Source organism: Pan troglodytes, chromosome 6 (assembly GCF_028858775.2).
Source record: "Pan troglodytes isolate AG18354 chromosome 6, NHGRI_mPanTro3-v2.0_pri, whole genome shotgun sequence".
In the NCBI taxonomy this organism is placed as follows: Eukaryota; Metazoa; Chordata; class Mammalia; order Primates; family Hominidae; genus Pan; species Pan troglodytes.
Window position 1 is genome coordinate 174,101,763 of NC_072404.2, and position 254,203 is coordinate 174,355,965.

Below are 254,203 nucleotides of genomic sequence, written 5' to 3' on the forward strand. Positions count from 1 at the left end.
AATAAACGTAGCTGGGGGCGGATGGTGGCACACACCTCTAGTCCCAGCTACTCAAGAGGGCTGAGGTAGGAGAATGGCTTGAGCTGGAGAGGTTGAGGCTGCAGAAAAGTAGCTTACATATGCGTGTGTGTATATATGTTACATGTGTGTGTATGTTACATATATGTGTAATAAGTACCTGATGCATCATAGGTTATATATATATGTTATATATATGCCTACAAATTAGCTTGGGGAAGGTGGTGAATGGCATATATGTTATATATATGTCTAAAAATTAGCTTGGGGAAGGTGGTGAATGGCATATATGTTATATATATGCCTAAAAATTAGCTTGGGGAAGGTGGTGAATGGCATATACATACAAGCATACATGTATATTTGTATAAAACCTATTGCTGTGGGTGGCTGTGTCCCCACCCAAATGTCATCTTGCAGCATATCTCCTGTAATCCCCACGTGTTTTCAGAGGGATCTGGTGGGAAGTAACTGAATCGTGGGGGCAGGTTTTTCCTGTGCTGTTCTCGAGATAGTGAGTAAGTCTCACGTGATCTGGTGGTTTTATTAAGGGTGGTTCCCCTGCACACACGCTCCTGTCTGCACCTTGGAAGACGTGCCTTTGCTTCTCCTTTGCCTTTGGCCATGATTGTGAGGCTTCCCCAGCCATGTGGAACTGTGAGTCCATTATACCTCTTTCCTTTATGAATTACCCCGTCTCCAGTATGTCTTTATAAGCAGTGTGTGAACAGACTAATGCACCTATCATGCATCAGATACTTATTAAGACCAGGGCATTGTACATATATTCTTTTAAAAATTACATTTAGTCTGGGTGTAGTGGCTCACACCTGTAATCTCAGCACTTTGGGAGGCCAAGGTGGGCAGATCACTTGAGTCTAGGAGCTCAAGACCAGCCTTTTGGGAAACATAGAGAAACCCCATCTCTCCTGAAAATATAAAAATTAGATGGGTGTGGTGGTGTGTGCCTGTGGTCCCAGCTACTTGGGAGGCTGAGGTGGGAGAATTGCTTGAGCCCAGGAGGTGGAGCTTGCAGTGAGCTGAGCTCGTGCCAGTGCTCTCCAGCCTGGACGACAGAATGAGACTCTCTCTCTAAAAAAATTACACTTATTTCCTAAATTCTAAAAGTAATATTTATATATTGAAGACAACTGAAATTATATTAAAAATAAGTAAGAAAAAATTATAGTCTCACCATCCAGAGAGAATGCTCTGAATATTATAGCATTTCTAGAGTCTTTTTAAAGGTTTATACACATCAGGACATGCAGAGTAAATCTGTTTATGACATGAAAATCCAGCTCATTTCATCCCTTCTGGTGGAAGGCGGTCCCTCCCCACACCCCCACCATGCCCCGTCCCCCACAGGCCTAGACAAGCCCCACCTACTGTTAGTGTCTTTAGACAACCTTCTTCTCCCTCCAGAGAAAATGCCCATTCTAGTGGGACAGTAAGTTCTCCTTCACTGTTGGGTATTTTGGGGTGAGTCTGGAGAGTGTGATTTCAAGATGTTTCTAAAGGCTCTGGTTTTTAATATAAATCACTGAGGATACCTGAAGAGGCACATTGAAACATTGTTGCTTCCTTTGTTTTCTTAAGAAAGAGACCATCAAATAATGTTGGGGGAAGCATCCCTGGACTTACCACTTTACTCTCTGTTCATGCCGTCTCTGCCCAGGCTGGTGCAGGAGAGCTGCCGCTGGCTCTGGGCCACGCCTGCCCTTTGGCTGTTTCTCCTCCAGTGCTGAAGGATCTGCAGGGATCGCAGCTCTGACCCTGCCGCACCTCTGCCATCCGCTGGCCCTGAACCGAGGCTTCAGTCTGCATGGGGGCCAGAGCCTCCAACAGCTGAATTAATCGGCCCCCGATTTGGAAAAAGGTCCCCTAGGTTTTCACAGAACATGTCTACTATTTCAGAGTCTTGCGGTAATAGCCTATAATTCACCTCTGTTCAGTTCAACAAACACTCCCTAAGCATCCACTTATGAGCAGATTTTGTGCTAAGAGCCAGGCGGTGGTTCTGGCGCTGCCCTGTGGGTAGGCGGAGACGCCCAGCGCTAACATAAATCAGAGGTCCTGCCTGCAGGCGTATTTTGTTTGACCCTCGTGATGTTCTACTAACGTTTGAACTTGAATATTTTCCATGGGACAGGGCCCGTGAGTTCCCCACAGCGCTCCCCACACGCTGCTTTTTAATGTCCTGCCCAGTTCCTGTAAGCTCCAGAGCTTGTGACCTCCAAAATGGGCAGTGATCACAGAATAAACACAGCCCTGTGGGGAGCCACAAAGCTGGAGAAGCAGGAGGGATGGGAAGGTCAAAGGCACAGAGACGAGAAGTAGAAATGTGTGTCCTCAGCCTGGTGTCGCCCCAGGGGTTGGGCGCTCTGGCAGGTATGGCGGAGCCTCGCCTGTAAACTGTCTTGCAGATTTTCTGTAATATTGGAATAGGCCTTACTCATAGTTGTGCTTGCCCAATTTGGCCTGTCATTGGATTTGTGAAATGGCCTTGAGGCAATGGCTTAAATGATTTTTTAAATCTGTTTTTCTCTCATGTGAGCGTCTAGACCTGGAGGCGGCCAGAAGTGGCCGGCAGCTGTAGAGAGAGTTTTCCTGGGACACAGCCACGTGCCCTTGTCTCCATCTTTCTGTGGCTGCGGCTGTAGGATCCACAAGGCTAAAATTCGCATAATCTGGCCCCGTGCAGAATACGTGTCCAGCACGACCCTGAATCAGGGACTGGCCGCGACCGTGTTGTGTGGGGACCCAGGCCTCCTCCCTTCGTCTGGGAGCAGCTGTCTTCCCTGCACAGAGCTGATGCCACTGTTCCTGGAGGGGCCACCTCTGGAAGGCTGCTGGTCACCACGTCCACAGTTAAAGCGGCAGCGGAGACAGCGTGGTGCTGAGGCTGCCGGGGAGGCTGGGAAGTGGCTCCGTAAGCGCCGGGGCCTGCACCGTAGGAGGAGGGGACCTGTGTCGGGAACCTTCCGGAAGCCAGGACGAGAGTACTACCATCCTGAGTGAACTGCTTTCTCCTTTTTGCTTAGGCTGTGATGCCACAAAGCAAATGAAGAGGCGAGAAGGCGACAGGGCTTGGAGCCGGAACCTCAGCTTGATGCCCAGATCTGTGGAGCAGCCCTGTCCCCAGGCAAGTCGCCGACTGCTTCAGATCCCAGTGCCCAGTGGGGACTATACGTGCCCTGCTTACCTCCCAGCCTGTGGCGTAAGTGAGACGGTGCGAGTGGAAAAGGCAACACAGATGGGAAGTTTTAGGAAAATGTTAGGCCTGATCCCTGGGGCTGTGGGCAGCTGCCCAGGCTCTTCCTCTGTGTAGCTGTGGGCTGAGCTGTCCCTCTCTGTGGTTCGAGCAAGCGTGGCTGGACCAGGATGGGCATGGGCAGGGCTCCCGTGAGCTGCCGTCCACACTCACCCGGCATCGGGCTCCTTGGCGATGGCCAAGTTCTTTGTCGATCTCTGTCCTCTCCAGCCCTGAACTGGGTCCTGAACACCCTGTTGTCTGTTGATCTATTTCGCTGCTGCTGCTGCCGGCCTGGGTCCCACCTTGCTCTCCACGACTTTAATCACATTCAGTGGAGGGTTTTGCCACCTTCTCTAAATCTAAGAAATCAGTGTTGTTGTAAATAGACATCCAAAATGCATGTTCTTCTTCTTTTCCTCAAGTCATCCAGACTCACTGCACGTCATTTTGGAGGGCGCCTTCCTTTCCGGATTCCAACCTCTGCGGCGCTGGCCTCAGGCTCCAGGTCCCGGCTGCTGGGGCTGCTCCTGTGGGGCCGATTCTGGCAGGACTGAGCCCACTGCTGCCCAACCCCTGGGAAGTGTGTTGTGGATAGACTACTTCTTTGTTTGTTTTATTCCTATACATTAGAAATATAGACTTATATTCATTGAAAATTAACCAAAAAACCTACCAGGTAGCTCCTGAACAGAATATGAAAGTGGGTAGCAGCTGGAGGGGCGTGTTTGTGGTCCCCAGCGCGGGCTCTACGCCGGGGGCGCATCCTTCCCACGTGCCACGGGCTATGAGGAACCGGCCCCTCTTCCTCCCTAATCTCAGCGATTCCAGCTAGGCTGCAGCCACACGGAGCTCACCGGAGGTCACCTGGCAAGCCTCTGTGATTATCTGCTGCAGACGCCGAGGCCTGGAGTCCCTGAGCATCGAGCCTCCCCGGGGAGCAAATGCACTCGGCACTCGTGAGGTCCACCGCTAACTCCGTAACAGCGCTCCTAGGGAAAGAGCAGCGCCGGGCGTGTCACTTTTTACACAAGGGCTGTTTAGCTACGTGCTGTATCAGACACAGGGGACCCCTCCCTGCCTGGGGGCTTTAAATGCCACGCGCTGAGGCCAGCCCTTCCTGACGTGTCAGCCACTGCCCCCCAGTGTCTGTGGGACCCTGAGGGCCCCTCGGCCTTCCGCTCCGGGGAGCACCTGAAGTGCCTCAATTTACTCACTATCTGCCCGTCAGCCACAGCCACACCCTAGGTCGTGGAGAGGGTGTGGTCTGCACCTGCCCGTCAGCCACAGCCACACCCTAGGTCGTGGAGAGGGTGTGGTCTGCACCTGCCCGTCAGCCACAGACACGCCCCAGGTCGTGGAGAGGGTGTGGTCTGCACCTGCCCGTCAGCCACAGACACGCCCCAGGTCGTGGAGAGGGTGTGGTCTGCACCTGCCCGTCAGCCACAGCCTCGTCCCTACTTGATTTTCGTTGGTGTTGCTTATGAGGTGCACCTTGATTCCAGAAATGTCAAAGCAGCAAAGCTGTGGTTGAAAAGCAGGCAGAAGCCTGTGCCGCGTGGGAGGCTCTGCAGCGCCCGCCCCACACCTGGCGTTCCAGCCACCTACCGACCAGAGATCTGAAACGTGCGCGTTCTCTCTTCCTCACCGTGGCCGGGGTCCTGTTCTGTGCGCGGATCAGCTGCTGGTGTCTGCGGGAACACCGGCCCCCGGGCCACTGCGGAGCAGAACGGATGCTCGTCCTGGCATCTCCCCGTTTTTGTCTCTTGCCGACTTGTTCGGTATCTTGGCTTCACACGCTAGAAAGCTCACAATAGTTCAGGGGTGGGGTTTAAATACATCTAAATCCCACCTCCCCGCAAACTACACATTAGTTAAATAGAATGAGTTTCTAGTTTTCAGCCAGAAAGGCTACCTTTGCCTCTTGAATAAACGTTTACAGACAAAACTCCTCCTATAACACTTGCTCAGAATTTAATTTTGCCACAACAGGAAAATTCAGTCCTGCCGTCTGGGCACGTCCTGCCGAATCGTGAGGGGAGGTGCAGCCGTGACACTGCAGCCTCCTTGCCCTCCAGGAGAGCAACCCCCTAGACGAAGTGAGGCGGGGACACGCCGGGGAGCACAGGCTGCTGAGCCAGAGCCTGAGCACAGTCGGAGCCGAGAGCATCAGGTGGGCTTAAGGTTTCTTCTGACTCAAAGCCTGTAATTTACAACTGCCCACACCAGGCACAACAGAAACTTCTGGTCAACCCAGGAGAAGCCAGTGCAATGCTGGCGTGTATGGTACTCCCCAGCATGTGTGGGAAACGTAGCGAGGATGAATTAAACCCTTTCCTCTGTGGCCGACTCCACCAGGCTCCTCCGCAGGAGACAGTGCCTTGTGCTGCAGCACAACCCATTCCAGGGGGAGGGGCCCAAAGCTCCATGCCCACAGGGCCCAACGTCAGCCCAAGCAGAAGTTTGCTGGGAGAGCCCCTCCTGCTCCTGCAATAGCCATGTGGCTGCCTTGTGCTGTTTTTGTTTGTTTTGAGGCAAGGTCTTGCTCTATTGCCCAGGCTGCAGTGCAGTGGTATGAGCAAGTTTCACTGCAGCATCAACCTCCTGGGCTCAAGCCATCCTCCTGCCCCAGCCTCCAGAGTAGCTGGGACTACAGATGCCAGCCACCATGTTTGCTAATTTTTACTTTTTTTTTTTTTTTTTTTTTTGTAGAGACAGGGTCTTGCTATGCTGCCCAGGCTGGTCTAGACCTTCTGGCCTCAAGCAATCCTCTGGCCTCAGCCTCCCAAGGCACAGCCACCTTGTTCTCTTAGGAGCCTTGAAGGCCTGGGTCTTGACATTGGCCCTCAGAGGTGGCTGTTATCTTCCCTGCTTTACAAAGAAGGGATTCAGCTAATCAGGAGCAAGATCAGCCAGTGTGCCTCTTTCAAAAAGCCCAGCCTACCTCTCTGATGTAAAATAAGTACAAAAATGATGGTGCAATTTATGCAAATGCTGTTTGCAGAAGGGTTCCATTCGAGCCCTGTGTTTGCAGAAGGGTTCCGTTCGAGCGCTGTGTTTGCAGAAGGGTTCCGTTCGAGCGCTGTGTTTGCAGAAGGGTTCCGTTCGAGCGCTGTGTTTGCAGAAGGGTTCCGTTGGAGCCCTGTGTTTGCAGAAGGGTTCCGTCGGAGCGCTGTGTTTGCAGAAGGGTTCCGTCGGAGCGCTGTGTTTGCAGAAGGGTTCCGTCGGAGCGCTGTGTTTGCAGAAGGGTTCCGTTCGAGCCCTGTGTTTGCAGAAGGGTTCCGTTCGAGCCCTGTGTTTGCAGAAGGGTTCTGTTCGAGTGCTGTGTTTGCAGAAGGGTTCCGTTCGAGCGCTGTGTTTGCAGAAGGGTCCTGTTCAAGTGCTGGGAGCACAGTGCTTTCTTCCAGGGCCACCCTGTGCCAGGGGCCCTGGGCTCGTCACCTCCCTGGGATGCTCCTTCAGCAGCAAGAGCACTGGCTGGGCCCCTCTGAACGCTCCTGTGAGGACGTTCCTTGGGGAATCACTTGGAAGTGCTTTCAGCTCAGCCTCCATAGCCCTGCAGACCTCAGTGAAGCGCAGGCGTAAGTGGTGAGATGCCAACTGCAGACCTGACGTTTGGAGGCAATTTACAAACACCTTGGAAAGGCGCCCTAGGAGAAAAGTAAAACTCAGATAAAGGAGGGGGAAAATAAAAATAAAGGGCCGAAATCTGACAAGTAGCTGTGTTTAAAAACCTCATTCACCATCACAGCAGGCAGAGTAATTTGTATTTACTTTGCTTTCAATTTATAGGCCAAGTAGCTAGCATTGAATTGATTGTGGTTTCATTTCAGTGGATTCTCTATTAAGGCCTCTTGATGATGGTGGTCCTTAAGGGTTAACACTATTGAAGTGTGGGAAGTAGGTGGCGAGGACTGAAAGACCTGTCATTTTCCACCATTTTTGTAGCCACAATGGAGTCGAATGGTTGGTTTCTCTATTTACTGCATAAGCTTTTCTAGTTAACCAACGCCCCTTTTCAACTCTTTTGCAATAAATTATCCACAAAATGGATTTTCCCCCTGCAGAATTTACAGAGCCCCTGGTCTATGATTTGTGGGTTCCCACAGGGGTAGAAGGGGAATTCCCAAAGCTCCGAGGAAAGATTCTTGCTCAAAAGGTGCTCAGGGAGGAGGAATCTCTAAGAGCATTGGGTCTATTAATAATTATTTGTAAAAACCGATTTTCCTCATTATCCTTCTTAGGATTTTGAATCTGTCTGTGTCAATAACATGCTCACTCTCTGAGAAGCTGGACTCATTTTTTGTGTGTGGTGTCTTAAAAAGTTCTTTTATTTTGTCAGCCCAATGCCAAATAATTGGATGACTGAAGTTTTCACTTTTTAGATGTTTTTTTTTAATGTGTCATGTTTTCTTAACCTTTTTATTTTGTAATCAGCTTTCTCAGGTTGAAATGTTTTTCTGTAAGTTCTAAGTCAAGATTTCTGTTCCAAATCATGCAGGCAAAGCCTAAACTATATCCTTAACAGTATCCAACTCAGATGCTCTCCCTAGTCATGACCAATGATTGCGTTTCATGACATGGTATGGGTGATTCTCATCAGTTCATGTTAATTTTTTTTTACAGTTTCAGCTAAAAAACAAAACCAAACAAAATGCTTACCCCCCATGTAAGGTGCATGCATAGCTGATGGCCCTTGAGATAATGGCCAGTCAGCATCGTCCTTGCAAACCAAGAAGCTCCTCCAGGAAAGGATCCCCAATGACTGGGAGATATGGGCTGGAGTTCATGGGGATGAGAATGACGCCAAGACAGGCTGAGCACCTGCTTAAACCAGGCCCTTGCAGTGAGCCCGGCCAAATCAGGCCTTTCAGGTCCTTACATGGCAAAATGTGGTTAATTTTATGTGTCAGCTTGCCTGGGCTAAGAGGTGCCCAGATAGCTGGCACACATGACTCTGGGGTGTGTCTGAGGGCATACGGATGAGATGGGCATCTGAATTGGACTGAATAGCATCTCACACTCTGGAACGGGAATGGGTGTCATCCAACCCGCTGAGGGCTGGAATAAGACATGGAGGTGGAGAAAGGGAGACTGCTCTCACCTCTTGAGCTGGGACGTCATCTTCTCTTGCCCTTGAACATCTGAGTTCCGGGTTCTTGGGCCTTTGGGTTTGGACTGGAACGACACCACTGGCTCTCCTGTGTCTCCAGCCTGCTGACAGCAGATCATGGGACTTCTTCACCATTGTGTGAGCCCATATGCAATAAAAATCTCCCTCTAAATCTCTATATTCATCCTATCAGTTCAGTTTCTCTGAAGATCCCTGACACACACAATTGCTGTCACGTGTCGTGAGCACTTTGGGTTCCAAAAAAGACTCAAGTAATGCCCAGAACAGCACCCTGTGAACTGAATAAGGGAAAAGCCGAGCAACGTGCTTTGCCATCACTAAATGCACAGAATGTCTGAAGAATTAGGCCCCCTCATAGCACCAGTCATCTGTGTGTGGTGCTATGGTGCTACCAGCTCACTCCTGGGGCCTCTGAGAAACTTTGCTCAGTCACGCATTTGAAGGTGTCACAGTGGCATGAGGGACCTGTGGCCAGTCTAGAGCCTCATTCCCAATGTTCTGTCAATAATTCTGTCCCTAGGTGCTAAGTGGCCAAGGTTATTTTGAGAAATATCTTGTGCATCAAGAGAGAAGTTGGTGCATGTGTGTGTGTGTATGTGTATGTGTGTGTGTATATTACGTGCATGTGTATGCGTGCATATATATGTACATGTGCACATATGTGTATTATGTACATGCATGTATGAATGTGTAAATGTGTGTGTGCATGTATGTGTGCATGTGTGTATGTGTATATGTGCACACGTGTTGTGTGTGTGTGTTTATTCACTTGTGTGCATGTATGTGTATTATGTGCATGCATGTATGCACCTGTGTGTATATGTACATCTGCATGTATGTGTATTGTGTGTGTATGCACACTTGTGCATGTATGTGTATTATATACGTGCATGTATGCATGTGTGTATGCATATATATGCATGTATATTGTGTGTGCATGTATGCATGTTTGCATGTGTGTATGCCCGTGTATGTGTGTGCATACACATGTGACTCTTTCTGTTTTTTTCTGAAGCCTGTTGTCCCCTAGGGGCAGAGTTGGACTCTTAATGGGCTCAAACTTGCTGACCACTAAATTTCTGTTAGTTTTTATGAACAAGATACTGTCTTACATATTCTGGCCCTTTTAGCAGATTTTCCTTCCAGACAGTGTGGGTGGGAGGTGACCTCCTAGGACAGGACTCAACTACCTTTCTCATGTGTGAACTCTCACAGCGTTTCCTTTGTGTGGATTTGCACATGCAGACATTTATGTGTGCGTGTGCATGTCTTACTCAAGACTGGCTGCTGGAAATGTCCAGAGTTTTAAGTTCATTATGATGCATCTGACAAGTTTTCCTCCTTGCAGGGTGGAGGGGCATGTCATACAGCCCCAGGGCTTTTACAAGCCACCCCAAGCCCCACCATTTTTCTTTCTGATGTTTATGGACAGATAAACTTCTCTTCTTGTTACCCTTCCTGAAAACATAACATCCATTCATTTCTATTGGAATTCTACAGGGAAGGTGGCACTTGAGGAATTTGTGAATACCTGTCTTGCTCCAACTCTCCATTGCTCTAAAAATGATGGCATTAAAGGGGATTTAGGCTGTTTTTGTGTGCATCTGTGGTAGTGGCAGCTACAGAGCCCCACCTGTCTGTTGAAAGATCAGGCATCACTTTTTTCTTTCTAAACTTTTATTGAAAAAAAAACCGAGGAGGTGTGCTGGAAAAAATAAAATAAAATAAAAAATAAAGGGGATTTAGACAGAACGCTGGTTAAGAGCGTAGGGTCTGGAGCTAGACAAGGGGGTTCAAGTCTCAGCTACGCTAGTCTGGCCGTGTTACCTGGGTGAGGTGTTAATGTCTCTCTGCCCCTGTGCCTGGGGCTCCTTCAGGAACTGGGACAACATACCTCCTTCATAGAGTTGCTATGTCGGGTAAATGAAGTAATCTACACAAAGTGTTTCGCACAGTTCCTGGCTCGGGGTAGGGATGAAGTAAACGCACGCCTTGGTCTATGTCAGTTCTGAAGAACCGTTAAGTACATGGTTAAATTATGGATGAATATGGTTGTTTAACTTGAAAAAAATCAAAGACCAAATCCATTAGCATGTTTTGGCTGATGGTCATGGCTAAGAAATCCATTTATTAGTAAAAAAGAATCCAGGGTTTTAGTGTTTCCATAGCAACAGAACAACAAACACTGACCCAGAAATAGGAGAAAAGTCTAAAATAAAATTGTCCTTTGAAGGCATCTTTGATTGCCTTCTCCAGGCGTGGACAGAGCCAACGCCTCCTCCCAGCGGCCTGCCCCGGCCACCTGGCCCCTCTTCCACCTGCCTGGTGCCTGCCCTCCATGGCACTGTTGCCTTCTGCATGCTGAAGACTCGCTTGCTGGTGGATTTTGGTTTGTTTATGGTTCACCTTCTGCTGCTCTTCCTGCCTAGAACAGGGTCTAGCCCATGGGGGATGCTTGGTAAATAAACTAATGAACAGAGGTCAGTGGCCTTGGCCATGGCCTTGACAGGCGCCAGCTGGTGTGCACAGACCTTGTGGACACAGCATCATCAGATGTCAGAACAAGGAGCTATTCGAGAAAAATCAGAAATGAAGGAAAGTTCTGTGTTTCCAGGGTGACCGTTTGTAATTAATCACCTCTTGACCTTGTGGAAACATCTTAGTTATTTAGCGTAAGAATTAATAGTTTGTAAGGAATCCAGATGTTCTCCTAAATTAAAATAACATACCCTACTTTTGGGTTAAACAGTAGCTATTTTTCCTCAGAGGAAAGGTTGAGTTTTAGATAGTTTCTGTGTAGGATTTCTAAAGGAACTACTTTGTAAAAATTGGGATTTACCACTTACTTTTTGGTACATTTGTGTAGTCTCTGGAATGTAGTACAAGGGCTCAAGAGAAGCCTGTATCTCACACTGGTGGCTGTCAATACAACTAAAAATGACTGTGTGCTTGGCATGTACTTGGTGTATGCTTGATATGTACTTGGTGTGTGCCTGGCATGTACTTGGTGTGTACTCGGCATGCACCTGGCACGCGCTTGATGTATACTTGGCATGTGTTTGGTGTGTACTTGACATGTACTTGGCATGTGCTTGGTATGTACTCAGCATGTCCTTGGTGTGTGCTTGGCATGTACTCGGCATGTTGTTGCTGCTGTCCTAGGTGCCTCTGCATCTGGTGTCCTGGGGCTTAGAGCTGGTCCTCTCATAATCATCTTGTGTACAAGGACATTAAGGCTCAAGGAACGTGGGGGACCTGCCCAAGCTACATGGGCAGAGGAGCTGTGGCTGCTCCTCCAGCTCCTGGGTCACCCTGGGACACCTGAAGGGGGTCCTGCTGGGAGCTCCCAGGGAACCCATCTGAAACGCAGCCTGGTTCACTGAAGGGCCTGACTTTAACCAGGCTGATATGGTTTGGATTTTGTCCCTGCCTAAGTCTCATGTCCAACTGTAATCCTCAGTGTTGGAAGTGAGGTCTGGTGGGTGGTGATTAGATCATGGGGTGGATTTCCCCTTTGCTGTTCTTGTGATAGTGAGTGTATTACTCCATCTCACACTGCTATAAGGAGCTTCCCTGAGACTGGGTAGTTTATAAAGGAAAGAGGTTTAATTGAATCATAGTTCCACATGGCTGGGGAGGCCTCAGGAAACTTACAATCATGGTAGAAGGGGAAGTAGGCACATCTTACATGGCAGCAGGCGAGAGACAGCGTGTGAAGGAGGAACTGTCAAACACTTATAAAACCATCAGCTCTCACGAGGACTCCCTCACTATCATGAAAACAGCATGGGGGAAACCGCCCCTATGATCCAGTCACCTCCCACCAGGTCCTTGACATGTGGGGATTACAATTCGGAATGAGAGCTGGGTGGGGACACAGAGCCAAACCATATCAGTGAGTGAGTTCTCAGGAGATCTGGTTGTTTGAAAGTGTGTGGCACCTCCTTTTCTCTCTTCTTCTTCCTGCTCTGGCCATGGAAGACATGCCTCCTTCCTCTTTGCCCTCTGCCATGATCAAAAATGTCCTGAGGCCTCCCCAGCCATCCTTCCCATACAGCCTGAGGAAGTGTAAGCCAATTAAACCTCTTTATACAATACCCAGTCTCAGGTATTTCTTTATAGCAATGTGAGAACAGACTAATACACAGGCTGATGGCTTCAGCTGAGGAAGTGAGTGAGGGTAACAGTGTGATATCAGTGCCTCCAATAGTGGCTCATCTTACTTGAGATTGGCAGCGGTGCCTGAGGGGATTGGTGTGGATAACCGGTCTTGGGGCTTGTGAACATATACAGCTCCTAAGTTGTGAATAAAAATGGTCACGGCAGCCGAGCTGTGGTGCTGTTCATTCCTCTGGGATTTTTCATGCAGGACTTATAAGGGTGCTGTGTGAGAACCACCAGGAATGCTGCAAAACACTCGGAGGTTTTCTTTCTCCCTGCCCCCCACCATCTTATTTTTTGCTTTTATTTCCTCAAAACACTTTGTGAGCATTTGTTATTGAAAATAGATTGTTCTCCAAGATGCAGATGGTCAGCTGTGGACACTGGTGGGGGTGACGCATCCCATGTATTTTCAATATAATGTAAGAGTCTGAGCTTCAGACTGTCTTGTAAGATCTCCTGTGGACTGATGATATTTTTTTCAAAACCGAAGTATCATTACATTTGTTTGCAGTTTTAAGATAAAAAGGTCATTGCCAAAAGATGTTTTTCACTAATATTATCTGGGATGAACATTGTGACCTGGCAGGGTAGGTAGGGCAGGCACGTTGCGTCCCTGGCTGCCTTGGGCTCACCTGTGCTATGGGGGTGTGAAGGAGTTGGAGGTCCCATGAGCACTGGGGCTCACCCCGCACCTTTCCTTCCTGTGGATGCCCTTCCCTTCTTCTGGGGATGTACTCTACTAGTTTGTATAATGGTTCGCATGTGTAAGTGACCTTACTATATTTAATATGGGGACAGGGTAGGGTGGAAACTAATATCTACAATTATCTTTATGTTGCCTTCATTTTTGGGAGATATTTCCTTTGGACGTTAAATTCTAGATTGGCGTTTTTCCTTTCAGCTCTGTAGAGGTGTCTTCTGTGGTCTTCAGTGTCCATTGTTTCTGGTAAGAAGTTTTGTAGAAAGTAAAAAGTTTCCTCTTCAAAGTTTCCCTTGTTAAATAATAAATCATAACTGTTAGAAGTAATAGTTTCTTTTAAAGACTAACTTCCTTCAAGCCTCCTTGCTTTGTGCTAATTACTCTTTGTTGAGTCCTATCCTACGTAGCTGTTGGACATCCAGCTCACAGCCTATGCCTCTTCCTTATTTGGAAATGTTATTGCTTCTTTAAATCTTTCGTAAGCAACTTCCTCTTTTCCTTTGTTCTTCCTTGCATTTACCTATTTAAGAAAGTTTTAGGTTGTTAGCAAATCAGGTATCATTTTAGACTGTGAGGTCTGGCTCCAGCCAATGGATGCAGGACACAGTAGTAAGGATGACCCAAATGCGTAAGGGATACATATGTCTGCTTTTCCTTTGTTTGGTGTACTCTTGTGGCAAAACTGCTGGCGAGAGTACCCTTTCTGCAAAAAGTAAAAATTGCCTTGCTCAGAGAATTTATGTTCAAGTGCTATTTCTTTGTGGCACTGGGGAACAGGCATTGCTAACAGGTTTCCTGTTTGTCATTATTATTGTTTCCCTCCATGAAATGCATCTTTTTTTCTGGTTAATTGTAAGCTTTTGCTTTTTTTTTTTTTTTTTTTTTTTTAATTTTCAGTGGTTTGACCATGATGTAATTAGATGTTTTATTTTTTGTTGATTTGTCCTTGTTTGAGGTTTTCTGAGCTTCTTAAATCTGTTGTAAACCAAAGAGCATCTGAGACAGGTCTCAATCCAATTAGAAGCTTATTTTGCCAAGGTTATAGGTCATGACTGATGACAAAGCCTCAGGAGGTCCTGAGAACATGTGCCCAAGGTGTTCAGGGTACAGCTCGGTTTTATACATTTTAGGGAGACATGAGACATCAATCAATACATGTGAGGCATATGTTGGTTTGGACTGCAAAGGCAGGACAACTCCAAGGGAAGGGACTTCCATGTCATAGATGGATTCAAAGGTTTTCTGATTGACAGTTGGTCAAAAGAGTTATCTAAGGACCTGGATTCAATAGAAAGGAGTGTCTGGGTCAAGATAAGGGGTTGTGAGGACTCAGGTTCTTATTATGTAGATGTCTCGTAGGTGGCCACCCAGGAGGCAACAGATGGCAAATGGCTCCTATTCAGACCTTAAAAGGTGCTAGACTCTCAGTCAATCATTTCAGGTTTGGAAAAAGATCTTGAAAGGGAAAGGGATTCTGTACAGAATGTAAAATTTCCCCACCAGAGACAGCTTTGCAGGGCCATTTCAAAATATGTCAAAGGGGCTAGGCATGGTGGCTCATGCCTGTAATCCCAGCACTTTAGGAGGCCAAGGTGGGTGGATCACCTCAGGTCAGGAGTTGGAGACCAGCCTGGTCAACATGGTGAAACCCCATCTCTCCAAAACTACAAAAATTAGTTGGATATGGTGACATGCACCTGTAATCCCAGCTACTTGGGAAGCTGAGGCTTGAGAATCATTTGGACCCAGGAGGTAGAGGCTGCAGTGAGCTGAGATTGTACCAGTGCACTCCAGCCTGGGAGACAGAACAAGACTCTCTCAAAAACAAACAAACAAAAACAAAAACGACAACAACAAAAGCAAAATATGTAAAAGAAATATATTTTGGGGTAAAATACTTTGATTTCCTTCAGTACCTGCCCTCTGTCTTGTGATGCTATACTTGAGTTGGTTGGGAATTTGGTATCTAGTTGCTACAGAGCGTCTGTTCTGTCAGTCTTAGGATCTCTGTTTTAACGTGAATGCTGATCAGTTGTGCCTGAACTTCAAAGGTTCAGAAAGTGCGTAAGAGGAGAGGGGAGGGGCGCCAGCTGAGAACACTGTTCTGGCTGCAGTACCGTTACTGCTGAGGTTATACTTGGATGACTGAGGGATAAAGGCAGATGAAAATTAGCCACACCGACAGAGGAGAAACACACCCACTGGGGCCGGGCAAACTGTCCAAGGCAAACTGTCCAGAAGTAACAGCTCCTCACTTGAGCCCAGGAGTTCAGGACCAGCCTGGGCAACACGGTGAGACCCCCCTCTACAAAAAAATCTAAAATGAGCCAGGTGTGGTGGTGCACGTCTGTGGTCCCAGCTACTCGGGGCTGGGGTGGGAGGACTGCCTGAGCCTGGGAGGTTGAGGCTGCAGTGAGCTGTAATTGCACCACTGCACTCCAGCCAGGGTGCAGTGCTCCAGACATAGCAAAACCCTGTCTCAAAAAAATAAATACATAAAAAAAGAAATAACAGAAGTAACAGTCCCCCCTGGACATTAAGGATGTGACTTCCTTCCCGTTCATCCCTTCTGACTGGCTTGGTAACTGGATCTAACAAGGAAGTGATATTGCTTTTCTTTTTTTAAACCCTCTTGCTCTATTGCCCAGACTGATGTGCAGTGGTGCAATCTCAGTTCACTGCTACCTTTGCCTCCCAGGTTCAAGCTATTCTTGTGCCTCAGCCTCCCAAATCGCTGGGACTACAGGTGTGCACCACCACTCCAGACTAATTTTTGTATTTTTAGTAGAGACGGAGTTTCACTAAGTTGGCCAGGCAGGTCTCGACCTCCTGGCTTCAAGTGATCTGCCTGCCTTGGCCTCCCAAAGTGTTGGGATTACAGTGGTGAGCCACTGCGCCCAGCTGATATTGCTGTTTTCAAGGTTGGCAGGCCAGAAGCCTGGGCTAAGGCACTCAGACAAGCCCCTCCCCTGCCCACCTGGTCACCACCATTCATAGTGATCATTCATCTGTGGTGAGAGGTGGGCAGCAGATGAAACTGAAATGGAAATACTCAATGCATAACTTTTTGGAGGTTTTTACAAAAGCAGACACTGTGGCCAGTTCATTCAATAATTTTTTATATTTCAGATACTGTATTTTTCATTTCTAGAATATCCTTTTTAAAGAAAAGTTTCTAAATATCTTCTAAAATTTCTTAGCATTATAACTATCTTTTCCTGTAGAATCTTCAACATATTTATCATTGTTATTTCAAAGCTCTTTTCTACTAATTAGAACATCATGGTCATTGGTGGGTCTCCTTCTACTGACTGATTTTTCTCTTATGTATAAGTCACATTTTTCTGTTTGTTCAGGAATTTACAAATTATATACTGTATATAGGGCTTAGGATATCATAGAGACTAGATTTAACTTCTTTTAACTTCATGTCTTGTTTTTTAGGTTTTAATATGTTTCTGGCATCAAAAATATTGTATCGGAATGTCAAGTTCCTACTAAAGACAGCTTTTTCTTGATTTTAAGCATCATCAGCCTAACTCAAACAGAAGTGAATTTATACTGAGGACCTGGGTAGCCTGCAACATCATGGGAGAGCTGTAGAGCAAGAGTAGTGCAAACAGGCGGGAGCCAAGGGGGCTGGGAGGCAGGAAAACTTGCTTAGTGCATTGCAACTCACTTCACGTTTACAGACGTCTCTTACTACCTCTGGACACTGACCACTGCCAGTGCCCCTGGATCCTGGACACCAGTGGTATAAGTGGAAACTTGCCACCCCTCCCCTACCTTTGGGCAATTTCCTAACTGTCCCCACAGAAGCATTCAATTGACAGCCCAAGTCACATGACAACGTCCTGGGTGCCAGAGGGCAGCGAGCTGGATGGCCTGGTTTCCACCTAACTAGCCTTGCAACATGGGGAGGGCTTTCACACACAATCCCCTTGCTCTGCCTTATCCTGAGTCTGCATGTTTTTGGTGGGTGTGTCAAGGAGTCAAGGCTCTGATAATCTTTACTTGGGCCATTTTTTGGGGGTAGCGTTTGCAGGGAACAACCCTGAGGATAGGGATAATATCTCTCTCTGGACAAAGAACAGGCCCACTTACTGCTCCCTGTAAGGGCAGTAGATTCCCCAAGCCCACTGCCCCTCAGCTGCAGTGCTGACCTATGTGTGTACAGCATCCCTGTGGGCCCTTCATGCCATGCCTATGGACTAGGGGGCCTAGGAAACTGGTCAACACAGTGCTCATGCTGCCGGCTGTGCCGTGGGTCATAATGAAGTCCTTTGTCTCTGATCCAGGAGTCTTGTGTCTTCTGCCAGTCTCTGTGGAACAGTGACAAGTGGACTGTGAGCTTGTGAGCAGGCAAAATGGAAGGCCCTGACATCTCTTTGTCCAGTTGTCTCAGGTGTCAACAGCATCTCTAAATACATACCTGTCTCATCTGTTTCTCAGTACTGAAGATTCAATTGTTATCCAGGAGATTTTTCTAAACTATAATGTATGAAATGTTAAGAGATGTCTTAGGAAATTCTTTTTTAAAAGTTTGTGTGTGGAAAGATGACAGTAATAATCCTCTCCCATCTGTCAGCTTGCCCCTGTGCAGTGCAACTCTGCCACTCTTCCCATCAAGTTTATTTCTTCACCTCTTGAATCTGATGTGTCCATGCAATTTGCCTTAGTTAATGTGATGTTAGCAAATTTAACCCAAGAAAAGCAGAGGCTGGAAAAAGGCCAGCACATTGAGGCTGCCTTCCTTTTGCTGTGTGTGGGGACCTGAGACCATGATGCAAGCAGATAGGATCTCCTCTGCTGCAGAGGCCTGGAGAGCTGTGGTTCCCCTGCCAGCACCTGCAAGTCTCACTCACCAGACCATCCCTGACCAGCCATCCCCAGCTGGGTACATCTGCAGCTGTGAGAATGTCCCAGCTAGAAAGCATATGAACCACATGGCTGAGCCCAACCCAAACTGCCGACCCACAGCCTTGTGAGCAAATAAAGTGGCTGTTTTATGCCCCTTCCTTTTGGTATCATGTGTTTTGCAGCGATGGGTAACATACTTAAGATAAATTAACAAATTTCAATGGATTCTAAGATGCTCATTTGAACATCTTAACGCTTTTAAAGTTGTGATGTGTCTTGGCATGCCATAGTTTTATTAGCAGTGATTATTGTTCTTTCAAAAGTACACGTCTTTCAATCAATAGCTTCTTAAACTCAATAAAATACAGTTTTGGAAATACTGTGCTAAAAATAAAGAATTTCATATATTGCAGAACTTTTCAGAGACTTTAGTAGGTTAACGTGGAGTGTGACTCTCCAAAAGAAAGTAGAGTAATACAATAATAAATAATATATAACTTATATGAACATATGACATGTATACTGAAGTAAATAAAAATTCCCCAAACCACAGGACCACGCCCCATCAATTTTTTGCTTGTAGTTCCTACTGATATTTCAGAGGAGCCCAATTCAGGAATTTGGGATCAAACATCCCTTCTCTCCAGTCAAAGTAATTCATATACTGGTTTCTTGACTTAGATGGCCTAAAATGTCAGAGAACATATTCTGAAAACATAGTGCAGGAAAAAAGAAAAGGAATAAAGGAAAAATTGAAACAGGAATGCCTTGCCTAGAACAAAGACAACAATGTGCAAATCTAAAAGAGAAAATCAAAGGTTAGTGATTTTGTTGTTAATGTTTTAAGATATGTTCCCTTTGACTAACAATAATTGAAGCCTCTACATTAAAAATGACACCAAAACTCTTACATTGGCTCTACTTTGTCAGAATTGTGAGAAGAAGCTTTTACTGTTAGTTGGTAATAAATAAAAACTCTCTCCATAAGACAAATATGCATTTTCACAGCGGGAGAAAATTAAAATTCACTCCTGGAAGGGCAATTTCAAATTGGAGGCATTTATATCCCATTAGCAAAAAGTTAACATATCCGGAAAAATGATGTCTGAAATATTTTTTTATGACCCAGAAATGGTATTTCCTTTTTTTTTTTTTTTTTTGAGACAGAGTCTCGCTCTTTCGCCCAGGCCAGAGTGCAGTGGTGCAATCTCGGCTCACTGCAAGCGCCACCCCCCGGGTTCACACCATTCTCCTGCCTCAGCCTCCCGAGTAGCTGGGACTACAGGCACCTGCCACCACGCCCGGCTAATTTTTTGTGTTTTTTTTTAGTAGAGACGGGTTTCACCTTGTTAACCAGGAAGGTCTTGATCTCCTGACCTCGTGATCCGGCCGCCTCGGCCTCCCAAAGTGCTGGGATTACAGGCGTGAGCCACCACGCCCGGCCCGGAAATGGTATTTCTACTTTACGCAGTAGGATTGAGTTTTGCTCTGTTGCCCAGGCTTGAGTGCAGTGGTGAGACCATGGTGCACTGCAGCCACAAACTCCTGGGCTCAAGTGATCCTCCCAGCTTAGCCTCCCAGACCACGAACACTGCCACCATGCCCGGCTAATGTTTTAATGAAATGGTGGGTTTCTGTAGAGATGGGATGTTATGTTGTCCAGGCTGGTCTCAACCTCCTGGCCTTGGGCCTCCCACCTCGGCCTCCCACCTCGGCCTCCCAAAGCCGTGGGATTACAGGGGTGAGCCACTGTGCTCAGCTACCTAGTATTATTTCTAAAGCACTCAAGATCTTTATGGTAATATAAAATACATTAAAATCTCAGAATATTAGTATTGGAAGGCGCCTGGTAGTCAGCTGGTTCATCTCTTCTGCTAAAGCCCTAGTGGACCTTCCCTGACCCCCGCCGTGATGAGAGCCCCCCATTTCATGACATAACACGTCCTCTTTAGCAGATGCTTTCTTTATAAGTGCGACTTATGTTAGAAAAGGTTTACCGTTCTTCCATTTCAAAGGTAATCCATGGTCATTAGGGGTAGGAGGAGGAGGAAGAGAGAGGCCTCCGGAGCCGCTCCCCGAGGGCGCGGCGCGTCCGTGGCCCAGGTGTCCTCGCGAGGCTGCACGCCGGGTAACCGCGCACCCATCGCCTTGCCATGGTAACCGGGGCTTCCCGGTTACCGCCAGCTCGCGCCACCCCTGCTCTTCAGCGGCCTCCGAAGGTGCCTAGAAGCCTGTGAGCTCAGCGCCCAGGCAGGTCTCCCTTCCTCAGGCCGCGGATCCTCGCTCTGCACAGTAGGGGGCGGGCTGTTCCTTTCCGGCCTGAGGAGGCCCCTGGCTTCCCGCGCCGACGTTTGACGTGTGGCAGGGACCCGATTAGCGTTTCTTCATCTCAGATGGAGATGTGTGTTGTGCAGAGACCGTGGCTGGGGCGCCACGAGGCTGCCCGACTGCAGGCGCCCGGCGGAACCCTCGCTCAGGTCCGGCTCAGTCTCGGGGCAGGCGCGGTCCCTCGCCCAGGCCCCCCACCGGCCTCTCCGCGCCCCCCACCCTCGCCCAGGCCCCCCACCCGCCTCTCCGCGCCCCCCACCCTCGCCCAGGCCCCCCACCCGCCTCTCCGCGCCCCCCACCCTCGCCCAGGCCCCCCACCGGCCTCTCTGCGCCCCCCATCCTTGCACCCCGCGCTGTCCCCGGCGGTCTGGCCTGGCGTCTGGAGCTCCGGGAGCGCCTGTCCTCCCAGGGCCGATGCCAGCGCCCGCCCTCCGCGTTCCCGGCGTTGACAGAATGTCCAGGCGCGCAGGGCCCGTGGGTGGGGCCTGGGCACCCGGCCCTGCCCTCGCGCACCCTCCAGATCCGCCACTTCTTACATAGCGGCCGCCTCCCCGCCCTCCTTTCAGCCACTCGCTCCGCGCAGTCAGCTCTGCTGACTCTTCCGGAGGATTCTGGAAGGTTCCAGAGGGTGTGCCGCCGAGGCCCTGCGAGAGGGCGTTCCCTGGGGAGAACATTCCAGAGCAAGGTAACATCCATAAACGGAGGCTGAAACGGCCTGAGACGTCTCGGGAGTAACGAAGACCCCAAGGCGGCCCCAACTTGAGGGGGGCGAGGTAGCCAGGAATGGGGGGGTGGTGGGAGGGACGGGTAGGCAAACGCGCTGCCTGCTGGGGACGGACGCGCCTTGGGGCAGCCGGGGAGGCCCCGAACGCAGAGATGGGGGAGGCCAGGCGGGTGGGGAGGAGCCCGCGGGGCCGCCAAGGGGGTTCCAGGCAGGCAAGGCCACCCGGCCTCGGGGCTCTGCGGCACCCAGGTTTCTCTTTCTTTAATTTTTTTGATGGAATCTTGCTCTGTCGCCCAGGCTGGAGTGCAGTGGTGCGATCTTGGCTCACTGCAACCTCCACCTCCCGGGTTCAAGCGATTCTCCTGCCTCAGTCTCCCGAGTAGCTGGGATTACAGGTGTGCGCCACCACACCTGGCTAATTTCTGTATTTTTAGTAGACAAGGGGTTTCACCATGTTGGCCAGGCTGGCCTCCAACTCCTGACCTGAGGTGATCCACCCCCCCGCCCCCAGCCTCCCAAAGTGCTGGGATTCCAGGCGTGAGCCCCCGTGCCCGGCCGGCACCCCGGTTCTGACGTTGCCTGGCCCCAAACCCTGTGGGTGGCCCCTTTGGAGACTGGACTCCGCAGGTCGTCTTGGTGGAGGAGGCGACTCCAGATGCTCCGCTTGGCTGTGGGCACAGGTGGCGGGGGCGTCCCGTCCTCCCGGCCGCGTTCAGCTTCTCTCGCGTTTCCTGCGCCTGCACCGCATCCCTCTGAGCCCGGCGACTCCCACGACGGCACGGCCCACACACGAGCAGCTGCGGGGAAGGGCGGGGACGCGGTGGAGGCGGCCGTGGGTGTAGAGTGCAGGGAAGCGGGGCGCACTCCCTGCGCTGTCGGAGGGGGCCCGGGCAGGGGCGACCTCTGGGCCGCGAACCTGCGGCCGCTGCTGTTCCCGAACGCCTCGATTTGGGGCCTGCTCAGCTGCAGACGAGCCGGGACCCCGTTGGCAGCCGTGCCGCGCCCCTGGGAGCTGCTGCGAGGAGCCCACACGCCATTGCCGAACCCCGACTCCAGCTCAGAGGATCCGGCACAGGCGCGGGGGCGGCGGGCATAGTCTCCCCAGGAGGCCAAGGAGCTCGCAGGAAAGGACGCGGCGCACACGGGGTCGGGGCGGGGACCGCTCCGACCTCCACGAGGCCAAGGGTGGGGAAGGTGGGAAGCCGCGCTGGTCGGGACGAGCTGGGACTCGCCTGTTTTATTTCAAACACGCCTTGAAAAGACCCCTGGCTCCCGGGAGGTCCCCCGCTGCACCTGCTTTTGGGGTGCAGACCCAGGGCCCCCTCTCCAAGAACCCGCAGTTCCGCCCCGCGACCCGCTGTCGGGGCCGCCTCCTCGTCTTCCTCCGCGCTCCTCTGCAGGCCTAGGGGGTCACTGGTAGTTGCGGCCACCGGTCATGTAGAACAGTCTCCTGTGTGGTCCGCGGATGATTTCTGGTTCGCTGTCGGCTACAGACGAGGCGAGAGAGGAGTGAGGTCATGGACAAGCTCGCCTCACCACAGCGCATCGTTTCTCAGCTGTCTGTTTCCACCCCGTTTTCAGTCCTGTCCCTTTCCTCTGCCTCAGGGAGAATTTGGAATCTTTGCTCAGACAGAGCCACGTGGCCACTGGACATTTACCACCGCAGCCTCAGGCTTCCTTATCAGCCGCCTCCATCCATGGTGACCTCAGGGGCAGGGCTGCATGGAGAGGGGCGGCCCCTGCGACCCCCGCCGCCAGCCCGCCGGCCCTTGCCTGTTCTTCCAGGGCAAGCGTTTAAAGTCTCCGTGCTTCGTCTCAAAAACTAAGGGTGAGAGGATTCCTGATTCATCGGATTGTGGCGAGGATTAAAGGGGTTAATGTAGACGGATTCCTGGCCCTTCCTGGCGAGTACCGAGGAAAGGGGCTCCAGGCAGCTCTTCACCGGGCTCCACGCTCAGTAGGGGCCATTTACAAACGTTTATCTTACTTGCTTGTCGTAACTGTGCGGAAACCTGTCATCCCCCAAGTCACCGTAGGCTGGGGTAGGCGCAGTTGCCACTTTATTCACCAGTGAGGAAGCTGAGTCTAGGACCTTCCGCCTAGCTCTGCCCGGCAGCCTGGTCCTCACACACCCGCCTCACAACCTGGGCCCCAGTGCCCAGCCACACACACAGTAAAAGTTAGTCCACTGAGAAGTGGGCTCTGTTGGTTTGATCAGGCAGTGAGCCAGCGTCAGCAAAGCGAGGGCAGGGGCTGGGCTGCGCTTACGGAGACAGGGAGACGCCTTTTCCCCAGTGGGGGCTCCGTCCTGCTCTGGGCTTTTCCAGCCCCTCCCAACCTCTGGCCCACCTGGGATCTTTCTGCTGCATGAGAGCCAGGCTCTCCCGGAACTCACGAGGTCACCTGCCCAGGGAGCATCCCGGTTCTGAACGCTTCCCTCTCTATGTGAACCCAATTACTTTGGGGCCCCTCTGACCATGCTGATCTGAGAACTTGAATCATCACGAAGGGACAAGTAACTTAATGAATTGATGTTTTAAACTTCAAATTCGATTTTGTTCCTCCCTTGCCCAGACTAGCTTCCTGCTGTCTTTAGAAAAAACCCATTCCTTACTCACACCGACCCTTTTCCCACTCCTTGGGCATTCATACAGGGCCTTCCCACATGGCCTGTTCCCTCTGCTTGACGGCCCCTCAGCATGCACACACATGCACACATGGACACACAGGAACCCCCAGACACACATGGACACATGCACTCACATGCATGGACCAAGCTCCGAGAGTCTGGATTTTTGTTGTTGACCCATTACCTAGAAGTGCCTGGCACACAGGACATTCTCAATAACTATCTCCTGGCATGCAGTCAGTGCACAGTTAAACCCACTACATCGAAGACCACGGCCAGGTAGGCAGGTACATGCTGTGTTTTCACAGTGAGTCCTGGAAGCAGCGAAAACATAGTTCAGTTTCAAGGACCATCATCTGCAGAATGAGACCACGGCCTTGATGCAGCCGCCAGGACAAGCTGAAGCCCTGGCCCCTGCTCTGTTGAGAGCGGATGGTACTGACTCTTCACAGGTACTTGGGGCATCTGATCTTCGTATTATAAATATCTTTTCACGTGTGCATCCTTTAAACTCTAGATTAGTTGTAAATGTAAAACTTGGCTGTGTGCAAGTCTAAAGAGCCCTAGAGAATCCTAGAAGATGGAGATTTAGATTTAATGAGAGTCAGAGTTTCACGAGGTTTCCGTGATGTGATGCACGTTCTCTGGGGCAGGTGAGAGAGAAGCAACTGGGGACTTCTGGGCTTGGCCAGTCCTCCAGCACCCACAGACAGCACAGCCTCTTGCTCATTTTGGTGATTAGGAGTCTCTTGCATGCTTTATTCTTTGAGAGGAAACAGAGAAATTTATTTGGGGAATAAAACTATTTTTTTTCTGGCTTCTGGTGTCTTCTGCTACACACATTATTGCTGCAGCAATGAATCATTCGTGGTTTAAGTCATGCTTATTTAACCCAAATGCCCCAGGCCTCCCCAGCCTTGAAATACGGCCCAACTTCCTTCTAGCCAGGCCTGGCCGCCCACCAGAGCTCAGCGGCTGCTGGCTCCCTTGCCTCTGTGAGAGGCCGGCTCTCCGCACCCGCCTGGGGCTGTCAGTGCCCTGATGACTCCAGGATGGCCCTCCCCAAGTGTCATGAAAACTCAGAGGCCTGAGGCCCAGCACAGGTGAGCTGGGGCTGGGCGAGGGATGGAGCCGCCTTCCCACTCCCTGCAGGCCATGGGACCTCCCAGAGCAGTGCCTCTTGTGTCTGTAGCCTCTCTCTCTCTGGAACAGTTCCAGCGACTTCTGTCCACACGAGGCCACCCCACCTCCACTCTCCTGCGAAACTGTCAGCAGCATCTATGCTGCTCACTAGTCATTTTACATAAACGGTCACTGTGTAGAAATTGGAAGAGCCGTGCCCCGTGGCAGGATAGGGATGGGAGGGAAGCTGGCATCCATGCAAGACACAGCAGTGCACTCATTTTGTTTCTCTCATCTCCTCCTCATTTTATTCCCTGACTGGCAACTTAGGGTGACCGACACTGGCGCCTCTGATGGTCCAAGCTGAACCCACGTGGAGGAGAGAGGACAGTCGCCCACCACTCCGAGACATGCCTGTGGGTCACCAAGTGCACCGGTGCCCCTCACCTTGGTGTTCATGACGGTTCAGGTGACTGTCCAGAAGTGTGTTGGTCATGTGTTTGGAGGGATTAATTGGAAATGGCGTTTTCTCTAAATTTTTCTCTCTCAAACCTTTTGTTAATGTGTGTGATTCCATTGGGAGGATCCCATGGGGGAGGGATGTCTGGTCTCCAGGATGGGAAAATGCCTGCTCCTCTAAAAGAAAAGCCCATGCTTGGCTCATCAGGCTGCAGAGTTAATTAAGCAGAGGGCTCTCCCTCCCCTAGAGAGGGGAGAATGGCCTGGCCCTGCCTTTGGCCCTCTCCTGCAGCTGAGACAGGACCCTCCTCCTTGAAGGATGACTGCCTTTTCTCCATATTTCACAATAAAGCCCCGGAGGGAAGGGATTGGGTTTTACCCTGTGGTGCCCTCAGAGATATCTGGAGCTACAGATGGAGTTTCCCTAAGGACTAAAGAGTGGCTGGACTTGACATGTGAACCAGAAGGTGAAGTTGGGAATGCAGGGCATGGAGAGATGGTGGCAGGCGCTTGGCCCTAGCTGGAGGGAGACAAGCTCCCGGGAACACTGAGCATTAGGGAGCTCTCAGCCCCCGCGGGAGGGTCCATCCGTGGTCTGACCGAAGAGAGGTGGAAAGAACCCCACGCAGTGGTGTGTGGAGTCACAGCCAGTCTGGAGTGAGGAGGGAGTTGGGGAACTCTGGCTGGAGGCACCTGCCAATTTCCACGGTGTAAACACTCCCACCACCAGCGTTCTGCTGCCAACTGCTTAGTTGGGAAGAGATGGGCGCAACTGACTTTCAATGATCAGAATCTGGAAATCAACATTGATTCAATGTCTTTATTTATCTACATGCCTTGCATTTAGTTTACCATCTCTTTTGCCCTTTTCAACCTGGAACAGTTTCTCAGTCATGTATTTATTCTTTCAGATGAACTTTGAATTTATTTATTTATTTATTATTTTTTTTTGAGACAGAGTCTCGCTCTGTCGCCCAGGCTGCAGTGCAGTGGCGCGATCTCGGCTCACTGCAAGCTCTGCCTCCCGGGTTCATGCCATTCTCCTGCCTCAGCCTCCCGTGAATTTATTTTTAAGTTTCCTGGGGGGTGGGATGAGGACCTCTTTGGCCTTTTGTTTGGAATCATGTTAACTTAGACTTCTTAGCTCTGTTGGACATTTTTAAAACAGAAGGGGCTGCCCAGCTGTGAATATCTCATTTCTTATGATACTCAACCATAGTCAGAAGAACCAAGGCAGAAATTGAGGATGCTTGTTGTAAAGTTGGGCTAAGAATACACCCCAGAGCCATGATAGACATAGACTCTGAAAGAAAGGCAGATCTGGAACTAATAAGCAATTATAGCAAGGTCGTAGGAAACAAGGCTAATATGTAAAAGTCAGTCGCTTTCCTGTGTACTACAAATGAGCGAGTGGAATTTGAAAATAAAAACATAATACCATTTACTGAAAATGAAATACTGAGGTATAAATCTAACAAAGTATGTACAAGAGCTATATGAGGAAAACTACAAAACTCTGATGAAATAAGTCAAAGAAGGACTAAATGAAAGGAGAGATATTCCATATTCATGGTCAGGAAGACTCACTATCATCCAGAGGTCAATTTCTCACAAATTCATCCGTAGATTTAATGCAACACCAACAACAATTCCAACAAGTTGTTCCCGAACACCAGGGGTTCTGTCCAGGTCATGCTGCCCACTGCACAAAAAGCCCCCAGTCTCTGAGACAAAGAGAGTTGCCGGGGAAGAAGGCTTTATTCTATTACAGGCGGTGTCAGCTGGAGAGACAGGAGTCAAAACTCAAATCCGTCCCACCTTCCCGGCTAAAGTCAGGGGTTTACATAGCTGGGAAGGAAGACAGGAGGGGCAAAGAGGGGAGGTGCATGGGTGGAGCACAGAGGGGAGGTGCATGGGTGGAGCACGGAGGGGAGGTGCATGGGTGGAGCACAGGATATTTTTGGGACGGTGGAACTACTCTATGATACTATAATGGAGGATGTGTGTCATTACACATGTAGCCAAACCTACATTGACAGCAGTGGCTGCTGCCATCATCCGGCTGCAGCAGGGAAGCGTGGCTGGGGCCTCACACTCCGTGGAGCCAATGGGTGCCCCGCCCCTTCTGAGTTCAGAAGGGAGCTGTCCGTGCTCCCCGTGCTGCTGCACCTGCCCAAACCACAGCTGCAGACCCAGGCCTCCTGCTCTATGAAGCTGCCCAAACTGCAGCTGTGGATATGAGCCTCCCTGTGCACTTGAGGGAGCTGGGAACAGGCAAGATCTGCCTTCCCGGGTACAACTGCAGCTGCAGCACCCACGGCTGCAAAGCTGGGCCTCCTGTTCCAAAAAGCAGGCAGGAGCTAGGGACAAGTAGGAGCCCTGCCCTTTCCGAGTTGGTGGGAGCTCCCAGGTGCAGCTGTGGCCGCCCTCCCAGGCACAGGACCTGGGTGGTTCTGCAGCCTACACCCTCAGGGGCCCCAGGAAGGACCCCCCCTACCACATCCCTGCAGGCTCGGGGGTGTCTTCTGCTGCCTGGCCTCTCTCCACTCCTAGCACCTGCTCCGATCTCAGAGCTGGGGCTGGGGCCAAGCCCAGGGGCCATGAAGGGCCGTGGGAGGCAGACTGATTCCTGGGTGGAAGGGGCAGGTCCCCAGGAAGGGCCTGAAGGCTGGAGGCTGGGCTGCCAGTGCTGCAGACAGGAGTGGGGACTCTTGATGCCTCTTCTGGGCCCACCCATGACCACTTATGGACCAATCGGCATGCACTTCCTCCCCTCAGAGGTGCATACAAGCTCTGGGCTCAGCCAGAGCAGGGCAGAGAAGGGTCACAGGATGAAGACGACAGAGGGCAGAGAGACGACCGGATGGGATGACCAGCTGCAGAGAGGAGTACCCTCTCCACTGAGAACAGCAGAAGGCAAGACAACCTGTCCACAGAGAGGAGCTACCCTCTCTGCTGAGAGCTTCAGAGACCTGCAGAGACGTCTGAATGACCTGCCTGCAGAGAGCAGCCTCCCTCTCTGGGGCCTCCTCTCTGCTGAAAGCTGAACACTCGAGAGACGACCTGCCTACGAGAGGAGCCACCCACTCCTCTGAGCTGTTCTGACACTAAATACAACTTTTCTTCTTCACCCTTCACTTGTCTGCGTACCTCATTCTTCCTAGACGCAGGACAAGAGCTCTGGCAAAGGCGCTGCAGCCACAGAGGTTTCCGGCCGGAAAAATCGGCACCCCAGAGATCCCATGAGAACGTCACGTACAGCACTGAGACGGAGCCCTAATGAAAACTGTGGCTCTGGGTGATAATGACGTGTTACTGTGGGTTCATCAACTGTAGCAAATTCGCCCTCTGCTGGGGGTTGTTGGAAATGCAGAGGCTCTGGGGGGGTCAGGTATGTGGGAGCTCTCTGTACCTTTCTTGTAATTTGATGTGAACTTAAAGCTGCTCCAAAAAGATAAAATCTTGAAGAAAAGCGAAATAAAAAAAAAAAAAGGAAGAGGAAAAAATGACAGGCAGAAGGTCACGCCTGGCCCCTCAGTGCACGTCCTCAGGCCTCTGCTCCCAGCTGGGGCTGGCAGGTGGTCGGGGGGGCACCCAGCTCCTCCACTCCCCACGCCCACCACAGCTTTCAAAGTTAGGAACGCAGGCAGGGTGGAGGTGAAGTCCGAACAGAAAGAGGAGACTTAAGGGAGGGCGAGCCCTGACTTTGTTTCGCTTTTCCGAGGCGACATTCGGTGCAGCTTTCTGGGTCCCCAAGGCTGACCCTGCTGCACCATGAACCCCACGTCCACACCCTCACTGTCTCCCGCTCATGACACCAGCTCACCTGAGACTGTCGCCGAAGGCTCTTTAACGTGAAATGAGTGGTTTTAACTATTTTTAAGTACACAGTTGTGTGGCATTAAGTGCATTCACTATGATGTGTGGCCATCACCATCGTCCACCCTAGAACCCCTTCATTTTCCCCAACAAATTCTGTCCCTTTAAGCAAGTGCTCCCCATCCCCCACCCCCTTCTACCTTCTGTCTCTGTGAATCTGATGACCGTCAGTCTCTGAGCACAGCCATACCATCGTGGGCCTTTTGTGTCTGGCTTACTTCACCGAGCATAATGTCCTCAGGGTTTATCCGCATTGTGGCAGGTGCCAGAATCCCCTTCCTTTTTTAAAGGCTGAATAATGCGTTACCGTATGGATAGACCACATTTTGTTTATGCGTTCATCCGTTAACGGACGCTTGGGTTGGACCATATTTAGTGGGTGTGAATAAGGCTGCCCTAAACACGGGTGCACAGGCATCTGCCCAAGTCCCTGCTCTCAGTTCTTTTTGAGAAATACCCAAAAGTGAAATTGCTGGGTCATATGGCAGTTCTATTTTTAAGGTTTTGAGGAGCTGCCAAACTGTCTTCCCCAGCGGCTGCCCTGTTTTACATCCCCTCAAGCAATGTAAAGGGTCCCGGTGTCCCCACATCCTCCAGTTTCTCCACATCCCGAGCACTTGCTGTCTTCTATTTTTGATACTTGTTACCCTAATGGCTGTGAGGTGGCACCTCATTGTGGTTTTGATTTGAATTTCCCTAATGACCTGTGATAGTGAGCATCTTTTCATGGGTTTATTGGCCATTTGTATGTCTTCTCTGAAGAAATTGTCTATTCAAGTCCTTTGACCATTTTTGAATCGAGCTGTTTGTTTTTTTGTTGTTGAGTTGTGGGGGTTCTTTATACATTACTGAAGGCTTATTTTTATGGTCCAATAATTCTTTATAGCACTGGGTGCTCGCTAGCCAGATGCCGCGATTATTTATGGCCTGGGACTGCGGGTACACATGTCTCCATTTGGAGGCTCAGCCAACGTTTCTAGGTCTGTTAACTTGAATTCATCTTTTAAATTGAAAAAAGATTTATTTTCCTCCTTATAACAGTCAAATCTCTGCCTTTCGTGTTTCCAGGGCCAAGTACTATCTGGGGGTAAAATGTTAAAGCTCAGTGAGAAATCCCTGGATACACGGAGGTTACATTTCAAAGGCCAGACCCCTGGTGAGGGCAGAATAATAGTGTCATAAATGGCGATGTTGTATTGTGCAGTTGATAAATTGAGTAAATATTTGCTAAAAGCCAGGAAACCCCCACAGCAATAAGGACAAATGATGTTCATCAAAATGGCAGCTGTTTACTCAAGAATTAGGCAGAACCCGCGGCGGGATGGACACTTGGACGTGCTCTCGGGACGGGCTGGCCAGGAAAGCTGGAGCTGCAGATGGAGCTGGGAACCTCGCCCTGTCCTGAAACCCAAGGGAAAATCAGACTCCGAGGCACCGGTCGCCCTAAACCACCACAGACGGGGTTTCCACCTTCCTAGGAATAAGAGTGGAATATGCACCTGCGGGTGCAGCTTCGCCTTCCGCACAACAAGGGTCGCACCAATGTTTCCCTGAGATTCTCAGAGACCCAGGGCGCTGCCACCAGCGGCCTCCTGCCTCCCTGGAGCTCTTACCTCCCGCTCCCTCTCTCCGTCCAGGTGCTTACTTCTGGGAACTAATCACTCAGTTTGTCTGATTTTTTACTTTTAAATCTTTCAAACCATTGGTGCCTTTACAGCTTCTTGTAGCCACCGTCAGAGCCAGGCAGCAGGGGAGGAGGAGGCTTGGACTGTGGTGCAGAAAACCCCGTCCAGCCTCACTTGCCTTGGGAAGGCTTTGAAAGGATCATTTATACACTGGAGGATTCCATGAAGACTTTTTTTGGCCACCCTGAATGGTTCAAGGTTCACCCTGTCTCTGTGAGGCTCGGCCTTGCCTTCTTTCATCAAAAGAAAAACAGAAGCCAAGGCTGAGGCCTTGCTGACCGGTCCCTCCCGAGTCCCTTCCTAACTGGAAACGATGATTCAGTCCAGAACTCTGCCTGCTCAGTCCCTGCTGTAAACTTCGTGGCTCTCTTTAAGTGCTGCTAGATGCCAAGCCAGGGAGACAGCCTGTATCAGTGCAGTCACCCTGGGGGTGACACCAGGGATGATTATGTAAATTCTCATAAAACCCACAGGCAAGTTTTGCTGCGGCCCGGCCTCCGGAGTCCTCCTGGTTGTAAGGGAAAGCACGAACTTGAGCGTGAAGACTCCAAAGCAGAAAAAAAGCAGAGCTCAGGAGGAAGCCCGCAGGGAAGGCCAAACTCTCCTGTGTGTGGAGCGGAGGTCAGGCTGGGGCGGGCGGCCACAGCTCCCCACCCCGGCCGCACCCCAGCCCGCAGATCTGACAGATGCAGGCCCCACTGCACCTGACAGTGCTGTGCTCGAATTGCTTACTCAGCAATGACATATTGGTGACCTGCCGGCACCAGGCACTGTGGACAGCGCATGGGGAGCACTGAGCAGGGCTACCTGCAGACGGCCTGGAAGCTCACCTTGGGCCGACTGGCAACAGGTCACATGGCCTCTCTTAATTAATCTAATTTCCCACAAGGCAGCCGGGGGTTATCCCAGGCAAACCTGAATTCCTGCTTGGAACTTCAGGTGCCAACACCTGCACATGTAAGCGGCGTCCAGGCTGCACCCCGGAGCCCAACCCTGGACCCCTTTGGGATGGCGAGACCCTGGGCCTCACCCTTCTCACCTCTGAGTGAGGCTTCTCCCCTGAGCCTGTTCCTTGTACCCTACCCGGATGTTTTGGTATTTTTCTGTACCCACATCTCCACACACACAGTGGCACTTCTCACCAAGGACTTGTAATCACAGAAAGCGATGGACAGAGGCAGACGCAGCAAGGGTGATGGGAGCTGGCGGAGAAGATGGTCCAGGGTGCAGGGGCACCGCAGAGGTGGTGACATCACCTCAGGGTCCAAGACGTGCTTCCTAGGGGCCCCCTGGCGGTCTCCAGGATGAGGGGTGGGCAGTGTGGGAGACCCCCAGGCAAAGGGGCCACGAGAAAGGAGTGGCAGACATTGACAGTGGAAGGTCTGCGGGGATGTGGGGGAGGTGCGTCAGGTGGGGAGGGGCCGCAGGCAAGGCCACAGTGTCCGGATGATCCTGTGGAGGAAGGGAGCCCCCAAACACATTCACGTAGGGCAGTGCTGTGGGCAGATGCAAATTTTCAGAGCGTTCGCTGGAGATGGAGGGGGCCAGACCACCCCCAAGTCTCAGGAGAAGTCACAGGGGAGGAGACTCTGGGACTCTGGGTTCAGGTAAATACATCGGGTTTGGCGTTGATGCTCCTTTTGGGCAATCTGTAGACTGAGTGATGCCTGTCTCCCTGTCCACTCCCTTCCCACCCTTGTGATTATCCATCAGTATTTATGGGCCTGGCTGGTCAGACCAAGCAGGCCACAGCACAGCATGGAGCTCTAGGCCTCTGTTTGTCTCTGGTGTTTGGATCCTAGGACCTGAGGGTCCAGGGGAGAAGTCGTCTGGGGGGTTGGGAGGCTCAGGGAAGAGGCTGCTTCCTGCTGTGGACTTGATTAGCAGCCCCATGGACAGTCACTGGACTGTTAGTGAGGCAGGAGTCCAGAGGAGCCAGGGTGACACCATTTTAAAATCAGCACTGTCTTAAACTAGCAAGGCACACTCCTTGCCACACACAAGCCATGGTCCTAAGATGTTTACAGCTAAGGAAGCAGCTTGGTGATGCCTGCAAAGCAAACTCCAAGAACATAAAGTCCAGACGTCCAATACCCATAATTAGGTCTATGCTTTCAAGATAGTAAGAGTCATGCTATGATGACTGACACACTAAAATGTCAAGGATGGTTTTCTTTAAACCAATAGAATGATAAACTTTGTCATGCTCTCTGCTCAGCTGCATGTATGCACAGCTTCACTTTGCTTTGCAGACAAGACTCCGGTGTAAGAAAAATGGAAAAAGAAGTTGGTGTGTCCTCTGCTTGCTTTCTGCTCCGTAACAGAGTTGTTTCTAATAAACGTGCCTCTTTCACTGTGCTCTGTGACTGGCCTTGAATTCCCTCTTGTGCGAGATCCAAGAAGCCTCTCTTGGGGTAGAGACCCTCTCTTCCAGGAACAGGACCACCTCTCACTTCCCCTAGACCCGAAGGGTGACCAAGAGACCGGCTCCAGGGCTTGTGTGGGAAAGTCTTCTTTTTGAGTGAGCCTGGGAGTAAACACTCCTGCTTGAGTGGGAAAGTCTTCTGTTCGAGTGAGCCTGGGAGTAAACACTCCTGCTTGAGTGGGAAAGTCTTCTGTTTGAGTGAGCCTGGGAGTAAACACTCCTGCTCGAGTGGCTCGCTCATGGGTTTCTGCAAGGAACGTCTTTGAAATATTTGGCAGATCTAAGGCTGAATACAGACCATTCACCAAAATGGTTTCCAAAACCATCTACTCCAGATTTTGTGAATAAATTTAAAATGGTGTTGCGGAGTCCTGACCACAGAATATTGTTTTAGAAGCGAGTTTTGAGCTTTGGTCTGATGTGCTGATTTTTCCAGCAAGGACACGGAAGCCACATTTGTGATGAACTCTGAGCCATGTCCACCCCTCTGGGGCCAGGCCAGCCTGAAGCCATCTCACTGGCTCTCCAGCTGCCAGAAATGGAGGCTAGCTTCTGATACCAAATTTCCACACCAGGATATCAACAGCAGCCCTGCTTACACTAGTGAAAAATTAGACAGGATCTAAGTGTCCCACACTGAGGAAAGAGATGAATTCCAGCACGAGTGTATTATTCTGTTTTCATGCTGCCAATAAAGACATACCTGAGACTGGGTATTTTGATATTTTTTCTTGTTATAAAGAAAAAGAGGTTTAATGGACTCACAGTTCCATGTGGCTGGGGAGGCCTCACAATCATGGTGGAAGGTGAAAGGCACATCTTACATGGCAGCAGACGAGAAAAAATGAGGGAACCAAGTGAAAGGGGTTTCCCTTTATAAAACTATCAGATCTTGTGAGACTTATTCACTACCACGAGAACAATATGGGGGAAACCACCCCTGTGATTCTGTTATCTCCCACTGGGTCCCTCCCACAACACATGGGAATAATTATGGGAGCTACAATTCAAGCTGAGATTTTGGTGGAGACACAGCTGAACCATATAATTCCACCCCTGGCTCCTCCCAAGTCTCATGTCTTCACATTTTAAAACCAATCGTACCTTCCCAACAGTTCCCAAAGTCTTAATTCAGCATTAACTCAAAAGTCCACAGTCCAAAGTCTCATTTGAGACAAGGCAAGTCCCTTCTGCCTATGAGCCTATAAAATCAAAGGTAAGTTAGCTGCTTTCTAGATACAATGGGGGTACAGGCATTGGGTAAATATATCCATTCCAAATGGGAGAAATTGGCCAAAACAAAGGAGTTACAGGCCCCATGTAAGTCCAAAATCCAGCGGGGCAGTCAAATCTTAAAGCTTCAAAGTGATCTTTGACTCCATGTCTCACATCCAGATCACACCGATGCAAGAGGTGGGTTCCCATGGTCTTGGGCAGCTCTGCCCCTGTGGCTTAGCACAGTACAGTCTCCCTCCTGAGCTATCACAGGCTGGTGTTGAGTGTCTGCAGCTTTACCAGGTGCACAGAGCAAGTTGTTGGTGGATCTACCATCCTGGGGTCTGGAGGATGGTGACCTTCTCGCAGCTCCACTAGGTAGCACCTCAGTGGTGACTCTGTGTGTGGGGGTGCCCACCCCACAATTCCCTTCTGCACTGCCCTAGCAGAGGTTCCCCATGAGGGCCCTGACCCTGCAGCAAACTTCTGCCTGAACATCCAGGCATTTCTATACATCCTCTGACATCTAGGTGGAGGTTCCCAAACCTCAATTCTTGACTTCTCTCCACCTGCAGGCTCAACACCACATGGAAGCTGCTAGGGCTTGGGGTTTGCATCCTCTGAAGCCATGACCTGAGCTGTACCTTGGCCCCTTTTAGTCATGGCTGGAGCGGCTGGGACACAGGGCACCAAGTCCCTAGACTGCACACAGCACAGGGACCCTGGGCCTCACCCATGAAACCATTTTTTCCTCCCAGGCCTCTGGGCCTGTGATGGGAGGGGGTGCCATGAAGGCCTCTGACATGTCCCGGAGACATTTTCCCCATTGTCTTGGCAATTAACATTCAGCTCCTTGTTACTTATGCAAATTTCTGCAGCTGGCTTGAATTTCTCCTCAGAAAATGGGACTTTCCTTTCTATTGCATTGTCAGGCTGCAAATTTTCTGAACTCTTCTGCTCTGCTTCCCTTATAAAACTGAATGCCTTTAACAGCACCTAAGTTACCACTTGAATGCTTTGCCACTTAGAAATTTCTTCCACCAGATATCCTAAATAATCTCTCTCAAATTCAAAGTTCCACAAATTTCTAGGGCAGGGGCAAAATGCTGGCAGTCTCTTTGCTGAAACATTACAAGAGTGACCTTCACTCCAGTTGCCAACAAATTCCTCATTTCTGTCTGAGACTACCTCAAGTCTGGATTTTATTGTCCATATCATTATCAGCATGTTGGTCAAAGCCATTCAACAAGTCTCTAGGAGGTTCCAAACTGTCTCACATTTTCCTGTCTTCTTCTGAGCTCTCCAAACTGTTCCAACCTCTGCCTGTTACCCAGTTCCAAAGTCGCTTCCACATTTTTGGGTATCTTTACAGCAGCACCCCACTGTACTGGTACCAATTTACTGTATGAGTCCGTTTTTGTGCTGCTGATAAAGCCATACCCGAGACTGGGTAACTTATAAAGAAAAAAAGGTTTAATGGACTCAAAATTCCATGTGTCTGAGGAGGCCTCACAATCATGGTGGAAGGTGAAAGGCAGGTCTTACATGGCAGCAGACAAGAGAGAAAATGAGGGAACCAAGTGAAAGGGGTTTCCCCTTATAAACCCATCAGATCTCATGAGACTTATTCACTACCACAAGAACAGTATGGGGGGAACTGCCCCCATGATTCTGTTATCTCCCACTGGGTCCCTCCCACAACACATGGGAATTATGGGAGCTACAATTCAAGATGAGGTTGGGGTGGGGATACAGCCAAATCATATCGATGAGTCTCTGTGGGGTGGGCATGCTTGGAGGTCAACGTGGGCCCTTCAGGATGAAGGTCCTTTTTGTGTTTTGCTTGTTCACAGATATACCCTAAGTGCCCGATGCAGAGCCTGGCACATAAGAGCTGCTCAGTAAATTTTTATTTCAGATAACATGGGGAGAAAGACTCTGGGTGGTGAATCTTTCCAGAACCCAAAGTGTGAAGTGGCAAAAAACAAAGGAGTGGACATGGTGTGGGTCCAAGCACCTTTTGTCTCCCTCTTTTCCTCTGTCTCGTCCACCTTGGCTGCATGGCCTCATTCCTGAACCGTGTCTGCAGCTCTCCCAGAATAGGTCGAGAGAGGACGGATGAGGCACAGGGAGTGAGCTCGTAGCTGATACATGGGAATGGGTTTTAGTCTCCAGGGAAAGCTGGGCTCCTCACTCAGTGCTTGTGCTGCTCCCAGGCCATATGAATGGTCCATGCCCTCTTCAGAGCAGATTGTGATTCCAGCCCTTAGCTTGGGGGCCAGCCAGCTGCAGGGTCAGATCTTCCCAGGAAGAAGGTGCTAACTCCACTGGGTGGCACTGAAACGCACATGACACCTTCGGCAACGGTGGACATCTTTGTTCCTCCCACTGGGATAGCCTGGGGCTCATTCATCAAGGGTGGCCAACAGCAGTTCCCTGTCCACATCAGCTTCAGACTGCAACTGGTGATCTTTGCTGACATTTTCCTCTGCAAGGTAGCTCTTGAGGGCAATTTTAACTTGATGTAATAGAAAGGATGATATTGGCAAAAAAAAGGTGTGATTTGCCTTGGGCCTCAAAAACTACTGTGGTCAGTACCAAGTAGAGGATGAGTTTGTTCAGGAGTCTGTGAGGGGTGGCGACCCCACTGGGAGCTGCTCCCAATGTCTACAAGCCAGAACACATCTCTTGCAGACACAAAAATGTGTTGGTTCTCCTGTAAGCCAGTGTCACTCTCAGGACTTTCCTTTCCCATTTTTTTTCATCAAGGCAGGTCACAGATTGCACTGTGTCCTCTGAAAGGAAGGCTGTGTTTTAATTACTCAGGGATTATGTCCACATGAATGCCCAGACACTAAAACTTTAATGTGCTCCTCTAATTGAAAATTAATGTTACCAGTTTAATTATGTGTTCAGAATGAACATGCAATTAGAAAAGCTCTGCAGGCTTTGGGGAGCCTCTGCTCGAATTGCATGCTGTGTGCACTCACATTTTCTCCAAGAGATACAAAACAGGTAGTTCAGAGTTCAGGGTCATACTCAACATCTTATCTTCCTGTATGCTGGTCAACTGCTCCAGTGTTTTCAGAAATGACATATTGCTATTTATTTAACAAATATTTATTGAATTTAGTGGCATCATTTCAGAAGAAGAAATGTAATTATACTTGAGTAATGGTCTTTGCTAAGTGGATTAACTAGGCTTAAACTAAGTTGGCAACAGTTCAAAATTATTTGACTGCTGGTGATATTCTAATAGATTATGTGAGATTATGTGAATTGTAGTTGGGGAAAGAGATTGCCTTTAGTACACAAGGCAGATTAGAAGTGAACACCATCAATTTCCATAAAGGAGAGGAAAAGAGAACTATTCTGTCCTTCCATGCATCCATGCATCTATCCATCCATCCATCTATCCATCAATTTATGCATGCATCCATCTATGCATCTTTCCATCCATCCATCCATCCATGTACCTATGTATCATCCATCTATCCATGCATGCATGCATGCATCCATCCATCCACATGTTAATCCATCTATCCATGCATGCATGCATGCATCCATCCATCCACATGTTCATCCATCCATCATTCCATGCATTCATCCATTATCCATGCATCTGTCTATCCATGCATTCATTAATCCATGCATGCATCAATCCATACATGCATCTATGAATCCACTCATGCATCCACTCATGAGTCCATCCGTTATCCATGCATCTGTCCATCTATTCATCCATAAATTCATGTATTCATCCATCCATCCATGCATCCATCCATTATCCAGGCATTCATCCATGCACCCATCCATCCATCCATCCATGCACCCATCTATCCATCCATTCATCCATTCATCCATTATCCATGCATCCATCCATTATCAATGCATCCATTCATTCATGCACCTATCCATCTATGCATCCAGCCATCCATCAATACATTCATCCATCCATGCATCTATGCATCCATACACTATCCATGCATCCATTCACGTATCCATCCATCTATTCATCCATGCACCCATTCATCAATCCAACCATCCATAAATTTTGCATCCATGCATGCATTTATCCATCCATGTATGCATCATCCATCTATCTATGCATCCATTCATCCATCCATCCATGCCTTCATCCATCTATGTATCATCCATCCATCTGTGCATCCATCCATCCATCCATTCATGCATTCATCCATTTATGCATCCACCCATCTGTGCATCCATCCGTGCATCCATCCATCTATGCATCATCCATCAATTCATGCATCCATCCGTCTATGCATCATCCATCTATTCATGCATCCATCCATCCTTCTGTGCATCCATCCAGCTATCCATCCATCCATCCATCTGTCCATCCATCCATGCATCATCCATCAATTCATGCATCCATCCATCCATCCATGCATCCATCCATCTATACATCCATTCACCTATTCATGCGTCCATCCATCTATTAATGCATCCATCCATCTGTCCATGCATCCATCCATCCATCCATCCATCCGTCCATCCAAGTATCCATCATCTATCCAACCATCCATGCATCCATGCATCCATGAATGCATCCATGCATCCATCCATGCCTCCATCCATACATGCATCCATCCATCCATCCATCCATCCATCCATCCATCCATCCAAGTATCCATCCATCCATCCATCCATCCATCCATCCATGCACTCATCCACTCATCCATGGATTCATGTATCCATCCATGCATCCATGCATCCATGCATCCATCCATCCATCCATCCATCCATCCATGCATCCATGCATGCATCCATCCATCCATCCAAGTATCCATCCATCCATCCATCCATCCATGCACTCATCCACTCATCCATGGATTCATGTATCCATCCATGCATCCATGCATCCATCCATCCATCCATCCATCCATGCATCCATCCATCCATCCATCCATCCAAGTATCCATCCATCCATCCATCCATCCATCCATGCACTCATCCACTCATCCATGGATTCATGTATCCATCCATGCATCCATGCATCCATCCATCCATCCATGCACTCATCCACTCATCCATGGATTCATGTATCCATCCATGCATCCATGCATCCATCCATCCATCCATCCATGCATCCATGCATCCATCCATCCCTCCATCCATGCATCTGTTCATCTATTCATGCGCCCATCTATCTATCCATGCATCCATCCATCCATGCATCCATCCATCCATCCATCCAAGTATCCATCCATGTATCCATCCATCCATCCATGCAGTCATCCAGTCATCCGTGCATTCATGTATCCATCCATGCATCCATCCATCCATCCATTCATTCATGCATGCATGCATCCATCCATCCAACTATCCATTCATCATGCATTCATTCATGCATTCATTCATTCATCCATCCATGGAGCCACCCATCCATTCATCCATTCATGAATCCTTCCATTCATGTATCCCTCCATCCATTCATCATCCATGCATTTACCCATCTGTCATCCATGCATCCTTTAATCTATCAATCCTTTCATGCATCCATTCATTCATCTGTGCATCATTCATGCATGCATGCATCCATCCATCCCACATTTACTGAGGCAGCAGTAACCCAAGAGGATGGAATCCTGCTGTTATGGACCTTGCCTCTAGTGGTTAGAGTTATGTAAGAGTCAAGATAAATAAGTGAAATATAGAAAGTGCCAGCTGGTGAAGGTAATGAGGAATTTAATAGGGTGGCTGGGGTCAGAGAAGACCACCCAGGAAGACACCTGAGCCATGAACCTCAGGCAGTGGGGATCTTCTTACAGGAATGACTCTCTCTGGAGAAACGGATTAGAATCAACAAAGGGAAAGCAGGCACTGGGCACTCAGGAAAACTTCCTCACATCAGAATTTGGTATCAGGTTACACTGAGCAGGGAACAGTCACACTGTCTCCAAATCCAAGACACTGCCAGGTGGGCTCTGCCACTTCCCACCATCTCCTATCCATGATTGAGCAGCCACTCACTCTCCCTGCATCTCCAAGTATGATGCAGGGATTAGGCCGATGGACTCTGTGGAGCACAGAGTGTCCCCAGCCCAGGTCAGGACTTGGTGGTGATGATGAGACTTTGGGTCTGAAGGATCATGGAACTCATGAAATGGGGAGTGGGGCCAGGACATTCCCACCGAGCAGTGTGAGCACAGAAACATTAATATGTAGAAATTGATTGAGGAACAGAGTTGGCAGGTGGCTGGAACAGGGTTCACAAAGAACAGTGGGAAATAGGCCAGGCGCGGCGGCTCACGCCTGTAATCCCAGCACCTTGGAGGCGGGGCGCGGCGGCTCATGCCTGTAATTCCAGTACTTTGGAAGGCTGAGGCGGGCGGATCACCAGAGGTGAGGTGGGCGCAGTGGCTCACGCCTGTAATCCCAGCACTTTGGGAGGCTGACGTGGACGGATCACCAGAGGTCAGGAGTTTGAGACCAGCCTGGCCTACATGACGAAACCCCATCTCTACTAAAAATACAAAAATTAGCCAGGCGTGGTTGTGCATGCCTGTAGTTCCAGCTACTTGGGAGGCCGAGGCAGGAGAATCGCTTGAATGCTGCAGGCCGAGGTTGCAGTGAGCCGAGATAGCACCATTTCACTCCAGCTTGGGCCACAGAGCGAGACTTCATTAAAAAAAAAAAACGAAAAAAGGAAAATAGAGTGGGAGGTAAGAGAGAGGTAAAGGTAGATGTCAAGTCAATTATAGGGCCTTGGAGGGCTTCATAAAGGGTTTAGAGTTCTTTTTATCAGCAAAGAGGCAGGGTGGCTAGAAAGAGCTGTTGGTCTCGGCAAGTAGGGAGAACCATGTGGTAAGATACACTGTTAGACTCTCTTCTGAAGTGATATGGCAACACCTACCAAGATAAAGAATACACCCATTTTCAACATATCAGCTGCACTCCTGGGAATATGTGCCGTGGATACAGGAGGGCGAGTGTGCAAGCACAGGTGTCCGAGGTGTTTGTTTCAGCAGCATTTGTAGCAAATGTCCAGAAACAAAGCCAGTGCCTCACGATCTAGAAGTGATTCAGTGAATGATGGTGCATTCACACTGGAGTTTCAAGCCACCGTTAGGAAAATGAAGTAGGTCTATACCGGTTCATTTGCAGGAATTTCCATGAGGCATTATTGAAGAAGAAAGATAAGATGCAAGGATGCATTTAAGTGCGATTCTATTTTTATAAAGCAAATGACAAAATATCCCCACATACATATATTTAATTTTATATATGTCTGTGTATATGTACATAGATACACATTTGCATATAATTCTGTGAAGGTGGATACAATGTGGAAAGATACACGTGGTTGTGAACAGGCTGCCGGGAGGCAGTGGTAGAAAAGAGTGAAGCAGAGTTGAGTAAAAAAGAAGAAAATGAGGAACAAAGTTTTCATTGTAAAAACCCAGAATGCATCAAGAGAATGAGATGACAGGGAGAAGGTATTTGCAGAACACACATCTGATACAGGACTGGTATCCAAAATACATAAAGAACTCTTAAAACCTAAGTGTAAGAAAACAAACAACCCTATTAAAAATGATGTAAAGACCCTAACAGACACTTGCCGAGGATCTACACATGGCAAACAAGCACATGAAAAGATGCGCCAAACTGCATGTTCAAGGAAGCACAAATTAAAACAACAATGAGATGCCCCTGTACACCTATTAGAATGGCCAAAGCCAGCCAGGCGCGGTAGCTCACACCTGTAATCCTAGCACTTTGGGAGGCTGAGGAGGATGGATCACCTGAAGTCAGGAGTTCGAGACCAGCCTGGCCAACATGGTGAAACTCCATCTCTACTAAAAATACAAAATTAGCTGGGCATGGTCGCATGCACCTGTAGTCCCAACTACTTGGGAGGCTGAGGCAGGAGAATTGCTTGAATCAGGGAGGTGCATGTTGCAGTGAGCCGAGATCATGCCACTGCACTCCAGCCTGGGCAACAGAATGAGACTTTGTCTCAAAAAATAAAAAATAAAAAAATAAAAAGAATGGCCAAAGTCTGGAACACTGACAACACCAAATCATTCATTGCTTGTGGGAACGCAAAATGCTACAGCCACTGTGGAGGACAGCTTGGCGGCTTTTCATGAATTTTAACCTACTATTACCGTATCATCCAGCAGTCATGCTCCTTCGTATTTACCTAAAGAGTTGAAACCTTACGTCCCACAAGTCTGCACATGCGTGTTTATAGCAGCTCCATTCACAACTGCCCGAACTCGGAAGCAGCCGAGATGTCCCTCAGTGGGTGAATGGAGAAGTGAACTGGGGTGCATCCAGACCAGGGCATATTATTTGTTGCTAAAGAAGAACTGAGCTATCAAGCCATGAAAAGACCTGGAGGAACCTTAAATGTATATTACTAGGTGAAGGGGCCAATCTGAAAAGGCCACACGTTGTATGATTCCAATTCTATGACATTCTGAAAACGGCAAAACTGTGGAGACAGTAACAAATGCAGCAGCTGCCAGGGCTGAGGGAGGGGAGGGAGGGAGGGGCGGCTGGAGCACAGGGGATTTCCAGGGCAGGGACCCACTCTGCACAAGGCTGTCATGCTGGATCCGTGTCGTTAGCCACAGAATGTGCAACACCAGGCGTGGGTCCCCGTGTCGACCGTGGACTCTGGGTGACAATGATGTGTCATTGTGCGTTCACTGATTGTAGCAAAGGCACCACTCTGGTGAGGGATGTTGGGAGTGAGTGAGGCTGTGTGTGCAGACAGTGGGTACACAGGAAGTCTCTGTAGCTTCCTCACTTAAAACTGCTCCAAAAATAAAGTTTATTTTTAAAGCCCAGCCTCATAACATGATATGATTTATATAAAGTTGTATGCGTGTGTGTGTGTATTGGGGAAGTCTCTGGCTCTAGAAATTATGTAACTATTTAAATTCTCAGGAGAAATAGTTGCTTGCACAAGGTAAACATCTTAAGCATCACACCCACATCACTTGTGCAGATTCCAGTCCCTGCGGGGCCCCCAGCTGAGCCTGTCTTGCAGGCCCCACCCTGGCCCTTTGAGTCTCACATCCTGGAACAGAGTGGCCTGGAAAGAGGTGGATTGGGCTGCATTCTGTGGAGAAGCTGTTCCCTTAGCAGCAGCTGTGTTTCCCCTGCTGGGTCCAGGTAACTCCTGTGTGTGTCCAGAGCCTCCCAGGATGGTGCCCCGCCATGTCGCTGGCTGTGCTGGGGCGGCTCCTCCGTCGCGGGGGACGGCGCTGAAAGCTGAGACTGGGACGGCTCCTCCGTCGGGGGGACAGCGCTGAAAGCTGAGACTGGGACGGCTCCTCCGTCGTGGGGGACAGCGCTGAAAGCTGAGACTGGGAAGGCTCCTCCGTCGGGGGGACAGCGCTGAGAGTGAGACTGGGACGGCTCCTCCGTCGTGGGGGACAGCGCTGAGAGTGAGACTGGGACGGCTCCTCCGTCGTGGGGGACAGCGCTGAGAGTGAGACTGGGACGGCTCCTCCGTCGTGGGGGACAGCGCTGAGAGTGAGACTGGGACGGCTCCTCCGTCGTGGGGGACAGCGCTGAGAGTGAGACTGGGACGGCTCCTCCATCGTGGGGGACAGTGCTGAGAGCTGAGACTGGGGTGGCTCCTCCGTCGGGGGGACAGCGCTGAGAGTGAGACTGGGGCGGCTCCTCCGTCGGGGGGACAGCGCTGAGAGTGAGACTGGGACGGCTCCTCCATCGTGGGGGACAGTGCTGAGAGCTGAGACTGGGGTGGCTCCTCCGTCCCAGGGGACAGCGCTGAGAGTGAGACTGGGGCGGCTCCTCCGTCGGGGGGACAGTGCTGAGAGTGAGACTGGGACGGCTCCTTCGTCGTGGGGGACAGCGCTGAGAGCTGAGACTGGGGCAGCTCCTCCGTCGGGGGGACAGCGCTTAGAGCTGAGAAGTGCGGCCGTGGTGCCATGGAGACAGACCATCCCCTTCCTCCCTTCCTTTCCTGACGGTGAGTGCACGGGGTGGTTGTAAGGAAGTTGATGTATTTCAATTTCAAGGATATTCATGTTCCATTTTCTGGCCAATTTGGTGTATTAAGAATGTTTTTTTTAAAAAAGTCAAAGGAAGCCTTGGTTTACTGCTGTCCTCTTGCCAGAGATGCCACCCTCTCCTCCACAATCCTCACTGCTCACCAAGGGGGAAGACTTCTTGTTTTCAGTAGGAGAAATATCTTTATACTTTCACAAACAGGAAACATCTGCACGAAATCACGTTGACCTTTTTGGATCTGTTTCAGCTGTACATGCAGCTCAACTGAACACCTCAAGGCTTTGCTTTTTTTTTACACAAATGATGTGTCTTCATCATTTATTTGCTGTAAGAAGACTATGAACTAGAAGAATCAACCGATTTTCAAAGCTGTGCATTCATTTTATTTAGTGGCTATTTTATCGAGCACTTTCTTTCTATCTGCCAGCTTTGTGCTCAGTGACGAAGGTGGCTCTGTTGACACTTCATGGGGGGAGGACAAAGGGGGCTCTCGGGTTCCTCTTGCCCTCTCCCTGGGACTCCTGCCACATCTCCCTGAGTCCTGGCTGCTCCCAACCCTTCCACCTACCCAGACGTTCATCCCGTCTGCTCTGTGCACCTGCTGGGTCCACATCAGGAGGTGAGTGGCGCGTGAGTGAGCATTACCACCTGAGCTCCACCTCCTGTCAGATTAGCGGCGGCGGTGGCCTTAGGTTCTCATAGGAGCTCAAGCCCTATTGTGAACATATGAGGGATCTAGGTTGTGCCCTCCTTATGAGAATCTAATGCCTGATGATCTGAGGTGGAACAGTTTCATCCCAAACCACCCTGCTCCTGCCTGCAGTCTGTGGAAAAATTTTCTTCCACGAAACTGGTCCCTGATGTCAAAAAGTTTGGGGACCGCTGCTACATATAGTAAATGACTGGCTAGCCATATGCAGAAGATTGAAACTGGACCCCTTCCTTACACCATATACAAAATGTGGATTAAAGACTTAAATGTAAAACCTAAAACAATAAAAACCCTAGAAAAAACCTGGGAAATGCCATTGTGAACACAGGCCCTGGCAAAGATTTCATGACAAAGATGCCAAAAGCAGGTGCAGCTATCCATGGAGTAACAGGCAACCCACAGAATGGGAGAAATATTTGCAAGCTGTGCATCCAACAAAGGTCTAATATTCAGCATCTGTAAGAAACTTAAACAAATTAACATCAAAAAACCCAAACGACTCCATTAAAAAGAGGGCAAAGGACATGAACAGACACTTCTCAAAAAGAGACATACATGCAGCCAACAAGCACATGAAAAAATGCTCAACGTCAATAATCATAGAGAAATGCAAATCAAAACCACAGTGAAATACCATCTCATACCAGTCGAAATGGCTATTATTAAAAAGTCAAAAAATAACAGATGCTGGAGAGGTTGTAGAGAAGAGTGAATGCTTATACACTGCTGGTGTGAGTGTAAATTAGTTCAGCCGTTGTGAAATGCAGTTTGGTGTTTTCTCAAAGAACTCAAAACAGAACTACCATTCCACCCTGCAATCCCTGGGTATATTCTACTCAAAGGAATATAAATCATTCTACCATAAAGATACATGCATGTGTATATTCACTGCAGCTCTATTCACAATACCAAAGACATGGAATCAACCCAAACGCCTATCAGTGGCAGACCAGATAAATAAAACGTAGTTCATATACACCATGGAATACTATGCAGCCATAAAAAAGAACAAGATCATGTCCTTTGCAGCAACATGGATGGAGCCATAGCCCATTATCCTCAGCAAACTAATTCAGGAACAGAAAACCAAATACCGCGTGTTCTCACTTACAGTGGGAGCTAAACACTGAGAACACATGGACACAAAGAAGGACTAACAGACACAGGCATGACTTCAGGTGGAGGCGGGAGGAGAGCAAGGACCGAGAAACCACTTACCTGGTGCTATGCCTATCACCTGGGTGACAAAACAGTCTGTGCAGCAAACCCTGTGACACGCAATTTACGTAACAAACCTGCACATGCACCACTGAACCTAAAAGTTAAAAATAAACATGCAAAATACAGAAAGTCAAAAAGCATGTTAGGATTAAAAGAAATCATTTTATTTATTATTGATGGGGGCATTACTTGTTATGCCAATTACAGTTTGTTATGATGTCACATTTCCCTGGAGGTTTTTGGGAGATGGAAAAACACGAACAACAGCAGGGCTGGAGCTGGAACTGCAACATGATGGTTCCTTCCTCCTGCCCTCGGGGGCCAGTGCCAACACCACAGCAGGCACGGGAAGAGGCCTTGGCCGGACACGTGCTCTGGAGTAAGGCTTGGTTAAAGCTCTGGCATCTGTTTTCCACACCACGCCAAAGTAGACAGAGGTAAGCTGCCAGTGGCGCCACATTTCAGGGCTTGCTGGGGAGAGTGAGCAGAAAGGACCAGGTGGCCCAGGGTCACTTACTACAAAGCGAGGTGTTGAGGCATTTCTTCCTGCAAGAACTCATGGCGAGAGGCTGTGGCGGACCCCACCACGCAGAAGGCTTCCCTGGTCCACCTTCTGATCCCACGTCCTCCTCGGCTATTCCCCTGCTGCTGACCACCTGTCCCAGCCTCACCTGAAAGCACATCCCGTCCTCAGTCCCAGGAGCATCACTTGCCGAGGGACTGTCACGGCCGCGAGGCTTCAGCCTGAGTGCTGGAGTTGAGAACCTGGCCTTGGGCTGACTCTTGGCAAAAATGTGATTTCCTCTGTGTCAGACAGACCCTGGCGTGTCTCGTAGGGCCCTCGCCTCCCCCTCTTTCCTGACGTGTCCCCCGCGACCCTCTCCTCCCCATATTTCCTGACATGTCCCCCTAAAATGTTTTTAGGTGAAGATACTGAAATGTAATAAAGCTTATTTTGCTGCAGATGCCGAGGGTGTCTGCACTTTAAAGGATATTCCATTTGAAAAATACATTTCTAGTGGTGAAGCTTCATCCCAATGACAAGACTTACCTGGTCAGTCTGTTTTTCTGGGGCTTGGGTAAGGTGAGGCAGCCCGGAGCCATCGCGGGCCTGGCCTGGCTTCCTTGGGGCACCTTCTGTCCTCCAGCCCGGTGGGGTCCAGCAGGCCACTCACACCTGGCTTTGCTTCATGGGGACTTTGCTGCCTCTGGCATTGTCCACTTGAGCCCTGTGGGCGGCTGAGACAGCCAGGGCTGCGGGGATGGCTCTGGGGGCCTCCTGGCCGGTCGCGTCCATTAGGATTTGACCCCAGAGGGACGGGGTGTGAGAAATATGGGGCCAGGCGGCTCCCCTGCTTCTCCGCTTCCAGGGCGGGTTCCATGATGGCCTGTGTCCCCAGCGGATAAGAAGTGTAGCCCCGTTTTCAGAGCAGGATGGGGGGAGGACAGGGCCTCACATTGCTTGTCAGAGGGGTTGCACCGGTGGTCGTAGCTTGCACAGGCCCCTGGGGTCTCCCTCCTTTGTTGGATGCAGGCTGCTCCCACCGCCTTGGCTCTCCCAAGTTCCAGGTCTAGAGTCTCCATCACCTGCTGGAGAATTTCACTGAGGGCCGCCCAGGCTGTCCAAGCTCAGCGGGTCCAGGAAGAGCCTGGGTCCTCCCCGGTGTTGGGCTCTTGCTCCGAGGATGGTGGATGACGCTCCCAGCACCACCGTCCAAATCCAAGCGAAGGACCCATCCTCGGCCGCTTCCCGTCCCCCTCGCCCGCCAGGACCTGCCGGCCCAGCGTCTTCACACCCCGCGGCCTCTCACCGCGTGGCTGAGCCTGGGCCGCCGTTCGGACCGCGCAGCAGCCTTCGATTCTGTGACTCTCCTCGCCTCGAACCCCCCACGGTTCTCAGCATAAAGCCCAGACTCCGTGGCTGGTGGAAGCAGCGGCTCCCTGGATCGGTCCTGGGCATATTTACAGCTTCGCTTTTTACCCTGGGATCCACTGTTCGACTCGCAGCACCTTTGCGGAGCCCGGCGCTTCGCACGCAGCCTCGCAGCCTCGCAAACGCCCGTCCCTGCCCCCAGGCGCGTCCCAGCCTCCTGCGGTTCCCACGCGCTCCGGGGAGCCCCTGCCGCAGGCACCTTCTGGAGCGGGTCCTGGGACCCGTTTCCTTCTCCCCCTGGGCAGCTCCCGCTGGTCTTTCACACTCGCTTCCGTCCGCAGTTCCTGGGGCTCCTGCCGCTTTGTGCCCCTTCGTCTCCCACAGCACACACCTCCCAAGTGTTGACTTTTGGGTCACTGGGACAAAGCGTCCCCGCGAGGGGACTTGCTGGCCCTCTGAGATTTAACTGGAAACCCGTCTCAGTGGGAATCAGAGCAGAAATAGGCAAGGGACCTTACAGACAAAACGCCCCTGGGCACGAATGTAACTGCACCTTGATGAAGGGTGAATATGCGACCATCTGCCAGGAAGGCTCATCGGGCAGAGGGGTAAGGGGCAGGCTTTGCAGCAGTTAAGCTGAGAGAAAGGAGGGAGACGCGGCGCCTTACACAGTCCACAGAAGAGAGGCCGCCCGTCGGCGGTCCCCTCCGCTGGGGGTCCCACGTACATGTCCTCGGCCCATGCCCCTCGGCCTTCCTGGGGTTAGCACTGACCGGAAGACAGGGCTCTGCCCACCCTCGCTGCCAGCTGCGCACCCACGGTCTAGCTTCTGCGTATCAGCCTCTGGTGACTTGGATTTGGGGACCTCCGGAGGAGTGCGAAGGCTGGTGGATGAAGCTTGGAATGTGGATTCCGGATGGAAATCCCAGTGTGGGGGGCTCCCTCCACACCCCCGACCTGCGTCCTTGCTCCCCTGTCCTCAGGGGGACCCCCCTCCACACCCCCACGTGCGTCCACGCTCCCCTCTCCTCAGTGTGGACCCCCCTCCACGCTCCCCACCTTCATCCACGCTCCCCTCTCCTCAGTGTGGACCCCCCTCCACACTCCCCACCTTCATCCACGCTCCCCTCTCCTCAGTGTGGACCCCCCTCCACATTCCCGACCTGCGTCCTTGCTCCCCTCTCCTCAGTGGGGACCCCCCTCCACACCCCCCACGTGCGTCCACGCTCCCCCCTCCTCAGGGGCTTGTTTTCTGCCCAGGGCCATTTCCTATGGCGAGGGAACGAGTCAGGAAGCAGTGATTCCACTCACGCTCCAGGTTTTCCTGACTCACGCAGACGCTTAACATCTTTTCCTTGGCTCTTATTTGTAGCATCTAACAACGTCCAGATCACCTGTAAAATATGCAGCCTCCCCTCTGCCTTCAAGAGGCAGCTGAGGTCCTGTCTTGGGTCACTGTGTGGTTCTCAGGAGGTCTTCAGGAGCCCCTCACGTTGAAGGTACCCAGTGTTCCCCTGACCAACAGAAGGTGTTTGTTTCACCACATTTTCCTTACGTTCTTATGGAAAAAATTTAATCCTTAAAACGTGGCTTTCAGCTAATAAAGAAAGAACAAACTCCCTACGTATCTTAAGAAACAGTCAAAACGGCTTGCTTGCTAGTCTGAAATTCTTTCCACACATATACATAAAAAGAGAATTCTTCTTTGACCCAGGATCTTCTGAGGCCAGGCGGGTGTGGATAGGTGTCCTCTGTCCTGACAGCGGCTCCTGCCCAGTCTGGAGTGCTGGTGGTTTATCTGCGTGGCCTCCGCAGCTCTGTGTGCCATGCGCGTCTCGAGGTGGAGAGACTTGGTGTCTGCATTCCTGGGTTCGTGCTCTATTTCCACGCACAGGTGGAAGAAAAAGAAGGGCGAGGCCGCACAGTGCTAAGACGCAGGCTCTGGGATCACACTACCCGGACCCAATGCGCGAGGCTGCCCCTGGGGCTCCGCCCCATCTTCCCTCCTCAAACCGCCCCGTGCTCGTTCCTCCCCCTGGGCCTGTGAGGAGAACCCCTGGCTTAGCATTTCTGTCCAATGCCAGAAACCAGCGGGTGGCTAGCTCCATTCTACCCAGCGCTCCTGACTGACCCTCATCAGCCACCAAAACTTTTTGTTGTCCTGGCTCAGTCTTGAGCGGATCGTTGCTAATGTTACTGATCATTTCACATTCCCAGATGATATTTCAGAGCCCCTCCACTCCCCGCCCGGCAGCCTTGTGAGTCACATTTTCACAGAGAACACACTGCTGGGAAACCTCCTGCTGAGCTCAATGTCTCACCTGGATTCTTGTTAGTTCTGATTTCCAATCTTCAGAGGTGGCATTTTCCGATTTTTCCTTCGTACAATGTATTCCTTCATTTGACAAATACGTGTTGAGTACTTGCCCTGTGACTGGCCCCGTGGACAGACACAATAGGGAAGCAAGATGGAATTCCAGGTCCCAAGAGGGTGAAAGAACGGGGGACGGCCTGGCGATCATGACGCCATCCACGGTTAGGTCTTCTTAGCAGGGGTCCGGGAACAGCTGGCTCTCTGAGCAGGGAAGAGTGCCAGCGTAGCCAAGATGCTGAGAGTCCAAACCCCTCCGCAGACAGCGGGTGGAGGTGGGACCAACTGCTTTATCTGAGAAGAGGATGAAATGCCAACATCCATGTGGATGCGCCAGAGGCAGCCAGAATCTGTGCCTGCCACTTGTGGGTTTTCTTTTCTCTCTTTAAAAATGTTTTATTTTTAAGTTTTGTGGGTACATAGTAGGCATATATATTTATGGGGTACATGAGATGCTTTGATACAGGCATGCAATGCATGCTGATCACATCATGGACAATGGGGCATCCGTCCCTTCAAGCATTTATCCTTTGTGTTACAAGCAATATAATTACACTCTTTTAGTTATTTTAAAAGAGCTAGGGTCTTGTTCTGTTGCTCAGGCTGGTCTCAAACCTCTAGGCTCAAGCAATCCTCCCACCTCAGCCTCCCAAAGTGCTGGGATTACAGGTGTGAGCCACCATGTCCAGCCTCTTTATTTTATCTTTTTCCCGTTATCACGGGTTGAGGCTGCAAAGTGTTGTCAGTATCATCTGCTGGTCAGTGTGCAGGAAGTAACACCCCCAGGGAAACATGGAGCCCTGCGACGGCCCTGATGGCTTTTTAGATTACGATGGGCTGCGTTTGGAATGAATATAGCGGGAATTGCTAACCTGTGGTTTTCTCTCCTTTGACAGTGTCACCAGGTGAATTAGTACAAAAGGTAGGAGACAACTGCCGGCCCAGACCTCGTCAGGAGGAAAATGCAGGCCTCGCTTCTCAGCAACCCCCTCGAGTAAAATCGTCCATTACAGTTTCTCAAATTCGCCACCTATGTGAAGACACAAAATGAAAACCCTAGAGACCCTGCCAGGCCCTCATTTCCTTCTCATCCCCAAATTTGTCCCTCCAGGAAGTGCAGCCAGGAAAGCTGGTGCTTGGAGCCTGGCTCACCCGCTGCGGAGCTGGGGACCTCGTGCACGTCACCGAGGCTCTCCGGGGCTGTTTCCTAATCTGTGAAATGTGGTTCTTTACTCACAGGTCTGTTCTGAGAAGTGAATGACAGGACGTCTTCTGCATGCCCCGACCCCTGACAGCTTTCGGCCACTCAGCAAATGCAACGTCCTTCCTGGCTCAGGTTCTCTAGTTTGCTTCTGAAAGGGGCCGCACTTCTTGTCATATCCAATAAGGCCTGTTTTTGTTCTTTCCTAACACACCTGCCTCACCTCTGAACAATATCATTTTTCTATTTTGGAAATGATGTATTTTTGGCATGAGGAAAATGAGAATGTTTACCACCCATGCTGAGAGCCGGCCTGCCTGGCAGTGGCTGAAGATGCTGGAGAGAGCTGCTCTGAACTTTGCTGACTGGAGCGAGACTTTGCATTTGGGAGACTTTATGCAGCTTGGAGCTCCACAGAGGCCAGTTCCTCCTCACTTCCACTCGATGCTTCCCTGCGGCTGTCCTGAACAACTGTCCTAACTTTGTTTGTGGAGTATTGTCAGAATTCACTTCTCCAAATGATGCTCTGTTCTTAGCACGAGACTTTGGGGTTTGCTCACTGCAGTGGCAGTCTGATGGCCGATGGCTGATGCCCTTGCAGGGTCTCAGTCTCTGGTGCCTGTGAGCTCCCCAGGGTTCCTGGATTCCTCAGTCCTGAATCAGGAGGAGAAGGTGGTAGGAGAGCCCATGTGTGTGGGTGGCCTCAGCCCCAACCCCCACCCCCGACCTCCAGGGCTGCCCGTCTCCCTGTGTGAGGAGGGGCTGCACAAAGGGGTCCCTAGGTCTCTCCTGCTCAAGGTGCCTGTGCTCCCGTGACTGCAGCCGCTCATCGCCAAGTTCTGAGCTTCCACAGGCTCAGTCTCAACCACGGACCTGAGCGTCCCTTCTCTGTGGCACCACAATTCCAAACTTTCATTTCAGAAAGATGAGAGGCTATCCGACCTAGCGCTGGGCATCCGACCTAGCACTGGGCGTCCGGATACTTAAGGTTTATGAGCTGAGTGCACAAATTGTAAGTGACACTTCAGAGGCTGCCAAATTGAGACAGATAATTAGCTACACCAGTTACTTTTGAAAATTTAATGGTATGTGATGAGCACGTGTTGGATTATCACTGGATGGATACCTTCTTCACACATATAAATGGTAATTTATCTACATGCAGATGGTTAAGTCAAACCACAGCCCGCCCAACATTTCTAGACAGATTCTCACCGGAGGCTTCTAGGGGGGCTCATTTGACAGAACTCCACGTCTCTAAGCAGACATGCCCGAAGGTTCAGACCCTGTGGCCGGAGAAGCGCGTGGAGCAGGGCTCCTCCCTCTCCCCGTCTGCTAAGTGCTGTGGAGTGTTTCAGCTTTTCTTTATCCTCCAGAGGGGGCTTGCTTTTGCCACCTTGTTGTAGTTGTTTAAAATTCATACATACATGCAGACACACCGTTGCTGAGGTAACTTGATTCCCTTGTGGAGCCAGGAACCTGGAGACAGGGTTCCCATTGCTTTGGTTTGGCCTAGTGACGCGTCTCTGCCAGATGCACTCTAGGAGGTGCCTGCAGGGCCACGGGATGCTGGTCACTGCTATAGGAAAGAGGTGAGGCAGTGTCTGTGTGCAAGTTATGCTCAGGCCTTCAGACAGCGCAGCCACGAGGCGCAAACTTCTAGGGATAGGCCACATGCAGACACAGCTCGGGGATGTCGCAGGCTCACTTCCAGACCCCTGCAACAGAGCCAGACACACGCATTTTTGGGTTTCCCGTTGCATATGGAGGTTACATTTACACTGTACTGTCGTCTGTCTACTAAGTGTGCAACAGCATTGTGTCTAAAAGACAATGTGCCTGTCTTCATTGCTAAAAATGCTGATGATCATCTGAGCCCTCAGTGAGTCCTAATTTTCTTGCTGGTGGAGGGTCTTGCCTCAGTGTTGGTGGCTGCTGACTGATCAGGGTGGTGCTGCTGAAGGTTGGGATGCTTGTGGCAATTTTAAAAAACAAGACAACAATGAAGTTTGCCACATTGATGGACTCCTCCTTTCATAAAAGATTTCTCTGTAGCATGCCATGCTGTTTGACAGCATTTTACCACATTAGAACGTCTTTCAAAGTCAGAGTCATCCTCTCAAACCCTGCTACTGCTTTATCAACTAAATTTATGTGATATTCTAAATCGCTTATTGTCATTTCAACAATATTTGCAGCATCTTCACCAGGAGTAGATTCCATCTCAGGAAACCACTTTGTGAGTCATAAGAAGCAATTTCTCGTCCTTAAACTTTGATCCTGAGACTGCAGCAATTCAGTCCCCTTTTCAGGCTCCACTTCTAACTACAGTTCTCTCGCTATTTCCCTTCCACCTGCACTTCCTTTTCCCACTGAAGTCTTAAACCCCTCAAAGTCATCCATGAGAGTTGGAATCAACTTCTTCCAAACTCCTGTTAACGTTCATATTTTGTCTCCTCATGAATCACTGTTTTCAATGGCATCTAGGATGGTGAATCCTTTCCAGGAGGTTTTTGACTTACTTTGCCCAGATCCATCAGAGGAATCACTGTCTGTTGCAGCTATCGTCTTCCCACACCAAGCCCGTATTCCTCCGTCTGCCTGGGCCTCATGTGGGCAAGCACACAGCTCCTTTGCAGTTCAAACAAGGCGTCAGTGATGCATCCCATGCACACGTATTTCTGTGTTCTTGGAGGTGTGTTTTCCAGAATATTCTGAGAAGTGGGGTTGCTGGGTCAAAAGCAAGTGTGTGTAGTTGTATCAGGTGTTGACAAAGCCCCGGCTGAAGGGTGGTCCCAGTTCCGATTCCCACCAGTGCTGCTCTCCTCAAATCACCAAGAGAAGCTGTCATCATACTTAAAAAAAAATATGACTGAGGACCATTTTAATGTCTTCTTGGTGAATTGTTTGCCTTCTCCCATGGTTCTGTTGGGGTTTTTCTGGCCCTTTGAGCCTCCATTTTTAAGAATTTTTGCTATGTTGGGTTTATTAGCTCCGTATCTGTGGGATATGTTGTGCCTGTTTTCTTCTGATTTGTCAACTGCCTTTTAACTTTGTATATAGTGTTTTTTAGTGGTGTTAAGCATTTTTTTGTAGGCAAATTTGTGAATATTTTCTTTCATCGCCCTTGGATTTTGACGGTAGTTAGTCATCATTTCCCCATAGTTAAAGAGGAATTCACCCAGGTTTCTTCTGGGACTTGAACAATTTCTTTTTTTACATTTGGGTCTCTAATTCATTTGAAGTTTCTTCCCGCATAGGGTGTGAATCTAGGTTCATTTTCCACCCGACTGACGCATTGTTCCTGCACCAGTTACGAGAGTTGTGCTTAAGGGTGGAGGCACCACTGTGTCATTTCAGAAGTAGCACTTTTGCTTCGAATGTGTTTGTTAGCGTGCGCTGCTAAAACATATGGGGCTCTATACCAAAAAAGTCAATCTTACCATGTGTTTAAAAAGTATTAAAAATCCGTTTTCAGAACAATATGTTTTTAAAGGACATCAAAGCCTCCATAGGAATTTCCAGATGGTGCGTGTTGGGGAAAGAACCGAATTGTTGGTGTGTGTGGTTATCTCTGCAGAGTGGCACTGTGAGCACTTGTATGTCTTATTAAAATTTTTATGTTGTTTTAATTAAAAATGCATTGCAAGGCCAGGCGCCGTAACTCACACCTGTAATCCGAGCACTTTGGGAGGCCAAGGTGGGTGGATCACTTGAGGTCAGGAGTTCAAGACCAACCTGACCAACATGGTGAAACCCCCATCTCTAGTAAAAATACAAAAATTAGCCAGATGTCATGGTGGATGTCTGTAATCTCAGTTGCTTGGGAGGCTGAGGCATGAGAATCACTTGAACCCGGGAGGCGGGGGTTGCCGTGAACCGAGATTGTGCCACTGCACTCCAGCCTGCACACAGAGTGAGACCCTGTCTCAAAAAAAAAAAAAAAAAAAAAAAAAAAGCACTGGGAGCAGACATGGATGAATAAGCTAAAACCTGACTTGGGAGGCTGAGGCATGAGAATCACTTGAACCCGGGAGGCGGGGGTTGCCGTGAACCGAGATTGTGCCACTGCACTCCAGCCTGCACACAGAGTGAGACCCTGTCTCAAAAAAAAAAAAAAAAAAAAAAAAAAAAAGCACTGGGAGCAGACATGGATGAATAAGCTAAAACCTGACTAAGGGCAGGAACCGTGACATAACTGGATCCTCGGAGAGGACATCTGCCCCCAGCAGGGTTTGAGCTGAGCCATTTCATTCCCACTGTTCCTTGTGCGTTTGCATAAATCCCTCCAAGCTTCATCTCCACTACCCCGTGGCACAGAAGAAAATCTGGCTGGAGTTAAGATTTGTAGCAAGATGTGGAATCGTTTTTCCGGCGTGTGGAGTCCACAGGCCCTTGTGGCTGCAGGGTGGGAGTAGGTCTGGTCCTGGGACCTGCGTTTTTCTAGGTGTAGTTATCTGGGCTTTTAAACATGCAGGTTCACGTAGGTGATCGAAGTCTGTTTCTATCCACAAAGAGCTCACCTGTCCTTTGGAAATTGAAAAAGGACTTAAAAAACCTGAGTAACCAGTGAAGTGTCTGTTGATTTGGGGGCAGGATGAAGAACTGAAAGCTGCCCTGTGCTCCTTCCCGGGAGAGGCACACGTTCCTTCCCGGTGGAACCCAGTGTGGAGGACTGTTCTGTGTGTGTTCTCTTCCACAAATCAACCCGAGCAACTGTGGTCATATTGTGACCCTTGAATGCCAATCAATGAACAAAAACAGTATTTGAAAATGTGCACTTTGACATCACCCACGAGGCAGCGGGGCTTTGAGATAAGAGAACAGCCTCCCGCGCTCCGGTGCCTGCGGCCGAGGAAGAGGACGGTCTCCCGCCTGCTGCCGGCTTCCTCGGGAAGAGGACGGTCTCCCGCCCGCTGCCGGCTTCCTGAGGAAGAGGACGGTCTCCCGCGCGCTGCCGGCTTCCTGAGGAAGAGGACGGTCTCCCGCGCGCTGCCGGCTTCCTCGGGAAGAGGACGGTCTCCCGCCCGCTGCCGGCTTCCTGAGGAAGAGGACGGTCTCCCGCCTGCTGCCGGCTTCCTGAGGAAGAGGACGGTCTCCCGCCTGCTGCCGGCTTCCTGAGGAAGAGGACGGTCTCCCGCCTGCTGCCGGCTTCCTGAGGAAGAGGACGGTCTCCCGCCTGCTGCCGGCTTCCTCGGGAAGAGGACGGTCTCCCGCCCGCTGCCGGCTTCCTGAGGAAGAGGACGGTCTCCCGCCTGCTGCCGGCTTCCTGAGGAAGAGGACGGTCTCCCGCCTGCTGCCGGCTTCCTCGGGAAGAGGACGGTCTCCCGCCCGCTGCCGGCTTCCTGAGGAAGAGGACGGTCTCCCGCCCGCTGCCGGCTTCCTGAGGAAGAGGACGGTCTCCCGCGCGCTGCCGGCTTCCTGAGGAAGAGGACGGTCTCCCGCGCGCTGCCGGCTTCCTGAGGAAGAGGACGGTCTCCCGCCCGCTGCCGGCTTCCTCGGGAAGAGGACGGTCTCCCGCCTGCTGCCGGCTTCCTGAGGAAGAGGACGGTCTCCCGCGCGCTGCCGGCTTTATCTGGGCTCCTGAGGTTCTCCTTTGAGTGTCATCACACCGACACTTGCGACTCCTTCCCGCCACAGAGGGAGGTTGGTGGCGATTGGTTTTGTCTTCATTTTGCCCAGAAAGACATGGAAAAACCAAGTTAGATCAAACGGAGGAAAGGAGTCCTGCCACCTGTGTGGGCTGTGTGGCCTGGGCCAGGTGCTCAGGGCAGGTAGGGCTCCAGGCGTGTGTCTAGGGCTCCTGATGAGTCAGCCTCACACGTGGCCTGCTCAGGGGCCCGGGGAAAGAGTCGGCGCTGCACAGTCAGGCACGGGGACCCTCGCGTGTGAGTCCACGGCCTTCAGAGGGGTCAGGTGGGAGGACAGAGTTTGCTTCTGAACGACCTTGACCATGGAGGTGGATAGATTGTGTTCACTTAAATGTAAAACAGTGAAATTTAAATGGTTTTTTTTTTTTTGAGACGGAGTCTCGCTCTGTCGCCCAGGCCGGAGTGCAGTGGCGCGATCTCGGCTCACTGCAAGCTCCGCCTCCTGGGTTCACGCCATTCTCCTGCCTCAGCCTCCCGAGTAGCTGGGACTACAGGCGCCCGCCACCACGCCCGGCTAATTTTTTCTATTTTTAGTAGAGACGGGGTTTCACCGTGTTAGCCAGGATGGTCTCGATCTCCTGACCTCGTGATCCGCCCGCCTCGGCCTCCCAAAGTGCTGGGATTACAGGCGTGAGCCACCGCGCCCGGCCCGAAATTTAAATGTTTTAAGGAAACAAAATGTTATTTGTATTTAAAATTGATTAACAGTGAAAGATAGATAAATGGTAAATGGAACAAACATACAACAGATGTGAGAAAGAGCAAAAGATGGGAATGACGAGATGAGACAAAGAGGAGCCTGAGAAGAGAAAGGGCCAGGCGGGCGCAGAGACGGAGGACCCAGCCACGCCGGGGAGGGTGGGCGCAGAGACGGAGGACCCAGCCACGCTGGGGAGGGCGGGCGCAGAGACGGAGGACCCAGCTATACCATGGAGGGCGGGTGCAGAGGGGCCAGGCGAGAGGGCCAGGCAGGCACAGAGACAGGATGCAGCTTTGCCAGGGAGGGCAGGTGCAGAGACAGAGGACCCAGCTATGCCAGGGAGGGCGGGTGCAGAGACAGAGGACCCAGCTATGCCAGGGAGGGCAGGTGCAGAGACAGAGGACCCAGCTATGCCAGGGAGGGCGGGTGCAGAGACAGAGGACCCAGCTATGCCAGGGAGGGCAGGTGCAGAGACAGAGGACCCAGCTATGCCAGGGAGGGCAGGTGCAGAGACAGAGGACCCAGCTATGCCAGGGAGGGCGGGTGCAGAGACAGAGGACCCAGCTATGCCAGGGAGAGCAGGTGCAGAGACAGAGCACCCAGCTATGCCAGAGAGGGCAGGTGCAGAGGGGCCAAGCGCTGACAGTGAGGGGGTCTTTCCAGTGGCTTCCCCTCTGGAGCTCACACACACTTACTTTAATCCTTATAAGGCCCTGTGAGGCAGGCACCGTAATAATTGCTCCATAACCAGCTGGCAAGAAAATCCAAGCTCGTAATTAGTAATCATCATGAAACAGCTTTCTTGGCTGACAGCACAGAAACCAAAACAGTAGATGTGCTGGTTCCGGCTGCTGAGGGCCAGGGTCTGCAGACCTGCCCTGTGAAGCTTACGTGGCCTGCCAGACTTCATGCTCGGCAGGTCCCGTGGCCTCCTGGGGCTGTTTCTTTGAGGTATAAAGAGGGTGGACCAGATGCAGTTGTTTCAAATTGCTTTCTGAGGGTCTTCCTCCTGGGCTGGACTAGGTCAGGGGGCTTTCATCCTCCATCAATCAGGCCAACAAGTCTATTCTATAAACTGGGGTCCACATTCAATTTTATTTGAACAAAATGTTCTATCAGCCTGAAAACTGCTAGGAAGGTCTCTAAGGCCTTCTGGCTCTGAGCCTGCAATTCCAATGCTTGTTAGCAGATTTGTTTGTCCAGCTGTTGGTGTCTCTTCTTCCTGGCTTTGCCGCTCAGCCCTGGGCTTTCCAGAACTTTCTAGGGATCTCCTAAGAGGGCAAGCGGGTGGTACTTTCTGTATTTTAATATTGTGTTAGAATCTGGGACATCTGATTGCTGAAATGAGATGTTAGTTGGTACAGGCAGGGGTTTCCAGGACCGGCACGCCCTTGCGGAGTGCCTGCTGGAGGGAGCCGGTGTGTCCAGGACGCCCTTGCGGAGTGTCTGCTGGAGGGAGCCGGTGTGTCAGTGAGATGGCTATGCCCCTGGGCTGCTGCGTCCCAGGTTTCCTCAGTCTCTAACCCTTTGTTCTCACAGGGGATGGACTCTTCCTTCTTTTCCCAACTCCACCAAGAGGGACCGTCCCAGGACGTCCTTCCCTGGGCATCCGGCCCTACAGCTGCCTGAGGTCTCCATCACCGTTGGCGCCATCAGTCTGCTGTGCAGCCAGCTGTTGGTTTGGAGAGCCTGAAGAACTGCAGTTCACGTCTCATCTAAAGGAGCTGAAATGATATTGCAGCTTTCTCTTTTGGTTGCGTGCGGTGAGAATCTGGGAGCTGAACCTGTTATCTGCATGGTCTTCAGAAATCAGGCAAACTCGGAAAATGCCAACGCCAAAAATGCTGATGGGTGACAAAGTGTCACAGGTGTGATGCATTACAAATCTCAGGACTTTTGTTCACTGGATTTGAAAGGTCAAGCTTCACAGGAAAATGATGAAGTCCCAAAAGACCAGAAATATATTTCAGAAGATGCCAGTTACTGCTTTAAAATGTCAAACCAACATTTCAGAAATAACTTTCAATAATTATTTCCTGCCAAGAAGGTGAACGCTGGAGACCTTAATGGTGGAAGATGGAGGGCGTCTTTCCTTCTGTTAAGCTGACAACTTGGCTTCCATCTTGTGAGGACCTCACCCTACCTGGTGGCAGAGGACGTCTGACACCCTCAATCATTGCCATTACACTTCCCAGCCTGGTGGTCAGTCTCCTGGGGTCTGTGTGTTAACAAACCATCGACTGGACAATCGCAGTTTTCCTTATGAAGGCTTACTTTAAAAAGGCTCTGGATTTTCAGAAGTGAAGTCGCTTTCATCCCCGATTCAGACCCATCCTCGTGGAGGAAAAATCCTACCAGAAGAAGGGCTGACCATAGGAACTTGCCATTTCCTTGACCCCATCATATCTGAGGAAAAAACAACAGAAAAGGTAATTATATTATACCTGTATCCGTTTTCTTAAGCTGTAGGCTCACAATATCAAGGGCTCTGTGTGAAGACTTGGGTGGTTACAGAGGTGCCACCAAGTGGATGGGTCACATGCATTGGCAGTGGGGTTGAGATGACCCTGTTTTACGAAATCATGGACAGGATGAATTCTTGAGATGATCTGGGTCTTCCGTGTGATACGTGGTTGCTTGGCCTTCTGGGCTAATGCAGCAATGCACCTGCCTCTGCCACCTAGTTTTGGCACCTCCAATGATGGAGAGCTCACTTCTTCTTGAGCAGCCCATTTATTTTTGTTCAGCTCTAATTGCAAGAAACAGCTTCTATTTTCCACACTGAAACCTCTCTCCCTGCGGTTTGTATCCACAGGTCCTAATTCTTCCTCTGGTTACAGGACAAGGACAATAATAATCTTTTCCTAGTAACAACTTTCCAACATTCTTGAATAGTTAATATGGGCTGCTCCTCATTCTCTCTCCTGAAAACACAGGAAGATCTTTTCTTTCCTGTCGAAACTTCCCCAGTTCTGTGAATTATCCTTTGCGGGAGCGGGGTTCCTATCCCACACCATGGCGGATGCCCCCGCTTTGCGGGAGCGGGGTTCCTATCCCACACTGTTGCGGATGGCCCCCATTTGCGAGAGTGGGGTTCCTATCCCACACCATTGCGGATGCCCGCTGATGTGGTTGTTGCAAGCGTCCTCACAGCAGGAAGCTAACATGTTCGGGACAGTGAGCCAGCCAGGTTCCCGGGAGGCCTCCTGCTTCCCTCGCCTGACTGCGCTTACGCCTTCTCGGAGACTGACTTCTCCTTTGCTTCTTACCATGAGGCTGTCTTATCCACCAGCTCAGTGATTCCTGTCCTCCACATTTACAACTGTGTTATTTGTACTCTACATGAAAACTTTAATTAACAAAGTCTTAGGTCACTTTTACATCCAAACTCTGATCAAATCTCGCTGCACCCACTACCAATGCCACAGTTTCTCACTGGATTATTGGGGTTGCACCCGACTACCTGCTTCAGCTCCTCCCCGTCCTCAGGACAGCACTGGGATGATGAGTGCCACGAGCCAGGTCACTTCACACCCCTGCCCTGCACCGCACAGTGGGGAGTGGAGGCTGTGGCCCTAGATGCCTGCACCCGCCTGCCACGCTTTTGGCCCCTTCCCCCTCCGCTGGCCCCCAACCCCCAGCCCTGACGCCATGCCTGTAGTTGCACCCCCAACACCCACGTCTCTTCCCTGGGTCCTCTTGTTTTCCTTGGCGCGTGACCATGTCTCACACTCAATTATGTCTCTTACCGCCCACTACAGAGAGTGGGACCGTTGTCTGGTTGGGTTCCTGTTGTTTCTCCCACACCCAGGACTGTGCCTAATGCACAGGAATAAAAAATATTAAACGAATAAGACAATCTGTGTGTCAGCAAAGATGACAAAAATACTGCTTATTTCTTGACTTGGTATTTAACTTTTCCCATATCTGCCCAACAAGACGGACTTCTGTGGCTGGAAAGCTTTCTCCCTGAACACTCAGCACTCCTGGCCCAGGTCCCACATGAAGGTCTAATAACCTAGTCCCACAAAAAGAGCAAAAGATGAGTGGAGGTTGTCAGTTTGACCGCAGCGAGAGGCAAATCAGGAAAAGGATGCATAAGCAGACCTCTGCCGAGCCCAGATGACTGGAATGTTCACAGTTGGTGAGCAGGAAAAGCTTCCTTGAGGAGAGGAGCGTTGGCTGAAATGCAGGGGAGGCGTAGGAGGGCATTCTGGGTGTGGAGGGCACTGTGTGGAAGACGCAGAGAAGGGGTTACGTATTTAGGAGATAGAATTGCACACAGGCTGTGAAAGACGGGCATCAGCTCAGTCAAGACACAGGAGAAATCACAAGGTGGCCGCAGGGATGTAAAAGGTCACTTCAAAGAGAGGTGGGACCCAAGAGTGTCTATTGTTACAAATGCATGTTTAGGAAGTGGACAGAGGGGTTTGCTTTGAGGCTCGCTTGGCAGCTCTGCAGGAGGAGGAGGAAGGAACGGCCTAGGCCTTTGGAATGTGCTTAGAGGCCCACAGCCAGGTCAGGGCGATCAATCCCAACAGGGCAGATGCAGAGGCTGCTGGTCAGTGCTGCTGGCTGGGCACAGAGGCGGGAAGAGCCAGGACCACAGAGCAGGGGAAGGAGATGAGGATTAACCCTGCATGGCCTGGGAGGAAAGTGGTCGACCACCCCCAGGGCAAGAACAATGCAGGAGAGGAGGCGCTCAGCACCCACAGTGCACCACCTTTGCCCACACAGCTCCTGAGCCAGGAGAAGACTCCTTAGTGGAGGAGAACACAACGTGAGTGACACAAAAGCTGTTAGAGACCGGGCAGATGCAGTGTCAGGAAGTCAAATGCAGAGTCTTCAAAGGAGGAAGCTGCCTGTGAAATGGTTTAGAACATGGCTCCTTTTTAAAATTGTCTTGTGTCCCCTATGAGATCTGGTATTCAGTCAAAGATAAGAGGCAGAGGATCTGTAATGCAGAAGGTTGTTCTTGAAGCTCTGTTTTGAAAGGATAGTGGCCAGAACGCGCTGCCTGTGTCCAGCATCCCTGATTTGTCACAATGAGCAAGATCTCTGAGCATCGTCAATCTCTTTCTCTGCCCCAAGAAACTCAAGCTTGGTTAAAATAAGAAACATCTTCAAAAACATCTCTAGCTATCTCTTTTGTAATTCACTTTCTTTAGTATCATAATTAAGTTAAGATTTATATGTATGTGTTGGGAGCGCCTCTGGCTCTGGAAATTATGCCCATTGTTCATTACTATCAGCAAGCTGTGGTGTGTTTGCTTGCATGAAAAACATCACCATTGCTACTACTCAGAAAGGAGTCTAGTGCAAAATAAAGGGAAGTCTGCATTTACAGTTTCTTAGGGAATGTGCTTCCATTACATTCGGTCTCATGCGGAAATTCAAATTGATCCATTAATGTGATTCTTGGGGCATATCCTCAATATGATATCGAAAAGATTTCTGATTAGCAGGTCACATAAGTTACATCTGACAAGTCTTGTCAGAACTCCATCAGTACCAGTGACACACACTAGACCATACCACAGGCCACATTTTATCCCTGGAACACAGCTGTTACTCAGCAAAATGGTCAGATCTTAAAGTAAATATTAGCCTTATCCTCCACAAGTGATATTGTTAAGAGGTTTACTCTTGCAATTTTATTGATGCTGCTTATTTTTTAAACAAACTTTTCTTTAACTCAAAGACGAACTTCAGCCGGGCCCGTCTATGTAGTACCCATTTCCAAATTAGTAGAGAATCAGAATTCACGAGGTTTATGTTCCACACAGTGAAGTTTAATGAGGAAGGGCCAAGTTCATCTGCAGCACGTCTGGACGAGCGCCCGGCCCCGCTGGGGCTCCAGGCACTGGCATTTCCTGTCGGCCCCAGCATCGGTCACAAGTGCAAGGTGGCAGCAGCCAGGGACTTCTTTAGAGAACATAGCCCCACGTAACTCCCTTTCACCATTGTTCTCCAAATTCTCCCATGCTTAAAACCACAGAGGGCTCATGGCAGAAGGCGAGGAATGGGCTCTTTCCTGCGGTTTCTGTGAGGCTGCTTCTGAAAGGCACTGGCTGGGTTTTAGCAAATCCTCACGATGGCAGGACCTGCCTAATCCCCAGGAGCATTTGGAGGATGCTGCCGTTGGGGGCCCCAGGCTCTGCTGGGAGGAGGGCAACGGCCTCACCCTTCCCCGGGTCAGGGTCGAGGTCAGGGTCGGGGCTGGGGTCAGGGTCAGATTGGGATTGAGGTCGAGGTTGGGGTCGGGGTCAGGGTTGGGGTCACGGTTGAGGTCAGGTCGGGGTTGGGTCTGGGCCGGGTCGGGTTGGGATCAGGGTTGAGGTTGAGGTTGGGTTGGGGTCAAGTTTGGGGTCAGGGTCAAGGTCAAGATTGGGTTGGGGTCAGGTTGGGGTCAGGGTTGAGGTTGAGGTTGGGTTGGGGGTCAAGGTTGGGGTCAGGGTCAAGGTTGGGATGGGGTCTGGATTGGGTTGGGGTCAGGGTTGAGGTTGAGGTCGGGTTGGGGGTCAAGGTTGGGGTCAGGGTCAAGATGGGGATTGGGTCGGGTTGGGTCAGGGTCAGGGTTGAGGTTGAGGTTGGGTCGGGGGGTCAAGGTCGGGGTCAGGGTCAAGGTCGGGGTTGGGGTCGAGGTCGCATTGGGGCCAAAGGGGCTTGTGCACTTCTGTATCTTTGCATTTGCTTTTTATGTTCTGATTTGAAATGACTTAAAACGTATTATTTTGGCATTTTTCAAGCAACATTATGGTAAAATTTCTGGAGATGAGGTCTCCAGGCTCCCCTGGGCCATTAAATCATCTCGGCCTTGTCCCTCTTTTGGGTCTGCACAAGTCATGGGCATGGCAGGGCCCTTGGCTGGTGTCCAGGGCACTGGCCTCAGTGGGCAAACCTGGTGTGGGGGGAGGCGGACATGCAGTGGCCATAGGAGATGTTCTGTTCAGGCCCTGCCCAGGCACTGCAGACCTCGGACCTGTCCTGGGCCCTGGCACCACACACCCTCCTGCTCAGCACGACCAGCTGGCTCCCCATGCCCTGCTCAGATGAATGCATGGGACTCCTTGGGAGACCGAGGTCAGAGTCACATCATATGTGGGAAGTATCTTGGGAAGGAGGAGCTGTGGAGGTGAGCAGCTGGGCTCCTCTGTGGCCCTGCAAGGCTGTAGAGGCCGGAGGGCATGGGCAGGTGCTGGCTTCGCCTGTGTGGGAGGCAGCCTTGGGGGCGGGACTTCTCCCTGGCCTGTGTCCCCGGCGCCCCCTCCCATGCCAGCCATGACAGCCTCCATGCTTTCTCCCAGCCAAATCCTCCTAATGCTGGGCTCTGGAACGGCTGATCTGGTGGATTTTCAGGTGTTTATAATTTGTGAGTTATTGTGACTGTTTCCGGGGGTGAGGGCAGCTCCTTGCTAGTAAGCTGTCCTTTGTGGTCACGCCAACCTCAGGGAACCCTCCAAGGACGCTGTGTTCCTCAGGACACCCACAGTGAAGTGATGTCATGTGTGGACACAAAGGCGGCTGTGGGCCTGGAGAGCCCCTGTCAGCACTTCTGCCGGGAGCTTTGCGCTTGGGGGTTTGTGTGAACGGAGGCTCGGGGTCAGAACTGATCATTTCTACACATCTATAAATCCATGAATGCCCCCACACTCTAGAACATAATTGACTGGGGTCAGGGTGGATCCAGAGGTGAGACAGGTCCGGCCACCCGAACTGGGCCAGCTCCCTGTACGTGGGCTGTGGGAGGGTGAGCTGATTGAGTGTGGCCCAGAGTTGACAGCCTTGTCCCTCTCGTGTGCTGAGAGGGCTTCAGGCACCTGGAAAAAAGTGCACACGCCATGCCACGTCTGCGGTGGGCCTGGCAGACCCTTGGTGCACACGCTGTGCCACGACTGTGGTGGGCACGGCAGACTCTTGGCGGGGTCTGGGGTTTCCGCCAGATGCTGCTTCTTATTCTCAGGGGATGAGATAATTCTAGACAAGAGACTCTCCAGCTCTAAACAGAAATGTTTTCAACAGAGAGTCCTTTAAAAAAAATCCTTTTGAAATATTGTTGATAAAAGCTGGCCATTCCTATTTTGAGACTTTACTGGCCAAAATGAAACAACAGGCAACCCTTTCAGACTTTTTATGTCTGTGAGACTCAGAAATCTGGCCACTAGTTGGCTGGCACTTCCCGGCAGGGGGCTGCTATGAAAGGGTTCCCAGCTCTGACCCAAGTATGAGCTGGGCCTGAGCAGGGCCTTCTTAAACGCTTTGTGCCTCGGTGACCAGCCATGCTCACGTGCGCATACACAGAATAGGTAGTATACACGGTCTGCAATGTCACTTTGCTTATTTTAGAGGAAGGAGATGACTGTTAGAACTTGTTTTCTATAGGAACAGGCAAAGGGGAGTTGACTGCGATGTTTAAATAGCACAGGTGGCCTCTGAGCCTCTGCACACCAGCCTTTCTGACTAGAAGCCCAGGGAGATGAGCTGAGAGTGCTGTTCACAGGCGTTCCTGGGGAGAGTGCCAGGCCCAAGGGCAGCAGCTGGTGGGGGCAGAGCGGGGAACCTGGGCTCTGACGCAGGCACAGGCAGGGGTGTGGTCTTTAAAGAGCCCACAGGCTGCAGAAGGGGCCTCCTTGGTGATGAAACTTGACCTCCTGTGGAGGGAGGGCAGCCCTGGAATTTCTCTGACCTTTCTTTAGGCACCAAAGACTGTCAACAGTCTCTGCCCCGGGGCCTGACATGACCAGTCTCTGACCTCAGGGTTTATTTTATTAAAAATAATTCTTGAAAACTCTCCATTTCAGCCGTTGCCCGAGCCACGTGTTGAGGATGACGGCATCGCGTTCTTTCTGCCCAGGGTACGGAGGAGGGGCCGCCCCCGGGCGGTGGGAAGGGGGGCTGTCCCCAGACACCTCAAGGCCTGCGGAGTGTGGACGTTAAAGTTCACAGTCCCTCCAAGGATCAAGGGTTCATTCTGAGAGGGAGCAGGGACTCCCTTGTTAGAGGCCTGCAGTCCTCCAGCCCCCTGCAAAGAGTTCCTTCAAGGGGAAGCCAGCTCGCCTGTAAATGAACAACTTGATAAGCAAGAAGGTACGGGCAGCCCAAGTCAGCAGCCAGGGGAGTGAGTCCAGAGATTTTTGTTTCTCTGTAGACTCTAAAGATCCCATCTTCACACATGTCCCCGAGCTGCCTTTCAGAAGCCCAGACCCCACTGTGGACCCCCACGAAGAGACCTTAGATGGGGGGAACGGGAGGCTGACCTCTGATCACTGTTCTTTGGGTCTAAATTTCTTCTTGAGGGGCTTGGAGGGAGCCACACCCCTGAGTCGGTTAACAATTTCTCTGCCGACCCCAATTTTTAAACAAAGCTGCTCTTCCTTAACCAACTGCAAATCAGGAAATCCTTGAATCCTCTGATGACCCCTAAGTCCTCACTTCGAGATCTCCCACCCTTTTAGGTCGAAACCCACGTGTACCCCCAACGTCCTGATTGACGACTTTGCCTGCAGCTTCTGCTTTCCTGAAATTCGCTGCTGCCTTTAGAACCCTTGTCTGCAGCCAGTGGGGGGGAGTTCAGGACTTAGGCGGAGCTGCCCCACCCTCCTGCTTGGCACCTTGCAAATACATGCCCTCCCTTCCATTGCTGCAGACCTCAGAGTGGGCGTCCGGTCTCCTGTGTGGGATGAGAATACACGCCCTCCTTTCAATCGCTGCAGACCTCAGAGTGGACGTCCGGTCTCCTGTGCGGGATGAGAATACACACCTTCCCTTCCACCGCTGCAGACCTCAGAGTGGACGTCCGGTCTCCTGTGTGGGATAATACACGCCCTCCTTTCAATCGCTGCGGACCTCAGAGTGGGCGTCCGGTCTCCTGTGCGGGACAAGAATACACTCCTTCCCTTCCATCGCTGCAGACCTCAGAGTGGACGTCCGGTCTCCTGTGGGGGATGAGATACACTCCTTCCCTTCCACTGCTGCAGACCTCAGAGTGGACGTCCGGTCTCCTGTGTGGGATGAGAATACACGCCTTCCCTTCCACTGCTGCAGACCTCAGAGTGGACGTCCGGTCTCCTGTGTGGGATGAGATACACTCCTTCCCTTCCATCGCTGCAGACCTCAGAGTGGACGTCCGGTCTCTCTGTGCGGGCCAAGTGTACACAGTTTTGTTCCGTCACAACTTCCACAACAGGCCAGTGTGAGGTTTTTGAGCTGGTGCTGACTGAAAACTGTCAGCTGCCCAAGGACCTGGGAGCTCTGCTCCCCACTCCTGGTGTGCGGGCTTGCGCCTGGCCTCCCTGCCTAGGTTACATGCAGTGGTCATCCCGGTCGCTCCCACACCCGTGTGGGCTCTGGGATCCCCCCTTCCAGCCAGCCCAGGGGACATCTGGCTGTCTCAGGACCCAGCCATCTGTAAAAATTAGGCAGGTCCCTTTAGTATGCTCCTGGTCAACAAAGAAAAACTTCAATTTTGAGAATGGCATCTGTATTCCGAAGTGTTCTCTCAGATGTTTGAGTTCCACTAAGTAGGTAGGAAGTGGCAGTGTTGCTGTTTAATGGATTGGTAATTTTTGAATATTTCTTAAACATTTTTATTTGTGTTTTTTTGGATTGAAATTTATGTAATTTGTTACTATCTGTTAGACTCTTGGTGTTTCTCTTACTGACTGAACCATAAGAATACTAACTCCTTTTCATATTTCTTGCATATATTTTTCCATATTACTGTTTCCCTTTTGATTTAGCTTGTGGTTTCTGACATGGTTTCTCAGTCTCACCCTCCTCCACATTTTGTCTACTCTCAACCCCTCACCCATCATGTCTCGGCTTCTGTCCCCTTTATGCTTCAATCTCATCCCCTCCACTGTGTCTGTGTCATCACTACAGTGTGTCTCAGCCTTAGCTCCCCCACTGTGTCTGTCCCAACTCCCCATTGTGTCTCAGTCTCACCGCACATTGTGTCTCAGTCTCACCCCCCATTGTGTCTCAGTCTCACCCCCACATTGTTTCTCAGTCTCACCTCCCCATTGTGTCAGTCTCACCCCCCGCATTGTGTCTGTCTCATCCCCCCATTGTGTCTCAGTCTCACCCCCCATTATGTCTGTCTCAATTCCCCATTGTGTCTCAGTCTCACCCCCCATTGTGTCTGTCCCAACTCCCCATTGTGTCTCAGTCTCACCCCTCATTGTGTCTCTGTCTCACCCCCCCGCATTGTGTCTCTGTCTCACCCCCCATTGTGTCTGTCTCAACTCCCCATTGTGTCTCTGTCTCACCCCCCATTGTGTCTGTCTCAACTCCACACTGTGTCTCAGTCTCACCCCCACATTGTGTCTGTCTCATCCCCCCCATTGTGTCTCAGTCTCACCCCCCCATTGTATCTCAGTCTCACCCCCCGCATTGTGTGTCTGTCTCATCTCCCCCACTGTGTCTCGGTCTCATTTCTCCGATTGTGTCTCTGTTTTGTCCCCCTTATTGTGGGGGTCTTGTCCCCCTTTTTATGTCTCTGTCATTCCTTTCCTAATATGTATTCAGGGGCCTGGGGTTGGTTTTTACTGACAAGAGCATCTGCAGAGCTGAGTAGCCCATGAAGAAAGCATGTTTCCCTGGGTCCCCGCAGAACTCCAATCACTGTGGCACCACTGTGAAGATCTTGGGGGTCTGGTGCTGTTCCTCACTCGGGGGAGCAGTGAGTCCATGTTCTCACCAACTGGGAGAGGAAGCGTGGGCAGATAGTGTGGGTGGAAAATGTTTGCTTCATTTGACATTGGCGTCAAGCCAGATCTGTGTGCCATTTGAGAACACAATGATCTGAATGAAAAGAGCTCCTAAAAACAAAACCTGAAAATTTTTCTCTGTGGAAGAGCCCTCAGTTATTATTTCACCTTCCCTAGTGGTTGCTACAGCAACAAGCATCTTGTGTGATGCCTGACAGGAAGAGCCCAGAGACCTGATTGAAGAACAGATCATTGCTTCACTTTAAATAAGGTTTTGCAGCCAGGCGTGGTGGCTCATGCCTGTAATCCCAGCACTTTGGGAGAGTGAGGCGGGTGGATCACTTGAGGTCAGGCATTCATGACCAGCCTAGCCAACATCATGAAATCCTGTCTCTACAAAAAATACTAAAATTAGCCAGGTGTGGTGACACGCGCCTGTAATCCCAGTTACTTGGGAGGCTGAGAGGCACGAGAAATCTCTTGAACCCGGGATGGGGAGGCTGCAGTGAGCCAAGATTGTGCTACTGCACTCCAGCCTGCGCAACAGAGTGAGACTTCGTGTAAAAAAAAAAATTAGGCTTTGCTTTTTTCTCATGGAATTAAATATTTTCAAATGTATTTCCAACAAAATGAACTAATTTTTCTAATCTTTTTTCCCTTCTAATATCTATATTTTAAGCTACAAATTTTCTTGCAAGGATTCCTTTAGTTGCATCCTACAAATTTTGATGTGTTTTTCTTCGCATTCAGCTCAACATATTTTGAAATTTCTCGTGATTTCTTCTTTGATATATTTAGATATGCATTACTTAACTTCAAATATTTGGCATTTTTATGTTATTAATTTCTAGTGCAATTTAATTATGGTCAGAGCCTACTCTGTATCATTTCATTCCTCTGGAATTTATCAGGACTTGATTTATGGTCTAGTATATGGTCCATTTTGGTGAATGTTCATGTGCACTTGAAAAAAATATGGATTCTGCAGTTGTTGGGTGAAATGTTCTCTGTGTGCTCTCAAGTTGGTTAATATTGTTAGTTAATATTATTGTTTGAATGTTCTATATTCTTACAGATTTTCTTAGTCTGCTGTATCAATGACACAGAGAGATGTGCATTAAAACCTCAACCATGTGGATCTATTTCTTTTCAGTTAATTTTGCTTCATGTATCTTGAAGCTCTGTTATCAGGTGCATGCACATTTGGGATTGTTATGCTTCCCTGATGAACTGACCTTCTTTCATTATGCAAGGGGAAGAAGATGCTGCATACAGGATGGAATATCCAGGGGAAGACGTCTAAGGAGAGACACCCAGCTGGAAGTCAAGATATGTCAGTTGTTTCCATTATAATAAAACCACTCATGTTAGATGAGCTGAACTTTCCCTTTTCCCCAGTTCTTATGATCAAAAAGTGGCTGTCCTAAATTTCCTCACTCAATATCCTTGCTAGGTGAGTAATTAGATCACATAATTTGTGCTGCATTATTAATGGTTTGCTTGGCAGAGTGAATTACTGCAAGCAATGCACAATGGATTCCAAGTTGCCTGCTCCGAGAGCACTATTCTGAGGCTGGTACATGCCTCTCAAATCACACCACATAGTTCATGGTTTCTTCTGCTTGTGGTTCGCTCTTCCCCATCATTCAGACTTCGTTCAGTAACTCCTCTCTGCAGGCCGGTCTTCTGGTCCTCTCCCCGAGTCTGGCTGAGTCCAGGGTGTTTATGGGCCTCAGAGGGGAGGAAGTGTGTGCTGATTTGTCCATGGGTGGCCATGGGCGGGCCCAGGAAAAAGAACAAGCGCCCCCTGTGGTCCATGGGGCTGTCGTCCCGGCCCCCAGGCTTCAGGACTTCCGCAGCCTGAAGATGGGGCTTCACTGGGGACCTGCCCTTTTCCACCCCAGCCTGTCTGCCTCCTGTCTGCACTTGCTGAGTGGGTGCACCTTGTACACAGTGACAGCCAGGACATATCATCCTTTAAAGGGCCCCTCCAAGCCAGTCTGCCTCTGTGTTCCCAACTACCATTTATTTAATCAGTTAATAATCAGATATTTTGCTTTTCAATTATTTGATATTACAAATAACACCATGATGACCATTCTCATACACAAATCACTGTGCATAATTCTGAATATTTAACTGGAAAAATTCCGAGCAATGAAATTACTGGGTTGAATGGAATGAACATTCTAAGTTTATAATATATTTAGCTTATAGAGTAAATAAATATGGCATAATAATAAGCTATATTAGTTTTTTTTTTTTTTTTTTTTGACAGAGTCTTCCTTTGTCAGCCAGGCTGGAGTGCAATGTGCAATGGCACAATCTTGGCTCACTGCAACCTCTGTCTCCTGGGCTCAAGCAATTCTTCTGCCTCAGCCTCCTGAGTAGCTGGGATTACAGGTATGCACCACCATGCCCAACTAATTTTTGTATTTCTGTAGAGACAAGGTTTCACCATGTTGGCCAGGCTGGTCTCGATCCTGACCTCAGGTAATCTGCCCACCTTGGCCTCCCAAAGTGCTGGGATTACAGACATGAGCCATCATGCCCAGACATAAGTGAGTTTTATATTGTATTATAACACTATGATACAGTAAAACCATGAAATCCAAATTTATAATAATATCACCCTACATAATACAACTGTAACCTCACCGCCCTATCCTGGGATGTGTGTCATTTTTATAGCCAATTATGGTCCCCAGCTTTAGTTTTCTTTTGCTTATTGGAGAGTGTAATTCTCCCTTATTCTTTTTGCTTTCTACAGTCTTGTGTACATCAGTTATCTGTTTTTGTCCTTTTGCCAGTGTTCAAAGTGTTATTTTTCCTATTTACTTAAGCTCCTGCAGGGAGATTAGAATTTCTTCCCCTAAGAAGAAATAAGTAATAGTGGAGACCTGCTGGGCACTGGTGGCGCCAGGCCTGGCTCCGGGGCTGCCCATCCATCCTCACAGCATGGCGACTGGAGGGTCTTGCCCTGAGGTCCCGTGTGCGGAGCAGGGCTTGGCATTCACTCCTAGGCACTGCTGACTCAGTCTGTCCTGGTGGTGCTGGGAGGCTGAAACCCGTCATGCATGTAGACCGCGGGGCCCCGTCTGGCATGGTGCACCTGTGCTGGGAGTGCCTATGGAGTAGGAAAAGTATTCCTGGACCTTTAAAAAACTTAGGCCAAAAAAGTGTTTTGGTTGAATCTTTGGCCAAATTGGAACTGCAAACTCTGTATTATCTCCCCTTTTGTGAAATTCTTTGGAAAATTCGAGCAAATAAGTATGCATTTCCCAGTGCCCTAGAGTCAGGATGTGGCCACGCTGCAGACTGCGTCATCAGGGAGGGTTCCCTGTGAAACAGACTTGGCCAACAACAGCCAAGGAGGCTTTGGGGAGGATCTAGGCAGCTGCAGGACCCGGCTCTTGATGACATCGGGTCTCACACTTTGGGTGGGAGCTCACAGTCTACTGTCCAGGGCCTGGCGTCCAGCCGGCTTAGTGGGGTCCACAGGCCCGTGTGAGAGCTGGGGCAGGGGACATAGACAGACTCTGTCACGGCCTGCACCCTCATCCTGTTAAAAGGTAAAGGAGAGTGGTGGAGGATGGGTGGCTTTTGGCCTATGGAGAACTTTGTGCAGATGAACTAATAGTCAAATGCCTCATGGTGTCCATTTCCAGGGCATACGGTGGTCCCTGGGCAGCTAGGGTCAGGACCCCACGGTGTCCATCTTTAGGGCACAAAGTGCCTGGGGGCCCTGACAGAGGCCCACCTGCAGGCACATTCACATTATGGCCTGAGTGAAGAGCACTTTCTGGGCTGCGCTGAGGACAGAAGGCGTCCGTGCTGCTGCAAGGCTGGCATCAGATGTGATCTTGCTGGGGAGGCCACTGGGCCAAGGTCCAGTATAGTTGGACCCAGTGTTGGCCCAACGGGGTCTGGAGGAGTGGTCTTCATTGCTGTCCCTAATAATCTGTGCTAGCTCCAAAGAGAGAGCCCAGCTGGGGCAACACACCATGCAGACGCTGCTCCCGGCCCACCTCACCACACCCGCCCCTGGCTACGCCCACAGTCCCACCCGATGCAGACACTGCTCCTGGCCCCCCTCACCACACCCGCCCCTGGCTGCACCCACAGTCCCACCTGGAGGATATCACCAGCTACAGGTTCTCACATGCTGCACTGGGGACTGGCCTCTCTGTTTCTCTCCACACAGAGCACGTGGCAGGTTTGGTTTATGGGACCACACTGCTGACCCAGCACCCTCTCTCTGCGGTGCTGCTCCGCGGGCCCCAGACCACCGTGCTGTGCTGCTGTGTGGCTGCAGCCACCCCACCCTGACCCTCACTCCCATGCTGCCCTGTCCTCCACTCTGCTCTGCTGCCCCTGACCTGGGCCTGGTCGTGTGACCTTAACCTTGTCATCGACCCTTCAGGGTCATTCTCCAGGACAGACCCCTCCCCTATGAGGCGTCTCTTAGCACTGCATATCCTTTAAGTGCCCCAAATAGAATTCTGGCAGGGATGTGGGGTTTGACTCACATAAGACCTGTTTAACTCGATCCAGGCCAGAGTGCCCAGTGGGCACCCAGGAGCTCGGCCAGGCCCGAGGTTGAGCTGTGCTGTCCCTGAAGGTGGCTGTCCTCGCCACCGCCAGGCACCCCGAGCTGCACCACTGTGAGGAGGTCATGGCTGCCCAGTGCCCTAAAGCACTGCTGCGTCCTCCGACGCGAGATGGCTGTGTGCCACCAACTGTCCAAATGCCCTGCCAATGCCATCGTGAAGCGTCCGTGTGAAGGAAAAAGTCCACCTTACCGTGCGCTGTGGCATCGATCAGGCGTGTGGACAGTCGCAGGCACGCAGCGGTCTCCCAGCGTCAGGGCGCGCCACGATCAGGTGTGTGGACAGTCGGTGGGCACGCAGCGGTCTCCCAGCGTCAGGGCGCACCGCGATCAGGTGTGTGGACAGTCGGCGGGCACGCAGTGGTCTCGCAGCGGCAGGGCACACTATGATCAGGCGCTATGCAACTTCCGCCCCCTGGGACCCCTTTATCGTCCAGAAATCATCTCTTCAGGAACTGTCTTTGCTCTGTGACCCTCTGCAGACCACACCCATCGGTGTCTCCTCTTCCCAACTGCTAAGATGTCACCAAGTTAATCCATTGCCTGGATCATGTCATTCCCCAGCTTCAAAGCCTTCAGAGCTCTCATTTTTCTTCCGACAGGGCGCTGGGTGCCCTTCCAGGGTGACCTCACGGGTGCCCACTGCAGTTCCTGCTTCTCCCCACGGGAACTGAGCTGCCGCTGGGAACACAGCACTCACTGTGCACAGTTCTGCACGTGGACTTACGTGGACACCACCCGCTTGCATTCATTCCCTCCTCCTCATCTCTCCCTTGCTGAGAGGCAGCGTGCCTGCCGAACTCTTCGTGCTGCTTCTGCAGTGCTCACGTGTGGTCACACAGTTAGACATCCGGATGATGGATAGATGAGGAGACACAGTGCAGACTGGACGTGGCTGACCACCACACATGCCCCTGGAGCCACTGGCCACCATGTGGTCACACAGTTAGACGGCTGGCCAGATGACGGATGGATGACACGACGCAGTGCAGACTGGGCGTGGCTGACCACCACACGTGCCCCTGGAGCCATGGGCCGCCGGCTTCATTTCCAGGGCGGTGTTACAATCAAAAGAATGAACACATCAAGAGTGATTTCAAGTCCAACCCCTTCCCTTTGTTTTCTGCACAGCTTGGAGGCCGTGCCCAGGTCCTGGATGCTCCTGGTGACCTTTCCTCTTTGCGCTTTGCTCTCCTGCTTGGAGCTCCACGCTACTCCCTCCTGTTGTACTGAACCTGGCCCTCGTTGCCCCTGACGAGGGAAGTCCCTGTCCTCTCATGGCTTCCTTCTTCTCCCCTTCCCTCAGATTCTTCGTAATAATTATACAATACTAATTCCAAACGGAAACTGGAAGCATGGAGCCTATGCCGGCGTCTCCAGCTTCTCCAGAGGTAGGAATGGACACTCAGGTCTCTACTGCTTGCTGATGGATTTGGGAGAGTGTGATCCATCCAAGCCATGCGAAAATCTGCACAACTGAGTCATGGGACAGCGGAGCTTTGTGATATCGCGTGCTTTTAAATCCGAAAGGACAGTCATGATTTAAGGATTTGAAAGTCACACATTTAACATCTGGATTCACAGTCATAGGTCTTAAACCATGATAGCTTGTGCTTCTGAGGTGCACTGAATTCATGCGTGGCTTTCCTAGACTTTATCCCATGGAACCTTCATGTGTCAGGCTATGTAGAGCCCTGAATCTCAAAGGGAGAGCTTGGTCCCAGCAGGTCTCATTATTTTGTATTATATTTTAATAGTTTATTTTCCCTCTTGCTTCTTCAGTTCCAGGTACTGAATAGAAGCTTTACAAAAGATCCCGGTACCGGTAATAGCCCTGGGGCGCCCGCTTCACGGGGCCTGCAGGAAGTCCTGGGAAGGGACTGTTTCCACAAGTGGAACAAGTGGGCCCCCCACTGCTCTCGCTGCCTGCCCCTCTCTCCTCATTAAACCTTCAGAGAACACAAAGGAGCCGAGAGCCCCTTTTCTCTCCATCTTCCAAAGAAGACTTTTCAGTATAAAAGGTGCCCTAAATCCTTTGTGATGCTGCCCACAAGCAGCGTGCACTGACACAAAGCAACACCGCCGGCCACTGCTGCCTGCAGACAAGAGGCCGACTCTTGTCCTCGTCTCGGGTCCCAAGAACGGGAGTGACTTTGTGGACTGGCACGCAGACATGTGTGCGGGGCAGCCCCTGGAGACACAGGCAGCTGCGATGTGAGTGTGTCAGGCAGAGGTTCAGCTTTACATCAGAGTTAAAGAAAAAACCTGTGAAGAAACTATTCAAGACATGCAAAAGGAAGTGTTTCCCATGCACCCAGGGCAGGATGCTCGGTGAGGGGTGGTGGAGCCGTAGAGCAAACATCCTTCGAGAGCCAAATGTGCGTGACCTTTGACCTTTCCCCTTCAGGAGTGTACAGTAAGGGAATACTTGGGTAAGCACAGAAACACCTCCAAAAACAACTCACACATTCGCCAGCAGGGAGTCGGTCAAACCAACCAGGCCCAGGCTGTGGAATGTTAGGCGGTGGTTAAGTCACGAGATACGTACCTTCAGATGGGAAAGATGGACACGACCTGTCTCAGCAGGAGAAAGACAGCTGCAGAAGCTTCACACAATTTAGCCCGATTCCCACGAATAAACAGAAGAAAGGGCAGGAGGCAGACAGGTTTGTAACGACGGAGGAAGGCACTGGGACCCCGCTTCAGTTGGGCACGAGTTTCCCCCAGAGAGGGGAGGAGGCAGGCAGAGGGCTTCACTTTCTATGTAATCTTTGCCTACAGAGTTTGACGTTTTATAACTGTCCTGTATAATTTGTCATCTGAAAGCCTGAAAAAAATAGCCAATTAAAAAGCTGCCATTGGTGATGAGAAAGAACGAAGCTATTGCCACGGGTGGAGGAGGGGCTTCTTCAGAGCGGCCCCCGGCCCTGCACCTTCTTCCTCCCGTCAGGGCTGAGTCTCCTCAGGCGGCTGAATATTTCCCACCTCAGGCAAATGGACACTAAGCTCCTGAGTCAGACAAAACAGTGACTCCCTGGAGGGCTGTGTGCCCAGCCCCTTCTCCCCCTTCCCACCTGCTTTGCTCTTAGGAAAGTCACCAAAGGCTGGTTGGTTTGGCTCATTCTAGGTTTGACTCCTTAGGAATGTGGCTTTTACCAGCGTGCTGTATCCCTCCTGACAACACAGCCATCTGGTGGAGCGTGGAGTTCATTGGAAATGCATTTTATTTGCTTGTAGCATACATGCGGCTAAGGCTCAGCACACACGGAGATTCGCATATGTGTGCACACCCCCCCACGCACACACCCACACACGCGTGTGCATCACGTGAACGCGCGTGCACACACACACTCCTGCACTCAGTCCTGCTCTATTAACAGGTTCTTGGGATCTGCAGAGCTGACAGAGGCCGTGTTGGGTGCGGCAGGACAAGGCTGGGCGTGCAGGCGCCTCCTCCACAGGGCACTGCTCATGCGTCGCAGCTGCCAGACGGAGGCTCCCCAATGGCGACGCTCTGACAGGGGTCCGTGACTCTCCTCAGGGAGGGGTGGGTGTTTCCAATGTCCTCCCTGGTGCCCTGTGGCTGGCAGGACCCTGCCCACCCTCTCCCTCCCCGTCCAAGCTCTGTTTTCATCTGAACGCAGCAGCCACGACTAACACGCCAAGTGTGTCCTCCATGCTCCAGAGCCTCAGATCTGGTCAGAGCGAGTTCTTACTCAGCGTGCAGATGTGAAGTCAGGTTTTATTGAAGTATTTACACAGCTCATTCCCGCCACGTGGAGGAGTCTGCGACATTCCACACACAATGACAGTTAAAGACACCTGCTGACCACTGGGTCCTGCGTCCCCTACTCACCAGGCATCTGTCAGGAAACAGCCGGCAGCTTGCCCCTGTACCAGGAGGAACCAGTCAGCTCCGCTGAACAGTGGCACATGTGCGGTTGAGGGGAGATTGTCCCCTGAGCACACCTGATGACTGCCCACACCCAACCACCGACCATCAACAACCAGTGCCTGGTAACCACCTGACACGCCCACTCACGCCCACTTCCTCAGCGTCCCCTCTAGGTCACAGCTCAGTGTCCGCACCTGGCCACTGACCCAACACCTTCAGTTACCACAAATCTTTGTTTCCTCAAAACCCTGAGAGTAGGTGGGGGATGCTCCCTTTTGTCCTTTGAAAGCTGGGCAAGGCTGGGGGTGGGTCTGTCCAAACCCTACAGGGGAGGAACAGCCGAGGGGCGGCACAGAACCTGTGGTCTGCAGTGTCCACCTGCCTCCCTCTCGCTCCACATGCTCAGCCGTCCTTTCCTGGGCACCTGGCGGGGCCGTTTGCTCCCCAATATCTGTCTGTGATGGAGCCTCTGCGGCCCCCAGAAACGGTGGGTTGTTCTGTAGATTCTCTGACCCCACCTCACCTGTCTCCCCAAACCAACCTCGGGTTCATTCTCCCAGAAGTCCAGGGATGAGCTTGTTGCAGCAGAGGGGTGTGGCCGGCGTGGCCCAGGGCGTGCAGGACAGGGTGCGGACCTTTGGGGATTGAGGGGTCTCTGGACACTGCTGCTTTGCTGTCCTAACAGCCCCTCTGTCCGGCCTCATTTTACCGGGGATGTGGGTTTTGCAAACCAAGGTGACCCTGACAGGATGTGTGAGCTTCCCTGTGGCTGCCTCCCGGCACAGCTGTCCCGACCTTTGGCATCGCGCCCCAGCTGGGGTCTGTGATGCCACCAATGCACAGGAACAAGACATTCATTTTTAAGGGAAAAGTGGAGTCAAATGTGCTCAGAACTGAGTCCTGCAGTCGGGGCACCTGGGCCAGGGCTGGGCAGCTTGCTGAGGTCCATCGAGCGCTGTGGGGACCAGGGCTTGGCACACGCATGGAGACTGCGCCCTGATATCCCCACCCTTCTGCAGCCGGCTCAGCAACGTCCCCAGACACCCTCCCCACATCTGCAAACCACCCTTCGCCTGAAGGAGCAGCCGCTAGGGCTGCTGAGCGCCAGCTCTGGGGAGGAGGGCTTGAAACAGTTTTATATGTTGTTAAAATAATTCTTATTCTAAGATTATTTTTGTTAAAAAGAGAATAGGTTTCCGGTTCCCACTCAGCTGTATCCCGCACCCCACGTAACCCCATCACCAGGGGCCCGCAGGCCTGGCCGCAGCTAGCCTGGGGCTGAGCCTCGGGCTCTGCGGCTCCCACAGGGCGGCAGGTGACCTCCTGAGGCAGAGCCAGAGCTGCTGAGGGTCCCACGGAACACCTGTGTGGAGAGGTCCCCTCCTTCATGACCTTGCTCTCCTGATCTGGTTGTCTCCTCAGCCTGCCTTCCGTGGGGAGGCAAAACAGCCCTGTGGAGTTGGGTGGGGCAGGGCTCAGCCGGGCCGGGTGGGCGCCCCAAGAGAGAGGACGGGCTGCCCTCCTGTTGATTTCTCCTGGTCCTAACGTCAGGGGGGCCCTGACTGGCTTCCCTCTGTCCTGCAGATGAGGGGGCTACCCTTATGGGACCTGGGAGGCCGCCCTGATGTGGGACGGATGTCACCCGGTGGTCGCCCAGGCTCGTGCTGGGCCACACAACTGCGTTTCCACATTTGCTCCTTGGCTCCCCTATTCTCTTGGGCCGGGCGCAGTGGCTCACGCCTTAATCCCAGCACTTTGGGAAGCCGAGGCGGGCCCATCACGAGGTCAGGAGATCGAGACCATCCTGGCTAACATGGTGAAACCCTGTCTCTACTAAAAATACAAAAAATTAGCCGGGTGTGTTGGCGGATGCCTGTAGTCCCAGCTATGGGAGGCTGAGGCAGGAGAATGGCGTGAACCCGGGAGGCGGAGCTTGCAGGGAGCAGAGATCAGGCCACTGCACCACAGCCTGGGCAACAGAAAGAGACTCCGTCTCAAAAAAAAAAAAAAGAAAGTGGATCCACTATACGGCTGAAACACATTTTGAACAAGGTTATCTAAATGCTGGAGTTTAAATCGAGTCAATGACAACACGACCCCAATTCCAGGTATGGGGTTTAGTGGACAACCAGCTTGACGGAGTCAGGACCGCGCTGACCTGCCCGACACGGTGCTCGGGCATCTGGAAGGAGGAAGCCGGCGTCTCAGCCCCGAACCGTGGGCCTCCCGCCGCGTCCGACAGGCAGGGGTGGGGCTAGATGACCGAGGTCTCCGTCTGCAGGAAGGACTGGGCGCGGGAGCCGCGGTGGAACTGCAGGGCGCCCTCCGAGCCGTTGCGGGAGGAGGAGGAACCGCAGACCCTGTAATCCCGGCTCGCGGACGGGGTCGGGCACCGGCTTCGCCATTTTCGCTTCAGCTCGCACTGCACCTGGGAGGTGAGGGCCGCGGGAACGCCCGTGAGCCTGGGCAGGTGCGGGCGGCTGCTATGGGAAGCGCGGCCCGCGAGCCTCCAGCTCTCCCTCCCGCCTGCTCCCGTGTGGAGGGTGGGGCTACATCTGTGTTGCCATCGGATGGACAGAAACAGAAACGGCCTGGGGGGTAGAGGCTGGAGGGAGCGGGAACTGGACGGCCACAGGAGGGCGGGGGACGCTGCCAGACTCTAAGACTGTGCGTGCGTGGTTCGGGGATCGCCACTGCCACGGCAAGCGCAGTCCCGCAGTCTGAGATAGTTAATATTTTTCTGAAAAGATTTTCCTTAGCAGCCGGGGTTGTGACGGTGCTGGGCCTCCGTCTCCTTCCCTGTTCCCAGCGGGCAGGGAATGTTAGCCCTGGGAGGGGGTGGGGATGAGTGAGGGGTGCCCAGACGGCAGAGGAGGGAGAAGGACAAGTGGCACTATTCGGGCTCAGCTTTGCAGAAGCCGTGCTGGTGAAAGTTGCATGTCAAGCAAAGAAAGCGCCAGCAACCGCAGCGTGGGGCGGGAGGGTCAGGGGTCAGGGGATGGGGCCAGGCCGTTGGAGAAGCCCGGAGACAGCATCCCTGGCTGGGAATGAATGCAGGGCAGAGCTCGGCTCCCGGCTTCCTCCCCAGGGACTCACAGAACGCTGTGCAGCCCCACCCCCCAACCCAGGCCCGGCTTTCTGGGACTCACAAGCTATGGTCAGGAGCGAGACGCCGACCATGGGGAAAAACAGATTCTGTCTGGACCCAGCCGGGAGCTTTCCCGAGAGGGCTCCGAGACGGACGGCAGTCGATGCTACTTGGGGTGGATGGAAGGACGGCGGGGTTGGGAAGCTGGGCCCAGAAGAGTGGGTTTGCCTGTGTCGTTGTGGGTTCTCTGATGGGGACACAGAGAACTGTGGGGGCCCGGGCAGTGAGTCGAGCCCGCGGAAGACAGGCATGTGCGGGGGCTGCGGCACCAGGCTGGGCAGCATCTCAGGAAGCAAGTGAGTACCTGTGCTTGGTTCCAAGGCGGCCATGAACTTACCTCACTGTTCAGGAAACAGTAGAGGACGGCCACCACCAGGCCCTGCAATGAGAAGAGATGGTCAGGCAGGACCCGCGCTCGGGGGAGGGCGGCCGTCTCTGCACACCTACCTGGAACGACCCGAGGCACAGTTCAAACAGTATCTGGTATTTGGAGGAGATGCTGATGGGAAACACGGCAAACACCATGTAGTGGACGCCGAACAGCGGGATAAGCAGGAGCGTGGACTTGGCCAGCCTCCTGCACAGAAGGAGATGAGCCAGCTCAGCTGCTGGACCCGCGGACCCTCTGCAAGCCTGGCAGGGTCCTTCTCAGGAGGGGGCAGCTGGGTGTGGGAGGGGCTCCACACCTCCTCTCCACTGCTGGAGTCCCCGCCCAACAAGAAAAACCACTGTTTCTTTACGTTTATGTCTGAGGCCCCTGTGCATATCTAGCGCTCAGGGCCTGGGAACGCGCATTCCACAAGTGTCCGTTTCTCCCAAATTCCCTCCCAAGGACACACGCTGTGTCCTGGGGTTCATGGCTGGCAGGGGCAAGATTCCCTGTGAGTGACCCCAAACCTACACAGGCCCCGCCTGGGAGCCCGGCCCATCCTGAAGCAGGCACGGGACAAGAAGGCTGGCCTCCACCGCGGCCACACGCAGGTTTAAATGATGAGGCCCGATCCTGCTCCCGGACCTGCAGCTCGTAACAGCTGGGCTCCGTGGGAGCCAGGTCCCTCAGTCAGCGGCAGAGGACCTGCCTGATTCCCTCTATTAACGCATCTGAAGTTTGCTGGAAAAGAGACCTATCTGCGGCTGAGCTCCTGGCCCCTGTCCAGGGAGGTTTTGCTACTTCTGTGACCAGAGTTACACAGAAAGGACCTTGTGTGGCCTCAAGGGTGTCTCGGCCTTTTCTGTTGTCCTGGAAAGGGAACAGATTTTGTTTCCAAATAAAAGCATCCATCTCCAAGTCCAATTTAACAAACACTCCCAAAGAACCAATGCAAAGGTCAGCATAGAAACTAAACAAGATTCACAGGAAATCCAAGTTCAACCTGAAAGGCAACCAAGAACGATCTTATTCGGGGGTCTCTGCCACACAGGAACCACCGGACTCCCCTGAGCAGGGACAAGGTCATGCTGCCCTGCGGGGTCTGACATGGAATCCCGTCCCTCATGTGGGCAAGCACAGACGGGATACTCCCTGGATTTAGACACTACACAGCAGAATTAGATTCTCTGGTTTACCAGACTCTTTTGCAATACTCTGGTGCCAGGCAGCAAATATCTGGCAAATATAGACTGCATTGATCCTCCTGACCTTAGTGACATTATTACTTCCATCTTACAGATGGGGAAGCTGAGGCATGGAGTGGCAAAGTGACTTCCCTCAGGGCACCGGCCGGTATCTGCACCCAGCTTTGGGGCTCTTGGCCATGCTCCTGTCTAACCGCCCCTCCCCAAATCCATCCCTGTTTTCTAAGGTGGGAGAAAAGGGAAATGCAGGCCAGGCACCCTCCTAGGCCGGGCGGCAGGGTTCTTGCCACGGCACAGCTCTGTGCACAGCCGCCCTTCCACCCCCGGTCAGTCTGAGCCCGAGGCACCTTCTGGGCTGGGCCAACCACTTCCACACCAAGCCAGTGTTTAGTTTATACTTGAATTTTGGTTTTTACCTTTAAAAAAAAAAAAATTCTTGATATAAATTTATGGAGTCTTTGCATTACTTTATAGATTCCCCGGATCATCATGAATTAGCTGGATGACTGGGGGTGACTGGCTGAACGTCTGCCCTGTCTTCATCTACTGAAGGGAGATCACAATGCCATCTTCATGTAATCACGTGGGCAGGAAACGCTTTCTGAATTTTTATTAAGTACAAGGCCTGGTATTAGGGCTGGCAGTAGACACACGGCCACGGACCATGTGGTCTGAGGGGGAGACAGAATTAAATGTAAAATAAAAAATACTGTGTGGCCAAGGAGAAAAAGACAGGCTGTATAACATGTAAGTGGGCGGATGCTTAAACAAGCAAGCTCACTGGAGAGGACTTTCTTCTGGCCTTGAAATAAAAGAAATGGTGCCTGACTTTCACAGTCGCCAAGGCCAGAAGTGCCCCTGCTGAGTCCTCCCAGGTCATCAGGTGCAGAATCACACCCTATCTAGACGGCGGGTGTTTTAAACCACCAAATTTTGGAGTGATTTGTTACTTCGCCAGGGAAATGCTGTCCAGGGCCTCTCTGAGCTTTGGGCAGGAGCAGAGCCCTGGGGCCCAGCCTCGAGGCGTGACAGTGGCGGAGGCAGAGTCGCCGCACCTCCAGGGCCTTCCTGGCAGCGTGGGGGTTTCCTGTCTCCATACGGCATCCCCATCAGGGACGGCCAGGCCAGGACACACACTCACTTGTACTGAGACTGGTCGTTGCCGCCGACATCTGGGGATGTTAACTTCTGCAGCAAAATTCGTATAATACTAATGAAAAGGACAAAATTGACCTGCACAAGAGATAATAAGTTTGTGAAACAGACACGTGGATCCCTAATTTGCCCTGAAGTCCACCTGATTTCGACCCTCCCCTCCGCTCCCTCAGTCCCTCCCTCCTTCCCTGGGAACTGCCTCTGGGGGTCCACATGCCTGAAGAGGTCCTTTTCCGGGAAGGCTGAGTGATGCGTGGAATGGGGTCAGTTCTATTTAATAAAGGATGGCAGGCTTGCTGTCTGCCTAAGTGTGTGATTCCACAGATAATCCACATGTCAACAGGGGCTACTTACGATGATGGAAATTAAAATCGGTATTCGTATGACCCACCAGGGCACACTGTGGTCGTTTGTATCCCAGCAACTGTCAGAGAGAGATGGGAAATCAGGTTACCACCAACCACTTTCCCAAGACAGGTACAGGAGAATGAGCGCCTGCCCCTCCCAACTTGCCCACTCCCCTCACCGTGGAAGCACAATTTCTCTGCACTGACAGATCGTAAAGGAATCTGTCCCAGGGAGTGATTGTGTTTTGTTTTATGCTTTCAAAACAATAGTTGGCTTGTGGGGAGGAGGAATGGAGGTGCGGCCCCAGAAGCCAGGACAAGGGCAGGAGGGCTGCTGACGCCCTCCACTCTGAGCATGAACGTGTGTCAGCCCCATTCAGCTGAAATCAGGAGAAAAGAACCTTCCTCCTGAAAATTAGCTTCCCCTCACCTCCCGAATGGTTTGCATGTATATGGCAAAGGGTTGGTCCTTAGAGCCACCAGCTCTCCAGCTCGTAGCATTTTGTTTTGATTTTCAGCGCATGGGGTGTCTCCAGCAGGAAGCTGTCACCCCTGGCTTGTAAAACGCCTCAGTGATTCTCCCCAGGGTCCACACCCTGCGCTGGGAGTCGGCAGCCCTCCCATAAAGCAGAATCTCCATTGCAGGCCTGGGTCCATGCTTTCCCTCGGGGGCCGAGGGCAGGAGCCTTCCGGCTGGTGCAGTCTCAGACTGGCTGAAGGGGACCAAGGGGAACCAGTCCTCAAAGCTGCTGAGTCCTCCCAGGTCATCAGGTGCAGAATCACACCGTAACTAGACGGTGGGTGTTTTAAACCACCAAATTTTGGAGTGATTTGTTACTTAGCAGCGGGTAACTGATGCACACTGAGGCCCTTTAAAAGGCAGGATATTTGTGCTGGAACCACGCGTGCTCATGTCTGGGCTGTGGTCTCGCTCAGGGTGAGCATAGTGGAAAAGCGCTCTGGGCCGCATGAGCCAAGACCAGTGCTTAGGAAGTGCCGGGGGGCCCTGCAGCCACCATCACCTGACCTTCCACTTTGCTCCGGGTAAACAACATGCAGGGCACTTGGTTTTCTTCTGTGGACATCGCTGTGCCCACCGCAGGTGCTGCCCCAGTCTCTGCCTGGCTTATCCCAATCTCAACTATGCTGCAAAACCTGGCTCACTTCCTGTCTCCTGCACGGGGCTTCCTCCAACACTCCAACCTCACAGGATTTCTCCCCATGAATCGCCCAGATGCTTCCTGCGTGGCTGTCGGTTGGCCGCAAACGCTCCCTGTCCTTCCAACCAGGTAACCTTCTGGCTTCCAAAGGACTTCATGTTGCCAGATGTTGCCGGGCCCGTTTTCGAGGTTGCAGTCTGGTCATGGACTCACCCGGTGTCTTCTAAGTAGAGCCTGGCCGCAGTCCATGCACCGATGCAGATGGTGGGGAGGCCTGCAGAGAGACGCCTGGTTACACAGGTGGAGTGGAGCGGTGTGCACGCACACAGGTGGGTGCCTTCACCAGCAAAACCCTCAAGGACACACTTTCTCATGGGAATATTAAGTGCAATCTCTTGTTTAAAGTCTTTGTAAATATTTACAAGTTTATGCTCATGCCTTAGTAAGCAGTGAAGATAATTAAACACATGCTTGAGAGCTGAGAATCTGAGACTTGCCATTTCACATGAGAAGGGTTATTACTGGAGGCCACGGAGTTGAACGTGCGGAGAAGGAGATGTGTTCACTGATTTTTGCGACCACCCACGGAGCTATCGGCTACGTTTGCCTCATCCTGTCCATGAGGATGTCCCAAATTTGCACCCCTTTCCAACCCTGGGCAAGGCAAGGCTTCCGCTACCTGGTGTGCCTCTCCTCTCTGATCCCTACCCTCAGTGAAAGGTGAAGTGGGTAGAGGCGGAGGAGGAAACCGTTTTGTTACTTGTTAACAGCCCAGTTTGAATGGGGGTACAAGAGGCCAGGAACGGGAGTATTTTAAACTAGGTTCCTGGTTATCAGAAATATTAATGTGTTGTTCGTAGGAGCCTCCAGTCATCCTAGAAGAGCTCTTCATGATATGACCCTGACATGCATTCTACGGGGGCGGCAAAGTGTTTTCTGAGCTGAAAATGTTTGCGTTGTTTGGTCCGATGGGATGGGATGGAGGGTTTGTGGGTGGGAAGGGGCATACTTACCCCATCCGATCAGGAGGTAGGCCAGGAAGCATCTTCTGGGGGGGAGCATGGCCACCAGGAGGGTGTGGAGGTAGAGCCCCTCCACCAGCAGCCAGAAGAAGTTGGCCATGATGCAGTACTGCAGGAAGACCAGGCTCAGCTTGCAGCCCACCTGGAAACCGCAAACAGAGGAGAGGAAAGCATGACCTCATCCGGTAACAACAGCTCCCAGCAGGCAGTGCCGCTCCAGGACACAGGGTGCTTGGTATCTGTGCAAGGAAGGAGGCACCGGTGCCATTGGGAAGGAAAGTGATTAACACAGAGGCCAGGGCGCTGGCCAGGAATGCCTGCTGGTAGCACTGGGACCTTTGTATCCGCGGCTCCAGAGGAAGATCACTGCAGACGCAACTGTGCACAGCACTCCCTGAGATGAGCGCACTCACTGCTGGAGGGTCCTAGACAGGCCGCACAGCTCCCCGGCCCTCCCGTTCTCAGCTCCTCCCCTCGGCTACTCCACTTCCCCTTCTCTGACCTGCTTCAACACAGGAACCCCCACAGCGGTCCTGCCGGCCAGCAAAGAACCAGAAGAGCCGGCAGGAGGTCAGTGTGGGGCGAGGTATGGGTGGCAGGGGCCCTGCAGGGGCCCAGGGCTCTGGCCTCTGTCCCTTTGTGTGAACAGAACACGAGTGCAGGTAGAGGGCGCGGCACATGCCAGCTGCCCTCGCTAGCAGCTCAGGTGAGCAGCGCCTGGGAAGAGAAAGCAGTGGACACACACCAGGCCCCAGACTTTTCTTTTAAATTTTTGACAACTATGTAAGTTCCTCAATTGTAAAAAACTGGTTTTAATATTGGGTAACTTAATTAAACATGAAAAAATAAAGGGGAAAACAAGAGAAATCTAGCAAATAAAATATTTTCTGAGGACATTTTAAAAGGATTTTCACTGGGAAAGAATTGCATTATTATATAAAATCCATCTATTTTAATCTCTCAGACCTTCATCTAACTAAATGTACCAGGCATTTCAGCTTCATGAGCAACCATGAAACTGCTACTTTTAATCACTAAGCTTATACAAAGTGTGCTGAAAAAGAATAGTATTTTCATTTCCATGCTTATTTCTGTATTTATGTTCATATATATCTATAGACATATGTAGGTGGGTGTACATACGTACGGCAGATATATGTATATCTGATACATATATCAGATGGATACACCTATACATATTTGTGGGTGGATATACTTACATATATATGGGTGGATATACTTTTTTATATATGGGTGGGTATACTTATATATATGGGTGGATACACTTATATATGGGTGGATACACTTTCATATGGTGGCCTTTCAATTTGGCCTCCAGGGTCCTGAGAGCCACTGAGCCCTTCAGGCTGCCCCGACCTCCCCTGAGCCCTGCAGGCGGCCCCGACCTCCCCAGTGCTCTGGATCTGCCTTGCCTTCCTCTGCTTTTCCTTTTTCCCAGGCATAGCAGGGTGGGTGCTTCATTTTCTGAGGCACTGCACAGGTGAGAGTTACCCTTATTGTCCATCTTTGCCACCAGAGCGAGGCGAGCGCCTGCACGCGGATCTCGTGTGTCAACGCCTAGTGAATGGACACTCAGATCCCAGCAAGTTCTGCCCTGGGCATCAGGACGGAGCCTCTTATGTGGAAAGACACACATGATAACACAGCCATGAACGCAGGAGAGTCACAGTAAGTCAATTTGTGACTTACTGCCACTCATTTGAATAGTAAAGTGAAATAAATCAAGTTTTAAAATCTCTGGGAGGTGAGATTCTGGGAGCTAGTGACCCATCGGGATGCAACGTGCCTTCTTTTGTCTCTCGGTAAAAGACCGCATCTTAAACACAAGGAGTAAACTGCAGATGAACCAAGACACAAATGAACAATCTCAGAATAGAAACCTCTTAACCAAGACGGGAAATCTGAAATGAAAACAAGAAGTGCTAAAAGGATGGAAAGCAATTTTGGTTATATAAACTTTAAAAGCTTTTAGATGGTAAAAATACCATAAAAATACAATTGACAAATCATGAATCTGGAAACATATTTACAATAGAAATGACAAATGTTTAATTTTTATGACGCCAATATTACAGATGAATGCGGTGTTTCAGAGGGCCGGAACAGCTGTGGAAAGATGCCAGTTCTCAGCAGGTGCCCTGCCCTGGAGTGTGCATGAGAGCCACACAGGCAGTGCCAATGCCCACCAGACAGGCAAAATGGTAAAACCAGTCAGGTCTTTGGGCTCTGGTGTGATCCTACGTGCAGCTGTCAGCTGTCTCAGCCTTTTGGAAGGCAATGTAGCAAAACAGATTTACTACAATTTAAAAATACACATGCAGCCGGGTGCAGTGGCTCACGCCTGTAATCCCAGCACTTTGGGAGGCCAACGCGGGGGGATCACTTGAGGTCAGGAGTTCGAGACCAGCCTGGCCAACATAGTGAAACCCCGTCTCTACTAAAAATACACACACACACACACACACACACACACACACACATACATTAGCTGGGTGTGGTGACGCCTGCCTGTGATCCCAGCTACTCAGAAGGCTGAGACATGAGAATCACCTGAACCTGGGAGGTGGAGATTGCAGTGAGCCGAGATCCTGCCACTGCACTCCAGCCTGGAAAACAGAGTGAGTCTGTGTCAAAAACAAAACAAAACAAAACAAAAATAAAAATATGCATGCCCTTTGCAATGGGCTGGAGGCTTCTTTATGCTGCCAGAATTCACGTGTTGAAGCCCCACCCGCTGTGGGAGGGTGTTAGTGGGTGGGGCCTTGCCACAGGGGTGGCGCCTTGCGATGGGATTAGTGCCCCTGTAAAGGGCCCCCAGCAACATCCCTCGCCCCTTCCACCAAGTGAGGACACAGAGAAGTCAGACCCGAATCTGGTGGTGCCTCGGTCTCAGGCCTCCAGAACTGAGAAGTAAATGTCTGCGACAGGAGCACACGTGGATGGAGACACCCTCTGACCTGGCAACCTCACTGGCGAGTTGCACCTGACAGAAATAAGAACACCAGTCCATAAAGACGCATGTCCGGTGATGCCTGCAGCAGCAAAAGAGAAAAATAAAGTGCAGAGCAGGCCCCATACCAGAGGATGGGCTATGCGGAGAACACCATGCCACACGAGGGGCTGTGTGCCGCCTGAAAGCAGGCGCTGACCTGGTGGGGCCCTGGCACATTTCTGCTGAAGGAGCAAAGAGGATGCAGAAAGAGTGTGCTGAAGACGATTCCATTTTCCTCTTAAATGGTAACAAAAACATCTCTGCATTTTTCCCATGTGCCCATTCACCAAACAAGCACACTGAGGAAGGGAGGTCTGGGGAATGACAAGGCCTCTACTGACTTCATTTTCTACAGTGTGACCTTCAAACCTCATTACACAGGCTCCAGAGCACCATAGGAGGGGCCCAGCGGGCCACAGGGGGTCCTCCAGGGCCAGTTGCCACCCACAGGGTTGATGTGAGGACCCCCGGCCAGGAGACCCACCAAGGCCCGGTGCCCAGTCAGCAGCTCAGCCCCGTGGCCTTGTCGGGGAGCCTCTGTGTGAGCACGTGAGTATGCACACATGTGCACGTGAGGCAGGCAGGACTCAGCTTAGTAAGCTTGGGGGTGTGCTTCTGGGAGTCCCACAGACCCCGCGGGGGAACCTGCTGTGGCCGATGGTGAGAATAAAGGGCAGGTTTGTTCCATGTCCCGGGACAGCCCAGGGCCCCAGAGGAAACTGTGTCTCTGTCTAGGCTGCATGGAAGGGGCCAAGAAGAGAACTGTTCATCTTCTTGGCTGATCCTAATATCATGAGAAAAAGACCCTGCACCTATTTTGGGGGTGCTGCCCCAGGTGTTCTGCCTGGGAGAATAACCTTGGTTTGGTGAAGTCAGCTGGGAACAAAAAATATACAAAAAAATTCAACTGGAAGGAAAGATATTTTTCCTGTTTCTTATACTGAGGTCTGACTATTTCTGGCTGACTTATTTATTCAAAGCCTGAGCGTTCTTTAGAGGACAGCGAGAGGGAAGACCCAGCTTGGCTCCTCTCTGGCCTCAGGCATCTCCCCTCCCTCCTGTCCTCTGTCCCCTCTCTCCTCTGTCTGTCACATGCTTTTCCCTTTGCCTCTGCTTTCTCCTTGCTGGTACTAGAGTCACGGGGCATCTGGCACAAGGGGCAAAGCCGACTCCCTCTGTCCTCACAGAGCTTGACTCGGGGCACAGGCTCTGTGCTGCTGGGCATCGTGGGGCCCCACATGCACCTGGGCTTTGGATCCCGAGACTCCGGGCCAGTTGCTGGGTTCCCCTCAGCCCACTTTCCTCGTCTGTGAAATGGGGCAACTGCTCTTCTGAAGGCGAACGAGTGTTCACCCAGTGTCCACAGAAACAGCCCGGCATTTACAGGACACTCTGTGCAGTGTGTGGGAGGCCAGGCCCTCCCGGTGGGGCAGCCACGCTGGCTCAGATCCACTCTGCCTCGGAGGTTCTGGGTACTCCTCTCGGGTTGAAGCAATAGGGGAGAGTAGAGAGCTGCTGCTCCAGGCCAGCACCCAGTCCCGAGGGCCACCACTTTCCATGTTGCAGGTCCTCCAGGGTCCGCTGGGGTCCACTGAGGGTCTGTCGAGGGTCCTGAGGGTCTGTCGAGGGTCCTAACGGTCTGTCAAGGGTCTGTTGTGGGTCACTGCTTTCTATGTCGCGGGTCCCGAGGGTCTGTCATGGGCCACTGCTTTCTACATCACAGGTCCATTGAGGGTCCGTCAGGGTCCTGAGGGTCTGTCATGGGTCCTGAGGGTCCATCGTGGATCCTGAGGGTCTGTCATGGGTCACTGCTTTCTACATCACAGGTCCGTTGAGGGTCCGTCATGGGTCCTGAGGGTCTGTCATGGGTCCTGAGGGTCTGTCATGGGTCACTGCTTTCTACATCACAGGTCCATTGAGGGTCCGTCATGGGTCCTGAGGGTCTGTCATGGGTCACTGCTTTTGACGTCATGGGTCCGTTGAGGGTCTGCCATGGGTCAGAGTGGTCCTCTGAGGGTCTGTCAAGTGTCTGTCGAGGGTGACTGCTTTCTTCATGAAGAGCTAAGGGCAGGGGATCTGCAGAGTGAAGCCTGAAACCATCTCGGTGAGAGAGAATCTGACACCATCCTCACACTTCTTATGGGCGTTGACCACTGTTACACATGTGGGGAGACCCTATTACTAGGACAGGAACTCCAGGGGCCCAACTCCACCTGGGGAAAGGGGCTTGCCAGGTGAAAAATCTTGTTTTTAATTTTGTTATCACAGCAAATCTGATTCACAGGCATCACGCGCCAGCTTATCCCCAGAGGCACATTTCCTGCATGAAGACCTGACGTCTGTGTGGTTATAAACAGCTTTACTATCTTAAAACTAAGTTAATTCAAATCTGTTTAGACTGAGCAACTGTGCCAGCAGAGGGACCTATCTGCGTGGAATGCGGGAGGAGAGTCTGGAGCTCCTGGCTCCTTAAGAAGAAACTTGGTAGCGAGGGTCTCCGGTCGAGAGTGAGGTACCAGGGGCACGAATCCTTCACAAAGATGCCGAGCATGTGGAGTGCTCTGGGCCAGCAGGGATGTGCTTGGTAGAACGGCCTGCATGTAGGAGGTACTCAACAGCACCTGCTATGTTAAACTGACTTGATTAGGTACTACATAACCACCAATAACTACCACAAATACAGCTGAGGGAGAAGGGCGTGGGTGGAGTCAAACACTCTGTACTGCATTTGTAGGAACTAATAATTAAGATTATCCTGAAATCAAAGAGTTGGACGCAGATATTCATAGACATGCAACTGAGTTCACAATCAGGCTTTGCAAGGAATTTACCCATGGCACAAGATCAAGTTCTTTCAGCAATCTGGAAGGAAGCCTTTACTGCTCAGAATCTAGGAGATTCAGATAGAAAGCAACAGAGTTGTGTGTGTTCATCTGTGCCAAGATTTCTCAACCCAGATATGTGTGAGGAAGGGTGTGCCTTTCCTCAGTCTAGCTCCATGGGGGTCAGGGCTCAGGGCCCTTTCACTTCCCAGCCCTGATGGTGCCTGGGACCCCCACCCTCCCTGCCTCAGTGCCACCCCCATGTCTCAGCTGCCAACTGGGCCTGCTCTGGCCCCAGCCTCTCTGCCAGGCTCTCTGTTTCTCAGCCATGACCCTGTGCGCCCTGACAGGGACCCTGCACCAGCACAGAGACATCCTCATCGTGAGAAGGGGGAACAGAGATAAAGGGACAAGACAGTGGGACCCTGTGGTGGGGACAGCCTTACCCAGGAGGATGGCTGGTCAGGGCAGTGCAACGTGCCCGAGCTGGAGTAGAGAACGTCGTCCTTGACCAGCACTGAGATGGCTCTCAGGATGAAGGACAGGAACAGGTTCAGGTGGATGTAATTCCTGGTGCAGTGCAGCTTCCTGAGGTAGGGGAGTGGGAGAGAGAGGAATTGGAGGGGGAAGGGGAGGGAGGGAGAGAGAACCAGACAGAGATGAGAAACTCATACTATGATCAGAGAAGCACAGAAAAATAAAAGAGTTGAGGGCATGAAGCAGATTTCACCATGAATGTCAACTGCAATTTGCTGTGGCAGAGAAAAATGAAAAAGCTCTATTAAGAATTTTTTTGAGATAATAAAGTGGATGAGATGAAGAAACGTTTTTAGCAAATACATATTGAATTTGATAAGAAGTTTCCTATCAACAATTAAAAAACTGTTAAAATCCCAACAAAGGAGGTCAGTGAAAATGGTGGCGTAGGGACCATTCAAGAAACAACAACAACAACAACAAAGATACTCAAAGGCTTATGGCAACCAAGTGAACCCTTAGCCGGGGGAAAGGCACTGAATAGGCAGAGAGCATGCTGTATTTAGCTCACCTTTTTTCCACCCCACCCCAACATGGTGGTCATTTTGAAGACAGAAGCTCATGTTCCTATTGTGGGTACTTGGTCCTGGAGAAATTTCATAAACCCAAGGAGTTGTGTTTGTTTTGACCTTTCTGTGGGTTCTGGGCAAAAGACTAAGATTCCGCAGGCTGAGAAGTGGTTTTGCAGACATGCTGGAAGCTGAATGAATAAGCTCCTGCCACCTCAGGAAATACTTGGCAGTGGAAGCAACCATCAGGTCTTCTGATAGCCTGAGAGGAAAAGCTGTGGAGTGAGAATCTTGGAGAATAAGGGCTTCAAGAAGCTCTCACATGAAGTGGGGAACCTAGAAATCCAGGTGCACATTCAGGGCAGAAAGAATCAGAGAATCCCACAAGCTGTTATCTCAGGCTGCTCTTTGGGCTTAGCACAAGCAGGCAGCGAGAGCTAAGGCAGAGCTGCAGACAGTCTGGTTAAGCATTGAAGGAGTGATCCCAACACAGAGCCAGCCTACAAAGGCCTTTAGAGGGCACTTTTTCTTTTTTTTTTTCAGTTTTTTATCTCTTTGACTCCAGGTGTTTGTGGAAATCTCTATTAAATAACTAGCTGATGACTGAGCTAAAAGTATAGAGTCTTCAGAGACCAATAAAGACCAAGAGTCTTTATAAAAACAGTTTAGAAAATCCCTAAATAAACAGCTACAACCTGCAGCAAGAAACAACAAATCCTAGAAGTGGGAGACTGTGATTCCAGAGTTATCACATCAGAATATTCAAAATGCCCAGTTTCAACAAAAAATATAAAGCAAAAAATAATAATAAGAAGAAGAAAATATGGCCCATTTACAGGAAAAAGAAAATGAATCAACAAAAATTATCCTTGAGGCATCACATGAAATAGATTTACCTTAAGTTTCTGACTTAAAGTCATAGGCAACAACTTTAAATAAAGTGTCTTAAATATCTTTAAAGAGTGCAAAAAACCTAAAACAAAAAACCATAGACAAATAAAGGAAACCAGGAGAACAATGTCTCAACACATAGACAATACTGATAAAAGAGACAGAAATTAGAAAAAGTAACCATGTAGAAATTTTGGAGCTGAAATGCACAATTGAACTAAAAGATTCACTGGGGTAGGTCAAAGCAGGTTTTTTTTTTTTTTTTTTTTTTTTGGAGACGAATTCTTGTTCTGTCACCCAGGCTGGAGTGCAATGGTGCAATCTTGGCTCATTGCAACTTCTGCCTCCCTGATTCAAGTGATTCTCCTACCTCAGCCTTCTGAATAGCTGGGATTACAGGCACCTGCCACCATGCCCAGTTAATTTTTGTACTTTTAGTAGAGATGGGGTGGGGTTTCGCAACGTTGGCTAGGCTGATCTCAAACCTCTGACCGTATGTGATCCGCCTGCCTTGGCCTCCCAAAGTGCTGGGATTACAGGTGTGAGCCACGGCACCTGGCCTAGGTTTGAGCAGGCAAAAGAAATCATCTGTGAACTTGCAGAGAGGTCAAATGAAATTATCCAGTCTGAGGAGCAGAAAGAAAACAAAGAATGAAGGAAAATGAAGATAGCCCAAGAGCCTAAGAGACTTGTGGAATTCCGTCAAGTGCACCAGCACACACATGGGGGAGTGCCAAAATGATGATCCTGAAGTCATGTGGAATTATGAGGGATCCTGAACAGCCAAAACAATCTTAAACAGAACAAAGCTGAAGAACTCATCATCTCAATTTCAAACTTACTACAGACTACCAAATAGTGTGGCACTGCATATAGATCAACTGTATAGAACTGAGAGTCCAGAAATAAACCTACACATCTAAGGCCATTTGATTTTTGACAAGGGTGCCAAGGACATTCAATAGGGAAAGAATAGTCTTTTTAACGAATGGTGCTGTGACAACTAGATGTCCATATGTAAAATAATACAGCTGGACCCCTACCTCACAGCATATTAAAAATTACTCAGAATGAATCAATGACCTAGACATAAGAGCTAAAACCATAAAACTCTTCTGAAAAAACATAGGAGCAAATATTCAAGACCTTTGGATTTCCTGTGTACTTGTGGTGTCAGCCACAAGTCTAATAGGCTCTGTTGGATTTCTTATGTTCTTATGTATGATACCAAAAGCACAGCAAAAAAACAACAGATAAAGTGGACTTCATCAACATTAAAAACTTTTATGTATTAAAGGACATTACTAAGAGAGTTCAAAGAAAACCTACAGAATGGGAGAAAATGTCTGCAAATTATATATCTGATAAGGATTAGTATCTAAAATATATAAAGAACGCTTACAACTCAATGACAAAAACCCAATTAGAAAATGGGCAAAAACTCAACTATCTATTTCTCCAAAGATATACAAATGGTCAATAAGCACATAAAACCATAATGTGACTTCATTGCATACCACTAGGATGGCAATAGTAATAATAATAATAAATTAAGAAAACAAAATAAAAAGTATTGGATGGGTGTGAAGAAACTGGAACCCTCATATATTGCTAGTGGAAATGTAAAATGGTACAGTCATTGTGGAAAGCAGTTTGGTGGTTTCTCAACACAGAATTACAATATGCCCCAGAATTCCACTTGTAGGTATACGCTCCAAAGAGTTGGAAACAAGTATTCAAACAAAACGTGTACATGAATGTTCACGGCAGCTCTATTCACAACAGGCAAATGGTGAAACAGTTCAAATGTCCATGAGCAGATGAACGGATAAACTAAATGTGGCATATCCATACAACTAAATACTATTCAACCATAAAGAGGCATGAAGTACTGACGTGGATTGAACTTGAAAACATTATGCTAAGTAAAGACACCAGTCACAAAAGGCCACATATTGTATGACGCATCCAGTGGAGGCAATTCCATAGAGAAGGCAGATTCTAGCTTCCAGGAGCCGGAGGGTATGGGGAGTGACTGCCTCATGTATAGAAGGCTTCCTTTTGGGACAATAGGAAGTTCGGGAACTAGCTAATGGTGATAGTTACACAACACTGTGAAGGTGCTTAGTGCCAAGGAATTGTGTACCTTAAGATGGCTCAAATGGTAAATTTTGTGTTATGGGTATTTTACCACAAATTTTGGAAATCCACCCTCCCCCTCAAATTTTTAAACAATTATGGCCAGCTGAAACAATTTCGATTCTTGCACAAAAAAGAAAAATAATTTTTGTCCAAAAGGATGTTAAAAGAAATTTTTATTTGTTAGAGAAATATAAAGAACAGACTAAGAAAAATATTTTACAAAAAGTGAAAATTTTCATTTAAGCCAAACTATTGCCCACAGAGTAAAAGCCCTTTCTAACATTATAAAAGATCCTGGGCTGGGCGCGGTGGCTCATGCCTGTAATCTCAGTACTTTGGGAGGCCGAAGCACGTGGATCACCTGAGGTCAGGAGTTCAAGACCAGCCTGACTAACAAGGTGAAACCCTGTCTCTACTAAAAATACAAAAATTAGCCGGGCTTGGTGGTGGGTGCCTGTAATCCCAGCTACTCAGGAGGCTGAGGCAGGAGAATCGCTTGAACCCAGGAGGCAGAGGTTGAGATTGAACCCAGGAGCCGAGATTGCGCCATTACGCTCCAGCCTGGGCAACACAAGCGAAACTTTGTCTCAAACGAACAAACAAACAAAAAAACTACAAAGGATCTTTTAATTTAAAACTTGAAAAGTTGCAAGTATTTTTCTTTGGCTTTTGATGAGTTGTGTGGTTAAGAGAAACTCACTGGACAATTAATATTTTGAATTCTTTAATTACAGAAGAATTCCAAATTTATAAACAAATGTCAATTGTTTATAAAATTAGAAATTATGGTGTAAATATTTTTTCATAGTTTCCATTTGTCAAAGAATTCGGTTATATATGAAAAAACTAGTTTCTATTATGAAAGACACTGCTCCAGCTACGGCAGGTCAAAACTCTGAATTTATTGCAATTCATTTGGAATTTAAAACAAGGGACAGATATTTCCATTATTGCTTCTTTCCACTGTATAATACTATTGAAAGTATTTGTGTTCCATTTTATGAAGTAGACTCTAGAAAAACCATCAAGAATGTAGTTGTTAAAATCTTTCAGTATTTATGTGCAAATGCTTTGAATCGCTGAGCGTTTACACAACTGAAAGAAACAAGACAATGAACTTAATGATCTAGTGTTCTTTGCAAATGCTTGGGTGAGTCATGGAAGAATTTTACAATATTCACTGTATTGGTAACTACAAGTCAAGATTTTTCTCAAACAGTAAGTGCTTTCCAAATATTCAATTATCAAAAGCAAAATGACAATATAATTTATGTTTTCTCAGTGCTATCCTGTTGGTTTTGGAACCTTGAAGAAAGGAGAGCTTATTTGTGACATAGCTAGGTATGAAAAATTATGTGGAAATAAAAACTTCCCATAATATAAATCATAACTAATGATTTAATATTTTTCTAACATGAATAAATATGCAGAATATTTTAATTACAATCAACAGAACCATTTAAACTGGCAGAAAAATACCATATAAATTTGAGAAACACTTTTTCTAATCAATGGATTTAGAGTTGTTTGCCAGTTTATGCATTGCCCCTTGGAATTTGACATTAGTTATACTGAGCTGATACAAGGGTAAGCTTATTTAACTTGAGAAGACATAATTTGCAAACAAAGGTGCTTTTGCTTCAAAGTTAGATCAACTCTTTCTAAAAATGGTGACCTAGTTTTGTTAATGTGGATATGAATAGTAAAGGGAAATGACTCCTGGTACCAGAGTGACTTGCTGGAGAGCTTTTATGTATGTTTGGACAGCTAGGTATGTTTGAACAACTTTTTCAACTGTAAATTTTAAAAACTCTAAAGGCAGATCAAGTATTTCCAGTACAAATCAGTGACCAAATTGAACTACACTGTGTGAACTACAAACTGGATTTTGAAGACTTACTCTGAACACAAGAATGTAAATAGCTCATTAATATTTTTATATTGATTACATATTGAAGTAGTATTTTGGATCTGACAACTTTAATGTATTATTAATTTCACTGGTTTCTTTTTATTTTTAAAAGAAAATGTTAAAATGAGGCTACTAGAACGCTTACAATTATGCTAGCGGCTTGCCTTATGTTTCTGTTGGACACTGCTGATCTCAACAGCTATCGGATTGTGCTTTTTCAGCTCTCTCTTTGGACTGGCACCTGTCAAACTCCTCCATAGCCAGCGTGCACTCAGCTCAGCCCTTCCTGATGTTCTGCACAGCTCCAGGGGCTTTCTCTAGTTCTTCCACAAACCTCTGCTGGGTCCACTTGTTCAAGGCATGGAGGACCCTTCTCTCCCACTCAAAAGATTCCTCATTCTTAGCCTTCAGTTTCTTGAACCTTATTTTTATTTTTTTATCAACATGCCACCCCCATTACTGCACCCTCCGTGGACTCTGAGCGTCCCTGCTCCTCTGCCAAGCACGTACTCCCATAAAACTTTCTCTCTTGGAATTCTCTTCTTCCAGCAAGACCCTCATCAAATGTCAACATGAACCTTTCTTGGGGCTTAACTTTATGTGACATCTTGCTTTTCTAAAAAGTATTCAGAACATTTTGTTTATAACTCTCTTAGAACACTTAAATTCTGCTTCAGAGAAGACTTAATTGGAACACACCCTAAAGAGGACCTCCACTTGTGGCTGTGAAGGAGGATACCTCAGGAAAGGATCAGGGTGACCCTAAAAAGCAGCCCAAGGGCTTTGGGGAGCAGCCGCAGCTGTGGGGACCAAAGGGCTGGACTCTGGGGAGAAGGCAAGGGCACTGTGGGGAGCGCCTGGGCCCTCCAGGGCCTCCGTGGGTATCTGCTGCTTTAGCTCTCCGGGCACAGAGGGTGTTCAGAAAGGACAAGCCCAGAGCCAGGGCCAGAGCGAGGGCAGCCTCACTCGCCACAGCAGAAACGGGAGATAAGGGCTGTTGGGTGACCCTCGGGGAGCAACGACTCTGCAGGAAAGGAAATAGAGGCTGCATCCAAATCCTTTTGGTCTCTGAGATGGCTGTGTGTTGGGTGAGAGGCTGAGAAATAAACCAGAAAGCAGTGGCCAAGGGAAATGCCTGCAGCTTCATGGGTGCCGGGTGGCAAGCACCAGGATTCAGGGCCTGAGGGTGGCAGGGTTCCCAGGCCTTCATGGGGGAGTCCCAAATAGCTGTGGCCCAGAGTAACAACAAACCAGAGAGCACCTGGCTGCTTGAAACCTGAAATGCAGCCTGAAACCCACATGGCCCTGACGGCCCAGGCTGGTCTGCCCTTGTTACCATGAAAAATTCAAATCCTCTGCAGCAAGATAATCATCTGAAGCCTCTGCAATTTAAGTATTTGTAATTTCAGTAACAATTACTAGGTAAGCCAGAAACAGGACTAAGTAATCAAAAGCCAAGTTAAAAAGAAAAAACACTGGCCAGGCACGGTGGCTCACGCGTGTAATCCTAGCACTTTGGGAGGCCGAGGTGGGTGGATCACTTGAGATCAGGAGCTTGAGACCAGCCTGGCCAACGTGGTGAAACCCCGTCTCCACTAAAAATACAAAAATTAGCTGGGCATGGTGGTGCACGCCTGTAATCCCAGCTACTTGAGAGACTGAGGCAGGAGGATCGCTTGAACCCGGGAGGCAGAGGTTGCAGTAAGCGGAGATCATGCCACTGCACTCCAGCCTGGGTGACAGAAACATACTCCGTCTCAAAAAAACACAAAAAACCAAAAAAACAAAAAAAAAACAAAAAAACCCAGACAGTAGCGATTCAGATGCTAGTGTTTTAAGACATGGACTATAAAATTAATATATTTAAGAAAACAGATAAAGAAATGGAGAATTTTATTAGATAATAAAATTAAGACAATCAAATAGAAAATTTAAAACTTAAAAAACCTTGAAATTAAGAGTTAAATAGAGGGGACTAACATTAATTTAACACAGCAGATGCGAGTACCATGAATTGGATCAGTAGTATGTCTAGATTAAAGTAGAAACCAAAAATATGAAAAATATAGGAAAAAATAGTAATATAATACATGGGAAATGGAGTTTTAGGAGGAGAAGAGAATTAGGAAGGAGCAGTATTTGAAGAGATGCTAGCCACAAAGTTTTTTGAAACTGACAAAAGACAGTAACAGATTAAAGAAACTCTACAAACCCCAAGAAGGAGAAATGTGAAGAAAACCACCTTAAGTCCTATGAGACTGTAACTGCTAAAAACTGAAAAAAGTCTTCAAAGCTTTCAGAGAACAAAAGACACACTGCCTCAAAGGAACAATGGTGCACTGGCAGCTGACTTTTCAGAAGAGGTCACGACGTACATCTTTAATGTGGTGACAGAAAATAGCTGCCAACCGAATTCAATCCTCTCCAAAATAGCCTCAAAAATGAAGGCAAAATTAAAATGATTTCAAGCAACCAAAACTTGTAAGAATTCACTGCTGGTGGGACTGTGCTGAGAGAAACACTACAGGGAAATCTTCCTGCAGTAGGAAAATGATCCCAGATGGAAACATGAAATACAGGAGAATGAAGAGCACCAGAAAGAAATGTTGAGGGAACGCTAAGTAAATGCGACCTTTAACACAACAACAATAGTATTTATATATGGAATTAAAATACATGACAAAAACACAAAACACATGAGAGGTAAAATGGAGCTAAAATGTTGCGAAACTCTTGAATTGACTGGAAAGTGGTAAAAGTAGTTACTGGAGGTTAACTCATGAGAAAAGGATGGCTATTGTGAATCTGGGGTGACAACTAGAAGAATAATAACAATCCAAAAGAGGAGAAAACCAGAAGAATAAAAATATTTGATCAATTCAAAAGAAACAAGAATATGTGCAAAACCAACAAAGAACAGTTGAGACAATTAGAAAGCAAAGAAATGAAAGGTAGATTAGAACTCACAGTTGTCATAAGCAGACTGTGCGTATGAAAATGCTGCATTTAAAAATAAAGATTGTAGACAAAAAGCAAATTCCAATTAAATGGAGCTTATAAAATACATTTAATATAAAACACAGGGAAGTAGAAAATAAAAAGCACAGAAAACTGTATACCTTGAAAATACAAAATAAAGCTAATAAAATTATCTTAAATATCAGACAAAGCAGATTTTTAAGGTAGGGGACATTACTACACATTGGCAGTTTAAACTGATATACTCCTAATGACATAGCCTTAAAATATAGATGGTAAACAGTGAAAGAATTAAAAGGACAAATAGACAAGCCCACAATTATAGTTGGAGATTTTAATACATGTCTTTCAGTACTGGTAGAAAAATGTAAGTCTTTCAGTTCTGGTAGAAAAAGCAGTTAAAACAATCAGTAAAGATTTGGAATAATTAAATAACATTGAAAAACGATGTGAATGACCTATGTAGCACATAACCAAGAACTGCATAATTTACATTATTTTCAAATGAAAATGAAACTTTTACCAAAACAGATGGCATGCCAGATCATAAAGCAAGTCTCAACAAACTTCAGAGGACTGAAAGTTGGTTCTTGGAAAACACTGATAAAATTGATAACACTTTATTCAGTAGGACTCATCAAGATAAAAAGAAAGAAAACACAAATTGACAATACCAGGACTGAAGGAGCAGAGATCTGTATAGATCTTACATACATTAAAAATGTAACAGAACATTGAAAATATTGATGAAATGGACAGATTCCTTGAAAAGTACAACTTAGCAGAACAAACATACAAAGAAACCAAGAGTCTGAATAGTCCTATATCTGGTTTAGAAATTTTGGACAGCCAAATAAAACCTGCTCACAAAAAAAAACTCTCTGCCCTGTTGGCTCTTCTGGTGACTTCTTCCAAACATTTAAAGAAGATATAACATCTTATCTAACCTAAACTACTCCAAAAAATAGAAAAGAGAAAACACTTTCCTCTTCACTTTATGGGCCAACACCAAACCTTACCAGATTGACTCATGGGAAAGGAAAACGATAGATCAATTTCACGAATGTAGATGAAAAATACTCAACAAAATATTATCAAGCTGAGTTCAGCTATATATTAAAAACATAATATATCAAAACCACGTAGGGTTAATTTAGGAATGAAAGGTGGATTTAACATTAGAAAATCTATCCATGTAATATTTCAAATTAAATGAACAAATGTTAAAAACCATATGTATGTACATAAAAATCATGATAAAATTCAAAAGCCATTCATGACTAAAAAGTCTCAGAAAACTGGGAATTGAGAGAAACTTAATTTGGTAAAAGGTATCTTCAAAATATCTACAGCAAACATCATGCTTATAGTGAAGTATGGAAAGCTTTCACTCTGAGTTCAGAAATAAGAAAATGTTGTTTGCTATCACCACTTTTGTTCAACATTGTACTTCACAAACAGCATGAATTACACATAGAAAAATCCAAGTGAATTTATGGAATAAAGAATCCATAAATGGATTTAGTGAGGTTGCTGAAGCAAGAGGTTTTTTTTTTTTTTTCTTTTTCCTTCTAAGACAGGGTGTCTCACTCTGTCGCCCAGGCTGGTCTCAAACTCCTGGGCTCAAGCAATCCTCCTGCCTTGACCCAAAGTGCTGGGATTATAGGCATGAGCTACTGTACCTGGCCTTTGAAGCAAGATTAATATACTAAAATAAATTTTTTCAAGAAACAATTAGAAATGGAATTTAACAAAATATTTATAATACCATAAACAAATATCTAGGAATGACTATTAAATTATGTGTAAGACTTCCACTCAGAAAATCATAAAACACTGAGAAATTAAAGAAAACCAAAACAAATGGAAGGATCTACTATGATCACAGGTTGGATGATTCATAATTAGAATGATGTCCTGTCTATCCAAGCTGATCTATAGATACAATGCAATACCAAATGAAATTGCAATAGAATTTTCCTGTTTTTTTTTGTTTTTTTGAGAGAAATAGTCTTGCTCTGTTGCCCAGGCTGGAGTGCAGTGGTGTGATCACAGCTCACTGCAGCCTCAACCTGGGCTCAAGTGATTCTTCCACCCCAGCCCCTTAAGTAGCTGGGACTGCAGGCATGTACCACCACGGCCAGCTAATTTTAAATTTTGTTGTAGAGACTGTAGAGATGGGGTCTCCCTATGTTGCCCTGGCTTGTCTTGAACTCCTGAGCACAAGCAATCATTCTGTCTTGGCCTCCCAAAGTGCTGGGATCACAGGCGTGAGCCAATGCAACCAGCCTGATTTTTTAAAATGGCAATTGACATTAAAAGTTTAAGAGTTGATTTTTTAAATTCACATATAAGTACAAATGGCCAAGCTCTTCCTAATTAAAAAATAAAAAAGGGTTGATGGACTTGGACTCCTAGGAATAAAGACAGGGTAATTATAATAAACAGAAACAGTGCAGTGGCAGAAGGCCAAAGGAGCAGAACCGGGACTCGAGGCCCCCACACATGCCACCGCCTGCTCTGTGAAGAGAAGCATCGCAGGCCATGGAAGCTCCTTCCTGTACCCGCTCCCGGACAACGGGATACACACACTGAAAGCCCTAAAGAAACTTTACCCTGCTTCACACCACAGCAGAAATAACTCACAGGTGGATTATGGATAGAAACATGAAAAGTTAAAATAATAACATCTCTAGATGATAAAAAAAGAATATGGCAAAGATTTCTTAAGAGGACTCAAGAAACAATGACATAAAGAAACAAATGGCAAATAAGCTTCATTAAAGTTAAGAGCTTCTGTTTATCCAAAGACCATGAAGAGAGCTTAAACTCAGTCACAGAGCTGGAGACAAAATCCGTAATACTCGTATGTAATGAAAGGCTCCAAGACTCCTAAACATTGACTTAAATAGAGGGAGAGACCAAATAGAAAAATGAGCAAACTCATTTTGAAATGGCACTTCAAAAAAAGGAAGATTTTAAAATGTATGAACTCATTTTCCACCAGGGAAATCAGGGAAATGTAAATTAAAACACCGTTCTATGTTATTACAGACGCACAAGAATGGCTGAAGGCTTAAAAATGGACAATACCGAATGGAGGCAAGGGTGTGGTGCGAATGGAAGCCTCCTGCCCTGCTAGTGGGTGTGTACACTGGTAACCACTTTGGAAATTACTTGGCAGCATTCATTTTTTTATAAATTTATTTTTAATGGACACATGGTAACTGTACATATTTATGGGGTATACTTTGATGCTTTGATATATATCTATGTGGTATGATGATCCCATCAGGGTATTAGCATATCTACTGGCAGTATTTAGGAAGACTAACTCTATGTATAGCCTATGACCAGTAAATATAAGATAAACACAAATGTGAATATAAATGTGTATACATATACACACATACCTAAAGTAACATGTGCATCTGTGCATGAGATGATGACTAAGAATATAACAGCAGCATTATTTGTTATGCCTCAAACTGAGTAACCCATATGTCCATGAACAGTTGATTGGATAAATACATCATAGTTTTTTGAGTGGAATACTACACAGCAAGAAAATAAAACATGGTAACTACATGCAACATGGATGAACCTCCTTGCAAAATGCTGAGTGAAAGAACCCAGAGACCAGGAGTTCCTTTTGCATGATTCCGAGGTAATGTTTTCAAAAAGAGAAAAGTTGTCTCTTGCGCCAGAACTCTGAATAACACTGCTTTTCAGGAGAGAGGTGGGGTAGACACAGGGTGGCTGCAGGGTCCCTGGTGTCAGGAGGGAGGTGGGGTGGACACAGGGTGGCTGCAGGGTCCCTGGTGAGAGTTGTATCCCACATCTTGATCTGGTGCTGTGTTCGCCTGGTAAACATGCATTCTGAACATATACTGCATTAGCAAACGTTTATTTTAGCATATGTAACACTGCCACAGAGCCTTGGTAAGCAAAGAATGGTAAATATGCTCTGAATTTTCTCAGTGTCTTGGGAGCAATTCCAAAGCTGTGTGGCCACTGCACCAGGCTCACACACCAGTGCCGCTCCCTCTGGCTTCTCCTCAACACCCCTTCCTCAGAAGGCAAATGTCCCCCACCGGTGCCGTTTTGCTTCCCACTGATTCTCTCCTTGGCTGCGTTCATCTCTCCAAATCACCTTTTTCCCTCTCTTATTTTTTCTCCTTCCTCTCTCTCCCACCCCATGTGTTTCTGTGGAGTGGGGTTGGCACTCACAGCCATTGCTCAGAGATGAGCATGCTTTTGGTCCAGTTAGCAAGCCATCCAAATACATGTTTGCTGGGTTTCTCAGTGATATTCTTCATTACTCACTGCTCGTTTTAAATTTTCACTTCCACGTATGGATCTGCCAATGGGCAATGGAGGTAGTAGAAAGTGTGGCTTCCGGAAAGGGCGACCAGAATCTGCTCATTAGCAATGGTGGGAAAGGATTTTGGAGGCCACGTCCATCTGACAGTGACAGAGGTGCAGGCTGCAGTGATGAGAGCCTGGGTTGAAATCAGGGCTCTGCGTGCACCAGCTCAGCAACCCTGCAATGTCCAGTGACCTTCCTGGGGCTGCACTCTCCACCTGGAGAAACTGGGTCAGTGGCAGTACTTACCTGATGATGTTAACATCTGTAAAGTACTTGACACAGTGCATATTAGCAGTTACAGCTGTCCCTTGGTATCCACAGGGGATTGGGTCCAATCCCCCTCCCCCAGTCTTGCCCCCCTTACCCCATGCCAAAGTCCATGAATGTGCAAGTCCCACATTTGGCCCTTCAGGACCCGTGGATATATGAAGCTGGTCCTCTGTATCCGCAGGCTTCTCATCCTGAGAATAGGCCGTATTTCTGATCTGTGGTATCCATCAATACAGAGGGCTGACCGCATTGAAAAACATTCTCAGAGAAGTGGACCTTGCAGTTCAAACCCGTGTTGTTTGAGGAGCAACTGTGCTGTGGACCCTGCTGGACGGGCATGGACTGGAGCTGTCTCTGTCAGTCCCTGGGTCACAGGGGCAGCTGTCACCATAGGATGACTCCCCTACAAAGCTGGTCCTGTATTTGTTGTGAGCGTCAACGCTGCACTTTGGGATGTGTTCTAAGAAGCAAGTAGCTCCATTTCCCGTGTATAAAATAAGAACATGGCTACTGAAGGCTTTCTTGGCTTCTCGGGCTATTTTGGAGAAGAAATGTTCAATGCCCGCAAAGCATTCTGCTTCCTGGGTATAATTACTGAGACAATGGAGCACGTTATTTTTATAATTCGGACTTTAGAATTGACAGACTCTCACAGCTCTCAGGAAGTGGCACTGGACCGTGCTTCTGACAGAAGGACGTGGGATAAGCCCCAAGCCTAGAGCTGCACACCAGCTCTGGACACTATGTGGTCACCAGCAGAATGACATCCAACACAGACATGCACTTTTTTCAGCTCAGAAGTGCCACAGGCAGGTGACGAACGATGCCTACAGATGGAGGGGTGTGTTCTGTGCCCTAAAAGATCAGTGTTCATAGGCGGGATAATTCCTGATGCTCTTGGGTTGCCTAGTTAAATATGTCATGCTGTACATATGTGAAGGAAACGGATGTGTGTAAAAAATAGGGATTGTTCAATATAGGAAAATAAGATAAAATTTTCAGATTCAATTTCCCTGGGTCAGCTTACTTCCTTAAAGTTTTCCTCTTTCTCTTTAGCAACTTAAAAATTTAAACATATATAGTAAAATATTATACTCCATAAAATATAGAGTATAATAGAACAAATATTAATATTGTACCAGATTTTAAAAATAACTAGAATATGATAGGCCTTCCTCACTTTTCAAAGTGCAGCCCTGTATCAAAGGTAGACTTATTCTTTCTGAGAATTACCAACCATAGTTGAGATGCCTGAACAATAAAAAGCATAGCTCAATTACATTTGCTGGGTTTCTTAGCTGGATTCTCAACCACTCCCAACTGGTTTATTTTACACTTCCAAGTATGGATCTCCTAATGGGCTGTTGTTAGGGTCTAGAAATATTCCATTTGTTTTATCATTGATTTTTATCTGACATACTGGCAAACATTTCGATTACATTTTAGCAAAGAGAAATAAAATACGTAGTGATTGATACACAGAATAAGCTGAATAGCCTCCATTTTATTTAGCGCTAATGATACGTAAGACAGATTTAATCCTAATTCACCAGAGCTCTTCCTATAGAGAAACTGCTGTTCTGGGACCAAAACCTCTACCCCCAACCCAAATGAACAATGATTTGATTCGTCAAATCATCTGTACTATGTCATCATTAGTTACCAAGAGACCCACTAAAGATGCAGGTGTGCAGGGGCCATCTCACCTCACTGCCAGGGAAGAGTGGGCAGCATTTAATAAGCCCTCATCACAACCTCACGTGCCATGCTAAGCCCTTCACATCTACCGACACATCAAGTTCTCACAACAGCCCTCTGAAGGGGGCTTCTTAGTCTCCACACATTACAGAAGCACAGACAAGTTAAGTACTTTGTCCAAGGTCACACAGCTGCTAAGAGACTGACCCAGGATTTGAACCCAGACAGCCTGACTCCACCTTCATGCTCTTAAACACATCGTAGCATCTCTCTAATAGAGCACCTACAGCCAAAACACAGGAGCTTCTGGATGGCAAGGGTGAGATCATATTTGTTCTGTATTTTCCATGCATTTGCATAATGGCTAAGTATTTAATAAATGATAGCTGAGCTGAATTCCTATCCAAGGTCAGCATTATCTCTTTACATAATAAATGCAGAGTATTTAAATAAAAATGTAAATGTTAACATCATATTTCATGGCAGCATTCTCCACGGGAGTCTTATTGGCTTAGCACACAGAGGGCTCCAGGCTGGGTGGCGCCTAGAAGGCCTAAATGGAAGCTTTGCTTGTCTTGTATTCTTTGCAGAATTACTAATTTCTGCTCCTTACCTGAAGAGGCACAGAATTATGCTTCCTGTTGCAAGAGACATCAGAGAGACACTGTAGCCCAGGGTATAAATGGCCTTCACCAGAATATAAAACGTGATCTACAAAGAAAGAAAACAGATCTGTAAGCTGAGGGTGACCAGCAACACCAGACAACGGGAATGGTTCCAGGATCCAGCCCTGTGCTCTGGCCATGAAGGACTCTTGCCTGCCTGGAAGGCACGAGATAGTCTCGCTTTATAATTCCACCTCCATTTTGAACCAAAAAATGACACCGACGATTCGGAACCTCCACTTTTTTCTTATAATTCATCATGAATGACTTTGGATGGTTCCTGTAAAGCACCTCTGTCTGGAAGGAACACGACCCGCCACCATCAGGGAAAGCAAAGGAAGGAAGCGCTGAGCTAAGTTCAGAAAGAGAGCTCAGTCTGTCTCCGAGGCAGCACATCCAGCTTTCTGACACTCCTGGATGAGCTCAGGTGGACACACAGGTCTGAGTATGTTAAACACTATTACCTACAGGCACAGGGTGAGGTGTTCCAGACAGAGGTACTTGCCTAAGCCAGAGCCAGCTGCTGAGCTGCAGTATCTTGGGAATTTTATTTCCTTAACATTTCTTGGTTTAGCAAGGTTCATGGCTTGATACTTTTAATCTCCACAAAATCATCAGGTACAGGAGGGCTTCATGATCATCATGGTGGCAGAATCACAGGGAGTTCTATGACAACAGGGAATCCTACACAAAAAGAACTGGGTCCTCTAGAAGGAAAACCAGTGCCTGTTGCGATAAAAACCAGCAACACCTGCAGGGCATCATCATCACTCGCCACTCCCAAAGGCCGCTTCCTGGTCTGCATTTTCTTGATAAAGCTAATTCCTATAAAATAAAGAGGGAAACAACCCACGTGTGCTTATGTGATGAATTTTATTTTTGCCAAGAGGCCCTAAGTCCATATAAGTACAACCAAACCTCACTGTTATTTTACAATACAAAATTTAAGGCAAAACTCAGAAAGTTATGCTCTTGTTTATTAGTTTGGCTCTTAATTATAACTTTACTGTTTAATAATTTAGAACATATTAACCCATTTACTTTGCATTGCAGGAATCTCTTCTTGGGAACCTCGGCCCTGCTTACTTAGGACAGCTCAGAGAAGAGCACAGAGTAGTCCTGGCCAGATCCCTCCTCCTTGCTATTCCTCATCCTTCGTGACTCCACTCATGAGAATATGTCATTAACCACCACCCTCACCTCACCTAACCACCACTCTCAACTTACCTAACCCATACTCACTTCACCTAACTACCACCCTCACCTCACCTCACCATCACATCACTTCACCCAACTACCACCCTCACCTCACCTAACCACAAGTCTCATCTAACCCATACTCCACCTAACCATGACCCTCACCTCATCTAACCTCCATTCTCAACTCATCTAACCATCTCCTTCACCTAACCACCGTCTCACTTCACCTATCAACTTCACTTCACCTAACCACTCTTCTCACCTAACCACCACTCTCAATTCATCTAACCCATACTCACTTCGCTTACCCACCACCCTCACCTCACGGAACCCATCTTCACCTCACCTAACCACCACCCTCACCTCACCTAACCACCACCCTCACCTCACCTAACCACCACCCTCACCTCACCTAACCACTACCTTCACCTCACCTAATCACCACCTTCACTCACCTAACCACTAACCTCACCTCACCTAATCACCACCCTCACCTCACCTAATCACCACCTTCACTCACCTGACCACTACCTTCACCTCACCTCACCTAACCACTAACCTCACCTCACCTAATCACCACCCTCACCTCACCTAATCACCACCTTCACTCACCTAACCACTACCTTCACCTCACCTAATCACCACTCTCAACTTATCTAATCTGTACTCACTTCACCTAACCACCCCCACTCACCTCACCTCACCATCACTTCACCCAACTACCACCCTCACCTCAAGCCTCATCTAACCCATACTTCACCTAACCATGACCCTCCCCTCATCCAACCACCATTCTCAATTCATCTAACCATCTCCTTCACCTAACCACCGTCTCACTTCACCTATCAACTTCACTTCACCTAACCACTCTTCTCACCTAACCACCACTCTCAATTCATCTAACCCATACTCACTTCACTTACCCACCATATTCACCTCACTTATCCATAACTCTTACCTCACCTAACTGCCACCCTCACATCATCTAACAACCACCTTCATCTCCACCTAACCACTTTACTCACTTTATCTAGCCACCACCCTCACCTCATCCAACACATACTCCCTTCACTTACCCACCACCCTCACCTCATGGAACCCACCTTCACCTCACCTAACCACTAACCTCACTTCACCTAACCACCACTCTGAACTCATCTAACCTATATTCACTTCAACTAACCACAGCCTGCACCTTACCTAACCCACCCTCACCTCACCTAACAGCCACCCTCACATCACATAACCACCACCTTCACTTTGTGGTGGAAAGCAGTTTGCTGATTTCTCAAAGAACTTAGAACTACCATTCAACCTGGCAATACCATTACTGGGTATAAACCCAAAGGCACAGAAATCATTCTACCAAAAAGACATGCCCATCAACAGCCCTACTCACAAAGCAAAGACATGGAATCAAAACGTCTCCATCAAAGGTGGACTAGATAAAGAACATGTGGTACATATAGAGCATGGAATATTACGCAGCCACAAAGACTGAAATCACGTCATTTGAAGCACCATGGAGGCAGCTGGAGGCCATCATCCTAAGCCAATTAGCACAGAAACAGAAAACCAAATACCACGTGTTCTCGTAAGTGGGAGCAAAACACTGGGTACTCAGGGAGGAGAAATGGAGGGAGAAACGGAGGGGCAAGGGTTGAAAAACTGTTGGGTACTATGCTCTGTAGCTGGGTGGCGGGATCAGTCAGACCCCAAACTTATCATCATGAAATATATCCAGGTAACAAGCCTGCACATGTGCCCCCTGAATCTAAAATAAAAGTTGGAAAAAAAAAAAAAAGGCTGGGCTTGGTGGCTCACACCTGCAAAATCCCAGCACTTTGGGAAGCCGAGGTGGGAGGACTGCTTGGTCCCAGGAATTTGAGACCAGCCTGGGCAACAGAGTGACACCCCCGTCTCCATAAAAAAAAATAGAAAAATAATTAGCCGGGTGTGGCTGTGCATGCCTGTGGTCCTCAGCTACTGGGGAGACTGAGGTAGGAGGATCACCTGTGCCAGGAAGGTGGAGGCTGCCTAAGCTGTGATCACACCACTGCTCTCCAGCCGGGGTGACAGAGCGAGGACCTGTCGCAAAAAAAAAAGTTAAAAAAAAGAAAAAAAGTGAAAAATAATCCATACTTCCACCCTTACTCATTCAACAAGTATTTACTGGGCGCCCACCAGGGTTGAGAAAGTGGGAGAAGCCGACAGACAGGAAAGACGGCTTTCTGGATCTCACACTCAGCGGGAGGGCGAGCCGCGGCGGAGTACCGGGATCAAGCTCGGTGCGCGGCTGTGCGGGGAAGCCAGGCCGGCTCGGACGCACTGCTAGCGGGACAAGCCTGCCGCTCTGGGATCCCGGTGGGAGGGGAGCGGCGGCCGCGTCTGGAGTCGATGGCGGGAGGGCGGAAAGCCTGAAGCCTCTAGGGGAGCCCCGTCCTGAGAAGCCTGGTCTTGCGGAGCCCCGTCCTGAGGGCCCTGCAGAGGGCGAGGTGGGGGGTCCTCAGGCGGCGGTGTGGCCATGGGGCGCCGGCGGGTGTGAAGCAGACGAGAACTGGCCGGATCCCAACAGTGACTTGATGGGGGACCCGCGGGCCTTCCCGACGAAGATGGGAGAAAAACAGGGCAAGGACACCCCGAAGGCTTCAGCCTGAGCCCCGGCAAGTCAGCCACAGCGGCCCGGAGGTGAGAGAGCAGCGCCAGCCTCGGGATCGGGTCTGGGGGTCCTGGCGGGGTGTTCGGAATTGGTGGGGTTTTGGTCTCACTGACTTGAATTCAAGAACTAAGACACGGACCCTCACAGTGAGTGTTACAGTTCTTAGAGGTGATGTGTCCCCAGTTTCTTCCTTCTGATGTTCAGACATGTTTAGAGTTTGTTCCTTCTGGTGGATTCGCTGTCTTGCTGGCTTCAAGAGTGAAGCTGCAGACTTTCACCGTGAGTGTTACAGCTCTTAAGGCGGCCCGTCTCTGGAGTTGTTCATTCCTCCCGCCCAGCGTTACTTATTCCTCCCGGTGGGTTCGTGCTCTCGCTGGTTTTAGGAGTGAAGCCGCAGACCTTCCCGGTGAGTATTACAGCTCATAAGAGCAGTGCTGACCCCAAGAACAAGCAGCAGCAAGACCTACTGCAGCAAGATTTATTACAAAGGGCAAAAGAACACCATTGCCACAGCCTATAAGGAGACCCAGCGAGTTGTCTCCACAGGCTCCGGCTGCCTGCTTTTATTCCCTTATCTGGCCCCACCCACATCCTACTGATTGGTCCATTTTACAGAGAGCTGATTGGTCTGTTTTACTGAGAGCTGATTGGTCCGTTTTGACAGGGTACTGATTGGTGCATTTACAATCCCTGAGCCAGACACAAAAGTTCTCCAAGTCCCCACTAGATTAGCTAGACACAGAACACTGATTGGTGCATTTACCAACCTTGAGCTAGACACAGGGTGTTGATTGGTGTATTTACAATCTCTTAGCTAGATATAAAGGTTCCCTACGTCCCCACTAGACTCAGGAGCCCAGCTGGCTTCACCTAGTGTATCCTGCACCAGGCGGCAGGCAGAGCTGCCCCCAGTTTCGTGCTGTGTGCCCGCAGCCCTTGGGTGGTCCATGGGACCGGGCGCCACGGAGCAGGGGGAGGCACTTGTAAGGGAGGTGCAGGAGTCCATGGCAGGGTCGGGGGAGACTTGGGCATGGTGGGCTGCAGGTCCCGAGCCCTGCCCTGTGGGGAGGCCCCTGAGGCCCCGCGAGAATTCGAGCACACTGCTGGCGGGCTGGCACTGCTGGGGGAACCCGGTGCACCCTCCACAGCTGCTGGCCCGCGTGCTAAGCCCCTCACTGCCCGGGGCCGGCAGTGCCGGCCTGCCGCTCCAAGTGCGGGACCTGCCGAGCCCACGCCCACCCGGAACTTGCGCTGGCCCGCAAGGGCCGCGCACAGCCCCGGTTCCCGCCCGCGCCTCTCCCTCCACACCTCCCTGCAAGCTGAGGGAGCCGGCTCTGGCCTTGGCCATCCCAGAAACGGGCTCCCACAGTGCAGCGGCGGGCTGAAGCGCTCCTCAAGCGCGGCCAGAGTGGGCACCGAGGCGGAGGAGGCGCCAAGAGCGAGCGAGGGCTGCCAGCATGCTGTCATCTCTCAGTGGGGTCTGGGGGTCTTGGGGGGATCTGGGGTTCCTGGCGGGTCGGAGGGCCTGGCGGGATCTGGGGGACTGGCGGGGTCTGGGGGGCCTGGTGGGGTCCGGGGTTCCTGGTGGGGTCTGGGGGGCCTGGTGGGGTCCGGGGGTCCTGGTGGGGTCCGGGGGTCCTGGTGGGGTCTGGGGGTCCTGGGGGGATCTGGGGTTCCTGGCAGGATGTGGGATCCTGGTTGGATCTGGGGGGCCTGGCAGGGTCTGGGAGTCCAGGTGGGGTCTGGGGGGCCTGGTGGGGTCTGGGGGTCCAGGTGGGGTCTGGGGGGCCTGGTGGGGTCCGGGGGTCCTGGTGGGGTCTGGGGGTCCTGGTGGGGTCTGGGGGTCCTGGGGGGATCTGGGGTTCCTGGCAGGATGTGTGGGGTCCTGGTTGGATCTGGGGGGCCTGGCGGGGTCCGGGGGTCGTGGAGCACCCGGTGCTCACACCGGGCTGGGGTTCAAGAGGAAGGTCTAGGCCAGAGGCGTCCCCTGAGACTTCCTCAGGCTCAGGCAGCACTGAGGCCCGGGGCGTTCACCAAGAAATTCAATGACAAAAACGCCTCTCATGTGATTCTGGATGGGGAAGCCGCGCCCGGCGTGGGTGGGCGCGGAGGGAGCAGAAAGGAGGCGATGCGGCTGCTGGGGTGGGAGAGGGGCGGCCCCACGCGCCGGGCCAGGAGGGCTCCTTCTTCCCGCATTTCACGGGAGCCCGGGTCCCCTGCCCCGGAGCCACTGGGGCCTGGCTGAGGCGACCCTGCACCTGGGCCCCGTGGGCTCGAGCGGGTCCACAGAGGACCCCCGGCTGCCCCTCTGTGCAGAACCCTCCGGGACGGGACCGTGGCGGGGAGAGATGCAGGAAGGGATGGAGACGGAGTGGAACTGGCGGCTCCTGAGTCAGCAGTGTCCGGGTTCGTTGTGAGTGAGGATGATGGCGGGGTGAAAATGGACGAGACCAGAACTGTGGTCTCAAGTCGGGGCGGCGAGCTGGGTGCTGGGCTGAAGGTGGCAGCAGCCACCCGCTGTCGGGCGGGGCTTCGAGGTTGTCAGCAGCAGGAGTACAGGGCCTGGGTTTGGGTCCTGGGTGCAGTGGCACAGAGGCCGGCCAGGCTGCCCTCTCGAGGCCGAGCAGTCGGTGCTGACTGAGTCCTGCCAGGTCAGCGTCCAGGCCTGAGGCGCATCCAGGGCCCTCTGCTGGCCCGGCCTTCACCCCAGCTCTGGCACCACATGGCCCCGGGGCTGCCTGTGCACAGCTGTGTGCTGGGGCACCGACCCTCCCTCCTTCAGTCCCTGCAGAGGCCTCGCCTAGAGGCCCGGGGTTCCATGCCTGGCAAGACAGGCTTTGATGAGGTGTGGAGGAAGCTCCTGTCTCAGCTTTGCAGGGGCCTGATGTTCCCCACGTAGACTCTGCATCGCCACCTCTACCGAGAACCTGCCCACCTTCCAGAAGCAGGCGGTGGGAACTCCGTGGGACTTGGAGCCATGGCGGGCCCACTGCACCGCTCTCTGAAAGCTAGGAGGGCGGAAATCACAACACGGTGTTGGAACCCCACACGATTCCTCCTGAACTAAGGCTTTCTTCGCTCTCCTAAAGGCTTGATCCCTGGGGAGTGGAAGATCTGAGAGCTGAGAGAGAAGTGTCTGGATGTGTCTGTGTTTCTGAGTTGTTCTAGGATCTCAACCCCTGGATTTAGAAAGCCTTGGACAGCGTCATGCTGCTGTTCCCTCTGCCCGCCCATCTCCCTCCCTCCCCTCCCCTGCAGTGGCTGCTACAGGAGGAACCCGCAGGAGAAGGGGGCAGGAGGGCGGCCACCCCAGGCTCTGGCCCTCCGTGGCTGCTCAAATACGTCAAGCCCTGGTGTCTCGGGTCCCTTCCCTGCCCCTCTGGCCAGGGTTCCGGCTTCCCGTGGCTGGAGAGTGGAGGCTTCACAGTTCTCACAGGGCTCCGTGACTGCCCAGACCTCTGTAAGGATTCTCTGCGTTTAAGCTCTTTTCAGTTTTATCCTTGGCGTGTGCCAGCAGTGTCCTGTTTGAACCCTGAATCGACACACTGTTCCTTGCATGTACAATAACATTTTTTATGAACTCAAATCCCCATAAAAAGACCATCAGATTGACCAGGAAAATTTTTCAACACTAAGGTTTTAGAACTTGAGATCGCACAGGAAACGAGAAGACATCAGGGACACAGTTATTGAAAGTGCTTTGCTCCTCCCGTCTCAGAAACCCTCTGCCCAGAAAGTACCCTGGTTTCTCTGTGGCCCCTGGCCCACCTGTGGTTACGTTCTCGACCACAGTGTCCACTACAGAGTGCTCAGGGCTGACCCACACATTGGGTTTAGGGAATGAAAGAAGCCACAGAGAGCACAGAGCTGTGAGGTTTGACCTCCCCTGAGACAGAAAACGCAGGTGAAGCAAATTCATTTAACCCAACATGTGTTAGAGATTAAAAGAGGGCTGCTGGGGCAGGTTTTCCTTTAGGGGCCTGCTCCCGCACTGTCCGTGGGATTCCAGGATGCCTGCTCCGGCACTGTCCATGGGATTCCAGGATGCCTGCTCCCGCACTGTCCGTGGGATTCCAGGATGCCTGCTCCGGCACTGTCCATGGGATTCCAGGATGCCTGATCCCACGTTGTCCATGGGATTCCAGGATGCCTGATCCCACGTTGTCCATGGGATTCCAGGATGCCTGCTCCCGCACTGTCCGTGGGATTCCAGGATGCCTGCTCCCGCACTGTCCATGGGATTCTAGGATGCCTGCTCCCGCACTGTCCATGGGATTCCAGGATGCCTGCTCCCGCACTGTCCATGGGATTCCAGGATGCCTGATCCCACGTTGTCCATGGGATTCCAGAATGCCTGATCCCACACTGTCCGTGGGATTCCAGGATGCCTGCTCCCACACTGTCCATGGGATTCCAGGATGCCTGCTCCCGCACTGTCCATGGGATTCCAGGATGCCTGATCCCACGTTGTCCATGGGATTCCAGGATGCCTGCTCCCGCACTGTCCGTGGGATTCCAGGATGCCTGCTCCCGCACCGTCCATGGGATTGCAGGATGCCTGATCCTGCACCATCCATGGAATTGCAGGATGCCTGCTTCCACACCGTCCGTGGGATTCCAGGATGCCTGTTCCTTCACCGTCCATGGGATTCCAGGATGCCTGATCCTGCACCGTCCGTGGGATTCCAGGATGCCTGCTCCCGCACTGTCCGTGGGATTCCAGGATGCCTGATCCTGCACCGTCCATGGGATTGCAGGATGCCTGATCCTGCACCATCCGTGGGATTCCAGGATGCCTGTTCCTTCACTGTCCGTGGGATTCCAGGATGCCTGCTCCCGCAGCGTCCGTGGATTCCAGGATGCCTGCTTCCACAACGTCTGTGGGATTCCAGGATGCCTGTTCCCACACCGTCCGTGGGATTCTAGGATGCCTGCTCCTGCAGCGGCCGTGGGATTCCAGGATGCCTATTCCTGCAGCGTCCAAGGGATACCAGGATGCCTGCTCCTGCAGCGTCCATGGGATTCCAGGATGCCTGTTCCTGCACCATCTGTGGGATTCCAGGATGCCTGCTCCCACACTGTCCGTGGGATTGCAGGATGCCTGCTCCTGCAGCATTCTGTGGCATTCAGGGCACCATCCCGTGGATTCCAGGATAATTGCTCCTGAACCCTTCCATGGCATTCTGGGAGGCCACTTGGCCTAGTTGGACAGCCTCTGCTCTGGGATGGCTTGGTGGACCAAGCAGATTTGTCTGAATTGCTTCCACTCCCTGCATCTTTGTGGTGCAAGAACTAGAGCTCAGTGATGATATTTCAAGGCAAGTTTCCCTATGCTCATTACTGCTTACAAAGCCTCAGTGGTGGGCTAACACATTTTAGAAAGACAATACTGATAAATACTTAGCAAGAAAACTAAATTTGTTAGTATAACTCCTCAAATAGTTCAGGTAATCAAGGTTGACATCAATTTTGATCTGGGAAACTAATGTATTAATACAGTTTTAGAAGGGGGATTTTTTTTTTTGCCTTGTTAAACCTCAGTAGGAAAACCAAGATCCACACTGAGTGGAACTCTCCTGTGAGTGGGCACTGGTGCTCTCCAGCACGTGCCTGCCATGTGCGGATACTGAGATCGAAGTTAATTAAACTTACATAAAATTGACACGCCAGTGACTCAGTTGCGCCAGCCATATTTTGGTGCTCAAGGCCACATGTGGCCAGTGGCTGCCCCACTGGACAAAGCAGATAAAGAACGTTCCCATCAGCGTAGACAGTTCTGTTGGCACAGAGACCACACGACCACCATTCACCCACATGAGCACCTTCACTCTGTTAATCAACATTTGCATGTGTGTATTTTCCAGTCTCACATAAAGGGCAGCCAAGCGGATGCTCTGACCCATTTGAAAGTCATCACCTCTGTTGTGCAGCTATAGGATTTATTCCCAACACAGAGCTCTGGATTCCAGGTGTGTGGGGGCAGGTCCATGGGCAATGCCCAGAACTTATAAAGCATGATCTATTTGAACAGCACTAACCTTTCCACCAACGGCCCAGAACCCAGCGTGCATGAGGAGCTGGCGCCGGCCTGACACCTGGAAGCTACACTCATCCCATGAGCTCAATGCTTTCAGATTTCCTCACAACAAGAAAATACTCCGCTCAATGTGGGTATATTAAATCTGAAGAATGTACAATAGCTCTGATCATTACAGGATTCTAAAAACACCATGATTTCCTACTAGAAAGAAAGAATAATCCAGCAGGAAGTGTTCATGATCAGAAAGGGCCTAAACAGCTGCAATTCCAGGGAGCGGCTCGGTCACAGCAGAAGTTAATTCCAGCACTGATGTTGGAAAGAAGGATTTGAAAGACCTTCAAGTTCTTTCCCTGGAACCAAGATCCTGTCAAGGCCAAGGAGAAGGGTGAAAGATAATCTCATAGGTTCAAGGCTATCACTTGGGCTTGCCTGAAGGAAGCAGGTACTTTGCTGCTGTCACTTGCAATGGTTTGTGGTTGGGCAGAGCCACTGTCAGGGCAGGAAGGGCAGGTGCTGCGGGGGCCGCTAGCCCCTCTCTGCAGAGGTCCTTCTTGAGCAATCCAGGCTGCGGCTCCTGCATGCTAACCGCAGGGGAGCTGCCCATACCCAACTCCAGAAGTGAACAGCAACTGGCTCAGAAATTTAAAAACACTGAGGCCAGTGGTGTGTTTACTGAAAATATCAAGAACGTCCTAGAACCTGGCCTTAGATACGAGTATTACTAACCCTGCCCCAACAGTGTGTAGACAGTGTGCTAAGACCCAAAGCAGCAGGTCCTCACTTCCGTGAGGGGAGAGTCAGCCCAGCCCCAGGGTTCTTGCCTTTGGGACTCAAGGCCTTTTAAAAAAACAGCCCCTCTCTTTTCACATGTTTTTCCTTTAAGGGGAATAGAACTAATTAAAATCTGTCAGAGAAATCAAGCACACTCAGCATTAATGGCAACACCACCTGACCTCAAACCCAGCGCTCTTTCCCCTAGAACACCGTCAGCAGCCGTGACCCATTTCTAATTAGCCAACAGCGAGGGCTCAATGCACGAAGAGGGTTCCCACACGGCCAGCCTTCTGTGTTCCACAGTGTGTGTGTTTAGAAGTGGGTTGTCTGTTCTTTTGTTCAATTCTGAAGTCAGCGCAGACAGCCCTGGCACCCACGACAAAGCCTGCCGGGGCCAGGGCAGGCCTGAGTGTGAGGGAGAAAGCAGATCCTGCTGTTCGCTGCTGTGACGTTTGTTGTAGGAGTGGCGCTTCTGGACGGCGGGTGCAACAGCACGGCCTCAGAAAGAAGGCAGGGTCTGAGGAGGGTCCTGAAGGCGTCTCCACAGCTGTGACTGAGGCCACTGTCTCCTTTCCAATTTCCTTTCTGAGACATTCCCACGGGGACCAGAGTGGAATGGCCGCTCTTCACCAATTGTCTTGTGATCAGATAGATCACATAGATAGATCACATAGATCACATAGATCAGATAGAAAACAATATAAGGAAGACACGCAGCTACTAACAAACAGCAGAAAGAGAACTGCAAGGGAATAAAATCTCAGTGGGTGCCGGCAGGCCCCTGTCTCTGGGCTGTGCAGTACCATGGCCTTAGGCTTCACTGAGCCGCGTGAACCGTTCTGGTTCCGGTACCTCACTGGGCAGCCTTAATCTGCAGGTACTCCTCACAGGGCTTCCATCTCCCCACAGGCTCCTGGCTGTGCGGTGTCCACTCCACCTGTCTCCAGTTTCACTACCGCCTCAGCGACTGTGCTCAGGGCTCATGGGGGCCTTTCTCCCTGCTCACTTTTTCTTCCTGTCAGTTCTTCCTCCTGTGTCCAGTTTCCCCTGAACTACCTTCTCCAGGCGCTCCGAGTGAGGGTTGCTGGCTGGGGACCCTGCCAGTCCCTGCTTTCTGGAACCCACGTGCAGTCTGGCCGGGTATGCACTCCTGGGAACGAACGGCTGTAGGCCCCGGACAACAATGCACCTGCTGCACTCCTCCTCACGTGTGCGGAATCCATCTCTTGTCTCCAGAACTTTCCAGACCCACCACAATTGTCTGGCCAGATATTTCCTTTTATTCACTGTATTTAGGGTCTTCAGGCTTTTTGAATCTGAGGATTGGAGCCTCACAAAAACTCTGGAAAACCTCTACTAAGCCTGTGACTGGCCTTGGTCAATCCTGGTCTCCAACCCTGTTGTTTTCTGTCCCTCTCTCTGCCTGCACCTGGGCTGGTTTCTTTGTACGGATCCTTCCTGGTCCAGAACCCTCTTTGCATCGTGTCTAATATGCTGTTTAATGCATCTGCTCCATTTTTCCCCCCAAATAAGGGAAACTCATCTAACCCATACTTTTTAGAGTATCTTGTTTCTGGTTCACACTTTCACCCCCAGTTCCCCGTTTTAAAAAACATTTTAAATGCATTTATTTCCTTTTGGTGCCTGATGATTTCCTGAGCTGAAGATTGGGTGTAATTTTACTGTCTGTCATTGGCTGATTCTTGTTCATGGTGCTTTTTCCTTCTGTAGTTTGTCAACCCAGAATGTGAGCTGATGTTTGGAGTTTACCCATGGGAATTTTGTGAGGCCTGGTGGACATTTCCCTCCAGACAGAACCTGTTTGCTCTGCCCGGTACCCCCCAGGGCTGCCCACTCAGCAACAGCCGACGCCAAAGTCTCAGCTCAGGGCTTCTGTACCGAGGGTAAAAAGGAACTTGCCCTTTAGGAGGGCATATTCATCGTGAGATTCCTGGGAAGGACTTTAAAAATCTTCTTTGTGGAAAGCAAAGGCATATAAGGCAATTTTTCCTGCTGTCCCGGGGTCAGATTCCAAGCAGCCGCCCCTGCATCCAGGGCCGCACGGAGGATTCCGCACACGCCCCAGGGCCCGGTGCTGCCACTGCGGTCACTCTGGTTCTCAGCTCTTTTTTTTTTTTAGATTTTCTTACTTTCTTGAAATCCCAGCTACACATTTTAAAGGATTATTGTTATGTTTTATTTAGCGTTTTGGGATGATTTGTGGTGGGAGTTGTTTATGCCCAGTTTCTCATGTAAGATTTGTGTTTCTTGCTGAATGTGTTTGGTATCCTTGGTTAGTTTAACTCATTCTATCCAGGACATTCATGGACGCTTAATAGGATGCAGACAGCACTTCAGGCGTTGTGGGAAGCACGGCTGTTACTGACAGAAGGGCCCCACAAGTCACTCGGCCTGTACTTCACCACAGGAAGTCTGTTTTGGGAACTGTCCCAGAAGACAATAAATGAGCTAGAAAGTGAGATGAATATGAATTAAAATTTGTGTTTGTCTTCACTAGAAGAATAGAAAGGGCTACATTTCAAATTATATTAGTTTGCTTAAAGCTGGTTTTGATTTTACACATCCCGTGCTTTCAAGCATTTAAGAAGGCTTATTTGGTTTCTTGCAAAAATGCCTCCATTAAGGCCTTGGGGAAGCAAAGCAGACTGTGCGGTGAGTGCTGAAGCACACGCAGGTGGGAAGGTCCCATCAGAACCTCAGCAGCGTGGCCCAGCAGCACACGAAACGGCACGCCCACAGACTGGCTGACTGTGGCTTCACCACGCAGGTCATTACCGGCAAGAAATCCTTCCTGTAGTCAGTTTTTAAAAACATGAGGCAACTCACAAGAAAACCACCAGGCTACTGTGTTGCAGGAGGTGGGTCGAGCAACTTCCAGGGTTTTTCTGGGTTGACAGACATTCATTCAACCTCCTGTAATAAGCACCAATGTTTAGAACATGGTCATGAGGAACTGTGCACACTTTTCCATCTTCACTGTGAGGTGAAGTTTATCTTCATTAGAGGTGGCCAAGCCAGCTCAGCAGTTTCAAGAACTGCACAGAGGGTCTCTTCCTAGGAGGCCTCTCCCTCTGGACTCCAGAACCTTCCCTGGCTCAGCCTCCCGTCTTGGCTTCCTTCCTCCTGGGTCCCCAGGCAGACCCTTGGCCTTGGACCCCTCAGAGAGTGCCTGTCCCCATTTGGGGCCTTCAGAGAGAATCTTGGCTCTGAGCATCTCCCTGGCACTGGCTTTTCCATGGGCATCGCGTTCTGTTCTTCATGGTTCCTCAGTTGTGCCTGGAGCTCGGACCCACAACCCCACCAGCCTCATCCCAAGGCCCAGGCCCCCTCCTTGTCCACAACAGGAGTTCAATTCAGCGGTAATGAGTGAACCCATCCATATCAGAAAGACTGTTCACAGGAGAACAGGTGCAAAGAGTTTTCTCTTTAACTTTAGATCCAGAGGAGACTTCTGGTAAACTAGAATTCATAATATACAAAGGAGCCATGAAAAGTGCAGTCACACTGCACACAGCATGGCCGGGAACCCTGCAGCACCTGCTGGATGAAGGCACGATGGTACTGGCAGGTAAGAAAACACACATTGCTAGACTAGCAACAAAATCCAGAGTCCCATGTCTCTAGGCCGGGAACCCTGCAGCACCTGCTGGATGAAGGCACGATGGTACTGGCAGGTAAGAAAACACACATCGCTAGACTAGCAACAAAATCCAGAGTCCCATGTCTCTAAAGCTTACAGAATGACACTTATGACTATAAAATTTTAAAGAGCAAGAAAATTAACAGTCAACTTATTTTCCAAATAAACTCAAAAAATAAAATTAAAACTAGAAAAACAGTAAACATCTGAAAAAGAGAAAATGGTAACATTTCAAAACATTGTCAAAACTATGGTCAGTGGCATAATTAGAGCCTTAAATACCTTTCTTAATAAGAAAATAAAGTATTCAACTAAAAAAGCCAGAAAAATGATAAAACAAGTCAAGGAAAGCAAGAAGAAAGAAATTATAATAATAAGAGCACAAAAACGAAAGACACAGAAAGTTACCTCCTTCCTGGACGACAGGCCCATGAGGCCCTGGGCCTTGGTTTTGTAATTATTGATGTATATCCAAAATGCCCAGAACAGTGGTTGGCACACAGGAATACTCAGGAAATATTTATTAAGGAGAGTAAGTTTTAAAAAATGGTCAGATTTACAATAACCCACTTTTTTGGTATAGCCTAATAGAGTAGATAAATTTATGAAATATCAAAACAAGAAAAATAATGAGGAACATTATTTTACACATTTTAATTAAAGTGTGATGCACAGCTCTGTGCTAACAAAGTCAAAGCTTCAACGAAATGGTAACATTCTGGGGCTGTAAACATTTCCAGAACAGATTTAAGGAAAACCTAAAAACACCAATAACCAGAAGAGCTATTTTTTTAAAGTCTGTGAAATATAAGTTGTAAAAATGTTAGTGAACCCAGGAGTTTTCACAGGTGAGTTCTTTTCATCTTCTAAGGTACACATTATTCCTAGGATATAAAAATTGTTCCAGAACATAGTAACAAATAAAGAAAAAGCACAACATCTTATTTTTAAAGCTAGCATAAGTCTGATGTCAAAAGCAGACAATATACTGAAACAAATAGTAATAACTACAGACTAATTTCACTTATAAATACAAAAGGAAAAATCTCAAAATATCAAGGATAAAAGAAGATCAATTTAGGAGTATACTAAATACACACACCTCAATCAAGTAGATTTTCCCCAGGATGCAAAGATGACACATGCTTGCAATTAGTACAATATATTGCATCCATATGTCAATGAAAAAAAAGCCTATCCCAGTTGATATTCACTTGTCCTTGTTTACTTATTTATTTATTGGAGACAAGAGTCTTGCTCTGTCACCCAGGTTGGAGTGAAGTGGCCCCATCTCGGCTCACTGCAGCCTCTGCCTCCCGGGTTCAAGTGATTCTCATGCCTTAGCCTCCCGAGTAGCTGGGATTACAGGTGTGTGCCACCCCACCTGGCTAATTTTTGTAGAGATGGGGTTACATCATGTTACCCAGGCTGGTCTTGAACTTCTGAGCTCAGGCAATCTGCCTGCCTTGGCCTCCCAAAATGCTATGATTACAGGCGTGAGCCACTGTGCTTAGCCTACCCTTTTTTTTTTTTAATTGAATAGAATTATAATTTCTTAGGTCTCATTAGAACAATTCCTTTCAGGCACAGGCAGTGCCACATGGAGTGGGGGAGCCCCAGGGCAGAACTCTACGCCTCTTCTGGGCTGTGGAGCTGTCTGTCCATCTAAGGGAGACGTGGAGCCTTTTTTTCTACAGGAAGAAAATGCACACAGGCATGAGTGCACAGACAGACAACTGTGCACACAATTCTGGGGGCTGATGGAATCAGAGCCCTGACTAGAAATTACTCATTAACATTAGCAATGTCCACTCCTGCTTCTACCACAAAATGTTTTTCACATTTTAATCAATAAAATAAAACATGCAAAATGAAATTTTTTACACATTAGAAAAGAAAAAAACAAAACTGTTGCTTGTGGATCATGTAAGTCCATACTCAGAAAAATCAAGAGAAGTCAACAGAAATAATCAGTAAAACTATCAAGTAAATTTAATCAGGCCTCATTCAAAAGAGCTGCACAAAGTGTAAAATATCTTGGAATAAACTGAGCGGAAAATGTTCTGGGCCCAAAGTGAGGAAACTGAAGCACTTCCCCAAGCAACAGAAGAGAAATCCAAATAAAAGGGAGACAGACCCATTTCTGTATGAAAGACTCAGCTTGCTCAGGACGTCATTTCCTATGTTGAAACTTAAGTTTTTGGTGATGGTATCAAGAGGTGGGGCCTCTGGAAGGTGATCAGGTTGTGAGGGTGGAGCCCTCATGAACAGGGTTAGAGCCCCTTGTCCCTCCACCGTGTGGGAGCATCGTGAGAGGAAATGTGGCCTTTACCAGACAAGGAATCGGCTGCACCTTGATCTGGGACTTTGTAGCCTCCAAAGCTTGAAAAATAAATTTCCATTTTTCATAAGTCACCCGGCCTATGATATTTGGTTATTGCAACATGAATAGACTAAGATAATATACTATTAAAAATTGTTCTTATGACTAGAAATCTATAAGAACTTGTTTTTCTGGCTGGGAGCAGTGGCTCATGCCTGTAATCCCAACACTTTGGGAGGCTAAGGTGGGAGGATTGCTTGAGGCTAGGAGTTTGAGACCAGCCTGGTCAACACAGTGAGACTCTGTCACAAGGAACAAACAAACAAACAAAAACCCAGATAAAAAAAGAACTCGTTTTTCTGAAGCCAATAGAAAGAGACCAAAGAACATGTAGGAAAAACTGGGTGCCCATTATGCTCGAGGTGCCGTGAGACAGGTAACTTGGAATAGGAGTGTCTCTATGTCTATGAAAAGTGAACTCAATGAATACCTTATTTAGCTGATATTTAAATAGCTTGGCTTGGCTTTTGGTGTAAAGACAGGCTAAGAAACCTCTTGTTCTGTTAGCCTTAGACTACATGACTACATGTGGCCTTTGCAGATGCTTTTGAAAAGTTTAGGATCCTCCCATTACCACTGTTAAATAAGAATAAAAATGGAGGCTAGAACTGACCTTTGCCTGTGAGTCAATGACCTACCCTCAGCTCAGCTCAAAATCTACAGATGTCCATTTACCCACTTAAACTGTAAACCAATTTTGAGCTTTATTTCTTTGTTGAAACACCTCAGCACATTGTAGCCAATTAGTGACCCAAGTAATTTACTCAACCTAACCAATGAGAATTAAGCTTATGAACTTCCTCTTTCGTAGCATATAAACCTTGCTGTAACCATGAAACAAGCTTCTTACCAGTTTTGGCTTTGAAGTCTCCCTATTTGCAAACAGTTTGTTTCTCACTCAATAAAATCTTCATATCATATTTTTAGTGTCAGGAGTGGGAACCAAAGAAGACCCCTGATGAGGCTTGAGGCCAGTGAGGAGCCCAGGGCTGGCACCCACGGACCCACTGCATCAGGGAGTAGCCCAGGGCCGGCACCCACGGACCTGCCACATCAGGGAGTAGCCCAGGGCCAGCACCCAAGGACCTGCCACATCAGGGAGTTAGCCCAGGGCCGGCACCACAGACCTACTGCATCAATGAGTAGCCCAGGGCCAGCACCCACGGACCCACTGCATCAGTGAGTAGCCCAGGGCCGGCACCCACGGACCCGCTGCATCAGTGAGTAGCCCAGGGCCGGCACCCACAGACCCACTGCATCAGTGAGTAGCCCAGGTCCGGCACCCACAGACCCACTGCATCAGTGAGTAGCCCAGGTCCGGCACCCACGGACCTACTGCATTTACTGCTTTCTCACGGGCCATGGAAGTCCAGGGTAAGTCTCTAGGATCCAATCTCCACACCCTTTGTGTTGAGCTTGCCCATTTTGTTGAGTAATCTTTGTTGAACCTTCTTGGTAGGTCACCCTGTTCTGTACAGAAGTGGAAGAAACAGCTGAACTGTTTTGGAACAGCTGTTCATGTCTGGGTAATTTAAGGCAAAGATGGGTTCCACCTGGTCCAAAATCCTCCGTGGGCTGGGATCTTGTGCGTTTCTGGAAAAATGGGTAAACTTAAAAAAGGATAATTTGGAACAGCCATGGCCACTTTGGGGAACCTTTAACATTTACACATTAGAAAAGAAAAAAACAAAACTGTTGCTTGTAGATCGTGTAAGCATAAGTAAGATAGATCAGCTTAGGGGTGCCCTTGAAGACAGAGGATCTTCATCTTTTCAGAGACAGTGAAATGCCTTCTTTGTTATGCAGAAGCTTCTAAAAGACAAAATGATTCTCCAATGTATTTGTGCATTTTACAGTGCACAAATGAAAAATCTTTAGTAAAAAAGTCTTTAGCCATTTGAGCAAATTATTTTGTCTGCCAGAAACACAATTTGGATCCAGCTATTCTTTTATAAACTAGCAAGTTTTGTATTATTGTACCAGACACATGACTAAAATTTCTAAATGGAAGCTATAAGATCTCTGTCTATCTCTATCTTTATGACATGTGTATTTTTTTTTAACCTCTGGATGGCATTTCCAAAATTAATTTATAAAAGAGCTCTATTTAATTGGCTCAAAGAAAAATAAGCACTTGTATAAGTAATTCTAAAACTCTCAGAAAAACAGGAATTTACTCAAATGTTTTTTAAGTTCATGTGACATGGATAATCTTTGGTAAGTAAGAATATTGTTGGTTTAGTTTTTTTAAAAAAGAAAAGGATATACCTTCAGAGTTGTCAATATTAGTTATAATACAGACATACAACTTTTATTACTAGTTAAATTATCTCCATTTTACAAAATTGTGCAAGTCCATGGCTTGGTTGCTTAGCCTGGAGCAGCTTTTAAAAGTCTAATCTGAGATTCCTTATTACCAGACAGTTTCAATGAGTAGAGATTGACTTTATGGAGCTAATAACCCCTTTGGTTATCACCAAAACTTTGACTGGAATGTCATATTTGAGAATGTGCATTGAACCACTATCCTTGATGCAGTTACATAAATGATCAGTCCAAGTTTAATGAGATTAGACTGATTTTGCAAACAGATTAGTCTTAGTATGATTATCTTTGGTAGGAATTGGGGTGACTGAAGAGACAAAAGTTGTGTTCTGGTAGAAAACTACAGTGTACCTGTTATCAGATTCTAGCCCTGTTCGATGTCTTTGAGGTATTACAGTGTGCCTGTTATCAGATTCTAGCCCTGTTCAATGTCTTTGAGGTACTACAGTGTACCTGTTATCAGATTCTAGCCCTGTTCAATGTCTTTGAGGTATTATAGTGTGCCTGTTATCAGATTCTAGCCCTGTTCAATGTCTTTGAGGTACTACAGTGCACCTGTTATCAGATTCTAGCCCTGTTCAATGTCTTTGAGGTATTATAGTGTGCCTGTTATCAGATTCTAGCCCTGTTCAATGTCTTTGAGGTATTATAGTGTGCCTGTTATCAGATTCTAGCCCTGTTCAATGTCTTTGAGGTACTACAGTGCGCCTGTTATCAGATTCTAGCCCTGTTCAATGTCTTTGAGGTATTATAGTGTGCCTGTTATCAGATTCTAGCCCTGTTCAATGTCTTTGAGGTACTACAGTGTACCTGTTATCAGATTCTAGCCCTGTTCAATGTCTTTGAGGTATTATAGTGTGCCTGTTATCAGATTCTAGCCCTGTTCAATGTCTTTGAGGTACTAAGGTGTACCTGTTATCAGATTCTAGCCCTGTTCAATGTCTTTGAGGTACTACAGTGTGCCTGTTATCAGATCCTAGCCCTGCTCAATGTCTTTGAGGTACTATAGTGTGCCTGTTATCAGATTCTAGCCCTGTTCAATGTCTTTGAGGTACTAAGGTGTACCTGTTATCAGATTCTAGCCCTGTTCAATGTCTTTGAGGTACTAAGGTGTACCTGTTATCAGATTCTAGCCCTGTTCAATGTCTTTGAGGTTTGCTGTGTACCTCTAACCTGGACTGGAACTTGAGTTTTTCCTTTTTCCTTCAATGTCTGGCTATGACTTTCGAAATGAACATTTCCAATTTTCCCTCACTCTTCTGACCTGGAATCACCAGAAATAAAACTGCCCTTTCCCTCCTCCCTGCAAGTTGAAACTGGAAAATTTGATATAAACTTCAGAGAAATTGCTGCCACAGTTCATGCATGGACAACATTCATGCCTGTTCCTGTGTGGGCCACTTAGAGAGCTCATTGGAACACCTGGTGATATTGCCTGGGACATTCAAACTGCAAATCAGGAAAATCGTTCACATTGAAACTTCCCCCCCTTCATTTTACCATCTAAAGATAATTCCAGCTCAAATCTATAAATCTCAACTGGCTTCCCTCTGAACTGAGAGACTGAGTTTATAATCTGTTCCAACTAGTAACCTTTTTTTTGTTTGTTTCCATAGAAATATCTCTTAACAAATACCTGATTGCTCACACCATGTAGAAGCCTAATTTAGGAGGAAGCTTTCCTGTAGCACTGCTTCCTGAAATGAGACATCCCCATGTTTATCTTGTCTTAGGTAATCATGACATGGTTCAACACTGTAAGGCACTAATGCAATATTCAAAAGCTTATTTCCACCAGATCTAAAGTTTTCTGTGATCTGCTTCCTAAAGAAGGCAACGTGCCCCATACATTAGAACTTGGAGACTTAGTTTATTGGAAAAGATGCCAACAAAAGTCTGCATTTGAGTCTTGTTGGAAGGGGTCTTTTTTACTGCAAAATATTTACAGTTATAGCAAAGATCTATCCACTGTTGAGCCAGATTTACATTAGGCAACCACACAGCCTCGGGCTATTCGTGGCTGAGGAGGAGCACGTTGTTGCATCACGTTGTGCCTACATAAGTAACTCGGGAAAAATGTAAACCCAATTACACGTTATCCAGGAAAATGCAGGTGGGCTTGGAAACATACAATCTGAATCAGACTGTGACTCATTTTATCTTTTGAGCTGGTTAAATCTGGGCAGGTGGCATTTTTGGACGCTAGGTGTAATCCTCCTGAGAGTAACATCCACCACCTCTCTCGGGTGTTGTATCCACTCCAGTGCCCACTGACTCAGCAAATGGTCTCTGTGAGAACCAAGCAACAACCTGGAGGGCCCACTGAGATCCCACTTTGAAGCCTTCAGTGTCCATGGAGGAAGGACGGGTGGTGACAGGAATGCTGAATGGCAGCACTCTCAGCTCCACTCAGAGAAAGACCACAAGGGAAGAATTGTCAAATAAACACAGAAATGCAGGTGGGGACTGACCTTCGCCCCAATCATGGCCCCACCCGCTCAGTGAGATTCCAAAATTGACCACATAGTTGGAAGTAAAGCACTCCTCAGCAAATGTAAAAGAAGAGAAATTATAACAAACTGTCTCTCAGACCACACTGCAATCAAACTAGAACACAGGATTAAGAAACTCACTCAAAACCACTCAACAACATGGAAACTGAACAACCTGCTCCTGAATGACTACTGGGTACATAACGAAATGAAGGCAGAAATAAAGATGTTCTTTGAAACCAACGAGAACAAAGACACAACATACCAGAATCTCTGGGACACATTCAAAGCAGTGTGGAGAGGGAAATTTATAGCACTAAATGCCCACAAGAGAAAGCAGGAAAGATCTAAAATTGACACCCTAACATCACAATTAAAAGAACTAGAGAAGCAAGAGCAAACACATTCAAAAGCTAGCAGAAGGCAAGAAATAACTAAGATCAGAGCAGAACTGAAGGAAATAGAGACACAAAAAAACCCTTCAAAAAATCAATGAATCCAGGAGCTGGTTTTTTGAAAAGATCAACAAAATTGATAGACCGCTAGCAAGACTAATAAAGAAGAAAAGAGAGAAGAATCAAATAGACACAATAAAAAATGACAAAGGGGCTATCACCACCGATCCCACAGAAATACAAACTACCATCAGAGAATACTATAAACACCTCTACGCAAATAAACTAGAAAATCTAGAAGAAATGGACAAATTCCTCAACACATACACTCTCCCAAGACTAAACCAGGAAGAAGTTGAATCTCTGAATAGGCCAACAACAGGCTCTGAAATTGAGGGAATAATTAATAGCTTACCAACCAAAAAAAGTCCAGGACCAGATGGATTCACAGCCGAATTCTACCAGAGGTACAAGGAGGAGCTGATACCATTCCTTCTGAAACTATTCCAATCTATTCCAATCAGTGGAAAAAAAGGGAATCCTCCCTAGCTCATTTTATGAGGCCAGCATCATCCTGATACCAAAGCCTGGCAGAGACATAACAAAAAAAGAGAATTTTAGACCAATATCCTTGATGAACATTGATGCAAAAATCCTCAATAAAATACTGGCAAACCGAATCCAGCAACACATCAAAAAGCTTATCCACCACGATCAAGTGGGCTTCATCCCTGGGATGCAAGGCTGGTTCAACATACGAAAATCAATAAACGTAATCCAGCATATAAACAGAACCAAAGACAAAAACCACATGATTATCTCAATAGATGCAGAAAAGGCCTTTGACAAAATTCAACAACCCTTCATATTAAAAACTCTCAATAAATTAGGTATTGATGGGACGTATCTCAAAATAATAAGAGCTATCTATGACAAACCCACAGCCAATATCATACTGAATGGACAAAAACTGGAAGCATTCCCTTTGAAAACTGGCACAAGACAGGGATGCCCTCTCTCACCACTCCTATTCAACATAGTGTTGGAAGTTCTGGCCAGGGCAATCAGGCAGGAGAAGGAAATAAAGGGCATTAAATTAGGAAAAGAGGAAGTCAAATTGTCCCTGTTTGCAGATGACATGATTGTATATCTAGAAAACCCCATTGTCTCAGCCCAAAATCTCCTTAAGCTGATAAGCAACTTCAGCAAAGTCTCAGGATACAAAATCAATGTGCAAAAATCACAAGCATTCTTATACACCAATAACAGACAAACAGAGAGCCAAATCATGAGTGAACTCCCAGTCACAATTGCTTCAAAGAGAATAAAATACCTAGGAATCCAACTTACAAGGGATGTGAAGGACCTCTTCAAGGAGCTACAAACCACTGCTCAATGAAATAAAAGAGGATACAAACAAATGGAAGAACATTCCATGCTCATGGGTAGGAAGAATCAATATCGTGAAAATGGCCATACTGCTCAAGGTAATTTATTGATTCAATGCCATCCCCATCAAGCTACCAATGACTTTCTTCACAGAATTGGAAAAAACTATTTTAAAGTTCATACGGAACCAAAAAAGAGCCCGCATTGCCAAGTCAATCCTAAGCCAAAAGAACAAAGCTGGAGGCATCACACTACCTGACTTCAAACTATACTACAAGGCTACAGTAACCAAAACAGCATGGTACTGGTACCAAAACAGAGATATAGACCAATGGAACAGAACAGAGCCCTCAGAAATAATGCCACATATCTACAACTATCTGATCTTTGACAAACCTGACAAAAACAAGCAATTGGGAAAGGATTCCCTATTTAATAAATGGTGCTGGGAAAACTGGCTAGCCATATGTAGAAAGCTGAAACTGGATCCCTTCCTTACACCTTCTACAAAAATTAATTCAAGATGGATTAAAGACTTACATGTTAGACCTAAAACCATAAAAACCCTAGAAGAAAACCTAGGCAATACCATTGAGGACATAGGCATGGGCAAGGACTTCATGTCTAAAACACCAAAAGCAATGGCAACAAAAGCCAAAATTGACAAATGGGATCTAATTAAACTAAAGAGCTTCTGCACAGCAAAAGAAACCACCATCAGAGTGAACAGGCAATCTACAGAATGGGAGAAAATTTTTGCAATCTACTCATCTGACAAAGGGCTAATATCCAGAATCTACAATGAACTCTAACAAATTTACAAGAAAAAAACAACCCCATCAAAAAGTGAGCGAAGGATATGAACAGACACTTCTCAAAAGAAGACATTTATGCAGCCAAAAAACACATGAAAAAATGCTCATCATCACTGGCCATCAGAGAAATGCAAATCAAAACCACAATGAGATACCATCTCACACCAGTTAGAATGGCGATCATTAGAAAGTCAGGAAACAACAGGTGCTGGAGAGGATGTGGAGAAATAGGAACACTTTTACACTGTTGGTGGGACTGTAAACTAGTTCAACCATTGTGGAAGTCGGTGTGGCGATTCCTCAGGGATCTACAACTAGAAATACCATTTGACCCAGCCATCCCATTACTGGGTATATACCCAAAGGACTATAAATCATGCTGCTATAAAGACACATGCACACGTATGTTTACTGCGGCACTATTCACAATGGCAAAGACTTGGAACTAACCCAAATGTCCAACAATGATAGACTGGATTAAGAAAATGTGGCACATATACACCATGGAATACTATGCAGCCATAAAAAATAATGAGTTCATGTCCTTTGTAGGGACACGGATGAAGCTGGAAACCATCATTCTCAGTAAACTATCACAAGGAGAAAAAACCAAACACCGCATGTTCTCACTCATAGGTGGGAATTGAACAATGAGAACACATGGACACAGGAAGGGGAACATCACACACCAGGGACTGTTGTGAGGTGTGGGGAGGGATAGCATTAGGAGATATACCAAATGCTAAGTGACGAGTTAATGGGTGCAGCACACCAACATGGCACATGTATACATATGTAACAAACCTGTACGTTGTGCACATGTACCCTAAAACTTAAAGTATAATAAAAAAAAGAATGTTTCTATGACAGAGCAGCATTCTGAATTCATCCTAATTAACTGTTCCCCCATTTCCTTTGGGTTTCTAAGGCAGTAGAATAGGCTGTGCTGAAAACAGACAGACAGACAGACAGACAGATAGACCTGCAGACAGATAGGCAGATAGGCAGAAAGCCAGACAGACTTGCAGACAGGCCGACAGACAGACAGACAGATAGACCTGCTCCCAGATAGACAGAGAGGCAGCTATCATGAAGGCTGGCTCAAGACCGTTCCCACTGTATCAATGGGTCGCCGAACGTGTGATGAACAATGATTAGATCCTCCCTAATTACATGCAAATGAGGCTAACCATCATCCTCATGTAATTACACATGGTGTTATATCATATTTGTTTCAGTTGTGGTTGGCTTCAAGAAGAGAACAGAAGGGCAAGAGCTTCAGAGTTCTAATACTGGATCTTGGTGGCCACACCTCCAAGTCTTCCTGAACCACCTATCCCTGCCTGTCCCTGGTCCCACCTGTCCTACCTGCCCCTGTCCTGACTCCACCTGCCTGTCACACACACTAATTCCATTGTCCACCCCGGAGCAGCCTTGACACTCACTCGGCAAGGATCCCAAGCCCGCCCCACTGCTCTGCAGAGCCTCTTCCCTTCATCTTTGTCTGGGTGAGGGAGTCTCCCCCAGCTTCATCCGGAACCTTATGGCCATGATGGAGAAAGTGCTTCTGTTCCAGTCCCATTTGCGAGGAATCTCAATGGGCGCCCAGCCCACTTTCTTCCCTAAAGCAGTGACCTCAGGTAGTTCCCCTTCTGGGAGCAGTTTCCTCATTCCTAGATGAGTGTGTTGGTCAAGGAGGTGTCTAAGTCCCTTCCAGCTCCACCTTTCCATAAATATCTGCCCTGGAGTGACCATAGCAGTGTCCTTCACACAGCACGCGGGTTCTACAGCTTTCCAGGCAGCGAGCCACAGGAGCCACAGCCCGGGCAGCCAGTACCCACTAGCCGGGCCAGACCTGCTTCTCACCTGCTGTCCCAGGCAATCATGCACAGCCCCGTTCTCTCGAGAGAGGCCAGGTCTGGTGGACACGTTTACTGTCACTCCATTCATAACCCATCCAGGAGGTATGCAGTTTGGTGGGTGACAAGCAACATTTGGAAGAGAACCTGTGGTTTTGTGAGGTGCCTGCACTGCATCACAGTGTGAACTGTGTCCCTAACTGCAGGCCTCAGGCAAACTTGAAGCAAGCCTTGGGCTAGGCCAGGGGGCTCCTGACTCTATGGCTGGCCATGCTGGAGCCTGCGTCTGCTGCAGGCAGTGTCTGGGCTGATGCATGTGAACATTCTCAGGAAACCCTCAGATAGAAGCCTTCTTTACCCCTTAGCAGATGTGCCCTTGCTGGATGGGCTCTGACAAAGTCTCAGCTTCCCAGCCCACTTCAGCCCCCATCACACACATCTCCGTCTGGGAAACTGCTTCTTCCAGACCCTTTGTGTAATGATGAACGTCTTAACCAATGCCACTTTGCACAGGGTGCTGTGGGGTGCAGAAGGCAAAGCCGCATCAGTACTCAGACAGCTTCTGTCCGGTCCTTAGTAAACAAGACCAACGCGCACCAGGCCAGAGGGGCAAGGGCCATTCCTCTGAGTTCTGCAGGCAGGCAGTGGACTCTTGGCAGGACCGCACGAGGCGTGGGCGGGAGGATGAGAGTGCTCGGGGCAGGAACCCTGGGAGCACTTAGTGGGTGAAGGGAAATAGCGAGTGATGGGGCAGGTGGCTGGGCACGCTGGAGGGCAGTGCCGCCAGGTGAGACAGGAACAGCGTGAGGCAGGAGACAGGACGTGGGGGCCCCTGGCGCAGCATTTCATGCCGAGTGACGGCACCCACCCTTGGCCTCTTCCTCCCAGAGTGGCACAATGTGTCCCCTGTTCCCTCTGCCAGGCTTCAGGCTCCTGCAGAGAGGGCGCCAGGCACGGGATTCAGGGCACTATGCCTGTGCAATGGCAGGCAAGGTCAGTCCCTGGTCAGTGTCTGCAGGCCCCTGGCGGCGTGGCCTCATGCTGCAGAAAGTGCAGGGTTTGTCTGCACCTCTTATGGGTCCCCGGAGCACGTGGGCCTGTTGGGGGGCCTCTGCCTGGTGCTGGTGCGGAGTGGGGTACAGGGAGGATTTCGGGGCATGGACTCCACCCCTCACTGGAGGCCACCAGTTGCCAGTCTCAGAGGTAGGAGGTGCCTGTTTTTGCCTTAGAAGTCGAAGGCTGGAGCTTCCTTTTGCTTCTCAAATGTTTTAGACACCGTCAGAAACCACAACCTATTTTTGTGGGAAATGTTCTCCAAGATGCCACTGCAATCTTTTCCAAGGGCATCATGGCCCATGGAAGCTTCTTCCAAAAACGGAGGTGCTGTTTCAAGATTCAGGAAGAGAACACTGCACTGTGTAAAAGCATTAGCAAGTTGAATTTTTCTTCTTTCAAGTTACTGGCAAAATATCCTTTGAGGACATTTACTTTGAGGATCTATCCTGTGGCAAATATCCTGGTGTGAAGCATCAGATTCTACAAGTCACTCCACTTAGGAGACTGTCAGGACCATCATCATGATGGTGCAGCATTTTGCAATTTACAAAACGAATTCATGCAGTTATGGCAACAACCCTGTGAAGGCACCAGATTGAGTCTCACTGCTCCGTTCCCATGACACAGATGAGGCGGGTGGAGGGTTTTGTTTTGTTTTTTGAGATGGAGCCTCGCTCTGTCACCCAGGCTGGAGTGCAGTGGTGAGATCTCAGTTTACTGCAACCTCTGCCTCCCGGGTTCAAGTGATTCTTTTGCCTCAGCCTCCTGAGTAGCTGGAACTACAGGCACGTGCCACCACGCCCGGCTAATTTTTGTATTTTTAGTAGAGACAGGGTTGCACCATGTTGGTCAGGCTGGTCTCGAACTCCTGACCTCAGGTGATCCACCCGCCTTGGCCTCCAAAGTGCTGGGATTACAGGCATGAGCCACCGCGCCCGGCCTTATGGTGAGTTTAAGGACACAGCTGTCACGCTGAAGCTGACGCCAGGATCGAATCCCATGACACCGTCTCACTGGAGGAAGTCTCCCACCACGAGAATCCAGGGTTACTCTTTTGTTTCAGTTTTTTTTTTTCGTTAGGAGTAACTGGTGATTCCATCTGAAAAGGCCACATGCTGCAGGATTCCAACCCAAGACATTCTGGAAAGGCAGGACTATGGAGCCAGGGCAAAGATCGGCAGTTGCCAGGGGCTGGGGAAGGAGGGACGAAGAGGCAGAGCACAGGGGAGTTTCAGGTCAGCGAGGACGACCCGCGCGATGCTGTGATGGCGGGTCCTTGTCATTAGGCATTTGTCCAAACCCACAGAATGCAAACCACCAGGAGTGAACCCTAAGTAAACCAGGGACTTCAGTTAACAACAAGGGGTCAATATTATACCAAAGCCATCAGTTGTAACAAATGCACCACATTAACAAAACATGTTAATAAGAGGCACTGGGCAGTGTGGACTGCACGAGAATCCCCTGTACTTTCTGCTTAATTTTTATGTCACCATAAAACTGCTCTAAAAAGTCGATTAACTTGAAAAAGCAGGAGCTGCTAAGTCTAGTGGAGAACTCAGGGACGCCTGGGGTGGTTCCATCTTAAGAATGTGTCTTCCAGTGAGAACTGTTTTTCCAACAGCAAGGTAAAGCACAGACATGATCTTGACTTGTTTTGCCCATGGAGACCTATGAAAATCAGACCGAGCTGAGCTGGGTTGTGGGGAGGTGCCCTGTTCTGCCCCACGCGGGGGACTGTAACATCCAGGAATCTGAGGTAAGCTGAAAAGGCCTTCCCAAAGCAAAAGCTGTGACAGCCTGGATCCTGCACCATGGCTGCGTGGCTGAGACCTGCCACATGGGTTTGCCCCCAGGAAGGGCTGAGGCTGGGGCCTGCATGGTTCTGCTGAGTGTTCAGGAAGGTGAGAGAGAAGCTCTCAACCCGGGGGATGTCAATGTGAAGTTTCTTTCCAGGGATGCTCTTCCTCTTTACATGGGCCACCTGGGTGTGACAGCTGCGCTGATTCTCCATGGCCAGGTGTTGTGCCCAGGAGCTGGTCCTGCTGGGTCTGAGTTCTGCCTGCCTCCGAGCGCCTGGCCCAGGACCCTTGGCTCACGGTGCTTGCTTCCCACCCCGTAGGATGACACAAAGCCATGACTCCTCAGTGAGTAGCTGATACCCATGTAATAAACATGGAAGTGACACAATTCTCTGAAGCAGCAAAAGTGCATCTTGGAGGCTGGTTGTGACACCAGCAGGTTGACTTCAGGTTCTGTGAATAAAACATCAGCTCTTACCTCAAATGGTCTAGAGTAGACTCACATGTCCTCACATGAAGAAAACCACACTCTGCCAGGATTCCCATAGTGAGATACGTCTTCCCAACCAACAATACCGAGGATCCTGATAGTGAGATATGGCTTCCCAACAAACAATAACCACACTCTGCCAGGACTCTGATAGTGAGATACGGCTTCCCCAACAAACAATATCCAGGACTCAGATAGTGAGATACGGCTTCCCCAGCAAACAATACACAGGATCCTGATAGTGAGATACTGCTTCCCAAACAAACAATACCCAAGTGGGGGCACTCCCTATCCTCTCCCTGCTGCCCCCATAATCCAGGCTGCAGGAAGTCCTGTGGCTGCCTGGGGGCCCCAATCGGTGCTCACCCGACCCCTGAAGGCACTGAGCCTGAGGGTCTTTTACAGGGGAAGCCGGCAATGAGCCTTAGGGTCTTCTGACAGTCAAGAATGGTTCTTCCTCTACCTACTAGAGCACAGCATCCATCAGCCTTGACTGTTGCCCAATCCTGAGAGAACCTACAGAGGAGCCAGCATCTGCAGCAGCACACTGGTACATCCACACACATGCTGCAGCACAGCCATACACCTGCGGCAGTACACCTGAACACCCGCACACCCACTGCAGCACACCTGTACACCACACTCATGCTGCAGCACACCTGTACACCTACACACCTGCTGTAGCATACCTGTACACCTGCACAACTGCTGCAGCCTACCTGCACAACTGTACACCTGCGGCAGTACACCTGCACACCTGCTGCAGCACACCTGTATAACACACACAAGCTGCAGCACAGCTGTTCATCCGCATACATGCTGCAGCACACCTGTACACCTGCGGCAGTACACCTGAACACCTGCACACCCACCGCAGCACACCCGTATACCACACACAAGCTGCAGCACAGCTGTACACCTGCACACCTGCTGCAGCACACCTATACACCTGCAAGGAGTCAGGACAGTCCCACCACGTTATTCACATCACAGCGAGCAAGTGCACAGGACAGTGTCTCCCAAGTTGGACTAAGCCCTGACCTGAGTAGGATTTCTTGGAGAAGCCACTGTCTGAGCTGGAGAGGGAATCACACAGAGGTAGCGGCACGGCCTGCACCACGGAGTGAAAGCAGTGAGCTCTGGAGTCCCTTCACCTCCTCTGGTCACAGCCTGGAAACGCTGCTGGGAGAGCGATCCCAGTGCCTCAGGCCTCAGCTCCTCATCTGTGGAATGGGAATAACCTCAGGCCTCGGCTCCTCATCTGTGGAATGGGAATAGCCTCAGGCCTCGGCTCCTCATCTGGGGAATGGGAATAGCCTCAGGCCTCGGCTCCTCATCTGGGGAATGGGAATAGCCTCAGGCCTCGGCTCCTCATCTGTGGAATGGGAATAGCCTCAGGCCTCGGCTCCTCATCTGTGGAATGGGAATAGCCTCAGGCCTCGGCTCCTCATCTGTGGAATGGGAATAGCCTCAGGCCTCGGCTCCTCATCTGTGGAATGGGAATAGTTCCTGTGTGGCAGTGTTACGCATTAAATTTAGAATTTCATGTAAAGTGCTTAGAGCACAGTAAGCCCCTAACAACAACTATTATTACCATTATAACCAATATTATTAGCACATTCTAGATGTTCAATACATATTAGTGATTTCTGTCAGCAAGGAAACCTGAAACAAGTCTTTATATGCTTTATAACTCAGGTTTCTCCACCTGTAAAACAACAACAACAACAACAACAACAAAAACCTGTCCCAATGTCACAAAAAGTACATGGGACCCTAACAACTAATACCTCACTGGCTGTACACTGCATACAGGATGACAGGAGGCGGCGGCATTTCTGTGAGAACAAGGCATTCCACATCTAGAAGATGCTGTGATTAGCAAGGATCACTGTGGGGAAGGGAGAAGTTACACGTGGAGAGAAAAGAAGAGCAAATCAGGACTTAAAAAATTACTGTGGATGAAAGGGGATGGCAAATCAAAAGCAAGGCAGTCACCAAAGGAGACACTTAGCACAGACATGCTGGGACCACACACAGGGGCCACCTCTTGTGACCATCACAATCCCCAGTGACCTCAGCACAGACATGCTGGGACCACGCACAGGGGCCAACCTCCTGCGATCCTCACGATCCCTGGTGACCTCAGCACAGACACGCTGGGACCACGCACAGGGGCCACCTCTTGTGACCATCACAATCTCTGGTGACCTCAGCACAGACACGCTGTGATCACACACAGAGGCCACTTCCTGTGACCATTTTACCAAACCGGTAAAGCCTGGATTCCTTGGGAACCTACTTTGCCCCAGGAGCTCCGTAGAAGCATCGAATTGTGGTTTACGGAACTGGAGCAACACAAGTGAGGTTAATAGAGGGCTTTGCGCATGAAGCAGAAGATAAGGGCTGATGTCTCGACTGCTCGTGGGAATCCCCTGCTCATGGATGAGTCTGCGGCTGCCCCCTCTGAGCCGTGTCCCTGTATGGTAAAGTGTGGTCATGCAGCGCCTTATCCCATGGATGGCTGGGGGACTGAATGAGCTAGTCCATGCAGAGTTCAGCATGGTGCCAGGTGCTCTGTGAACGCTCAATAATTTATGCTATTTGGTGTGATATGATGATGAAAGGAATTTTTATAATGGAAGGGATGTGAAAGGTTGTGTAATCCCACAACTGCAGCCCTCCTTGCCTCCTTTGCACGTGCCTGCCTCGCAGGGGGCCCAGGGAAAGCCCCACCCTGCACGTCACTCCTCACACACTCCCATTCCCCCATCAGCATCAGCAGTGGGGGAACGAGGGGCCATGAGACCTGCCTGGCATCCTCCTGTGGTTCCCGGGACACGAGCACTGGTCGGTGCCACAGGAGGAGGCTGGAATACTCAGAGCTGCGGCTGGGAGCCTGCCTGGCCCCGAAGACTGCTTCCCAGTCAGCTGGGCCTGGACCTGTCCTCCTTCCATGGGCCTGAGCAACCGCAGTTAGAAAAGCCACCTGGGCCAGGGGCAGGGGCTCATGCCTGTAATCCCAACACTTTGGGAGGCTGAGGCGGGCAGATCGCCTGAGGCCAGGAGTCTCTACTAAAAATACAAAAATTGGCCAGGCTGGTGGTACACGTCTGTAGTCCCAGCTACTCTGGAGGCGGAGGCACGAGAATCGCTTGAACCTGGGAGGCGGAGGTTGCAGTGAGCCAAGATTATGCCACTGAACTCCTGGGCAGCGGTTAGTCCCTCAGAAAATGGAGGTGAGAACCTCCCAGGGCTTTCCTGTGAAGACAGAGTCAGAGGCTGACGTGAGGGCTTCCCACCTGCACAGCCTGCCCACCTCCGCCTGAGCTGTGGACTCTGCAGGCTGAGCCTGTTTTAAGCAAAAGGACACAGCAATGGACGGCTGGGGCCCAGAGCGAAATCGGCAAATCTGACGCTCATGAAGCCGAGAGCACCAGGTGTGACAGGAGCGGGTCTTACCCTGTCCCCTCCAGACGGGCCCAGCCACCATGTTCTAATCTGAGGTCAGAAGGAGGAGACAGCGACCTGAGTACCCCATTTATCCTCTCCTCTGGGATTTTCTCCTCAAGATGACAGGGTGAGGAGGGGTTCTGGGTTCTGGTCTGGCACTGCCCTTTGAGATATTTATCTTCAAATATTCATTTCCTTTCCCATTTTAAACTGAAGAGTCTTGACTCATTCCAAATTGCACAGCCTCTGGCATCAAAATAACTTGAACCAGATCACCAAAATAACCTCCTTCCATGGGCAATTTCGGGATGCTTTTTGGCAGGAGGCTGTTTTCTTTTCTTTTCTTTTTTTTTTTGAGACAGAGTCTCGCTCCGTTGCCCAGGCTGGAGTGCAGTGGTGCGATCTCAGCTCGCTGCAAGCTCCGTCTCCTGGGTTCGGCTGTTCTCAGAGATTTGTGTGTCTGCCAGAGGGAGGTGGTCGGTGTTTGCAATGTGGCTTTCTGCTTGGAAGGACTGTGGCTCCGTCTCTCAGAGTCCTGGGCCTTGGGTGTCTCATGGGCCTGGTGCTGGGCAGCAGCGTGGAGCTGCCAGCAAGAGCAGCCTCCCTTCTGCTCTCAAGACTCAGGCGTTGGGAGCAAGGCTGTGACTGTTGTTACCCACACACGCATGTGAGTGTGCAGCCTCTCCGGGGAGAGTGGGTGACCTGGGGGAGTCAAGGCAGGTGGAACAAGCCATCCACTTCTGCGCTGGTGCCGTCCACTCAGAGAACCCGTCTAGCAGCGGAGATGCTGCTCCCAAGCTGAGAGATGTGGTCCTGCGGGGGCTGGTGGGGGCAGAAGACATTTCCTCAAGACACTGGCAGTTACTGGAGGAAGGTGAGAGGTAAACGTCATTATATTTTTAAAAACACTGTAGACTTTGAGAGCTTTGTGTGCTCATTTACTTTTCCTTAGGTTGGGACGGAAAACGTCAACACAGGAGGCTGGTCTCGTCCATCTTCTCAGAGGCCATCCTTCAGGGAAATGGGAAACTCAGACCAACCGTGTTTTAAGAAGCGTCCTGTAGTAGAAGTCAGGGCAGGCACCGCGGCTCCACGCTTACTTTCCAGGGTGCTGGCGGGTGTGGCTGGAGCTCACTCTCACTGCCGGAAGTGAGGAGCCTCTCCAACTCGCTCAGGGGAGATTTTTAAAAATAGTCTTATTTCTCACAAAAATAACCGCTTCCCTGGGCTGAAAACTCCCCTGGAGTCTGTCAGTGCAGAGCAGCGCTGGGCTCAGGATCCGAGATGGGAACGAGGAGCTGTTCCACCCACAACAAGCAGGTGCCCACAGCGTCCCTGGGTCCAGACATGGGAGACCCCGCAGCGTCCCTGGGTCCGGAGATGGGAGACCCCGCAGCGTCCCTCGGTTCGGAGATGGGAGACCCCGCAGCGTCCCTGGGTCCGGACATGGGAGACCCCGCAGCATCCCTGGGTTCGGAGATGGGAGGCCCCACAGCGTCCCTGGGTCCGGACATGGAAGACCCCACAGCGTCCCTGGGTTCGGAGATGGGAGACCCCGCAGCGTCCCTGGGTCCGGACATGGAAGACCCCACAGCGTCCCTGGGTTCGGAGATGGGAGGCCCCACAGCGTCCCTGGGTCCGGACATGGGAGACCCCGCAGCGTCCCTGGGTCCGGAGATGGGAGACCCCGCAGCGTCCCTGGGTCCGGAGATGGGAGGCCCCACAGCGTCCCTGGGTCCGGACATGGAAGACCCCACAGCGTCCCTGGGTTCGGAGATGGGAGGCCCCACAGCGTCCCTGGGTCCGGACATGGAAGACCCCACAGCGTCCCTGGGTTCGGAGATGGGAGGCCCCACAGCGTCCCTGGGTCCGGACATGGGAGACCCCGCAGCGTCCCTGGGTCCGGAGATGGGAGACCCCGCAGCGTCCCTGGGTCCGGAGATGGGAGACCCCGCAGCGTCCCTGGGTCCGGAGATGGGAGACCCCGCAGCGTCCCTGGGTCCGGACAGGGGAGAGGCCCTGCAGCGTCCCTGGGTCTGGAGATGGGAGAGGCCCCGCAGTGTCCCTGAGTCTCCTGGACAGCGGCCACCCCATGCCGAGTGCTGACGGGCGCCCCTGGTGACTCCCTCTTTTAGGGCTGGTGGTCATGTCTGCGTGATGGAAAGTGAGCAGGAAGCTGAAGGGTAGGATGGGGAACAGGCTCACATCTGTGATGGGAAAGTCTGCCTCAACCTCTCAAGGAAAGGCTCAATATTTAGGGGAATGATTTCCAAATCATTTAAGAGGCCCCAAGAGGAGAGATGCAGAGGGGGGGATGGTCTCTCACTGCAGCCCTGGTCTCATTCTCCACAGGGGAGGCTCCTCCCCTCTGCTCCATCCCCAGGGGAGCCAGGGCCTCGCCTATGCCATCTGGGATGTGAAACCTGTGGCTTCACTTCCAGACTCAGCAGAGGAAGAGGCCATGGGGTCTCTGATGAGCACGTGGAATCTTGCCCCTTAAATCTTGCTGTCTGAGGAATGGGGACATCATTTAGACACAGGCCAGAGAGTGCCCAAGGCCCAAGGAAAGTTGAGCCCATGGCTGCTTCTGACATCAGCCACTAGCTAAGCTCAGCCCTCAGGAGCCCTTGGAGCCCCTGAACCGTCAGCCAGGGCTGGCACTCAGGAACCAGAGCTGCTGGGAGGCCCAGGCCGTGGCCACGTGCACAGGCACCGCTCTCCCTGGGGGAGCAGCAGAGACATCCTTGGGTGGCCTCCTGTTCCTCCTCTGAATAAGGGCTGGTTTCCCAGAGAAGAGTGTGCACTGCTGTTACCCCAAGTGAGCCTGCGGTGATAACTGCAGTGTGATTTTGCAGCTTCTTTGCAGGGTGGCATCTGGCTCTGGTGGTGACATTTTAAAGAGGAAGATCCTGCGTGTACACGGCTGTGAGGCAGACAGCCCGTAATCAGTGCGACTCCATGCCGTGCCACACACCTTATTTTAAGCCACGTGTTTCCTTTATGGTGTGTCCAAGTTAGAGGGAGAACTTATTTTCTTTTAAAATCCAAACATGACATTTCTGAAGTATAGAAACAGAGACATTTGGAGCTTTTTATCCCATTGAGACCTAGTTCATGCATAGAGTTTAGGATTAAAAAAGGCAACTGACCTAGGAAGTGGGGGCCTTTGCTTTGCTAGCAAATATTTGTACTTTGCTTTAAAACATGTGCCTGGCAGATCTCCTGAACCTAGTCCCAAGGAGACATCAGACAGACCCCAGCAAAGCCACTTCGTGAAATGAGAGGGCTGAGGTCTCTGAGGGCATCACGGCCACAAAGACAGAGAGGGGCTAGGGAGAGTTCCAGATTAAAGCCGGGGAGCCACCACAACCACACACAGTGCGCTATCCTGGACTGGAGTCTATGAAATCGGAGCCGAGACAGCAAATCATATGACAGCATTAGTGAAAATGGGACATTTCCTAAATTTGATGACACTACTGAAGAGATTTAAGAGACCAGCCCTGCTTTCAGGGGATTCCTAACATTTAAGGGGTGAAAAGGCGTGTGTGCAACCCACCCTCAAGTGACTGTGTGCTGCACACACCCAGTGTGAGGGCCGGGCAAATGCTCACAGCCGGTGACAGGGCTCACAGTCGGGGAACCTGGCCCTGTTCTTGCAACTAACTTCAAAACACCTGCTAAGAAAGATACAGCAGACAGAATGTGACAACTGAGTTTCCTCTTTGTACTGACAAAGTCTGGGGTTCAAAGGCAAAGCTCGTATAAATTTAAGTGGTTTTTTTAGTACTTAAAATTTGATTTTTGTAAATATAAAACCAATATATTCTTATTTTTGAAAAAGCAGAAAATAGAGCAAAAGGACTATTAAGAGGGAGAACAGGAGTGTCACTGGAAGCCCCAGACTCAAGGCCCTGCTGTTCTGCCCCTTGGCCGTTATCCAGCCCATGGTGGTCTCCACGAGCCCCTGCTCCTGTCCAGGCTCCAAATCACATCGACATGACAGTTGGTGCCGACCTGACAGGCAGTAGGTGAATCCCTTCAAAACTCTTCCTTCTCTCTTTTTTTTAAGTCTTTAACAGACCTCCCTAAAACCCTGAAATTTGGGTTTCCACACTTTCTTCAATACAGTTGTTTCTGAGGACCATAAATGCTGAGTCCTGAAGCATGTGCTGTGTGTCCTGGAGGGGCCAGTGTGGTGTGTGGTGTATGATCTGGAGGCTCCCCGGGGGCTCCTGGCAACAAGCTGCAGGACGCACACCTTCTCAGAACCAGCGCCCCTGCCCCACCCACCTGTGGGGCCCAAGAGCCAGCTGCTGGGGGCCCAAGCTGAACATCTGCCGCCCACATACAGACCTCCCCTTAAGGGGAGCAGCAGGGAGGCTGGACCCTTCCCCAGAGCACAATGCCGGGGGTCCCACCCAAGGCTGCCCAAGCCCAAAGACAGACCTCCTATCCATCGAGGCCCGGAGAGTTTCAACCCCTGCCTGGGGCCACACACTCCTTCATGCAGAGCCTGGTGTGCAGACCCTGCTGCCTTGGATGGTCCATCCTGGGTCAGGCACGTACCTCCCCTCCTCCGGCATCGGCCAGCTCCACGCCCAGAAGCGCCTGGTGCACCGCTGTGTTTCCTACAGGTCCGCTGCCCCGTGCTGCACATCATCCTGGTGTGCTCCTCCATCCTTCCACCTTCCTGATCATGTGGACCTCTAATTCCTTCACCTTCCTCTCCCTCCCATTAGGAGAATCTTCCCTAGCGGATTCCTTTAGAACTTAAAGAACTTGGAGACCCAATCGCCATCCCTAGGCACCAGCGTATCTGTGCATTTCCTTCTTAACCTCCTTCCCTGGTCCCGTATCTCCTTTGGCCCTGAAAAGACTCATCCATTTATTTGGAAAGTATTAAGCATCACACGCACAGGTTAAAACTAAACAGCAGAAAAGTGCTCATAATCCTGTCTGGTTGTGCCAGGTGACAGCTGAATGATTTCTGCCTGTGGCCAGATTTCTGCCCCTGCCTGAGGTGAGTCTCGTGGCCCCTGCAGCAGCCACAGGCCCAGCTCTTGTCCCGGCCCACCTCGGATGCTTCCGCAGTACTGTGTCCATGGCTGAGCCCACCCTCTGTGTGGCCACCTTGCTGTCCCCGTTCTCATCACTCGATGAGCCAATGCCCTCATGGCTGGCATTGAGCTTGGCACCTGCTGGGCCTGAGGACCATGAGGGGAGGCTTCCTTCAGCAACGCTGCTGCTCTTAGAGGTGATTTGGGGCAGGCCACTCTGGGGGTCTCTGCCAGGCTCCTCCTGGCACCCTGGGAGGCTGGTGTGTCCTTGCAGGGTTGCAGGAGGGTTGGCGGGATGATCAGATGGTGCCTCCCACAAAGGCATCTGCAGTGCCAGCTGCTGTGATCTTTGTCACCAGGGATGGGAGCCCTGGGGAGTGAAGTTTGCCATCAGTGGGAACGAGTCACTGCGGTGGCCTGAGTGCTGGAGGAGGGCAGAGGCTTATTTTTAGGGATGTGGCGTAACACGGAAGAAATGTGTGCACTTGAAGCATGGGGAGGCCGAAATGCCAAACAGTTCTCTTGGCTAAATTTAGCAGACGTGCTCTTTATGTAAGAACGGAGTTAACAAGTATGTAACACAGAAGACTTACGGGAGCCGGCCACCTCGCATGCCCACCACGGTGTGCTGCTGAGGCCATTCCCGGGAACGCCACACTCCACCCTGGCCGCCTCCACCACAGAAGCAACGGCAGGGCTGTGAGTGCCCAGGGTCTTAGAGATTCTACTGCCTTGCCCCTGCCTGACCCTGACTCAAGGAGGGAGGCCCCCACTCCATGCTCTTTCATCAGTGCCCGAGATGAAATCCAAATCACCAAGGAGAATTCCCACTCCTTTTGGGCTTTTGACACAAAGTATGCTTTTCAGTGCCTTGTTTCAAGAAACAGGCTTGAAGAGGCACCTTTCAGAAGCTGAGCAGCAACTGTAGCCAGTTGGGACACACAGACGGAGATTTCTGGGTCTGATCGCAGGAGTGGGATAGGGCAGGCAACAGGGCTTTGTGCAAAGTCACTCAGCCATCGGTGAGTGACAGCTGGGTGGGTTCTCAGGCCTGGACTGCTGAGGCCAAGGCTTCTGGCCTCTCGTGTAAGGATTCCAGGCTCTGACTCCAACTGGCACCAGCTGGGAACGTGCTGGAAAGGCAGGGTCTCAGCCCCCACACAGACCCACTGGGCCAGAGCCCGCACCACGATCAGTCCCAGGAGCTCCTCCGTGGCCTCTTGGAAGCCTGAGCCCTGCCGGGGCAAGCGGAACCCCCAGCCTCACACCAGCCCGGCCGCTGCCGCTCCCGTCCTCTGCCTGAGCCGTTCTGTTTTCCACGCAGTGGGAACCCCGGCCCCCATCCATCAGCACAGAAGGGTTGTGATGGGATGAAGGGCAGGGCAGGGCAGGGCCGGGTGGTCGGGCCCCAGCACACGGCTCGGGGAGCCTCCCACACTTGGTGATCCCGAGCCCTCAGTCTGCTGGTGGTGGTGCTCGAGAACTGTGGCTTACAGTGCGGGTGGGCAAGCGGAGAGGAGCAGCTGTGGAGGGCAAGGGCTGGGGCCATTGATCCTTGATACACTGTGGATGAAACCCTTTACTCAGTGAAGACCTAAGACTCCCCCAGGCCTGAAAGCTGGTCTTGGCAGGAGGAGGACACAGATGGGAAGTCCTTGGACAGGGAGACTGATCCCTGGCTGGCTTATCTGCTTCAGGATCTGACTGCAGCAGGTGAGACCCCAAATAAAGGCCCAGACCATGGCCACGGCTGGTACGGCCCCTTGGGCTCCAGGTCCAGATGAGATGCAGCTGCTCAGCAGTGCCCAGGGCTGCCCTAGAGCCCTCTGGTCCGCAGAGCCCTTCTCCTCCCAGGGGCTCCCACACCCACATCTCTGCTGATTCCCTCACACATGTAGCCAAGTCTGTGGCTTCTGTGGAGGCTAATTTTTTTTCTTGAATTTAATTAATTTTGAAAACAATAAACAATAATGATTGCACACACAACACCCAGGGCAGACTTTGGCCCTGTGCAAGCAGGAAACACAACTAAAAATGTGAATCTGGGAAGCAAGTGGGCCTGATGGGACAAAGCGTGAGCTCCGGGCAGGAGAAACTCTGTTCAGTTCAGCTCCCAGGCAGCCCTGCACTCGCTGGTGGGCAGAGCCGGCCCAGGGCCGTGCATGTCCACCCCGTGGCTGCCTGGGGCCTGTTCTGGTGCTTGCAGCCTCCAGAGCTGCCTGTGCTATGTGCTGTTGCTTCATCTTGGAAGCGAGTCCCTAAACCAACCAAGTATTCAAAGTATTCAATGAGCAGAAACTGCAACAGGAAGAAAAATTATTCATTTTGGTTTTGTGCCATCCTTTTCTTGCTTTCTCACTTTAAAATATTTTGACTTTCTAATCCCTTAGCAGTGAATATGCACTTATAATATTTGCAGAATCTCTGAAATGTTTAATTAAGAAGAAAAATAGTTCTTCAGACTAAACAGCAAAGCATCAGGGGATCACAGAGCCACTATGCTCACGCAGGCAGGGTTTACTTACAGGCCTCGATGAAGGACCAATGGACCCAGAAGAGCTTGCCACGTGTCCCTGGGATGCCTCACAGGGTGTGCCCAGGAGGAGACAGGAGATAAGGAGCTTGGGCATGACTCTGTGGGCTGACATTGCCACAGCAGGTGGCGGCTGTCACTGCCTCCCAGATCCACATCACTCTTTATAACCCAGGCTGGGGCTCAGAACGGAGGTTCCCAGGGAATGCTTATTGAATAAAGGAAGGAGAGAATGAACGACAGAGCCTGCACGTACGGGGCTCTGGGTGACGCTGCTGGGGGCCTTGGTCTCTGCTCTTCACCAGCACCTCTGTCCTAATGTCTCCCAGGCACAGCTGCCGGCTAGGTGCAGACAAAGATGAAGACTCAGAGGTGGTGCCTCCAACACACCGGGGATCCCACCTGGACCTTGAAATCCCCCCCAGGCCACAGAAGCCCCTGAGACCCCTGGCTTCTCCCTTTCCTATGGAAGCCTGGGGCAGATGGTATTATCACTGCTGTGAGCTCACACACCAGAGCCAGCTGTCAGCCATGGTGTGTGATGACAGAGGCCGCAATGTTCCCCCTCTCCCTGGCTGAGCTGGGTGCAGCCATGCGCCCCAGGACCCTCCCTGAGGACCTTCCTCAAGGGCTCACAGCCATGCGTGCTGGAGCTGGGCCCCCAACACTCAACTCAGTCTTCTCTCAACTCCACTGAATGCCATGGGGGATAGCGCATCTTAGACGGGCCCACAGGTCAATGTGGTCCCCAGCCGGGCAACTCCTGCAGGTGCCTTCAACCCACTCAGGGAGGGCGGTGGGGCCAGGAGCTGTCCCGACCAGATGGCAACAAGCAGACTGCATGGAAATCAGACTACCAGGGCCTGGCTGTGGCTGCTCAACAGTGGGGAGCACATCTCACCACTCCCCTAAGCCTCAGCTTCTCCATCCATGCAGTGAGTTGCTTTCAAGCCTAACTAAAGTAACACAATGACAGTGGGCTCACAGTAACACCCGCCAATGGCAGCCAGCACCACCTTATCCACTGAACACAATGGCAGTGGGTTCACAGTAACACCTGCCCATGCCAGCCAGCACCACCTTATCCGCTGAACACAATGACAGTGGGTTCACAGTAACACCTGCCAATGCCAGCCAGCACCACCTTATCCACTGGCCACGTGATATGGTTTTCCTGTGTCCCCACCCAAATCTCATATTGAATTGTAGCTCCCATAATTCCGACATGTGGGAGGGACCCAGTGGGAGGTAATTGAATCATGCAGGCCGTTCCCCTGACTGTTCTTGTGGTAGTGAACGGGTCTCACGAGATCCGACGAGGCGGTTCTGACTGTTCCTGTGGTAGTGAACGGGTCTCAGAAGATCTGACGAGGCGGTTCCCCCGACTGTTCCTGTGGTAGTGAACGGGTCTCACGAGATCCGACGAGGCGGTTCCGACTGTTCCTGTGGTAGTGAACGGGTCTCAGGAGATCCGACGAGGCGGTTCCCCCGACTGTTCCTGTGGTAGTGAACGGGTCTCAGGAGATCCGACGAGGCGGTTCCAACTGTTCTTGTGGTAGTGAACGGGTCTCACGAGATCCGACGAGGCGGTTCCGACTGTTCCTGTGGTAGTGAACGGGTCTCACGAGATCCGACGAGGCGGTTCCGACTGTTCCTGTGGTAGTGAACGGGTCTCACGAGATCTGACGAGGCGGTTCCCCCGACTGTTCCTGTGGTAGTGAATGGGTCTCACGAGATCCGACGAGGCGGTTCTGACTGTTCCTGTGATAGTGAACGGGTCTCATGAGATCCGACGAGGCGGTTCCGACTGTTCCTGTGATAGTGAACGGGTCTCACGAGATCTGACGAGGCGGTTCCCCTGACTGTTCCTGTGGTAGTGAATGGGTCTCACGAGATCCGACGAGGCGGTTCCGACTGTTCCTGTGATAGTGAACGGGTCTCACGAGATCTGACGAGGCGGTTCCCCCGACTGTTCCTGTGGTAGTGAACGGGTCTCACGAGATCCGACGAGGCGGTTCCGACTGTTCCTGTGGTAGTGAACGGGTCTCACGAGATCTGACGAGGCGGTTCCCCCGACTGTTCCTGTGGTAGTGAATGGGTCTCACGAGATCCGACGAGGCGGTTCTGACTGTTCCTGTGATAGTGAACGGGTCTCATGAGATCCGACGAGGCGGTTCCGACTGTTCCTGTGATAGTGAACGGGTCTCACGAGATCTGATGAGGCGGTTCCCCCGACTGTTCCTGTGGTAGTGAATGGGTCTCACGAGATCCGACGAGGCGGTTCCGACTGTTCCTGTGATAGTGAACGGGTCTCAGGAGATCCGATGAGGTCGTTTTCCCGACTGTTCCTGTGATAGTGAACGGGTCTCAAGAGATCCGACGAGGCGGTTCTGACTGTTCCTGTGGTAGTGAACGGGTCTCACGAGATCCGACGAGGCAGTTCCGACTGTTCCTGTGATAGTGAACGGGTCTCACGAGATCTGACGAGGCGGTTCCCCCAACTGTTCCTGTGGTAGTGAATGGGTCTCACGAGATCCGACGAGGCGGTTCCGACTGTTCCTGTGATAGTGAACGGGTCTCAGAAGATCTGACGATGCGGTTCCGACTGTTCCTATGATAGTGAATGGGTCTCACGAGATCTGATGGTTTCATAAGGGGTTTCCCTTTTGGCTTGACTCTGATTCTCTCTTTTGCCTGCTGCCATGTAAGATGTGCCTTGCACCTTCTGCCATGATTGTGAGGCCTCCTCAGCCACACGGAACTGTGAGTCCATCAAAGCTCTGTTTCTTATAAATTACCCAATCTCAGATACGTCTTCATCAGCAGTGTGATAATGACCCATATACCATGGGTCAGGAGTTTTACCTTCCAATCGTTGGGATATTGGTTACTGTATAAGATACTTCCTTTCCTAGGGTTTAATAATTTGGCGGAGAAAGAACTGGCTTAGAGTTGTGAATCTTAGAGAAGTGAGCAAAGGAGGCCTCTGTAAGAAAGTTGGGCTCATTCTCCCAAGAGGCAGCCAGGCAGCATTGCCACCATCCCCTGGGGGCCCAGAGGGCAGAAGCCACACCTCCAGGAGGGACAGGCGGAGCAGGGTCAGGGCAGGAGGTGATCGGCCCACAAGCTGATGGTTTTGCCCGGAATGCTGTGGGCTTGTAGGAGAACATTTGCATGTGGGGAGCGCGATACTTCCCGGGGCTCCTTAGAGCAGCCTCCAATGTATCCCCTGCCCCCTGCCTTGCCCTGTGCAGGGAGCACACTCTGCACACACCTCTGGCTGCAGGTTGCTATGGTGCCCGCCACCCACACGGTGCTGCCAGGGCTGCCGGCAAGGATGGAGGTCTGTCTGGTGATAAACCACAGGCAGACGTAGTGCAGAGTGAGCCCTCAGGAGAAGCAGCCGTCTGAGGCAGAGCTGGGGAAGTTTGCACGGATGGACTGGAGCAGAGCTTAAGGCCACACATCCCACACTCGGGAGAAACATCCTCATTACTGAAAGATCACAGCCCTGCAGAAGGGTTCACAGTGGACATAACACCCAAGAGCTCCAGATCACTGCAGCAAGTTTGCACAGCCCGGATGGGGGGGTCCCCAACTCATCCTGGGACCCCTGCTCCCAGACACCTCTTGGCAGAGGACAAGCTGGGTCTCTTAGTTGAAAAGACACCCTAATTGTGATCACATCTCCTGCTGCAGGCTCAGGGCTCAGGAAACCATGGCGCTGACTTCTCAATGCCCCAGAATGTGGCAAAATCTTAAATGGGACAAGAAATCCAAATGCAGAAAGGGCATGCTCTCCAGGACCCATCTGAAAAGTAATTTTCGGGCAGGCGGGGCCACTCTCAGGTTCTCCTCACCATCTCCCAGACACATACACAGCAGGTCAAGAAAACCGGCCTTTCCCTGCCTGCAAAATGACGGACCAATCAAACAATCCTAAGTGCCCGCAGCAGAACGGAAACAGGGACTTCGCTTAACTTGGAAAGCAGGAAGTAGCATTGGTACTCAGAGGATTATTTAGGGGAAAAATCTGCACAATTCTTGCAGGGCAGGAGGGGGCTTCTGGTGCAGTGTTAGGAAGTGGAACCTCACCGCCGTAGCACCACGCAGGAGCCTACCTTGCTCTCATCCTCCGGGTCGCTGTAGCCACAGGCATCGACGAAATCTGGGAACGTCTCTGACCATCCGTCACTCGTACAGTTTTTGCTTATGTTTCCTGGAAAGTGAAGTTCAGATATTTTATCTGCAAGTCCATGAAAACTGGCCTTAGAAGGGACCTTAGTCCGTGCTGAGCCCGTGCTCTATTAAAATGCTTCCCACACCCAGGGGTCAGCTAGGAGACAGGACTGCCACTCAAAAAACCTTCCTTGGCCTCCTAGTCCATGTGACCTGGCCAGCAGGTCACCTCTCGGGGCCGGTGGGGCCTGAGATGTGAGTGAACGCACTGTGTCATAAGTCATAATTACCGCAACTGTAAGTGTAGTTCTTTTGGGGCAGAATGAAAATTCTTAACAGACTCTTAGGTTCTGCCACCATAAGTGATATTTATAGCCAAGCCCTGGCCATCCTGGAGCCAGGAGTCCAGCCTGCCCCAGTTCCTGACAGCACCCTCCCTCCTCCCGGCCAGGCCCTCACCACCGACAGTGACCGGGTACCCCGCCTGCTCCAGTTCTGGACAGCACCCTCCCTCCTCCCAGCCAGCACCCTCGCCACTGACGGTGACCAGATGCCCCGCTGCTCCAGTTCCCGACAGCACGACGGTGACCAGGTGTCCCGCCTGCTCCAGTTCCCGACAGCACCCTCCCTCCTCCTGGCCAGCACCCTTGCCACTGATGGTGACCAGGTGCCTGGTCCAGTTCCTGACAGCACCCTACCTCCTCCTGGCAGCACCCTCCCTCCTCCCAGCCAGGCCCTCACCACCGACGGTGACCGGGTACCCCACCTGCTCCAGTTCCTGACAGCACCCTCTCTCCTCCCAGCAACGCCTCCCTCCTCCCAGCCAGGCCCTCACCACCGACGGTGACCGGGTACCCCACCTGCTCCAGTTCTGGACAGCACCCTCCCTCCTCCCAGCAACACCCTCCATCCTCCCAGCCAGGCCCTCACCACCGACGGTGACCGGGTACCCCACCTGCTCCAGTTCTGGACAGCACCCTCCCTCCTCCCAGCAACACCCTCCATCCTCCCGGCCAGGCCCTCACCACCGACGGTGACCGGGTACCCCACCTGCTCCAGTTCTGGACAGCACCCTCCCTCCTCCCAGCAACACCCTCCATCCTCCCAGCCAGGCCCTCACCACCGACGGTGACTGGGTACCCCACCTGCTCCAGTTCCTGACAGCACTCTCCCTCCTCCCGACAGCACCCTCCCTCCTCCCAGCAACACCCTCCCTCCTCCTGACAGCACCCTCTCTCCTCCCGACAGCACCCTCCCTCCTTCCAGCCAGGCCCTCACCACCGACGGTGACTGGGTGCCCCGCCCAGTTCCTGACAGCACCCTCCCTCCTCCTGGCCAGCACCCTTGCCACCGATGGTGACCGGGTGCCCGGCCTGCCCCAGTTCCTGACAGCACCTTCCCTCCTCCTGGCCAGGCCCTCATCACCAACCATGACCCAGCAGGGCAGGCTCCATTTGGCCACTGGTGTTGGAAGAAAGGATGGCGGAATTACAGTTTAATTGTAGGAAACCAAGGCAGTTGTTCCCTTACAATCTCATCTTTTGCGCCTACGGAACTAAAATCATATGTAAGCTCAGAAATTGAATGTTCCTTGTATTTGTGTGTGTCCTTAGCAGTTGGCCACACAGAACAGTAAGTGATAAAGCTCTCGAAGGTGTCCGAGCCGTAAGAATAAAACCAGGCACTGAACGCCGTGCCAGCCTTGCCCCGAGCATGGCTGCATGGTGTTAGGATCACCCCCACAGCAGAGCCCAGGAGGCTGGACCCCTCCATGCACTCCTGGCACAGCCAGAGCGGAGCCCCTGTCTCCCTGCCTGGGTGACTGGAAGGGTCTCGGGCTTTGGATTTAGCAAATATTTTCACTCCCATGACTTTTTAATTTCAAGACAACCCTGCAAGACAGACTTGGTGGGCGCTGCTGTTCCCATTTTACAGAAGGGGAAAACAAGGCTTTGAAGACTCAGTAGTTTGAGTGGGGTGCATGCATGATTCTTGTCCTGCAGTGATGAGAGGTAGAGAGAGGGCCGGGCCAGGCTCTGGCTGTACTGGGGAGGAGTGGGGTGGGAGACTGGTCTCAGCAAGGCCACAGGGCTGGCCCTGCCCACTGGCACCCCGACACCATCACCAATCAGGGGCTCTGACTACAAGGCCCACACCTCACACAGGGAGCCCCAGCAGGGTCTGGGGGCCTCTTAGCTGCAGAGACCCCATACATGGTAGAGGCAAAACAGAGCCCTAAAGCAGGCAAGCCTCCTAGAGACCTGGTCCCACGGCCCCATTGTGCAGACAAGGAGACAGGTCCACAAAGATAAATAATGTGCCCACCACAGACTCAGGAACAGCACTCATAATAGTTATTATAATAATACTAGTCATGTGGTAGTGGCCACTACGACTCACTGAGCCCTCAGGAATGCCGGGCTCTGTGCTTGCATCAACCCAGTTAATCCTGACACCACAGGAGGCAGCTCTCCAATTAATCTCAGAGATGAGACGGCCAAGGCTGAGGAAGTCGTATCACTTGCCCAAAGTCACACTGGTGAGCGATGGGCCAAGCGCCACACCTGACAGCCTGGCTCTCACCTGAGCAGGGCACCTGCAGGCCCCTATCCTGAGCCTGGAAGCCAGGACCTCAGTGGGAGCTGAGCCTGTCACTCATCCTCTGCGAGGTGCAGCCTTTTCTCCTTCCTACAGGAGATCAGTGTTTACCAATCCAAAGAAGATGCTGAAATAAAACTCCACAAACTAAGTCAGAAAGTCATTCTATGAAGTGCAGATTCCCTCACAGGTTCTTTATCCTTTCTGACTTCTCACTCCTGAGACACATGGGGCAGATGTGGAAGGACAGGAAATGACTGAGGTGGCAACCTGCAGAGAGATCAAGGAGGTACAGAGAGACCAGGGAGGGGCAGAGAGAGGCCAGGGAGGGGCAGAGAGGCCAGGGAGGGGCAGAGAGAAGCCGGGGAGGGGCAGAGAGAGGCCAGGGAGGGGCAGAGAGAGGCCAAGGAGGGGCAGAGAGAGGCCAGGGAGGGGCACAGAGAGGCCAGGGAGGGGCACAGAGAGGCCGGGAAGGGGCACAGAGAGGCCGGGAAGGGGCAGAAAGGCCAGGGAGGGGCAGAGAGAGGCCAGGGAGGGGCAGAGAGGACAGGGAGGGGCAGAGAGGCCAGGGAGGGGCAGAGAGGCCAGGGAAGGGCAGAGAGAGGCCAGGGAGGGGCAGAGAGAGGCTGGGGAGGGGCAGAGAAGCCGGGGAGGTACAGAGAGAGGCCGGGGAGGTAGAGAGAGAGGCCGGGGAGATGCAGAGAGAGGCCAGGGAGGCACACAGAGGCCAGGGAGGGGCAGAGAGATCAGGGAGGTGCAGAAAGAGGCCAGGGAGGTGCAGAAAGAGGCCAGGGAGGTGCAGAGAGATCAGGGAGGTACAGAGAGAGGCCAGGGAGGGGCAGAGAGAGGCCATCCAGGGGCAGAGAGGCCAGGGAGGTGCAGAGAAAGGTTGTGGGGGGTGGGAGCACACTCTCGCCCACTTGCAGGATGACGAATACTTGAAGGCCTCCCTTAGGGCTTCAGTGCTTCTCAGCAACTATTCCAAGCCCCACGAGCCTACATCATCCTCCACTGGGGGATGTGCTGATGCCCCTTTAAAGGCTCAGAACCACACCTGGCCCTACACCTGTGCTGGGTGGGCGGCTGAGCTGCTGCCCTGGGTCTGGCTAAAACAGTGCCATGCAGAATTGGCAGGTGGGCACCAGGAGCAACTGGAAACACAGAAAGCAAGTCAAGGGAGAAAGGTCAGCACACAGCTGTCGGAGCTGCCTCCTGGCCCCTGAGCATGGGGCATGAACAGCAGCTGCTCACAGAAGGCTGTCCTCCCAGTGATGAGTCCTCGTGCCTCTCACCCTGGCTCCCTGCTTCCTTTGTTCCCCTCTAAGCAGACAGTTGGCTCATTGCCTCCTGGAGGGGATGGGGGCAGGAAATGTCTGAAGCACCTAATCCTCACAGCTTTCCCCAAGCAGCAGTGGTGAAGTCCAGCCCGGGTGGGAAGACGACTTGCATCCCGGGTCCCACTGCTGCAGGGCAGGGTTAGGACCTGGGGAAGGAGCTGCCCGCTGCTTCTGGAACCGCTGCAGGGCAGGGTTAGGACCTGAAGGAGCTGCCCGCTGCTTCTGGAACCACTGCAGGGCAGGGTTAGGACCCGGGGAAGGAGCTGCCCACTGCTTCTGGAGCTGCTGCAGGGCAGGGGTTAGGACCTGGAGAAGGAGCTGCCCACTGCTTCTGGACAGGGCCCAGGGTCCCGCCTGGCACAGAGACACATGGCGCCAGTGTGCTGGTCACTATGATGATGCACGGTGCCGGACACACGTGATGATGCCCAGAGGCCACCTGCCTAGCATAGGACAGACAGCCCCCAAACCTCCCACCTGCTGGAAGGATGAGAAATCAAAAGAGAACACAGTGTTTCATTAGAACGGTGACTTATTTCTGGAACACCTGGGTTTGTGGGCAGAAATGATTCCACGTGTGTTCTATGACCCAGCTCTCCTTACAGGTCATGGGAGGAGCAGCCATCACATGTGTAGAGTGTTCTGTAGACCACAGAGCACCATGCAGACGCAAGCCTGACTTTCATTTCTTTCTAAGACTCTACAGTTATCCCGCCAAATTTAGTCTCTGAAGCCTCAGCTTCTGTGGTACGATGCCAGGTGGCTTCACCCCAGCCCTGCTCGGCCCCCAGTTGCATCCACATCTCTCTAAGTATTTGCAAAGGATGCCCATTTAATGCCCCAAAGATGAATTCCATGCGGACATTCCATGGGGACCATCTGTCCACAGTTTGTGCATGTCCTCGCATAGCTCACGTTTTTGTGATCAGTTGAAAAAGCAGAAGCATATTTCCCCTGCATTTCAGATCATCTAGCTGCGACTACTCAAGTGCCCAGACTTGGGGAAACACCACAAGTTTCCTCACAATAACAAGGTGGTGTCATGCTCCCTGCTTGGGAAAAAGGTGGAATAAGCATTTAACCCAAAGCCAACTGGGAGTTTTCATTCTCACAGGCAGCAGCAGGATGCTTCCAGGCAGGGCCAGAGCCTCACTGACCTGGGCACCTGGTGCCCAGATGGCTTCTGTCTGGCAGAGGCTGGACTGGATTCTGGTGCTTGCTAATGTGCAAACTACCAGGCTGCTGGGTGCTTTCTGGAAGCCTCAGAACCATGCCATCGAATAGGAAAAGCCAGAGTCCATGCCAATTCCCTCCAGATCTCCAGGAGAATGGATGCAGCCCAAGCTGCTCAGTAGAAATGCTACTGATTGGAAAGAACAGTTCTTAAAGTTCAGGTTCTCTAAAGTGACTTAGGTTCTAACTCAGGGGTGGGCAGTGATGGTAATGCAAGCATGGTCCCTACCTTCAGGCTGCTTTGCTGGCAACTCAGGGTAAGAAAGTCAAAATCTTCCTTTTGGAATCTCCTTCTCCTCTGTCCCAATCTCTTTTCCAAAACTCTGCTTTAAAACACTACAGCATTATTACTTCCCAAAGTCTTTACCCTTTAACCTCTGTCCAAGATAAAAGCAAATTCTCCATAGTGCTCCAAAGTATTATGCTTTCTGTTTCCAGATGTTTCCTATGTTTTCTATTTTTCTGAATAGATTTCTTCACACTATGAAAATCTGAATCACTCACAAAAACAAACAAAACCTTTCTCTCAGGATTCACCCAAGAGATATTTGCAGCACCGCATTCGGAGCATGCCCTGGGTGCAGAGGAGGAGCCTGGAAGCCCAGAGAAACTGCAAATTCCAGGCAGCATCAAACCTGTGAGGCGGCAGGGAGGTTGGGGGAGTGGGTTCGATAAACTAGGTGTGTCCTGGGGCCTCTGCCCTGAGCATGGAGGCTCTGGGTGCCACACTTCCCACTTCCCAGAAACTTCCAGAGTGTACTCTCTGGGGCTCACAGGCCGACTCAGCGGGAGGAGGGGAGCCTCCTTTAGGCCCCCCTTGCCTCCCCTCCCCTCTCATGCACGTTTCCCGTGCTTTGGTTCCCACTTGGCTCCTGTCTCCCCTGGTTCTTTCCCTGCAGTTGCCCTGCTCTCTGGGGTTTGGCTGAAGGCAGGTGATGCCCTTCTGCTCCCTAAGACGGGCACTCACCCCAATATGCCACAGCTGTTCCCTGACCCCCAGGGTAGCAGGAGATGCCTGAAGGAAAGTGATGTTCCTGCTTCTTGGATGGAAAAAATGGACGCTCAGATGCAAACACCCTGGAGGAGCTCAGGAACTCAACCCACGGACAGTACCTGCTTTGCTGTAAAAATTGCTGAAGACTTTTGGGCAGGGCACCGTGACGGTCTCTCCCACATTGGCAGGCCGCCAGCATGTGATGTTGTCCCAGACGCCACTGCAGGCTGGAAGGAGAGAAGCAGAGTGAGGCAGGTGCAAGGTGACAGAAGTGTCACAAATAGAAACCCCATTAATGAGATAACTGCCTCACAAACTCCTTTCCTGTGAAACACACTTGCACCAACACAATTATTGAGACTATAGTTAGCTTGTGGGTTCATCTCAATTAGCTTTGGAGGAATAACCATATGGTGGTAGAAAGCATTTGAGTAATTCAATGTATACCATGTACCTTCTGAATTTTAAGAGAATCATTACTTACTTCTTGTGATCAGCATTTCCTAGTGTGATGAAATGGGCACCACTGGGTATTAGTGTAAGGCCCCGTCGGGGAGGGAGACGCCCGGGGAAAGTGTGCTTGTGCTTCTGTGGAATCTGACTTCAATGATTATTTGCAAATAAAAGTATTTGATAATATTTGGTTGATTTTTCACTGTCAAGATGCCTTATTAGCAACAAAATCTTAGGTTACCTTCATGGAGTTGTCAAATAATTTGCATAATGCATAGCTTAAACATTTTTAGACCTACTATTTGGTCTTAATAACCACCTGGTGAAGGTTAGATATAAAAATGTTGCATTAATTATCTTCCAGATGAAAAGCACTAAGGTTCAAATCTTTTAATGAATTCTCAATATCACACAACAGTGATGGAATGCATGTTAAACCCAGGACTTTTTCCTACTTGTCCATGGTATTTATACTATATTTGAGACCTCTAAAATTTTACCTTTTACTTAAACCTCAGTATCAGAAAAGCAATGTGCTAGCCTCGGTCGGTAAAAACAAACAAACAAACAAACAAACAAACAAACATCAGTTTTCCTTTCAGCACATGCCACCCAGACCTGTGCAATAATTGCAGGAATACATCCATAGAGAACACACAGCTTTGGTGTGAACAAAGGAGTGTTTTACTTTCAAGAATACAGAAATGTCTCTGAAAAGCTGGCCATGAGCTAATTTTTGCAGATGAAAATTGTTTCTAAATACTTTCAATAAAAGTGAAAATATATTTATTATAAAATAAAATTACATACCAATACTTGAATAAGTACATAAATTCATATTAATGTTAACATATTTAAAGAAAATGTTGGTTTTCTTTTAAAATGTTCAAAACAAGTGATCAAATGTAAATGCATCACTAGAAACTCCAGATGTGCCTCGGGCTCACCAGGCGTGAGCCCCGGTGTAAGGCTGCTTAGAGTCTAAGTAGTAGAGTTATTTAAGTGCTAAGTTCGTAAAACAAGCACCTCTAACTCTGGTGTGTAGGGCAGGTGGTGGAGAGGTGTCAGGATGGGGTTCCTAGCCAAGAGTGAACAAGATGGAGAGGAAAGTGAAGATGTCTAGGCCTCCAAGTGAAGACTCTGCATGCGATCAGCAAAGTTCTGTCCATCTCCTATAAAACAGCAAGCTCTGGCAGTTTCGTGTCTGGTTATTTTGAAGGTTCAGCTTTTTATCACAAAATGACAAATTTCTGCCTTGATAATAGTAATGGCTGGGTGTGGTGGCTCACACCTGTAATCCCAGCGCTTTGGGAGGATGAGGTTGGTGGATCATTTGAGGTCAGGAGTGTGAGAACAGCCTGGCCAACATGGTGAAACCCCATCTCTACTAAAAATACAAAAATTAGCCGGGTGTGGTGGTACACGCCTGTAATCCCAGCTACTCAGGAGGCTAAGGGAGGAGAATTGCTTGAACCCAGAAGGCGGAGGTTGCAGTGAGCCGAGATCGCATCACTGCATTCCAGCCTGGGTGACAGAGCAAGATTCCGTCTCAAAAAAAAAAAGTAATAATTATATAATATTGTTATTTTAAAATAATGGGCTGGGTGTAGTGACTCATGTTTGTAATCTCAACACTTTGGCAGGCTGAGGCGGGATAATCCCTTGAGCTCAAGACTTCAAGACCAGCGTGGGCAACATAGCGAGACCCCATCTCTACAGAAAATATTTAAAAATTCGCTGGAGGTAACAGAGCATGCCTATAGTCCCAGCTACTCGGGAGGCTGAGGTGGGAGGATCACTTGAGCCTGGGAGGTCGAGGTTGCAGTTAGTAAAGATCATGGCACCACACTCCAGCCCGGGTGACAGAGCGAGACCTTGTCTCAATAAATAAACAATAAATAAGATAATGTATAGTAAGATAACTAATACATAATACAAATTATAATGCAATAATTATATACTGTATAATACTAATTGCTGCTTTAAATTTCAACAGAGATACTAAATTCATACCACATCAAACAGTCTTTGCATTACAGTAGGATTTGATTTAAACATCTAGAGCTAATCATCTGATCCCTGCAATGGCCAGGGAAAGTCTTCTCTTCATTTGTTTCTTTATTGGACTGCACGTGAGGGAGCAGAGCTAGACGCTGTCAGGATGTGAGGAAGCGGACTCGAGGGTGTCAGGGCGCCGAGGCTGAGGTAGCAGCCGGAAGTGCAGCCGAAGGCGCAGCCGGAAGTGCTGCCACAGTGCCGGTCGCCACGTGGCACTGGCTGCAACCTCCTGGCAACAGCTGCCAGGCGGGAACACAGGAGTTTCTCTCTCAGCTTCTCAACCTCACGCAAAGGACAGCCAAAAATTTGAAAGGGCAGCACCAAGAGATGTCACTACAGCCTTGCAGACAGAAGCAACTGTGTTAAATAGGCAGGCAGAGGAGGGGGAGAAGCGAGAGACAGGCCATCGGTACCCCCGGCACCGGCAAGGGTGGAGGACGCTGCAGGGAACCGACGGGACCCGGCCGAGAGCCCCGACTGTGAGGAGGAGGCTCACGGCGCCTGCCTGGGACCGACCCTGACTGTGAGGAGGAGGCTCACGGCGCCTGCCTGGGACCGACCCTGACTGTGAGGAGGAGGCTCACGGGACCTACCTGGGACCGGATCCCGACTGTGAGAAGGAGGCTCATGGCGCCTTCCTGGGGCCAGATCCCCAACCGAGGACCCTGACTGTGTGAGCAGGAGGCTCACAATGCCTGCCTGGGGCCAGACCCCAGCCCAAGGATCCCGACTTGGCAAGGAGGGGGAATCCAGAAGGAGTGGCTCTAGGAGTGAGAGAAGAGAGACAGACCCTCTCATATTGTTTTAGATTGTTTTATACTCAGAAAAGGAAAGAGAAGCGAAACTAAAGGCAGGTAGCCCAGCGCCTAGGAACCAGACCCGACACCAGGCCTGGACCTGCCTGACCTAAGCCTGGTAGTTAAAATTCGACCCCTGACCTAGCAACTGATGTTATCTATAGATTCCAGACATTGTATAGAAAGACATTGTGAAACTTCCCGGTCTGTTCTGTTTCACTCTGACCACCGGTGCATGCAGCCCCTGTCACATACCCCCTGGCTTGCTCAATCAATCACGACCCTTTCATGTGAAACCCTTAGCGTTGTGAGCCCTTAAAAGGGACAAAAATTGTGCACCTGACAAGCTCGGATTTTAAGACGCTAGTCTGCCAATGCTTCCAGCTGATTAAAGCCACTCCCTTCACCATCTCGGTGTCTGAGGGGTTTTGTCTGCAGCTCGTCCTGCTACAAGAGAAAAAATGGAACCCTGAGACCACCTCATGAGTGCAGTGTCTTGAGAGTGTTCTGGCCTGAGGTTTGATGCCTAATTATTGAGAGGTAGGTGAAGAACCCAGCAACAGAAAAACGAGGAAAAGCGTAAAGTTATGAAGAAAGGAAATGCTGGATATTATGTGGCTCAACTGTGATGGCAATGATGTACACCAGCAATGTGAAGTGAGTCTATCAGGAGGCTGGCAGGATGATAAATTATACTTGGGTGGTGGGAATGGCACAGGAGAGATAGATCTTTATTCTTGTTAGAAATCTAATGGACACTGGGATGTAAATTGGGAGGAAGAAAGAAAAGAAACAGGAGCATAAGTATGCTGTTTAGAAATAAAATAAATACCAGAGAAGAGATGAAAGAGATGCTGCCATAGGGCTGAGAACTGGGGATGATGAGGGGCCGGAGACTATTATCTTCATACAGCCTTGTAGCATCATTTGCCTTTTACAATTTTATAAATGCACTCTGTTGAAAACTAGCATTTAAAGTGTATCATTATATTAAGGTACCCATTTTTAAATGTTTACATTTTTAAGGAACATTGTGCAGGCCAAAGCAAAATAGTGCATGAATAGGTCATCAGTTCAGTGTTGGACATAAGTGATTCAAATTTGGCACAGCGAACCCTTTGGGAGAGGCAGCGAATTTGGGAGAGGCAGCAAGTCCTTCTGTAGGAGTGTGCGCCGAGGCAGAGGACGGCATGGGAGGAGAAGGGGAGGCAGGCAGGGCCACCCCCGAGAGAAGCACAGCCACTTGGAGACGCCTGTCTGTTTGAAAAGCAGTGGGCAGCTGAGATTTCATGAAACAAAGGATTTGCAGATGGAGTGAGAAACAAACAAAAGTGCTCGGATAAGGCAGTCAGGGAAATGGGACTTGTTAAGCTCTGGTGGCAACCTAGGTTTTCGAGATGGTGATCATAAAATCAAAGGTCGCTCTGAAAAGTGGAAAATGTATCAATAGACTCTGAAAAGTTACTTGGTAAAATTCAGTGGCCATTTCTAATTTTTTAAAACCCTAAATAAAATAGTAAAATAATGAGACTCCCTTAACATCACAGAGAATATTTGTTAAAAATAGCAAGCATTAAGCCAGGCACTGTGGTAAGTACCTGCAGTCCCAGCCACCCAGGAGGCTGAGGTAGGAGGATTGCTTGAGCCCAGGAGCTTGAGTCAAGCCCGGGTGACTGAGTGAGGCCCTGTCTCAAAGAAAAGAAAAGAGGAAAGAAAGAATAGAAAGAAAGAGAGAGAGGGAGAGAGAAAGGAAGGAAGAAGGGAGGGAGGGAGGGAGCGGGGAGGGAAGAAGAAAGAGAAAGAAAGAGCAAGTATTAGACATGTTTAAACAGAATTGTACAACTGAGGAGCCAGGTTGGGTACCTGCAATTCATTATTATTCAACAATGTGTCATAAGTTTCAGCTAAAACAGCAGATGAAAGAAGAACTAAGAGGTATAAATTGGTAAAAAGTAGAGAAAAAACCCTAGAACTGTACTTTCTATATGGCAACCACTAGCCTCACATGGCCATTTAAATGAAAGCTAATTAAAAGGAGATGCAGTTAAAAGTTTGGTTCCTCAGTTGCAGCCACCACATTTGAATGTTCCGCAGTGGAACTCGGCTGGTAGCCATCACACCGGCATTTCCACTACCATGGGAAATTCTACTTGACAGCACTGTCTAGGGTCAGAGTTAGACAAATGCAACATAAACCCAGCAAACCTGTATCACAAATCAAGAAGCAAAAAGAGAGAGAAAAGAGCAATGAAACCCTTTGGCTCGCACACCGAGGCAGAAGCTCAGAGGAGCCGCTTCTCTGGGTCATTGCTCTTCAGCTAAAATGTCCCATGTAAATAATCCAAAATACCTATGAATCAATATAAATGATAAAGTTGTTTCACTTATCACCCCAATCTTCCTCTTTCAAAACTTGGCAGAGGGGTAGAGAAGGAGCCTCCTCTGATCTCAGCAGCCTCTCACCCAAAGTCACGGCCAGGGCTTGGCAGGCAAGCCTGGCTGAAACAGGACTTCAATCTGTCTGCTTTGGACATCTCACCTTAATTAGAACACAGCAAGGTGTGTCACCACTAGTGCTTAGAATGTGTCACCAAAGCCCCTGAGCTCAGGCTTGCTGGCTGGGTCGTCCCTTGGCCTTTTCAGATCATGCCCCTGACGTGCTGCCTGCAGCCTCCAAGGTCAGGGTGCTGGGAATGGAGGAACTCAGACTGGCAAAGCTGGTGTCCGAGCTGCCCCACGCCCTCTAGCTGCCCTTCTCACCTCCGATTCCGTTGCTGCTTCTAGTCTTTCCTAAGCACTCAAGTCAGCTTCCTGGGGCCACGTGCTTCCTTTCATATACCAGCTTAGGCTGCGTTTAGCTAAGTAGTCAGGCAGCAGGTGTGAGGCATCGATTTGTTTGTAAACAGCAAGGTCTCCCAGGGCTGCTGTGAGCTCCACCCATTGGACATGGGGTCTTGTCCCCACCCTGCTATGTGGCCCCGTGACCTGTGCTGACCCCTCGGACTGACAGGCTCTGCTTCCGTCTGGAAGGTGGTCATCACGGAAGGGCTGGAGCAGTTGGTGGGAGCCCTGGTCGGAGAGGCTGCAGGGAGAAGGCTTAGGCACCTGCTGAATGTAGGAAAGGAACAGCTTGGGTGACGTGGGCAGAACCTTTTGGGCCAACCTCAGAGCCCTAGGAGGAGCCAACTACTAATTTTGAAGCCAAGTTTCAGGAGATTTGTGCCATAGCCACACATAACCAGGAGCAAATCTTCCTGGGAAGCAAACAGCTGGCAGAGCAGAGTCACATGGGCCCTCCAGAGAGCCCTGCAGTGGGTTGGCACTGGCATGGTCAGTGCCCGCATGGTCAGTGCATTTGGGAAAGCAAGTGGGCAGAGTGGGCAGTGACTGGTGGTCAGTCACAGGGGCTGGTCAGGGGGCTGGAAGCTTCCAGGCAATGAGTGACTTTTCAATGTAGACTGGCAGTGGTGGCTTCCTAACTTTTTGCTTGAAAATCAGCTTAGTCTCCTGAAAAAGACATTGTAGACTAAGTGGTTCAGAAAAACGGACCCTGTGATGGTGCAGCCTTCCGACATTTCTGAGGCTTCACAGCATTTTCAACAGAATACACAGGGTTTGGGAAAGGCTGCTGCTAGAACAAGTTCTTACCAGTATGCTGGGAATTCCTCCAGGTGGAATTCTGAGGAACACAGCAGTAACTCAATTATGTGACACCTTCCAGCCAAAGGGGAGTGCGCACAGAGTGGGGAGGAACCTACAGGAACCTGCAATCCTACCGTATAAAAGACGCTGCCTTCTCTCCAGAGACTCCCTAGGAAGTCCTGGGTCTTACAGATGACGTTATAGGTGTTACTTTGAGCTCTGGATTTGGATTTATTTTCTCATTATTTCAATGTCAATGACATAAACATCAATTAAATTTCAAGAGACTCTTACGACATGCTCCCCCTTATCTAGGAAATGACTTTTACATATACTCCATTTTGTACTCCCAGCAACTCCCTGAAGAAGGCGAGAGCCCCCGTCCTCACACTGGGGAGGAGGCCAGGTTCACAGAGGGGAGGAAACACGCTCTGACCACAGGATGGAGTGCGGGAGCCAGCCGAGCAGTCGGGCTTCTGGGTCACTGCCCTTTCCCTAGAAGGTCCCTTGCCATCTCAGACTGCATGGGACTTGCTTTATCACCAGTGTATACCACACACGAGGCTTCCTGTGACTTAATTTCTCGATGATTTTGTAATTATAAAAGCACTGGTCATGGAGCCAACGGGTAGGTATGTGGGTCCAGGATCCTCTTTAAACCTCCGGCGTGAATGAGGATGAATCCCTTTGTATGGCCTGTGAACAGACAGGATAACAGTGAGCACATGAAACTTGGTGCCGCACCACACAAAGGCAATGCAGGACGTCATCTCAGAGGTGGGGCTGCACCTGCTGACCTGAGTCATGGACACAGACGGGTGCAACTCCAGTTGTCACCTGCACCATGCTTGCCACGCAGCTCATGCTCTCTTTGGACAATGGGCAGCTCTGGGAGGTGGTGCCCTAGATCTTCCCATGGTTCCCCCACACCCTCCTTCCATCTTCAGAGTCACCTGCCCCTACCCCACATGCAACTCCACAGAGAGTGGCAGCTGAGGGTGGGTGGCCCAGGAGGCCCGAGTCATGAGAAGCCACCCTGCTGCTGTCATCAGTGACCAAGTGTCAGCAGGACTTGGAGGAGGGGCATGAGGGCTGAAGCTGCTTCATCCAGACAGGGCTGGGGAACAGCTCTAGGAACCAGTGAGTGGGAAAAGGAAAGCTGAGAAGCAAAGCCTCCTGAGACTGGCCATCGGCTCGGATGACAGCTTGCCTCCAACACATTTGGAAGCAAATATTTCCAATCGCATCCTCCATTCAAGAAAGCTTGACTTATGTCTCAAGTGACAACAACAAAGCTTCCTCCAGAATCTGGGCAGAGCAGGAAGTCCCAGCTGGTTCTCACGGGGAGCTCAGAGAGGCCGGGGGCGTCACAGTCATCGAATACTCCCCTTGCACAGCAAATAACGGGATGAAGGATGAGCCACTCTCTTCCTGCTGGGGGGCTGCTGAAGCCCCTGTGACCACTCCTTCCGAAGGTGGGTGTTTAAATACCTTCCCAGCCGCATGTCTGAGTGGCTGAGTTCTCTGCAATCCTCACCGCTTCTGCCCCAAACGGTAACAGGATTCTTCCTGGAGATAGCCACCAGGAAAAGACCTGCAGGAGGAATTCTGATTGCCTGGTTGTGATGGAGTGTGCTGCTGGATACCATTTTCTGTGTCTCAAGGAGCTGCATGTGAAAGCAGTCAGCCTGGTCCATCTCAGGGAACGAGCTTAAAACACAGGTCCTGATGAGCAAGACCAAGGCGGGAGAACAGCGTGCTCAGCATCCCACCTCCCCTGCCTCCTGATCCTGCCTCTTCCTGTGCAGTGCTTCCAGGTTCAGTGGGTGTTTACGGTGAATGAGATGGAGGGGAAGGAAGAGAGAAATGGAAACGTAGCCGGCATTCAATGGCAGGCATGAGCCCAGCTCCACTAGCCCCTCTCTTCCAGCCCAGACAGAGATGCATGATCAGGTCCAAGTTCTTTCATTATAGAAAGTGACTTTTTCTCTTACCTTAAGAGAAACCAGAAAAATTGCACTTCTTGTACCGTGGTGATTCTTTGTATAAAATCTGCTGTGACCAGAACAACGTGGCTCCCACGGTCACTTGGCGCGGGTGCACAGAGCTGCTCCTGGATGCTGTCACCAGCATGGGCTCTGCTGTTCCGAGTGCACAGAACCGAGGCCTGGGTGTGCCGCACAGCGCTTTGTGCACTCCTACAGACCACACCTCCATACAGACCACACCTTCAGAGGAAAATTAGCTATAATTTCCTTCAGAGGAAACTGCTATAAACACCCACACCCCAGGGGTTCTGGTTTAATTTGCCTGGAGGATGTTTTTATTGTTTCAGGATTCTTCGTGGTTCCAAATGTACCCAGGGCTGAGGCCCAGCCTTGGAATGCAGAGGCTGGAATGGGGTCACCATGCAGGGTGGTCCCTAGTCATCCATTTAAACAGGCCCTGGCGATTCTGACAATGGGCCGCAGCTCCCCGGGTGGACACATGAGATAGGAAGGATGGGGCCCAGGCATGCAGGGGTCCCGCCCCACAGCTCCTGGCTGCCCCTGAGCATGTTGCTAACCCTAGGCCTCAGTTTGCTCCTCTGCAGAAGAGAGATGACACCAGGTAGGAAGTGATCACAAGCACCGCAAAGCAGAGCTGGGTGCACGGGGCCTTGACTGCAGGGTGGCGGCACTCAGAGCTCCTGCAGGACAACACGTGGCCTGCGTCTCCAGACTCGGACTCATGCTTGCTGTTCCCCCTGCACCTGTAGGAGCCCAGACGCAGATGCCCAGACCAGCCTGCTGCACGGGGGAGTGGAGGCAGCAATGCGAGGCAGAGGCCGAGGCAAACCCCTCCTAGGGCACAACCCCAACGCTCTGACATGGGAACTCATTCATCACCAGAAGCCCAAGGGCAGGCACCACCAGTCCCATCTCCCATGTGTGTAGTGCCCAAGGTGAAGCAGCCAGTGGGTTCCCAGCCATGCCCTAACCTCTGCTCCCCAGCCTCCACACAGCATCCTCCAGGGTGGGGTCGGGTGGGCTGAAGGCCAGGAGGGCCCGGCCTGGGAAGTGCAGCCTTGCAAGGCCTTCCTACCCAGAGCTGTCCAGGGATGCACAAAGCCTGGTAGGTGGGGTCGGAAGAAACGCCTGTCCCCCTTGATGCACAAAGCCTGGTAGGTGGGGTCGGAAGAAATGCCTGTCCCCCTTGGGGAGGGGACAGTGTGCTGGGGCCACCCTCAGCTCTGAGCTTGTCCCTGGTGGCATCTCCCACCTCTGCAGGGGCACCTCCTGAGCTTTCTGCACCTGCTGAGGGTCCTCGCGGCCCACACAGCCATGCCTGTGTTCTGTATTTTGGTTCAGTTCAGACTCATACTAAACATCCCTGAATGGGAAAAAAATTTCGTGTTTTTCTCACTGTATTTGTCATTCTCCTCACCTGTCTCTTAAATAAGGAGCAGCCTTCTACCAGGGAGAAGAGCAGGCAAGGATGCCTGGTGCAGAGGGTCGTCCAGGAGGCAGCAAAGCAGGGCCGGATGGTCCCCCTTGGAGTGCTCACCAAGGAGGGGCTGCCCACCACACCTGGACCCCTCCCAGGTCATGAAGGCAGGGACAGAGGGGGCCACCACCAAGTCTCATCACACCAGGCTGCCCTGGGCCACCAGGATTCTTTTATGGGAAACAGCCTAGAACTTTTCATATCTAAGGTGACAATACACATGCCTCACTTCAGTATGTCTTCAAGATTCCAAGCATTTTTCCAGGTGTAAATTTTCAAATTAGGAAAGTAATCTCTGCCCGCTGGGAACATGTTCCGACACAACACAGCACAGGCAGAAGAGTGAAGGCCTCACGTTGGCACCACTGCATAGTAACAGGCTAGTGTGCAGCCTGGGCGGCAGGTGCAGCTGTGCGGGCTCCATCTCTGTGTCCCACCACACCCTATTTATGACGGGTAAGAGGCTGGGCCTTGTCGCTTCTCACCTCTGTGAGCAGGTGCCTCTGTCCCTAGTATTTCTGTCCACTCTTTGAAAATGCATTTTCTAACCATCCTAGTCTAAGGTATGATTTGGTTTCCTTATTTAATATGTTTGGCTCCAAACTTTAACATTTAAGCTTGGACTGAAACAGGGGCCATCCAGCCCTACTTTGCCGCCTCCTGGCTGACCCTCTGCAAAAGGCACCCTTGCCTGCTTTTTAAGCTTGGACTTAAACATTAAAGTTTGGAGCTAAACATATTAAATAACCTTTGGGGCAGAAACCTGCATGGGAAGAGGGGAGGCGTCTCCCTCCCACGCCCAGGGCGTGAGGAGCTGGAGGGGAGGGTGGGAGACTGCTCCTGACCTGCTCAGGAGACCTGGGTGGTCACCTACCTACCTACCTACCTACCTACCTACCTACCTCCCTCCCTCCCTCCCTCCCTCCCTCCCTCCCTCCCTCCCTCCCTCCCTGCTGCTGTTCTGATTCCTCCTTCCTCGTCGTGCGGGGCAGACTCTAACACAGCCCCAGGCCAGCTCCCTCTGCACGAGTCGGCTCCCAGGGCTCCATCTACTAGGCAAGGTTTTCCTTCCAGTCCTCTCCCTTCACAGGGGATGGGGGAGAGACATGACATTCCAAGGGCAGAGGTAACTATCAGGACACCACTTCTGAGTCCAGCAACATCAGGGACTTGCTTGGGAAGAGGACCTCCCTGCTTAGGGCCATAATGAATCTGAGACCCCAGGAGTTCATTTTGACACACTGTTACACATGCTTAGGTACCCGTGCATGGGATACACAGAAGTTACGTATGATTTCTTTTTACAAAAATATGATATTATACATATGGAAATCTTCCTTGCTTTCCCACTTAATATATCATGCATATTTTTCATGTTATTCATGTAGAACACCATCATTTTTAATGGCTGTATAATATTCCACAGTACAATCATAACACAGTTAAATGCCCCATTTGTAATCCTCAATATCCACAGTATTTATAATATAAACAAATGGCAATGAAATAATTGTCTGATAGGAAATCTGGTTATTCAGTATTTAATAGAGGCCGAAAATGCTTGGACTTTTATCCTGTCCTTTTAAAAGGAATTGTGGTTCTTTCCCAGTCAATGAAGAAAAGCCCTTCTTTACTGCAAATACTCATTAATAATGTGTGGAGAATGATTAGAATTGGAGAAGTCAACATGGTTTAACCTTCAAAGACAACTGATTGGTACGAATCATTGACAGATACAAAAGCCAAGACGTGAAAAGTTGTTGAACCAGAGCTTACACCACTGTGCTAGCAACCGCACAGGTGATTCTCCAGCCCCGCTTTGACTCCCTGGGAAGGGAAAAAGACGCTTTTATGCGTGGAGTTCTAGAGGTCACTTCCTAACCAGGTGACAAAAAGCATAATAGGAGGTCAAGGGACATGACGGGTGGCAGGATTGTGAGGTCAAGGGGCACGACGGGCGGCAGGATCATGCGCTGGGAGATGCACCAGCAGGCTCACAGTGTCCCCAGATGTCTTCCTCCCAAAAGCCTTGGACCCGAATCTAATCAAGCCTTTAGCATCAAATTCTAGTTCAAAGGAACCCCGAGGTCATGCACCAAAGGCTACACAAACAGAACTGAGGTGGTGCCTGGCTGGTGGCAGAGACGAGGCTCCAGGGGCAAGTGTGCTCCCATCGGAATCTCTCTTTGGGGTCTGGACGTCATCTCCTGAGCCACTGCTCTCTTGCTTCTGTGGAGCTCACCTGCTCTCCCAGGAAGAGACTGAACTGGATAAAAACAGGCCTGGCAACAAAGGAGAGTGAACGCTCTCACCTCACTTTCTGCCACTGGGTGGGTCCGGAGGGTGCTGGCTGACTGTGTTTCTGAGTCCCTGCCTCTAATGTGAAAGCACAGGTCACGTACAGGTGCAGGGCACACCTGTGAGTCTTTGTGTCTTCTCTGGAAAGACAGCTGCTGAGCAAGGAGGTTTCCATCTGAGCTCTAAAATGCAGATGTAACAGAGTTTGTAGAAAAACTAATTATCTTCATTTTGGCCATCAAAGCCATTGATCCTCTATGCCTATTATCAATTTAAAGGACTAAAAGCTTGATGGAATGATTCACCAGTTGAGGTGGGAAAATCTTTTTTTTAACTTTTATTTTAGGTTCTGGGGTACATGTGCAGATTTGTTATATAGGTAAACTCGTGTCATGGGAGCTTGTTGTGCAGACTATTTCATTGCCCAGGTATTAAACCCAGTATTCAGTAGTTATCTTTTCTGCTCCTCTCCCTCCAACTGGGGGAAGACCCAGTGTCGGCCGGGTGCAGTAGCTCACGCTTGCAATCCCAGTACTTTGGGAGGCCGAGGCGGGCAGATCACGAGGTCAAGAGATTGAGACCATCCTGGCTAACATGGTGAAACTCTGTCTCTGCTAAACATACAAAAATTAGCTGGGCGTGGTGGCGTGCACCTGTGGTCCCAGCTACTAGGGAGGCTGAGGCAGGAGAATCGCTTGAACCCAGGAGGCACAGGTTGCAGTGAGCCAAGGTCGCACCACTGCACTCCAGCCTGGTGACAGAGCAAGACTCTGTAAAAAAAAAAAAAGAAAAAAAGAAAAAAAAAACCTCAGTGTCTGTTTCCTTCTTTGTGTTCATGAGTTCTCATAATTTAGCTCCCACTTACAAGTGAGAATGTGTAGTATTTGGTTTTCTGTGCCTGCATTAGTTTGTTAAGGAAACTGTCTCTAGCTCCATCCACACTCCCACCAAAGACATGACCTGGTTCTTTTTTATGGCTGCATAGTATTCCATAGTGTATATGTACCACATTTTCTTTATCCAGTCTGTTACTGATAGGCATTAAGGTTGATTCTATGTCTTTGCTATTGTGAATGGAGCTGCAATGAACATTCATGTGCATGTGTCTTTATGGTAGAATGATTTATATTCCTCTTGGTATATACCCAGTAATCGGATTGCTGGGTCAAATAGTAGTTCTGTTTTTATGTCTTCGAGGAATTGCCAGTCTTCCACAACGGTTGAACTAATTTACACTCCCTCCAACAGTGTATATGTATTCCCTTTTCTCTGCAATCTTGCCAGCATCTGTTATTTTTTTACTTTTTAACAAGAGCCGTTCTGACTGGTGTGAGATGGTATCTCATAATGGTACGGATTTACATTTCTCTAATGTTCAGTGATGTTGACCTTTTTTCCATATGCTTGTTGGTTGCATGTATGTTTTCTTTTGACAAATGTCTGTTCATGTCCTCTGCCTACTCTTTAATAGGTTGTTTTTCTCTTGTAAATTTGTTTGAGTTCCTTATAGATGCTGGATATTAGACCTTTGTCAGGTGCATAGTTGCAAATGTTTTCTCCCATTCTGTAGGTTGTCTGTTTACTCTGTTGATAGTTTCTTTTGCTGTGCAGAAGCTCTTTAGTTTAATTAGACTCCATTTGTCAATTTTTGCTTTTGTTGCAATTGCTTTTGGTGTCTTTGTTATGAAATCTTTTTCCATTCCTGTGTTCAGGATGCTATTGCCTAGGTTGTCTTCCAGGGCTTTTATAGTTTGGGGTTTTACATTTAAGTCTTTAACCATCTTGAGTTGATTTTTGTTTATGGTGTAAGGAAAGAGTCCAGCTTCAATCTCCCACATATGACTAGCCAGTTATCCCAGCACCATTTAATTGAATAGGGAGTCTTTTCCCTATTGCTTATTTTTGTCAGCTTTGTTGAAGATCAGATGGTAATAGGTGTGCAGCCTTATTTCTGGGTTCTCTATTCTGTTCCATTGGTCTATGTGCCTGTTTTTGTACCACTACCATGCTGTTCTGGTTATGGTAGCCCCGTAGTATAGTTTCAGGTAGGGTAATGCGATGCCTCCAGCTTTCTTCTTTTTGCTTAGGATTGTCTTAGCTATGTGGGCTCTTTCTTGGTTCCATATGAATTTTAAAATAGTTCTTTTCTAGTTCTGTGAAGAATGCTGTTAGTAGTTTGATAGGAATAGCATTGAATCTATAAATTGCTTTGGGCAGTATGGCCATTTTAATGATATTGATTCTTCCTATCCATGAGCAGGGGATGTTTTTCCATTTGTTTGTGTCACCTCTGATTTCTTTGAGCAGTGTTTTATAATTCTCACTGTAGAGATCTTTCACCTCCCTGGTTAGCTGTATTTCAAAGTATTTTATTCTTTTTGTGGCAATTGTGAATGGGGCTGCCTTCCTGATTTGGCTCTTAGTTTGGCTGTTGTTGGTATATAGAAATGCTAGTGTTTTCTGTTCGTGGATTTTGTATCCTAAAACTTTGCTGAAGTTGTTTATCAGCTGAAGGAGCTTTTCGGCTGAGACTATAGGGTTTTCTAGATATAGAATCATGTCATCTGCAAAAGGGGTAAGTTGACTTCCTCTCTTCCTATTTGGATGCGCTTTATTTTTTTCTCTTGCCTGACTGCCCTGGCTAGGACTTCCAATAGCATGTTGAATAGGAGTGGTGAGAGAGGGCATCTAAAATCATTTTTTAAAACTGCTTTGTCCTCAGTGAACCACGGACATTTGCTCTGACCTGAATCATCCCAGACCAGACAAACTGACCCCTACTTGCTGACCTTGCAAAGCCAGTTGGCGTCCATGCCTATAGGGAAGACACCGTCTTTCCTGCAGTGTAAGATGTTCTTGGCCAGTCCACAGGGTCCCTGGGTGAGGAGGACACAAGGAACTGTGGTTCCTTCCTCACTTTAGACTGGACCAGTGGGTGCCCAGGACTGGAAAGGCCACAGAGCTGGTCTAGGGCAGCCCAACCCTCTGGTTACTCTCAGAGTCTGGGAAGTCAGCACCTCCTGCAGCAGCTGTCCACCTTAGTTCACCAGAAAATTCTCCGGTATGTCCTAGGGCCAGAATCTGGCTACTTGTGATTTCTACCCCCAGCCCTAGTTCTGCTTTCTGGAGCCTTCAAGGGGCTGCTGCAGTTATGATTGGCAGCAGTTTAGCATGATTTCCATCCCTGCCTTACTTTGACTCTCTGCTCAGAGACCCTTCAAAATAACACCATTCCTGGACACCTGGTGTCAGCCTGGACACTCAGGGCCATCATTTCCCAGCCGCCCAGCTGACCATGCAGAGCAAGGGCCCCACGGTGTCCATCTCCAGAGCTCAGGGGCTCATAGTTGAGAGGTGGGTGGACGTTTCCTCGAAGCCACTGCCAGCGTCCCTGCCTACCCCTTCAGGGAGCAGTTGTACAGAGACCCTCGGTGTTCTAGTAGCTGCATTCCAGGACCTTCTTGTCTTAGTGTTTATGGTTAAACAAAGCTCCAGAATGAAGCTGATGAAACAATGCAGGAAGCTGGATGCGACACCATCCAGGTCCAGATTTCACAACCCTGTGGAACGTGAACTTGGGGGCTCTCATAAACAAACCTTCCCTGCATCTGGAGATGCTGAAACGGTGGCCCACACTGCCAGACTCCTGAAATCTCCCTGTCAGTGACATTTTTGAATGCTGCCTTTTCAGGTGGCCAATTACAAAATATCTTGTTACTCTCACTCCTACAGAATCTCAGTAATTCTAACACAAACAGTGATTATACAAATCTACCAAATGAAGGCTTCTGTCTTTCTTTTTGTTCTGAGGATGCATGTTTACATCATTTGTTCTTAAAATATTTGCAAGTGATATGAGGAGAGCTACATCTATGCATTCGCCAAGCTGGGTATGATGCCAAATGCCATTTTAGAAATGCTGCAATTAAGAACGATGACAATAATTGCTTTTGGCAGAAACAGAGAGGAAGGAGCCTTCGGAGGGAAATACACAAAGCAATTACCTGTCAAAACTAATAGAAGGAGCATGCCCTGGAATGCACGGAGTACAGAAATGAGAATGTGCTCTTCTCAGGAGACAACAGGCGGAGGTGTGAGATGGCCACATGCTGGGAAGGGCCTTAGCTGCAGCCGAGAGCTGAGGGACTAACTTCAGAGATAATCAGAGAAGGGGCTCTCGGCGCCACAGTGACCCTACTGTCCACAGAGGCAGAAACCAGGCAAGACACTGTCCAACCAACAGGCTGCTCTTGATGATTCAGCATGGTTTTCAGACAAGTTTCTTCTACTTGGCAGTAACGAGCATTCGTTTCTCCAGCAAACGTTTACTGAGCATCTCCTGCACTGCCATGCACTGTACTATGGGCAGGATCACCTGCCACTGTCCAGGGCTACCTGACCAGGGCTTTTCTTGCCAGAAAGGACAGCAAAGCTTAACCCTGCAAACACAGCCTTGAGGTGGAGATTGGCTCCTAACATCCCCCTGGCTGGCAAGAGTCCCCTCCTGGTCCCTAAGAGAAACAGCTAAGACAGGAGGAGACAATGCCCCACAGCAGAGCGCGGTCTCCAAACGTGTTTAGAATGCTGCAGAGGATACTTTACAGCAAGCCGGATTTTCTTCAGATGACTCAGATACACTGACATTCTGTCTAATTAGTGCGCTGCATGCATCCCACCCTCAACAGCCTGATGGTGAACTACGGACTGTCGGGAAATGCCATCTCCTGGGACACCGCCCTTAGGAGGCACCTGGAAACTGGATCACAGCAGAATTCTGAATTTCAGAAACAGCGGTTTGATTCTGGGTTGGGGTTCAGGTGGATTCCACAGGCGGGGGCCACATTCTGGTACCTGAACAAACATTAAACCCACGACTCCAAATCCAGAAATAACCAAAACTATTAAATGAACAAGAGGATTTTTCAAAGTAACGTTTATAGGTCCAGATAGAACCTATGAATTTTTAAGAATGTGCTGAATCCAAAACAACCCAAACATCCAAGTATGCTCCAAATTGAGCCTGAGTCAGTCCAATACATGTGGTTGGGATCCCTGACCAGCCATCTCTGCCTAAAGAGAAGGCATCATTGCAAATGCCTCAGAGGTGGGAGTCTCTCCCACACCTGCAGGGTCCTCGGGGCCTTCAGCTTTGGCATGTAAATGCATGTGGGCATCAGGAAAATGGATGTGTGCTAATTCGTCTGCAAAATACCTGACTCTTCCTCTTCCAGATGTTTGCTGTTATTACCTTCATGGACAGCCAGTGCTTCCTTCCACGTCAAATATTCTCAAACCCTTTTCCCAAACTCCTGCCACGGCTCAGATGCTGCTGGGGCCGCAGGGGCTTAGGGCTGGGGCCACGCGAGGCCTTGGAGAGGGTGAACATTCAAGGCCTCAAAGCACGGGGAGTCTTGCTGTGCTATTCCAAGGACAATCGTCCATAGATTTATGATTGGGACTTGTGTCTCTTCCTGGATCATCCCAGAACATACCTCCACAGCGCCAGGACAAACCACCGCTCCCCCCACCTTGCAGCAGGGCCTGACCAGGGGTCTCGGCAGGAATGGAGCCAGGTGAGGACACCTGGTAGTGGTCTCTCCTTCAGGCTCCTGCTGCCTCTGCCCCTGAGGGATGTGACGGGGGTGGGGGGACACCACCCCAGCTTAGTCAGGGCCAGCAGCTGTGCCCAGGGTCCACAGAACGGCCGGCCATGGTGTGGAACAGCTGCTGGGCCCTGGGATGTCTGCCCCATCCATACCCTGGGACCCAGCTCTCATGATCTCACAGCCCCATCCTCCTCCAACCCCTGACCACCCTGGAGCAGTTCTGAGCCTGCAGTGGTCTCCTTGTGCCCCCAGGTGCCTGCTGGCACCAGGACACACCTTATGTCCCTCAGATGACTGAGGTCCTAACAACTGTGTAAAAACCTCTGCGCCCCCCTGGCCACTCCCCTCCTGCCTTGGGCCTCCCACCTGTGTGCTGGGACCCCTTCGCCCTCCCTCCAGCAGCTTTGGCAGTCCCTACCAGAGGTACTTTCCTCACCTCTGACCCCGCCTTCTTTGCTCTCCATGAAATTTCAGGAGGAGCATCCACTGCCATCCTGCAGCCTGGGTCCTGCCCTTCCCACATTTACCATGAGGGCATCTCCATCTCCCACCTGGAGGAACTCGATCAATGAGTTTCCTCATTTCCAGGAATGCCCTAATTCCTTCCAGAAATGACGGCTCCATGGACCTTCCTGAAACACAGCTCACATGCGAACCCCACTTCTCAGGAGCCTTCAGTGGTCTCAGCTCTGCAGGTTGGGCACGCTAACTGCTCTTCTCCCTCAACCGCTCCCTCCTTCCCTCCCTGCGGCTGAGCTCAGTCCTGACACAGGCTTCTTCCATCTGCTGCACACCAAAGCCCGCCACCCTTCAAGCTCCAGGGCAAAGCCAGCCCGAGCGCCAGTGTAAATGCACCCCCTCCCTCCTGTGAGCTCCCACAGCACATTTTGGTGCCAGGAGACGTGGTCTTGGGGGCAATGGCACCCACGTCTGCAGCTGTAAGAAGAACCCGTCACCACCCGCCTGGGGGGTCAGGGCCAGGTGAGCAGCTTCACACTCTGTTCCCTCAAACTGGCCTCTGGGGGGGACAGGGCCAGGTGACCAGCTTCACACTCTGTTCCCTCAAACTGGCCTCTGGGGGGAACAGGGCCAGGTGACCAGCTTCACACTCTGTTCCCTCAAACTGGCCTCTGGGGGGGACAGGGCTGGGGGGACAGGGCCAGGTGACCAGCTTCACACTCTGTTCCCTCAAACTGGCCTCTGGTGGGGACAGGGCCAGGTGACCAGCTTCACACTCTGTTCCCTCAAACTGGCCTCTGGGGGGACAGGGCCAGGTGACCAGCTTCATGCTCTGTTCCCTCAAACTGGCCTCTGGGGGGAACAGGGCCAGGTGACCAGCTTCACACTCTATTCCCTCAAACTGGCCTCTGGGGGGGACAGGGCCAGGTGACCAGCTTCACACTCTGTTCCCTCAAACTGGCCTCTGGCGGGGACAGGGCCAGGTGACCAGCTTCACACTCTGTTCCCTCAAACTGGCCTCTGGGGGGGACAGGGCTGGGGGGACAGGGCCAGGTGACCAGCTTCACACTCTGTTCCCTCAAACTGGCCTCTGGCGGGGACAGGGCCAGGTGACCAGCTTCACACTCTGTTCCCTCAAACTGGCCTCTGGCGGGGACAGGGCCAGGTGACCAGCTTCACACTCTGTTCCCTCAAACTGGCCTCTGGGGGGGACAGGGCCAGGTGACCAGCTTCACACTCTGTTCCCTCAAACTGGCCTCTGGGGGAGACAGGGCCAGGTGACCAGCTTCACACTCTGTTCCCTCAAACTGGCCTCTGGGGGGGACAGGGCCAGGTGACCAGCTTCACACTCTGTTCCCTCAAACTGGCCTCTGTCCTCCCCTCTTGAAACTACCTTCACAAGAATTACAACAGTGAGAAAATGATGGCTGTGAAGGAGACCTGATTTAACCATACCCCATCTTGACTTTAGATGCCCTCAATTATTCCTGGGCTTAGGTCAAGCTAATTTCGAGAGACTTTTAGGTTATGGTGTAAGTGATAAGAGCCCTTCCCCCAGACTCAGCCATCTTTGTAAAGCGAATGAGAGACCACCGGGCTAGGGGAGGAGAGGAGGCTGAATTCTGCTAAGGCACAGACATAAATGATTGGCAGCCATTATTCTGGAAGTCACAAGATGTGCAACTTCCCCAGTTACCCCTGCAGATGACATCACTATTATGGAACCTAAGATTGACCTTTTGAGATATCTTTTCGGGGTTTCTGCATGTCTGACACCATGGCTCCACCTGGACCGGCCAACCACTCCTGCAGCCCCACCCAGAAGTGATTCAGCCCACTGAGGACCATTTCCCACACCCCTGTGATGGCACCCCAGCCAATCAGCAGCAAGCACTATTGCCTAGCACCCCCCCATCCCCAAACTACCTTTGAAAAACCCTAGCCTCTGAGGCTTTGATGAGCTGATTTGAGTAACAACTCGGTCTCCCACATGGCGTGGCCGGCATCACGTCAATTAAATTCTTTCTTTACTGAAATGCTGTGTATTGATTTCGTTTGTGCCATGGGCAGGAAGAACCCATCGAGTGGTTACATTCTTCACTGGCAAGGAAAGAGTTACAGGTAAGTTACAGATCCTTTGAAAAGCTCTGTTAATAATCTCCTGGGATGGGAGGAAGGTTGCCTTGAAATTAACTGTTAATTCTGAGCCACAGAAGCACTACAAACGGCAGGATACTCAAGCGGCTGCAGACATCTGAGCGTGCTCTGGACATGGCATCCGAGGCCCAGCATGGCAGTCTCCTCTTCCAGACAGAATGCGCTGCCTCCGCCCAGTTCATCTACGTGCAGAAACGTAGACAATGGGGTGGTCTGTGCCAGGGGTGTGATAGGGGAGACTCTAGCCAGTGGAACGAGGAGGGGTCATCAAATCTTAGAAAGAAGAACATGGGGCCCTGCTGTCAAACTTCAAAGAATCGACAGACCAGAGAAGAGAAAATGCTGATTTCACAAAGTGGATGGTGAACAAATGGAAAACCTTATCTCCTGTGTAAAGGCAAACAGAAAACTCTCAGGACCCCCAAACTCTTTATGCCAAAGGAAAAGTTAAGGATGGAGGCCCCGTTCATTTCACACTGATCATGTCGATTACAAGCTTGTCTTCCCAGGTGCAGAATGACAAGATGAGATCAGCCATTTCCTCTACCTACCCAGAAATACCTGCAAAACTGATGCTTCCTTTATCCCCTTTCTTTCTTCAAAAGTTCATCTGGTCTGATGTAAAACGCAGATTTACTGGGTAGCAACTAAAGTCTCAGCATGTGGCCATTTGCCTTACTACCTCCTCGCCCCTCTACCCACAGGACTTTGCTGCTTTAAGGACAAGTATAAACACTAACCCTCCTGAAGACCTCTTCAGAAAAGATAGTCACAGGTGTGTCTGTGACTCACATTTTTTCTGAATCTGCTGTAAGACTGGCTTAATAAACCTCTTGAAACCTTCATTGAAATCCATGCCTAAGTCACTGATTTTGGTTATCACCAGAGGTGGCTTAAGCTTCTCAAAGTTAAAATGGAGACAACACCTGAAAAATTCCTGAGCAGACACAACCAGTCAGGTCTCAAATTACCTCAACCTTGACTGATTGGCAGACATAAGCGACACTTAACCTCAGCCATTTCTTGTAAATTCCCATTTTAAAGAAGAGTAGGATTTAAGCTCAACAACCAGAAGTAGCCAACAAACTTTTAATAATCGTATCAATGATGGACTTTACAATGGGACAGAACAAATAAGGCAGCTGTGCAAGTGTAACCAAGCCAACATTCTTTGCTTTACTTCTGTGTTGTCTATAAAAGCCTCCCCCTCACATTCCTTCAGGAGAGTTCCTGAACCACCTCTGGTTTGGAGCTGCCTGGTTCATGAATTGTTGCTTGCTCAAATGAACTCTTTAAACACATCACTGTGCTTCAGTTTACCTTTTTGACAGTCTGTTGTCAGAAGTGAGATCCCCAGGAGCAGCGAGTAACTGGGCGTGGGCAGCCCCGGGGCCACTGCACCCACTGCTGTCTTGCTGCATTGGGTGGCCACAGGGGAAGCCCCTCTAGGAGGTCGAGCTCCACAACTTGCACCCTGAGCTCTCCGACTCCATGGGAGCAGTTTTTATTCCAGAGCTCAGCCTGGGTCTGACAGGGACTGCACTGGAACCTGGACTGGGATCCAGAGTGAAACTGGGTGTTCTACAGGAACTGGCCTGGATCCAGTCGGAGGCCTCAGGTAAGAAAAATGTGAGAAAAACAGGGAATTATGGGTTCATCAGAATCCATGGAGTCTGGGATACCCCATCTGGAACTCCAGCTAATTATGTCCAGAAACTACAGACCCAGAGCCCGTGCCTTTCTGGAGAAATGGGTGCAGCTCAGGGGGATGACTCCGAGTCACAGTGGCCACAGTGGGAAGTTTATTCCACATGAAATCATTCACGTACGGGCACATTCAAGAACAAGGAATCGTGAGTATCTGCAAACCACGCAATATATTTTTTGATTGGCATACAGACTGATTTTAGACAGAATGATTGGCATACCGATTGATTTTAGACAGAATGATTGGCATACAGATTGATTTCAGACAGAATGATTGGCATACTGATTGATTTCAGACAGAATGATTCCAAAAATGCAGCCTCCCTAAAGGAATCTCTACAGCACTCAAACAAAATGCTATTTTGATTTCTTGCCTTTTCCATATGAAGATTCTGAAAACCAAATTCTTTACAAATTAAATCCTCCACTGAGCCTGGGGCATCTGCAACAACTAACTCAGATTTTGGCCTTGCACACAACCCTGAGCTATTACAAAAGCAGCCACCTGAGGCTGAAGAGAAGGACTCGTCAACACACCAGTGTCTCCTGGCTACCCCCTAAACACGGCCCACGGTCCCAATAAATCTGACCCCGGACAACAGGCAACTATGCCCACAACTCCTTTCTGGAGAAAACTTAATGTCCTTTCTCCCTGCCTTAGAGATACCGAAATCTTTAAAATGCAGGCATCTGGGAAATGACGCATCAGAAGGGAGAAAAAATGGGAACACTGTAGAAAAAAACTGGCAAATGGAAAATCTTAAAGTCCTTTCCATATGTATTAACAAAAGACTTTGGCCATCCGAACAGGTAACTTTATCTGCCAAGAACACAATTTGGACCGACCAGTGAGTTTTATATTATTGTTCCTGGCACAGGGCTACAATTTGAGAACAGAGGCCAGGAATCTCTGCTTCTGTCTGTTTGGTTATGTACGTCTATATGTATGTATGTTATTTATATCTCATATTACCCTACCTTCTGATGTTATTATTAGAAATAACATAGAAACGAGATCTATTTTATTTGCCTAAAGAAAATTAGGTGCTTGTAAAAATTAAATATTTTGTGAGAAAAAAGGAACTAACCCAATGGTTTTCAAGTTCATCTAACTTGAGTAATCTTTAATAAATAAGAATATCGATGATTTAGTAGAAATGGACATTCTACCTAGCTGAGCTAGTCAAATAAGCTCATTATTCCTGTTAAAAAATTTGTCAACAAGAAAAATAACCTGAGATGACAGGTAGTTTGATATTATCTGTCTGTTTAAAAACAGTTTCCAAAATATTTTTGAAAACTTGTAACTCTGAAATTATACTAAGTTAAATTAAATGATATTTACTACATATCTAGATCATGCCCAAATAAGATAAACTACTAAAACACTAATTCCTAAAAAGAAGTTTAAGCTCAAGTATTTTTGGCTTATTCTAGAGGAACTGGAGCTACCTAGGTCTGCCAGTAAGTGTGTCCTGTGCTGAGAAAGTACATGCCATTTAATAACTATGATATCATGTACTTCCTAATTCACAGTGCATATCAGTGTCACTAAGGATTAAGAATTTGAATTAACATGTGTAATTAAAACCACTAGAAATAAAGATGAAAGCAAACAACTGTATATGAAAAAAACAGAGAAAGTATGATGTGTTTTTAATAAGGAAAAGTATATGAGGTCTGTGTTTAAGGAAAAAGAGAGTACTTTTAAAGCAAGATGACTGATTGTTCCAGAGTAAAAAAGAAGAAAATGAGTAAGAAAAAAACTGAGTGGGCATACACAGTTGTAGAAAGTCTGACAAAAGAAATTTTATGTGTGGTCAAACTACTAACATTAGAATGATTTTATTTATAAGTTTTTGTTAAAAAAAGCTTCAAGTACTGACACAAAGTGAGTTTGTTTTCTATTAATAGTGCAATATTTTCTTTCTTTCTTTTTTTTTTTGAGGCGGAGTCTTGCTCTGTCGCCCAGGCTGGAGTACAGTGGGGCCATCTCGGCTCACTGCAAGCTCTGCCTCCTGGGTTCACGCCATTCTCCCGCCTCAGCCTCCTGAGTAGCTGGGACTACAGGCGCCTGCCACCACGCCCGGCTAATTTTTTGTATATTTAGTAGAGACGGGGGTCTCACCGTGTTAGCCAGAATGGTCTTGATCTCCTGACCTCATGATCTGCCTGCCTCAGCCTCCCAAAGTGCTGGGATACAGGCATGAGTCACCGCGCCTGGCCAATAGGACAATATTTTCTTGAATATTGGTCTTCTCTTAATTACAAAAGTTTTTTTTTTTTTTTTTTTTTTTTTTTTTTACATTTTAAGTAATTGGCCTAGAAAACAATGATTTTGTGTTTTATCAGGATAACTTATTAAGCTTCATGTTGTCTCTAGTCTTTGATTAGTTAAGAAAAGTGAGTCTTTAACATTAAAAAAGGGCCGGCTACAGGGGCTCGCACTGTAATCTCAGCACTGTGGGAGGCCAAGGCAGGCGGATCACTTGAGGAGTTCAAGACCAGCCTGGCCAACATAGTGAAACCCTGTCTCTACCAAAAATACAAAAAATTAGTTGGGCATGGTGGCACATGCCAGTAATCCCAGCTACTCGGGAGGCTGAGGCAGGAGAATTGCTTCAACCCAGGAGGCAAAGGTTGCAGTGAGCCCAGATCGCACCCCTGCACTCCAATCTGGGTGACAGAGTACGTGAGGCTCCGTTTCAAAAAATAAATAAAATAAAAATAATATTTAAAAAGGAAAGTTCTTTATTACAATCTGGTATCTGTTCCATAAAAACCTGCTGAAAAATGTTAATAAATGGGAGGAGGCCGGGCACAGTGGCTCACGCCTGTAATCCCAGCACTTTGGGAGGCCAAGGCGGGTGGATCACCTGAGGTCAGGAGTTCGAGACCAGCCTGGCCAACATGGTGAAACCCCATCTCTACTAAAAATACAAAAATTAGCTGGGCTTGGTGACAGGCGCCTGTAATCCCAGCTACTCAGGAGGCTGAGGCAAGAGAATTGCTTGAACCCAGGAGGCGGAGGTTGCAGTGAGTTGAGATCATGCTATTGCACTCCAGCCTGGGCGACAGAGTGAAACTCCATCTCAGAAAAAATAAATAAATGAGAGGATCAGCCAACGCATCAGCAAATGTCAGCTGGATGGTTTAATTTCCACTCATCCCATGACACGAGGCAACCCTCAAACACACAGGTCCTGGCCATGAAGCCTTCAGGGAATCACAGGACTGGGTGCTGACCCAGAAAACTCTACAAAGCTTTGTGACCAAAGAGGTTCGAGTCCCAAGTCCCCTTCAGGAAGAGCTGCAGTCTGCTCAAGTCCCCTTCAGGAAGAGCTGCAGTCTGCTCATGTGTCTAAGTTTGCCTCTGTTGCTTATAACAACATACCGGAAACTGGGTAAATTATAAAGGAAAGGCATTTATTTCTCACAGTTATGAGGCTGGATAAATCCAGGGTCGAGTGGCCACAATGGTGAGGGCTTTCTTGCTGGCGGGGACTTTTCAGGGTTCCCAGGTGGCACAGGCCATCGTGTAGTGAGGGGGCTGAGCGTGTTGGCCCAGGTCTCTCTTCTTCTTATAAAACCTATCCCTTGAAAACCCACTAATCTATTAACGGATTAACCCACTTACGAGGGCAGAGCTTTCATGACCCAATCACCTCTTCAAGGCCCGTCTCTCAATACTACTACGTTGAGGATTGTTTTAACCTAAGTATTGAAGGGGATAAATATTCAAACCATAGCAAATCAAAAACATGTGAGGGTCGAAGCCACCAAGAATCTGACAGGTTGCATGAAAGCGCACATTAGTGTCCATCCACAGTGGCCATGTACCCAAGACAACCACTGCTGCCCAGGAAGAAGCTGAGAGGTCACTGGCCACACACTGAGGAGCTGTGTGTGTGGTGAGCTGCATGCTGGCTGTGGGTTTCGTTTCCACTGAGCCAGCCCAGGTCTCTGAGCCTCTCAAGAACCCCCGCGTCAACACAGTCCTTGTGGAAGAACAGGCTGAGCCCAGGAAAAGGAGGAGGCCCCGACAGACAACATGCTGTAAAAACCATGGCTCGTAAGTAAAGAATGTGAAATGGGTATATAAATATAAAATCATAAAAAATGAGGCCAGCAGGAATTGTTACTGCTGTGGCCATGTGGAGAAGCAGCCGCCACTCGTCACCAACCCCCACCAGCAGGACAGGAAGCAGCCAGGTTCTGAGGACACCCAGGCATACCTGGGGAGGAGGAGGCAGGTGTGAGAGCCCAAGGATGGAGGAGACAGAGATCAAGGGAGGGGAGTGGAGAAGGCAGAGAGGTATGCACCAGGAGAGGCCATCGACTGGTGGGAGCTTGCTGTGTCTCCGGTCACCAGCACCAGACTGAGCCCTGACCTCAGCAGGAGGGGTGGGGAGGAAGCCGACTCTGACCCCATCAGCAGCAGCTCACCTCAAGGGGCCGGCCGCCCACCCCGAATGGCTTCCTGTGGCCCACTGTGGTCACCCAGGCAACAGCTCTGTTCTTCCCAGACAGGAGAAGCCATTAGTGCACTTCTGAGTGGCTCACTCCTTCACCTGCCAGGAACTGACTTCTCAACCATAATTCCCTTTATGATTCTTAAGCATTTTATTCAGGGTAAAAATTAATTCAGTGAGATTTGTTTCCTATAAAAAGTAAATATAAAGACATTACTTTAAAAAAAAAATAGAGACAGCTTCTTGCTCTGTTGTCTGTGTTGTCCAGGCTGGAGTGCAGTGGTGCCATCGTGGCTCACTGCAGCCTTGAACTGGGCTCAAGCAATCCTCCTGCCTCAGCCTCCTGAGAAGCTGGGACTATAGGTGTGTGCCACCACACCAGGTTAAGTTAAAAAGTTTTTTTGGTGTCTTGCTATATTAATCAGGCTTGTCTTGAACTCCTGCCTTCAAGTTACCCTCCTGCCTCGATCTCCCAAAGTGCTGGGGTTACAGGCATGAGCCCATTGCACCAGGCATAAAGACATTACTTTAAGACTGTCCCAACCAATAAACAGTTATTAATTATTTAAATATCCAAGACGAGGAAATGACCTTAAAGAGTTTAGAAAATGGAAGAAATCTAGTCAAAAAGATCCAAAAGAAAAAAGTGACCAGGCTGTTTATCTCATCAGTCCAAAAAGTTATTTGGACTAGAACAAGGACCTACTTATATCAGAAAGAAAATGAAAAGGAAAGATATAGGCACCTTTTAAGATACAACTGACGTCTACACCATCAATATCGACATCAGAGGAACCTACTTCTCTGCTCTCTGCCGTGGATGCCAAAACTGCTCGGTTCAGACCTTCTGGAGCATAACACAGTGATTATTCATTTACTTTCTTATAACAGGTCTGCCTTGAACATCTGCTGAGGACCACGAACAGCGAGCTCCCACCAGAGCTCCAGCTCCCGCAGCAGAGGGCAGCATCGCAGGGCAGCTGAGCCGAGACCACAGAGCGAGGTGGAATGCTGCAGCCACACAGGGCCTTGGACCCTCCGAGGAGGGTCAGTGCCCACATGACGCTGTGAGCAAGAACCCATTTGTGGACACTGTCTGGTTTCCTCTGACAAAGAGAAACAAGCAAGAAAGGGCTAGGTGTAAAAAGGGTTGTGATTAACCATATTCCACATGACACAACCATCACAGGAATGAGAAAGTGGGCTAAAATAGTGTCATTTGGTCATAGGAGATGGTGATTCCCATTTTATATGAGTGGCTTGAAGTTAACCCTCAAATGCTGGTGAAATATTTTATTCCCACCAACAAAACGGTCACTAGAACATTGTTTGTAGTAGCAAAATACTGTCGGCTACCTAAAAGTCCATGGACCTGGGAGAGACTAAAGAAACACATTAGAATACTATAGCAGCTCTTAAAGAGAATATAAGAACAAATGCAAAACAGTTGCCAAATACATTGTTACACTGAAATACAAAACAGAAAAGAAAAGCAAGATGCCGAGCACATGTGTGAAGAGTATGCCAGCTTCCACGTGTCTGGAAGGAAAAGCGGGGTCTACCCACGTGTGGACGTGTGCGCACCCCAACTCTCCAGGGGCAACTTGGGGCTGGCAGCAGTGAAGTCTGTAGAGACATTTCCCATTATATATATTTTTGAACAGAATTTTTCTATATGCATATTAGATATATATATGTATATCACTTAATTTCTACTGTGAGAATTTTCATTAATTTGTTCAGCAAAAGCTTTAAAAATATCTCTCTAGATGCTAAGTTCTGTGTGAGACTTGGGAGAAGCAGCAGAAACATGATGCCATCTCCTCTGGGCACTGGAGGAGAAGGACCAAGAAATCACACAGTGAGTTATGATCACGAAAGTCACAGGATGCTGTGGGACCGGAAAGGAAGCACATTTCCATCCTACTCAGCAGCCACCAGTCCTTGCTTTAGGAGTTCATTCCCCCAAGTATGATAGAGAATATGTTTCTCTGACATAAGTCATCCTTCTTTCTGAGAATGTTTGTATAGCAAACAACCTAGGAGAGTTTGATAATTAAGATAATTACAATACCATCTCTCTCTGTAACAAAGGCTGGGGATTTGCCAGCAGCCTCCTTTTGACACTGGGGGTTTCCTAAGCCAGTTCTCCTCAGCTACAACACAAATGCACTGCATCGGAGGGGGCCGCTCCCACTGCTCCTGGGGGGCTTGAGAAGCAGAGGGAACCCGTGCGCACACGCAGCTCATGATGCCTGCTGTGCTGTGAACAGCAAGTCTCTTGTCTCTGGCCCAGCATCTCACGTCTTCTGCAGCATCTGCAAAACTGTGGCAGGCGACGTTGTTAGCCTGCAAGTGGGGAATGACCTCAAACCCTCCATAGTTCCTGACATGTAGATCGAAATTAGTTCAGCATCCATTGTTTTAAAAAAAATCAAAGAAAAGTTAGTTTTTAAGCCTGGCACTTTCCATGGCCTGGTCTAAGCTGACATTCACAGTCAGATCCATTTCAGCCATGCGCCTCTGAAGGATGTCTCAGAACAGTGAGCTCCCAGAACACATAGAGACCACCTCTGCTTCTCCCCAGAGGAGGTCACACCCCTCCAGACGCGGGTGTAAGAATGATATAAAGTCACACAAAAGTTCCTATCCAGCCTGTGCCTAGGCAGGAAGCCTGGACAAAGCCCCCTCAGGGACCTGTGCCTTCCACCTGCGAGTTGGCATGGGCCATGGAAACAGGGCTGGATCTCGGCTCTGAGGCCGGGAGTGCCTCATACACATATCGGCAAGAGAAAGCTTGTCTTAGTGATGCATCGATGTTAAGTCATACAGCTCCAAATAACTCCTAAGCTTACAAAGAGAATCCCGTAAGAGAGCTTAGAATTGAAATTGGTTTCTGTCTGGACTTACGTGTTTTTTTGTTTTTGTTTTTGTTTTTAGATTCAACATGTCATAAAGAGAAACATTTCCAAATCAGACTTACACAAATTACCTCACTGGAATTGGAAGCTAGATTTTTTTCACCTCATTTCTGGCACTCTTTCACACAAATTTCTTAATCGTATGGATTTAAAAGTGGCTGTAACAGACTCTCAGAATCTCATCTCACCTGGCGTCAGGTGCAAATGCACTGTTGTCTCGTGGAGTCACTCAGCCCATCTAATCAGACGCCTGCCTCAGCCTCAGCCTGTAGATTCCGGTTCACATCGCTGATAGCATCTTTATTCTGGTAACTTACTTCTATTTACATCCCTGGCATTTGAGTCACGCATATTTCAAAGAGTACAGAAAAACAAAAGAGTGGCCAGGCTGAGGCCCCGGCATGCTGCTGCTTCTCTCCTGAAGGGCAATGTCTTGTTACCAAGTACTTTGTGCGAGTCAAAAAGGTAAAACGGATCAGATAGATATTTTTCCTACAGAGCTGACACTGGAAATAAGAGCCTTCAATACGAGATGTCCAGGTAGACACCTGTCGCTGCAAGAAAGCCGAGTGACAAGTTTCCCAACCAACGCTGCCTGCGAGGGGCTCTCGGGCCTGCATATGAACCCGCTCAAGCTGGTGTGGGGCTGAGTGACTGCCTGGGACCTGTGGCCCCTAGCGCCCGATAGGACTCACACACAGACTGCCCACTGAGGGGGAGCCCCTGTGAATAGTGTAAATGTGCTGACCTGCCTTTGGGTGAGGGTGTTCCAGGAGGCGTCGCCAATCTCAGGTTAAGCTAGGGTCCAGCTACCGTGCAGAGAGCCATCAGATGGCTCCAGGCTCCCTCAAAATCTTTTTTTTTTAAATGTATTGTTTGCAAACTTTTAAGAAAGTGGAATATTTTATATAAATCTGCATTTCTAATATCCCATGAAAACAGGAAGCTGGACAATTTGGAACTTGGAGGTGAGGAGGGCAACCCTAAAAGCCTGTCTCTCCTCAGGACTACCTTTCCTAACTCAGAACTTTCACTGGGAAGAAGGACCTCCCATGGCCACGCTGCTGCTTCTGCCGTGGCAGACTGGCTGCCTCCTCCATCCACATCTCCTGGGCCGCATCAGCATTTCCCAGGACAGACTCTCAGCATGGCTTCAGCCAAGTTACTTTATTTGCCTTTCTCTGGACAGAGTTCAACCAGACAATCTGGAAGATGGGCCAGAACCATGCGTGCACCGCGGAATCGCAGATCTTTACAGCCGGAAGAAGCCTCAGAGGCAGAGCCTGCACGTTTCAGACCAAGAAACGGTGGCTCAGAGGGGGATGGGAACGGGCAGGGACACCTGTTTTAGTGACAATCTACAGCCCATTGTCCAGCGTGGAGACCGCTGGCCGCCTGTGGCTACTGGACCTTGAAATGGGGCCCAAACTGTGTCGTGCTGTAAGCACAAAAAACACACTGGACTTCTACAACTTAGCATCAAATAAGAATGCAAAATTAATAATTTTAGGTTGATTATACGTTGAAATGTTAACGATTCAGATTTATTCAGGTAAATAAAGGATACTATTAAAATTAATCTCTCATGCTTCTTTTTACTCATTGTAATGTGGCTTGCATTCTGTTGCTGCTGGGCAGGGCTATTCTTGAATAAAGCCCACCATCTGAGGCCCTCTACAGGACAACAGACTGTTTTAACACAGATTTAATTTCTTTCTTGGAGAGGAGAAAATCATGACAAAGAGCAGAGAAAGCTGAGGGACAAAGGCCTTGCTACTATTTATAGGCCGGGTGCTATCCCAGGGCAGAGTCTATAAACAGGTTGTTAGCAGGCCCTGTTGGAGCATGATGGCCCAGCATGCCTCTGTCAAACCGGAGAAGGCAATCTGCACGTTCACAGTGTTCACCGCAGGCCCGTCTTCAGCACAACCAAAGTCCCATTTTCCTGTTTGCTTTCTGCCAAGTACCCACCATCCTTAACCAGATCAAAATCATCTGTCCTATAGCTAAGAATTTAAAATGCAAGAATTCAGATAAATGCTTATCCCCTGGAAAACTGAAGCTGCTTTTGCAAAGCATAACAAAGCCCATGAAATTGTTTTAGTAACTGTTGCTATCATCTCAAACCATGGAAACTGTTACTGCTAAGGATTAAGCTTATCTTTTTAAAGGTGTGTGTGAAGACCCTACCTATCCAACTCTCTATGAGTTTTACCAGTAGTTCATTAACAAACAATGGGAAGTGGCCTTTTTCTTTTTTTTTTTTTAAGATGCAGGTGGTGACCCTGAACCACAGCTGAGTGAGGCGCATTCCCGGGTGAGAATGTCACGGGAGTTCTTACTCACCAAGCCTCTGCCTTACCTTTGTGTTTTTCTGTTTGAGACCTCAGAAGCTCTGCACATTTTGTTTCTTCCTCCTGTATTTCCAGATGAAATCGGCATTCTGGGTGAATGCTGTTCACCTGTTCACGGTTAAAAGAAATATTAATAACTAAAAATTCCACAAGAAGAAGAAAAGCAAGCAAAAATTCTACAAAAACAACCCCAAACCTCACAGCTTTAAACTGCTTCCAAACCAAAATGCATTTAAAACCAATCACCTTGATTTTTCTGGCATTTTAAAAAAACTTCACTATTTACTTTGTAAAGGTATTATAAAACAAACACAAAATCTAATAGAATTTTTTTTCTGAGCAGGAAAATGAACTTACTAACAGAATACATCGGCACTAATTTGCAGGCAACAGAGCTCTTTACTCCATTCATCTCTCCATACCCGGCTCCTGGCTCCTCCGTTTCACACCCTTTGGTTTGGTTTAAGCGGATGCCTGTGGACTGTGCCGCTTCCTCCGGGTACGGCCTCCACCCGGGAAAGAGCCGTGATAGAAGGGCTTTATTTTTAAAGGTGTTGGTACATGTTCAAAGCTTAACCCTCTAACTACAGATAAAACTGCAATCGTTTTGACTAGAATTTGGGGTGGAAGAGATATTCAAAGAAATCAGCAAGATGAGGAGGGAGGCAGAGGTGGGGGAATCACACCATTGTGGCCCCACAGAGAAGAGGGGGCGATTTCCAGTCAGGATCCATCAGGGGAGCGAAAGATGCCACAAAGATAGTAATTAACAGTCTATTAATGTGAGAAGAAGGCAGAACTACACAATGCTTCCTCTCAGAAGGCACCGTTTCTACCTTGTTCTTCACGCCCTCCGCGAAGTCAGCACAGGGCCTGCCAAGCGGCCCTTGGGGGCTTAAGGAGGGCTCCCCCCACCCATCCTTTTGGTCTTGATCTTCCCCCTCCCCCACCACCGACCAAAATTCTACTTGTACTAAAGTAGTAACTAAAGAGAATCATACTGTTGGGCGTACTATGGCCATCTATGTTTAGTTATCTTACTATTGAAATGGTCAATGAGAGTTCCAACCAGGAACACAATATCCTAACAGAATTAAGGGGAAAACAATGCTGGAACTTCTGCCACCTTTAGCCCCATTTAAAAGAGCCCCGAGCTTGCTTCTTGCTCGTGACTGAACCAGCACCAGGCACTGACTTTGGGCTCCAAGTCCTCTGTTTTCATGCAGGACAAGTAAGTGGCTTAAATTTCAGAATTAAGGAAATTATATTGATGTAAAAAGAAAAACTTTGTTAAAGTGTAAAAGACATTAATAATACCTGACGTTCCTGGAATATGCACAGCAATGACTTCTTTTAGGACATTTTAGCAATGAAAGCAGCATTAACCGTGATAAAACCCGTTACTTTCCAAGGACCCGCTCCGCAAAGCGCCCACCCTCGAGGGAGGAAAGCCGAGCTGCGCCTCCGCGCAAGGCCAGGGAGTGTGGCTCGAGCCCCGCTGCAGACCGGGCGTCGCCGGTTAATCAATGACACTGTCGGGTCAGCAGCGCAGCCTCCCAGCTGCAGAGGGGCCGCGGATCGATCCGGACCTGCCTCGGCTGCGACGCGCACGAAAACCGCGCGCACCGCAAACCCGCTTCAGTCTCCAAGAGGAAAGCAAGAAACAAGGCTCGGGTTTTTTTCTTTCTTTTTTCTTTCCTTTTTTTTTAAGGTTCACAAAGGGAATAATTCAGAACTCCATGTGCGAAGGCACTTATTCAACAAACTTATGCGCAGTTATTTCCTCCAGTGCCCTTGGGAAAAAGCAACTATTTCCAAAAGGAAACTTTAACCGACGCCACGTCCCCCCGACACTAAAACTAACCAGTAAGTACAGGGAGGGACCGAGAGGCATCTGCGGCCAACGCCAACCCCGATCTCCCCGTGAAACGCGCAGCCCGCGCAGGTGCCCGCAGCTCCCAGCTCCCGGGACGGCCCCGAACGAGCTCATCGTTGACGCGTCCAGGAAGAAACGATCCCGTTTCCAGCAAACCCCGGACGGTGGGGCGCGGGGACGGGCGCAGGCAGCCTCCCAACCCGAGTCCCGCAACCCGGCGGGACCGGAGCTCAGCGCTTCACGCTCTCCGGGAGGAAGCTCCGGACCCCGGGCGACCCCGCTCCCTCTCCCGGACCCCGCCCGCGCTCCAGCACCCGGGAGGAAGGCGAAGACCGGCGGGAGGAGCGCTCTTCTCGGAAGGGGAGAACCGGGTCCGAGGCGCCGTGGGGCGGGGGTCGCGGGCGCACTCACGGGGGCGAGCAGCCAGCAGGTCAGCAGCGCGGGAGGCAGCAGCGTCCGCATCCCGAGCTCAGCGTGCCGGGGGCCGCCCAGCGCCCGCCGCCTCCGTCCTAGGTCCCCGCGGTTCCGCCGCCTCCAGCATGGGCCGGGAGCGAGTGCGCGGAGACCTCGGGCCCCGCAGCTGCAGCCGAGCGACCCGAGCGCGTGGGCCGCCCCCTCCGTCCCGGCAGCTGGAGCGCGCTCAATGCACGCCCGTCCCCCACGCGCCCCGCCGCTCCGCCCCCCGCCCCTGTCCCCGCCCCGCGCTGCCCCAGGCCTCGTCTCCCTCCTCCCCCGAGAACCCCCGCTCCGCGCCCCTCCTCCCCGCCCCCCACTTCCCCTTCCCCTGCGCCCCGCGCCCTCTCCTCGCCCCTGGGCTCTCTGTCCCCGCCGCGCGCGCTCCCTCTGGTCTCCTCGACCCCCCCAGCCTCTCTCTCCGTCCTCCTCCCTTCTTCCCTGCCCCACGCCCCACTCCCGGCCGCGCCTCCCCGATTCTGTGGGCGGAGGGGCTGGGAAGGGGGGTGCTCAGTGCGCGCCCGGCTCCGAGTAGAGAGAACTGGGGGAGAGCGGCCGGCGCGGGGCCGGGAGAGGAGGACCGGGCCAGGTGTGCGCTCGGAAGGGGCGGATGCCTTTGCGGCCGCCTGTACCTGCCTTTCTAAATAACTGCGGAAGCCCAAGAAAGCGGCCAGAGACCCGTCCGGGGTGGGCGCGCCGTCTTTGTAGCCAGTGGGGCTAGGTTGGGGCATCTGAAAATGGAGAAAATTAGAGTGCTTTTTGGTGGGGATCCCCGCAGCCTCAAAAGAGGACATCAGGTTGAACAGAAAGCTGGAGAAAAACGCAGACGGGGGTATAGGTGGGTCCCAGCCTCAGCTGGGTGGCTGGTTTTGTGTCCTGCGTTTGCAAAACGGGGGTCATTCTCTCCCCGCAAACGCGGCGGCGGGTGGGGAGCGCTGGGCGGGGACTCACGCGGTGCCACTGGGGCCGCCCCGCCGCGCCCCACGCGGGACTGCGCGGCCTCCCAAGGCGCCCGCGTGACCAACCCAGGAGAGCTCGGCGTTCCCCAGCAAGTGGAAAGCACTGGAATGAGAGATACAAGTTAAGTTTGTGTTGTTTTAATTTTTTATTTGGAAATAATTTCAAACTTACACAAAAATTAGAAGAATAAGAATATTACAAATAACTCCTTTTTATCCTTTTTGTGGATTCGGTCATTAACATTTACCTCATTGGGCTTATCATTTGCTTCTCTCTGATCCGCCACCCCCCGTATTCACAGATATCGATTTTTCTATCATCTGATGTTTATCATCCACATTATCTATCATCTACCTATCCATCATCTACCTATCATCTATCGATCTGTCATGTACCTATCTATCATCTATCATCTTCCTATCGATCGTCTATCTGTAATCTGTCATCTATTATCTGTCATCTATCATCTACCTGTCCATCATCTACCTATCATCTATCCATCTGTCAGGTATCTATCATCATGCGCCTATCATCTATCATCCACCTTTCCTCTATCACCTACCTGTCATCTATTATCTATGATCTATCCATCTATTATGTACCTATCATCTATCATTTGCCTATCTTTCATCTGTAATTTACCTATCTATAACCTGTCATCTACCTATTTATCATCTACCATCTGCTGTCATTTATGATCTATCCATCATCTACCTATCATCTCTCTGCGATCTATTACCTACCATCTACCTATTTATCATCTATCATCCTACCTCTCTGTCATTTATCTATGATCTATCTGTCATGTACCTATCATCTATTATCTTCCTATCGATCGTCTATCTGTAATCTATCATCTATTATCTGTCATCTATCATCTGCCTATCCATCATCTGTGATCTGTCATATCTGTGATCTACCTGCCTGTCATCTATCAATCACCTATCATCTGCCTATCTGTCATCTGCCTGTCATCTATCAATCACCTATCATCTGCCTATCTGTCATCTGCCTGTCGTCTATCAATCTATCATCTGCCTGTCATCTGCCTATCATCTATCATCTGCCTATTTGTCATCTATCTGTGATCTGCCTGTCATCTTCTGCCTATCATCTATCATCTGCCTATTTGTCATCTATCTGTGATCTGCCTGTCATCTATCAATCATCTATCATCTGCCTATCTGTCATCTGCCTGTCATCTATCATCTGCCTATTTGTCATCTATCTGTGATCTATCATATCTGTGATCTGCCTGTCATCTATCGATCATCTATCATCTGCCTGTCATCTATCGATCATCTATCATCTGCCTGTCATCCATCGATTATCTATCATCTGCCTGTCATCCATCGATCATCTATCATCTGCCTGTCATCTATCGATCATCTATCATCTGCCTGTCATCTATCGATCATCTATCATCTGCCTGTCATCTGCCTGTCATCTATCATCTGCCTATTTGTCATCTATCTGTGATCTATCATATCTGTGATCTGCCTGTCATCTATCGATCATCTATCATCTGCCTATCTGTCATCTGCCTGTCATCTATCCTCTACCTGTTATCTATCTGGCTTCATCCATGTGTATCTAGTGGGAGACGAAAGAGAGGGAGACCTGGGCCTTAGGCAGGCTGCTTGGCTTGTGAAGAAAGCTCGTGACGCTGGGTGCCTTCGACAAACGCATCTTTTTCTCCCGGTTCCACCTGGGCGAGCGATGAACTTTGAGCTCTATGCATTTGTAGGAATGACAGCACCTGCCCTTCCACCGCAGAGGGGCTCTGTAATAATCAAGGTAATTAATGCACACGTCAATACCTTGTTGAGGGCCTGCATTTTAGAAGTGACTGTCCAGGGTGCAGTGAGGGGTTGCATGACGGGTGAGTCTTCCCCTGCAGCAGTGCGTCCCGATGGACGGGGTAGACCAGGAGAAATGGCTGTGGTCGTAGCTAGATGGCACACTTCTCTGAAGGTCCAGTGTGTGTGTAGTCACGGGCTTTGCTGAACACCCCAAACCCTGCGGTTACCTGATGCTCTTAGAAAAATGACCAAAGTTCTCAATATGCCTTTGTAAACAAAAGATAAAATTCTAAGCCCCCCAACCAACTTAATGGACTCCCCTCTTGGCCAAAGGGATCCCAAAGAAACCTGAAAAATGAGTTCAGGCCGTGACAGGGAGAGGGGGTTGGGCAGGCCTCACTACACCCTCCTTTCCTGGAGTTCATGACCAACATTAACATAAAAACAGAGCTCCTAAGGCTGACCAAACAGACTGTTCGTAGCAATAAGATAGCAAATTCCCACCAGACTCTAGTAGAGCATCACATGACGGCCAGCAGGCCCTGAAGAAATATATTTCTTTGACAGATTTTGAAATGGCCCAGCAAAGCTGTCTGTTGGGGAATCTTGCACTCTGTGGAGAATCCCTGTCCATCACTAGGTCTTTCTGGAGAGTCTGACACCTTTCAAGGCCCTGATAGTAGACATTCACATTCACTCTCTCTGAAGCCTGCTAGCCGGAGGCTTCATCCACAAGAACCTTGGCTTCCACAACCCCCTTTATTTTCACTCAAGCTGATTTCAAGTCTTCAGGCAGATCTTAACTCTGTTTTACCCAACTGCCAATCAGGAAATCCTGTAATCCACCTGTGACCTGGAAGGCCCCACACCCCGCTTCGAGATGTCCCACCTTTCTGGGCCAAATCAATGTATACCTTCCAGATATTGCTTTATGTCTTTTCCTGTAACTTCAGTCTCCCTAAAATGTATAAAACCAAGCTATACCCTGTCACCTTGGGTGTGTGTTCTTGGGACCTCCTGAGGCAGTGCCCTGGGCCATGTCCTTAACCTTGGCAAAAATCAACCTCTAAGTTGATTGAGACCTGCCTCAAATACATTTTGGTTTACACCTTTGAACAGGCAACCACCTGCCATGCTGGGCCTGGCCTGGCTTTGCCCATTGCCCCAGCGTAACCGTTACTCGTGTCCCCCTATTCTTGGAAATGTCCTGGTTTGGACATATTATGTGAAGCACATGGTCACCCTACATGCGAGGCCACACCCGATCTGGGCCTGAGTCTCCTCCTGGACCCATCTCGCAGCCTCCACTCTGCCTCTCATGCCTCAGCCTTGCTGATCTCTGGAAGCCCCAGGCATGCTCCGCCCCAGGCACCCTCTGCCCCAGGCACATGCCTCCCAGCTTCCACCTGTCTTGGCTCAGGTGTCTGCCTTAGGAAAGCCCTCCCAGTCTGGAGAAGCATCCTGCCTTTCCTCGCTGGGGCAAAAGCAGAGACCCTTGGACATATCTAAGCAGAGTTTAGTGCCAGGCCAGCCGGGGACCGTACTCAGCTCAGCAGGAGGCTCAGCGATGGAGGCAGAGCAGCTGGAAGAACATCTCAGATGGTTTGTCCAAGAGACGGGCACACACCAGTGCATGCCGCAGCCCTGCCCGGGCCCCCTCCCACCCCAGGCAGGTGGGGCTCACAGAGACAGGCCACCAGCCTCTCCCTTCTGCTTCTGACCAGTTCTTCCAGGAGGTGTCTCTTTCTCCTCTCCTGGGGCCCTGACTGTTGCCATCCTCCAATTTCTCAGACCAACCAGGCTCAGAGTTCTTTAAACTTCCCTTTACAAGGAGGTGTTGCCACTTTCTTGGAGAACTATTCTTAGCTTAATATAATATGATGCGATAGGATACAATATTTAGAGAGATTATTTGATGTCTGCCCCTCCAGTGAATGCCTAGCATTGTGGGTTTGTACAGCAGGTGTTCCCTGTTTGTTGATGAGCAAGCGGGCAGATGTATGAGTTACTCCTGGTTCCACTCACTCCAGTCTGGAGGGTTCAGCCAGTGGCTGCCAGGACAGCAGGGCCCCTCCCTGAGCACTCGCCCTCAAGCCCAGCCCAGAGCCCATGCTTCAGCTCCACAGGCAGGGAGCAGGTCAGTGGGGCTGCCCTCCAGACCCTTCCCCTCGCCAGGGCCTCCTCACTTTCTGGGTTATGCTCTCCTCTCCGATTCCCTTTCAAAGGAGAAGCAAGAGGTGCTAAATCGCTAACATTTGTGGGTGAATTGGTAAACCAGGACTTTCCTTTTTGAGAGCTGAGGCCCGGGTGGGGCCTGGTGGGAGGAGGGAGAAAGCTGTCAGCTGAGCCTCCCTGGTCATCATCGGTAGGCATCGGTCATGCATTTATCACGTGTCCAAAATTCCGAGGGTGTGGGGGATCCAGGGAGCATGGAGAAGGGGAGAGGGGGTGAAAGGAGGGTCCTGGGAGTGACGGGGGACCCTGCAGGCCGGGAGGCCAGCAATTCCAGGCCAGAGGGTCCTGGACTTCAGAGAGAAGCAGGGTCTGGTTTGACGGCCATGCCACCTTTCCAAGTGGCTTTTTAGGGAAAAGAGAAGAAAACAAACAACATTAAAGGAACAAAAGAGGGAACTATTTTTAGCTGCGTGTGAAGCAGAAATAGAAATCTCATTGAGGAGTAAATTGGTGAATGAGACCAAATTTAAAAGTTTGCTTAGAAATGAATAGGGAAGGATAATTAATGACTCAAGTGGCCCTTTAAATAATTAATAATGTTCTCCTGGGAGTAATTAAAGCATCACATGAAAGTGAGGCATTTTCTATGCCTAATTGTTCTCAGTTACTATTTTTACACACAAAACCAGAGTTTTTACAATATCAAGAACTTTTGTCCTCGTATTTTCATTAAAATACTGATTTTTTGTTCTTAATCTTTTTTCCCATTTTCTAACCTATTTTGCTAGGTCCTCTCCCCAGTTCTGAATGCCCTTTGGAAGAGGATGGGGACAGACAGATGAGGGTGACGGGATGGAGATATTCCCTCAACATAAGAGTTTTCAAAGTGTTATTTGCTGCCAATTACTAAGCCATGCTTTCCCAAGGCATAACGCTGACAGTGGCTGATTAACGTCTCCCTCGCTGGCGTCCTGAGGAGCAGGGTCTTCTCTTCTATTTTCAACCCTGTGGCAATCAAGAGCCCTGGGCACCCAGAGGCCCAGGTGTGCCGGCTCTACCTGGAGGCATTTTCTGATCTCTCCGGACACAAATCTCCTCATTTGTAAGGGGAACCAGTTGAAGGGCTGGTAGACTATTTCAGTGACCCCCAGGACCTGCAAAGGCAAACTAGGGTGACATTTAAAAACTGAATTTAGCTTCATTTTCATATTCACTTGGAGTCTTTAACAAAATAAACTGACATTATGAGGCGTTTTGCCTCCTATGCTCTCAAAACTGGAAATAAAACCCCTTATAGTTTCTTCTTTTGCATCTTTGGAAGACAGAAGCCCTGGAATGTTGGCACACCTGGGATCAGGAGCACTCCTGTGGCCACAGCTGTGTCTCGGCTGCGCCGTGGGATTCTGTCCTTACTCCAAGGATCAGCTCCTCATCTGAAGGAAAAAGGTATTACAGTGACAGCTCACTCATCAAAAGATGACTTTTCCAGGAAAGTCGCTGTCTGAAAATTGCCAAGACCAGGGACATTTGTAATAGCCCGGTTCTAGGAAAGCCAGGAGGAAACTGCTCTCTGACAGGGAGGCCGTGAATGCTCCGCCACGCAGAGCTGAGGTCTGGCTTAGACCCTGAGCCCAGCCACCTCTGGCAGTGGGGACCCTGTCTCTTCCAAAGGCTGTGGGCCCAGGTGACCTCATGGCTGGCCCTGCTCTCCCCCATCCCTCAGTCCTTTCAGACTCCAGGGATGTGTCTGGAATTCCATAATCACAGTTGGAGCTTCTAGCCTAGGGCTGCGGTCAGCGTTTAAGCACAGATGCCACTGCGGAGGGGAACTCTTTACATTGGAGAGCAGAGGACAGGAGTGTGAGGAAATGAGGGGTGAATGAGCCACAAAAAAGGGGGGCCGGGGATAGAGATTCTCAGGGTAAATTTGTCAACCTCAGAATTTTTCTGTGACTTTACTTTCAATGAAGCTCAATTTTGTGAAAGCTGATGTTACTTCTGAAGTCTTTAACAGAACGATGCATACCTGTGGAAATACATTTTCTTTCCACTTTTTCTATAATCTCTATTTATAGTAAATGTGTTAAATAGCTACTTATTTTAGAGCATGTGCAATGTGCCAAGCCCCAAGCCAGGTACTAGGACCTCTGAATAACTTCCTGTCTCATAGGGACTGACACTTGGGGACTAGCAGAACCTTTTAGGAAAAGCCACACACCCTGTGTTAGTCAGAGTTCTCCAGAGAGACAGAACCAACAGGACATGACGTAGATATGGGTATGTGAGAGGGGGGTTACTGGGGGCCTGAACCGGCTCACACAGTTACGGAGACTGTGAGGTCCGGTGATGTGCCCTCTGCAAGCTGGAGCACCAGGGAGGCTGGTGGTGCAATTCAGTCCAAAGGCCCGAGAGCCAGGGGTCCCAGGGTGTAATTCTCCATCCAGGGGTCCCACGGTGTAATTCTCCATCCAGGGGTCCCACGGTGTAATTCTCCGTCCGGGGGTCCCGTGGTGTAATTCTCCGTCCGGGGGTCCCGTGGTGTAATTCTCCATCCGGGGGTCCCACGGTTTAATTCTCCGTCCGGGGGTCCCACGGTGTAATTCTCCGTCCGGGGGTCCCACGGTGTAATTCTCCGCCCCGGGGTCCCATGGTGTAATTCTCCGTCCGGGGGTCCCACGGTGTAATTCTCCGTCCGGGGGTCCCACGGTGTAATTCTCCGCCCCGGGGTCCCACGGTGTAATTCTCCGCCCCGGGGTCCCATGGTGTAATTCTCCGTCCGGGGGTCCCACGGTGTAATTCTCCGTCCGGGGGTCCCGTGGTGTAATTCTCCATCCAGGGGTCCCACGGTGTAATTCTCCGTCCGGGGGTCCCACGGTGTAATTCTCCGTCCGGGGGTCCCACGGTGTAATTCTCTGTCCGGGGGTCCCACGGTGTAATTCTCCGCCCCGGGGTCCCACGGTGTAATTCTCCGTCCGGGGGTCCCGTGGTGTAATTCTCCGTCCGGGGGTCCCACGGTGTAATTCTCCGTCCTGGGCTGAGGGCTTGCGAGTCCGGGATCTGCCAAGGTAAATCCCCAAGTCCTGGGGTCCAAAAGCCGAGGAGCCTGGAGCTCTGAAGTCCACAGGCAGGAGAAGCAGTGTCCCGGCTCTGGAAGGGAGAGAATTCTCCTTCCCTCCACCTTTTTGTTTCCTCTGGGCCCCAACCGATTGGGCAGTGCCAGCCCACAGTGAGAGCAGATCTGTCCCACTCCATCCTCCGACCCATGCGCTGATCTCCCCAGAGACACCCAGAAATCATGCTTCACCAGCGTTACAGGTGTCCCGAATCCAGTCAAGTAGATGCATAAAATTAACCATCAGACACGCACATGTGTACCGCGTCTCCTTGAGGAAAGATTCTATCCCCCGTATTTTGCTGAGATTTGTGGAGGACTCTAGGATATGACATTTCCCACGGGCACAACGCTCCTCTTAGAGCCTCGAACTGTGTGAGACACCAGGGACTTGCTGCTTTTCCCGGAAGCGGGTTAGAAACTGTGCATTACAGCCTGGGGGGCAAAACTCATTGAACCGTGCATTACAGCCTGGGGGGCAAAACTCATTAAACTGTGCATTACAGCCTGGGGGGCAAAACTCACTAAACCGTGCATTACAGCCTGGGGGGCAAAACTCATTAAACCGTGCATTACAGCCTGGGGGGCAAAACTCACTAAACCGTGCATTACAGCCTGGGGGGCAAAACTCATTAAACCGTGCATTACAGCCTGGGGGGCAGAACTCATTAAACCGTGCATTACAGCCTGGGGGGCAAAACATTAAACCGTGCATTACAGCCTGGGGGGCAAAACTCACTAAACTGTGCATTACAGCCTGGGGGGCAAAACTAACTAAAGCGTGCATTACAGCCTGGGGGGCAAAACTAACTAAACCGTGCATTACAGCCTGGGGGGCAAAACTCACTAAACCGTGCATTACAGCCTGGGGGGCAAAACTCACTAAACCGTGCATTACAGCCGCGGGGGCAAAACTCATTAAACCGTGCATTACAGCCTGGGGGGCAAAACTCATTAAACTGTGCATTACAGCCTGGGGGGCAAAACTCATTAAACCGTGCATTACAGCCTGGGAGGCAAAACTAAACTGTGCATTACAGCCTGGGGGGCAAAACTCATTAAACCGTGCATTAGAGCCTGGGGGGCAAAACTCATTAAACCGTGCATTACAGCCTGGGGGGCAAAACTCATTAAACCGTGCATTACAGCCTGGGGGGCAAAACTCATTAAACCGTGCATTACAGCCTGGGGGGCAAAACTAACTAAAGCGTGCATTACAGCCTGGGGGGCAAAACTAACTAAACCGTGCATTACAGCCTGGGGGGCAAAACTCACTAAACCATGCATTACAGCCTGGGGGGCAAAACTCACTAAACCGTGCATTACAGCCTGGGGGGCAAAACTCACCAAACCGTGCATTACAGCCTGGGGGGCAAAACTCATTAAACCGTGCATTAGAGCCTGGAGGGCCAAACTCATTTTCCAAGTATTAACTACTCCATTCGTGACAAGTTTTGGATTTTAAAATATCAGGTGAAAAATTTTCTACACAAATAAATGGATAGGAGAAAACAAATGCGTGCGATCGAACTTCATGGCAAGTGTGGGTTGTTTTCAAGAAACACCGTCCTGGGTGAGCCTGCCTCTGCCCCCTCCTTCCCCTATGCTGTGCCTCTCCGGCCTCTGCCGCCCTGAGACAGCAGGACCAAGCCCTCCCCTTTCCCCTCCTCCTCAGCCCCTCCAGGTGGGGATGAGGAGGATGAAGGCCTGCAGCTCTGGAGAACAGAAGGCAAGCTTGGAGGCGGTTTGCAGGGCTGCCATCCTAGTCACCGCTCCCCCTCACACCAGGAGGCAAGGCCTTCACGAGGCACACTTCCACTTTGTGAACAGTAAAGTTAGTCTCTCTTATGGTTTTCTTAATACCATTTTCTTTATCTGATTTTATTGTAAAAATACAGTATGTAATACATGCAGCATACAAAATACGTGTTACTTACCTATTCATGTCAGTGGTAAGGCTCCTGTCAACAGAAGGCTATGAGAAGCTAAGTGTTTTGGGGAGTGAAAAGTTCTTTGTGGATTTTCAGCTGTGCAGGGGGTGGGAGGCTTTGGGCCCCAAACCCCCTCTTCATTCAAGGTCCACTGTATATGCTGTTCCATCTTTTCCATCAAGAAGCACATGGTGATGCACTTTCAAGAATCTTCTTTCTTTCGCTGTCTTCTCCAGTCCACAATCATTCTACGTGCCAGATGACGCTTGGTGTGCCAAAAATTCAAAAGTTTCCAGACTCAACTAAATGTGTGCCTGGCTGTAGTTAAAATCATTTTCCTCTTTGCTTTTTAAGTTGAGGCATAAGTTACACACAGTAAAGGGCAAAGTTCCTAAGTGGGCGACCAGCAAGTTTTTCAGTGGCCTACACTTGTGGAACCACTCCTCGAATGAAGATCGGAACATCAGAGGACACAGGGGCTCCCTCGCTCCACCTCCCGGCCACGATGCCACCTCCGCTGCCTGGCTCAGCCGTGCCTTTCATTTCAAAACTGCAACCAAGGCAGTGTCAGAACATGGGCGATGGTGTCGGAATGTGGGCGATGGGTGACCCGGCCCAGGACTATGACTGGTGCTGCTGCTGCTCATTCTGATGGGTAACCACACACCGATTTGTGTGACCTCTGACTGTTTTGTGTTTCCACGTCTCAGCTAGGTTGCAGACTTGCGGAGTGCAGGGCCTCGGACCTGCGTCTCTTGTCCCCAGTGGTGCCTAAGGAGGTGCTTTCCACACAATGCCGTTTGCCAGCATAGAACTTGCAACATTCCATCCACGCCCCAGTCGTCTTCAGATGGTCTCACAAGACAGAAAACAAACTCCCAACTGGTTAATCAATTATCGACAATTTACTTAGGACCCAGGATGTGCAAGGTGCTTTGCTTGGCATCTGAGGAGAAACAGCAGTGAGACCACGGACCATGTCCTCTTTAGTACTTTGTTCTAATCAACTCAACTGACCACACAGATGGAATTTAGATAGACAGAAAACAAATGAAATAAGTATTGAGCTTTAACTAAAATTCCTTTATGAGTCAACAAAACAGCTAAACACATCAACTTGGACACATTGTAACGGCAGAAAATGAAGATCTGTTAAGCCCACAAATCACCCCACATTTCTCCTGAAGAATGTTCTTATAATTAGGGCACTTGAGCTGTGTTAAAGTGTTTCGCTCCTCCAGCCGTCATATTCTACTTTAATTTCCTTCTTGCAGTATACCCTCCCTCCAGACCGTAAAAGATGTTGTGGTAAGGAAGTGACAAAGAATGTGAGGAGAATGAAGAGGATACTCAAAAGCAAGATGCAGAAACGACGATTAGATTTACCCTGTGTTGATTTCCCTACTCCGTCGTATGGAGCCGAGTGTGCTGGGAAAGGTGCTTTGTTTTGTTGCCCGGGTGGCGTGTGCGGGTTATGTGAGGTTGGTCCATGTCGTGACTTGTTCCCTGGAACCTGGTGGCAGCAGTGTTTTCATAAGCACCACCGGCGTGTTGACAGTCGCGTGGAGTTCAGAGTCCATGGACCCTGGGGACCATGACGCCCCCGTGTGCGGGTGACAACGCGCCTGCTGAAGGCCACGCAGTCAACTGGAGAAGCCAGGGCCGGCTGCTGTGTCTATGCAGGATGGTTCTGCTCCTCTGTCCCAGTGTGAGGTGCCATGACAACGGTCAGGCCTCTCTCAGTGCCTCAGCAGCCAGCCCAGGGCTTGGAATGCTTTGTTGGATAGATCTGTAGGCCACATCCAGGACAACACTGAATTACCAATTTCTGTTATGTGTGCTGAATTTTCATTGCTGTAGCCTTGAGTCCAGGCCTTCTGTTCCAGCTGGCACAGGGTAGCCAGGGGCTAGTCCCTGTGGAGAGAAGCTGCCTGTCCACCACCTCCATCAGAGCAGGCCCTGCCTTCCTTCATCCTGAGAAGGCCGTGGCTTACTTTACGGCAGGCACTTCACATGAATATTTGATTCAATCCCGCTCATTGCTATGGAGTAAATGTTATTTGTATTCCTGTTTTAGTGACAAGGAAACTGAGATTGTGGTGGTAAAGCCTGGTAGGGAGTCCTGGTGGTCTCATTTTAGGGCCCATAACCTTAACGTCTTCTGAGGCTCCCTCCTTCTCACTCTAAGGCACTTGACTTTCTGGTCTGCACAGAGGCAGGTCCTGCGATTTCAAGTTGCGTCGGTGTGTCTCTGCCCTCTCACTGGCCGGCATGAAGCTCTGGATCCCAGAGAGGAGCCGACCGTCGCAGCGGCTTCGGGTAAATGCTTGCGAATGAGCAGGGAATGAGTGGCTGATGGTGCCCAGCCTGGCACCTGCACCCAACAGGCCTGGTGCTCCCACCTGCTGTGGAGGAGTGGGTCCCCCAGACTCTGTGACTCCGAGACCCTTCTTATCCCTAGAAGAAAACATCAGTTACTGGAGACAACTGTTATACTTTAACAAAATGTCATTTGCTCACTTGGAGACAAAGTTCAGCCCAGCCACTGCTGCAGATACTATGGACCCATTTTTTTTTTAATGGAAGAAAAGGACTATTTAAAAAAAAATCATTGATTTTATTACTGAAGTGTACAGAAACCCAAAAGGACAAGCCGGTGTGGAGCAAACCCCCTGGTTTCCCGATGGGGTGTCGCAGCTGCTGAGCAGGATTCCAGACTGGAGACTGGCGGCGCCCGTTGAAACTTGACTGGCGGTTCTGCGGCTTCACAGCCTCACATGTTGCTTTGAATAACAGAACATTCCTTTTAATATACCAATTTCGCTTCAGTTCTGTTTATGAAATGCTCCTTTGAAAATACTAGTTTAATGCAATCTAGGAATTTAATTCCTAAGAAAATGGAAAAATGAAGTGCTCTGAGTCACCAGCCAGAGATCACAGTGCTGTGCTCCGGGGCGTTGCTGTGGGCGGCGGCTTGGGGACCCTCGGGAAGCTGTGCTTGGTGCCCCTCTAAGAGGCTTCCCAGAGCCGCACCTCTTGGTGCAGGAACAGGCCTCTTGCCGGTGACATAGACTCTTCCTGACGTCTCCACTAAATTGCTCATTTTTGTCAACATCCAACCTAGACACCGCTCACACCAAGTAAGAACGGCTCACTCCCCACAGTGACTCCTCGGGAGGCGTTTCCCACCGTGGGATTCTTCCCCATCTTTCTTGGCAGGCCCGTCTCTCCTTAGCGATACCACAAATCACCCCTTCCACGACCAAACCCACCCAAATGAATTGCTTCTGTTCCCTTCCCCACCCGCTAAACACTTGTAACATTGTAACAGTGAAGTGACCCATGTAACGGGGGTTTCAGTGGAAGAAGAAATGTCGTGGGAAATTTCACAAAACCAGTGAAATTGTTATTTCATTTATTTTATTTATTTATTTTTTGAGACAAAGCCTCACTCTGTTGCCTGGGCTGAAGTGCAATGGCACGATCTCGGCTCACTGCAACCTCTGCCTCCCAAGTTCAAGTGATTCTCCTGCCTCAGCCTCCCGAGTAGCTGGGATTACAGGCATGCGCCACCACGCTCGGCTAATTTTTGTATTTTTAGTAGAGATGGGTTTCACCATGTTGGCCAGGCTGTTATCGAACTCCTGACCTCAGGTGATCCACCTGCCTCGGCCTCCCAAAGTGCTGGGATTACAGGCGTGAGCCACCGTGGCCAGCCTGTTATTTATTTTTGAAGTTGAAGTTCATGAACTGATTTTTATTTTTAAATTATTTTATTAGCTTTATTTTTAAATTGTCTGCTAATTCATCCTTAAAAATCAATTCCGTAAGTTTTTCACTTATTAAAAGTGAGGCTGTCGTGGGCCCTCCACCCAATTCACTTGGGACCCTCACTGGGGAGGTGAGTGAGAAGCCTGGCCTGAGCCTGCCATGCTGAGGGGCTGAGCAGAGACGTGAACCCCTGGCCAGGCGTGTGTGTGCCTGAGCCGTGTGGCGTCCAGCCTGGGGCTGGCCACGGCGACATGAATGGCCCCACGTGGGAACTGCCCAGCTGAACCCTTCCCAAGTTTCTGACACACAACATTTTGTGTATAGGCAAAATAAAATTCATGTTTGAAGCCGCTAAATCCTGGAGTGTTTGTTCCACAGCAGCAGTAGCTGAAGCAGGTCCCGGATGATGTCAAACATCTTGCAGCTGTGCGGAGGGCACCATCCATCCTGCACCTTTCTCAGCTGACTCTCAGGCCGGAAAGCGTCCCGATGAAATGGGGTCCTGAGGTGACGCCAGCCCTGGCCACAGTCACAAATGCTGAGAGCCTCCAGGTGAACTCGGGTCACAAAGACTAACATCTTCCTTGCAAGTTTCATGTTAGCCTGTTTCCAGATGCAGCCTGGGAACAGTAAGGGTGGGTGCACCTGTTCTAGGTGTGCCACTGTGTCTGGGTGTGAATGCTTTTAGCCCCCACAGGAGGCGAATGCCACTTTTTCTTCACTTCGAGATGCAGAGAGTCACGAGTGCAGGAATGAGGTGAAGCAAAGCTGTGCGGCTCCGTGGGGCAGGACTCGCCCCAGCCCGTCTGGTCCAGCAGCCGCACTCTCAGCCGGACCCTTAGACGGGAAATCTTAGCGACTTTTCTAGGGTGAAGCTTGATGGCGTTGTGATGGGGCGTTCTCGATGCTGCTTTCTTAGCCTAGAAAAGCACAGAGTGGGCGCCCTCCCTGCTCCGTGGTGCGCGGGTTGATTGTCTACTGCTGTATAACAAACTCTCACAAACGTTAGTGGCTTCAAACACGTGTTTGATTTTGCACACGATTCCATGGACAAGGGATCCTCTGATCCTCCGGGTTCTGGCACTGCTGAGGCTGAAGGACCCACCTCCCACCGGGTGCTGGTGCGGCTGAGGCCGAGGGACCCCTCTCACCGGGTGCTGGCACAGCTGAGGCTGAAGGACCCACCTCTCATTTGGCTTTTCTGAGCATGTCTGGCCTCTCTCTGTCTCTCCACGTGGGCTCTCTGTGTGGCTGGGGCTGCCCACGTGTGTGGAGTCAGCGTGGTGCTTCTCACATGGAGTGGCTTCCCGAAGGCAGGTGACATCGGCCGCAGGCCAGGTCAGGGCTATGCCTGTAGCCAGCAGCTTCAAGCCTCCGACCCTCAGTCTGAACCGCAAGTCCTGCCCAGGTTAAGGGGTGAAGAAACAAGAGCCTCTCCGGAGGGAGTGGCCAGAGAAGACTGCAGAGGAGAATGTGGGGTGGGAGATGCTGGAAAATGCCATCTGCCACAGCAGGTGGGGTGGGCGGGCGAGAGAAAGAGAGGATGTGGCAGCTCCGTTTCCTGGGAGGTTTCACCCCCACTCTGGGAGGAAGACCCTTCAGCTCCACCTGGCCAGGAACCTGTTCTCACTTCTCCTTCCTTTTCAATGGAGATAACGTCTGTTATGCCTGACTCTAAAACCAAATGTGCTTGGTGCTGGGTTGGAGAGCAGAGTGCTGTGGAAATGTCCGTTGATGTTGTTTTCTGAAAAGCCGTTGGGCAGCATGAGAACAGAAGATGACACACTGCCCTTTTGCCCCTGGAGACCCAGTTCCATCTGGAAAGACAGCACTATAAACATGAGCTGTGGACTTTTGAAACTTGGAGACACTGCATGCAGAAAGTTCCAGGACCTCGCCAAGCTGCATAGCTAGCAAGCAGCAGAGCAAGAGAGAGGCCAACATGGTACATTCTCAACCAGCCCAGCCCATCCTGTGCCATTTTTACCAAACCCTCACCCATTGGAACTCAGCGATCCAATTAGGACCATTATGGTGTCAGCTTCTTTCCAGGATGACATTGAGTAAGGAAATTCACTTTTAAAACTTTTAGCTGTTAAAAATGTAAACCAAGGCCCAAATTTTTACTTTAACAGGTCTCAGCAAGCTGAGAGGGTGACCCAACAGTGCAGTGCTGCTCTCAGCTGCCACGACCCGCACAGTCGCTGGGAGGGAGGGTCCTGTGGAGGACGCATTGTCTGCGGTTGCACTGCAAGGTGAGGTCTCAAAGCCATTGTTGTCCAAGGTTGCCTGGGCATTGAAGGCCTGGGGAGCAGGATGTGGTTTCTCCACGTTGTCTGATCCTGAGGGCAAGCATTTGATGTGTGAGTGGCTGCTGGAAAGCCCTGGAATTCCCTAAGCAGATACAACACACTGGGGAGAAAATGGCCATGAAGGTAAAAAAGTAATAGCCAAGGACCGAAAAGCTCCCTGGAGCAGAGACCCCGAGGAGCCGAGACTTAACCAGTTAAATCCATCAGTGGAGGAGGCAGCACCTGTAGATGGGAGACTTGTATTTGTTTCCTAAGTGCCTTTAGATTTTGGGTAACGATTTCTAATTTATTAACATAAAAAAAAGTTTTTTTAGATCAATAAGAGCACAAACTCCTCCTTACTAACCTGTTGAGGTGTCAAGAATGTGTACTTTGGAGTACCATTGAGGCTAAATTGTTCATTTCAGATTGTATTGCTTGAAGGGAATTCAAGGTATTGTTTTATGAAAACAAGAAAAGCGAAGGTTAACATTTGGAGCAAATTATGATCTTAGTGGCTGAGTCCAGAGGGCAGCTGTCAAGAAGATTTCCAGATATGAGTTTGAAGCTTCTTGAGATGGTGGAATGTGGACAGCAGGTGAGATCCAATGGACCTCTCTGGTTTGCAGTCGGCATGTCCCTGGTGATGTCATCGGCTGTTCTGGTGAACCCTGAGTGACCGCGTGGCAGTGGCCATGAACACTGTCCATCCGTGGTCTGCCGCAGGGATTCTTCTAAGTTTAAAGTCATCCAGATTCAGTTTGCAGGGCTTGGGAGAAAAAGATAAGTATTCCAAGTATTCCACTTTTTTTTCTTTCTTTCTTTTTTTTTTTGCAAAAGCTTATTTTATCAAATGGCTGCAAGTTATAGACAGCTTAATAGAAAAAAAGGGTTCTTTAAATCTGAAAAATAAGACATTAAGGAGCCAGTAATGTTTCAAACAAAAAGTCATAAAAGTTATAATTATTCTAATAGTTAATTCAGTACCATATAATTAATGGTACTGAATTTTGTTTTGTTCAGTCTTTGCTTAGCGGTTTTATGAATCCATCAGTTTTTCATTACAGTTCGGAAATCCTTAATAGTATGATCTTAAAGTTATCAGACACAAGTACTTGTTACAGTTTTTCTCACGAATCTCTTGCAATTTTGTATCAAGCAACTGACAAGAAATTTGGTTGATTTGGTGACATGCCACATTTTAAGAACCTAGTTAGAGTATGACTGATGATGTTATACCAGAACATATCAGATTTTTAGAAATTTCATGTAATTTTTAAGCACTTCTATGACTAATACATATCCATGTATGTGTAACCTAAGATTCTGTATTTGACAGTGCTTCTCATGCAATTTAACATATTCAGTAAGCTCATTAGTTTAGCATCTCTCTTTTTATAAGGAGAGAAAATGTTCTTTTGATGTATTCCCCAGGGTCCCTCCTGAAAACTACCAAAGTTAATTTGAGGTGAAAAAGACTTAATATAGAATTTGATTTTGGGATGCCGTTAAAAATGTCAAATGGCTTAAAACACTTAAGACCACAGGCCACTGCGGAACAAGGCCAAAGTGACAGAAGATTTTAAAGGCAAATACAGAAAGCAGCTTAGTTGCCAAAAAAAAGAGAAATCTTAGCTTTTTTAGTATTGAAAAGACTATTTTCTTAAGTAATCAAAGACCTGATAAAAGACAACATGAAGCATAAGAAATTAATCTGATAAAACACAAAATCATTGTTTTTTAGGCCAATTGCTTAAAAGGCAAAAAAACCTTTCATAATCAAGAGCAGACCAACTCCAAGAAAACGTTGTCCTTTCAACAAAGAGAAAGCAAAATTCCAACGCAGCGTCAGCACTTCTTAAACTATTTTTTAAACCTTATAAGTAAAATTATTCTAATCTTAGTTTGACCACACGTAAATTTTTTTTCTCAGACTTTCTACAATTTTCTATATGCATTAAATTTTTGTCTTACTCGTTTTCTTCTTTATTCTGGAACAATCAGTTATCTTGCTTTAGGACAAAATCTCTTTTTTTCCTTAAACACAGATCTCGTATATTTTTTCTCATTAAAAGCACATTCTACTTTCTTTGTACATTTTTCATACTCCATTGTTTGCTTCAGTCTTTATTTTTCTAGTGGTTTTAATGACACATGTTAATTCAAATTCTTAATTCTTAGTGGCATTAATATTCACTGTGAATTAGGAAGCACACGATGTCGTCGTTATTAGCTGGCGCGTGCTCACTGAATTAGGAGGCACGAGATGTCATCGTTATTAGCCGGCGCGTGCTCACTGAATTAGGAGGCACACGATGTCGTCGTTGTTAGCCGGCGCGTGCTCACTGAATTAGGAGGCACGCGATGTCGTCGTTGTTAGCCGGCGCGTGCTCACTGAATTAGGAGGCACGCGATGTCGTCGTTGTTAGCCGGCGCGTGCTCACTGAATTAGGAGGCACGCGAGGTCGTCGTTGTTAGCCGGCGCGTGCTCACTGAATTAGGAGGCACGCGATGTCGTCGTTGTTAGCTGGCGCGTGCTCACTGAATTAGGAGGCACGCGATGTCGTCGTTGTTAGCTGGCGCGTGCTCACTGAATTAGGAGGCACGCGATGTCGTCGTTGTTAGCTGGCGCGTGCTCACTGAATTAGGAGGCACGCGATGTCGTCGTTGTTAGCTGGCGCGTGCTCACTGAATTAGGAGGCACGCGATGTCGTCGTTGTTAGCTGGCGCGTGCTCACTGAATTAGGAGGCACGCGAGGTCGTCGTTGTTAGCTGGCGCGTGCTCACTGAATTAGGAGGCACGCGATGTCGTCGTTGTTAGCTGGCGCGTGCTCACTGAATTAGGAGGCACGCGATGTCGTCGTTGTTAGCTGGCGCGTGCTCACTGAATTAGGAGGCACGCGATGTCGTCGTTAGCTGGCGCGTGCTCACTGAATTAGGAGGCACGCGAGGTCGTCGTTGTTAGCTGGCGTGTGCTCACTGAATTAGGAGGCACACGATGTCGTCGTTGTTAGCTGGCGTGTGCTCCCTCAGCACAGGACACGCTTACCGGCAGACCCAGGTAGCTCCAGTTCCTCTATAAGCAGCCAAAGATAATTCAGCTTTAATTTATTTTATGAAACATTAAACTTAATGTTTTAGTAGTTTATCGTATCCAGGCATGATCTAGATATTTAATAACTATTGTTTAAGTTAGTATAATTTTAGAGTTTCAAGTTTTCAAAAGTATTTTGGAAACTGTTTGTAGGCAGACATAACTCCTTGTCATCTCAGGATATTTTTCTTGTTGACAAATTTTGTAACAGAAATTTTGTAAGCTTATTTGACTGTTACAGCTAGGTAGAATATCCGTTTCTACTAAATCATCGATATTCTCATTTATTAAAAAGGACTCACTGGGCGTGGTGGCTCACGCCTGTAATCCCAGCACTTTGGAAGGCCAAAGGATTGCTTGGGGCCAGGAATTTCAGATCAGCCTGGCCAACATAGTGAGACCCCTGTCTCTACAAAAAATTTAAAAATTAGCTGGGTGTGGTGGTGCATGCCTGCAGTCCTGGCTACTTGGGAGGCTGAAGTGGGAAGACTGTTTGAGCCCAGAAGACTGAGATTGCAGTAAGCTATGATCACGTCACCGCACTTCAGCCTGGCAACAGAGCAAGACTCTCTTAAAAAAGAAACAAAACAAAAAGATTACTCAAGTTATGTGACCTTGAAAATGATTTGGGTTCATTTGTTTTCCGAGAAAATTTGTATAAGCACTTACTTTTCTTTAGGCCAGTAAAATAGAGCTCTTTTAATATTATTTCTAATAATACCATCCAGAGGTAGAATAATATAACATATAAATAACATACATACATATAGACGTACATAACCAAACAGATGCAGAGGTTCCTGGCTTCTGTTCTCAAATTGTAGCCCTGTGCCAGGAACAATAATATAAAACTCACTGGTCGGTCCAAATTGTGTTCTTGGCAGATAAAGTTACCTGTTTGGATGGCCAAAGTCTTTTGTTAATACATATGGAAAGGACTTTAAGATTTTCCATTTGCCAGTTTTTTTCTACAGTGTTCCCATTTTTTCTCCCTTCTGATGCGTCATTTCCCAGATGCCTGCATTTTAAAGATTTCGGTATCTCTAAGGCAGGGAGAAAGGACATTAAGTTTTCTCCAGAAAGGAGTTGTGGGCATAGTTGCCTGTTGTCCGGGGTCAGATTTATTGGGACCGTGGGCCATGTTTAGGGGGTGGCCAGGAGACACTGGTGTGTTGACGAGTCCTTCTCTTCAGCCTCAGGTGGCTGCTTTTGTAATAGCTCAGGGTTGTGTGCAAGGCCAAAATCTGAGTTAGTTGTTGCAGATGCCCCAGGCTCAGTGGAGGATTTAATTTGTAAGGAAGTTGGTTTTCAGAATCTTCTTATGGAAAAGGCAAGAAATCAAATGTTAGTAGACTCAAAATAGTGTTTGTTCGAGTGCTGTAGAGATTCCTTTAGGGAGGCTGTATTTTGGAGTCCTTCTGTCTAAAATCAATCTGTATGCCAATCATTCTGTCTAAAATCAATCGGTGTGCCAATCATTCTGTCTAAAATCAATCGGTATGCCAATCATTCTGTCTAAAATCAATCTGTATGCCAATCATTCTGTCTAAAATCAATCGGTGTGCCAATCATTCTGTCTAAAATCAATCGGTATGCCAATCATTCTGTCTAAAATCAATCGGTATGCCAATCATTCTGTCTAAAATCAATCGGTATGCCAATCATTCTGTCTAAAATCAATCGGTATGCCAATCATTCTGTCTAAAATCAATCTGTATGCCAATCATTCTGTCTGAAATCAATCTGTATGCCAATCATTCTGTCTCAAATCAATCGGTATGCCAATCATTCTGTCTGAAATCAGTCTGTATGCCAATCAAAAAATATATTGCGTGGTTTGCGGCACTCACGATTCCTTGTTCTTGAATGTGCCCGTACGTGAATGATTTCATGTGGAATAAACTTCCCACTGTGGCCACTGTGACTCGGAGTCATCCCCCTGAGCTGCACCCATTTCTCCAGAAAGGCACGGGCTCTGGGTCTGTAGTTTCTGAACATATACTTAGCTGGAGTTCCAGATGGGGTGTCCCAGACTCCGTGGATTCTGATGAACCCATAATTCCCTGTTTTTCTCACATTTTTCTTACCTGAGGCCTCCGACTGGATCCAGGCCAGTTCCTGTAGAACATCCAGTTTCACTCTGGATCCCAGTCCAGGTTCCAGTGCAGTCCCTGTCAGACCCAGGCTGAGCTCTGGAATAAAAACTGCTCCCATGGAGTCGGAGAGCTCAGGGTGCAAGTTGTGGAGCTCGACCTCCTAGAGGGTTTTCCCCTGTGGCCACCCAATGCAGCAAGACAGCAGTGGGTGCAGTGGCCCGGGGGCTGCCCACGCCCAGTTACTCGCTGCTCCTGGGGATCTCACTTCTGACAACAGACTGTCGAAAAGGTAAACTGAGGCACAGTGATGTGTTTAAAGAGTTCATTTGAACAAGCAACAATTCATGAACCAGGCAGCTCCGAACCAGAGGTGGTTCAGGAACTCCCCTGAAGGAATGTGAGGGGGAGGCTTTTATAGACGACACAGAAGTAAAGCAAAGAATGTTGGCTTGGTTACACTTGCACAGCTGCCTTATTTGTTCTATGCCATTGTAAAGTCCCTCATTGATACGATTATTAAAAGTTTGTTGGCTACTTCTGATTATGTATTCTGATATGATCCTTGATATAATAATTGATATTATTGATATCAATTATTGGTAGATTGATATAATTGATATGATATTCTGATATGATTACTAAAAGTTTGTTGGCTACTTCTGATTGTTCTGATAACTTAAGTTCTATTCTTTTTTAAAATGGGAATTTACAAGAAATGGCTCGAGTTAAGTGTCGCTTATGTCTGCAACTCAATCAATGTTGAGGTACTTTATGAGTCCTGACTAGTTGTGTCTGCCCAGAGCTTCTTGATATCTGTTTCCTTTTAAATTTACTTTAAAATAGCCAGTCTAACAATATTACATGTGCTTCATGCATTTAACTTCAAACATTGTTTTCTAAAGACTATCTTTGTTTATGGTATAATATTATAAAATACTATTTTATTTTGAATTAAAAACATCTGTTTTTCAGGTAATATCAAAAGAGGATACCAATGTGGCCTTTAAGAATATACACGTTTTCCATGTAATTATTTCTCATTATTTGTTAGGGAAGTGCATTAGACACTCAGTGCAGAGGCTAAAATTAAAAAGGCTGATCATACCAAGTCTTGGCAATGGTATGGAGTAATAGCACTCACATTGTTGATCAGGGCATACATATGTGCAATCCCTTTGGAAGACTGTTTGGCAGTAGGTACTACGAACTAGACATATGTCCACTGATGACCTAACGATTCCTCTGCTAGGTACAAACCCAAGACAAATGTGTGTGTGTGTCCACCAGCATACACATCCAAGAGCGTCGTAGCCAATAAGTACAGACAACCCAGACATGCACTGACGGAACAGTGGGCAGTGGCCTGTGCTGTGGTCACACCTTGGCTCCCTCTGTGGCAGGAGAGGACAGGTGCACACAGAACAACAACACGTCACAGATGTGATGAAGTGGGGGGAAGCCAGACACAGAAGTCCTCAAAGCAGGAGCCCAACCCTAGAGTTTGACGGCAGACACACTTCTCTGTGCTGATAGAAGTCAGAACAGTGACCCTCTGGGGCTGGGGTGATGACTGGGAAGAGGCACTGGGGACTCCTCCTGGGTGTCCGGAATGTTGTATATGTTGATCGTGAGGGTGTGGCATGTGTGTGTGTGAGTAGCATGTGGTATGTCTGTGGTGTGTATGCTATATGGAGTATGTGTATGTGTGTGGTGTATGTAGTGTGTATATATGTGTGGTGTGTGTGTATTTGGTGTGTGTATGTGTGCTGTGTGTACTGTGTGTTGTGTGTGCGTTGTGTGTATGTGTGGTGCATGTGGTGTGTGTGGGTTGTGACGTGTGTTGTGTAGCATGTGGTATGTCTGGTGTGTTTGCCATGTGATGTGTGTGTATGTGTGGTGTGTGTATGTGGTGTGTGTATTTGGTGTGTGTGGTGTGTTTTGTGTGTAATGTAGTGTGTGTGTTGTGTGTTGTGCATGTATGTGTATGTGTGTGGTGTGTGGTGTGTGTGTTGTATGTGTGTTGTATGTGTGTTGTGTGTTTTGTGTGTGGCCTAGTGTGTGGTGTGTGTATGTGTGTGGTGTGTGTCTTTGGTGTGTGTTGTATGTGTGTATGTGTGTGTATGGTGTGTGTGTGTGGTGTGTGTGTTTGGTGTATGTGGTGTGTGTTTTGTGTGTAATGTAGTGTGTGTGTTGTACGTGTGTTGTGCATGTATATGTGTGTGGTGTGTATATGTGTGTTGTGTGTATGTGTGTTGTATGTGTGTTGTGTTGTGTGTGTGTTGTGTGTGTGTTGTGTGTGGTGTGTGTCTTTGTGTGGTGTAGTGTGTGTGTCGTGTGTATGTGTGTGTGTGTGTGTGGTGTGTGTGGTGTGTGTGTGGTGTAGTGTGTGTGGTGTGCATGTAAGATCCATTGTGTTACATAAGATCCGTTCAGGTTATGTGCGTCCATTTTCTCAGTATTCTCAGGTGCACACAGGAAAATGCCTTCTTCACAGAGAAGCACATAATGGTGGACGCTTGAGTCCATTTGGAGAAAGACTGAGAACACTAACGTTTAACTTCCTGGATTCTTCTCAGCCAGTTGGTGAATTTTCTTTTAAACTTTACACATTTTATGTGGCTTCAAGGGACAGCAAAATGTTACAAAACTGAAAGCCAAACAGAAATATGCCTTGAAGAAGTTGCAGACGCTGTTTTCTAAAAACACTGTTTTTGGTTCTGTCAGCAGGAAACGGCAGCTTTCTTTCTATGTCACAAACGATGGTGGCTCCTGGGGTCACCCAGTCAACAACAGCTGCCAAGACACCAGCTCCTCGAGGCACCGCCCTCCTGAGCTCTTGGCGCCACGAGGTCATTGGCCAAGCATTTGAAGAGTGAATCACCGGTGTGCGCGTGGACACCCAGGCCACTGCTGGGACCCTGTGACCTAGGCTGGCTGCTGCCGCTGCCTCTGAGCAAGGGGCTTGGGAAGGGTGCCTCAATAAGCCGCTGATTGCTGTGGCAGCTGTGCCCGCTCCTGCCGGCCTCTCTGCGAAATGATGTAAAACGTGCCCCAGAGCCGTCCCTCCGAGGGCCATGAATGCCAAGGCACTCACCACCCTCTCCCTCCTTCCCCTGGCTGCTCCTGGGCAACAAGGCCCCACCAGAGACCCAGGTGGAAAGTGCGGGTTGTCTGAGCAAGGTGCGTCCTGAGAGGGGAATGCTGAGGGGCTGTGGGCAGATTGGCACCTCCCACACACCAAGTGCTCAGAGTGTCAGCATTGTTTCCAAGTCGCAGGTGAAAGTCGAAATACACACCCCCTTCCTTCAACACCTTTTCTTCAATCACAAATTTGGTGTTTAAAACTAAAATGAAGTTAAGGAAGTGAACTATTTCAAACAAAACCTCCTTCCTCTTGATGCAACATAGTAAGAGATGTTGGTCCAGCTAAAATTATTTTCTCCTAATTAGAGAGACAACCCACAGCATGGATGGTTACAAACTGTACATCTGATAAAGGGTTAATACCCAAAATATGTAAGGAACTCAACCCAATAGCAAGAAAACAACCTGATTTTTAAAATGGGCAAAAGACCTGAACAGACATTTCTCAAAAGAAGACATACAAATAGCGAACAGGTTCATGAAAAAATGCTCAACATTACTAATCATTAGAGAAATGCAAATGAAAATCATGAGCTATCACATCACACCTGCTGGAATGGTTATTCTCAAAAAAGACGAAATGTAAGCGTTGGTGGGGATGTGGCAAAAAGGGAATCCTTGTACCCTGTTGGAGAAAACATAAATTAGTTCAGCCATTGTGGAAAACAGTATGGAGGTTCCTCAAAACACTAAAACTACAACTACCATAGTTTCCGGCGATCCCACTACCGGGCTTACAGCCAAATGAAATGGGATCAGTATGTCGCACAGGCACCTGCACCCCCATGTTTACTGCAGGACTACTCACCACAGTCACGATGTGGAAGAAACCTGTGTCCATCAGAGGATGAATGGCTGAAGTAAATGTGGTATTAAACAATGGAATACTAGTCAGCCTTAAAAAAGGAGAAAATTCTGTCACTTATGACAACATGGACAAACCTGGAGGACGTCAAGTTAAGTGAAATAAGTCAGGCACAGAAAGGCAAATACTGAACGACCTCACTACAAGGGCTGAACTCATGGAAGCAGAGGGCGGGATGGTGGTTACCAGGCGCTGGGGAAGGAGGGAAGGGAGGAGATGGGGAGATGTCAGTCAAAGGCTGCAAAGCTTTAGTTAGGAGGAATACGTTCTAATGATCTATTGCACAGCAGGGTGACTACAGCTAGTGCCAGCTGACCTGGGAACAATGAGGGCCTGAGCTGCACAGGTCCACACAGTCGGGTCTGCACAGCAGATTCCTTGTCCACAGCCAAACACTGAGGGATGAGAATCCCGTGTATGCGGAGGGCTGACTTTTTGTATTTGTGGGTTCCGCAGGGCCGACTGTGGGACTGGAGTATAAGATTTTGGTGTCTTGTGGATCCTGAAACCCATCCCCCATGGATACCAACGGATGCCTGTATATGTTTCAAAATCGATAAGAGCAATTCTCTTAACTTCAAATGCTCCCACCACAAAATAACGATCAAGTATTTGAGGTGATGTTAACTAGCTTGATTCAATCATTCCACATTGCATATATATTGTAACATCAAATCCTACCTACAATGTAACACAATTACGATTTGTCAATTACAAGTATTCTAACAGTAGCGAAGAAAGGATCCTCTTCTGAAGGGCTCATTTGTGGTCGCTGCCTTCACCCTCCCTCGGAGTCTTTCTCTCACTTAAGCTTCTGCTCCTCTCACAAGCTCAGGGTCATGTGTTTCCAGTACAGGGAGATATTTTGAATGATTTCAGATTTTCTCTGCTTGTTTCTACGGCCCAAACTCAGTTCAGACCCCACATGTGTGCCGTGGGTAGGCCAGAAGGCCAGGGAACACGAGTGAGCACCGAAATCCACAGCGACATCCAAAAGGTGAGCGTGCGGCTGGAGACGGCGCAGGGCCTGGGCGTGCTTGCTGGACCTGGGAGATGTGTCATTGCCTGTTCCCAAATGGCGTTGTTGCATCCTGGGGTGAACTTTGAGGGAACACGAGCGACTCCATGCCACCTACCAAGTGAAAGGCAGGCCTGATGCCATGCCTGGGGTGGGGTCCACATCTCCGGTGGCAGAGACGACTCACCACACCACGTGCTCCTCTGCCGCGCCCTTCCCACAGCACTGGCTGTAACCTGGGGGACTCTGAGTCCTTTATCAAGGTTGTCCTGGGAGATGGGAGTTTAAACACCCAGCCCACAAGGCCACGGCCATTCCCAGGCTTCTCTCTCCACACACCTGGGCTTTGTCAGTGGGTGCAGTGATCGAGGGCATAACGGGGCTCCATCCCAATGCTGCCTCATCCCTGCAGTCACCCCGCACAGGTGACGCAGGCTTCAGAGGGCCCCGGACCTCGCCTGAGGGTGAAGAAAATCATGGCATCACTGACAAGGCCGCCATGAGGATCGCGTGAGCAGAAACATGATGATCATGGCTCACTGATGGGGCAGCTCTGAGGATCGCATGAGCAGAAACACACAGATAATCACGGAATCACTGATGGGGCCGCTGTGAGGATCCCATGAACAGAAACACACAGATAATCACAGAATCACTGACGGGGCCGCTGTGAGGATCCCATGAACAGAAACACACAGATAATCACGGAATCACTGACGGGGCCGCTGTGAGGATCCCGTGAACAGAAACACAGATAATCACAGAATCACTGACGGGGCCGCTGTGAGGGTTGCGTGAGCAGAAACACACAGATAATCACAGAATCACTGACAGGGCCACTGTGAGGATCCCGTGAGCAGAAACACACAGATAACCAAGGCCTGACCAACGGGGCTGCTGGGAGGATCCCGTGAGCAGAAACACGGACGATCACAGCATCACTACCGAGACGGCTCTGAGGATCCTGTGAGCAGGACACTGGTGTGTTATGCTTTAAAGCTTTTCCTTGATCTTGGTGATTTCACGTCTTAGGAAACCTCCCTCACTAATCAGCCGGCCCCGTGGACAATGCAGCTTCTCCTGAAAAGCAAACACTTCAACTTTCAGGCTTTGTGGCCACTGACCCACTTCTGGCCAGGCGCAGCCTCCTCCCTACCCCTCATGTAACGGACCACAGGACGGACATCTGTCACGATGCCATTTGAGACGGAAAGGGCACTGGGCTGGCATCTGGAACTGGCCCCCATGCCTCAGGTCATCTGTCATGATGCCATTTGAGACGGAAAGGGCATTGGGCAGGCGTCCGGAACTGGCCCCCATGCCTCAGGTCATCTGTCACGATGCCGTTTGAGACGGAAAGGGCACTGGGCCGGTGTCTGGAACTGGCCCCCATGCCTCAGGTCATCTGTCACGATGCCGTTTGAGACGGAAAGGGCACTGGGCGGGCATCCGGAACTGGCCCCCATGCCTCAGGTCATCTGTCACGATGCCATCTGAGATGGAAAGGGCACTGGGCGGGCGTCCGGAACTGGCCCCCACGCCTCAGGTGGGTCTGGCAGGCTGCATTTGTCCCTGGGCCTTGGTTTTTCCTTCTTCTTGAATAATTAGGAGTCCCTGAAAAGCAATATTTTCCTGGAATCCTCAGCTAAACCAGAAGCTCCTACACACCAAGCCAGAAGAACATGCTTCCGAATTTCCTGTGGGTGGATTGACCTGTAGGAACAGGATTTATTATTTTGTTTTCCAGACAGAAGAAATTGTTTCTTAACATTTGCAAACTCTTAGTCCAAGAATGTGGGGGAATTATAATGTATTTCAGAGTTACTCGTGAGTACAATTTTCAAGTAGGTCATCTGACTTTTAGCTTCTTCCTTTTTGAGCCGTCCAGGTCCCTCCTGTGAACACTCAGCTGCCCCCGACCCACACTACGATCGTGTCCCTGGGGGAACCCCCGCCTGCACTTGGCATCTTTCCTGTCTGTCTGTGTGAGTCCCGTCAAAACAGCCATGACTGAGGTACAAACATCTGATAATGACAAACTATCATAAATACTGATTGCTCCTCAGTTGGCACAGGTTGTAATGATTTAAACGTGTCTGCCTCCCTCAATGGCTTTGTTTTCAGTTTTCTTTGTAGGAATATATTACAGCCTCTTCTGTTGGCTATAAAATTCACCCATAGCTAGGTAATTGAAAAAATAGCAATCCTGATTTTATAGACAGCTGGTGAGAAGTCCTGTTAGGTATTTGAACTTTTTTCATGCAGGCATACCTTAGCGATATTGTGGATCTAGTTCAGACCACCATAATCAAATGAATATCACAATAAAGCAAGTCACACAAATTTTTTGGTTTTTCAATGCATATAAAAGTTATTTTTATGCTATATTGTAGTTTTTCCAGTGTGCAATAGCATTATGTCTAAGAAACATTGTATATACCTTAATTGAAAGACTATTGCTAAAAATGCTAATGATATCTGAGCTGTCAGCAGGTGGAAATCCTTGCTGATGATGGGGTCTTTCCTTGATGTTGATGGCTGCTGACTGATCAGAGTGGGCGCTGCTGAAAGCTGGGATGGCTGTGGCAATTTCTTAAAACAATGATGAAGTTTGCTGCATTGACTGACTCTTCCTTTCACAAAGCCTTTCTCTATCATGATGCTGTTTGACAACATTTTATCCCCAGTAGAACGTCTTTCAAAATTGGAATCAACCTCCTAAACTCTGCTGCTGCTTTATCAACTAGGTTTATTTAATATTCTAAATCTTCTGTTGTCATTTCAACAATATTCACAGCATTTTCACCAGGAGTAGATTCCATCTTAAGTCATTTTCTTTACTTACTCATAAGAAGCATCTTTTTATCCATGTAAGTTTGATGATGAGATTGCAGCAGTTCAGTCCCATCTTCAGGCTCCACTTCTAACTCTGGTTCTCTTGCTCTTTCCACCACATCTCTGGTTCCTTCCTCCACCAAAGTCTTGAACCCCTCATGGTCATCCATGAGAGCTGGAATCAACTTCTTCCAAACTCCTGTGAATGTTGATATTTTGACCCCCTCTCGTGAATCCCAAATGTTCTTAATGACATCTAGGGTGGTGAATTTTTTTCTGAAAGGTTTTCAATTTACTTTGCCCAGATCTATCTGAGGAATGACTATCTATGGCAGTTATGGATGTATGAAATATATTTCTTAAATGAGACTCAAAAGTTTAGATGACTCCATGGGCCGAAGAATGGTTGTTGTTTCAGCCGGCATGAGAACAAAATTCATTCTCCATCAGAGCTCTTGGGTGACCAGGTGCATTGTCGATGAGCAGTAATATTTTGAAAGGAATATTTTTGGGGCAGTAGGTCTCAACAGTGGGCTTAAAATATTCAGTAAACCATGCTGTAAACAGATGTGTTGTCATCCAGGCTTTGTTGTTCCGTTTATAGAGCACAGGTAGAGTAGATTTAGTATAATTCTTAAAGGCCCTAGTATTTTTGGAATAGTAAATGAGCATTAACTTCAACTTCAAGTCACCAGTGGCATTAGCCCCTCACAAGAGACTCAGCCTGTCCTTTGAAGCTTTGAAGCCAGGCATTGGCTTCTCCTCTCTAGCTATGAAGGTCTTAGGTGGCATCTTCTTCCAAAAGCTGGCTGCTTCACCTACACCAAAAATCTGTTGTCTAGTGTAGCCTCCTTCATCACTGATCTTAGCTAGATCTTCTGGATAACTTACTGCAGCTTCACCTTGCACTTTATGTTATGGAGATGGCTTCTTTCCTTATACCGCATGAACCAACCTCTGTGAGCTTCCAACTTTTCTTCTGCAGCTTCCTCTCCTCTCTTGGATTTCACAGAATTGAAGAGAGTTCAGCCTGTCACCTCTGGATTAGGCTGTTTTGCTTTCTCATCATTTATTTGTTCACTGGGGCAGCACTTTTACTTTCCTTCACGAACTTTTCCTTTGCATTCTCAGCTTGGCTAACCATTTTTCACAACAGGCCTCGATTTCAGTCTTTCATGCCTTTCAACATGGGTTCCTCACTAAGCTTAACCATTTCTAGCTTTTGATATAAGGTGAGAGAGGTGTGGCTTTTTCTTTCATGTGAGCACTTAGAGGCACTTGCCAAATTTAAATATTCTTGAGTCTCAGGAAATAGGGAGGCCCAAGGAGTGGGAGAGAGATGGGGGGAAGGTTGGTTGGTGGGGCCATTGGAACTTACAACATGTATTAAGTTGGCCACCTTATATGGGCCTCCAAACCATTACAATAGTAACATTAAAGATCAACAGTCACAGATTACCATAACATTCATAATAATGAAAAAGTTTGGAATATTATGGGAATTATCAAAATGTGACACAGAAACATGAAGTGAGCACATGCTGTTGGAAAAATGGCACCTATAGACTCACTCAATTCAGGGTTGCTACAAACCTTCAGTTTGTGAGAAAAGCAGCACCTGTGAAACACAATAAAGGGAAGTGCAGTAAAACGAGGCCTGTGGGTTCTCCTTCTGGGCTGCTGAATTTCCTGTGAGTTCTCCTTCTGGGCTGCCGAATTTCCTGTGAGTTCTCCTGGGCTGCCAAATTTCCTGTGGGTTCTCCTTCTGACTGACACAGCAGGATTCCTGGTGTCCTTCATCTCCCTGCACGTCATCCATTTAGCTTCCAAATCTCACCTGCATCCAGCTCCAACTCCTCCACGCCCTGCTGAATGCCTCCAATTTCTTAGCAGAACATCTCAGCTCTGCTCATGCCTCCACCTGCGTGTCTGCCGCCTGCATCAATGCACTGAGGGTTCTGCCAGACCCAGGACTTGCCACGCTTCAGAATCAGTAAGTTAATACTTCTGAAGGGACTTTAGCTTTTCTGGCATATAGCAAGTTGAATAAATGTGTGTTTTCGTTAGTCTCTGTGTAATTAACCAAAAAATTATTTCAATAAGTAATACTGAGGTTTTTTGGGTCTCGGTACATTTTTTTGATACTTAAATGTCTCACGTGGCCCACTGGAGAGGAGACATATTTTCAGCATATATGACTATGAAACACTGTTTATGTTTCCTTGGGGGTGAGAAGTAGCAGGGCTTTGAAGGGAAATGAGAATATAACTGGGTGAAGATAACTGTCTGTTAGGAGAAAAAATTGGGACTGTAACTCACCCCCCAACTGGGAATGAGCCGAGAGATCAAAGAATGACAAGAATGGCTCGGATGAGTCCAGCCTGACGAGTAGGTGAGTTTACTGGGACTCACACACACGGCACTCCTGGATGGCTGCAGGACAGCTCTAGAGGTCACCCCACCTCCCAATTCCAAGCTGCTTTTAAGCTAATTTGCTGGGTCTCTGCCTGCAGTGTGTGTGCAATGGGGCTGTTTTCCTTGCTTTATGTCCCCACACACAGCCCAGGATGTTGGGGTTCTCAGGGACACCTGCTTCTCAGCTGGGTGCCATGGACTTGGCCGGCTGCTGGACCTTCAGCTTTCAGTGACATACACGCTTAAGGAACCTAGTGGGGCACATGTCACACCACACTGCTTTGTGTCATCATGTGTCAGCCCATGTGACAGCAGCCTTCACCTCTAGATCATTTTATGAAGTTTGTAAAATACAAGTCTATACTGCAGGAGACATGGGCCCAAAAGGCATATTTAATATTTTAAGTAACTTATTTCCTGCCAATTTGGGGTAAAAATTTCAGTTGCTTTTCCTTAAGACTGGCTAATCCTAAACACTTCCTAAGGCACTCATTATTGGATTGCTAAGCAAATGGGTGTTCACCTGAAGAGAAGGAAAATTAATGAGGCTATAAAGTTTAATCATAATAAAGATCATGAAGTCTTGTTTCGTAGCTAAAGAAGTTGCCATATCGAAATATTCTATGTCTCACTTTGATGAAATTGAGTTCAAAATTTAGATTTGATAATGAAAAATACGAAGCTAAAACTTATTTTTGTGTTGCCGTTGAGCTTACTCTGAAAACATGTAAGAGCAGAGAAGTCAGGAAATTTCTGTTGAGTTGAAAAAAACAACACTTTTGCTGATGTGAAAACTGTATGCCTGAACCAGAAAATAAAGATATTAACATAAATCCAATAAGGCAAGTTGTCTTACTATTTTGTTTTGTTAACCCAGGACCTCTTGTTCTCTAATTGTTTAAAGGAAATAACTCATAAAGTCTGACTCAAGCTAGCATTGGTGAGATCAGAGAGCTCAGTAAAAATTCCACACTTCCATGCTGCAGGCGATGAAGATGTCGATGGAAGGGTGAGACCACCCAAGGCATCTCTTTGGCAATGAACTCATCCTTAAAGCAGACACGCTCTGACCAGCAGTGAATTTTCCCTTCAGTAAAAATAGAATCATATTTAGCTGGAAAGGTAGAAGAAAAGTAGGAGTCTATCTATATTTAAACCATATGGTCTGAAGTGAAATGAGAACAAATCTCCTGAGAGATTGATGTTAGGAAAATTGAATGAAACACAAGTGCTTTTCAGCAGATCTAATTCAGAAGGAGGTTACTTGGAGTTGTAACACAGATTCTGACTCTCCTTTCAGTGCCAGGTTCACCGACATCTTCTGACATTTCTCCTCCTAAGTTGCATTCTGTGCGTAGGGGTTGTCCAAGTTGCTCTCCTCTAAAAAGGGGTTCCAAGAGGAACACATTGAGCAATAATTTATTTTTGAAATAGGAGTTTCATAAAGGTTTCGTTTGCTTTTGAGTTTTTAAAAGCATAGCTGGGCTGGGCGTGGTGGCTCACGCCTGTAATTCCAGCACTTTGGGAGGCCAAGGCAGGCAGATCACCTGAGTTCGGGAGTTTGAGACCAGCCTGGCTAACATGGAGAAACCCTGTCTCTATTAAAAAAAAAAAAAAATAGAAAATTAGCCTGGTGTGGTGGCACATGCCTGTAATCCCAGCTACTCAGGAGGCTGAGGCAGGAGAATTGCTTAAACCTGGGAGGCGGAGGTTGCAGTGAGCCAAGATTGAGCCATTGCACTCCAGCCTGGGCAACAAGAGCAAAACTCCATCTGAAAAAAAAAAAAAAAAAAAAAAAAAAGCATAGCTGATTCAGACTTAAACTGCTATTTGCTACCTGTGCTAACCTACTCCTACTCCAACTTATTGGCAGTGGAAACCATTGAAGAGATCAACAGATATCAAACTTGAAAGAGTACCTTTTTAATAGTTATTTTCACATTTTTAGAATTTTCATAAGGGTTAAGAGTTTACAGGACTTATAGGTGGCTGGCTCATTGAGTCCTCCAAAGAACTACAGAAGATTAAGAGTCCTCAGCTTCAGTAGGAGATCTTGACTTATCCCATAACCTCCCCGTTTCCTCTAGGGCCTTCTCCATTTATTTACCCTTTTCTCTTAAGATGTCAACATTTCTTTCTCTGTTAGCTCTTTACCATAGGGTGGTACCATGCCCAAATCTTTCACATTCCAGGAGGGAAAAAAACAAATAAATGTAAATGTAAAACATTCTCAAATGCACTCTCAACCTAAATGCTTAGCTCTCTCTGTAGCATCCCAGCAAAGCTTTCTGAAGAGCAAATGAGGCTCACTGCCTTCTCTTCCTCGTCAGACATCCGCTTCTCCCCCCACTGCAGTTCTGCCGACCTCTTTGACATGCCACGAAAACCGTGTGGACAAGGTCCACTGTGGACTCCGGGTTGTCCAATTGCGAGGGTCAGCCTTGGTCAGCCTGGCCTCTCGGTGGCGTTTTATGGGGCCAGCCCTGCTCGAGGCTCTCCTGTGTTGGCTTCTTTTGCCATTCACCCTTGGTTCCCCCTCTTTGCCTTGGGCCAGTTTACTTGATCACATTTTATGTGGCCTGTTTTCCCTCTATCTCCTAAACTGTCAATGTTTCTGGAGTTCCCTCTTCTCTTTATTCTAAACTAGTTCACTATACATTCCTTTTACCCGTGTTTCTTTGAAACATATAAACATTTTATTTTGGCACTATCATGCTATAATAGGATGGTTGTTTTCCTGTCTGTTTTCCCCCAAATCGAGTCATTCGATGGGAACTATTTGGAGGAAGGTTGTGTCACGGCTCTGGGTCTTCAGTGGCAACTCAGGACCTTCCCTGTACATAGGCAGGTGCTCACTAAGAACTGGTTGGCCTGAGAATAAGTTTTATGCACTCCTGTGACTGCAGTGACCGTTTATAACTCAGTGACTTTGGACTCTGAGCTGGGCTCATATCTTTCACCTAAACTCCCACCTGTGTCTGACAGAGGCACTGTGTGTAATAGTGATTGAGAGCGCAGGCTCTGGAGCTCAGCAGTGTGTTCACATTCAGTTCTGCCCGGACACATTGCCCATCCTCACCAGCCTCTCCATCCACAAAGCAGAGACGATAACATACCTGCGACACGACGAAGGTGATGCACACACCGCACCAGGCAGAGACCGCATGTGACCTATGACTGCTGCTATTTGTACATTCGCCAGCATGATCCAGTTCTACCCCATTCAAAACTCAATGTGCAAGTGGATTCCCTGCCTTTGTTACCAGCACCACAGCCTGGAGGTCACTTGAGCCAGAAAACTGGAGTTGTCCCAGCTCCATCTCTCCGAAAATTCTTTAATACAAAATCACTAGTGTAAGGTAACTTGGACTGTATTTCATGGCTTTGATCAGTCCTTGGGTAACTTCAGTTCTTAGAATAATTAGATATTAATCAGCTTCACTCCTTGTCTATATGTTTTCAACAAATATAATCCAGTCATTTTGGCCTATTTTCAGGGCGTCTCCAATCGTACACCAGCCAGCTCTTGTAGTCCCATTTCTGATTATTCTTCCCCAGAGCCCTTTCGTTGGTTCCACCAGTTTTGTCAGCTACCTGGTCATGAACTTGCCTTTAGTTTTCTAAACCTCTGCTCATTGCTACAATCATTCCTTTTTTGCTTATGCATATCCTATCAATCTTTCAAGGTGAGACTCAAATTCTTCCTCTCTTTATTCAGTCTATCTTTGATAGACATTTAGGTTGATTCCATGTCTTTGCTATTGGGAATTGTGCTGTAGTGAACAATTAGCTGGGTGTAGTGGCACATGCCTGTAATCCCAGCTACTCGGGAGGCTGAGGCAGGAGAATTGCTTGAACCCAGGAGATGGAGGTTGCAGTGAACTGAAATCGTGCCACTGCACTCCAGCCTGGGCAACAGGGCGAGACTCCGTCTCAAAAACAAAAACAAAAACAAAAAAACACACAACAAAAAAACAGATGAGGTTATGGAGAGAAAAATAATGCTTATACATTGTTGGTGGGAGTGTAAATTAGTTCAACCAATGTGGAAGACAGCATGGTGTTTCCTCAAAGACCTAAAGACAGAAATACCATCTGACCCAGCAATCACGTTACTGGGTATATACCTAAAGGAATTTAAATTGTTCTATTATAAAGACACATGCATGCAGATACACCATAGAATACTATGCAGCCATAAAAAAGAATAAGATGTTCTCTCCAGGGACATGGATGCAGCAAACTAATACAGAAACAGAAAACCAAATATCCCATATTCTCCTTTATAAGTGGGAGCTTAATGATGAGAACACATGGACACGTACAGGGGAACAACACACACTGGGGCTTCTCGGAGGGTGGAGAGTGAGAAGAGGGAGAGAATCAGGAAAAATAACTCATGGGTATTAGGCTTAATACCTGGGTGATGAACTAATTTGTAAAACCCCATGACACAAGTTTACCTATGTAACAACCCTGCACATGTACCCCTGAACTTAAATAAAAGTTTTTAAAAAGGAAAAAAAAACCCTTAAAATATTTGTATTTGTCTTTGGTTTTCAGCAGTTTAATTGTAATATATTGAGATGCAATTTGTTTGTTTTTAGTTTATCCTAGTTGGAGTTCACTGAACTTCTTCAGTGTGCAAGTTTATGTGTCTAACCAAGTTTGAAACACAAGCTTTAAGGTTTCAGTCATAATTTTCTCTAATTTTTCTTCTTCACCAATCTCTTTCTTTTCTCCTTTCAAGACTCCAATCGCTTTGACATTATACTTTTTGATATTGTCCAACAGCTACATCAGGCATTTATAATTTTTAAATATATTTTTTCTGTCTGTGGATAAATTCTGTTGCTCTATCTTCAAGTTCACTGCCCTTTTCCTTTGTTATTTCCATTCTCCTATTGAGCCTATCCAATAAGGTTGTTTTTTATTAATATGATTATTGTTATTTTTATTATTGTTATTTCAAATTTTGTAGTTTTCAGTTCTGAAATATCCAGTTGGTTCTTTCTCATAGTTTCTATCTCTCTGCTATGAATTTCCATACTTTCATCATTTCAAAAGTGTTCATTTTTACTGCATAGAGCATATTTACAACAGCTGCCTCTGAGTCTCTCTTATAATTCCAACATCTGAGTCATCTTAGGGGTGGCATATGTTGATTATCAATTCCATTGAGAATTTGACATATTTTTGGTTCCTACTATGTTGAGTAATTTTGAATGGTATCCTTAGCATATAGCCTATTCTGTTTTGAGAGTATGGGTTCTGTCACATCCTCTGCAGATGTTGACATTTTGTTTTATCAGGCAATCAACTTAGTTAAGTTTAGACTAAAAATTCAATCTCACTTTATATAGGTGGTAATTACAATATCAGCTCAATTGTCAAAGCTTTTGCTATGCTTATTAGGTGTGCATATGAAATGTTTTCATAAATAGTATTTTCATTATTTTTCAGTTCCTAACGTATTCTAATTTCTCTTTTGATTTGTTTTGATCCATCACTTATTTAAGTGTTTTTTACCTGTTATCACAGATATTTTGAGAAATATACAAAAGGAGAGAAAATAGAACAGAAAGCCACCATACACCTTTCTTGCAAACATAACCACAATTACATATTACACATTAAAAATTAAAGTGATTCACTAAAATAAAGTATCCAGTTAGTGCAGAAGTAGATTTCTTAATTTATAAAGGGATTTTCTAATTATGTCTTTTTTTATTTTACCTAATTTAGTTGAATTGTGATAAAAAAAATTTAATACAATTTCAGCCCTTAAAGTCTGTTCTGACATGCTTTGTGACTCAATAGATATAATTTTTTGGTTACTGTTTCTTGTGTACTCAAAAAATATATATTTTGATGTTTTGGGGACTATTTTTCCATTATGTTAATTACTTCAAATTTATTTAACTGTATCCTGATATGTTTAAATTGCTTGTTCTATCAGGTAGTGAGACAGAGAGCTAGCTTGCATTCTTTTCATCATGTGGAAGATACAATGAGAAGTCAGTATCTCAAGTCTGCAACCTGAAAGAGAACCCTCATCAGAACCCAACAATGCTGGAACCCAGATCTTGAACTTTCAGCCTCCAGAACTGTGAGAAATAAATTTCTGTCGTTGATAAGTGAACCAGTCCATGGTATGTTGTTATAGCAGCCCAAACTGACTAAGATACTATTTTTGTCATGTACGTCTATTTTAAACCTCTCCAGATGTTGTTGTTGTTGTTGTTATATAAAGTTCACCATTATTTGGATCTACCACAAACACTCGTTTCATTATTACTTATTTCTCCCTGGATTTCTAAGATTCTATCATCAGTATCACTGTCCTCTGGCTTAAAGTATTTAAGCAGAATTTATGTGTTTTCTTTAGCAAAGTAGCCCTTCTTGTGACAAATTCTCTCAGTTTTATTTGTCAAAGATGTTTTAATGTTTGAATTTCCTTATCAATGAAGATTTTCACTAGATGTAAAATTTCATGTTGTTCTTATTTCTTATAGCATTTAGCAATATCATTCTATTTTCTTCTGTTTTTTTCCTAAAAAATACCCTGGTTTTTTTTTCTGTAAAATATCTTCTAATTATGGCTTTATTTAATAATTGTCTTTTCCTTTTCCCCACTTGAGAGATTTTCTCTTTATTATTACTTTCAGCAAGTTATACTATGGTGTGTTTTAATGTGACTTTGAATTTATTTTGTTTGGGGTCCATAGTGACTCTTGAATCTGATATTTAATGTCTTTTACATTTTCAATTCACTATTTTTTCAAACAGTTTTTCTGCCTTATTCTCTCTTCCCTGTCCTGCAATTACAGTTGTAGCCATGCCATACTTTTTCACTATATCCACTATGCCTCTTAATCTCTTTTTACTCTATTCCCTTTGTTCATTCTTTGTTCTGTACATTTTTTTCTGAACTATCTTCCAATTCCACTAATTGTCTTTTTAGCTCTGTCTAAATTGCTTTTAACCTTATCCACTGAGTTCCTAGTTCCATTTATTTTACCTTTCAGTTCTAGAATTTTTTTTCCTTGTATCTTATCTCAATTTATCTGTCAAAATTTTCAGTCTTGTCTTTTATTGCCTTTTGTATTAAAAATGTTTATTATAAAGTATTTTCTGATATTTTCACTGATCTTGTGGATCTGTTTCTATTGTCTATTATTTAATTTGTCAAATCACATATCTCCTTGAGAGAAGGGATTTTTAAATTTAGGAATGTATATTTTATATGAAAAGCATACAGGAGTGTTTAAGGCCTAGGATGATGGTATATTTCTTCAGAGATAATTTATGTTTATTTTTAACAGACAGCTAGGTTAATAGGATTAGCAATCCCAGATCACCTTAATTCAACCCTGAAGGTTGAGAGGATTTTAATCTGGCTTTAGCCTTTGCAAGGGCAGGTCTATTTCTGCATCATCCTTTATGTTAAGCAAGTCACTTATTTTCTTGGCAGGCCCTAGGTTCCAGTTTTCATCCCAGAGGGATGAACAAAGGCTTATCACCAGAACAAAGGTTCTGCTAAGCTTCCCCATCTCTCATTTGTCTTTGCCTTTCCAGGAGTCAGAAAGCATCTCTGTAGATAAGCATCCCTGGGCTTCTTTATTTTCCTAGATCTTGGCTCCATATCCTTGGTGTCTCTCTGAGACCTTCAAGTAAACCTTTTTTTCTTTGTCCAGATTTTCTAATTGTTCTCATGAGACAAATTACCTAATTACCACTAACAAAAGTGGAATTCCCCCAAAATAACTTTTAGATTTAACTCAGGAAGCTTCTAAATGCATTACATGCTGATTGTATTTGATAAAAATATTGTGCACTCACCACATTGCAGTGGGGAAAAAAGAAAATAGATCTTGCCCTTTGTGACAGAAATGGCCAACATTCCTTTTCCCTTCATTTTCAGAAATTGGTTTTGTTTCAATGTGTTTTGTTTTTTTACTGGGCATATGGTCATCTAAGATATAGCCTTATTTTTCAACCTCTTTTATAGCTAGGTGTGGCAAAGTAAGGTCTGGCCAATGGGATGTATGGGCAATTTCAAGGAGCGTCCTTAAAAAGAAGAGCATATCTTTCCTCATTTCTTCTGTCATATTTCTTTCTGGAATGGAGACATGATGGCTGGACTCCAGCTCCTTATAGCCACCTTGGACAATGAGGATCTTGGCAATGGAAGCCCTGCATGACAATACAACAAAATGTGAGGGCCTGGCTCCCGGACGCTATGAATCATTATACCAACGTTGGGATATTATAGAGAAATAAAGGTCTATCTTGTTTAAGCCTCTACTTTTTTCTGTTACTTGGGGCCAAAATATCCCCAAATTGTTTATAAAGATGACACATGCATTAATTTAAAGGCTACCTAACACTTGACAACACTTGGTAAGTGCCAAATGAATGACATAAATCATATGTAGCAGGCAGAGTCCTGTAAGTTCCTTGAGGAAAGCTTAGCTAGTGGATCCTATTGCCCTAGGGGGACTGAAAATCCAAGTCAGAAATGTTGATGCAGAGGGAAATTGTGATGATTTAAGCATTTTAAAATCCTTCCAACAGGTTTTATTATTACAGTGTAAGATGGAAAAGGTATCTGTTATTTTTTTTAATTTTTTTATTTTTTTGAGACAGAGTCTCACTTGGCCACCCAGGCTGGAGTGCAGTGGCATGATATCAGCTCACTGCAACCTCTGTCTCCTGGGTTCAAGCAATCCTCCTGCCTCATCCTCCCAAGCAGCTGGCGTTATGGGCATGTGCCACTACACCTGGCTAATTTTTTTTGTATTTTTAGTAGAGATGGGGTTTCACCATGTTGGCCAGGCTGGTCTCAAATTCCTGACCTCAGGTGATCTGCCTGCCTTGGCCTCCCAAAGTGCTGTGATTACAGGCATGAGCCACCACACCCCACCCATCTGTTATTTTTTGACTTTTAAGTAATAGGAGTTCTGACTGGTGTTAGATGGTGTCTCATTGCAGTTTTCATTATGCATTTCTCTAATGATCAGTAATGTTGAGTTTTTTTCATATGATTTCCAGGCCATCTGTATGTCTTCTTTTGAAGAGTGTCTGTTCATATCTTTTGCCCACTTCCTAATGGGGTTGTTTGTTTTTCTCATGTAAATTTGTTCAAGTTCCTTATAGATGCTGGATATTAGACCTCTGTCAGATGCATAGTTTGAAAATATTATCTGCCATTCTGTAGGTTGTCTATTTACTGTGTTGATAGTTTCTTTTGCTGTACAGAAGCTCTTTAGTTTAATTAGAACCCATTTGCCAATTTTTGCTTTTGTTGCAATTGTTTTTGGTATCTTCCTCATGAAATCTTTTCCTGTGCCTGTGTCCCGAATGGTACTGGCTATGTTGTCTCCCAGGGTTTTTATAGTTTTGGATTTTACATTTAAGTCTTTAATCCATTTTGAGTCAATTTTTGTATATGGTGTGAGGAAGGGGTCCAGTTTAATTTTCTGCATATGGCTAGCCATTTATCCCAGCACCATTTATTGAATGGGGAATTCTTTCTCCATTGCTTGTTTTTGTTAGGTTTGTCAAAGATCATATAGTTGTAGGTGTGCAGTCTTATTTCTGAGTTCTCTATTCTGTTCCATTGGTCTATGTGTCTGTTTTTGTACCAGTATCATGCTATGTTGGTTACTGTAGCCCTGTAATATATTAATAGTTCAGAGGTGGGTAGCATGATGCCTCCAGCTTTGTTCTTTCTGCTTAGCATTGCCTTGGCTATTTGGGCTCTTTTTTGGTTCCATTTGAATTTTAAAATAGTTTTTTTTTTCTAGTTCTGTGAAGAATCTCAGTGGTAGTTTAACAAGAATAGCATTGAATCTATAAGTTGCTTTGGGCAGAATGGCCATGTTAATGATCTTCCTATTCATGAGCATGGAATGTTTTTATGTTTCTTTGTGTCATCTCTGATTTCTTTGAGCAGTGGTTTGTAGTTCTCCTTGTAGAGATCTTTCGCCACCTGAGTTAGCTGTATTTCTTGGTATTTTATTCTTTTTGTGGCAGTTGTGGATGGGAGTTTATTCATGATTTGGCTCTTGGCTTGACTGTTGTTAGTGTACAGGAATGCTAGTGATTTTTGCACATTGATTTTGTATCCTGAGACTTTGCTGAAGCTGTTTATCTGCTTAAGAAGCTTAACAACCTAACATCAAGTTAACAGCTTAACATCACAACCAAAAGAACTAGAGAGCCAAGAGCAAACAAATCCCAAAACTAGCAGAAGACAATAAATGACCAAAATCAGAGCTTAACTGAAGGAGACTGAGACACAGAAAAACATTCAAAAGATCAATGAATCCAGGAGCTGCTTTTTTTTTGAAAAAATTAATACAACAAACCACTAACTAGACTAATAAAAAAGAGAGAAGATTCAAATAAACACAGTCAGAAATGACAAGCGGGACATTACCACTGACCCCGCAGAAATACAAACAACCATCAGAGAATATTATGAACACCTCTATGCACAGAAACTAGAAAATCTAGAAGAAATGGATAAATTCCTGGACACATACGCTATCTCATGGCTGAACCAGGAAGAACTTGAATCCCTGAACAGACCAATAATAAGCTCTGAAATTGAGGCAATAATAAGTAGCCTACCAACCAAAAATAAAAAAATCCAGGACCGGATGGATTCACACCTGAATTCCACCAGATGTACAAAAAAGAGCTGGTACCATTCCTACTGAAACTACTCCAAAAAATTGAGGAGGAGGGACACTTCTGTAACTCATTCTATGAGGCCAGTATCATCCTGACACAAAGACATGTCAGAGATACAACAAAAAAGAAAATTTCAAGCCAATATCCTTAATGAACATTGATACAAAAAACCTCAGCAAAATACTGGCAAACTGAATCCAGAAGCACATCAAAAAGCTTATCCACCACAGTCAAGTAGGCTTTATCTCTGGGATGCAAGGTTGGTTTAACATATGCAAATTAATAAATGTAGAAAACTTCATAACCTCAGCCCAAAAGCTTCTTAAGCTGGTAAGTAAAAATCTTGAAAGCAGCTGAGGAAACAAGTGACACCTTACATATAGAGGAATAGCAGTTTGAATGATTGTGAATTTCTCATCAGAAACTACAGAACCAAAGACTGTAGAACAACATCTTTAAAGAGCCAAAGGAAAAGACTGGCCACCTAGAATTTTATATTCAATGAAATATATATATGCTAAAAGAAGCTCTTCAGGCTGTAGAAAAGAAAAAGAAGAAAACCTGGAACTTCAAGAATAAACATGGGAAAATATAACAAACAATTTTTCTTATCTTAAGATCTTTAAAATATATACTGTTATTGAAAGCAAAATTTTAAAAATTTCAGGGAATGTCAGTGTATGCAGATGTAATATATTTTTTAAATGTAATATAAATGGGGGAGGGTAAAAGGACCTATATAGCTGTAATACTTCTACATTTTACTTGAACTGGTGCAATATTAACTCTAAGTTGACTGTGTAGGGATTTAATAATCTCTAGGGCAACCAGTAAAAAAATAATATAAAGAGTTATAGCAAAAAAAGAGATAGATAAGTTGAAGTAGAATACTAATATTATTTAAATGTCCCTGTAGAATTCAGGAAGGGAAAGAGAGAGGAACAAAGGAGGAAATAATAACATAGTAGAAATAAATCCAAATATCTTAATGCTTACATTAAGTGTAAATGGTCTAAATATACCAATTAAAAGAGAAAGACTCTTAATTTTTATAAATAAATACTGCCCAACTACATGCTGGGTCATAATATGCCATGCAGATACTAATCAATCAAAAGAAAGCTGTAGACAAAGTAGTCTGCAGAAGAAGGTAAACCAAAAGGTAAAAATGGGACATTACCTAATGATTAAAAGGTCAATTCATCAAGAAAACATAATAATCCTAAGTGTTTATGCACCTAACAACAGAGCTTGAAAATACATGAAGCAAATACTGATAGAAGTGAGATGTAATCTACAACTGTATTTGGAGATTTCAGTAGTTCTCTCTCAGTAATCAATTGAAAAAGTAGAGAAAAAATCAGTAATGATCTACATGTCTGACCAACACAATCAAACAATATGACTTAACAGCAGAATAGATATCTCAAGATATCTCCAGCACATATTCTCAAGCACAGATGGGACATTCATCAAGATAGGCCACATTCTGGGGCATAAAGCAATCCTTAATGAATTTAAAATGAATTTAATTGAAGTCACACAAAATGTATATGCTTTGACAATGAGGGAATTTAACTAGAGGTGAATAATATTAAGATTGATGAAAAAATCGTCAAATATTTGGAAATTAAACAACATACCTTTGAGTTACCTATGGACCAATAAAGAACTATCAAGATAAATTAGTAAATATTTTGAACTAAATAAAATAAAAATGAAACATGTAAAAACTTGTGGGATCTAGCTAAAGCAATGACTAGAAGGAAATTTTCTAGCATTAAATGTTTATATTAGAAAAGGAGGAATAACTCTACCTAAAGAGAGAGGAGGAAGACACAAAAGAAAATGAAGAAAAAATAATAAAAATAAAAGCCTAAATCAGTAATATTGAAAACAATAAAGAAAATCAATGAAATCAAAAGCTTATACTTTGAAAAGGTCACTAAAATTAGTAAACCTCTAGCAATACTGGCCCATAAATAGTGAGGGAAGACACAAGTTACCATTATCAGAACTAAATGAAGGAATATCACTACAGGCCCTACATAAGTTAAAAGTAAAATAAGGGGTTACTATGAACAAGTTATACCCATGAATTTGATAATTAAGATTAAATTACTGAATCTCATTCAGGAAAACAAAGATAATCTGAATAACTCTATATCACTAAGGAAATTGAACCTGTAGTTAATTTTCCAACAAAGAAAACTCAGGCACAGATGATTATACTAGGAAATTCTACCACATATTCAAAGAAAAAAATACCAACTCTACACATTCTTTTCCTGAAAATAGAAAAAGGAAAGAAAACCCTTCTAAATTCATTTTGTAAGGCCAGCATTCTCTTGATGCCAAAACCAGAAAAAGACAAGAAAATAAAACTATAGACCATATACCTCATGAATAGAGGGGCAAATATCCTCAGCAAAATATCAGTAAATTGAATCTATATTTTAAAAGGGAGATGCATGGAAGCCAAGTTAGTTTTATCTCAGGAATATGAGGTTTATTCAAGTTGAAAATCAAACAATGTCATGTATCATATTGTATTATAATCAAACATAGGAGTGCTACAAATGGTGTAACATACCATATTACAGATGAAAAAGAAAAACCATATGACCAATAGATGCTGAAATGCTTTTGATAAAAATCAACATGCACTCATGATATGTGTCCATTTGTACTTTCCAATTTAACATTGTACTGGAAGTCCCTGTAAGTGCAAAAAGGAATAAAGATAAATAAAAGACATACAGATCGGACAGGAAAAAAACCTGGCACTACTTCCAGTAATCATAATGGTCTAGATAGAAAATACCATGGAATTTATAAAAGAAGCTACTAGAAATGATAAAAGAGATTAACATAATAGTTTAGGTATAATGGACACATTACTGGAAATGTGCAACTAAGCAAATACAACCCAAGGAGAAATAGAAAGCCTGAGTAGCCCTAGGGTCCCTAAAGAAATTTAATCTGTAATTAAAAACTGGAGGTGAACATGCTGAAGTTGTTAGGGAGAGCTCTTTAGATCAACACAAGTGGAAGGAGAGGAGAAGGAGCAGGGTTGGGCAGAGAAGGAAGCAACATGGAGGTTATGTTACCTACCAAGAAAGTATATTCCAGTTATACATTCGGGGACCTAGGAGGTGATGAACAAGTGGCCTCTGCATCCAGTGGACTCACTGTGACCTGGACCTGAGCCAAAGTTCTATTAGCTGCTTAGCCTCAAAGTGCTCCCATTTTAACAGAAGGGCCACGATGACATTTCAGACCATTGCATATAAATGTCAACTTCAGGGGTTGTGCTAAAGGGTCTTTGAAAAGTCCAAGTATTGGCTGTGCACGGTGGCTCACACCTGTAATCCCAGCACTTTGGGAGGCCGAGGCAGGTGGATTACAAGGTCAGGAGATTGAGACCATCCTGGCTAACACGGTGAAACCCCGTCTCTACTAAAAATACAGAAAATTAGCTGGGCCTGGTGGCAGGTGCCTGTAGTTCCAGCTACTCAGCAGGCTGAGGCAGGAGAATGGCGTGAACCTGGGAGGCAGAGCTTGCAGTGAGCTGAGATTGCGCCACTGCACTCCAGGCTGGGTGACAGAGCGAGACTCCGTCTCAAAAAAAAAAAAAAAAAAAAAGAAAGAAAAGTCCGGGTATTGCCCCTTTACTCTGGTGCAGTCACCTGCATAAGGGAAGGACTGGGGGAGTCAGCACCATGTGCACCCGCCCTCGTGGGTCAGGAAGAACTGAAGAGCATCAGCGCCATGTGGACTCACCATCGAGGGTCAGGAAGGACTGGGGAGTCAGTGCCATGGGCGTTCGCCATCGTGGGTCAAGCTCCTTCCTCTTGTGGACCTGGCGACTCCTTCAAACCGTCCCCTCACTGGCGTGAGTCTGGAAACTGGGCGAGTCCCTGAGTTGTGCTGGGGTGACCATGACCTGTTTCATTATCGTCCTTATTTTCATTGCATACACTGCATAGTGCCTCTTTTCACTGCCTGTCTTGTTTTGCATCCAGCGACACTGTTCTGTTAACCCTCTGTGGATCAGGTTCCTTCAAGGCCACTCCAGCCTTGTCACAGATGAAGATAACTGCATCCACCAGGCTGCTGAAGGCGAAGTGCAGCCATCTAGTCTGTATTGTTCAGGGTCCTTTTGCCCCACAGCTGTCAGAAAGCCTCCCTCAGTGATGGACTCTGCTGCTGGCAGCCCAGCCTGCACGTGCACGGGGAGCCACCGTTTCTCCTGCCACCTGTACATTCCCCTGGGGCTTCCCACGTGCGATGGCCCGGATGTCTGCATCTTCCCCAGATTCACAGATTGAAGCCCTAATCCCCAGTGTAAATGATATTTGGGGGTGGAGCTTTTCGGAGGTAATTAGGTTCAGATGAGCTCGTAATCGTAAGGCCCCCAGGATGAGATTAGCACCCTTACAAGAAGAGGAGGAGACCAGTGCTCTTTCTCTCTCCCTCCTTCTGCCACGGGGAGAAGGCACCCACAGCAGACACCAGAGCTGCTGGCCTCCAGAACTATGAGAAATAAATGTTTGTTGTTGAGGCCACCGAGTCCATGGTGCCTGTGACAGCAGCCTTAGCTGATGGAGATGCTGGGGGTCACAGTCTTCCAGCTGCTTGTCTGCCTCAGCCCACTTCCCTGAGCCTGTGAACCCCCTAACATCGGCACCCTCCAGGGAAGCTCTGGCACAATTTCCACCTCACTTGCTGCAGAGCTTCACGCTTCACTCATAGGGGCCAGCCTAGTAGGGTTTCCCCATTGCCTGGGGTCCTCTCCTATATTCCACGAGAGTGCTTCCAAGCTGACAAATTCTCCTCATCTGTGGGCCTGGCTTTGACACAACAAACCCAGTGAGGTTGAGGGTTTGCCCTTCTTGGGAGCTGCAGCTTTTGAGATCCCGTCCTGAGATGGGTCATGATTTCCACCTATCGGAGATGAGAGCTGTTTTTTGTTTTTTAAATTGAGAGCCCTTTTCATGCTCCTGGGAGCCCTCTAGGGTTTACACTCAGCTTTTAGTTGCTGAGTCATCACTTCCTTCTTCAAAGGGTTCATGGAAGTTGATAGCAGCCATGAGATTCTGGGCCCTGCTAATTATTATTTCCCGATATTTCTTAAATGTCTTTTATATCACACCTGCTGGTCTGTGAACCCCGCTGACCTCTGGTCCAAGTTTTGACGCTGGTGTGGCTCCTTGTGCCAGGGCCAGTCGCTGCTTCACCTTGCAGTAGGCACCTGTCTCTGGTGGCAGGTGATTGAGCTCCAAGATGACATCCCAGTATCTGTTCTGTTTTACCACTGCTGGTGTGGGCTTCACAGACTTGGCTCCTGGGAAGACAATGACATGGAAAGGATTATGCTGGAGGTTCATTTAGGAGTGCACCTGTGGGAGGAAAGGAAGCAGGGTTGGGCAAAGGAAGAATCTGCCTGGAATGCAGTCTCAACAGAGGCCTCAGCTGACCTATAGAAGCTCTGAAGCTGCAATGATCCTCCCAAGTGGTCCTTAATGTGGGCCTTTCGCTCCCACCTGGAGTGGTCAGTGGACGTAGGGAGCCCGGGAAAAAGGGCGTGGCCTTGGGTAAGGCAGCGTCTTCCTGCCAGGCAATCCCCCAGGGGACCTGGCAGTTGCAGGCCCTCTGCCGACCATGCTTCCAGCAGCTGCAAGAACCCAGGGAGGTCTCAGTGGATCATGACGGCATCTGCAGCACGGGCTAACAAGCCAGGCTCCAGAGACACACACTGTTCCCTTCCCTTCCACGAAGTTCAGAGCCAGGCGTAGCTAGACTACTGCAGCATGAGCGTTGGGTGGGTGGGCACAGGTTCTGCCTGGCAAACGTCACACGCTTTTCCCAAGGTGGTGACCATGTGAGTGAGTGCCTTGTGTTTACACTTTGGGTATTTTCTTATTTGTGTTAAACTTCAAAAAATGTGAAAACATTCGAAAGAAGACAGTGTCTCCTGGGATCTGGGCAGCAGGCTGGGTCTGAACTCTCGCTTACCTCTTGTGGATGTTAACACAGCCTGGAATTTCCTGGTTTGTTAGTCAAGGAATACTTTACCCAGGTGCAATCCATCTGCTTTCATTTTTTTAGTCAGTAAATTGGACTCCTTTCTTTTTGTCTGCTTGAAATGACTAAAGCAATGTGTGTGTTGTTTTTAGAATGGAAGGCTTTGCATAACTGACACCAACATTATTTCTTTCCAATCATGTTGCAAGTTGCCTGCATGTTGTGTAAACCAAAGAGTGCCTGACACGGGTCTCAATCAGCTTAGAGGTTTATTTTGCCGAGGTTGAGGATGTACTCAGGAGAAAGAGACAGACTGCAGTAGGACCTGTGGCCCATACTTTTTCCAAAGAGGGTTTTGAGGGCCTCAATACCTAAAGGAGAAAAGCAGGCAGGAGGGGGAGGAGGAAAGGAAAAAAAGATTTTTTTCTGTAGAAAAAAATCAGACAAGAAGTTGCATTCTTGTGAGGCTTTGATTAGTGCTCAGTGAATCCACAAGCTGCAGGTGAAAGGAGGGGAGAGGAACAGCGGAGTATGTGGCTGTCTCTCACTCAGTGAACCTGCACTTTGCACGAGATGAAGTACACACACAGTGGAGGAAGAAGGCAAACAGGGCTTCATGTCAGGGTGGGTGGTGGGACAATTTATTGTCCTGCACTCACAAAGATAAGGTGTTACTTTACACTGTCAGGGTGAGAGAGGCCACCTGGGGAGGTCCCTGTTTAACAGACGGAAAGGGAGTTGTTTGTGGCTCAGTTTCCAAGCTCAACTTTCCCTTTTGGCATAGTGAGTTTGGGATCTGAGATTTTATTTTCCTTTTGCAGTTGCAATGTACTTATTATCAAAGTTAGGGCATCCATCTACTCCAGAGTAATTTTGCTTTTAGGATGAATCAAAATAATGCCTCATATCTGATATTTTGAAAAGCTCTTCACAGCAAGAAGGAATTTTGCTGATTTTGGAGCAAGAGCAGTGAGAGCAGGATGATCCCAAGTCCTACCCTGTTTTAGTCACTCCAAGAAAAGGTTTCTCACGGAAGAGGAATGAGTCTGTGTCAACTGTTCCCAAGACATCCTGTAGGAGCCCAGAGTGCCCTGGACATTTTGGGAGCACCCATTCTAAGGAAGTGGGCACTTTCACCAAGTAAACAGAAAGACGTCGGGAGGAGCTCTCTACGATATGTTTTCCACTTACGCTGATACCTTAAATCACACAATTAAGGATCCAGATTTTTCATTCCATGTTAGGTAAAAAGCTTTAAAAGCATATGGCCTCGGTAAAGCCAGCACACCAATTCCAAACTGCTGCTCGGTGCAACTTGAGAATGCAGCAGAAATTGTGCATGTGTTGACACTGCTCCATTTCATTAGGAAGAATGAAAACAGGAAATACAGGTGAAAATCTTCCAGACTTTGAAGTAGTCAAAGATTTCTTAAATAAGCCCAACAAGAGTTATCAATAACAGAAAATCAAATTACCTTAAAGAAATTGGAAACACATTACAAAATAAAAACAGATATGTTCCGCACAAAATGCACAAAGGCTTAGTGTCTATAATTCAAAGAACTATTATAAATCAATAAGAAAAGGACTGATAATTCAATTACAAGTGTCCAAAAGGCAGCACACAGTTTAAAAAAATGGAACATATAACCAACAAATATATGCAGAGGCCGAATATCCTTAGTGATCAGGAAAATGCAAGTCCAAATCACAGAGATAACATTTTACTGTCATTTAAGCGGGAAAAAGTGGTGACACCTGATGGCACCAAGCAAAGGGGCAGATGCAGATTGCCTGGACCCCATGCACATTCCTGGTGAGAATAAAGCTGGAGCTGCTGCTGTGGACAGCAGCTTGTCCCTATGCTGGGAGCTGCGGCATTCATATTCCTTGTGAGCACCAAAGGCATCAGCAAAAATGTTTCATTCACAGGAAAGCAAAAATCTGGAAACAATTCAAATCACTTCTAACAGGAAAATGGATAAATTGTTGCACATTCAAACCATACGTTATTTTACAGTGCTCCAAGTGAAGAATATAGCGACATGCAATCAGATGCATAAATTTTAACAATTAGACCGGGTGCGGTGGCTCACACCTGTAATCCCAGCATTTTGGGAGGCTAAGGTGGGTGGATCACGAGGTCAGGAGATAGAGACCATTCTGGCTAACACAGTGAAACCCTGTCTCTACTAAAAATACAAAAAATTAGGCGGGCATCGTGGCTGGTACCTGTAGTCCCAGCTACTCGGGAGGCTGAGGCAGGAGAATGGTATGAACCCGGGAGGCAGAGGTTACAGTGAGCTGAGATGGCGCCACTGCACTCCAGCCTGGGCGACAGAGCAAGACTCTGCCTCAAAAAAAAAAAAGAAAAAGAAAAAGAAAAAGAAAAAATTTTTTAACAATTTAATTTTGCCTGGCAAGTGAAAATCCCAAAATTAAAAAAAAAAACAAACAACCAACTAAAACTGAAGCCACATGATTTTTAGGGACATACTTCCAATGTAGACACATATGTGCAGGAAGCCCAGACACAGACATCAGCCATCTGGGGAGAGGGAGGGATGGGGGCATTCAGGCAGATGTAGGTTCCTTTCCAATGCCCTACTTTTCATTTGGGGTAACTTTAGTAGGTAGTTGTTGAATTGTTTAAATTAATTTTTAAAAGCAGGCTTTGCATGAACAATGATGAGAGTATGTAAAAAACTGAAGTTTCAATTAAAAGAAATAAACAGGAAATGACCATGTGTTGAAACCAGAAGCAGCTGAGCTGAGAAAATCTTATCAGAAAGTGAGAAAATAGCACGACAAACAGCCACAAGAAGAGGGCTCATCTGTGTGAGTACAAACGTGGCCTGCTCCTTCGTTTTGCTGAACCAGCCTTGACAAGGGCACTTTACTCTGGTTAAATTCCAGAGAAGCAATTTTTCTAAAACAACTTTGTCTCCTCTTTGGGGATCAAAGGCAGAATGTGCCATTTTCTACCTCCTAGCGAGGGGATACATTTGAAATCCTCCAAGAGCTTAAGAGTTTGCATCTTGGCCACTTTCCCAGCATATGTGCTTTAAAGAGACCAGAAAATGGTGTTTTCAAAATACTTCCTGGAATCTTTTATAAGGTAATAAATCAGCAGGAAAGGTCACCCAGCCTGCTCCTTCTTACCACTTCTGTAATAAACACAAGTTTCCATTAATATTAAATATTTCTTATGACAATTTTAGTCTAAACATATTATCAATTATCTTAGAAATGAACTATGTCACTAATAAAAATCATCATCATATTAATTTTCTATTTGGCTTTCAAATTTATAAAACCTTTATCATCTCATTTGATAAAATCCTGTGATAGTTTCATTACAACACAAATTGCATGTTGTAATCATCGTGCTTAGTTTCTGTCACTTTTTAAAACCTGATTTGTCTGTCACCATGCTGGAATGTCAGTGCCTCTGTGGCATCACCTGTCTCTCTTGCCACCGCCTGGCTCAGGCCTGGCACGTGCTCAGTGAGTTTGCAAGACTGAAGGGCACCCCTGCCTCCACGTCAAATCCCAGGGGTCCCTCACGGCGCTGCGTGTGGGAAGATGGAGGCTGAGCCCCAGGTTGCATGCCATGGTGCTGGCCCTCGCGTATGAAATACACCAGTGATTATAAAGGTTAGTGAAAAATCTAATTATGAAATTGTACATAAACTATGATTAACTCTTTTTGTATATAGAAGAGGATACAAGGAAATATATCTAAATTGCTATGTTCACTATGCTCAGTGATAAGATTAAAGGTACATATTTTTCCCCTTTGATTTTCAACATTTTCTCAAACGTGCTTCTATTACGTTTACAAATTATCATAATCAGAGACACCTGTTGTGTTTACTAAGACAACAAAGTACTTTGGGGTTTCTTTGCTCCTTGCAGACAGGGTGGTGGAACTGAGGGAGACTGCAGCCAGCCCAGTCGTGCCCACCCGGGCTTGGGCTGGCTGTGAGCCCACAGAGCCACAGAGTTCATGGGCCTTGGGGGCTTCGTGCATTCTGCTCCCTGCTTAGAAACAGCCTCTCCCAGGCCTTCCCCGCTCCTTAGCGTGGCTGACTTCCTCTGGTCCTTTAGGGCTCAGCTCACCGGACTCCTCCCAGGAAAAGCTCCCCAGTCAGAGGCTCCTCCCTCTGGTCCTTTAGGGCTCAGCTCACCAGACTCCTCCCAGGAAAAGCTCCCCAGTCAGAGGCTCCTCCCTCTGGTCCTTTAGGGCTCAGCTCACCAGACTCCTCCCAGGAAAAGCTCCCCAGTCAGAGGCTCCTCCCTCTGGTCCTTTAGGGCTCAGCTCACCGGACTCCTCCCAGGAAAAGCTCCCCAGTCAGAGGCTCCTCCCTCTGGTCCTTTAGGGCTCAACTCACCAGACTCCTCCCAGGAAAAGCTCCCCAGTTAGAGGCTCCTCCCACGTGCTTTTATTTAGCTCCCTCAGCAACTACTGTGCGTCTTCATGACCTGTTTACCTCGTTGCTCCCCAGGGAAGTCACAGGCTCCCTGAAGACAGGAGCCGTGTTTTGGTCACGGCCTCCTCGCACTGGCCTGCAGGAGAAGCTCCAGGGATACGTGAACGGATAGATGAGTGAGAGGCTTTGGGTGCCCTGAGCTCATGAGTATGTGTTTTAAGGCAAGTCGTATCACTTATCAGTCATATCACTGCAGAATGAGAATGCTAAATTTCTCTTATTCTTACATCCTGTATTTGCACCGCACTTTCACGTTATCACGTGTGACAGAAGGAAGACAGCCTCAGCCTCCTGGCTTGGCCACTGGGTCTAGTCCATTGGGCACAAATACAAACCTGCAAGGTGTGTGTGGCTCCGAGAGGGGCCCCTCAATGTCAGCAACAAGGGGGGATTTCAGAAGGTTCCAGTCTCCTTCTTACCTCTCTTCTCTCCTTCTTACCTTCCTTCCTTTATTTATTCCTCTTTTTCCTTCCTTTTTCAAATATTTTGAGCTCCTGCTGTTTCTATGCCAGAGAAGGAGGCAGGCCCCAGCGAGACCGAGAGAGCTGAGGGCCCGCTGGCCTGGAGGCCTCCGGAAGGCAGCTCCTTCACCACTTTTGATCCCCCTAAAATGTCAGCAGACTTTAACCACTGATTATTTGTCATTTAGATCCAAGTGCTAATGAATCTGTCCCTGGTGAAGTTCAGGACGGGCCCCCGGGAGGACCTCGGGCCTGGGGGAGCTGGTGTGTGGGGTTCTTCCCAAGCATGGCTGAGCATGGAGACCGTGGCCATAGCTGAGAGCAGGACACTCCCCACCCTTGTTTCCTCACCTTCTAACTGGAAGAGGGGTTCAAGCCCTGCTTGGTGAGGGACTTAAGAAGGTGGACAGAGGCTGCCTCAGCAGGCGTGGGTCTCTCCTCTCTCCACACCTGTGCACCAAGTGGCTCGGCTTCTGTCTGATTCACACAGTGCGTGTCTGTGGGCAGTTTTGTGTGAAAACACATCTGCTGCATAAGAAACGGTGGGTGTGGGTAAAAACTGCTGCCAGGGGAGCCACAGAGTGGAGGCCATAGAGCATCTACTGTGTTTCTCTTCAGTTTCACATGCCTAACACACACTTGCATGCACGTGCACACACACGCACATGTCACATGCACACACGTGCACACATAACACACTCACACGTGTGTGCAGAAATCTCACACACAGGACATTCCCCCCATCAATGCCACCCCGAACCCACTGAAGTGCTGGAGCGAAGGAGCCACCAACCCTTTCCAGGTGAGTTCCAGGAGTGAAGAGGACTCGAGGCTGCTCAGAGCCTGGTTAGAGCCACGGACAGAGAACGGAAGCCTCGAGTGAGCCGTTAGAGGCAGCAGCCTCCCAGTGTCCCCCAAGTGCGGGGTCCAAGCTCTGCCTCAGTGACCAGGCAGAGCCTGGCCTGGGTCCTGCAGGACTCACACTGTGAGTGGATGCTGCTGCCACTGCCGTCCGCACCTCCACTGGTGGTGTTTCAGGACCAGCTTGTCAACTGTAACAGAAACATATATAAAACCAGAATCCATTTCTCTTCTTGAGAAATAATTTAAGATTAATTATAATTTTACAGAATGCATAGTTAGTATAACTGCTGATGAGGGACTGAAGGCATCACATCTTTCTTTCTTTCTTTCTTTTTTTTTTTGAGAGTCTTGCTCTGTTGCTCAGGCTAGAGTACAGTGGCACTATCAGGGCTCACTGCAGCCTGGACCTCCCTGGCTCAAGTGATCTTCCCACCTTAACCTCCTGTGTACTGGGACTATAGGCATACACCACAATGCCAGGCAAATTGAAAAATTTTTTTGTAGAGATGGGAGTCTCACTATGTTGCCCAGGCTGCTCTTGAACTCCTGGGCTCAAGGGATTCTCTCTTGGCCTCAAAGGGTGCTAGGATTACAGTGTGAGCCCCTACATGCAGGACAAAATAAAATCTTAAGCCTGCTGAAATTATTCAACCTCTCCTGTGTCATCAACACTCCTCTGTCAGGATGGCCTCTGAGCTTCCAAAGATGAAACATGGAAACAGGGAAACAGGGTGGGTGAGCTTCTCCCTGGGTGACGTGCGTCTCCAGCTCTCCTGCATGGATTAGACGAATGAGGAGAGAAGGAATATGTCACATCAAAGACCCATTACTGCTGTTTGCAATATGCTTTCAAAGCATGACATGGAAGTTTGCTGTTTTGTTCATAAGTTTTTATTTAGTTATGATTGTAAAAGGACCAAAAGTTATGCCTGTACTGGTGTGTATACTTTTCAATAAACAATTGTGCATTTTTGATAATTTTTCTATACTATGTTCTGATTGTATTTATTGAAACATAATTTTGTTTCAACTCTAATAAAAACCTATGCTTGCTTTTGTATATCTCTTACAATTATATTTTTCTAGTAATTTATTTTTGTTGTATTTTATTAGTATTAGCCTGTAATGGCTTGGCAATTAAACACAGTCAAGTCTTCTGCACAGATGGATTAGGAAGCATTCAGGAGGCCCCATCACGGGCATCTCTCCATGCAGTCAGTTCCCTGTATGGTGAGCAGGTGCACAAGGCAGTTTGGAAGCTCTTGAGGCAAGACTTTTGAAAATACCCTTGGGGTATATAAGGAGAGTCAGGCCTAATATTTAGTAAATTTAGCTATAAAATAATACAGGGAAGTTCCTGTTTTTATCAGAGTCTAACTGTTCAGCATTTTAAAGAAATGGCACTTTACTTAATTTTTAAGAAAGAGACAGAGCACATGAAATAAATTGCTGGCAGAGAATTGCCAGAGACATGGAGAAGAATGGTTTTGAGCTTGGGGATTTCTGGGGTTCAGTGCAGATTGTACCTAATCTCCCACCCTCTGACGAAACTGGACAGAAAGAGTTGATGTTGGGAACCAGGCTCCCACGACAGCGAGATGCACCTGCGTCTTCTGAGCCATGGGAGGAGTCAAATGTTTTCAGCCAGAAATGTGACCCAATACATCTCAGAAAATGTTCGGCAGTCAGGGGTGGCCCAGGAGGGGCTTCTGTGATCACAGTTACCCTGACTCGCCTTGGTAAGTGCTCCCTGAACGCGGTGCCCTGGGTGTGGTTTCCTCAATGTTTTCTCCTTTTCAAACGTGAGCCCTGAGCAGGAGAGAAGGAGCCCAGTCCCTCCCAAGGCCGGGCCTTTTTGGGTTTACTGGTGCAAGGAGCTTGGTTGTTCTTTGTGCACGTGGCGAATATCATGACCATCTTCTGTGAGGTCCTCGGGGGCCGTGAGAACAGATTGGATGTGGGTCGAGCATCTGCGAGTTCTGACGCAGGAGCCCTTGCCCACTCCGTCTGGATCAGAAAGTCAGGTAGCCTCAAAAACCATACCAATGGGAAAGGTCCACCCTAGGTATTTTATTTCAACTCAAGACACAAAACTACATTCTCTTGCCCATATTTTAATGTTGAGCCATAACTTTTCCTTAAATATTTTTTTGACTGAAATTCTACACCACTTTTCTGGAATAAATCACATCCACAAAGCTTTATTTATACTACTCATTTTGTAAAAATAAAATAGAACTTAAGGACATTGAGGTAAAGCCATCTACAAACATTTTTTGTTAGCTTTATAATATTTTAAAATCTTTCTCAGAAGTTTTCCCATATCTATTCAACAAGCATTTTTTTAGCAGTTTTCTTTTATTCTTTCCAAAGCATTCAGTTTTGTTTAATAAATAAATTAGTTATTAAACAAAAATTGTTTTATTTTTCCATTTATATTTCTCCAGTGTTTGTGCTGTCAATACTGTAATTGTTCAGTAAACTTGGGCACACGCACATTTAGGAACTAGCGTGAGACTTTTGAGAGATGGCAACCCCACAGGTGGGGGGTCATAGCTGCCACTGAGGCTGCTGGCCCTGGCATTCTGTTTGCCTCAGACCAAGGTCCTATGAATTGGGCTTTAAGAGCTTCTATTGTAAGGAAATGTATCATAATGGTGCTTCTAGTGGGGGCAGAAATGAGGAGATGGACTTAGCAAAGTGGACGTCCCTGGCCAAGTCCAGTCTGAGTCAACAGCCAGTGTGCGCTGTGTACCCTGCAAGGACTTCCTGGTGATCCCGGCCACATGTGCAGGGCCCTGGAAGCAGAGCACGGAGCGTGGGTCTTACCCACAGGGCCAGGGGCCCCAAAGGGTGTGGAGTCAAGGAGGGCCCTGATCCAATCCCTTTTATTTTAAAAAACCCAGCAGTTGGGTGCAGGTGGAGAAGGAGGGACAGAGACCAGTCAGAAGGCCCAGACCCCTGCCAAGGGAGAGAAGGGTCTGCATCCAAACCACAGCCGCAGTGGCAGAGATGGAGGGATGACTCACGGCCACGGGGAGGTAAACCGTCCAAACCTGGGCCCCGCTGGGCGTGAGAAGAGAGGGGGAGGGGAGGTCTCTGGTAGCTACCAGGTATTGGATCCAGCCAACGACTCAGAGCTGATTCTGTCCGCCAAGGGAGAAACAAGGGGCCTCGTACTGAGGATGCGAGTGAATGGCTGACTCTCCTGAGGGGCAGACAGCAAGGGCACTTCATTCAGGCATTTACTTATGTTATCACCATCAAGCTGCAAAAAGCCCCTAAAAAATATTTGTATGAGCAAAGAAACTAAGGCTGGAGGCGAGGTAACCCAAAGACTGCACCTCCAGGTAGGACAAAAGCCAGGACTGAGACTCAGCTTGTCAGACCCTGAAGTCCACAATTTCCAGTTTATGATCTTCCCATGACGGACCACAGGACACAGGCACAGCCACCGGAACAATGGGCCCTAAGAGGCAGTGCTCACGGAAGACACAAGGGACCCTACAGTCACTGTGCTCCTGGGGGGATGGCCTGGAGCCCAGGACACCCCACGCCTGAGGAGATAGCCTGGGACCAGGATGCCCTATCCATGAGGAGATGGCCTGGGACCAGGATGCCCTATCCATGAGGAGATGGCCTGGGACCAGGGTGCCCTATCCATGAGGAGACAGCCTGGGACCAGGATGCCATATCCATGAGGAGACGGCCTGGGACCAGGATGCCTTGAGCCTGAGGAGACGGCCTGGGACCAGGATGCCCTATCCATGAGGAGACAGTCTGGGACCAGGATGCCCTATCCATGAGGAGACGGCCTGGGACCAGGATGCCCTATCCATGAGGAGACAGTCTGGGACCAGGATGCCCTATCCATGAGGAGACGGCCTGGGACCAGGATGCCCTATCCATGAGGAGATGGCCTGGGACCAGGATGCCCTATCCATGAGGAGACGGCCTGGGACCAGGATGCCTTGAGCCTGAGGAGACGGCCTGGGACCAGGATGCCTTGAGCCTGAGGAGACGGCCTGGGACCAGGATGCCCTATCCATGAGGAGACAGCCTGGGACCAGGATGCCCTATCCATGAGGAGACGGCCTGGGACCAGGATGCCTTGAGCCTGAGGAGACGGCCTGGGACCAGGATGCCCTGATCCTGAGGAGACAGCCTGGGACCAGGATGCCCTATCCATGAGGAGACGGCCTGGGACCAGGATGCCCTATCCATGAGGAGACGTCCTGGGACCAGGATGCCCTATCCATGAGGGGACGGCCTGGGACCAGGATGCCCCATCCATGAGGAGAGGGTCTGGGCCCACGCCTGCTGAGTTTGTGGAGGTCGGGGGAAATGGACAGGGAGGTGGAGTCTAAGGAGGCACGTAAAGAACGTGATATCCCCCTGGGGCCTGACTACATCCTACAACATTTTCATGCTCAAATCAGTGTCCATTTTACTAGCGTTAACTACTTTTATTTAGAGATTTGACCTCTGAGATGAATGATGGTCATTTAGTCCTGCAAAGAAACACGTGGAGATATGTCAGAAGACGAAGCAACACGTAGGCTGAAAATGGCGGCAGCTGCATAGAGAAAAGAATCCCAGTCACTCCTCACTTTGGCCGGAGGCTCCCAGCTCCTCTCCCTCCATCGTTTCTCCTGCTAACACATCCCCAGGAGCAATTCTGGGGAGACTGCATGGAGCTGTGGTTATTTGAGGGTTTATTTCATGGCCCTAAATGCTTGTTTTGCAGTGACAGCAAAACTGAAAAAAGTAATCTGTAATCAGAACTTCCATGAGGTCAGGGTTTGGATTCAGCTTTTAATGAGTGCTTAGAGGTAACAAATCAGAGTAGATGTTAAGAAGCACGTTTGACAAGATTTTAGAAAGAACAGTCATAGAATTCTGGCATCGTGAGCTGGGAAAGATTGTCAAGTGTTTAGAGCTGGAAGATACTCTGTGTGACATAGTGAACCCGGCATCTCACAGGTCAAGAGACTTTTTCAAGTTACACAGGTAGAATCAGAGCCGAAACTCCATCCAGGTCTCCAGCACCCAGGCCTGTGTTTTCTCCATTGAACTGAATTAGTTCATACAAATCTAACTTTTAAAGTTGATCATTAAAAAACATTTCTCCACGTCCATTTCAGTGAGATTATCAATGGCCTTTCTCTGAGCAGCCATCCTTACAGCAACAAATTGTGCTCATATAGCAACAAATTTCTCCCTTGGAAGCCCCTAGACACTGAGGCCTGGGGGCAACCCTCCACCGTCCATGAGAGAAACACCAGCCTTAATGTGGGCCCTGGGTTCACACTCACTGGTGGAGCAGCTGCGGCCCCGCTTCAGGGGCAGGAAGCACAAGAGAGTGCGCCGAGCAGAAGCCAGGCCAGATGGGCCACATGCGGGCCACGAAGGCCAGGAGCTGTTGCTCAGCATGGCCTTATGGGCCAGTCCTTCTGAGGCCTCTGCCATGGCCAGAGGGCAGCATTCACATTCAGCTCTACATAAACATGATATAAGGTCAAGTGTCCCTGTGGAGCCTGGCACTGGCTGGCCCTTCCTGTTCGTTTAGGATCAGATTTTCTCACTTTAATGCCTCCTGGCAGAGGACCTCAAGTTACCCACACTTTGAGTGCATTTCCAAGGCTTTTTTCATTATTAGTGTTTTTCTTTGAGGTTTACGGAGATCCTGATATGGAGTGAATTGACAGAGAAACCTAGAATAATTGAGTCATAAAAGTTGTATATTCTCGAGTCTTTCAACGTCCCCTTGAGTCTTGGGTCTAAAGGGTCTCAAGCCTGGCTGCTTAGATGTAGTCGTAATTGTCTGTTTGTCTGGAAGATGATTACACAGGGAGCAATGGAAACATGTTCAACTCTGGGGCTTCAGAGACAATGCGTAGGCCATGCATATCCTG

At 48.7% G+C, this 254,203-nt stretch overlaps 1 protein-coding gene and 3 long non-coding RNA genes across 9 annotated transcripts; 3 read left to right on the forward strand and 1 right to left on the reverse strand.

Annotated features, from left to right (window-relative positions):
• Positions 1–20,354: 20,354 nt before the first annotated feature.
• LOC129135464 (uncharacterized) lies at positions 20,355–25,483 on the forward strand. Of its 3 annotated transcripts, none has more exons than XR_010159098.1 (6): positions 20,355–20,606; positions 21,024–21,230; positions 22,787–23,009; positions 24,119–24,262; positions 24,755–24,913; positions 25,263–25,483. It is a non-coding gene; the product is annotated as an uncharacterized LOC129135464 (long non-coding RNA). The 3 variants fall into 3 exon arrangements; XR_010159100.1 differs by having other exon boundaries at positions 20,446–20,606; positions 21,024–21,142; XR_010159099.1 differs by lacking the exon at positions 20,355–20,606 and having other exon boundaries at positions 20,921–21,142.
• Positions 25,484–59,056: 33,573 nt separating this feature from the next.
• LOC107976015 (uncharacterized) lies at positions 59,057–73,014 on the forward strand. The gene is made up of 4 exons (XR_001719616.4): positions 59,057–60,770; positions 67,143–67,196; positions 67,988–71,502; positions 72,328–73,014. It is a non-coding gene; the product is annotated as an uncharacterized LOC107976015 (long non-coding RNA).
• Positions 73,015–78,380: 5,366 nt separating this feature from the next.
• On the reverse strand, positions 78,381–194,410 carry VIPR2 (vasoactive intestinal peptide receptor 2). Of its 4 annotated transcripts, none has more exons than XR_010159101.1 (13): positions 194,192–194,410; positions 191,913–192,012; positions 159,614–159,721; positions 153,275–153,372; positions 108,716–108,813; positions 93,242–93,383; positions 86,952–87,102; positions 86,152–86,212; positions 84,786–84,855; positions 84,418–84,509; positions 82,149–82,278; positions 81,703–82,080; positions 78,381–80,981 (listed from the first exon to the last, which is right to left on the reverse strand). XR_010159101.1 is itself a non-coding variant. In XM_003318943.5 (13 exons), exons 1-13 carry the CDS (start codon positions 194,240–194,242, stop codon positions 80,808–80,810), a joined length of 1,317 nt encoding a protein of 438 aa, XP_003318991.1. In that variant the 5' UTR covers positions 194,243–194,410; the 3' UTR covers positions 78,381–80,807. The 4 variants fall into 4 exon arrangements, 3 of the variants coding, with proteins under 3 accessions (XP_003318991.1, XP_009452924.1, XP_063671983.1); XM_003318943.5 differs by having other exon boundaries at positions 82,039–82,080; XM_009454649.3 differs by having other exon boundaries at positions 80,888–82,080.
• A 21,611-nt stretch (positions 194,411–216,021) lies between these two features.
• Positions 216,022–234,512, forward strand: LOC134810608 (uncharacterized). Its single transcript, XR_010159104.1, has 3 exons — positions 216,022–225,320; positions 231,702–231,894; positions 233,754–234,512. It is a non-coding gene; the product is annotated as an uncharacterized LOC134810608 (long non-coding RNA).
• Positions 234,513–254,203: the final 19,691 nt, after the last annotated feature.

Bases quoted from the DNA above. Each gene is read 5' to 3' on its own strand.
- VIPR2 (XM_009454649.3), bottom strand. From the start codon at position 194,242: ATGCGGACGCTGCTGCCTCCCGCGCTGCTGACCTGCTGGCTGCTCGCC. The intron at 87,103-93,241 runs GTAAGGCTGTCC...TGCGGTTTCCAG, and splicing joins CTGACCAGCCATCCTCCTGG to GTGGGCTGCAAGCTGAGCCT. The intron at 82,081-82,148 runs GTAGGTGTGCAG...TTCTCATTGCAG, and splicing joins TGTGCCTCGGGTCGTTCCAG to GGCCTGGTGGTGGCCGTCCT.